Source organism: Salmo trutta, chromosome 7 (genome assembly GCF_901001165.1).
Source record: "Salmo trutta chromosome 7, fSalTru1.1, whole genome shotgun sequence".
Taxonomy (NCBI): Eukaryota; Metazoa; Chordata; class Actinopteri; order Salmoniformes; family Salmonidae; genus Salmo; species Salmo trutta.
Genome location: NC_042963.1, coordinates 26,966,174 through 27,199,496, shown reverse-complemented (window position 1 = coordinate 27,199,496; position 233,323 = coordinate 26,966,174). Strand labels below are relative to the sequence as shown.

Sequence of the window (233,323 nt, the reverse complement as noted above, 5' to 3'; positions counted from 1 at the left end):
CAAGCCAAACAACGTTTATAATCAAACCTTAGGTACCCTAATATGTAAATAAACGGCAAAATTTAAGAGGGAGAATCGTTATTGTCTTTACCGGAGAAAAATACCAAAGAAGCGCTCTCTTCCACGCGCTTGGAAACACTACAGACAAAATGGGAGCCACCTAGAAAAACTACAATTTCTGGCTCATTTTTCAAAAAACCAGCCTGAAACTTTCTAAAGACTTGACATTTTTAATTTTTTAATTTTATTTATTTCACCTTTATTTAACCAGGTAGGCAAGTTGAGAACAATTCTCATTTACAATTGCGACCTGGCCAAGATAAAGCAAAGCAGTTCGACAACATACAAAAACACAGAGTTACACATGGAGTAAAACAACATACAATCAATGATGCAGTAGAAAAAAATAAGACTATATACAATGTGAGCAAATGATGTGAGATAAGGGAGGTAAAGGCAAAAAAATGCCATGGTGGCAAAGTAAATAAAGTATAGCAAGAAAAACACTGGAATGGTAGATTTGTAGTTTGAAGAAAGTTCAAAGTTAAAATATAGTGGAAGCCCTAGGAACTGCAATCTGGGAGGACTTGGCCTTATAATAAAAGTGATTGGTAGCCATTGAAAATAGGGGTAGGCTGATTTTTTTTGGGGGGGGGGGGGGATGGTTTGTCCTCTGGGTTTCGCCTGCCATATCAGTTCTGGTATACTCACAGACATAATTTTAACAGTTTTAGAAACTTTAGAGTGTTTTTTCTATATGCATTATATGCATATCCTAGCTTCTGGGCCTGAGTAACAGGCAGTTTACATTGGGCACACTTTTCATCCGGACGTCAAAATACTGCCCCCTACCCAAGAGAGGTTAAACATAAGAATGAGTGTGAGTTTTTGTCACAACCCAGCTCGTGGGAAGTGACAAAGAGCTCTTGTAGGACCAGGGCATAAATAATAATATAACAATAATCAATAACTTTGCACTTTTATTTAACCATCTTACATATAAAACCTTATTTGTTCATCAAAAATTGTGAATAACTCACCACAGGTTAATGAGAAGGGTGTGCTTGAAAGGATACACATAACTCTGCAATGTTGGGTTGTACTGGTGAGAGTCACAGTCTTAAATAATTTTCCACATACAGTCTGTGCCTGTATTTAGTTTTTATGCTAGTGAGGGCCGAGAATCCACATAGGTACGTGGTTGCAAAGGGCATCAGTGTCTTAACAGCGCGATTTGCCAAGGCAGGATACTCTGAGTGCAGCCCAATCCAGAAATCTGGCAGTAGCTTCTGATTAAATCCAATTTTCACAGAACCGCTTGTTGCAATTTCGATGAGGCTCTCTTGTTCAGATATCGGTAAGTGGACTGGAGGCAGGGTATGAAAGGGATAATAATCCAGTTGTTTGTGTCATCCGTTTTGGGAAAGTACCTGTGTAATTGCTCACCCAGCTCACTCTGGTGCTTCGCTATATCACATTTGACATTGTCCGTAAGCTTGAGTTCATTTGCACACAAAAAATCATACAATGATGGAAAGACCTGTGTGTTGTCCTTGTTAATGCAGACAGAGAAGAGCTCCAATTTCTTAATCATAGCCTCAATTTTGTCCCGCACATTGAATATAGTTGCGGAGAGTACCTGTAATCCTAGATTCAGATCATTCAGGCGAGAAAAAACATCACCCAGTTAGGCCAGGCGTGAGAAACTCGCCATCGTGCAAGCGGTCAGACAAGTGAAAATTATGGTCAGTAAAGACAACTTTAAGCTCATCTCTCAATTCAAAAACGTGTCAATACTTTGCCCCTTGATAACCAGCGCACTTCTGTGGTCGCTGCCCATATCATTGCATTGTGCAGAAAATACACAAGAGATCAGGGGCCTTGCTTTAACAAAGTTAACCATTTTCACTGTTGTGTTAAAAACGTCTTTCAAGCTGTCAGGCATTCCCTTGGTAGCAAGAGTTTCTCGGTGGATGCTGCAGTGTACCCAAGTGGCGATGGGATTAACTGCTTGCACGCGTGTTACCACTCCACTATGTCTCCCTGTCATGGCTTTTGCGCCATCAGTACAGATACCAACATGAGCAACAGATACCAACATGAGCAGCAGCTACGTTTGGCTACATACGGACCATTAGTGGAATTCCCGCGAGAGAATAACGGTTAATGTGGATGGATGTTAATAATTTGACTAAGCTACCTGTATTTGACATTGTGTTATTTCGCTGAACACTAGATGGTTTAATTTTATTTTTGGCAGTGAAACGAGGCTACTCAGGCGAGAGAAAAAACCTCACCCAAATGTATAGCCCTGTTAGAAAATATAAATGTGAATCACATTTTTATTTGGCGTACCCCCAGCCCCCGTTTGGGAATACCTGCTCCAGATGATACCTCAGGGTGGTATTCTGCTGCATCGCAGAGTCCACTTGGGAGTTGAGGGTGTTTATTTTAGACACGTAGGTGTTGCACTTGCTCCGCTCGGCCTCATAATTATCTGTCATGGTTTGCAGGGAGAGGTCTCGAGTGCTGAGTGAGAGATTAAGTGATGCGATGTCCTTTTGCTTAGAGGTCATGTTTTCCAACTTTCTCACCTGGTCTTTCTAATCGTTCATTAAATCAGTGACTTCAAGGAGTTCTGCTGTTTTGTCATCCAACTTGGTGATTGTGTTCATTAACTGATCGTCTGGTCTGCAGCTTTTGGAATATAACATTATTGTTTTGAGTGGTTTCATTCAAAACCGTTTGCAGGGTATCAAGTTGCTCGCCCCTGTTTTTAGCTAGCTCGTCGGATTCATCTAGTTTTGCTTGGACTTCATCGTATTTATTTTTGGCTAAAATGAGTTGTTCCTGTAGAATACGGATTTGGTCAAGAGTTTGTTTGCGTTCTTTGTCATAAGTGTTAGCCAGATCTTTCAACTGATCTGTTCTCAAACGCAGGAGCTTGGCTTTGTCGGCTTTTATCGCCAACCTAGTTCTCACCACCTGTCCCTTGAACTCCACAGCTTCCTGCTCGTGCCTCTGCTGTGCACTGAGGTATTGGACCACTGTCCATCTCTGCTGGTGAGCACAGTTTAGGGCTAAACTGGAGAGAACCTTCACAAGGCCTGTGCCCGATGGTCTATTTTGGAGAGCGTCTGTTGCAATTTCTGATTTTTTTTCCCGCTTATGGCATCGAAATATAACATTTTCAGCCTGTCGGCATAGTTAGGATTTGCATCGCTGCTGAGGTCAGCGATCAATCTTTCTGTTGGTTAGGGTTCACTTATTAGCAGGGGAATATAAAGTTTGGGTTTTGAGTTGGAAGCTGCAAACACAATTTAAATCAGTTTATAAACTTTAATGAATTATCAGTACTGAGTCAGAAATGTGGGAGTTGAGCTATTAATGAACTTGCAAAAGCAGATTTAATTGATTTTAATTTTAAATCAAACCTGTATAGGCTATATGGGAATTAAAATGTAATTAACATGAAAGCATTGCTGTATCTAAGTTAATGTGGAAAAGTTTCTCATTGGTTGGAACAAATCTGTTTGTGTATTATCCCAATAAACAACCTAAAAGGTAGGATGGCAATTTAACGTATTTATTAAATTGAACGAGCCAATGCTATCCAATCAGTTGAGGTTGGTTGGATACCATACAGTATAACCTGAATTACTTAAAAACAATTACTGGCGATTCTTCACCACCAGAGGTCACTGATAGCACAAGCTGAAATCACACGGGATTCCCGCCCGGCGTGGGATTTCACTATGAACAAAGGGGAAAACAAATATGGCTGCTCCCCCTTTGTTAGCTTAGCATCTGGTGAAATGCTTAGCTTCACTGGTGCGGGAATTCCACTTCCCAGCACAAGGTAAGTTCCTTGCAACAAAACAGATTTAATAAGTGACGTCTCACGTTCAACCTTTCGGCAATATTTTTCACGGTGTTGACCGGAACGCGTGAAGAACAAAGAAATACACCACTGGTCTGGAGAGATAATTAACCTCTCTAGGATATGTGGGACGAAATCGTCCCACCTACGTAACAGCCAGTGGAATCCTGTGGCGCGATTTTCAAATACCTTAGAAATGCTATTACTTCAATTTCTCAAACATATGACTATTTTACAGCATTTTAAAGACAAGACTCTCGTTAATCTAACCACACTGTCCGATTTCAAAATGGCTTTACAACGAAAGCAAAACATTAGATTATGTCAGCAGAGTACCCAGCCAGAAATAATCAGACACCCATTTTTCAAGCTAGCATATAATGTCACAAAAAACAAAACCACAGCTAAATGCAGCACTAACCTTTGATGATCTTCATCAGATGACACCCCTAGGACATTATGTTATACAATACATGCATGTTTTGTTCAATCAAGTTCATATTTATATCAAAAACCAGCTTTTTACATTAGCATGTGACGTTCAGAACTAGCATACCCCCCGCAAACTTCCGGTGAATTTACTAAATTACTCACGATAAACGTTCACAAAAAACATAATTATTTTAAGAATTATAGATACAGAACTCCTCTATGCACTCGCTATGTCCGATTTTAAAATAGCTTTTCGGTGAAAGCACATTTTGCAATATTCTAAGTAGATAGCCTGGCATCACAGGGCTAGCTATTTAGACACCCACCAAGTTTAGCCCTCACCAAAGTCAGATTTACTATAAGAAAAATGTTATTACCTTTGCTGTTCTTCGTCAGAATGCACTCCCAGGACTTCTACTTCAATAACAAATGTTGGTTTGGTTCAAAATAATCCATAGTTATGTTCAAATATCCTCTGTTTTGTTTGTGCGTTCAAGACACTATCCGAAGGGTAAATAAGGGTGACGCGCCCAACGTTGTGGCCCAACGTGTCTATTCCTTTCGAATACCTAAACATCGGCCGGTTCATATGCCCTGGCTCGTAGTATTCATTAAATCCCCTACACACTGACTTTAGTCAGATATACAACACAGGAGTGGTTCTCTCCCTACCAATATCTGGGTGGAAAGGAAAAACCACACACGCCCCTCTCAACAATAATCCTGTCTATAGCTACTGGTGTATGAGTATCTTGCTACTCAATTCCTATGGAATGAATTCAAAAGTGAGGTCTAGTTTTATCTTAGATTCCTCACAGGGGGCACCAAATATGACGACTGCTGTTTATTAATAAGTAACTATGTTTAATTTAATCATGTAATTATAATCAGGTAATCATTAACTCAGTAACCTGGGACACCAAGGGAAAACTTTGTTTAATGAGTTTCCGTTTCCCAAATTAACTCAATCAGAATATTGATTTTACAGTAGTCACTAATTAATTAATTTCCTCTACGTCGGATAATTCGTTAATCTGCACAAACCCGGGTCTCACTAAATCATTCTGTACCAGACCAATTGAGTTATTTATTTACCAACAAGCTAAATGATAATTTAACATACATAAACACAGTCTAGGCTATTGATTAGAACTTAGTACAATGAAACAGGTCCCTAGCGGACCAACACGATATGACACGTGTTACACAAGATGGGGATTTAGAGAGAGTGCACATGAGAGAAATTAACTTTACATTCTCTGGCAACAGCTTTGGTGTACATTCCTGCAGTCAGCATGCCAATTGCACGCTCCCTCAAAACTTCAGACATCTGTGGCATTGTGTTGTGACAAAACTGCACATTTTAGTGGCCTTCTGTCTACAGCACAAGGTGCGATGATCATGCCGTTTAATCGGCTTCTTTATACGCCACACCTGTCAGGTGTATGAATAATCTTGGCAAAGGAGAAATGCTCACTGACAAGGATATAAACAAATTTGTGCACAAATTTTAAGAGAAATAAGCTTTTTGTGCATGTGGAACATTTCTGGGATCTTATTTCATCTCATGAAACAAGGGAACACTTTATGTTATTTATATTTTTGTTCATTATATGTATGTATGCAGTGGATGTTGAACATTTCTACCGGTAAATGTGTTAAGTAATAGCCATGGTATAAAAGGGATAATCATCTCGGGGCTTTATGCGTTCTATGGAAAATAATGTAACTCCTTCACGTATTTCATTATTTTCCAGAGAACTCATAGCTCCTCGTTGATTATCCCTTACATGTAGTCTTTAGGTGAGAAACATGTAAGAACCTAAATCATTTGAAATTGAAGAAAACCAATTTAGGGGAGATTACACTATACACCACCTGAAAACACATGAATATTAATGTTGCTGAAATTCGACATCAGTTCTCATTTAACGCTTACCTACCTATGAAAGCCATTTGAAGTAGACCTAAAGTAATTTGTAATATGTTCTAGATTACTAAAATGCTATGCAAATTGTCATGCTGATGTGGCATTGACTTCTCAACTGCCTGGTAGAGCCCTGTAATTTCCAAATTAAACAAAGTAAAAAAACAGGAAGTTCTTGTTGTTATTAATGACCTTTAAGGTGAAATATTTTAAAAAATGACATTCAAAGAGACAGTTAAAGGGTTAAACATACAAATCTTTACTTTAGTATTTAATCTCCAGCAGTTAGTGTGTATGTACAACACCAGGTTTCAAAGTTTCTTAACACACACAGCAGGTAGTTTAGCAAGGCATATTAAACAGAAGGCACTTTATAAAGCCATTTAACATAGTGAGAAACAGCGTAAGGCAATTAAGCTTAGGTCATGCTCATTACGGCACGCAATCGGAAAAGTCAAACATTGGACAAGTCCAGGTAGTCCCTCCATGTTCCGTTTGGTGCCTAAAGAACATGACCCAGCTTTATCCCTCCACCAGAACACGGCATATATTTCAACAACAAGCCACACCTTTACTGTGGTTAGGGGATGTGGAGTGCAAAGAAGAGCACTGTACAAATGTGCATAACAACGTAATAGTAATGACACCAAGTCAATATTTGTTTCCTTCTCTAAAAAGTCCAGGAATGATAGGCATACGTAAATAAGATGTTAAATATATAAAAGACATCTTTCGGATTCCTTTGCATACAATTTTCTTCATAAATAATGAACAGTTACCCTCACCATTCAACCAGATTACATTTTATTTTGGAAAACTACGAAAAAGTAAAATCCTTCATCACTTGAACTTTACCCTTTCTCGTCATCTATGCCAGTGTGTGCAGGCTAAGGTTCCAACCCAGCACTAACAACAGATTCCACTAAACAAAAGCTTGACAATTAGTAGATTAGCTGAATCCGATGAATTAGTACAGGGCTGGGGAAAAAACCTGCCCACCCTACTGCCTTCCAGGTCTAAGACCTGGTTTCCCAAAAGCATCTTAAGGCTTAGAACCATAGGATCCTATTGTTCTAAGATTAACCTAGCCTTAAGATGCTTTTAGGAAACAGGGCCAAGGACTGAAGAACGCTCATCCATGCTGATCGGCTGATGGCCTCGTCAGTCAGATTGATTGGCTGTGTGTGCTGCAGAGGCAGGGCATCATATCCTGAGCTGTGAGAGGAGGGCACAGAGCGACGTGACGCTCTCCCTCAGTCTGGCGTCCTCTTCCTGTCCCAGGGACACGCCTGCTAGACGGGTTGAACCCGACACCCCCAGGAGACAGGGTAGGCTGAGGAACACCTCCGCACCGATACCGCCCCAGCCCTGAAACACACACGGGGAGAAACTCAATAGCATACTCCTCTTTCCTTGCCGCCTCCTCAAAACCAATTGGAGAAGAAGGTCAGCGAGGACGAACCTCTGGCTCTCATATCCAATGGGTTTTGAGAAGGAGACAAGAAGGACGGAAGGAGTATGCAATTGAGATTTTCCCAGGGAAACAGATAAGCTTTTCTCATTAGACAAGCCCAGGTAGTCCCTCCCCGTTTCAGTCAGTCTGTGTGTAACTGATGTGAAATGGCTAGCTAGTTAGCAGGATGCGCGCTAATAGCGTTTCAATCGGTGACGTCAATCACTCTGAGACCTTGAAGTAGTTGGGTAACGATGCATCGAGGGTGGCTGTTGTCTATGTGTGCAGAGGTTCCCTGGTTCGAGCCCAGGTAGGGGTGGGGAGAGGGACGGAAGCAATACTGTTACATGTGCAGCTGTGTTACCTGTGCCAGTGTGGAGACAGAGTGAGTCTTCCTCTGGTCCACCAGGATACTGTGGCTGATGTCAGCGATAGACAGACCCACGGACCAGGAGCGTTGGCCACGGCCCTTCAGCATCTCAAACGCCCTGCACAAAACAGGAAACTGGTCAACGCCATGTTGGCCCATTCGGCTAGAGTAGGAAAGTATTCACACCCCTTGACTTTTTCCACTTTGTTGATACACAGTGGGATTAAAATGGATTTAATTTCTTTTCAACGATCTACACAAAAAACTCTCAATGTGAGAAAAAAAATTCTAACATTTCAACATAATTTAAATCATTAAAAATAAAACACTATCTCGATTAGATAAGTATTCAACCCCCCGATTTAATACATGTTAGAATCACCTTTGGCAGTGATTACAGCTGTGAGTTTTCTGAGTAAGTCTCTAAGAGCTTTCCACACCTGGATAGTGCAACATTTGCCCATTATTTTCAAATTTCGTCAAGCTTTGTCAAATTGGTTGATGATCATTGCTAAACAACCATTTAAGTCTTGCTATAGATTTAAGCCAATATAAGTCAAAACTGTAACTCTGCCACTGAGGAACATTCAACACTTTTGCTAAGCAACTCCAATGGCCTTGTGTTTTAGGTTATTGTCCTGCTGAAAGGTGAATTAATCTCCCAATGTTTGGTGGAAAGGAGACTGAACCAGGTTCTTCTCTAGGATTTTGCCTGTGCTTAGCTCTATTACGTTTATTTTTTACCCTGAAGCTCCCCAGTCCTTAACTATTACAAGCATACCCATGACATAATGCATCCACCACTATGCTTGAAAATATGGAGTGGTACTCAGTAATGTGTTTTATTGGATTTCACTCAAACATAACTTTTTGTCCTGAATACAAAGTGTTAATTGCTTTACCTCATTTTTTTAAGTATTACTTCAGTGCCTTGTTGCAAACAGGATGCATGTTTTGGAAAATTGTATTCTGTACAGGCTTCCTTCTTTTCACTTTATCAATTATGATAGCATTGTGGAGTAACTACAATGTTGTTGATCCATCAGTTGTTTTCGCCAATCACAGCCATTAACTTGTTATGGATAGGGGGCAGTATTTTCACGGCCGGATAAAAAGCGTACCCGATTTAATCTGGTTATTACTCCTGCCCAGAAACTAGAATATGCATATATAGTAGCTTTGGATAGAAAACACTCCAACGTTTCTAAAACTGTTTGAATGGTGTCTGTGAGTATAACAGAACTCAAATGGCAGGCCAAAACCTGAGAAGATTCTGTACAGGAAGTACCCTGTCTGACCATTTCTTGGCTTTCTTTGTCATCTCTATCCAAAACAGAGGGTCTCTGCTGTAACGTGACACTTTCTAAGGCTCCCATAGGTTCTCAGAAGGCGCCAGAACGTTGGATGATGACTCTGCAGTCTCTGGCTGAAAAACAGTAGCGCATTTGGATAGTGGTCGATCTGAGAACAATGAGACGGGTGCACGTGAAGAGGCCATTTTACATTTTCAGTCTTTGAACGAAAACAACGACTCCCGGTCGGAATATTATCGCTATTTTACGAGAAAAATCGCATAAAAATTGATTTTATACAGCGTTTGACATGCTTCAAAGTATGGTAATGGAATATTTTGAATTTTTTTGTCACGAAATGCGCCGGCGCGTCACCCTTCGTTACCCTTCGGATAGTGTCTTGAACGCACGAACAAAACGCCGATATTTGGATATAACTATGGATTATTTGGAACCAAACCAACATTTGTTGTTGAAGTAGAAGTCCTGGGAGTGCATTCTGACGAAGAACAGCAAAGGTAATCCAATTTTTCTTATAGTAAATCTGAGTTTGGTGAGTACCAAACTTGGTGGGTGTCAAAATAGCTAGCCTGTGATGGCCGGGCTATCTACTCAGAATATTGCAAAATGTGCTTTCACCGAAAAGCTATTTTAAAATCGGACACCGCGATTGCATAAAGGAGTTCTGTATCTATAATTCTTAAAATAATTATATTTTTGTGAACGTTTATCGTGAGTAATTTAGTAAATTCACCAGAAGTGTTCGGTGGGAATGCTAGTTCTTAACGTCACATGCTAATGTAAAAAGCTGTTTTTTGATATAAATATGAACTTGATTGAACAAAACATGCATGTATTGTATAACATAATGTCCTAGAAGTGTCATCTGATGAAGATCCTCAAAGGTTAGTGCTGCATTTAGCTGTGGTTTTGGTTTTTGTGACATTATATGCTAGCTTGAAAAATGGGTGTCTGATTATTTCTGGCTGGGTACTCTCCTGACATAATCTAATGTTTTGCTTTCGTTGTAAAGCCTTTTTGAAATCGGACAGCGTGGTTAGATAAAGGAGAGTCTTGTCTTTAAAATGGTGTAAAATAGTCATATGTTTGAAAAATTGAAGTTTTCGGATTTGAGAAGTTTGTATTTCGCGCCACGCCCTATCATTGGATATTGGAGTGGTGTTCCGCTAGCGGAACGTCTAGATTTAAGAGGTTAAACTCTAACGGGTTTAAAGTCTCCATTGGACTCATGGTGAAATCCCTGAGCGGTTTCCTTCCTCTCTGGCAACTTGAGTTAGGAAGAACGCCTGTATCTTTGTAGTGACCGAGTGTATTGATACATCATCCAAAGTGATATTCAATGCCTGTTTTTTAAAATCTTGGTTCCATCAGACCAGAGAATCTTGTTTCTCATTGTCTGAGTCCTTTAGGTGCCTTTTGGCAAACTCCAAGCGGGCTGTCATGTGCCGTTTACTGAGGAGTGGCTTCCTTCTGGCCACTCTACCATACAGGCCTGATTTGTGGAGTGCTGCAGAGATGGTTGTCCTTCTGGAAGGTTCTCCCATCTCCACAGAGGAACTCTGGAGGTCTATCACTATTACCATCGGGTTCTTGTTCACCTCCCTGACCCAAGGCCCTTTTCCCTAGATTGCTCAGTTTGGCTGGGCAGCCAGCTCTGGGAAGAGTCTAGGTCTATCTAAAATTATTCCATTGAAGAATGATGGAGGCCACTGTGTTTTTGGGAACCTTCAATGCTTCAGAAATGTTTTGGTACCCTTTCCCAGATCTCTGCCTCGACACAATCCTGTCTCGGAGCTCTACGGACAATGCCTTCAACCTCGTGGCTTGGTTTTTGCTCTAACATGCACTGTCAACTGTGGGACCTTATATAGACAGGTGTGTGCCTTTCCAAATCATGTCCAATCAATTTATTTTACTACAGGTGGACTCCAGTCAAGTTGTAGAAACATCTCAAGGATGATCAATGGAAACAGGATGCAACTGAGCTCAAGGGTCTGAATACTTATGTAAAAACCTGTTTTCGCTTTGTCATTATGGGGTATTGTGTGTAGATTGAGGGGAAAAAAATATTTTATCAATTTTAGAATAAGGCTGTAACGTAACAAAATGTGGAAAAAGTCAAGGGGTCTGAATACTTTACAAATGCACTGTATAGGGGAACAGTGAGCAGTATTAGAATACAGTTGCACCTGGCCCTAGACACTGATCTGAGGTCCGCTATATCATTGTTCTGTCTTCTTTTGTATATTAAGATTGGGTGAGCTGATCCTAGATCTGTGCCTGCGGGCAACATGTATCCGGAACACCTTCAGTCAATGTGATGCCATTTTGGGTCATAGTCACGCCAGTCTCCGGGGGAAGTTCTTGGCAGTGCTCTGAGGGATAAAGACCTCGTTGTTGTTTTTGTTACTTACCTGTCTAACAGAGGTTTGGTAGCTTTGGATCTGGGTGCAATCTCTGGATGTTGGTGACTAGCCCCCATCAAAATGTTACTCAACACAGGGACTGCAACACAAAGACAGATTGTGAGTGTTATAGAAATCCCATTAATATCTAGAGATATTGCATTAAATGGCTCCTGTGCTCCACAGAGAGTAATAAAACATTCACTTCACCCACAACATCAGATACTGCAAGTTGATACTGCCTTGGTAGATTGGTATGCAATGTTTCCCCTATATTCATTTAGCAGCGGTACACGGAACCCAAACCGGCTGCGCGCGTGCGCCATCGTCCCCCTACACCAAACGCGATCACGACACGCAGGTTAAAATATCAAAACAAACTCTGAACCAATGACATTAATTTGGGGACAGGTCGAAAAGCATTAAACATGAATGGCAATTTAGCCAGTTAGCTTGCACTTGCTAGCTAATTTGTCCTGGGATATAAACATTGAGTTGTTATTTTACCTGAAATGTACAAGGTCCTCTACTCTGACAATTAATCCACACATAAAACGGCCAACCGAATCGTTTCTAGTCATCTCTCCTCCTTCCAGGCTTTTTCATCTTTGAATTTAAATGGTGATCGCATCTAAACTTTCATAGTACTACCGCGACGACCGGCAAAACAGTTCGTCTTTCAATCACCCACGTGTGTATAACCAATGAGGAGATGGCACGTGGGTACCTGCTTCTATAAACCAATGAGGAGATGGGAGAGGCAGGACTTTCAGCGCGATCTGCGTCAGAAATAGAAAGGAGTTCTATTTTAGCCCTTGGCATCACAGACGCTCACGAGGAGTGTGGGTGCAATAATTGAATAACGTGGATTTCAAAATGTATTTTGCAACGCTCACGCACGCGACGTGTCCGATCTGGTCAGCATGGTAGGCCACTACTTATAAATCGTTGCCGCCAATCCTCCCCCCCAAAAAATTGGGGGAGATCCAGGATGGTAAAATGTTTTCAGTGCAATATGCAGAAATGGAGGAGCGATTTCCTAGTAGCTAAAATTCCAATAGTTGGTGACAAAACAAGCAATGTGTAGAGAATCATTTTACCATCTAAACTACTGTGAAATACATTTTCAGTTGGTGTACAAAACCAAAAGATGCAAAAATTAAACGTAAGAATGGGAAGCATAGAAATAGCGCACATAACAGATTTACAGTTTCTTAGACATTTTAGGTGTATCTGTCATTCTCATTGAAAGCAAGTCTATGTGAATTTGGTCAGGTCACCCAAAAAGTTACATAATGCAGCTATAAACCACAAAGTATGTAGAAATGATAATGTAGCTAAATATATATATTTTTTATAAAGATCATTTTGAGCACTAACAATTACCAAAATAAAAAACTAGACAGTCAGGGAGAATCTAGCATAAGAATACGGCTTAAGCCATGGCAAAATGTGTACAATTTAGCTTTAAAAAACGCAAAATGTCACTGCGGCCAAGAGTAGGGCCTCTAACATTTGGTTGGAAACCACGCCTTCTGGCCATGCCATGCCACCACCCATGCTAACTTTGCCACCACTGGTGAAAGAAATCCTCAGACCTGTCTCTATCTTACCCTTGTTGTCTGAGAGTTCTCCTATGACCCAGGCCTGTTTGTGTGTGTTGAGACTGATGTCAAGGACGTGACAGAGACGTTCAGAGTCCAGGTTACACCCCGCCCCGATCACCCTGGATGGTGGCAGGCCGCTCTGTCTCCACGCCACGTGGGTCATGATGTCCACTGTCAGAGGATAGGAAAAGAAGGGGGATGGGAAGAAGGAGAGAGAGAGATATTAGAACAGAGGGTTTATAAAATTTTCGCAGATATATTTTGTGGACAGTAAATCATACACCAATGCCAATAGGAGATTTGATCACAATTTTTCTGTATTTCCCATGACACTTCTAGTTCAGTGCCTTCTGCTGCTTTTGACTGGTAGGTGTGTGTGTGTGTTCGGACCTGGCTGCGAGGCAATGAGCAGCACAGCGTTGGGGCTAAGGCGGACCAGGCCTGGGATAATGCCCCTGTACATGTCCACGTTGGTCTGGACCACGCTCACGTACGACTGCTCGTTGCTCCACGCGTTCGCCGTCACCACGATCACACTGGAGTCGGCAGACGCCGACAGGTCTATCATTGGAAAACAAACGGTTCTTCAACAAAAGTATCTTAAGGCCCCATTGTCACACACGTTTTTTGGGAAAGTGGTAGTCATCCCTTGAATAAACATCCCTTTTGAAGAAGGACCTGCACGCTCCAACATACAGTGGCTTGTGAAAGTATTCACCCCCTTGGCATTTTTCCTATTTTGTTGCCTTACAACCTGGAATTCAAATTGATTTTTTGGGGGGGTTTGTATCATTTGATTTACACAACATGCCTACCACTTTGAAGATGCAAAATAAGACAAAAAAAAAGAACTTGATCGTGCATAACTATTCACCCCCCAAAGTCAATACTTTGTGGAGCCACCTTTTACAGCAATTACAGCTGCAAGTCTCTTGGGGTATGTCTCTATAAGCTTGGCACATCTAGCCACTGGGATTTTTGGCCATTATCCACAGCAAAACTGCTCCAGCGCCTACAAGTTGGATGGGTTTCGCTGGTGTACAGCAATCTTTAAGTCATACCACATTCTCAATTGGATTGAGGTCTGGGCTTTGACTAGGCCATTCCAAGACAGTTGCTTTAGCAGTATGCTTAGGGCCATTGTCCTGCTGGAAGGTGAACCTCTGTCCCAGTCTCAAATGTCTGGAAGACTCAAACAGGTTTCCCTCAAGAATTTCCCTGTACTTAGCGCCATCCATCATTCCTTCAATTCTGACCAGTTTCCCAGCCCCTGCCGATGAAAAACATCCCCACAGCATGATGCTGCCACCACCATGCTTCACTGTGGGAATGGTGTTCTCGGGGTCATGAGAGGTGTTGGATTTGCGCCAGACATAGCATGTTCCTTGATGGCCAAAAAGTTAAATTTTAGTCTCATCTGACCAGAGTACCTTCTTCCATATGTTTGGGGAATCTCCCACATGCCTTTTGGCAAACACCAAATGTGTTTGCTTATTTTTTTTCTTTAAGCAGTGGCTTTTTTCTGGCCACTCTTCTGTAAAGCCCAGCTCTGTGGAGTGTACGGCTTAAAGTGGTCCTATGGACAGATACTCCAATCTCCACTGTGGAACTTTTCAGCTCATCTTTGGTCTCTTTGTTGCCTCTCTGATTAATTCCCTCCTTGCCTGGTCCGTGAGTTTTGGTGGGCAGCCCTCTCTTGGCAGATTTGTTGTGGTGCCATATTCTTTTCATTTTTTAATAATGGATTTAATAGTGCTCCGTGGGATGTTTCAGATATTTTTTATAACCCAATCCTGATCTGTCCACAACTTTGTCCCTGACCTGTTTGGAGAGCTGCTTGGTCATCATGGTGTCCCTTGCTTAGTGGTGTTGTAGACTCTGGGGCCTTTCAGAACAGGTGTATATATACACTGAGATCATGTGACACATATTGCACACAGGTGGACTTTATTTAACTAATTGACTTCTGAAGGTAATTGGTTGCACCAGATCTTTATTATAGCAAAGGGGTGAATACATATGCACGCACCACTTTTCTTTTTTTTTTTGAACACAATACAATTTTTTGTCACCTATTTGGCAAACAGTGTTATAAATCAGATTCTTATTTTTATAAAGTGATTTGAGCTTTATAATTAAAACATCAGTCCTAAAATGGTTCATGTCAAGCCATGCATAATGTTTTTAAAGTCTCATAGAATGTAGGCCTACAATGAACACCACATATCGGCTATTGTAGGGGATAACATAGAAGTCAACACCTATATCCATGTGGAAATCTTATGGCATTTTCTCAATTAGTTTTGTTGATAGGCCACTTTGATAGGACTACATTATGCTCAAATAGCAACAATAGCCTATTGATCACTGTGAAACTAATTTAAAGCAGGTGTAGCCTGTGTTCACAATTAATGTGTGCTGGAAGTTGCACAGAATGCTCGCAATATTTAAGTTCCCGCTCACAAGACCTGAAATTTGCTCAGTGCCAATCTAGTGACTATATACTTAGGCTGAGGTTTAGATGACTAGGTCAGGCTTAGTTTACAGTTCACTGCTGCTTTACTGGGTAAAAGTATTGTCTAATAAGTTTATAGGAGATGTACCTTTAGATACCTCCACCTTTGGTAAGTTGAAAATCTCTAGATCCATGCTACCACCTTTGGTGGAGCTCTCGGCTACGTCAATGAAGACTAGTCTATCCACTTTACCCTATAAAGCAAAGAGAGAGAGAACATAATATGTGAACTCTTCACTGTTATGAAGGCTACATGGGATAGAAATGGTGATCAATACTCAAAACACATCCTTTAGACAGAACAGTGATTAAGAAAGGTTTGTTATATCAATGTACCTGGGTCGTGTTAATTTGGCACCAAAAGCAAGAAAACAGACAAACAGGGTGACCTACAATTGTTTGTCAAGTAGGTTTAAATACATTTCACTTCAAAATCAGCCTTTGATTCTGCTTTGTGACAAAATTTGCAATCTTTTGGAGGGAGGGCAAAGTAGAGACTGAAATAAGTACTACATGGACTTATCCAATAAGAAACACAAATTTCAATTTCTCGTCACAAAAAGGTTTCCTGTTGCGTGTCCTAATGAACACGACCTGGTTTTAACATTTGAGTGTCAAAGCAAAAAAAGGCAGTCATACTTTTGCCAAAATGCTCATCACTGATGCCATTCCCAAGTCTCCGCCCCCAATGACTGTGACTTTGTTGATTAAATGATCGTGATGCTGTACTCCACCTGTGATAGGAGGACATGGTTTGAGTTAGAGCCAGGTGTGTTAACGTCAGGTGATATGTTTAGCTTCAGAATGCTGCAAACAGAAATGTACTAAACAGAGATTACGCTTTTCCCCAGTTCTACATGCCAGACAATCAGATCTGTTCTAAATTATACATTTCAATCTAAACATTCTGCAATTTACCACAGCATCACTAGAGAAAGCTGGCTTGGCTATTGTTGGCAAACTATCAGACCCAGCCACAGCTTAAATCAGGAGTTTGCGTTGTCGGTTTCTGGTTTCATCAGATACAGACACCTTGAATATCAAAACACTAATTTGTAGTAGGTGACAGGTTTCATTGAATGAAGAAATACACTTTGGAAATAATTGTAGTATAAAGCAGTCATGTGTTATCCTCTGGGCCCAAATATAGCCTTACCTTTTTAAACCCAATGAACCATTCAGCAAGCTGCATTCTGGCAGTATATGTCTAGAAAGTCTGATTTCCCAGACACAGATTAAGCCTAATTCTGGACTGAAAAGCATGTTCAATGGAGAATCTCCATTGAAAGTTGTTTTAAACCCAGGGCCCATATCCACAAAGCTTCTCAGAAAAAGGTTCTAGGAATCCTGTTAAAAAATAAAAATAAACTCGCAGCTCAGAGGAGGTTTTAGGATGAGGTTAAGACACTGTTCAGACAAAGAGTGAAATCAATTCATAAAAGTTTCTCACCTCGTCATCATGACAGTTTGAGGTACAGCAAAAGATAGTGAAGATGCTCATTGACATTGTTGCAAATGGAGAATGAGGGAACACGCTTTAGACAAAAGGTTTGATAGAATTGTCACGACACGATCACGTTGCCAAATCTGAATTTCTGCCTAATATGTTGGCATGCAAAACCTTTTTTTAATCAATTCTGATGTGGATTTTTGATCATATAACTGTTAACATATAACTATCAAACACACTCGTCACTTTAGCAACTCAATCGATCAAGTTACTTCCCGATAATGTTGCATAAAACGTTTGAAAGATCTATCATTTTAATCTAACATGAAGCCCTAGATGCCTTAAATGGCCCAATTCTTATAGGCATACCCAATAAGGGATCATTTTTTATGTGATATTGCGCTCCAAAAGGGATAAAATGTAGGTTAATTAAATAATCTAAAGAAAAATGTGTTTATTTATTACCCTAGTGGTTATAACTAATTAGGCATATCATGTGAAGTAGGCCTCATGTGAAATCATTGTCAAAAGTACAAGAGATACTGTTGCATGTAGGTAGATTATTTATGGATGGATCATATACACTACCGGTCAAAAGTTTTAGAACACCTACTCATTCAGGGGCTTTTCTTTATTTTTACTATTTTCTATATTGTAGACTAATAGTGAAGACATCAAAACTACGAAATAACACATGGAATCATGTAGTAACCAAAAAAGTGTTAGAAGAATCTAAAATATATATTTAATTTCTTTAAGTAGCCACCCTTTGCACACTCTTGGCATTCTCTCAACCAGCTTCACCTGGAATGTTTTTCCAGCAGTCTTGAAGGAGTTCCCACATATGTTGAGCACTTGTTGGCTGCTTTTCCTGCACTCTGCGGTCCGACATCCCAAACCATCTCAATTTGGTTGAGGTCGGGGGATTGTGGAGGCCAGGTCATCTGACGCAGCACTCCATCACTCTCCTTCTTGGTAAAATAGCTCTTACACAACCTGGAGGTGTGTTGGGTCATTGTCCTGTTGAAAAACAAATGATAGTCCCACTAAGCACAAACCAGATGGGATGTCGTATTGCTGCAGAATGCCGTGTTAGCCATGCTGGTTAAGTGTGCCTTGAATTCTAAATAAATCAGACAGTGTCACCAGCAAAGCACCCCCACACCATAATAATTTGTCATCCATGCTTTATGGTTGGAAATACACATGCGGAGATCATCCGTTCACCCACACCGAGTCTCACAAAGACACAGCGGTTGGAACCAAAAATCTCCAATTTGGACTCCAGACCAAAGGACACATTTCCACTGGTCTAATGTCCATTGCTCGTGTTTCTTGGCCCAAGCAAGTCTCTTCTTCTTATCGGTGTCCTTTAGTAGTGGTTTCTTTGCAGCAATTTGAACATGAAGGCCTGATTCACGCAATCTCCTCTGAACAGTTGATGTTGAGATGTGTCTGTTACTTGAACTCTGAAGCATTTATTTGGGCTGCAATTTCTGAAGCTGGCAACTCTAAGGAACTGATCCTCTGCAACAGAGGTAACTCTGGGTCTTCCATTCCTGTGGCGGTCCTCATGAGAGCCAGTTCCATCATCGCGCTTGATGGTTTTTGCGACTGCACTTTAAAAAAATCTATTTCACCTTTACTTAACCAGGTAGGCCAGTTGTGAACAAGTTCTCATTTACAACTGCGACCTGGCCAAGATAAAGCAAAGCAGTTCGACACATACAACACAGAGTTACACATGGAGTAAAACACAGTCAATAATACAGTAGAAAAATAAGTCTATATACAATGTGAGCAAATGAGGTGAGATAAGGGAGGTAAAGGCAATAAATAGGCCATGGTGGCAAAGTAAATACAATATAGCAAGTAAAACACTGGAATAGTAGCTTTGCATTATGTCGATATAGGACTCGTTTTACTGTGGATATAGATACTTTTGTACCTGTTTCCTCCAACATCTTCACACGGTCCTTCACTGTTGTTCTGGGATTGATTTGCACTTTTCGCACCAAAGTACATTAATCTCTATGAGACAGAACACGTCTCCTTCCTGAGCGGTATGACGGCTGCGTGGTCCCATGGTGTTTATACTTGCATACTATTGTTTATACAGATGAACATGGTACCTTCAGGTGTTTGGAAATTGCTCCCAAGGATGAACCAGACTTGTGGAGGTCTACAATTTTTTTCTGAGGTCTTGACTGATTTCTTTTGATTTTCCCATGATGTCAAGCAAAGAGGCACTGAGTTTGAAGGTAGGCCTTGAAATTCATCCACAGGTACACCTCCAATTGACTGAAATGATGTCAATTTACCCATCAGAAGCTTCTAAAGCCATGACATCATTTTCTGGTATTTTCCAAGCTGTTTAAAGGCACAGTCAACTTAGTGTATGTAAACTTCTGACCCACTGGAATTGTGATACAGTGAATTATAAGTGAAATAATCTGTCTGTAAACAATTGTTGGAAAAATTACTTGTGTCATGCACAAAGTAGATGTCCTAACCCACTTGCCAAAACTATAGTTTGTTAACAAGAAATTTGTGGAGTGATTGAAAAATGAGTTTTAATGACTCCAACCTAAGTGTATGTAAACTTCCGACTTCAAATGTATGTCAAATACGCAGTTATCGAAAATATATGGGAATATCTGCTCAATCCAAATTTACAACCAACTGATCGCAGCACTACCACAAAAATGGAGGCGGGAAGTGGAAAAGGGAGAAAGTAGAGAACTTGTTTGCCTGCCATATATTAAAGATACAAATTGGCTGTCAGGAACTGGCATAAATAGAAAAATATACCAGTTCCATTTGAGGACAGAAATGTCGATGGCTACGCCATACAGGTTGCAAAATAAATGGGAAGAGATTTGCAATGTACCAATTCCATGGCATATGGTTTATAAACTGGTACAAAAAAACTACACTTGCTTCAACACTTAGTTGTTCAATTTAAATTATATAAAATTCTTGCCACCAACAGAATTATTTATATATATATATATATATAAAAAAAAAATTTGGAAAGCCATAGTCAGTCAAATAATATAATACTCGTAGGAAAGGTTTTCATCTTTAGCTCACAATCTGTGGAAACTATACAATTAGAAAGGTTAAAAAAATGTATATAAAACATCACATTTCAAAAGTATATGGCATATGGAAACCAAATGAGGGTGGTCTATGCTGATAGGTGGGATGGGTTGAGAGGCGGGATTAAAAAGCTTGTTTGTTAATGTATTATTGTTATGTGACTGCTTTATATAAAAGTACCATGTTTGTAAAATGTGTATGTAAAATGTTCGTATATGTAGCAAAAATGCTGTAAAAAAAAAAAAAAAGATATTTGTCCCCCGGAGAGGGGAGGGGTTAATAAAAATGTTTTTAAAGTTCATCCTGCAGCCATCCCCCGCATTATGGGAAGCTCTATTGTGAACCAATTAGGGATGTTTTTGTTTAACCCACGCGAATGTGACCAAAGACATTTTTATTTGCCAAGGTGTGTACAATGGATATATACAAATATGTGTTATGAGGCTCTCACTTCTTGATTGTACAATGCACATATTATGAGTGCCGTACAATGTGTGATATGGGGGGGGGTTAATGTTTATTTCAACATCATAAAGAAAACTTTTTAAAAACAATGGCAACACTGAGCCTCGCAGTTGGAAAACTGACTGACGGCTTTCACAGATGCACCTCCCTCAACCTTTCGGCTGCTTTAGCGCTGTTTTACACATGGGAAACTGTTAAGCGTGAATCAAGAATGCTCCACCACCCAAAGGACATCCAGCCAACTTGACATAACTGTGGGACGCAATGGAGTCAACATGGATCAGCATCCCTTTGGAACGCTTTCGACACCTTGTAGAGTCCATGCCTAGGGCTGTGGAGGTCACTACAGTTGTCAGCAGGTGATTGTCAAGCAAATAACTGTTGGTCTCACAGTAATTGACTGTTAATTAACAAACATATTTAACAGCTCCTGGCTTCCACACCGCCTACAAGCCACTGATGCAGACCTTTGGATCATCTACATTTTAAAAAGTCTAATAAATCCATGTAATATAGCCTACACCTTCACAATAAATCAATTCTTTATATTAGACAGGTTTAAAGAAGCATGATATGAAGAAAATGTAGTCTATTTCAGAAGAACAGAATAGCATACTCTGAGTTGTCCTTATGTTAGGCCCTGATCTGGCTATACCATATGGCTGTGGGCTACACTAGTTCATTTAGCAGACAAGATTTGCGTGGCATTATTTTATAGTATGAAGAATACTATTGAACAAAGCTGAAAAAAATAGAAAGGATATTTTCTCCAAACAATAAGGAAGTGCGCACATGCGGCTATTCTGTGTTGAGCAGTTAACAAATAAATAGATACATTAATAACTATAAATTAAGAATATAGGAGTAACTTTAGTTATTCTACAAACATTGGGCTATATGTTTAGATTTTTAATACATTGATGATGTGACTAATGATGATTTGAAAAGAGAGTTCTGCTTTGTTTTTTGCGCAAGCTGTACACTTCATCAGTCTCAAATTTGATGGCAGCATCCCCTTTGTGGCCATAATGCACCCTAAAAAAAAACATGCCTTTTGCTGCCAGTGGCCATTGTGCCCTTCTCCCTGAGCGCTGCTTGCTCCGAAGCACCGCTCACTCACATGGCTCTCCATCACATGATCGGGTCTTTCTCACAGGCTACAAGCAAAGACAGACATCGGGGACCCAACTGCACGCATCCTTATCCAATTCCGATGTGCATATTGAAGATATTCGAATAACATTTACTTTTCATCAGCCAACAAGATGAGTAGGCCTAATGAACTGCAAAAGCACTAGACTATGTTAATCTACTATCCCCCATAGAACAAAAGTTGACCTATTCTATTCAGTGCAAGAAATAAATATTCCAAACATAGTCTGGGTCAGTTGTGGGGTGTGATATATTAATTTGGAATCTAACCACGAGCATAAAAAACCCCCGCTGCAGATCAAAATGTTTAGCTTCAAATTGATAAACTATTAGGCTATTTCTTCACATTATAAGCGTACAAGGCAGTAGGATATATACGCGAATGTTCCATTAGCGGGAAAACACCATCATCAAAAGTGACCGCAAATGTGATTATGCATGTAATGATTTTATTATAAAGATTTAGAGTGAAAATTATGCCAGTTAGGCTCTACACCCCTTGTAAAGTGGCTTAATTTTCTTATGACATTGCCAGCAGTAAGATTTTAGTTCCCGGTACCGGGTCCAAAAACAACCACTCAGAGTTTAACAGGTACTGGTTAGGACAGCTCATGAGGTGTCCTAAGAACTAGGCTTAAGACACCAACATCAAACCAACCATATGTGCAGAATTAGCCCATTTTGGAAATATTGGATTCGCCACTGCTCTTAAACCATTTAATCTGTGTCCAGCAAACCAGGCAATTAAATCTAGTCTATATACCCACCTTCATTGATCTTCAGGTTGGAAACGTAGGCCAGCAGCTCATTGGGGTCTCTGTTGTCTCCTGTGGACTTGGTGCCCAGGGGAGGCTCCTCCTCAAACTGGGAGATCATCTCAGCCAGGAGACCTACTACAGACGACTTGGGCTGTGGAGGAAGAGGAAGATACATAGCTTAACAATGGGAGAGAGGATGCGTCAGTGTCATCGATCTGTCATGGTCAATCTACTAGAGATTACTCCATCAAAAATGCTTCATCAAAGATGTATTGTCCATACTAGTGTACCAGGCTCTTCTTCAATCTTTTCTTGATTCCTCACATCCTCTCCTTTCTCAAAACACATTGGAGAAGAAGCCCAGAGGGCAGAGACCTTTGACATTATCCTCCAGTAAGGAGAAGGATTTTGTTACATTACAGCCTTACTCTAAAATTGATTAAAAAAACATTTTCGTAATCTACACACAAAACCCCAGAATGATGAAGTGAAAACAGTTTTAGACATTTTTGCAAATGTATTACAAATAAAAAACAGATACCTTATTTATATAGTATTCAGACCCTTTGCTATGAATGAGACTCGAAATTGAGCTCCGGTGCATCCGGTTTCCATGGATCATCCTTGAGATGTTTCTACAACTTGATTGGAGTCCACCTGTGGTAAATTCAATTGATTGGACATAATTTGTAAAATGGCCTACACTTGTCTATATAAGGTCCTACAGTTGACAGTGCATGTCAGAGAAAAAAACCAAGCCATGAGGTCAAAGGAATTGTCCGTAGAGCTCCGAGACAGGATTGTGTCGAGGCGCAGATCTGGGGAAGGGTACCAAAACATTTCTGCAGCATTTGAGGTCCCCAAGAACACAGTGGCCTCCATCATTCTTAAATGGAAGTTTGGAACCAACAAGACTCTTCCTAGTGTTTTCCGCCCAGCCAAACTGAGCAATTGGGGAAGAAGGGCCTTGGTCAGGGAGGTGACCAAGAACCCGATCGTCACTCTGACAGAGCTCCAGAGTTCCTCTGTGGAGATGGTTGTCCTTCTGGGAGAAACTTCCAGAAGGACAACCATCTCTGCAGCACTCCACCAATCAGGCCTTAATGGTAAAGGGGCCAAACGGAAGCCACTCTTCAGTAAAAAGGCACTTGACAGCCCGCTTGGAGTTTGCCAAAACGCACCTAAAGGACTCTGACCATGAGAAACAATATGCTCTAGTCTGATGATACCAAGATTTAACGTTTGTCCTGAATGCCAAGCGTCACGTCTGGAGGAAACCAGGCACCTCTCATCACCTGGCCAATACCATCCCTACGATGAAGCACGGTGGTGCCAGCATCATGACTGGGAGACTAGTCAGGACCGAGGAAAAGATGAACGGAGCAAAGTACAGAGAGAACCTTGATGAAAACCTGCTCCAGAGCACTCAGGACCTCAAACTGGGGTGAAGGTTCACCTTCCAATTGGACCATGACCCTAAGCAGCACACAGGCAAGACAACGCAGGAGTGGCTTTGGGACAAGTCTCTGAATGTCCTCGAGCGGCCCAGCCAGCGCCGGACTAGAACCCGATCTCTGGAGAGACCTGAAAATAGCTGTACAGCGACGCTCCCCATCCAACCTGACAGAGCTTGAGAGGATCTGCAGAGAATAAATGGGTGAAACTCCCCAAATACAACTATGCCAAGCTTTGTCGCTCCAGGCTGTAATCGTTGCCAAAGGTGCTTCAACAAAGTACTGCGTAAAAGGGTCTTAATACGTATGTAAATGTGATTTCAGTTTTTATTTTTAATACATTTGCTAAACATTTTAACCTGTTTTTGTCAATTGAAATGAAATTTGGGCAAGGGCGCAGCTACGCCCATCCATTTGGGCACCAGGCCCAGCCAATGAGAATGAGTTTTTCCTCACAAAAGGGCTTTATTACAGACCAAAATACTCCTCAGTTTCTCAGCTGTCCGGTTGGCTGGCGTGGTTACACATGGTCTGCGGTTGTGAGGCCGGTTGGACATACTGCCAAATTCTCTAAAACGGCATTAGAGGTGGCTTATGGTAGAGAAATGAACATTCAATTATCTGGCAACAGCTCTGTTGAACATTGCTCAAAAGTTAACATCTGTGGCATTGTGTTGTGCGACACAATTGCACATTTTAGAGTGGCCTTTTAGTGTCACCAGCACAAGGTGCACCTGTGTAATGATCATGCTGTTTAATCAGTTACTTGATATGCCACCCCTGTCAGGTGGATGGATTATCTTGGCAAAGGAGAAATGCTCACTAACAGGGATGTAAACACATTTGCGGACAGAATTTGAGCTAAAAAAGCTTTTTGTGCATAAGGAAAATTTCTGCAATGTTTTATTTTAGCTCATGAAACATTGGACCAAAATTGTATATGTTGCATTTATATTTTGGTTCAGTATAGATTGTGTTCGATGAAAATTAGACCTTTCAAACGTTGTATGCAAGTGACTAGATGCCTACAGTTGTAAAGCGATTTAGAATTGTTAAAACGGGAGTGAAGAGTGTTGATAATGGCAATTATTGTAAAAATTATTATTTTAACATCCATCAGAATTGGTTAAAAAAGGTTATGCATGCCAACATATAACATACTATATAATAGTTAAGAGTAGGCGAAGTGATCGTGATAGTCAGGCGAAAATTATATTGAATTTTTATTGCAACATTTGATGAACAGTAATTTACCGTGGTTGTCTGAAGCAACACGTGCTATGGTATTCACAGCTGCCAATGCCTCATCGTGATTAGTGTCATCACTATCTTTCCTTGCGGTACCTCAAACTGTTGTGATTACCAGCTGAGAAACTTTTATGAGTTGATTTTACTCCTGGCTCAGAGTTTGTATGGGCAGTGTCGTAACATCATCCTAAAACCTACTCTGGGCTGGGAGTTTGTCTTAGAACAAGATTTAAAACAGAATTCCTAAGATCATTTCAGAGATGCTTGGTGGATACGGGCCCAAGTCTTGATCAGCATGGATTGCCTTTCCGTCAAGAGAAACAACAGTGATCAACTCTCACAGATGTATCTGTGTAGTAGAACCTCCTCTTACATGGTCCCAGTTGTGGAGGCTGGGGAGGTAGATGCGTCCTCTGGCGTCCACGTGTTTCCCCTCCCTGATGACCATGTTGGTGGTAGGCCTCAGCAAGCAGATAGGGGGGGTGAAGGGGAAGGAGTCCATCAGCCACAGCAGGATGGGCAGGTTGTATGAACGGCCTTGGAATTATACAGCATGAATACAGAACTTACTGTACATTAACAGTAAAGCCATCCAACTTTGATAAGCATTGAGACAGATATAACGGTTCAGCTACAATCAGTCAGTCAGTACTTGAGTTGACAATAACAGTGGTGGTGTTGAACCTGTGTAGTGGATGGAGAAACTCAAGTAAACTCAGTTCACGCTAGATACATGTTTTGCATTAGGGTTTAACTATTTACCCACGGCATTCATTAAGCTTTTACCCATAAACTTTTTAACACTAACATGTTAGATAAGACTCACCTTCATATTTCACCGGTATGTTGCCAATCAACTTCAGCAGATCTTTTTGGGTGCCGTCACTGAAAGCTTAGAAGAAACGGGTGATTTATGTTTTTTTATTGACAGATACAGAAACAGTCTGTCCAATCAAACTCTTCACAGGACAATTAGGTGATCATTCTGATGAAGCCAACGTACTGTATGTGCCAGCTACTGGTTTCATCGCGGGATGAATCTGGTGAACTTTCTGCAGCTCCTCAATAGCAACATCACGAAACTTGTACTGATATAATAAATAAAAAAATTATGACATGATGCGATTTAGTTGCCTAGTTAGCTAGCTAGATACATAACAATGTTAAGTAATGACAATGAAATGGAGACAACTGAATTTCATGGAAACTTCACTTGTGGTCTATTTAGTTCAGACTTCCTTTAGGAGCCTGCAATAAAGCTGGTTTAACCGGTAGTTATCTGATCAAATTGACAATAGTATGAGTAACGTTAGGGGGTATTTAAACAAACACTAGCCAGCTAGTCACACAGAACGAACTAAGACAGAAAGAAGGATAGAACTTTGACACAAACCCTTGACAGTATCTTCTGTATTGCTTCCGGACTGAGATCCATGGTTTACCATCTGTTGATTATTAATGTGCAGGTGAAGGAATAAGGTTCTGTGATCTGAAGCAGCCCAAACTAGCTTTAAATAACTTGACAGCGAAACACAAACTTCCGCAAAGTAAAAAGGGGCGTCATTACCAGGTACGGAAAGCCGAAAGGAAGTTCTATCTCAGCACCTCAATCGAGGTAGAATTTCTCAGAACAGTAATCTGAAGCATACTTTTCAACATTGTAATTTAAATATGTGTGAAGAATCAAAGATGAATACCTTTGTTTAAGTTAACCTATTATTAGAGGAAGCATATGTTTAAAAGTGACAATATTTTTTGTAATCAATGTTGTGATAATTCCAGAGCAGCTCACCTACATGTTCATATCATCAGAATGAGAAATATCTCGTGTTTGAATGGTTTGAAAATAAATAACATCTGCATGGTCATGGACAACACTCATTTTGCCTTTAGCACTGTCAAATTGGTGAAACATTAATACAATATTCACTATTCCTTCCAATGGTGTTTTCCACCACATTGAGAGATTTTATTTGCTTCAGTATGAAATGAATGCTATTTTGTTATATAAAAGGATGAGAAATTATAGTTAAATTTCTATTGAAGTTAGCAGATTCAGGCTGCTAAATTAACAAATAGGATCATATCGTTCTAGGGATTAAAAGAATATAACAGGGGGGAAACAGCAAAGGCACACCACAAGCAAATAAAAACCATCAGCCAACAAGTTACGTCAAATCTTTTTAACAAGAAAATAGCAACATTTCATGAAATGTCTCTGGCAATGTCTCTTTTTCTCCATCATTAAAGGGGCAATCTGCAGTTGCTACATCCATTTTATGATTTATAAGTTAATGATATGTACCCATTGATTCTTGAGGAATATAACGTAATGCCTCATGAGTTTAGTTCAACTGTCATATCCACACAGAACACAAAATATAAGCTTGTTTTACTCCAATGTTTGAAAACAAAGTAAATGTAAACAAACACTATATAGAATCAAAACTTGGTTAAAACCATCATTTTGGTATCATGGATGGTCAGCCCTTGCATCCATAGCCTATGAATTTGAGAGTGGTTACATTTCTCCAGCCCCATCCCACAGCATTTACTGAAACAGAGGCGGGGACACCGCTTTATTGTTTCAACTGCTGACTGCCCCTTTACATTAAAGAAGAATAAATTTAAAAAATGGACCAGTGGGTTTTGGTTCTGTATGGGGAAGAATACAACATGATTGCCATTCACAACTTGGCAAGGCAATCACACGTTACATGATAGCTCTGTCATTTTCTATGGGTTTCAAAAATAGGTCATAATTGGTATTATATTAAATTGTCTCTCTGTGGCTCAGCTAGGAAAAGACTGAAAGACTTGATAGTGCAACCCTACTCCTTTCCAACGGGAAAAATAAATAATGTAACAGAAGCAAGTGGCCACTGCACTGGTCTGACCACCCCATTCCACTCCAGGGTGAAGTTTTCCCTAGGTGCAGATTTAGGATCAGCTTCCCCTCCCCCAATCCTTACCACTAGCGGGGAAAATGCTAAACTGACTCAGGAGCAACATCTAGGGGCAAATTCACCCTACCCCCCCCCCCCCCACACACACTCTCCAGGAAATGGCTGCATTGTGTTTGTGTGTTAAACTTAGTGTCCTCAAACTTTTTTTCGTTTCGCATTCATTGGCATTTTCTTTTTCATCTCTTCCTCCTCTAAGCGCAACTCTTCCTCATCCTCCTTGATACCCAGGCGTAAACTGGGAGAAGTGGAGAGAAAAACAAAACAGAGAAGATGTGTTAACACATGCAGACAACCACTGTCTAGCTTAAGTGGGCTTCCCTTTGTTTCTCGTCAAAGATGGGACAAGGGATTTTGTTTTTAGGGCTTCAATTCGTTTTCTTCCGCTTGGCCATATTCTGTTTGAGTTCCTCCTCCTCTCGTCTCTCCTCTTCCTGATCTTCGAAGACGGCCATTTTCAGGCTAACAGGACAGGGTGAGGCACGGGGGGCATAGCACAGGAGAGCAGAGACAGCGCACACACAGAGAGGCAGAACACAGGAGTGAGTGAGTTGAATCCATGATCTGGCAAAAAAGCAAATGGACTGAGGGTGGCAAGTCTTGGTTCTGGAAGGCTGCAGTGTGTGCAGGCTTTGGTTTCGAAACAGCCCAGCTGTAACATACCTGATAAAACGTATTGACATCTAAAAGAAACACTACGGTTAGTGGATTATTTGAATCAGGCTAAAAACACATACAGCCCTCCAGGACCAGGGTTGGCCAGCCCTGCAATAGACAAACACTTCCACCTGCAGGCATTTCTCTATGGATCCCTCTACCCCGACTGCAGTAATGACAATAGGGCTGACCCAATTGAATGGTCAACAGATTCTTTATAAATGGAGCAGTCGCAAATTGTTTATTTTTTATTTTATGGCACATGAGAAGCCTGTCTGATTCCCGCCTGTCTCAGTGGACTAATACACTGCGGAGGCGGCAAACTCCACCGGTAACGTAAGGCATGCCTGCCAGATTCGCCTTGGCACGCCAAGCAATTTGATAAAATGGAGAATGAGAAAATGTGTTAAATTGGTTTTCTTTAATGGCTACTGCTTTGGACCTGACACCATTTGTGAAGTATTCCTTAGGCCTACAGTATGTGTGAAGATAACTTGTATTGGGTATAATTTTAAATGTTGCAACAAGAAGGGGAGTGTGGCTAAAATGCACAGGGCATGTCTCTCTCAAGAATGCGCTCTCTCCCGCCAATTCATTGTTTCATAACTTCATTTTGTGAATTGTTTGCCTTTTGATTGTTAGTGTCTATCAACTCCCCATTACCAGTAGTACATTTACCATTAATCCCCATTTCTTTGTTTGGTTATGGTAATTTCTGTTAATGCATTCAATATATTATTACAGTTGTTAACCATTTTGATTGTCAGAGTGGACATGTTGTTTGCAGAGCTCACAACCTATACTACACTTGTGATAAACAAGTTTGAAACAATTTTGGGTTCCATTTACGAGTTTTGTCAATTTATCAATTTATTCATTGTGTTTTGTTTGGACCGCTCCTGTCAATGTTGAGGGTGAGCACCTGATTATGCATAGAGGTAGGCCTAGGCAACCTGACCTGTGCGCAAATGTAGAAATGTCTCAACTTTTTTTATTTAACCTTTATTTAACTAGGCAAGTCATTTGGGGATTTCTGATAGTATTTATGATTGTCTTAACCCACCACCACTAATAAACTGTGGAGCTTCTCAAAGTAATTTTTTCTTCACCTCAAACAGCAAGTAAACAAAGTGTGTTTTTACATCTACTGAGAATGACAATAGTTCCTCAGTGTATTTGAAAACGAAAGGGAGAGAGCTGGAAAGAGTTAACCACTGAGCCTTGGTGTGAAAGGGAAAATGACATGCTCCGATCCAGTGGACACGTCATAAAATACCTGATTACTTCTTATCCCTTGCGCAAATAAGGCTGTGTCTCTCTGGAGCTCACTGGGGCAGGAAACTCTGAGGGCCCAGAATAGTGATAGAATATTGCAAATTAAGATCGGTTTGAGGTCCTACTCATATCTTAAACATTTGACCTGGGGACCGATGCGTATCGGTGAATAGTTACATCCCTTGGAATTACACAACCTTTTTACCTCAGATTGGTGATGTTAGTATAAAAGTTTATAGTTAACATGATGACAAGATCAATTGCATTAAACAGATCAATATCTTTTGTTTTCTACTGTTGATTTTGTCATACACGCTGGGGGTCGCAGGACTTACATGCTGACCACACAACTAGCATTGCAAAATAAATTTACACATACATGTTATTCAAAAATTGCGGCGCCACAGCGAGCATCTGCGAGGCCAGGTGCTAAAATAGAAGTTGGTTCTATTTGTGACGCTCAACGCTCTGCAAGTCCTGCCTCTCAAATCTCCTCATTTTTAGGAGCATGTGCCATCTCATTGGTTTTTAGGAGCATATACCCACGTAGGTGAATGTAAGATGAACTGACGTCCACACTCCAGTCATTTGTAGTAATGCACTGTAAAGTTGATTGCCAACCATCATATAAAGTCCGAAGAAGAAAAAGCCTTAAGGAAGGAGGAGAGATGACGAGAAACAAATTCGGTTTTCCGTTTTATCTGTGGATTAATTGTCGGAGTAGAGGACCTTGTGCATTTCAGGTAAAATAACAACCCAATGTTTATATACAAGGAAACATTTGCTAACAGCAGCAAGCTAGCTAGCTAAATTGCCATAAATGTTTAATGCTTTTTGACCTGTCCCCAAATTAATATAATTGGTTCAGAGTTTTTGATATTTTAACCTGCATGTCCTGATCGCTTCTGGTGTGGGTGAACAAAACCAACGTGCAGGCGTTGGCGCACGTGTCTGGTTTGGTCAGCATGTTAGAACGCAGCTATAATTTCTTTTCTCAAATGGCACGAATAATTCGGGGCGGTCTCTCTGTTAGTCTCTGGCCACACACCAATACACAGATTTGACCGTCAACTATCACTTAAATAGCAGCCAATCGTTGTCACTGTTGATATCCTATGGTGGGTTGTGATTCGTTGTGGTTTGTAACCCTTTCTGCGATGGCAGCTTCCGAAATCAACATCCGCCATTCCAAAATATAGATTAAATAAGAATTTGTAGTACGCTTCAATCAACCATGTATAGGTTATTCCAAGTTTCCGCGTGACCTTCGTATAATGTATGTTTAAACAGTGCATTCAACCCAAACGTTTTGTCCCAGTTCTATTGATTTCAATATGTAATGATATGAGTGATTAACAAAAAAAGTATTGTTAAACTTACTGCATTGGTGATCCACTTCAATCAAAATGCAACACTTCAAAATGTAGCTGTGTCGTTTTCGAGCTGTGCTAGTTTTAACAGGACATGCAAACTGATTTTCCCCCTCTCGCTCTATTGATTTCAACAGGATATGAGTAATTGACAAAACAGTGTTGTGTTTCTCTTTCAGCGAGCCCTGTATCAAAATACAATACTATGAAATGTAGCTGACGGTCTTCTGCAGGTTCTCCTCTAACCAGTGAGGTAAAACATATCTCCCATTTCATGTCTTTTTAGTTGTGTACAACCAGATTTAATCAATATGAGTGATTCATTGCCACTTGTCAAAACAACCAGGATTTATGTGCTTGTGACAGTTTATAAGGTGCTTGATTAAAAAATTACAAGTAATATTATAATTGCACATTTGCTCATAGGTTTTCAATTTATCAAACTGTTTCTACATATTGGTTATTGATTTGGACATGTTAATGCTGTGTTTTGGCATAGAGCTATTGATCAAAATATATTTTGGAAGCAGTGACAGCATGCTTTTCAACTTAAGTTTTAGGAATATAAAATCCTACTTTCAAAAATAATTTCCAATGGTATTGTACTTAAATCAGTTAACTGCTGAATGAGTCCAAAAACATGCTGTGATTTATTTATTTTGATGATATATCAGAAATCACCAAATCGGGTTTGCCCTGTCTACTAACATGAGCTTCAGCCGGACCAAGTTGATAGTTGATACAATGTTTCAAGTTCGTTGCAGACAAGCAGAGTAGAGAGAAGCAATTGAAAAAACATGAACAAACTGCCATCCGTAACCAACATAATTTCTATGATTTTTTTTTTATGGATATTTGCAACCTGTAATGATTTGGTTTGTAGGCTTTATTGTAGGACATCTGTACCTAGTTAGCAAGAGAAGTTAATTGCATCGGTATATTCGGAAATTATTCAGACCCCTTGACTAACATTTTGTCACAGCCTTATTCTAAAATGTATAAAATACCCAAAAAATCCTCAATCTACACACAATACCTCAATAACAAAGCAAAAAAAGTTTTGGAAAATTCATCAAAAAGAAAAAAACAACAATACTACATTTACATAAGTATTCAGACCCTTTCCTATGAGACTTGAAAAAATTGAGCTCAGGTGCAACCTGTTTTCATTGATGATCCTTGAGATGTTTCTACAACTTGGAGTCCACCTGTGGTAAATTCAATTATTGGACATGATTTGGAAGGCACACAACTGTCTAGATTAGGGCTGTGGCGGTCACTTCATTTCGTCAGTCAGTGATTGTCAAGCAAATAACTGTCAGTCTCAAGGTAAATGACTTAATTAACAAAACACATTTAGCATCTCCTGGCTTCCATTGCATAGGCTACAAGCCCCTGATGCAGAACTTAGGTACATCTACATTTTAAAAAGTCTAATAAATCCATATAATATAGCCTATACCTGTTGTATATATTTTAGACCAGTCTAAACAAGCATGATATGAAGAAAATGTAGTTTACTTCAGAAGAACAGAATAGCCTACTCTGAGTTTTACTGATGCCAAATGGCTGTGGGCTAGAATAGTTCATTTAGCAGAAATGATTTGCTTAGAATTCCGTGGCATTATTTTAAAGTATGAAGAATACAATTGAACAAACTGAATAAAATATAATTATTCACAATTTGCGGGAGTGCGCGCATGCGGCTATTCTGTGTTGTGTGGTTAAAGAAATAGGTACTCCTATATGATTCATTTAGAGTTAATGTACTTTAGCCCAAAGTTTGTAGAACAACTCTTTTGATTTGTAATACATTGTAAGGCTGCAACTAATGATGATTTGAAAAAAGATATTGAAAGGCATACAGTGCTGTCGGAAAGTATTCAGACCCCTTGACTTATCCCACATTTTTGTTACGTTACAGCATTATATTAAAATTGATTAAATTAAAAAATAAATAAAAATGCAATCTACACACAATACCCCATAATGACAAAGTGAAAACAGGTTTGACATTTTTGAAAATGTATTAAAATAAATAATTTTATTTACCAAAGTATTCAGACCTTTTGCTATTAGACTCGAAATTCAGCTCAGGTGCATCCTGTTTCCATTGATCATTTTTGAGATACAACTTGGAGTCCACCTGTGGTAAATTCAATTGATTGGTCATGATTCTGAAAGGAACACACCTGTCTATATAAGGTCCCACAGTTGACAGTGCATGTCAGAGCAAAAACCAAGTCATGACTTCGAAGGAATTGTCCGTAGAGCGCTGAGACAGGATTGTGTCGAGGCACAAATCTGGGGAAGGGTACAAAAACATTTCTGCAGCATTTAAGGTCCCCAAGAACACAGTGGCCTCCATCATTCTTAAATAGAAGTTTGGAACCACCAAGACTCTTGCTAGTGTTTTCCGCCCAGGCAAACTGAGCAATCGGGGGAGAAGGGCCTTGGTAAGGGAGGTGACCAAGAACCTGATGGTCACTCTGAAAAAGCTCCAAAGTTCCTCTGTGGAGATCAGAGAACATTCCAGAAGGACAGCCATCTCAGCAGCACTACAACAATCAGGCCTTTATGGTAGTGGCCAGACGAAAGCCACTCCTCAGTAAAAGGCACGACAGGCCACTTGGAGTTTTCCAAAAGGCACCTAAAACAAGATTCTCTGGCCTGATGAAACCAAGATTGAACTGTTAGGCCTGAATACCATGTGTCACGTCTAGAGGAAACCTGGCACCATCCCTACGGTGAAGCATGGTGGAGGCAGCATCATGATGTGGGGATGTTTTTCAGCGGCAGGGACTGGGAGACTAGTCAGGGTTGAGGGAAAGATAAACAGGGCAAAGTACAGAGAAATTCTTGATGAAAACTTGTTCCAGAGCACTCAGAACCTTAGACTGAGGTGAAGGTGCACCTTCCAACAAGACAATGACCCTAAGCACACAGCCAAGACAACAGAGTGGCTTCGGGACAAGTCTCTGAATGTCCTTAAGTGGCTCAGCCAGAGCCTGGACTTGAACCTGATCGAACATCTCTGGAGAGACCTGAAAATAACTGTGCAGAGACGATCCCCTCCAACCTGACAGAGCTTGAGAGGATATGCAGAGAACAATGAGAAAAACACCCCAAATACAGGTGTGCTGAGCTTGTAGCATCATACCCAAGAAGACTTGAGGCTGTGATCGCTGCCAATGGTGCTTCAATAAAGTACTGAGTAAAGGGTCTGAATACTTGTGTAAATGTGATATTACCGTTTTAAATTAATACATTTGCAAAAATGTCTAAAAACCTGTTTTGCTTTCTCATTATGGGGTATTGTGTGTAGATTGATGAGGGGAATTTAAAAAAAGATATTTTAGAATAAGGCTGTGACGTAACAAAATGTGGAATAAGTCAAGGGGTCTTGACTTATATCTCTGTGTTCTGCGCCAAGTTCTTTAGCTTCTCATGGCTCACGGTGTATTATACAATGTATCCATTGTGCAGAGGCGGGCGCTCTTGCATTAAAATCTAAATAAAATTGTATTGGTTGTGTACACATTTTGAAGATGTTATCGCAACTTTTAGATTTGTATGATTTTCATTTAGATAGATTTTAGATTAACCACATGGCAAAAACGTTATTATAATTGAAATGAAACAGTTCCATGAAAATGTGCATAGAGCCCCACAGTGGAGGTGCCATAATACCCATAAAACCTAGTAGTCAAACAAGGAAATGGTTCCAATCGTTTTTTCCACCCTGGCATGACGTTTTGATAACCATGTAAATCTTTCTCGGACAAGGTGACTTTTATCAATATACTCGACTTTATTTATATATATTTTTTATTTATTTCACCTTTATTTAACCAGGTAGGCAAGTTGAGAACAAGTTCTCATTTACAACTGCGACCTGGCCAAGATAAAGCAAAGCAGTTCGACACATACAACAACACAGAGTTACACATGGAGTAAAACAAACATAGTCAATAATACAGTAGAAAAATAAGTCTATATACAATGTGAGCAAATGAGGAGAGATAAGGGAGGTAAAGGCAATAAATAGGCCATGGTGGCAAAGTAAATACAATATAGCAAGTAAAACACTGGAATGGTAGATTTGCAGTGGATGAATGTGCAAAGTAGAAATACTGGGGTGCAAAGGAGCAAAATAAATAAATACAGTAGGGGAAGAGGTAGTTGTTTGGGCTAAATTATAGATGGGCTATGTACAGGTGCAGTAATCTGTGAGCTGCTCTGACAGCTGGTGCTTAAAGCTAGAGAGGGAGATAAGTGTTTCCAGTTTCAGAGAATTTTGTAGTTCGTTCCAGTCATTGGCAGCAGAGAACTGGAAGGAGGTGCGGCCAAAGGAGGAATTGGCTTTGGGGTGACCAGAGAGATATACCTGCTGGAGTGCGTGCTACGGGTGGGTGCTGCTATGGTGACCAGCGAGCTGAGATAAGGGGGGCCTTTACCTAGCAGGGTCTTGTAGATGACAGTGGGTTTGGCGACGAGTATGAAGCGAGGGCCAGCCAACGAGAGCGTACAGGTCGCAGTGGTGGGTAGTATATGGGGCTTTGGTGGCAAAACGGATGGCACTGTGATAGACTGCATCCAATTTATTGAGTAGGGTATTGGAGGCTATTTTGTAAATGACATATAGAATACGGCAGTATGTAATTAGCATTTTTTTTTAAATTGGGGGGGGGGCGAATATATTGATAAAAGTCACGCTGTCCTTGAGAGATTTACACAGCTATCAAAACGTCACGCCGGTGTAAGCCTACACGAAACACAGCACTTATTTTAAGTGTTTCTATAATCCCCTATGGGAAAAATGAATGGTGGAAAAACAATTGGAACCATTTCCTTGTTTGACTGCTAGGTTTTATGGGCATTATGACTCATACTGGCGTATTCTATATGAAAATAATGGGCACGTAGATCAGTAGAAATGGTCATATAAATTGGTAATTGATGTAGCCTATTACCGGCAACTTCAGGAGCATAACAGCAGCATCTAGAGGATGGGAATCGGCTGTTGTAGTGACCACATTACCACCACACCAGCGGTCACGAGTCATGAAGGCAGTCAAATTCCATGTGACTGTTTAGTCTTGGTAATTATTCTTCTCCAAGCTCTGGTGCTGCTGCTGGTCATTAGTAACCTACCAAACTTGCTAACTGCCTTATATTACACGTGAATGCACGCACCTACTACCACGTGAATGAGAGACTATTGGAGTGTGTACAGCCTGCGCAAAAAAACTAAGCAAAGCTCATGCCTTTCAAGCGACTTTTTTCAAATCATCATTAGAGTCATATCATGCAGCCTTACAATGTATGAAAAATCAAAACATATAGCCCAACGTTTGTAGAATAACTAAAGTTACATTAATAACTCTAAATTAAGCATATAGGAGTACCTATTTCTTTGTTAACCGGCACTCAACACAGAATAGCTGCATGTGTGCACTCCCTCAAATCGTTTGGAGAAAATATCCTCTCTTATTTTATTCAGCTTTGTTCAATTGTATTCTTAATACTACAGAACAATATAAAATAATGCCATGGAATTCTAAGCTAATCTTGTCTGCTAAATGAACTAGTGTAGTCCACAGCCATATGGCATAGCCAGATCAGGACCTAACATAAGGACAACTCAGAGTATGCTATTCTGTTCTTCTGAAATAGACTACATTTTCTTCATATCATGCTTCTTTAGACCTGTCTAAAATAATGGATTTATTGTGAAGGTGTAGGCTATATTACATGGATTTATTCAACATTTTAAAATGGCTTGTAGGCTATGTGTGGAAGCCAGGAGATGCTAAATGTATTTATGTTAATTAACGGTCAATTACCGCGATACCGACAGTTATTTGACAATCACCGGCTGACGAAACTGTGTGTAATATATACTCAAGTAAGGTGGACACAATTTAACACCTTGTGGGTTTGTCAATTGTCATAAAGAGAACAACATTCTAGTGCTGGATCCAAACCCATAGCCCCTTCTCCTGGGATATTAGCAGACTTGAAAGGGCATAATCAATTTAAACAATAGGTTGATGGGTACACCAAAGGGGTATGGACTAGGGGTTGTTTTTGGACCAGTCCTAGAACACACCAGAGGTCTCATCTCCCCTCACCAATGGCTTACCTCCTAGCCTCCTCTTTTTGCTGGTCTTTCCAACTGCTCTCCATGAACTTTAATGCATAGTCACTCTCCTCTTTGTATCTAGGGCAGAAAAAGCACACAAAACACATTAGTCAGGACCTTGAAGTGGAATGGAACAAACTACACCAAGTGCTTTTGTGTGACTTCAAAAAGCTTAAACACTAGTGAAATGCAGTTAACTGGGAATTTCAAACAAGAAGAGGACATAACTATAGACAGCCTCAAAAACAGCCATCACACTTCTAGGGTTATTTGGTGAAGACCTTGACGGTGTGTGGGTGTGTGTGCTTCTAGGGGGTTTAGCGTTATAATTAGTGTTAAAGGTTAGGTTTTGGGGTTAAGGTTAGGATTCTGGAAAATAGGATTTTTAATGGGAATAAATTGTGTCCCCACAAGGTTAGTACAACCAGACTGTGTGAGAGCCTTACTTGGTCCGGTCGTAGCCAAAGATTTCCTTGATGTGTTTGGAGATTGTCTCTTGGTCCTCCCCTTCATCGTCGATGAAGTCCTCCATCTCAGAGTCGTACTCCTCCTCGTCCTCGTACTTCCTCTTGTAGGCCGAGGTGATTGGCGAACGAATCGTGCCTGGGGAAAACAGGGGTGTACTCATTAGTGCACACAGTGTTAAAACGTTTTGCACAATAGCAACACCTTTTGCAACGGAAAACAAAAACAAGTGTTTATTGGACAAATGCAGATAGTCCCTCCAGTTTCGGTCCTCTTACTTCCGTTTGCTTCCTAGTGAACACACCCTGGAAAATGTGCCTGTGTAAGAGAGGTCTAGGACGGGGAAGGGAGGCTGACCCTTAGAGCTGTGCTATATGGACAAAAATCCATATCAAAATCCATTTACCGAATTATCATACTGATACATTTAACGATACATTTTAAAAATGTATAAGCCCCACTCTAAATCTTTCATACTTCTGACATAGCGTTCCAAAGAATAACTACTCTTCTTATGCGGTTTAAGCTAGAAAGGCATTCAAACTTCCAAACGTGTAGACCAGTCTGGATTAGTGTGCTATCATACAAAGTTGATATATTTTATACTTTTTAAACTATAAAGCTTTTTGGGAGACTTGTTCCATGTAGTGAATCTGTTATTCAATGCATTTCTATAGGCTAATAGCAGTAACGTCAAATTCAATGTTTCTTAAAGAAAAAATAAATAAATATATATTACACACACACACACATTTTCATTATACCTTAAGTTCATTATACCTTAAATTTTCATTATACCTTAAGTGCTATTAAAATTCAAAATCAAATAGCTAAATGATCCTTGGCATGACCATTTTATAACAATTTCATATAGCTTAGTAACCCCCCTAAATATATTTTATTTAGAAAATTAATTAATTTGCCCATGTTAATCATAAGACATGAACAAAATGTATCAGTGATCATGTATCATATTTTCCTGCAACCTTCTGAAATGGCACAGGAATGACCCTGTCTGTGTGTGTGCGGTGCCCACGTCTGCACTTTGTGTCGTCTTTTGTGATGATGCTGATAACCTTTTACTGGTAAAGATGGAAAGGCTTTCCCAAAAAACTTCTCAACTAAATGTAAACTACAAAGCAGCCTACTGTCGTTTTGACCACTTTCCCAACAACTTAGACAAAACATGAAATCTTCCTCTACTTCTCTGCCACTCAGATCTGAACATAAATATCTTTGGCCAATCAAACGATACAGCCGTTTTAGTAATAACATCAACAACTTTTCCTCTCAGCTTTTTTAAACAACTTCCGGTTTGACCAGAGAAAGTCAGGAAGAGCCTTTTTGTACAATTATTTTATTTCAATGACAAATCAGTTCCTGTGGTTCACACAAATTACCACATTTTCATAGGCACCCCACAGAAAATGTATAAATGTGTTAGGGACATCTGTCCAGCAGAGGGTGGTTTGCTTTTGAGCCACAAACAGTCATGCGACTTCCTTGATAAACGTTCTGTGGACATGTTTAGGGACCATAATATTGATATGTGTGTGTTGCGCATGTAGAAAAATGTTTATGAGCAAGTTAGCTAGCTAGCTATCATAGACATTGTTGACCAAGTTAGCATATATATATATATCATTACAGATACTAAAAGATACTGATGAACACTAAATCTAAAGTAGTTGTTGATTATAGGACAAAAGGGTTGGGCTAATGATGGCTAAATAATACCATTTAGGCTAATTATCCAGCTGTAGCTAAAATATGTGTTTTGTGCATGAGAAAAAAGTACATTTGTCTCATTTGCAGCTCCATTTTGTCCACAAATCTATTGGTTAAAGGCGAGTATGCAAAAATCACATTCCCATAAGGATATGAATGTTTGAGGCATTGTTTGTCTATTATATTCCAATGTGTGAGAATAGTCACATTTGAGTTATCTCCACTTTTCTTACTTTTTAATGGAATACCACTACGTGTACTCTCACACACAATTATAGTATTTGAACATAGGGTCTGACACAAACACACATTTTCTTTCCTAACAGGTCCAAAGAATAATCCCTGTCCAACTACATAAATCAGACAAAAATCATGTCATGAACATTACCTGCAAATTCTTTCAATTTTCTTTGTTTATAACTTAAAGTTGATTCAAATTCAACTCGACTTGTATCCCCCTGGGGGCAGAGGTGCTCCGAGGGAAGGGGTGCCCCCTCTCCTGCCAGTGGGTCCCTCTTCCCACTGGGCTGAAGGAGGATCAGAGAGGACTTCAAGAACATCCTTCTATTGTTCAAACCATTGTGATAAAATACGTTTTTTTTTATTCATTTACAACTTCTCTTCTGTACTCCATTATTACAGTTTTCATATACTGTGGCATTCTAGTAGGAGAGTGTATAAAAATGTAATAGTCAGTGGTTATTTCTGATGAAATGTGTGATCTAACTGCCCATCAAAGTAATAAGGTTGATATAGTAGTCTATCAAAGTACCGTAATTTCCGGACTATTGAGCGCACCTGAATATAATTTTTTTTAAATATATATTATTTTGAACATAAATAAGCCGCACATTAGAGGTCGACCAATTAATCGGAATGGCCGATTAATTAGGGCCGATTTCAAGTTTTCATAACAATCGGTAATCGGTATTTTTGGCCACCGATTTGCAGATTTTTTTGGGGAAAAAATGTGAACGTTTAATTTTTTTTAAACCTTTATTTAACTAGGCAAGTCAGTTAAAGAACACATTGTTATTTTCAATGACGGCCTAGGGACGGTGGGTTAACTGCCTTGTTCAGGGGCAGAACGACAGATTTTTACCTTGTCAGCTTGGGGATGCAACCTTACGTTAACTAGCCCAACGCTCTAACCACCTGCTTTACGTTGCCAAGGTAAGTTGCTAGCTAGCATTAAACTTATCTTATAAAAAAACAATCAATCAATCATAAACACTAGTTAACTACACATGGTTGATGATATTACTAGTTTATCTAGCCTGTCCTGCTTTGCATAAAATCGATGTGGTGCGCATTCGCGAAAAAGGACCGTCTTTGCTCCGACGTGTACCTTACCATAAACATCAATGTCTTTCTTAAAATCAATACACAAGTATATATTTTTAAACCTACATATTTAGTTAATATTGCCTGCTAACATGAATTTCTTTTAACTGGGGAAAATGTGTCACTTCTCTTGCAAACAGAGTCAGGGTATACGCAGCAGTTTGGGCCGCCTGGCTTGTTGCGAACTGTGAAGACTATTTCTTCCTAACAAAGACAGCAGACTTCACCAAACGGGGATGATTTAACAAAAGCGCACTTGCGAAAAAAAGCACAATCGTTGCACGACTGTACCTAACCATAAACATCAATGCCTTTCTTAAAATCAATACACAGAAGTATATATTTTTAAACCTGCATATTTAGCTAAAAGAAATCCAGGTTAGCAGGCAATATTAATCAGGTGAAATTGTGTCAGTTCTCTTGCGTTCGTTGCACGCAGAATCAGGGTATACAGAATCTGGCTCGTTGCGAACTAATTTGCCAGAATTTTACGGAACTATGAAATAACATTGTAGGTTGTGCGATGTAACAGGAATATTTAGACTTATGGATGCCACCCGTTAGATAAAATACGGAACTGTTCCGTATGTCACTGAAAGAATAATGTTTTTGAGATGATAGTTTCCGGATTTTACCATATTAATGACCTAAGGTTTATTATATTATAGTTAAGTCTATGATTTGATATTTGATAGAGCAGTCTGACTGAGCGGTGGTAGGCAGCAGCAGGCTCGTAATAGTCAAAGGTATATGGTTTAGAGAGAAATAGTCGACACGTCAAAATTCCTGTAATAACTTGCGGCTGAACTTGAAAGGGGTTCCTTCGTTATTTTACCGTTCATGTCTTCCATAAAGAATGTCTTAATCTACTTCAAATAATGTCTGTGTTTTGTGCTTAAACCGCCTCTGCGTTTTGATACCCATGTAAATCTCACTAGGTAACGTTTGTCAACATATTTTCATAAATCCACTCTACAAAAAAATGTATCTTCGCTTATATTGATCAGAGTTATATCCTATGGATATCTACACAGTTATAAAATTGGCAAGGTGGTGTAAGCCTAAACCAAACACAGACCTTATTTTAAGTTAATCTAAAAATATCCTATTGAATAAATGAAGGAACCGCTTTTCAGATTTTGCTAGAAGGTGTCATGGGAATTATGAATCGCACTTTGGTAGTCAATTCTTACCATGCCCATTATTAAAATAGGATTTCCTGCATATAGAAATTACAGTTTTTGTTTTCAGCATTCATCACAGGTAACTTAAACTCTATTTTTATTATTCAAACAGTTGAGAGTATTTGTCTCCTAAGCAGACTCTTCAGTATCGTTGTCACTTCAGAGCTCTGTGTGTGTGTATATATATATATATATATATATATATATATATTTAAAAAAAATCATAATAGTCGGCCGATTAATCGGTATCGGCTTTTTTGGTCCTCCAATAAATCGGTATCGGCGTTGAAAAAAAATCATAATCGGTCGACCTCTACCGCACATGTCTATAAGCCGCAAGTGCCTACCAGTACATTGAAACAAATTAACTTTCCACAGGCTTTAACGAAACACGGCTTGTAACAAAAAAATTAAAATTAGCAGTAAGCTTTAGTTGTCTTTTTTGCACTGAGTCCATTCCTCACGCTGCTGTTTCCTACGTCTTATCATCGACTTATTAAGACCAAGCTCCCATGCAGCAGCTCTATTTCCTTTTCCAACAGCCAGATCAATCGCCTTCAACTTGAAAGCTGCATCATATGCATTTCTCCGTGTCTTTGCCATGATGAGGGTGACAAAATGACTACCGTAATCAGAATGATGGGAAGTTTGAGAGCGCTCGATTTAATCTAAACCGTAAACAAAAAAGTTGTTTGACCTTAACCCGTTCGGCAATTTCATTGGTCTAATGAAAGCTTCATGCCGCCAAAAAACTGAGCACGTCACAGAATGTGTTTTTTTGGAGAAAAAAAAATTTAAGCGGGAAAAATCCATATATTAGCCGCGTCATTGTTTAAGCCGCGAGTTCAAAGCGTGGGAAAAAAGTTGCGGCTTATAGTCCGGAAATTGCGGTAATCAGACCAATTACTTTACTAAATGTAACTTTGACTATATTTAACTGCTTCGCTTAAGTAAAACTTTTTCAAATTAAGTCCCACAATCTTACATGGAAAATTACCATTAAAACTACTCCTACTATTTTAAATGTTATAAATTGTCCTGTTAGCAATAGCCCATATTTTTTGTCCTGTTAGCAACAGCCCGTGTTAGAAGACGTAGTCCTCTTTCCTTGTAAAACCTCACATTCTTCTAGTAAAGGCTACTTTTTTTAATCGACTTAAGTAAAATGGCCTCGATAAATGGTCGGTTTAGTCGGTGTTGATCATTTTCAGTTTATCGTCCAAGCTCTACTGACCATTCTAGATGATCATTGTAATTGACTACATATAGAACCGTATGTTGCACGTCATTCTTGAAGTATTTCTCATCCTATGGGCTGGTTTCCCAGACACAAATTAAGCCTAGTCCTGGACTAAAAAGCATGCTCAATGAAGATTCTCAATTGAAAGTGCCTTTTAGTCCAAGACTTGATCTGTTCAGGAAACCAGCCCCAAGTGAAGTATATTTCTATACAGTGCCTTCTGAAAGTATTCATACCCCTTGACTTATTCCACATTTTGTTGTGATACTGCCTGAATTAAAATTGGTTTAAATATATTTTCTCGCCCATCTGCACACAATGTCCCATAATGACAAAGTGAAAACATGTTTTTAGAAATTTTAGCAAATGTATTGAAAATGAAATACAGAAATCTCATTTACATTATTCATTGAGTCAATACTTTGTAGAAGCACCTATGGTTGTTTGCACTCTGAAGCAGATTATAATCAAGGATTTGCCTGTTTTTGGCTCTATTCATTGTTCCCCAGATTTGCAGTGCTCATGTCTTCCACACAGCACTGCACGCCAAAACCCTAGCTTTATTATCGTGTTTTTATCCCCCAAATGTGTTTTATATTAGTACTTGTTTATTCTGTATTGTCATGGAGTGACATCCTTTACGATCTTGCGCCAACGGAGCTGAAACCTTCACAATAAATATTTTAGATTAGCTTGATGTCAAGTCTCCTTCTGGTCCTTACCTTGAGGTCTCATCATTGAGCTGGGCTGCATGCCTGGCCTACTCGGTGGCATGCCTGGCCTACTCGGTGGCATGCCTGGCCTACTCGGTGGCATGCCTGGCCTACTCGGTGGCATGCCTGGCCTACTCGGTGGCGCTCCCCTGCCTCCACCAAAGGTCTTGGATGAGATGGTCTCGGCCACCAAAGTGCACTTGGGTCTCCCAGGCCCGGAGCCCATACTGCTGGCTGGCCGCCTGGGCACGGGTCCCCCACCCCCAGGCCGACTGGGTGCGTTCCCTGGAGGTCTGACCCCTCCATCACCAGGGCGACCTTGGACACTACCTCCACCCGGCCTGGCCTGAGGTGGCCCCCCTGGCCTGGGAGGACCGACTGCAGTGGGTCTTATCTGTTCGTTACTCGCTGGTCTTGCCGTGGAGCTACCACCAGGTCGCGCCGGTTCTCCCTTTCCGGGCCTGGAGGGTCCTCCGGTGGGTCCTCCCCTCACTGAGCTGCCCTGGCTGGCTCGAGCCTGCCCCAAAGAGCCCCCTTGCTGTGGTCTGTTTTGGCCCAAACCCTGTGGTCTAGCCTGGACGGAACTCAGAGCTGTGCTGGGTTTCCTCCCAGAGCTGCCGGGTCGCCCAGGAGTTAGTGAGGGGTTTCCCTTCCTGGGGGTGTTAAGGTCACTTGTGGCAGTGGGTTTGTGGCCTGCTGAAGTGGGCCTGGGTGTGGCGGGTTTGGCTGAGACCTGAGAGGAGGCTCCTTTGGTGGGGGCTTTTCTGCTCAAGGCACCTGACAAGCTGGAAGAGGAGCTCTGAGAAGGTTTTGCTTTGGGCCTTTCTCTATCTCGGTCTCGGTCTCTGTCTCTGTCCTGAGACGGCTTGGCAGAACCGTGGTGGCTTCTTTCGCTCGACGAGCAAGATGGCAGCGGGAGCTTTGGCTTCCTCCCCGACCCACTGGGGACAGGCCTCTCCGACAAGCTCTTGTGTGGCTGCTTCCCGTTCCTTACATCTCTGTCAGAAGTGCTTTTCCTTGAGGAGCTTGAGCTGGCCTGGGATTTGTCTCTTCCATCTCTGTTCCTATCTCTGTCCCCATCTCTATCTCGTTCTCTCTCCTGGGGTCTGGAGTCTCTGCTACCTTTATCAAGCCGCTTAGCCTTGCGTTCCAGGTCCAGCTCACGTATCTCATCGGCCGTCCGCAGCCTCTCCGGCTCGCCCTTCTTGCTTGGCTTGGCTTTCACCTCCACTGGCTCAAACTGCTTCTTCTGGGCCAGTTTGAGCAGCTCGGCAAAGTTCATGGGTAGAGGGGCGGGTTTAGACGGTCCGCTGGGTCTCTTTGAGGGCTTGGAGTTCGGAGCAGCCTGTCTGGGTATCTGGGGTTCCGGGTCCGGTTCTGGCTCAGGCTCAGAGTCAGTCTGCGCGTATTCGTACGTGTCCTCATCATCTTCGTCGTAAGTGTCACTCCTCTGCTGCTCTTCGCCCCTCTCCCCCTTTGATCTCCTCTTCTTGGGTTCCTCCACCACAGGGATGCCGTTGTAGCCCCTGAAGTTATCCTTGGTTCGAGATGCCATCGCTCGAGCCTTGCGGTCAGACTTTAGCTCCACCCTTTTGGCGAGAAGCCCCTCTTTCTTTTTCATACTCATGGCCTCTGTGGAAACATTACAACACATTTCAATTAACCCAACATTAGCATATTATATGCATCGGTATTAACAAGCAACATAATTTCACACTACTTTACTAAATACAGATATATTGATTTAAAAACAAACCTTTCTTCTTACTCTCCATCTCTTGTTTCTTTAGGAAAGCCTGCACAGCTGCTGAGTTGACACCTTTCACTTTAGGGTCCTTTTTGGGTGGTCCAGTTTGTAAACTGTACCGCTTCTGCAAAGAAATGTGAAATGAAAATATGATAAATATAGATTAACATGGGATGGTTAGTTATGTAACCTACTAGTCGTTTGGGAAATTACTCACAAAAAAAAATTCGTTGGGATAGACAAGGCAAACAATAATGATTTCTTTCTTGTTTATCACAGCCTATACATGGAAAAACATGATATTCTCAAACAAGGCTACAATAGCTGCTATCATGTCCATAAATATGTCACTAGATACCTATGTGAATACATTCCACCAAGTGTTAAAAGATTTGTGTATAGGTAACATAACTTATGTCATAAGGCTAAGTCCAAAGTTATAAGACCGGGCCTCAGGTCCACCACTAGGCACTACCAACATGGTTAACTAGCTAGAAAGCATTCCAAACGAATGGCTAGCTAGCACCTATTCTGGCCAGCAAGCTCGACGAATGACAGCCAACGTGGATGTCACTTAGCAGTTGGTAAACGCTATGGAGACATTGAGCAGACTAGTTAGCTAATTTACTGGTTGTAACCATGTTATATTATTTACAAATATGCATTAATGTTAACAAAAGCTTTATTCTCACCGGTACGCTACTGAGGCCCTGGTTTTGGGAAGCGATTGACAAGACATTTTCGAAGTCCATGGTGATTTCTTTGCCAGGTGGTGAATGGTTAGCTAAGGTTGGTTGGACAGCTCAATATTCCCTGCCAGGATGAAAAAGTATGACAGGCTACCTAGCTACTAGCTAGCTGTTTCCAGAAACGTCAACCATAACCAGGCGTTACATGTCTTCATAAAATATAATTGTTCAAAATGTAGTTGACTCACTTGCTAATATGAATTGAGCAAAACTAAGTACCTATCTCAACCTGCTAAACAAGGCAGCTGGCGTTTCTAGTTTAGTTAGCCTAGCTAGCCACGTAAACCCTCACTGGGATTACGTGGTTCTAATCAATTTCAAATGTGAACTACAAACACTAAAGTTAATTGATAACCACTAAATACTGTTTACGGCGAGGGAAAATAAAGTAAAACGAAAAGATAAAACACAACAAGTGTCTATTTTCGTGCTGCTATTGTAGCAAAGATTACTATAATTGCGTAGACCGATGTGAAACAGGCAAGAATAACTAATTACTTCCGGGTTGCATATTTTTGTGACGCTTCAGTATTAATCCTGTCCTGTACATTTTTGTAAATTAATCATTTTGGCGAAATTACTTAGCATACAAATAATAGTTAAAAGTATTTATAAGATATATATATATATATATATATATATATATATATACACACACTACCATTCAAAAAATTGGGGTCACTTAGAAATGTCCTTGTTTTTGAAAGAAAAGCACATTTTTTTGTCAATTAAAATAACATCAAATTGATCAGCAATACAGTGTAGACATTGTTAATGTCGTAAATGACTGTTGTAGCTGGAAACGGCTGATTTTTTTATGGAATATCTACAGAGGCCCATTATCAGCAACCATCACTCCTGTGTTCCAATGGCACGTTGTGTTAGCTAACCCAAGTTTATTGTTTTAAAGGGCTAATTGATCATTAGAAACCTCTTGCAATTATGTGTGCACAGCTGAAAACTGTTGTTCTTATTAAAGAAGCAATAAAACTGGCATTCTTTAGACTAGTTGAGTATCTGAAGCGTCAGCATTTGTGGGTTAGATTACATGCTCAAAATGACCAGAAACAAAAGCATTTATTCTGAAACTCGTCAGTCTATTCTTGTTCTGAGAAATGATGGCTATTTCATGCGAGAAATTGTCAAGAAACTGAAGATCTCGTACAACGCTGTGTACTACTCCCTTCACAGAACAGCGCAAACTGGCTCTAACCAGAATAGAAAGAGGAGTGAGAGGCCCCGGTGCACAACTGAGCAAGAGGACAAGTACATTAGAGTGTCTAGTTTGAGAAACATACGCCTAAAAAGTCCTCAACTGGCAGCTTCATTAAATAGTACCCACAAAACAACGTCAACAGTGAAGAGGCAACTCCGGGATACTGGCCTTCTAGGCAGAGTTCCTCTGTCCAGTGTCTGTGTTCTTTTGCCCATCTTAATCTTTTATTTTTATTGGCCAGTCTGAGATATGGCTTTTTCTTTGCAACTCTGCCTAAAAGGCCAGCATCCCGGAATCGTCTCTTCACTATAGCCTTTTAAAATTATAAACTTGGATTAGCTAACACAACGTGCCATTGGAACACAGAAGTGATGGTTGCTGATAATGGGCCTATGTAGATATTCCATTAAAAATCAGCCGTTTCCAGCTACAATAGTCATTTACGACATTAACAATGTCTACACTGTATTTCTGATCAATTTGATGTTATTTTAATTGACAAAAAATGTGCTTTTCTTTCAAAAACAAGGACATTTCTAAGTGACCCCAAACTTTTGAACGGTAGTGTATGTATTTATTTTCAGCCTACATGGTCAACATGTTTTGTGTATGTGTACTCGTATCATTTAATGAACCATACATCATTGGCTGTATGTTATGTCACAGGACCACTTCTAGTTTCCAAATCCACAGTTTACACCCAGAGGAGCGTAGCTCCTTGTTTGGCGGCCATTATGGAGTGTCCAATCAGCTTAAATCCAATTGTTTTCTTTTCTTCACATATTGCACTATACATAATTGAATGTACGTTGTGTCGCAGTAAAAGGGGGTTCCATTCTACTCAGGAGCAATTCCAGAGTTTACACCCAGAGGGGCGCCCCTGCTCATTTTGCTGCCCTTAAAAAGAGTGGTCAATCAGCTTAAATGCAGGACTTACCCTTGAGTCTAAGCAATGTTGTGCTGCTGTTTTTATTGACTTGGCCAAAGCTTTCGTTATGGTAGACCATTCCATTATTGTGAGCCGGGTAAGGAGTATTGGTGTCTCTGAGAGGTCCTTGGCCTGGTTTACTAACTACCGCTCTCAAAGAGTGCAGTGTATAAAGTCAGAACATCTGCTGTCTCAGCCACTACCTGTCACGAAAGGAGTACCCCAAGACTCAATCGTTGGCCCCACACTCTTCTCAATTTACATCAACAACATAGCTCAGGCAGTAAGAAGCGCTCTCATCCATTTATATGCAGATGATACAGTCTTATACTCAGCTGGCCCCTCCCCAGATTTTGTGTTAAACGCTCTACAACGAAGCTTTCTTAGTGTCCAACAGGCTTTCTCTGCCCTTAACCTTGTTCTGAACACCTCCAAAGCAAAGGTCATGTGTTTTGGTAAGAAGAATGCCCCCTCTCCCCACAGGTGTGATTACGACCTCTGAGGGGTTAGAGCTTGAGGTAGTCACCTCATACAAGTACTTGGGAGTATGGATAGATGGTACACTGTCCTTCTCTCAGCACGTATCAAAGCTGCAGGCTAAAGTTAAATCTAGACTTGGTTTCCTCTATCGTAATCGCTCCTTTTTCACCCCAGCTGCCAAACTAACCCTGATTCAGGTGACCATCCTAACCATGCTAGATTACGGACACGTAATTTATAGATTGGCAGGTAAGGGTGCTCTTAAGCGGCTAGATGTTCTTTACCATTCGGCCATCAGATTTGCCACCAATGCTCCTTATAGGACACATCACTGCACTTTATACTCCTCTGTAAACTGGTCATCTCTGTATACCCGTCGCAAGACCCACTTGTTGATGCTTATTTATAAAACCATGTTAGGCCTCACTCCCCCATATCTGAGATATTTACTGCAGCCCACAGGAGGCCTTTTGGTAGGCCGTCATTGTAAATAAGAATTTGTTCTTAACTGACTTGCCTAGTTAAATAAAGGTTAAATAAAAATCCCAAAATAAATAAAAGGGTTTTTCTTTATTTTTACAATCTTTTTGATTGTAGAACAATAGCGATAACATCAAAACTCTGAAATAATACATATGGAATCATGTAGTAACCAAAAAAGTGTTAAATAAATCAAAATATATTTTAGATTTGAGATTCTTCAAAGTAGCCACCCCTTTGCCTTGATAACAGCTTTGCACACTCTTGGCATTCTCTCAACGAGCTTCATGAGGTGCATTTCAATTAACAGGTGTGCCTTGTTAAAAGTGAATTTGTTGTGTTCTGACAAGGTAGGGGTGGAATACAGAAGATAGCCCTATTTGGTAAAAGACCAAGCCCGTATTATGGAAAGAACAGCTCAAATAAGCAAATACAAACGACAGTCCGTCATTGGTTTTAAGACATGAAGGTCAGTCAATCGGGAAAATGTCAAGAACTTTGAAAGTTTCTCAAATGCAGTCGCAAAAAAACATCAAGCGCTATGAGGAAAATGGCTCTCATGAGGACGGCAACAGGAAAGGAAGACCCAGAGTTACCTCTGCTGCAGAGGATAAGTTCATTAGAGTTACCAGCCTCAGAAATTGCACACCAAATAAATGCTTCACAGAGTTCAAGTAACTGACACATCTCAACATCAACTGTTCAGAGGAGACTGCGTGAATCATGGCTTCATGGTTGAATTGCTGCAAAGAAACCACTACTAAAGGACACCGATAAGAATAAGAGACTTGCTTGGGCCAACAAAAACACAAGCAATGGACATTAGACCGGCGGAAATCTGTCAAATTTGAGATTTGTGGTTGCAACCGTCGTGTCTTTGTGAGACGCAGAGTAGGTGAACGGATGATTTCTGCAAGTGTGGTTCCCACTGTGAAGCATGGAGGAGGTGTGATGGTGCTTTGCTAGTGACACTGTCAGTGATTTATTTAGAATTCAAGGCACACTTAACCAGCATGGCTACCACAGCATTCTGCAGTGATACGCCATCCCATCTGGTTTGGGCTTAGTGGTATTATCAATTGTTTTTCAACAGGACAATGACCCAACACACCTCCAGACTGTGTAAGGGTTATTTGACCAAGAAGGATGGAGTGGAGTGATGGAGTGCCGCATCAGATGACCTGGCCTCCACAATCGCCCGACCTCAACCCAATTCAGATGGTTTGGGATGAGTTGGACCACATAGTGAAGGAAAAGCAGCCAACAAGTGCTCAGCATATGTGGGAACTCCTTCAAGACTGATGGAAAAGCATTCCAGGTGAATCTGGTTGAGAGAATGCCAAGAGTGTTTAAAGGTGTCAAGGCAAAGGGTGGCTACTTTGAAGAATCTCAAATATAAAATATATTTGTTTAACACTTTTTTAGTTACTACATGATTCCATATGTTTTATTTCATAGTTTTGATGTCTTCACTATTATTCTACAATGTAGAAAATAGTTAAAATGAAGAAAAACCCTTGAATGAGTAGGTGTGTCCAAACTTTTGACTGGTGCTGAACATATTGCACTGAGTATGAATGCACAATCAAAGGTTCTGAACATAAGATAAGTTATCAGTTAAGAGTTTAGTACTTAAGAGTTTAGAACATATACTATTTACATCTGAAAAGTTTCCAATGTGAATTAAATAAATAATAATAAAAACATTTCACTTTGAACAACTACCCAATCTAGTGTCCGTTTAAAACCATTATGAGTTACTAAATGTACACTCCCAGGGTCGTTGCTGCTAATTTTGTATCTCTTGGGATCTGCACCCGCTGATTTGGCCTAGTTTTTTTGCTTTCTCCTCAAGAAATGCTGGCGGCCATGACAAAAGCCAAATGTGAGTTGGCTTAGGGGTTGGTTTGATGTGGGTGTTTCTTGGGTGTGTCCTTGCCACCACCAAGACAAATCCATCTGTACAACTTTGGCTGCAGCTCTTTCCCCCCACTCAATCACAACAAACAAACCTGCAGGTTGAGTTCAATAACTACAGGCAGATGGTGACATGCAGGAGGAACCTTTGAATAGGTCAGTAGCCTACAGAGTAATATTAGAATAATTCAATTGCAGTTTTTTTTTATATTCCAAACTTAGTGTTTTGATAACTTTCAAATGTAGTAACAGCTCCATGTAGAATACATAATCCTTTACCTAATACCATAGAAGCAGTGTTCTGCTAATGTAACAATGTGCACATTTTATCTTTCATTGTCATTCTCAGTCAAAACAGATACTGTGCCTATCGGCATTTTGTCTGGTGGTAATGTGGCTACCTTTGAAAACATGTCAGAGTTGTCGTACCTTCCTGTGGGGTGTTGCGTATACAACAGGAGGTCCCTGATCCTGGTGAAGAATACAAAAGGTTTTCTCCCTCCCCATATTGACTAATATCACTCAATTATAAAAAAAGACAATACAAGTAAAAGTTGTGTCTGTCCATTCAGAGACATCAGTATCATGCCCATCTGTCAGTCTGGACTTTATCACATCTTCTAGCAAGCCTCCGTGTGCTATCTCCATACATGTTTCTGTGAACACATACACACATAGTCACTGTTCTATTACCAATGGCAGTTTGGATAGGTAATATCTGACACAAACATGTACCATGTTGAAGTTTAAACGAGTCAGACTAAACCTACCTAATTCTGTTCTCTCCATCAACGACTGTTGGTGAGCAGGCAAAAGGTGAGGATGTAGGGGATATCAGCGCCTGGCCCCTCATCAAAGACACTGGTCGGTCACACGCACGCACACACGCACACGCACACGCACACACACACACACACACACACACACACACACACACACACACACAGAGAGAGAGAAAGCACTGATTACATTATCAATGGTAGTTATGATTTGCTTGGTGGAACCAACCTGATTGCTGCGTTCTCCTTTATATTTCACTTCGGATGTCAAAAAATTTGAAGTGAAATAGAATGGCGAACCCAGCGATTAGGCTGGTTCCACCAGGCTAGGTTATGCCCTGGACATTATATGCATCTAAGAAGTATAAAATAAGTAACAGATAATGAATTATGTTTCACAATTGGATTATCAAATGTAATAAGCAGCACATAATAAATTATGTTTCACAATTGGGCTCTCAAATGTATGTGGCGGGAGAATCAGAATTAGCTCAGTAACATAGATAATTAACATGTCTTATCTGCTTAATAGGCTTATATGATTAAAACTGTTGAACTCTTGTTATTAGAATATATCCCTTCGGACTCTGGTGTTGGCAGTTGCACTTCCTCCCTCATATGGGCCTCAGTCACCTGGGGCCCAGAGAGGGGAGAAGTCAGGCTTGTCAATCACATGTCCCTGTTGCTATGCAGAATATCAGAAAGACAAGAGGACAGGAGGGAACATTGTCTTCATATGTGGATATGCATCTTTACCTATTACAAACCATGTTAAGGGATGGCGTGATTAGTGGGGAGCCAATTACTTGTCTCCACAATGTCTGTGCCCAATCAATCCCTCCTTCGGCTTTGGGGAGATAAGGTCTGAGACAGGATGTGTGGGGTAGTGTATGGAACCATTGTACGTCATCTCTGATGTTGCACCTGCTGGGTTCTAATTTTTCTGAGTAAATAACTCATGGACACTAATTCTTCCCAAAGGGTCGACACAGCTGTGTTCAGTCAAAAACATGTTCCCACTATCACAAATATATACAGACCAAAATGGAGCTGTCTCTCACTGTTCAAATAAACCTACCATTAAAATTATAGACTGATCATTTCTTTGTCAGTGGGCAAACGTACAAAATCAGCAGGGGATCAAATACTTTTTCCCCTCACTGTAGACTGTATGTGGGAGGTCCGTGACAACCAGTAGGTAGTGAGATACTTCCTTGGTTCCAATGCGGATTGATAGCGCACACACCCCTTTAGCGGTGAGTGTCGTCTGGGGAGTCGTTCCCAGTGGAAATCTCAACGTTTTCGGGAAACAAGGGGATGGCAGTTAGCCGTTTTCGAAATTGCGTTGAACATTTCCAAACAGATTGCAGATTTGTCCGACCAGGTTGCCAGTATGGGTTGCGTCAGTTGCTTACGTTGAACCCACGTCGTTGCTGTCACGCCCTGACCTTAGAGAGCCTTTTCATTTCTCGATTTGGTTAGGTCAGGGTGTGATTTGGGTGGGCATTCTAGTTTTTCTATTTCTTTGTTGGCCGGGTATGGTTCCCAATCAGAGGCAGCTGACTATCGTTGTCTCTGATTGGGGATCATACTTAGGCAGCCTTTTTTCCCACCTTAGTTTGTGGGATCTTGTTTTTAGTACTGTGCTGTATGCCCTACTGAACGTTACGTTTTCGTTTGTATTTGTTTTGTTTTCGGTGTTCATTTAATAAATTTAAAATGTATGCCTACCACGCTGCACCTTGGTCCGATCCTTCCATCAACGAGCATAACAGTTGCACATTGTATTGCATGTAGCCTTTGAAGAATGTGGTGAAGTCAACGGAGTTGGCATAGTTATTTGTGACCAGACTTGGTTGGTTTTCTAATCCATTAGTGGTACCAAACAGTCAATCAAATCTATCCCAATCAGCATCCGTTCAGTGTCAATGCTAGTCACGTACACAGGGTGGATCAGTGACACACTTTCGAAGTTGAGTTTAAGTAGGAGACACTTGGTTAGAGGTGAGGTAGCTTGGGTGAAACCTTGAAGTTTTGTGTTGCAACGTTCTGTCTTCAACCAACGTTTTGCTGGGTCCACTGCCCTTTTGAGTTCATCCAGCAAAGTTTCAGATATGAGGGAAATCGTCGAACCTGAATCTATCAGAGCATCACAGGTCAAACAGTCCTCTAAGACTGCTTTAAGGTATGGCCTGTTCAAGTAGTTTTTTCTCGTCATATCCCCAACAAAGTGGAGTGGTTTGGAAGAACGGAGCGGCTTGTGATCTGTGTCAATTTTCAAGACAGATAACCCACCTTCGTGACACAGTGGGTCCTCTATCGGAATGGGAGACGATTCATCTGTTGCAACGCTGCTTACCTTGTCCATCTCCACATCTGTATCAAAGTCTGTAGACAAAACCTGCGGGCTTGTGTCTAGAACAAGCGGTCACTGGACAGGGATTTGAGTGAGGGCGAGGGTAATGGGAATGTTGACCTCCTCGCGAATGTTGTGAATTTCGGCGGACTCGGTCTCCGGCAATTGTACGCCTAGTCACGATGACTTATCCTTGTCCTCTTTCTCAAATGTAAACTGCTGCAGTACATCTCTAATCAGAGTTTCTACAGTGCCTTGCAAAAGTATTCATCCCCCTTGGGGTTTTTCCCATTTTGTTGCATTACAACCTGTAATTTAAATAGATTTTTATTTGGATTTCATGTAATGGACATAAACAAAATAGTCCAAATTGGTGAAGTGAAATGAAAAAATGTACTTGTTTAAAATAATTCTCAAATATAAAAAACTGAAAAGTGGTGTGTGCATATGTATTCACCCACTTTGCTATGAAGCCCCTAAATAAGATCTGGTGCAACCAATAACCTTCAGAAGTCACATAGTTAGTTAAATAAAGGCCACCTGTGTGCAATCTAAGTATCACATGATCTGTCACATGATCTCAGTATATATACACCTGTTCTGAAAGGCCCCAGAGCCTGCAACACCACTAAGCAAGGGGCACCATGAAGACCAAGGAGCTCTCCAAACAGGTCAGGGACAAAGTTGTGGAGAAGGTACAGATCAGGCTTGGGTTATAAAAAAATATACAAAACTTTGAAAATCCCACGGAGCACCATTAAATCCATTATTAAAAATGGAAAGAATATGGCACCGCCACAAACCTGCCAAGAGAGGGTCGCCCACCAAAACTCATGGACCAGGCAAGGAGGGCATTAATCAGAGAGGCAACAAAGAGATAACCCTGAAGGAGCTGAAAAGCTCCACAGCGGAGATTGGAGTATCTGTCCATAGGACCACTTTAAGCCGTACACTCCACAGAGTAATGGCTTTACGGAAGAGTGGCCAGAAAAAAGCCATTGCTTAAAGAAAAAAATAAGCAAACAAGTTTGCCAAAAGGCATGTGGGAGACTCCCCAAACATATGGAAGAAGGTACTCTGGTCAGAGGTGACTAAAATTAAGCTTTTTGGCCATCAAGGAAAACACTATGACTGGCGCAAACCCAACACCTCTCATCACCCTGAGAACATCACCATGTTTTTCCATCGGCAGGGACTGAGAAATTGGTCAGAATTGAAGGAATGATGGATGGCGCTAAATACAGGGAAATTCTTTAGGGAAACCTGTTTCAGTCTTCCAGAGATTTGAGACTGGGACAGAGGTTCACCTTCCAGCAGGACAATGACCCTAAGCATACTGCTATAGCAACATTCAAGTGGTTTAAGGGGAAACATTGAAATGTCTTGGAATGGCCTAGTCAAAGCCCAGACCTCAATCCAATTGAGAATATGTGGTATGACTTAAAGATTGCTGTACACCAGGAACCCATCCAACTTGAAGGAGCTGGAACGGTTTTGCCTAGAAGAATGGGCAAGAATCCCAGTGGCTAGATGTGCCAAGCATATAGAGACATACCCCAAGAGACTTGCAGCTGTAATTGCTGCAAAAGGTGGCTCTACAAAGTATTGACTTTGGGGGGTGAATAGTTATGCGCGTTCAAGTTCTGTTTTTTAGTCTTATTTCTTGTTTGTTTCACAATAAAAAATATTTTGCATCTTCAAAGTGGTAGGCATGTTGTGTAAATCAAATGATACAAACCCCCCAAAAATCAATTTGAATTCCAGGTTATAAGGCAACAAAATAGGAAACATACTTTCGCAAAGCAATGTATTGTTTCAGTTAATGATTAGATCGTTTAACAATTTGTTGCCCTTGTTACACTTGTTACCCTTGCGTCCTGACCCTTTGCGAGGTTTAGGTGCAGGGACGTAGCGGCCAGGTCGATCTCTACGGGACTTGTTAGGTTGGACGTTCATCATAGCTATCTTTACTGCGATGGTTATCGGTGTGGTGGTTACTTGGTAGCCACCCCCTTTGTGTGTCATCTTTTACCGCACCTGCCCCTGATGCCGCACCTTCCAATTGGAGTGATTGTTCCCGCCCAAGCATGAAAACCGAGCTGTCCGGGCTTTTAGTCCGGCTTGCTTTTGATGCTTCAAAAGCTGTGCTCGCAAGCTCTTGGAGTGTCGAGATCGACAAACCAATGTGGGCAGTAGGGCCCAAGCAGTTAATGAAGTTGGGAGACATGTTTGACAGAAACAGTTGTTTGAATGGTAATAGCTCTTCCATTCCTGTTTCAGTGAGCATGCCAAAGTAAGCTGAACAAAGCCTATGATAGTAGGCTTGTGGGTGTTCATTTTGAGCTTGTTTGATATTGTTAGTAAATGAGCTGTCGTGTTGGCGAGTCACAGAACCACTGAATTCTATTTTCAAAACCGTGGCATGTTTAGCGTAGTCGTTTTGCACATGTAGCTCTTGTAGATGGATGAACCTTGTCACGTGTCTGTTGGTGTAATGGGTCCTAGGTGTAGCTGGTGTAGAGAGTCAGGTGCAGGACAGCAGATATGAGTAATCAACGTACTTTTCCTCAAAATGTCAAATATATAAAGTAACAAATACACGCACACCATGACAGACCCGAAAATACAATAAACAATCACTCACCGGCCTGAGGAGAGACACATGGAACGAGGGGTTAATACGGTAATCGGGTGGAAGTTGTAACCTATAACAAACCTCGTTCACTCTCCTCAGGACTTTAAATGGCCCCACAAACCACGGACCCAGCTTCCGGCAGGGCAGGCAGAGGGGCAGGTTTCGGGTCGAGAGCCAGACCCGGTCCCCCGGTGCGAACACCAGGGCCTCACTGCGGTGGCAGTCTGTGTTCTCCTTTTGGCGCATCACGGCCTGCTGAAGGTGAACATGGACAGCTTCCCATGTCTCCTCTGCGCGCCTGAACCAGTCGTCCACCGCAGGAACCTCGGTCTGACTCTGATGCCAAGGCACCAGAACCGGCTGGTACCCCAGTACGCACTGGAAGGGAGAGAGGTTAGTGAAGGAGTGGCGAAGCGAGTTCTGTGCCATCTCAGCCCAGGGAACGAACGCCGCCCACTCCCCTGGCCGGTCCTGGCAATAGGACCGCAAAAACCTGCCCACATCCTGGTTTACTCTCTCCACCTGCCCATTACTCTCAGGGCAGATCGAGATCCCCAGACGTACCATGAACGCCTTCCAGACCCTAGACGTGAACTGGGGACCTCGATCAGACACTATATCCTCAGGCACGCCGTAGTGCCGGAAGACGTGCGTAAACAGGGCCTCCACAGTCTGTAGGGCCGTAGGGTGACCGGGCAGAGGGAGGAGACGACAGGACTTAGAGAATTTATCCACAATGACCAGGATCGCGGTGTTACCCTGTGAGAGTTGAAGATCAGTCAGAAAATCCACCGACAGGTGCGACCAAGGCCGTTGTGGAACGGGTAAGGGATGTAGCTTACCTCTGGGCAGGCGCCTAGGAGCCTTACACTGGGCGCACACCGAGCAGGAGGAAACATAAACCCTCACGTCCTTAGCCAAGGTAGGCCACCAGTACCTCCCACTCAAACAGTGCACTGTGCGACCGATCCCAGGATGACCAGAGGAGGGTGACGTGTGGGCCCAATAGATCAACTGGTCACGAACAGCAGACGGGATGTACAGACGCCCAGCGGGACACTGGACGGGAGCGGGCTCTGCACGTAATGCCTGCTCAATGTCCGTGTCCAGCTCCCACACTACCGGCGCCACCAGGCAGGAGGAGGGAGTATGGGCGTGGGATCCATGGGCCGCTCCTCTGTGTTCTGGGAACCTGGTCTGTAGGAAAGAGTGAAAACAAAACGGGTAAAGAACATAGCCCAACTTGCCTGGCGAGGGTTGTCTCCTCGCCGCCCAGATTTACTCCAGATTACAGTGGTCAGTCCAGATGAGAAAAGGGTGTTTAGCCCCCTCAAGCCAATGTCTCCACACCTTCAAGGCCTTGACGACAGCCAACAGCTCCCGGTCCCCCACGTCATAGTTTCGCTCCACCGGGCTGAGCTTCTTCGAGAAGAAAACACAGGGGCGGAGCTTCAGTGGCGTACCCGAGCGCTGAGAGAGCACAGCTCCTATCCCAGCCTCAGATGCGTCCACCTCCACTATAAATGCTAAAGAGGGATCTGGATGGGTCAGCACGGGAGCCGAGGTAAACAGAGCCCTCAGGTGACTAAAAGCCCTGTCCGCCTCAGCTGACCACTGCAAGCGTACCAGTCCCCCCTTCAGCAGTGAGGTAATGGGAGCCGCTACCTGACCAAAACCCTGGATAAACCTCTGGTAGTAGTTGGCAAACCCTAAGAACCGCTGCACCTCCTTTACCATGGTGGGAGTGGGCCAATTACGCACGGCTGAAATGCGGTCACTCTCCATCTCTACCCCTGAGGTGGAAATGCGATACCCTAGGAAGGAGACGGACTGCTGGAAGAACAGGCATTTCTCAGCCTTGACATACAGGTCATGCTCCAACAGGCGACCAAGCACCCTGCACACCAGGGACACATGCTCGGCGCGTGTAGTGGAATATGTCAAAAATGTCATCAATATACACCACTACACCCTACACAATCTCGTCTACAAAGGCTTGGAAGACTGATGGCGCATTCATTAACCCGTACGGCATGACGAGGTACTCATAGTGCCCTGAGGTGGTACTGAAAGCCGTCTTCCACTCGTCTCCCTCCCGGATACACACCAGGTTGTAAGCCTTCCTGAGATCTAGTTTGATGAAGAAGTGCGCCCCGTGCATTGACTCAATCGCTGTGGCTATGAGCGGTAGCGGGTAACTATACCTCACAGTGATCTGGTTCAGACCCCGATAGTCAATACACGGGGGCAGACCTCCCTCCTTCTTCTTCACAAAAAAGAAACTCGAGTAGGCGAGTGAAGTGGTGGACCGAATGTACCCCTTACGCAGGGATTCCAATTTGTAAGTCGCTCTGGATAAGAGCGTCTGCTAAATGACGTAAATGTAAATGGATTCGGAGACATATGTTTCCATAGCCCCCGTCTCCGCCTGTGAGAGGGGTCTACCAGGAGATTTATCGCACAATCGCCCCGTCGATGAGGTGGTGATTGAGTCGCCTTCTTTTTGGAGAAGGCGAGAGCCAAATTGGCATATTCAGGGGGAATGCGCATTATGGAGACCTGGTCTGGACTCTCCACTGTAGTAGCACCAACGGAAACCCCTAAACACCTCCCTGATCACTCTCGCGACCACCCCGTGAGAGCCCTCTGTGGCCAAGAAACAGTGGGGTTATGACAAGCTAACCACGGTAGGCCTAGCACCACGGGAAACGCAGGAGAGTCAATAAGGAAGAGACTAATTCTCTCCTTGTGACCCCCCAGCGTCACCATGCCCAGAGGAGCGGTGACCTCCCTAATCAACCCTGATCCTAATGGTCGACTAAGGCGTGAACGGGGAAGGGCACAGCCACGGGAACAATGGGGATCCCTAAACTATGGGCGAACGCTCTATCAATAAAATTCCCAGCCGCACCTGAATCGACAAGCGCCTTATGCTGGGAATGCGGGGAAAACTCAGGGAAAGAGACATACACAAACTCATGTGCAACAGAGGGCTCTGGGTGAGAATGGTGCCGGCTCACCTGGGGTGACGCCAGAGCGCCCTGCCTGCTGTCTCGATACCTAGAGGAACTAACCCGGCACCGACCGGCAGTGTGACCTCTGCGGCCACAGATGGTGCACAGATGGTGCACGAGCTGGAATCCCCTCCGGTCTCCCTGCGCACCAGGGACCGAAACTCCAAGGCACACTCCTGTGCGCTCCTCGTCCCCTGCCTCAGATGGAAGAGGCGGTCACCCGCCGCTCTACCCTCGGGCGGGCGGTCGAAGACTGCCCGGAAACGACGGGTGAACTCCTCAAATTGGTCCAACGCCGCATCTCCCTCTCTCCACATGGCGTTGGCCCACTCCAGGGCTTTCCCGGTGAGGCACGAGACGAGGGCGGACACCCTCTCACGGCCCGAAGGAGCCGGGTGGACGGTGGCCAGGTATAGGTCCAGTTGTAAAAGGAATCCCTGGCAGTTCGCAGCCTTCCCATCGTATTCCTGGGGCAGGGAGAGACGAATCCCACTAGGACCAGGAGAAGGAGGGGCGCTTAGGGTAGACCCCGGTTGTGCTGGTGGAGGCACTGGGAGAACTTCCTGTCTCTCCCAGCCGTCCATTGTCTGGACAACGAGGTCCATGGCGGTGCCAAGATGGTGGAGCATTGCTGCGTGCTCCCGGACGCGCTCCTAGACCCCTATACCCGGGGTACCTGCTCCTGCTGACTCCATAGCTTCGGTCCGGAATTCTGTAACGGACATTCCTGGGACATTCCCCTGTTGTCCCAAAAACTGGCAAAGACCGTAATCCAGATGTCCCCTGGCCATGCACCGGAGGTCGATGGACTCCCAGTGGAGTTTTATAAAAAATTCTGGGGAATAATTGGACTGGACTTCTTTTGCATTAATACGTCGGGGTAGGAGAGTTGCCGATGAGCTGCCGTCGGGCGCTCTGACTCTCCTTCCCAAAAAAGGGAAATTGTGTGAACTTAAGAACTGGAGGCCTGTGGCATTGGTGCGGACTGCAAAATATTTGCCAAGGTCCTCTCTAACAGACTGAAGACCCATCTGGACTCTATAGTACACAAGGATCAGACATATTGTGTACTGAGACACTCAATCAGGGACTACTTGTTCTTAATCAGGGACTACTTGTTCTTAATCAGGGACATGTTGTACTTGTCGAGAGGTTCTAATGTGAACTTTGGACTGGTCTCTCTAGATCAAGAGAAGGCTTTTGATAGAGTGGGCCATGAGTATCTGTTTAATGTGATGTCTGTGTTTGGGGAAAGGTTTTTGGCCTTTGTGAGGATATTGTATGCTGAAGCGTCATGTATGGGTGGAGGGCTCAGTAGGCCAGTCTGGGTGAGGTGGAGCATTAGACAACGATGCCCTCTATCGGGGCAGTTATATACACTAGCCAATGAGGAGACTGCAGGGAGAGTGCTGGACAGGCATGGGTGTGTTGACAGGCATAAAATACTCATCGTATGCTGATGACGTTTCTGTGATGGGCAGGGACGGGCAGGATATGCAGGCACTACAGATATGCAGTCTTTTTACACATTTAAAACATATATTTTACCTATTATTTAACTAGGTATGTCAGTTAAGAACAAATTCTTATTTACAATGATGGCCTACTGGGGAACAGTGGGGTAACTGCCTTATTCAGGGACAGAACAACAGATTTTTACCTTGTGAGCTCCAGGATTCGATCCAGCAACCTTTCGGTTACTAGCCCAATGCTCTAACCACTTGGCTACCTGCCACCCATTCGTCAGCTAAGGTGAACTGGGACAAGAGTAAAGCTCTTCCCCCCCTCCCTCCCTCCTCCACCCCCCTCTGCTTCCAGGGGGTTTGCAAGTGGGGTTGTGAAGAGCTTAACATTTTGGGGGTGTACCTGGGCTAGGACAGGTAAGTCAGGAAGAACTGGGAGGGGCTGTCACAGGCAGTGGTGTCAAGACTGGCCAGGTGGAGGTGGCTCCTGTCACAAGTGTCTTATAGAGGGAGGGTGCTGATAATCAACAACCTTGTGGTATCTTCCCTGTGGCATAAACTATCTGTCCTGCAACGCAAGCTGGTGGATCTTTTCTGGTCGTGCCATCACTGGCTGAGGGCAGCTGTGTTGTACATGTCCGTCCACGAAGGAGGACAGGGCCTAAAAGGCGGCACAGAGACTGCTGTAGCATACTGATGTCGGCTGGAGGGAACCAGCATGCACTCTGCTGAGGAGAGCTGGCGGACTAGGGTTGGACTGGCAGCTGTTCCTCATGAAGCTGGAGAGGCTGAGTACAGCAAGTCTTTCAGACTTTTACTCTGCGGTGCTGAGGGCCTGGCAGCTATTAAGGCCCACACGAGAAGGGGGTGTGGAAGGAGCCTTTCTTCAACAACCCAGCCATCCCTTTGAGATCGGTTCAGTCAGCCACCCTGCAGAGGCGACTGATGGCAGCCGGTTTACTAAGGCTGGGTGACCTGCGACTGCTGGGAGAGGAGGGGTGGAAAACCCTGGAAGTCCTGGCACAACAAACAGGAATAACATCTGTTTGGCTGCTGGAGAGATTCCTGGAAGAGGTCCAGAAGGCATTGTCTGAGCCGGTAAGGGGGGTGTTTGAGCGGCCAAAGAGGGAGGGGCCACCAATTCTTCCGCCACTGCAGCTGACGGCAGAGACTGGGGACTAGCAAGGGGGTCTGGAGGACTTGTTTGATTTTAACACTCCAAGCCTGGGGGAGTTTGAGAGGGTAGGAGGTAAAGCCCTCTACAACCTCTGCATTAAGGTAAGGAACATTAGGAGCCTAACAGGAGTGAAGGCACATCAGTGGCAGTGGGTATGTGGGGCGGTGTCACACCCTGATCTGTTTCACCTGTCTTTGTGATTGTCTCCAACCCCTCCAGGTGTCACCCATCTTCCCCATAAACCCCTGTGTATTTATACCTGTGTTCTCTGTTTGTTTGTTGCCAGTTCGTCTTGTTTGTCAAGTCAACCAGCATTTTTGTTCTCAGCTCCTGCTTTTCCCAGTCTCTCTCTTTCTCGCCCTCCTGGTTTTGACCCTTGCCTGTCCTGACTCTGAGCCCGCCTGCCTGACCACTCTGCCTGCCCCTGACCCTGAGCCTGCCTGCCGACCTGTACCTTTGCCCCACCTCTGGATTATTGAACTCTGATTACCCTTGCACTGAGCATGCCTGCTGTCCGGTACAGTTGCCCCACCCCTGGTTTACTGACCCCTGCCTGCCTTGACCTGTCTATTGCCTGCCCCTGTTGGATTATTAAACCATTGTTAATTCGACGTGTCTGCATCTGGGTCTTACCTTCATACCTGATAGGCAGAGAGTATGGTGGGTTTTATATGGAGGGGGCTCTACCAACCCCCAGTATGAAAGAGGCCAGGAGACCTCCAGTGGAGGGTTCTACATGGAGCCCTGGCCACTAACAGCTGTTTGGCACGGGTTGAACCAGGAGTCGGGCAGGGGTGTCCATTCTGTGTTATGAGTGAAACTGTGATTCATCTGTTTTCTGTGGGCGACAGGTTAATGCCATTAATGTCTCTGTTGGAATGTCTGTGTGAGAGGTTGGGGGTGGGTCTTACTGTTGGAATGTTTATAAATGGGGTACAGGTATTCAAATAAGGAGAAAGCCAAATGTGTGTTGTTGAATTTTCTGTTGGCTCAGGTAAAGTTGACTATTTGGCTAACAAGGAGGAACAGGGTAAAATATGGGGGGATAACAGACCCTTTACTATTATTTAATGGGATGGTCTCTGTGTGCCTTAGGGTGGAATTTGAGTTCTATAAAATAATAAGTGTGGAGATGTTTCGGGGGGGGGCTGTCTGTAAAGCTTGGGGAGATGTTTTGGATATACAGTTATAGAAGTGGTGAGGTTTTGGTTATTGTGATGTGTTATTTTGTGGGGTACAGGGCAAGGTGAGTATGGTACATGTATGCAGTACAGGATATGTTTTGTTTTTAGGTGGGGGTAGTGAGTCTGTCTCTCTCTCTAACTGCCCCGATGCATACAAGGCCCTTCCCCGCCCTCCTTTCGGCAAATCTTACCATGACTCAATTTTGCTACTCCTTTCCTATAGGCAGAAACTCAAACAAGACGTACCCATGCTAATGACTATTCAACGCTGATCTGACCAATCGGAATCCACGCTTCAAGACTGTTTTGATCACGCAGACTGTGATATGTTCCGGGATTAACCAAAAAACGTGGATAGATGGCGGCAATCGCGCAAACTGAAAGCGCGAACCACCCGCATTTAACCATGGAAAGGGGACTGGGAATATGGCCGAATACAAACAACGTAGTTATTCCCTCCGCAAGGCAATCAAACAAGCAAAATGTCAGTATAGAGACAAAGTGGAGTCGCAATTCAATGGCTCAGACACGAGAAGTATGTGGCAGGGTCTACAGTCAATCACGGACTACAAAAGGAAAACCAGCCATGTCACAGACTCCGACGTCTTGCTTCCAGACAAGCTAAACACCTTCTTTACCCGCTTTGAGGATCATACAGTGAGTAAGACATTTAAATGTGTTAACCCTCCCAAGGCTGCCGGCCCAGACGGCACCCATAGCTGCATCTTCAGAGCATGCGCAGACCAGCTGGCTGGTGTGTTTACAGACATATTCAATCTCTCCCTATCCCAGTCTGCTGTCCCCACATTCTTCCAGATGGCCACCATTGTTCCTGTACCCAAGAATGCAAAGGTAACTGAACTAAATGACTATCACCCAGTAGCACTCACTTCTGTCATCATGAAGTGCTTTGAGAGACAAGTCAAGGATCATATCACCTCCACCTTACCTGTCACCCTAGACCCACTTCAATTTGCTTACCGCCCCAATAGGTCCACAAACAAAGCAATCGCCATCACACTGCACACTGCCCTATCCCATTTGGACAGGAGGAATACCAATGTAAGAATGCCATTAACTATAGCTCAGCATTTAACACCATAGTACCCTCCAAGCTCATCATTAAGCTTTAGGCCCTGGGTCTCAACCCTGCCCTGTGCAATTGGGTCCTGGACTTCCTGACGGGCCGCCCCCAGGTGGTGAAGGTAGGAAACAACATCTCCACTTCGCAGATTCTCAACACAGGGGCCCCACAAGAATGCGCGCTCAACTCCCTCCTGTACTCCCTGTACACCCATGACTGCATGGCCATGCACGCCTCCAACTCAATCATCAAGTTTGCAGACAACAGTAGTAGGCTTGATCAACAACAATGATGAGACAGCCTATAGGGAGGAGGTGAGGGCACTCGGAGTGTGGTGTCAGGAAAACAACCTCTCACTCAATGTCAACAAAACAAAGGAGAGGATTGTGGACTTCAGGAAACAGCAGAGAGAGTATCCCCCTATCCACATCGACGGAACAGCAGTGAAGAAGGTGGAAAGTTAAGTTCCTCAGCGTACACATCATGGACAAACTGAAATGGTCCACCCACACAGACGGTGTGGTGAAGAAGGTGCAACAGTGCCTCTTCAACCTCAGGAGGCTGAAGAAATTTGGCTTGCCACCTGAAACCCTCACAAAAACTTTTACAGATGCACAATTGAGAGTGTCCTGTCGGGCTGTATCACCGGCAGGTACGGCAACTGCACCGCCCACAACTGCAGGGCTCTGCAGAGGGTGGTGCGGTCTGCACAACGCATCACCGGGGGCAAACTACCTGCCCTCTAGGACACCTACAGCAGCAGACGTCACAGGAAGGTCAAAAAGATCACCAAGGACAACAACCACCCGAGCCACTGCCTGTTCACCCCACTACCATACAGAAGACGAGGTTAGTACAGGTGCATCAAAGCTGGGACCGAGAGACTGAAAAACAGCTTCTATCTCAAGGCCATCAGACTGTTAAACAGCCGTCACTAACAACGAGAGGCTGCTGCCGAGACGTGGCTGGTTTTCTTTTTGTAGTCCTTGATTGCCTGTAGACCCTGCCACATACGTCTCTTGTCTGAGCCGTTGAATTGCGACTCCACTTTGTCCCTATACCGACATTTTGCTTGTTTGATTGCCTTGCGGAGGGAATAACTAAAATGTTTGTATTGGGCCATATTTCCAGTCATCTTTCCATGGTTAAATGCGGTGCTTTGCACTTTCAGTTTTGCACGAATGCCGCCATCTTTCCACAGTTTCTGGTTAGGGTAGGTTTTAATAGTCACAGTGGGTTCAATATCTCCAATGCGCTTCCTTAAACTCACTCACCGAATCAATGTATAAATCGATATTATTCTCTGAGGCTTCCCGGGAACATACCCCAGTCCGCGTGATCAAAACAATCTTGAAGCATGTATTCTGATTGGTCAGACCAGCGTTGAATTGTCATGGGTACATCCTGTTTGAGTTTCTGCCTATAGGACGGGAGGAGCAAAATGGAGTCGTGGTCAGATTTTCCGAAGGCAGGGTGGGGGAGGGCATTGTATGCATCACGGAAATTAGAGTAGCGGTGATCCAGTGTATTGCCCGCACAAGTGCTACAATCAAGATGCTGATAGAATTTAGGAAGCCTTGTTCTCAAATTTGCTTTGTTAAAATCCACAGCTACAATAAATGCAGCCTCAGGATATATGGTTTGCAGTTGGCATAGAGTCCAGTGAAGTTCCTTGAGGGCCCTCGTGGTATCGGCTTGGGGGGGAAATACACAGCTGTGACAATAACCGATGAGAATTCTCTTGGGAGATAATATGGTCAGCATTTGATTGTGAGGAATTCTAGGTCAGGTGAACAAAAGGACTTGAGTTCCTATATGTTGTTACGATTACACCATTAATTATTAATCATGAAGCATACACCCCCACCCTTCTTCTTCCCAGAGAGATGTTTATTTCTGTTGGCGCAATGCATAAAGAATCCCGGTGGCTGTACCGACTCCGACAATATATCCCGAGAGAGCCATTTTTCCGTGAAACAGAGTATGTTACAATCCCTGATGTCCCTCTAGAAAGCAACCCTAGCCCTAATTTCGCCTACCTTGCTATCTAGAGACTGGACATTGGCGAGTAATATACTCGGAAGCGGTGGGTGGTGTGCACGCCTCTGAAGTCTGACCAGAAGCACGCTCCATCTACCTCTTCTGCGGCGACATTGTTTTGGGTCGGCCTCTGGAATCAGATCAAATGCCCTGGGTGGTGGTGCAAACAAAGGATCCGCTTCGGGAAAGTCATATTCCTGGTCGTAATGTTGGTAAGTTGATGTCGATCTGATATCCAATAGTTCTTCCCGGCTGTATGTAATAGCACTTAAGATTTTCTGGGCTAACAATGTAAGAAATAATACATAAAAAAATAAAATACTGCATAGTTTCCTCAGGACTAGTAGCGAGGCGGCCCTCTCTGTCGGCGCAATCAAGCTTACATCCAGTCCTCCCTCTCATCATCGCGCTCTCCCTCTAAAACTAAAGAGGACATCAGTAGGCCTAGATCACATGCACAGATATTACCTTTTTTGGGGGGGGTAACTTTGCCTTGTGCTTCTCCGAGCATGCTCTTTGTTTATCCTAGGTCTATAGCCAATAGTATAGGCTATGGATCATTTGATTGAGACGCACTTCATATTTTGCGTGTCCAGCAGAGAATCAGGTAAGAGGGGGAGCATCGGGCACAGATGAGATATAATAATAACTCATTCTGAAACACTGAGCAATATTAATGGATTAAAAAATTACATGACCCTCCCCTGGACTACATTTTTAAATACTAAACCCTCCCCTGACTGAAATTGAAAAAGCATGACCCTCCCCCATTTTCCTCTGGGTAACAATTGAGTCAATTTCGACCGCTCCCTAGCTAGCTAACTACAACACACAGGTATAGTTACTCTAAGACTAATATGAGTCATCAAGCCAAAGTAATTCCTTTACTATCCACCATCATCATCATCATCAAAACATTTATACAGTTTTGCTCATAATGAGAAGCACTGAGGCTAGCTAGGCTAGTTAGCTAGCGATAACGTTATACTAAAGTCACTTTTAGGTATAGCAAACAACACAGTTATCTAAACTTGGCTTGTAGGGGTTCTTGCAAGCCCCGTTATGGCGGAATCGATCCCCAAATTGTACTGTACTGAACAACACTGTCTCGGTTAAAAGAGAGATAATATTGCTAGCTAGCTGCCGACAGCAAAACAACTTACTCATTTGTCATTTATCCTCCTGAGTCCTGGTCCTGCTGGTCTAGGCTGCCACAGCTGCTTGCTCCTCTTCAGTGTATTCCAGCTCAAATAAATATGGCTTTATGTTCCTATCTAAAAGAACATAAATAAATAAAAATGTCATCCAGCTCTTCTTGGAAAAAGGAATCATCATAAACAGCCATTGTAGCTAATTATTTAGCAGTCTTGGATAGAGAGTGAACCTGTAAACTAGTACCACCCTTGTTTTGAAACACCTGTGTTCGAGGGTGGGAACAAGGAAGTATGGCTCTCGTCAGACTGTAGTCTTTACAAAAGCCAGGGAAAATGAGTCAACCTAGATATCCTGCAATGTCGTGGCAGATAGGAACATCGTTGAGACAAGTCCAATGGCTTTATTGAACAAAGACAACCATATCTACTCAAGTGAGCGTGCAATATGCAAAACACAAAGGCCACAATAATTGCTACAAAACATAACTCCATTCCTTTAAGATCAGACAGCAGGCTCAATCAACCAATGACGCCATTGGTTGAACTCTCCCAGCCCAAAAATAAAAAAATACTGCTACACTGCATAATTATGTTTGAAACACCCTCTCATTACTCATAATTATGTAGACAAACTGGAAAAACACAACACAAATAATGTCTAGTGTTGAAGTTTCCCTTTTATGCCGTTAACAATATTGTCAATGCTATAATATTATTTGTGCTATCAAGCCTTTTAACTTTTTTCCTTTTTTGATATTGTTAAACATAATTCTAAGTCAGCTAACATTGCTTAATAAAATCTTACGAGTTTTGAACATTTCCATTTGTATCATTTTTACCATATTCATTACAGGACTTTTATTCTGAAGGGGAAATTCCGAGCGTATAGTTATGTTTATTACATGACTTTTATTCTGAAGGAAAATGTCCGAGCTCACGACCTTATTTATTGCCAGGTCTTGCTTATTCAAAGAGGTGCGGTGTAGCTAGCTAGCTAGTGTATGACCACCGTCAACAGATTTCAGAACACAATTTCCGTCAAACAGAAAAGTTTGAATCTGTGTAATCCGGGATCAATGGTCGGGCACCAGGTTGCTATAACATATGATGTAATTAGCTGATATGTAAGATACCTATCTATGCACATAAGATCTAGCATGCGTCAGCAATGTCTGGGCATAGGAACGTGCCCATATGCTGCGTTAGTAACCAAGTGTGAAGTGGGAATTTACCACCTTAGAGTTAAATAGAGGATGGAGAAAACCCGTTATGGCATTGACATTGAGGGCTTGCACCATTTTAAAGTATTCAACTGGGTGAGCCTTCCTATGGGTGAAGGAAGGATCACATAATTCCATCCGGGTCATCAGGGGTATCAACCAATGAATTATACTCGTGAGCAAACACTGAATAACTGTAGGTGGCAGTAAATCACCAACCAATTGGCTTTATACCTGTTCAAACAACACACTAGCCGTCACTAGCTATGCACCCTTTCAACTTGTCTGCCAACTCATAGAAATAGTAGAAAAGGAAAATTGACTACTTCAAAATAGAGATGGTCTCAATGGCGCTACAATGGTGGTAAAGTCCCAGTTCCCACTTTGTTACTAATGCAGAAAAGACTGTTAAAAAAAATAGTTAGATGCACAGCGCACGAGACAAAATGACGAGTGTGTTGTTCATCATTGTCTACAATGGAACAATGTTACCACAATGTAAATGTACAGAGATAGTGTACCAAAGTGAAATGTGTAATTAGACAATATGTAAATACAGGCCATCTGCTTCGATAGGTAAACAGCGGTCTCGTATTAAAAGGGGCGTTTATATTCTCTTAACCTTGCCTCTTTTTTTGTTCCTGTCTGTTCATTGGTCGGATATTTTAACTACACCCTATCGGTGCCTAAAGAGTCTATCTCCACCTACAATTATGGTCGGTTTGCCTCCTCCCCTTATGCCAGTATGCCCCGAAAAGGGACCAAAACAATACGCATCACAAAGAAAGACTACAGCAATTTTAGTGAACCGTACAGTGCGGTAAAACGGCCGCAGCTCAGCGTCGCAATCTCCAGTTGCTTTGCGAATATATACTACAGTGATCGATTGAGAGATGGTTTCGCCAGTGACAGTGGTAAGTTTGGCTATTTGATGTCACACGTAGAAATATGGGCATTTAAATCAAAATGTGCCATTAAGAATATATTCAGATTTGATCAGTGTTGATTTGAAGGCCTGGGCTAATAGAGATAAAGGAAAGCTCGTTAGCTCTACAGGGGTTGTATGTCTTGCTTGTCAGTGTGACGGGTAGGCTATAGGCCTGTCTTGTATGTTTCGTTTTTCCTCCAATGACGAGCATTATAATACCACAGGCGCACATAGGACCGAGTTTACCCTAAATAGGCCTACAGTACAGCACGTGATCATGAAAGCATGTCCGTGTTTATTTCGCGATTGTCAGCCACAAAATGCTCGTTATTCATTCTGCCTCTATGGATGTGCAGAGGGTGATAATGATCCATACAATGAGCTGAGAGAACTCGGCATGCATTTTAGGGTTTCGGTAATACTAGACCAGACAGATGCCCACGCAATTCATTGCCGGTGGTCTATTGATGCAATGCGGTATCTCTTTGACGATGTGATGATCAGTTGTTGTAGTAGCTACCACTTCAAAACAAATCTGCCTTGATTGTAGAGGCAAATCATCATTTTCCAAGCATAAACGTAAATAGCCTAATAAGCCCATGAATATTTTTTCGACAGACATGCGTGATCGTATTTTTTTCGTCTCGAATTTTTCTTTGTCTTAGTCCTTTCTAAACTGTTCCAAAACCGAAACCTATCATGTGACTGAACTATTTGTATTTTTTTCCTGTACCCTCCAGTAACGGATGCACTGAAGAGCTGTCCCGTTGTGGCTTTGCTATACCTTTTCACCACTCTACCGAGCCTCTAAACTTTCCTTCTAAATCCCTATTTCAGTTAACATGATAATTACTGTAAATGTATTTAAAATAGAGACATAAATATATTCTGTTGACAAGGGCTCGTGTGCCCATACGAAAAAACGTGACAGATAAATATATATATATATATTTTTAACTCTTATTTTTTATTTTATTTATTTCACCTTTATTTAACCAGGTAGGCAAGTTGAGAACAAGTTCTCATTTACAATTGCGACCTGGCCAAGATAAAGCAAAGCAGTTCGACACATACAACAACACAGAGGTACACATGGAGTAAAACAAACATACAGTAGAAAAATAAGTCTGAGATAAGGCAAAAAAAGCCATATAAAGTGACATACATTTTAAAATATATTGTCATATATTTTAATAACCTATATAAATGTCACAGCTCCATACCAAAAATTATATTATTGATAGGCCTATGTATTTTCATCATGCAAAATGTGTTCGGAACATATTTGTTTTGTTCAATGCATGTATTGAATATATATATTCATTTTATATATATATATATTCATTTTTTAAATGTACATGTATTTTTTCCTACTATCACTGGACTTACTGATACCTACTTTGTCGAGGAAAAAGGTGCCTTCTACGATGGTGCTATGCTGTTGTCTCACCTAGCTATTTTAAGAGGAATGCAATAATGTAAGTCGCTCTGGAAATTAGCGGCAGCTCAATCACAAAAATGCAAATGTAATTTAAAAACTATCCAAATCTCACACGTTTTGATATTTTGATATTGTTGTAATACACTATTATTTGGGCTGAGTTTTACACTATTATTTGGGAACAGCGTTTTGTGTCTCCCCTCAACACTCGAAGGAGAAACTGTGAACGGTAAACATTTCCTCCTGCCTCATTTTTCATTATTCTGTTAAAACAAGTATGACATTTACACAAGCACATTATCTAAAGACAATTTTAGTCGAAATCTGAACACCTTTTATGTTGAAATTGTACATTTAAAATGTGTTAATTGATTGAGTGAAAACAGTTAGCAATCTTGCCTTAGAGATGCCTGGGTTTGCTGCTTAAACAGGCTAGCCCATGGAATAATATAAGACAAAAGGGTGCAAGCTAATATTCTGCTTTGAACTTATTGATTTATAGCTCCTCTAAGGTAATAACGTGGTTTCTTTTCTCCTCCGTTTATATGGTCTAAGGGCCATCTCCCAACCCAAGTGTTATATATTACAGAGTAGTATTTTTAGAGTAACTGCAATCGCTAGCCCATCAAGCCTATACTGGTCGCTATTAGTTTAGCGGCTACCGTTAGCTGGCTGAACTATCGTTCACATCCTGTCCGATGTCCACCAGATGCATATGAGTTTTGTTTTGCCGCATGTCTAGCCTGCATTTTCCGTATTTGACGCACATGTACTTTGCTTTTCAACTCGCTAAAAGCTAGCTAGTTTGAGTCTGTGTGTGTACTTCCGTTTGTACCACCACATGGTAAAGCAACACACAGAAAATATTGAACACATGCGGTAAAGACAATGCACTGCAGCCTAATGCTGCACCCCCAACGTAGTGTTGTGGACTGCTCCATTGAAAATTATGTCATGCATTTCAATGGGGACATCCAAAATTGAGGCAAGTGGCAGCAGGGCAAAACAATGGACCTGGGCACTCTGTGCCATACATTCAATAATATAAAATGTCCACATATTAAGATATATACAAAAAAGCTAATATACACATCTAACAAATCACTCCACTAGCGCAGAGTGTATTTATACTTGGCTAGGAGGCTATCTCATCATTAACCAAGCCTTGCAGGAGTGTTTGAATTTAAGACTGGCAAAAACAGTTTTTATCTCAGCCGGGAGTTTGTTCCACTCTACCACTGCCGTATATAAAAACATGTTCTGGCCAGTACCACTCTTGAATCGAGGTGGCACAAAATCTCTGGCACCGCCTCTCATGGCGTAGGAGTCCCTGACAGTAGTAAGATAGTTCTTTAGATACTGGGGGGCTGTAACATACACGATTTTATGGGCCAATCCCAGCTTCAGCTAAATTACCCTTTTATTAACTGATAGCCACTGTAGTTCACTGAACTAACTGAGAAGGACCGAGCTGAAAAGGTAAAAATCTGTTGTTCTGCCCCTGAGCAAGGCAGTTAACCCACTGTTCCCCGGCCGCTGAAGACGTGGATGTCGATTTAAGGCAGCCTCCCACACCTCTCTGATTCAGAGGGGTTGGGTTAAATGCGGAAGACACATTTCAGTTGAATACATTCAGTTGGACAACTGACTAGGTATCCCCCTTTCCCAACATGACCCAGAGGGCTAAGATTCAGAATGACCCATGACATTTTATTTTGAGATGTCTGTAGCTTGTTCTTGATGAACTCGGGGAACTACTGTACCAGGTAGTGCACACAGTCCAAATGAGGTAGCACTAACTGCTGTTTTTTCAAGTTCCCTTTATCTACAAATGTGGCTTTTCTGGCCAGAAATGTCACTTCCTAGTTGACTTTGGCAATCACTTTCTGCCACATACTCTCCCCTGTGAGGAACCTGTCTAGTTCACAGCCTAAGTATTTAACACAGTTCTTGGCTGTAAACTCTGTGTCACCAATCGTGACTCTAAAGCCTGGTGATCTACCTAGCCTGATCTTAAATCCAAATAAAATGTAATCTATTTTCCCAAAATGAAGAAACTGCTTGTTGTCTGACAGCCAGTTACTGATACTCGTCAGTTCTGCACTAAGCTGGCTCTCAACCATACTTTGTGAGAGACCAAAAGAGCTGAATCGTCTGCATATAAAAACAGTTGAAAGGAACAAGCTGATTTCATATAATTGATATTGTAGCCATCACTAACACAGAGAGGCTGCTGCCTACATACAGACTACATACAATGGATCACTAGTCACTTTATTAATGGCACTTTAATAATGATGTTTACATATCTTGCATTACTCATCCCATATGTATATACTGTATTTTATACCATCTATTGCATCTTGCCTATGCCGGTCAGTCATTGCTCATCCATATATTTATATGTATATATTCTTATTCCATCCCTTTACTTGGATTTGTGTGTATAAGGTAGTTGTTGTGGAATTGTTAGATTACTTGTTAGATATTGCTGCACTGTCGGAACACAAAGAACAAGCATTTCACTACACTCTCAATAACATCTGCTAACCATGTGTATGTGACCAATAACATTTGATGTAATATGATTGTGATTGTAGAGAATGAATTAAATAACAATATTCTCCTAACCCCTAAGTTTCATTTTAAAATATCTAATCACTACATGCTATACTGCCATGCTACTGCTACACTCCTCATGTACAGTATCATTGTATTAGCAGTGTGTGTGTGGTTAGGCCTACTCCCAGTCTCAACTGGTGACAGCTTGGGGTGGTGGCCAGATAGAATAACATTACCTGCTTTAGCATATAAGATGACTAGACTAACAGACTTAAAGTCTTACTGAAGGACCCTGATAGTGCTTCATTTGGCATTAAAGCCTTGTTATTGAGTTTCCATTTTCCTCAAATGGCAGCTGTTTCTTGCACATTCAGTTTATTCCTCAATTAATGCACCTTAATTGGTCTCTGTGTGGTAGGCCGAGGCTGCATACTTTCCCTGAACAAAAACAACTCTGTCAAATAAGGAACCCAGTTCTCCTGCGAATCTTGTCCTTTATGAATGATCTAGGATCAGCTACCCTTACCTTATGCTGTCCTAACACCTATAAATTATGGGCCAAGCACCAAAGCTGGCACTGATTGTGAACCTGTTGTTATGCCTTAAGTTACCAGGAGAGAGAATGTAGTCTATCACTGCCTTTTTCTCTGTGGCCATTTGGCATACGGGTGAGGTCATCCTCTTGTCAAAATGTTATTTGTCTTGACGAGTCCAACGGTTTAAGTGGTTTAAGTGAATAACCCTTTCTGTGAACCTATTAACTGCGCTATACTAGTCTGTAAGTGTTAAAACAGTAACATATTACATGAAGTGTATCGCAAGTGTGAAAAGTGTTATTACACATATTATTGTAACAGCAATGAATACATCAAAACAAATAAAATAAAATTGTATTTGTCCATTGCGCCAAAAACAACAGTTGTTGACCTTAATGAAATGCTTACTTACAAGCCCTTAACCAACAATGCAGTTAAGAAAAAGTTTTTAAGAAAGTATTTACTAAAATAAACTGAAGTATAAAAGAAGAAAAAAGAAAAATCTATAATTAAAGAGCAACAATAAAATAACAGTAATGAGGCTATATACAGTGGGTACAGGTACAGAGTCATTGTGCGGGGGCACAGTTTAGTTGAGGTAATATGTACATGTAGGTAGAGGTAAAGTGACTATGCATAGATAATAAACAGATACTAGCAGCAGTGTAAAAAGGGGGGGACAATGCAAACAGTCTGGGTAGCCGTTTGATTAGCTGTTCATGAGTCTTATGGCTTGGGGGTAGAAGCTGTTTAGAAGCCTCTTGGACCTAGACTTGGCGCTCCGGTACCGCTTGCCGTGCAATAGCAGAGAGAACAGTCTATGGTATAGCTTGGTATAGAGGTCTTGGATGGCAGGAAGCTTGGCCCCAGTGATGTGGGGGGCGGCTGTCAGGAAGTCCAGGATCCAGTGGCAGAGGGAGGTGTTTAGTCCCAGTGTCCTTAGCTTAGTAATGAGCTTTGAGGATACTATTGTGATGAACGCTGAGCTGTTGTCAATGAATAGCATTCTCAGTAGGTGTTCCTTTTGTCCAGGTGGGAAAGGGCAGTGTAGAGTGCAATAGAGATGGCGTCATCTGCAGGGGTGGTATGCAAATTAGAGTGGGTCTAGGGTTTCTGGGATAATGGTGTTGATGTGAGCCATGACCAGCCTTTCAAAGCACTTCATGGCTACAGACGTGTGAACTACCGGTCGGTAGTCATTTAGGCAGGTTACCTTGGTGTTCATGGGCACAGGCACTATGGTGGTCTGCTTGACACATGTTGGTATTACAGACTCGGTCAGGGACATGTTGAAAATGTCAGTGAAGACACATCCCAGGTGGTAATCGCATGCTCGGAGTACACGTCCTAGTAATCCGTCTGGCCCTGCGGCCGTGTAAATGTTGACATGTTTAAAGGTCTAATTCACATCAGCTACGGAGAGCGTGATCAAACAGTCATCCGGAACAGCTGATGCTCTCATGCATGCTTCAGTGTTGCTTGATTCGAAGCGAGCATAGAAGTCATTCAGCTTGTCTGGTAGGCTTGTGTTACTGGGCAGCTCGCGGATGTGTTTCCCTTTGTAGTCTGTAATTGTTTGCAAGCCCTGCCACATCCGACGAGCGTTTGGAGCCGGTGTAGTACGAGTCCTGTATTTACGCTTTGCCTGTTTGATGGTTCGTCTGAAGGCATAGCGGGATTTCTTTATAAGCGTCCGGGTTAGAGTCCTGCTCTTTGAAAGCGGCAACTCTACCCTTTAGCTCAGTGTGGATGTTGCCTGTAATCCATGGCTTCTGGTTGGGATATGCATGTACGGTCACTGTGTGGGCGACGTCCTCGATGCACTTATTGATGAGCCAGTGGCTGAGGTGGTGTACTCCTCAATACCATTGGAAGAATCCCGGAACATATTCCAGTCTGTGCTAGCAAAACTGTCCTGTAGCTTAGCATCTGCACCATCTGACCTTCTGTATTGAGCGCGTCACTGGTACTTCCTGCTTTAGTATTTGCTTGTAAACAGGAATCAGGAGGATAGAGTTCTGGTTATTTGCCAAATTAATGGTGAGCCAGAGCTTTGTATGCGTCTCTGTGTGTGGAGTAAAGGTGGTCTAGAGTTTTTTTTCCCTCTGGTTGCACATGTAACATGCTGGTAGAAATGAGGTAAAACGGATTTAAGTTTCCATGCATTAAAGTCCCCGGCCATGAGCATTTTCTTCTTTGTTTATGGCCTTATGCAGCTTGTTGAGTGCTTTCTTAGTGCCAGCATCGGTTCGTGGTGGTAAATAGACTGCTACGAAAAATATAGATAAACTCTTGGTAAATAGTGTGGTCTACAGCTTTTCATCAGATACTCAGGTGAGCAAAACCTTGAAACTTCCTTAATATTAGATCTTGTGCACCAGCTGTTATTTACAAATAGACACAGACCGCCACCCCTTGTCTTACCAGAGGCAGCTGTTCTGTCTTGCCGATGCACCGAAAACCCAGCCAGCTGTATGTTATCCATGTTGTCGTTCAGCCACGACTCGGTGAAACATAAGATATTGCAGTTTTTTAATGTCCCGTTGGTAGGATAGTCTTGATCAGAGGTCATCCATTTTATTATCCAATGATTGCACGTTGGCTAATAGGACTGATGGTAGAGGCGGATTACGCACTCGCTGTCGGATCCTTACAAGGCACCCCGACCTACGTCCCCAATATCTCTGTCTCTTCTTCATGCGAATGACGGGGATTTGGGCCTTGTCAGGTGTCTAAAGTAAATCCTTTTGTGTCCGACTCATTAAAGAAAAAAATCCAGTACGAGGTGAGTAATCGCTGTCCTGATATCCAGAAGCTCTTTTCGGTCATAAGAGACGGTGACAGAAACGTTATGTACAAAATAATTGGTAAAACGGCAGCCATCTCCTCCGGCGCCATGCAGCGCCATCCCTCTTTTCTCTTTGCACCTATGAACAGTGCAATACTAGTCAAGTGTCAATACGGTAACAAGTTATATTATGTGTGTTACAAGTATTTAATAGTGTTGTTAGGCTACACAATGCATAAAAGTAACTTATTATAATTTACTGTACAGTGTTTTCTTTGGAACCACTGTCAAAGTTTTTGTCTTTTGGTTGCTGAAAGCAGAGCATTTTATATTGTAGTATTGTCCCCCTGCTCTCATTCTAATGTGACCTGGGTGTGCACTGTGTTATGGAAAGATCTAATTCAGTATAGGATATCATAATAAACATGGTAGTAATACGACCCACTGGCCGTATTTGTACCTCTGTTGTGCTCCCTTTGCCAAGATGGGTATGATGAAAGGGAGAGAGAGAGAGTGTGTGTGTGTGTCATGTTTCTGATACTCATCACCATAGTGCCAGATGAACCAGAATGCTAAGATGGCATGATGGGACTTTATTACGACTGCCCCAACATGCACGCGGTTGTAGTGTTTCCTAATAATGGATCCGGAGCCAATGCTGAGTCCTTTTGGGTCGCGGTGTAAAAGTGGTAAACTGGACCCAGATCAGTTTGTACTGTCTTGCTGAGCTAGAAACATTGCTTTCACATCACAAAAGTATTGTGTTTTCCCAAATGGTGGGTTTCAGCTAGCTTACTCTTAGGTTGAAGTCTGAAGAAAGAGAAATTGGTTTTGGTGTTATTTTGGTTGGTCACAAGAACATTTGAAGAGCTTTAGATGGGTCTCCCAGCACAACAAATGTGCCACTACACTTTCATGCGGCATAAATACTGTATCTCAAGTCTGAAGCCTATTCCTGTATCATAAACATATGATTCTTCAGTGGGAAACAAGAGCTGGTCTAGATTACCAATAAACCATGTAGTAAGACGCTTTCAATGTTGTATCGGCAAACTGCTTTTGTTTGCATTTCGATCATGAAAACGGGTGGATGATGGTATGGTGGTTCACATCATTTGCATCCCAAATGAAGAAATACGTTAATTGTGTTTGTCTTATCTACTTTAGTTGAATGTCTGTAAGTCGCTCCGGACACAATGCCTTCAGAAAGTATTCATACCCCTTGACTTCAAAATTGATAATTTTTCATTTCACCTTTATTTAACCAGGTAGGATAGTTGAGAACAAGTTCTCATTTACAACTGCGACCTGGCCAAGATAAAGCAAAGCAGTGCGACAAAACAACAACACGGAGTTACACATGGGATAAACAAATGTATAGTTAATAGCACAATAGAAAATCTGTATACAGTGTGTGCAAATTAAGTAAGGAGGTAAGACAATAAATAGGCAAAAGTTGTCACAATGTGCGCAACTGGTTGAAGGTAAGTCAGGTGCAGGAGAGCAGAGATGGGTGATAACAGGCGCACTTTATTCATGCCCAAGGAAAACAGCGATAACACCCAAAGTACACAAACGGTACAATAAACAAAACACACGGGTCAAACACATTCCTGGCGCAAACCAGCCTGACGCGAACCACACGTAACAAACAAACAATTCCACACACAGACATGGGGGGAACAGAGGGATATATATATACATATAGTCAGATGAGGGAATGTGAACCAGGTGTGCGGAAAACCAAGACAAATGGAAAATGAAAGGTGGAGCAGGGATGGCTAGAAGACCGGTGACGCCGGATGCCGCCCGAACGAGGAGAGGGACCGACTTTGGCGGAAGTCGTGACAATAGTAGCGAAGTAATTACAATTTAGCAATTAACACTGGAGTGATTGATGTGCAGATGAGGATGTGCGAGTAGAAATGCTGGTGTGCAAAAGAGCAGAAAAAACAAATATGGGGATGAGGTAGGTAGTTGGTTGGATGGGCTATTTACAGATGGACTGTGTACAGCTGCAGCGATCGGTAAGCTGCTCTAACAGCCGATGCTTGAAGTTAGCGAGGGAGATATGTCTCCAACTTCCAGTGATTTTTGCAATTCTTTCCAGTCATTGGCAGCAGAGAACTGGAAGGAAAGGCGGCCAAAGGAGATGTTGGCTTTGGGGATGACCAGTGAAATATACCTGCTGGAGCGCGTGCTACGGGTGGGTGTTGCTATAGTGACCAGTGTGCTGAGATAAGGCGGAGCTTTACCTAGCAAATACTTATAGATGACCTGGAGCCAGTGGGTTTGGCGACGAATATGTAGCGAGAACCAGCCAACGAGAGCATACAGGTCGCAATGGTGGGTAGTGTATAGGGCTTTGGTGACAAAACTGTGATAGACTGCATCCAATTTGCTGAGTAGAGTGTTGGAGGCTATTTTTTAAATGACATCGCCAAAGTCAAGGATCGGCAGGATAGTCAGTTTTACGAGGGTACGTTTGGCAGCATGAGTGAAGGAGGCTTTGTTGCGAAATAGGAAGCCGATTCTAGATTTAACTTTGGATTGGAGATGCTTAATTTGAGTCTGGAAGGAGAGTTTACAGTCTAGCCAGACACCTAGGTATTTATAGTTGTCCACATATTCTAAGTCAGAACCGTCCAGAGTAGTGATGCTAGGCGGGCGGGCGGGTGCAGGCAGTGATTGGTTGAAGAGCATGCATTTAGTTTTACTGGCGTTTAAGAGCAGTTGGAGGCCATGGAAGGAGTGTTGTATGGCATTGAAGCTCGTTTGGAGGTTTGTTAACAGTGTCCAAAGAAGGGCCAGATGTATACAGAATGGTGTCGTCTGCGTAGAGGTGGATCAGAGAATCACCAGCAGCAAGAGCGACATCATTGATATATACAGAGAAGAGAGTCGGCCCGAGAATTGAACCCTGTGGCACCCCATAGAGACTGCCAGAGGTCCGGACAACAGGCCCTCTGATTTGACACACTGAACTCTATATGAGAAGTAGTTGGTGAACCAGGCGAGCAATCATTAGAGAAACCAAGGCTGTTGAGTCTGCCGATAAGAATACGGTGATTGACAGAGTCGAAAGTCTTGGCCAGGTCGTCGAAGATGGCTGCACAGTACTGTTTTTTTTATCAATGGTGGTTATGATATCGTTTAGGACCTTGAGCGTGGCCAGCTCACCATCCGTGACCAGCTCGGAAACCGGATTGCATAGCGGAGAAGGTACGGTGGGATTGGAGATGGTCGGTGATCTGTTTGTTCACTTGGCTTTCGAAGACTTTAGAAAGGCAGGACAGGATGGATATTGGTCTGTTGGGTCTAGAGTGTCACCCCCTTTGAAGAGGGGGTAAAGCACCGCCTTATCTCAGCTCACTGGTCACCATAGCAACACCCACCCGTAGCACGCGCTCCAGCACGTATATCTCACTGGTCACCCCCAACGCCAATTCTTCCTTTAGCTTTCCTTCCAGTTCTCTGCTGCCAATGACTGGAATTAACTGCAAAAATCACTGAAGCTGGAGACCCATATCGCCCTCACTAGCTTTAAGCACCAGCTGTCAGAGCAGCTCACAGATCATTGCACCTGTACATAGCCCATCTGTAAATAGCCCATCCAACTAGCTCATCCCCATACTGTCATTATTTATTTATTTATCTTGTTTCTTTGCACCCCGTATCTCTACTTGCACATTCAACTTCTGCACATCTACCATTCCAGTGTTTTAATTGCTATATTGTAATTACTTCGCCACCATGGCCTATTTATTGCCTTACCTCCCTTAACCTACCTCATTTGCACACACTGTATATAGACTTTTTCTACTGTATTATTGACTGTATGTTTGTTTATCCCATGTGTAACTCTGTATTGTTGTATGTGTCGAACTGCTTTGCTTTATCTTGGCCAGGTCGCAGTTGTAAATGAGAACTTGTTCTTAACTAGCCTACCTGGTTAAATAAAGGGGAAATAAAAAATAAATAAATAAAAATAAATAAATTCATATATGGTGTCCAGGGCACAGCTGGAAGCTGAGGGGGGGTCTATAGCAAGCGGCAACAGTGAGAGACTTATTTCTCGAGAGATTGATTTTTAAAAGTAGTAGCACGAACTGTTTGGGCCTAGACCTGGATAGTAGGACAGAACTCTGCGGGCTATCTCTACAATAGATTGCAACTCCTCCCCCTTTGGTAGTTCTATCTTGACAGAAAATGTTGTAATTGGGGATGAAAATGTCCGAATTTTTGGTGGCCTTCCGAAGCCAGGATTCAGACATGGCTAGGACATCAGGGTTGGCGGAGTGTGCTAAAGCAGTGAATAAAGCAAATTTAGGGAGGAGGCTTCTGATGTTAACATGCATGAACCCAAGTCTTTTCCGGTTACAGAAATCAACAAATGAGAGCGCCTGGGGACACGCAGGGCCTGGGTTAACCTCTACATCACCAGAGGAACAGAGGAGGAGTAGGATAAGGGTACGGAAAAAGGCTATAAGAACTGGTTGTCTAGTGCGTTCGGAACAGAGAGTAAAAGGAGCAGACTTCTGGGCATGGTAGGATAGATTCAGGGCATAATGCACAGACAATGGCATGGTAGGGTGCGAGTACAGGGGAGTTAAACCTAGGCAATGAGTGACGATAAGAGAGGCTGCATCTCTGTAAATGCCAGTTAACCTCTCTAGGGTAGGTGGGACGAAATCGTCCCACCTACGTAACAGCCAGTGGAATCCTGTGGCGCGTTATTCAAATACCTTAGAAATGCTATTAATTCAATTTCTCAAACACATGACTATTTTACACCATTTTAAAGACAAGACTCTCGTTAATCTAACCACACTGTCCGATTTCAAAAAGGCTTTACAACGAAAGCAAAACATTAGATTATGTCAGCAGAGTACCCAGCCAGAAATAATCAGACACCCATTTTTCAAGCTGGCATATAATGTCACATAAACCCAAACCACAGCTAAATGCAGCACTAACCTTTGATGATCTTCATCAGATGACACGCCTAGGACATTATGTTATACAATACATGCATGTTTTGTTCAATCAAGTACATATTTATATCAAAAACCAGCTTTTTACATTAGCATGTGACGTTCAGAACTAGCATACCCCCCGCAAACTTCCGGTGAATTTACTAAATTACTCACGATAAACTTTCACAAAAAACACAACAATTATTTTAAGAATTATAGATACAGAACTCCTCTATGCACTCGCTATGTCCGATTTTAAAATAGCTTTTCGGTGAAAGCACATTTTGAATATTCTAAGTAGATAGCCCGGCATCACAGGGCTAGCTATTTAGACACCCACCAAGTTTAGCCCTCACCAAAGTCAGATTTACTATAAGAAAAATTGTATTACCTTTGCTGTTCTTCGTCAGAATGCACTCCCAGGACTTCTACTTCAATAACAAATGTTGGTTTGGTTCAAAATAATCCATAGTTATGTTCAAATATCCTCTGTTTTGTTCGTGCGTTCAAGACACTATTCGAAGGGTAAATAAGGGTTACGCGCCCGACGCGTTTTGTGACAAAGAATTTCTAAATATTCCATTACCGTACTTCGAAGCATGTCAACCGCTGTTTAAAATCAATTTTTATGCGATTTTTCTCATAAAAACGCGATAATATTCCGACCGGGAATCTGTGTTTTAGTACAAAGAGAGAGAAAATAAAAACATGGGGTCGCCTCATGCACGAGCCTCAGTCTGATTGTCCTCTGATAGACCACTTACCAAAGGCGCTAATGTTTTTCAGCCAGGGGCTGGAATTACATCATTCAGCTTTTTCCCGGGTTCTGAGAGCCTATGGGAGCCGTAGGAAGTGTCACGTTACAGCAAAGATCCTAAGTTTTCAATAAACAGAGCCAAGAAGCCCAGGGAATGGTCAGAGAGGGCACTTCCTGTACAGAATCTTCTCAGGTTTTTGCCTGCCATATGAGTTCTGTTATACTCACAGACACCATTCAAACAGTTTTAGAAACTTTAGGGTGTTTTCTATCCAAAGCCAATAATTATATGCATATTCTAGTTTCTGGGCAGTAGTAATAACCAGATTAAATCGGGTACGTTTTTTATCCGGCCGTGTAAATACTCCCCCCTAGCCATAACAGGTTAAACTAGGTGCGGTCTCCGTATGTGTAGGGGGTGGGGCAAGGGAGCTAACCAAGGCATGTAGAACAGGACTAGGGGCTCCGCAGTAAAACAAAACAATGAGAGCTACCCTAAACAACAGTATACAAGGCATATTGACATTAGAAGAAGACATAAAGCAATCACAGGTGTTGATTGGGAGGGCTAAGACAACAACGGGTAAACAGCTAAGACAACAACAATGGGTAAATGGCGATGAATGGGCAGTGAGGGGTCAGTTAACTACGCACAGGGCCTGAGTTTGAGGCTGGGGCCGACAGATAAACAAAATGAAGTACCGTGTTAATGAACAGTCCAGCAGGCAACAGCTGTGTAGCTGAGTGATCATAGGGTCCAGTAAGCAGCAATGGACGAAACATAGAGCCGCTCGGCAGTCGTCACTACGCTAGGCGAGCAGGAGACACAGCGCTCAGAGAGTTAGCGGGCCGGGGCTAGTAGCTGGGTCCTCACCGGCATCAAAAACGCAGAGACCGGTTGAGAGCACATCGGCCAAAATACGTCAGCAGACCAGTCGTGATGGATCAGCGGGGTTCCGTGTCGGCAAAGGGTCCAGGCCAATTGGCAAGAGAGGTATTGAAGTTGGTGTACTTTGTTTGCTAGCCGGGGAATGGGCCTAGCTCGAGGCTAACTGGTGCTTGCTTCTGGACAAGGGGCGCTAGCCACGATAGCCACTCGGTAGCAGCTAGCTAGCTGCGATGATCCGGGGTAATGGTCCAGAGCTTGCGTCAGGAATCCGGTGAAGTAGTGGGGGGAAAAAGGAGTCCGATATGCTCAGGGCTGATATTGCGCTGTGCAGACTGACAGATATTATCCGGACTATCCGGGCTAAAGCGGCTGGTGTCTGTACTAAATAACTAGTAGTTTATTTGTCACATGCGCCAAATACAACAGGTGTAGAACTTACAGTGAAATGCTTACTTACAGGCTCTAACCAATAGTGCAAAAAAAGATGTTAGGTGAACAATAGGTAAGTAAAGAAATAAAACAACAGTAAAAAGACAGGCTATATAGAGTAGCGAGATAATTAGCTGGCTAGCTTCTGATGGAGATTCTGTGCACCGAATACAACAAGTGTAGACCTTACAGTGAAATGCTTACTTACAGGCTCTAACCAATAGTGCAAAAAAAGGTGTTAGGTGAACAATAGGTAAGTAAAGAAATAAAACAACAGTAAAAAGACAGGCTATATAGAGTAGCGAGATAATTAGCTGGCTAGCTTCTGATGGAGATTCTGTGCACCGAATACAACAAGTGTAGACCTTACAGTGAAATGCTTACTTACAGGCTCTAACCAATAGTGCAAAAAAAGGTGTTAGGTGAACAATAGGTAAGTAAAGAAATAAAACAACAGTAAAAAGACAGACTATATACAGTATCGAGATAATTAGCTGGCTAGCTTCTGAAGGCTCTCTTCTGATGGAGATTCCAGTTATAAGGTCTAGAAAAATAGCAGATCTGTAGCATGTTGGGTGAGGCGGGTTGCAGGAAGGTATATTTAATTTGAAAAAGAGATTGAAATGTATACAAAAAAAGAAAAAAGCTGACTATTTACACGTGACAAAAACAAACACGTCTTGCTGCTACGCCATTTGATCTACACACAATACCCCATAATGACCACGTGTAAACATGGTTTCAGAATTGTATTGAAAATGAAATACAGAAATATCCCTTTTACATAAGTATTCACACCAGAGTCAGTACTTTGTATAAGCACCTTTCTGGGTAAGTCTTTAAGAACTTTCCACACCTGGATTGTGCAACATTTAACATTATTCTTTACAAAATTCTTCAAGCACTGTCAAATCGGTTGTTGATCATTGCTAGACAACCATTTTCAGGTCTTGCCATAGATTTCCAAGTAGATTTAAGTCAAAACTGTAACTTGGCCACTCAGGAACATTCACTGTCTTCTTCGTAAACAACTCAAGTGTAGATTTGGCCTTGTGTTTTAGGTTATTGTCCTGCTGAAAGGTGAATTCATCTCCCAGTGTGTAACGATGTGCGCTGAGAGTCAGGACGCAAGTTCAGGGAGTGAGTGTTTTAATAAATAAATGGAACATAATCCAAAACAAGAACACACACACACACACACACACACACACACACACACACACACACACACACACAGAGACAAGAAACAGAAACCATGACGCCTGGGGAAGGAACCAGAGGGAGTGACATATGTAGGGCAGGTAATCAAGGAGATGATGGAGTCCAGGTGAGTGTCATAATGCGCTGATGTGCGTAATGATGGTGACAGGTGTGCGCCATAACGAGCAGCCTGGTGACCTAGAGGCCGGAGAGGGAGCACACGTGACACAGTGTCTGTTGGAAAGCAGACTGAACCAGGTTTTTCTCAAGGATTTTGCTTGTGCTTAGCTCCTTTCCGTTTCTTTTTTTATCTTAAAAAAAAACTCCCCTTAATGATTACAAGCATACCCATAACATGCTTGAACATATGGGGAGTGGTACTAAGTAATGTGTTGTATTGGATTTGTCCCAAACATAACAGTTTGTATTCCCGGACAAAAAGTTAATTGCTTTGCCACATTTTTTTTGCAGTATTACTTTAGTGCCTTTTTGCAAATAGCATGCATGTTTTGGAATATTTGTATTCTGTACAGGCTTCCTTCTTTTCACTCTGTCTATTAGGTTAGTATTGTGGAGTAACTGCAATGTTGTTGATCCATCCTCAGGAGAGAGAAAACTATCACAGCTATTAAACTCTGTAACTGTTTTAACATCACCATTGCCCTCATGGTGTTAATCTCTAAGCGGTTTCTTCCTCTCCGGCAGTTAGGAAGGACGCCTGTATCTTTGTAGTGACTGTATATATTGATACACCATCCAAAGTGTAATTAATAACTTCACCATGCTCAAAGGGATATTCAATGTCTGCTTTTTCTGTTTTACAAATAGCTGCCCTTCTTTGCGAGGCATTGGAAAACCACCCTGGTCTTTGTGGTTGAATCTGTGTTTGAAATTCACTGCTTGACTATGGGAATTTACAGATAATTGTATGTGTGGGTTACAGAGATTAGGTAGTCATTTAAAATGTATGTTAAACACAATTATTGCACACAGAGGGTTAGGGTTGGGTGACATTTGGGCAGACCTACGATATGTTACTCCAAATACTGCAACTTCATTTAACGTATTGATACATCCTAACTGATAAAACGGCACAAGTTTTGATTTGTAAAGTTCAAATATAGTATAGTCTTGACCATCACGATATACCGTCTTGCACTTCACAATATATTTTCAGTCAAATATCACGATATTCGATTTAATCATATCGGTTCAACCCTAGAGTTCGTTCAACTTTATTATGTGACTTGTCAAGCAAATATTTACTCCTGAACTTTAGGCTTGCCATAACAAAGGGGTTGAATACTTATTGGCTCAAGACATTTCAGCTTTTCATTATTGATTAATTTGTAAAAATGTCCAAAAACATAATTCCACTTTGACATTGTGTAGGCCAGTGACAAAAAAAATCTAAATATAATCAATTTTAAATTCAGGCTGTAACAAAACAAAATGTGGAAAAAGTCAAGGGTTTGAATACTTTCTGAAGGCACTCTAAGAGTGTCTGCTTAGTGACCAAAATGTAAATATAAAAATGCATACTTTTATAGGGAATAGTGTGCCATTTGGTCTCCTGCATCTCTTTCAGTCTCCCTCAGGCACACACTGATGGCAGAGCCAAAATGAAGTGAGTCATTCCATGCTGCATTTTGACACATGCTTCAGTAGCTGTCTGTGAGAAAGAAAGACCGATGGAAAGGAGACAATCAATGCAATGTTTTGACACATTCCGCTTCAAACTCTCAAGTATGGCTCGGTAGCCGTCTGTGAGAAAGAAAGACAGATAAACAGAATACTGAAAGGAGTCAGTCAATTCAACATTTTGACAGATGCTGCTGAGTGTGCCAACCATGAAATAAGAAGAGGATGTAGATTAATTTGTTAGTGTTGTCTGGGTAGATCTCACCACCTGCTGTTTTAAACTTCATGGGACAGAGAATCTCCATGCATGGAAGAGAAGGAGGCCTCTAATCTGTTATGTCACTGTTATAATAATGTTATGAAGGCCTTTTGATGGAGAGTTTAAGTGACATGCTACTGAATGTTGGAAGAGAAAGACAGATATATTGAAACATTGAAAGTAGGCAATTTGAAAAGGAGACATTCATTCATATAATGCTTCTAATGATACAGTAAGGCTGGAGAGAACCAAGTGTGAGAAATAAAAAAAAGACAGATATATTTTGAGACATGCCGGTATAAACTTGACAGGGCTGGCAAGCCACCCGTGAGGAAGAAAAGGCTGAGAAACTGAGCTTTGAAAGGATACATGTATGAGGTTAAGTCAGATAGCCAGATGGTAGACATTTGAGGGCAAGCATTCAGTAGATGCAACATTCAGTAGCACGTCACTTACACTCTCCATCAAAGGCCTTCATAACATAATCATAACAGATTACAGAGGCCTCCAACTGTTCTTTCCTAATTTAGTTTCTTCATTCTTCCTAGTTTTTCAAGTTCTGAGGATGTTAGAGCACGAGGAAGACAGCCCACCCAAATCCTAACCTCAATTGTCGGTGTAAAAAGCATAACTTTCCTTGCTTAATGGAACACAGCATACACAGATACCATCTCCGCACAAAAAAACATTAAAATCAAATACCATTTTATTTGTCACATGCGCTGAATACAACAGGTGTAGACCTTACTGTGAAATGCTTACTTACAAACCCTTAACCAACAATGCAGTTCAAGGCTTAGTGTTAATAAAATATTTACTAAATAAATTAAAGTTTAAAAAATGTATACAAAGGAACACAATAAAAAAACAATTAGAACTCAGTCAGATCAAGAATATGAGGGTTCTGAGCTGATTTTCACCCATAATTGAGTTCTTTATTGTGTACAAAATATATATTTTTATTAAAATTGAATTTTTTATTATTAGAAACATTCTCGAGTTTCGGACCTCAATGTCCTCATATGTAGTTACGGCACTGTGCCCAGTATTATTAGTCAGCTTACCCAAAAGGGTTGGATTGGTGAAAGATGAGAAATAAAATATATGTGTGTCAAGCAGAGGCCATGTGGTTGAAGGGTTGACCCTCCTGCCCTTTTCATGCTGTGTTTAAGCAATAATTCTCAGAGCAATTGTTTGACGGGAGTTTCCCTTTCAGTTGCTTCACGTTTAAACATAATATCAGCACAATGAGAACATGGGGCACTGTACTGTTATCTACACTATATATACAAAAGTATGTGGACACCCCTTCAAATGAGTGGATTCGGCTATTTCAGCCTCACCCGTTGCTGACCGGTGCTATTTCAGCCTCACCCGTTGCTGACCGGTGTATAAAATTGAGCACACAGCCATGCAATCTCCATCGAAACACACGCTTCACCATCTGGCAGTCCGACGGACTAATCTGGGTTTGGCGGATGCCAACAGAATGCTACCTGGCCAAATGCATAGTGCCAACTGTAAAGTTTGGTGGAGGAATAATGCTCTCGGGCTGTTTTACATGGTTTGGGCTAAGCACCTTTGTTCCAGTGAAGGGAAATCTTAACACTTACAGCATACAATGACATTCTAGACGATTCTATGCTTTCAACAGTTTGGGAACGGCCCTTTCCTGTTTCAACATGCACAAAGCGAGGTCCATACAGAAATGGTTTGTCGAGATCGGTGTGGAAGAACTTGACTGGCCTGCACAGAACCCTGACCTCAACCCCATCGAACACCTTTGTGATGATTTGGAATGCTGTTAATTAATGGTTAAATAAAAAATAAATAAAACATTTGAACGCAGACTGCGAGCCAGGCCTAATCGCCCAACATCAGTGCCCGACCTCACTAATGCTCTCGTGGCTGAATGGAAGCAAGTCCCCGCAGCAATGCTCCAACATCTAGTGGAAAGCCTTCCCAGAAGAGTGGAGGCTTTTCTAGCAGCAAAGGAGGCACCAACTCTATATTAATGCCCATGATTTTGGAATGAGGTGTTCGACGAGCAGGTGTTGACATACTTTTGGTCATGTAGTGTATGTTCGCCTCACCTTTTATTTCTCACGCATATCTTTGCTTGCTGCAGCACAGGCCAGGGGTTGATTAAGCAAGGCTTTGTTGTTTGGGTTTGTTTTTATCCCCCTAGAGTCGATTGGCGCACTGGTGTGTCAATATAAGTTGCATAAAGAAATCCCCATCAAAATGTGTCAGTTTAAGCTAGAGATATCAGTTTTTTAGCATTGGATGCGTCCACCGCATACGCCAGTGTTGCACTTCCACATCTGCGGTGACGGGTGGCAGAGCAAGAGCGGTGTTTGTCTGACCATGAGGCATCCCGAAACGTCTATCGTCTTATGAACACGATGGTGTTCCCCGTTTTGCTTTTACGACCCCCATAAGTGTCATGGGACTCTTCTGAAGGTAACCGATCCCGGTTAAATATATATATATATATACATACATACATACATACATACATACATACATACATACATACATACATACAGTGCCTTCGGAAAGTATTCAGACCCCTTGACTTTTTCCACATTTTGTTACGTCACAGCCTTATTCTAAAATGTATTAGATTGTTGTTGTTTTTCTAAACCTACACACAATACCCCCTAATGACAAATTAAAAACAGGTTTCTAGAAAGTTTTGCTAACTTATATGAAATAAAAATAAACTGAAATATCACATTGACATAAGTATTCTGACCCTTTACTCAGTACTTTGTTGAAGCACCTTTGGCAGCGATTACAGCATCGAGTCTTCTTGGGTATGACGCTACAAGCTTGGCACCCCTGTATTTGGCGAGTTTCTCCCGTTCTTCTCTGCAGATCCTCTCAAGCTCTGTCAGGTTGGATGGTGCACAGCTATTTTCAGGTCTCTCCAGAAATGTTTGATCAGATTCAAGTTAGTGCTCTGGCTGAGCCACTCAAGGACATCCAGAGACTTGTCCTAAAGCCACTCCTGCGTTGTCTTGGCTGTGTGCTTAGGGTCCAGGTCTAAAACCTTAGGGTCTAAAACCTTAGGGTCCAGGTTTTAGGGTCGTTCTCCTGTCTGAGGTCCTGAGCTCTCTGGAGCAGGTTTTCATTAAGGATCTCTCTGTACTTTGCTCCGTTCATCTTTCCCTCGATCCTGACTAGTCTCCCAGTCCCTGCCGCTGAAAGACATCCCCAAAGCATGATGCTGCCACCACCATGCTTCACCGTAGGGATGGTGCCAGGTTTCCTCCAGACGTGACGCTTGGCATTCAGGCCAAAGAGTTCAATCTTGGTTTCATCAGACCAGATGACCTTGTTTCTCATGGTCTGAGAGTCTCCAAGCGCGCTGTCATGTGCCTTTTACTGAGGAGTGGGTTCAGTCTGGTCACTCTACTATAAATGCCTGCTTGGGGAAGTGCTGCAGAGATTGTTGTCCTTCTGGAAGGTTCTCCCATCACAGAGGAACTCTAGAGCTCTGTCAGTGACCATTTGGGTTCTTGGTCACCTCCCTGACCAAAGCCCTTCTCCCCCGATTGCTCATTTTGGCCGGATGGGATGGCGAATCACTGCATAATGCTGTGGTAGCCATACTGGTTAAGCGTGTCTTAAATTCTAAATATATCACTGACAGTGTCAACAGCAAAGCACCATCACACCTCCTTCTCCATTCCTCATGTTGGGAACTACACATGTGGAGATCATCTGTTCACCTACTCTGCATCTCACAAAGACACAGCGGTTGGAACCAAAAATCCCAAATTGGCCTCATCAGACCAAAGGACAGATTTCCACCGGTCTAATGTCCATTGCTCGTGTTTCTTGGCCCAAGCAAATCTCTTCTTATTGGTGTCCTTTAGTAGTGGTTTCTTTGTAGCAATTCAACCATGACGGCCTGATTCACACAGTCTCCTCTCAATAGTTGATGTTGAGATGTGTCTGTTACTGCAATTTCTGAAACTGGTAACTCTAATGAACTTATCATCTGCACTGCAGCAGAGGTAACTCTGGGTCTTCCTTTCCTGTGGCAGTCCTCTTGAGAGCCAGTTTCATCATAGTGCTTCATGGTTTTTGCGACTGCACTTGAACATTCAAAGTTCTTGACATTTTTAAGACCTTCATGTCTTAAAGTAATGATGGACTTTCTATTGCAAGGCCATCAGATTGTTAAACAGCCACCACTAGCACAGAGAGGCGGCTGCCTGCCTACAGACTTGATATAATTTGTCACTTTAATAAATGGAACACTAGTCACTTTAATAATGCCTCTAAGAATGTTTACATATCTCGCATTACTCATCTCATATGTACACTACTGTTTAAAAGTTTGGGGTCACTTAGAAATGTCCTGGTTTTTGAAAAGCTCATTTTTTTGTCTATTAAAATAACATCAAATTGATCAGAAATACAGTGTAGACATTGTTAATGTTGTAAATGACTATTGTAGCCGGAAACGACAGATTTTTATGGAATATCTACATAGGCGTACAGAGGCCCATTATCAGCAACCGTCTCTGTGTTCCAATGGCGCGTTGTGTTAGCTAATCCAAGTTTATAATTTTAAAAGGCTACAGTGAAGAGGCGACTCCGGGATGCTGGCCTTCTAGGCAGAGGTGCCAATAAAAAGTAATATCTCGGATTGGCCAATAAAAATAAAATATTAAGATGGGCAAAAGAACACAGACACTGGACAGAGGAACTCTGCCTAGAAGGCCAGCATCCCAGAGTCGCCTCTTCACTGTTGACGTTGAGACTGGTGTTTTGCAGGTACTATTTAATGAAGCTGCCAGTTGAGGACTTGTGAGGCATGTTTCTCAAAATAGACACTCTAATGTACTTGTCCTCTTGCTCAGTTGTGCACCAGGGCCTCCCACTCCTCTTTCTTTTCTGGTTTGAGACAGTTTGCGATGTTCTGTGAAGGGAGTAGTACACAGCGTTGTACCTGATCTTCAGTTTCTTGGCAATTTCTTGCATGGAATAGCATTCATTTCTCAGAACAAGACTTGAGTTTCAGAAGGAAGGTCTTTGTTTCTGGCCATTTTGCTGATGGCCCACAAATGCTGATGCTCAACAAGTCTAAAGAAGGCCAGTTTTATTGCTTCTTTAATCAGCATAACAGTTTTCAGCTGTGCTAACATAATTGCAAAAGGGTTTTCTAACGATCAGTTAGCCTTTTAAAATGATAAACTTGGATTAGCTAACACAACGTGCCATTGGAACACAGGAGTGATGGTTGCTGATAATGGGCCTCTGTACACCGATGTAGATTAACAATGTCTACACTGTATTTCTGATCAATTTGATGTTATTTTAATGGACAAAAAAATGTGCTTTTCTTTCAAGAACAAGGACATTTCTAAGTGACCCCAAACTTCTGAACGGTAGTGTATATACTGTATCCTTCACTATCTATTGCATGTTAGCCGCTCTGTCACTGCTCATCCATATGTATTATACTTATATATTCTCATTCCTTTACTAGATTGTGTTTATTAGGTTTTGTTGTGGAATTGTTAGATATTACCTGTTAGATACTGCTGCACTGTCGGATCTAGAAGCATAAGCATTTCGCTACACTAGCGATAACATCTGCTAACCATGTGTATGTGACCAATACAATTTGATTTGACTTGACCGTTGTTTCTCTTTGCTTATTTGAGCTGTTCTTGCCATAATATGGACTTTTACCAATAGGGTTATCTTCTGTATACCACCCCTACCTTGTCACAACACAACTGATTGGCTCAAACGCATTAAGAAGGAAAGAAATTCCACAAAATAACTTTTACCAAGGCACACCTGTTAATTGAAATGCATTCCAGGTGACTACCTAATAAAGCTGGCTGAGAGAATGCCAAGAGTGTGTAAAGCTGTCATCAAGGCAAAGGGTGGCTACTTTGAAGTATCTCAAATATTACATTTATTTTGATTTGTTTATAACTGTTTAGTAAAAATAAAGAAAAACCTTGGAATGAGTAGATGTCATGGTACTGTATATATATCTTTCCAGATTTTTTTATATCCCAAACTGACCTTTCTATCTCCCTTATTTTCTACCCCCCCCTCTCTCTCTCTCGTTCTATGAGAGGGGTGACAGACTGACTGAAGGTTGGGGGAGAAGTATGAGAGAGAAGGCACCATTGTTTGGAAGCATCTTCCCCACTTCTGCTTTCATGTTCCGTGCAAGCACAAGTGGTTTGTGGCCGTCTGTCTTTCATATGGGTCAGAGAGCACGTGAACATCAGGGTTAACAGCACACAGCACATTTCCTCTCTATTCTTTTACTATCTTTTGGTTCACCTCTCAAAACTGTCCATGACACTAATTCACCTTATTTTCATGCCAATTGATAGAATCTAGAGAGAAAATGCACATCCATTTTTTATGAAAGATTTAATTGATTGATGTACAAAAACCTCAGCTGCCAAAACTGCTGACGGTTCCGCTTTTTTGCTTTGTCAGGACTAGAGGAAGACCAGAAATGCAGTGCAACATAAAAAAAGAACCCAAAGTAAAAGGAGAACATTGACATACATTTGACCTGAAATAAGACTACTTACTGTGTTCTGACTTTACAGATAACCCCTCTTCCTCACCCATTCTCCTCCCTCACCCCTCCAGCCTCACCCCTCCTCCATCCTTATTCCTGCAGTAGGGCTGTGGCGGTCACAAAATTTTGTCAGCCGGTGATTGTCAAGCAAATAACTGCCGGTGTCACGGTAATTGGGCATTAATTAACATAAACACATTTAGCATCTTTTGGCTTCAACACATAGCCAACAAGCCACTGATGCAGACCATTGGGACATCTACATTTTAAAAAGTCTAATAAATCCATGTAATATAGCTTACACCTTCACAATAAATCCATTATTTATTTTAGACAGGTCTAAAGAACATGATATGAAGAAAATGTAGTCCATTTCAGAAGAACAAAATAGCATACTCTAAGTTGTCCTTATGTTAGGTCCTGATCTGGCTATACCATATGGCTGTGGACTACACTAGTTCATTTAGCAGACAAGATTTGCTTAGAATTCTGTGGCATTATTTTATATTATTAAGAATACAATTGAACAAAGCTGAATAAAATATAAATATTTTCTCCAAACGATTAGAGGGAGTGTGCAAATGTGGCTATTCTGTGTTGAGCAGTTAACAAATAAATAGATACTCCTATATTCTTAATTTAGAGTTATTAATGTAACTTTAGTTATTCTACAAACATTGGGCTATATGTTTAGATTTTTAACCTTTTCATACTTGAGTTCCAAATATCTCTAACGGTCGCCCCAGCCTGAGTTGTTTTATGCACATGATGTCAGAATGCACTCACTGTTCCAAAATGGGATTATTACGCAACAGGACAGTTAACACACGCTGCCTGCTAATTATCTATAGGCTATGTTTCAACTTGTCAATTTCAAATTATTTTCTAAGAAGTATTTTCAAGCAACAGTTTGAATTGAGGTGTATTCAGCCTCCTCATTAATTCACATAGAAGTAGGCCATTTTAGCATTATGGACAATTTAAGTTTGAGGCTTTACTGAGCCGGACAAACTTCTCTCTTCGAGGAGAGCCCAAGCACTTCCCCAATGTTTGAGCAGATCAAGTATGCAGATATTTGCGCAGTCTTGCATGAATTGGAACATTTTCTGGCTGGCACTCGCATTGTCTTGTTGTTTTCCTTACAAATAATAACTTTGTGCGTTCCTATCAAAGTAAGTTCATTATTTTCTGTATATCGTGTTGTTTCTACTGTAGGCGCATACAGTAATGTATGTATGGAGCATAATGTATTTACAGTTTTATTCACATGTTTTCAAGTACTGGTGACAAATAATGCATTCCAATTATTGCATAGATTGTAATGGACACATATGATGTGTGTAAAATACTTTTTTAAAGTTTGTACTGATTATAATGAGCTAATGCTAAGCTATTTGCCAGCTATGTGTATGTGTGGCACCATGTTTGTTGACATTTATACAATGCATTCTGGGTGTCACGTCAACATCTGTCAGACCTGTGTGTACAAGCTGTACACACTTCATCAGTATCTCATTCACAATTTGACAAGCACTTGATGTTATAATGAGGTGAAGGAATGGTTCACTCATCTTTTGGGTAAACTTCCGGAAGTGAATGAAGGGAAATGAATGATCGTAGACGACACACCCTCTTCAACATGCATACTATAACAGACCAAACTCATCTTGTCTTTGGTTGATGCGAAAAAACAAACATGGTGGCGCACAAACTACCTATCGTCGGATTACTTTAGATTTCTAGAAAGTGTTTTACTCAATTATTTCGATCAATGGTGAGCTCACCCGTGATGTGATTAATTATAAATAGTAATATCTATTAGCTAATTCATATTGTACTTTCTGTCAGCCGAGAGTTCTAAAAATATGATTGATTGTGTTACGTCAATCTTTCCTCGGTTAGCTTTAGGACAAATGTAGCCTACATTTTCCTGTTTGGATGATTGTGTTATGCTGTAACTACTTCTGTGAATGTCTGAACAGTGCATCCAAAAATAAACTGGTCACATTCGGGACATAACTTTGTAAGGACTGTGTTTGTGCAAAATGTTTCTGTAAAAAAACAGTGTGGCCGTCTCAAATGCTATTTGTTGCATCAATCAAAACTAGACATTCTAAATAAGCGTTCTAATCACACCCGTTTGAGCGTACACACCGGTTTGAGTGTAAGCTGCAGGGACCACTGTAGAATGTTTGTTGGTACATGTGAAAAGGTTAATACATTGTAAGGTTGCCTGATGCAACTCTAATGAGGATTTGAAAAAAGTAAATTGAAAGGCATGAGCTCTGCTTTGTTTTTTGCTCAGGCTGTACACACTTCATCAGTCTCTCATTCACAATTTGACAAGCAATTGATAATGCCTCGAATTTCCCGGCGGCATCTCCTTTGTGTGGCCGTAATGCTCCTTAAAAAAATCCATGCCTTTTGCGGCTAGTGACTGTTGTGCGATTGGGCTAAATATAATAATTATAATTCCCTTCTCCCTGAGTTCTGTGTGCTCCGAAGCACCTCTCACTCACATGGCTCTCCATCATGTGATTGGGTCTTTCTCACAGGCTTCCGATGTGTAAATTGAAGATATTGGAAGAACTGTCCACATTTTACTTTTTGTATATTAGGCTATTTCTTCGCATTATAAGCACAGCAATGTGCACAAGGGAGTAGGCTATAAGCACAAATGTTCCAATAGCTCGAAAACACCATTATCAAAAGTGACCCCAACTGCAATTATGCATGTAATGCTTTTATTGTAAATATGCATTTTGATGGTGAAAATGTTATTCCACAAACTTGAAACTCATGCGCTGTTTATGTATGCCAGTTAGGCTCTACACCCCATGTAAAGGGGATTAATGTGCTTAATTTTGAGAAGTTATTTGGCCACCTTACTTATAATACAAACCCTATCAAAACATATACAGTGGGGGAAAAAAGTATTTGATCCCCTGCTGATTTTGTACGTTTGCCCACTGACAAAGAAAGGATCAGTCTATAATTTTAATTGTAAGTTTATTTGAACAGTGAGAGACAGAATAACAACAAAAATATGCAGAAAAACATATGTCAGAAATGTTATGAATTGATTTGCATTTTAATGAGGGAAATAAGTATTTGACCCCCTCTCAATCAGAAAGATTTCTGGCTCCCAGGTGTCTTTTATGGAGGTAACGAGCTGAGATTAGGAGCACACTCTTAAAGGGAGTGCTCCTAACTGCAGCTTGTTACCTGTAAAAAAGACACCTGTCCACAGAAGCAATCAATCAGATTCCAAACTCTCCACCATGGCCAAGACCAAAGAGCTCTCCAAGGATGTCAGGGACATATACATATACAAGGCTGGAATGGGCTTCAAGACCATCACCAAGCAGCTTGGTGAGAAGGTGACAACATTTGGTGCGATTATTCGCAAATGGAAGAAACTGTCAATATCCCTCGGCCTGGGGCTCCATGCAAGATCTCACCTCGTGGAGTTGCAATGATCATGAGAAAGATTGAGGAATCAGCCCAGAACTACACGGGAGGATCTTGTCAATGATCTCAAGGCAGCTGGGACCATGGTCACCAAGAAAACAATTGGTAACACACTACGCCGTGAAGGACTGAAGTCCTGCAGCGCCCGCAAGGTCCCCCTGCTCAAGAATACATATACATGCCCGTCTGAAGTCTGCCAATGAACATCTGAATGACTCAGAGGACAACTGGTGAAAGTGTTGTGGTCAGATGAGACCAAAATGGAGCTCTTTGACATCACTCAACTCACCGTGTTTGGAGGAGGAGGAATGCCGCCTATGACCCCAAGAACACCATCTCCACCGTCAAACATGGAGGTGGAAACATTATGCTTTGGGGGTGTTTTTCTGCTAAGGGGACAGGACAACTTCACCGCATCAAAGGACGGGGCCATGTACCGTCAAATCTTGGGTGAGAACCTCCTTCCCTCAGCCAGGGCATTGAAAATGGGTCGTGGATAGCTATTCCAGCATGACAATGACCCAAAACACACAGCCAAGGCAACAAAGGAGTGGCTCAAGAAGAAGAACATTAAGGTCCTGGAGTGGCCTAGCCAGTCTCTAGACCTTAATCCCAAAGAAAATCTGTGGAGGGAGCTGAAGGTTCAAGTTGCCAAACGTCAGCCTCGAAACCTTAATGACTTGGAGAAGATCTGCAAAGAGGAGTGGGACAAAATCCCTCCTGAGATGAGTGCAAACCTGGTGGCCAACTACAAGAAACGTCTGACCTCTGTGATTGCCAACAAGGGTTTTGCCACCAAGTACTAAGTCATGTTTTGCAGAGGGGTCAAATACTTATTTCCCTCATTAAAATGCAAATCATTTTATAACATTTTTTAAATGCGTTTTTCTGGATTTTTTTGTTGTTATTCTGTCTCTCACTGTTCAAATAAACCTATTAAAATTATAGACTGATCATTTCTTTGTAAGTGGGCAAACGTACAAAATCAGCAGGGGATCAAATACTTTTTCCCCCACTGTAGGCCTATGGGCTAGTCTACATGAGGTGTGACAGTATGATTAGAAAAAGTCGCAAAAAAGGCATTGTTTCTTGGCTTGCGCTGGGCATCATTCACAAGTGATAATGTATAATTCACAAGCGATAGGCTAATATTGTCACCATCAGACTATTATTGATTTAATCTTGCATTTATTTATTTATCTATATATATATATATATATATATATATATATACTAAATAATAGTTGTAATTGGTTTTCAAATCAAATTAAACTTCATTTGTCACATGCGCCAAATACAACAAGTGTAGACTTTAAATGCTTACTTACAATGCTTAAATGCTTACTTACAAGCAGTTAACCAAAAGTGCAGTTCAAGAAGAGTTAAGAAAATATTTACCAAGTAGACTAAAATAAAAAGTAATCATAAAAAGTAACACAATAAGAATAACAATAACGAGCCTATATACATGGGGCACAGGTACCAAGTCAGTGTGCGGGCGTACAGGTTAGTTGAGGTAATTTGTACATGTAGTGACAATGCATAGAAGTGAAGTGACTATGCATAGATAATTAACAGCGAGTAGCAGCAGTGTACAAAAGGGAGGAGGGGGGGCTTATGGCTTGGGGGTAGAAGCTTTTGGTCCTAGATTTGGCACTCTGGTACCGCTTGCAGTGCGGTAGCAGAGAAAACAGTCTATAACTTGGGTGACTGGAGTCTCTGACAATTTTATGGGCTTTCCTCTGACACCGCATATTATATAGGTCCTGAATGGCAGGAAGCTTGGCCCCAGTGATGTACTGGGCCGTTTGCACCACCCTCTGTAGCGCCTTACGGTCAGATGCCGAGCAGATGCCATACCAGGCGGTGATGCAACCGGTCAGGATGTTCTCGATGGTGCAGCTGTAGAACCTTTTGAGGATCTGGGGACCCTCAAACTGAAACTCTCAACCCGCTCCACTACAGCCCGTCAATATTAATGGGGGCCTGTTCGGCCCGCCTTTTCCTGTAGTCCGCAATCGGCTCCTTTGTCTTGCTCACATTGAGGGAGAGGTTGTTGTCCTGGCACCACACTGCCAGTTCTCTGACCTCCTCCCTATAGGCCGTCTCATCGTTGTCGGTGATCAGGCCTACCACTGTTGTGTCGTCAGCACACTTAATGATGGTGTTGGAGTCATGTTTGGCCACGCAGTTGTGGGTGAACAGGGAATACAGGGGGGGACTAAGTACACACCCCCGAGGGCCCCAGTGTTAAGGATCAGCGTGGCAGACGTGTTGTTGCCTACTCTTACCACCTGGGGGTGGCCTGTCAGGAAGTCCAGGATCCAGTTACAGAGGGAGGTGTTTAGTCCCAGAGTCCTTAGCTTAGTGATGAGCTTCGTGGGCACTATGGTGTTAAACGCTGAGCTGTAGTCAATGAACAGCATTCTCACATAGGTGTTCCTTTTGTCCAAGTGAGAAAGGGCAGTGTGGAGTGCGATTGAGATTGCGTCAACTGTGTATCTGTTGGGGCGGTATGCGAATTGGAGTCGGTCTAGGGTGTCCGGGAGGATGCTGTTGATGTGAGCCTTTCGAAGCACTTCATGGGTACCAATGTGAGTGACACGGGGCGGTAATAATTTATGCAGGTTACCTTCGCTTCCGTATCGTTGTTCAGCCACATCTTGGTGAAACATAAGATGTTATAGTTTTTAATGTCCCGTTGGTAGGATAATCTTAATCGTAGGTCACCAATTTTATTTCCCAATGATTGCACGTTAGCAAGTGGAATGGATGGCAGTGAAAGTTTACTCGCTCGCCTATGGATTCTCAGAAGGCTGCCCGATCTGTGGCCCCTTTTTCTGCGTCTTTTCTTCACGCAAATGGCGGGGGTCTGGGCCTGCTCCAGTGAAAGCAGGATATCCTCGGACTCGTTAAAGGAAAAAGTTTCTTCCAGTCCACGGTGAGTAATCGCTGTTCTGATTTCCAGAAGTTATTTTCGGTCCTAAGAGACGGTAGCAGCAACATTATGTACACAGTAAGTAACAAAAATAAGTTAGGCCAAAAAACTAACAAAATAGCACAATAGCACACCCATCAGATTATTCTTGATTTAATCTTGCCTTAGATATAATAAATGTGTGAAATTTGTTTTGATTTAGAATGTTCCATTATCATACACCTGTTTCCAAACAGGCAGGGTAAAAAATACATGTCATCTATGCACTTAAATAGCGAACGGGAGACACTTTGCCCGTGGTTAATTTTCATGCCAGCCAGGTAGCCAATACTCCTGTTGTAAAGAGAAGTAATGTGCTTAATATTAGTAAAGTTGAGAAATAAATATGGTAGGCCTAGAAAGCTGATGGGATCCTCCTCTTTTTAATAGATGCCATCACCCTGTTTACTCAAGCAATTGCATAGCCCATAGAAATGTTGCGCAACATGAGCTCATGGCCTCATGAAGTGTTTGATTTTCGATAACATTTGCATTGATGTCAGAGTGATTAGAGGGACAGTAGAGTGCTGAATTCCAGGCAGTTAGAAAGTTTGGTAGGCTACTAATGACCATCAGCAGCATCAGAGCTTGGAGAAGCCTAATTACCATGACTACACGGTTACGTGGAATTTGACTGCCTTCATGACTTGTGACTGCAGGTGTTGTGGTTATACGGTCACCTAACAGCCCTACCCTGCAGTTGCCCTCACCCCCTCTTCCCTCACCTCTGCAGTTTAGATTTTGACCCCTGCAAATGTATGACACTACACAAGATTCACATCAAAATATGACCACATGACCTTTGACCTGTAGGAAGTGTTTACCAGTTATCAGTGAGCCATAGAAGAACAGAGAGTGAGAAGAGGGCACTTCAGACAAGGAGGCTATACACACAGTGCAGGCTCTGTTGTAACGTTATACTAGATTGACTACATTGCTGTTGGACTGTGCAGAATCACTGATCTACAAATGACTTTCCATACCAAATAACTACTCATTATGTGATAAAGATTAGCAATTATGTGCTTTGCCTTGCTTAAACTGATCGCTTCCAATGTGATGTTATTGTTCAGGAGAGTCGTTATTATTCAGCCAAAGAATGGCCCTACATTTGTTGATCTTCTCTCGGAATTCTGTTGTTTAGAGGAATTCCTTATTCCCAGTTCCTTGTAGTAGAATGTCATGATGATACTTGTACCTGACTTGCCTTTCTTAATTCCCCCAGAAGGGATGAATAACGTTTCATTGAAATTACTTCCAATCGTCTGCTTTTGCTAGGATTATGTTGAATTTTGAACGCTGTAAGTCCAAATCTGTCTTCACAACAACTGATTGATTACTGTGTTACAAACTGTGAACTCACTCACTCACTCACCTACCCACTCACTCACTCACTCACTCACTCACTCACCCACTCACCCATTGGCTGCATTCCAATACCTTTCTCCAGAAGTGTTCAGTCGTTCACTCCCCCTGCATTTAAAAGCATTGGATTGGTGCAGGCATGGCTGGAAAAAGTTTCCACCTTATTCCTTACACCAGTCTATGGGAGAATCTCCCCATTCCTTTTAAATCCACGAGGGGGAGTGTACAGTACAGACGCACACTTCGGGACAAGGGTGGAAAATCAGATATAGCCAATCACTCACTCACTCAAGAGGGGCTGCTATAGCTTCTCCTGCTCATTCACTCATTCACTTGGGTTTTATGTTGTGTTCCAGGTGAAGAGCGAGGGCCCAAAACTGGTGCCCTTCTTCAAGTCTACCTGTGTCTACTTCGTCCTGTGGCTACCAACCTCAAGCCCTTCTTGGTTCAGCGCCCTCATCAAGTGTCTACCCATCTTCTGCCTGTGGCTCTTCATGCTGGCCCACGGCTTCAGCTTCTTAGGTGCCCACTCCAGTGCCCGCAAGATCCTGGCCGGTCTCATCTTCTCTAGCCTGGGAGATGCCTTTCTCATCTGGCAGGAGGATGGCTACTTTAGCCATGGTGAGTGATACTGTTGGCACTCCTGCCTGACTAGATTTCAGACACCTGCCAGATCTCACAACCCCTGGATAGGTGTTCAACTTACCAGCTAACCACATCATATGATAAAGCAATATGCCCGACTGCCGTCCAGTCGGCACACAACCATTGGTTGATCATGCAAGTAGCCAATAAGCGAACGGCCGCTAGGGGGCCCTGAGCAAAAAAAAAAAAAAATGACTGTAATTAATCAATATCTGACAAGACACAATTTTCCAGCAGCAACCAGGAACAGACTGACCATACAACATAAACATCTAAAACTGGATATGGACCTACATAGCAGAAACTCACCGGAGGCGATGGGGGAAGTTGAGAGGGACGGTTGAGACAGCCGAATGGGTATCTGACATTATGACACCCTACTAGTCACACCACGTCAATTCAACGTGGACAATTTGGTCATATTTGGTTGAGCTGTTGATCAATGTTATCACTATGCTTTCAACCATCTTAAAGCACAACCAAATTCCAATGGAAAAACAATGTCAGATTTTTGTTTATTTATACAACTGTGCTTCATCTAATAGCACAACCAAATGGCCTGAATTGCTGTCCTTAACATGCACACTTTCTATGAATACATAATAACTTTATAGTAAGTGTAACCCCAAAATGTGGCCACTCATTTTAGGGTTGAATAAATACTGTTATATTAATTTTGTAAGGTAAACTTCACTTTATTGAAGTAATATTGAATTGTGTTTTCAACATTTGAAGGAGATGTATTTACTGCTTAGATAGCTCCATCTGTGCCACTGGCTTAGTCCTATTCTTTAACTTTGATTTCTGGTTGTGTTGGAGACGTGAATCCAACATTTAATTGGTAAACAAGTTAATAGGCTATTTACTGCAATAAAATGTTGTATTGAAATGTGTTTCGTTTTCAACACAACCAAATATCAGCATTGAAAGGAGATGTATCGACTACTTGGATAGTTCCGTTTGTGACACTGGCTTAGTCCAATTCTTTAAGTTAGATTTTTGGTTCAGATGGAGACGTCAACACAACATATCAATTACTAAAGGGATACTTTGGGATTTTGGCAATCGTGGATACCATTTTTATGTCTGCGTGCAGATTGAAGGAAGTTGGTAGCTAGTGCATTATAGCATTAGGATAATGACTGGAAGTCTATAGTATCTGCTAGCATGCAATACCTTGCTATGTATGGATAGTATGCATCCCCTTCCCCTCAAGAATGGTCTACCATATAGCCAGTTATGCAGGGTTAAACGAATCTGTGGCCACCAGACAGATTTTGACAGCAATGCTAAAAAATGATATATAAATTCAAAATGAGAGGCTGCAATAATGAAAATATCTCAAAAACCAAGAGAGCAATTACTAAAAACTCAACCAAAGAAGAAAAACAACGCAGTCTTTTGCACTAAGTACACCAAGGGATCGGAGAAAATGAAAGCAATCCTGAAAAAGCACTGGCATGTTCTGCAATCATCGCACACCTCTTCAAGGAACCCCCATTGGTGGTCTATAAGCGTGGTCGCAATATTGGAGATAGCTTGGTGAGATCTGACCTTCCCACTCAGATACTCTTGACAACTAACCCAAATGGGAACTACAAATGTGGCTCATGTGCACAGTGCAACAGCACTATAAAAACATCCTTCTTCAGACACCCACATTCAGGTCGAAAAATCCCTGTTAGAGTTATGATCTCATGCAAGACCAAGGGAGTAATCTATCTCATCACCTGTTCATGTGGAAAAGCCTACAAAGGGAGGCTTACTGGATATCCTATCTAAAAACATTGACCCCTAGTGGTCTGAATATTGACTTTGATCTCAGGTCCTTCTTATGAACAATTATTTATTTTATGAACAAGTCTTATAAATTGATATATTCTTTCTACAGCTTATTAGCGTACACCTAAATTGTTCCCCCTGTTGATGATGCTCATTTTACATTAAGGTTGAACCAAAAGATTACACAAAACAAATATGAAATGAAATACAAAACAATTAAATATGTGAAATTGAGTTAAACAATAATGTATGTACAATATTCAATTATCTTTCATTATGATAACAATAGCCTAATATATGTAATATGCCATAAGCTATTATTATTATTTTTTTACCAAGTTTCACTAATTCATTCGAATTAACTTAATCATTATGACACAACACTATTGTTATTGGTTGCACTAATTGCACTGTTTGCTTACATAACCTGGTTCAAGTATTCATGACATTACCCTGAAGAAGGCACAGTGATGCTGAAACGTTGGTAAATACCCAATAAATTACTGGCAGTTTATATATGGAGTGTGTGACTTTCTTTATTTTAATAGTTTTCAGATGGAGACGTCAACACAACATATCAATTACTAAAGGGATACTTTGGGTTTCTGGCAATCGTGGATACCATTTTTATGTCTCTGCGTGCAGATTGAAGGAAGTTGGTAGCTAGTGCATAATAGCATTAGCATAATGACTGGAAGTCTATAGTATTTGCTAGCAAGCAAGCAGATACCATAGAATTCCATTCATTGCGCTAATGCTAGTTAGCATTGGCTTGCAAAACTACCTCTAACTGCCTTCATACTGGACATAGAGGGATAAAAATGGTATCCACAAGTTCATCTGGCTCTGGGGGAAGTAGATAAAGGGCATTATGGCCACATTCCTGAATTATCTCTTTTAACTTGTAGACAAACTGGAATTCAATTTGAAATGAACCGAAGCCTATAAGTATTGTCTCTTTTTAGTTGAATCCTTGGTTAAATTGAAACAATAGCTGTTGATTACTTTTTGCAACTCCTATATACAGTTGAAGTCGGAAGTTTACATACACTTAGGTTGGAGTCAATTAAACTCGTTTTTCAACCACTCCACAAACTCTAGTTTTGGCAAGTCAGTTAGAACATCTACTTTGTGCATGACACAAGTAATTTTTTCAACAATTGTTTACAGACAGATTATTTCACTGTATCACAATTCCAGTGGGTCAGAAGTTTAGAAGCTTCTGATAGGCTAATTGACATCATTTGAGTCAATTGGAGGTGTACCTGTGGATGTATTCCAAGGCCTACCTTCAAACTCAGTGCCTCTTTGCTTGACATCATGGGAAAATCAAAAGAAATCAGCCAAGACCTCTGAAAGAAAATTGTAGACCTCCACAAGTCTGGTTCATCCTTGGGAGCAATTTCCAAATGCCTGAAGGTACCACGTTCATCTGTACAAACAATAGTACGCAAGTATAAACACCATGGGACCACGCAGCCATCATACCGCTCAGGAAGGAGATGGGTTCTGTCCCCTAGAGATGAACGTAGTTTGGTGCGAAAAGTGCAAATCAATCCCAGAACGACAGCAAAGGACCTTGCGAAGATGCTGGAGGAAACAGGTACAAAAGTATCTATATCCACAGTAAAAACGAGTCCTATATCGACATAACGTAAAAGGCCGCTCAGCAAGGAAGAAGCCCCTGCTCCAAAACCGCCATAAAAAAGCCAGACTACGGTTTGCAACTGCACATGGGGACAAAGATCATGCTTTTCGGAGAAATGTCCTCTGGTCTGATGAAACAAAAATGAACTGTTTGGCCATAATGACCATCATTATGTTTGGAGGAAAAAGGGGGAGGCTTGCAAGTCGAAGAACACCATCCCAACCGTGAAGCACGGGGGTGGCAGCATCATGTTGTTGGGGTGCTTTGCTGAGGGACTGGTGCACTTCACAAAATAGATGGCATCATGAGGCAGGAAAATTATGTGGATATATTGAAGCAACATCTCAAGACATCAGTCAGGAAGTTAAAGCTTGGTCTCACATGGGTCTTCCAAATGGACAATGACCCCAAGCATACTTCCAAAGTTATTGCAAAATGGCTTAAGGACAACAAAGTCAAGGTATTGGAGTGGCCATCACAAATCCCTGACCTCAATCCTATAGAAAATATGTGGGCAGAACTGAAAAAGTGTGTGTAAGCAAGGAGGCCTACAAACCTGACTCAGTTACACCAGCTCTGTCAGGAGGAATGGGCCAAAATTCACCAAACTTATTGTGGGAAGCTTATGGAAGGTTACCCGAAACGTTTCACCCAAGCTAAACAATTTAAAGGCAATGCTACCAAATACTAATTGAGTGTATGTAAACTTCTGACCCACTGGGAATGTGATGAAAGAAATAAAAGCTGAAATAAATCCTTCTCTCTACTATTATTCTGACATTTCACATTCTTAAAATTAAGTGGTGATCCTAACTGACCTAAAACAGGGAATTTTTACTTGTATTAAATGCCAGGAATTGTGAAAAACTGAGTTTAAATGTATTTGGCTAACGGGTATGTTAACTTCCGACTTCAACTGTAGGCCTAAATAGCATCTTTGATGAAATAGGATTACATTGATACAAATGTGGTTAAATTTGCTGTGTTAAACCTACCGTTTGGAATAAAAATGGCAATAGTTAACCCATTAGTTTTAAAGTGGAGATCCCTCAATAATAATTCTGAAGATAGCACATTACCCTTTGGGCACATACCTGTACGTCACCTCAACGTTTAGTTTGAGTTGCCAACTTTCTTAAAAAAAAAAATCTCAACAATCTTTACACAACATGTAAAGTGTTGTTCCCATGTTTCATGAGCTGAAATGAGAAATTTTCCATACACACAAAAATGTGTTTACATCCCTGTTAGTGAGCATTTCTCCTTTGCCAAAATTATCCATCCACCTGACAGGTGTGGCATATCAAGAAGTTAGTTTATTAACCCCCTAGAGTCCATTTTGGTCTATGACCCCCCACAAGTGTCACTGGACTCATCTGAAGGTAACCGGTACCGGTTAAAAAAATGAATGGAAGTATGGCAAAAGTTTTGTGCCTACCCAATAAAGGGTTTCAATATGTGTAAAAAAAAAATAATTTTAAAAACCTTCACTTTTTTCCATTTTGTTACATTACAGCCGTATTCTAAAATGTATTCAATTTTTTCCCCTCATCAATCTACACACAATACCCAATAATGACTAAGCAAAAACAGGTTTTTGGACATTTTTGCTCATTTATTATATCAAATATTACATTAACATAAGTATTCAGACCCTTTACTCAGTATTTTGTTGAAGCACCTTTTGCAACGATTAAAGGCTGGGCCACTCAAGGACATTACATTTTAGTCATTTAGCAGACTCTCTTATCCAGAGCGACTTACAGTGGAGTGCATACATTTTTATTACGTTTTTAAATACTGGTCCCCCGTGGGAATTGAACCCACAACCCTGGCGTTGCAGGCGCCATGCTCTACCAACTGAGCTACAGAGTCCCAACAGAGACTTGTCCTGAAGTCACTCCTGCATTGTCTTGGCTGTGTGCTTAGGGTTGTTGTCCTGTTGGAAGGTGAACCTTCGCCCCAGTTTGAGGACCTGAGCGCTCTGGAGCAGGTTTTCATAAAGGATCTCTCCTTTGCTGCGTTCATCTTTCCCTCAATCATGACTAGTCTCCCAGTCCCTGCCCCTGAAAAACCTCCCCACCATGCTTCACCGTAGGGATGTTATTGGCCAGGTGATGACTGGTGCCTGGTTTCCTCCAGATGTGACGCTTGGTATTCAGGCCAAAGAGTTCAATCTTGGTTTAATCAGACCAGAGAATTTTGTTTCTCATGGTCTGAGTCCTTTAGGTGCCTTTTGGCAAAGTCCAAGCAGGCTGTCATTTGCCTTTTACTGAGGAGTGGCTTCTGTCTGGCCACTCTACCATAAAGGCCCAATTTGGTGGAGTGCTGCAGAGATGGTTGTCCTTCTGGAAGGTTCTCCCATCTCCACAGAGAAACTCTGGAGCTCTGTCAGAGTGACCATTAGGTTCTTGGTCACCTCCCTGACCAAAGCCCTTCTCCCCCAATTGCTCAGTTTGGCCGGGCTGCCAGCTCTAGGAAGAGTCTTGGTGGTTCCAAACTTCTTCCATTTAAGAATGATGTAGGCCACTGTGTTCTTGGGGACCTTCAATGCTGCAGAAATGTTTTGGTACCTTCCCCAGATCTGTGCCTCGACACAATCCTGTCTCGGAGCTATACGGACAATTCCTTCGACCTCATGGCTTGGTTTTGCTCTGACATGCACTATCAACTGTGAGACTTTTATATAGACAGGTGTGTGCCTTTCCAAATCATGTCCAATCAATTGATCAATGGAAACAGGATGCACCTGAGCTCCATTTCGACTCTCATAGCAAAGGGTCTGAATACTTAAATAAGATATTTATCTTTTACATTTTTAATTAAGAAATCTACAAAAATGTTTTCATTTCGTCATTTTGGGATATTGATGAGGAAAATGTTTTAGTTAATCAATTTTAGAATAAGGCTGTAACAACAAAATGTGGAAATAGTGAAGGGGTCTGAATACTTTCCAAATGCACTGTATCTTCTAGATATAGGACAGACACTTCAAAACCTTATTCCTTATGGGGTTTTTTACTCTCTTTTTTGCCATTTTATGAATGTGTTATTCAATGCGTTTCTATGGGCTATAGTAGTAAAGGCCAAATTCAATATTTTGTCAAATACAATTTATAAAACAAGTTTGGGACACATGAAGGGGCCCTAAAATTAAAAAACAAATAGCTAAATAATCCATGGTATGACCATTTTAAAACAGTTCCATATGTCAGCTGCGAAGACCGATATTGAAGAGGAGTGGGACAACATTCCACAGGCGACAATCAACAGCCTGATCAACTCTATGTGAAGGAGATTTGTCGCACAGCATGAGGCAAATGGTGGTCACACCAGATACTGACTGGTTTTCTGATCCATGCCCTCACCTTTAAAAAATTAAGGTATTCCCAGTCATGTGAAATCCATAGTTTAGGGCCTAATGAATGTATTTAAATTGACTGATTTCTTTATATGAACTGTAACTCAGGAACATCTTTGAAATTGTTGCATGTTGCGTTTATATTTTTGTTCAATGTACTTTCCAGTGGGAGGTGCCTGCCAGCCTATTGTCTTTTCTGATGGTGGATATAACGTTGAAGATCTGACATTGTTTCAAAGGTAGAAATTTAAGAAATAGGTTAAAGACCCAGCAAACAGGACCCCAATTGGCCCCATGTAGGTATTCAGTGGGCAGAGTACACTAAGCCCACACCAGCCCAACACAGGCTAGCCCAGACCAAGCCCAGCTAGAGGCAGAGGCTCATTTGAATATTTGGGGGCATGTGACATTTTCTTATGTCCCATGCACTTATTTAAAGGCCCAGTACAGTCAAAAGTGTTTTTTCTTGTGTTTTTTTCCTGTGTTTTATATATATTTCCACACTATGAGTTTGTAATAATACTATGAAATTGTGAAAATTATGAAAATGCCCTTTTATTGTAACAGTTGTTTGAAAAGACAGCCTGAAATTTCTGCCTGTTTTGGCCTTCCATCTACACCTTTCAAACCATGATGTTTTCCCCCCAACTTTAGCATTCCACCAACCTTTTGCAGGCTTATCTTTTATGAAAGGTATTGCCGGTGACAAAGCCTCTACATTTCCACCAACCGACCTAGTCATGATTGTGGCAAAGTTCTGCCTACGGCTTAGTATGACATGTAGCCATAATGCTGAGGCGGCATTGGCACGCACTACGCTTAAGCTCTTGATGGTTGATAGGCAGCGCCCATTAATACTATCCTCCTGACAGTTCTAAACTTTGCGAGGCATGTCACTTCCCCCATATCTTCGCATATCCCACCACATGCACTGTTTTCTTAAACACAACTGGATGGATCCATAAAGAATTACTGTGGGAATAAATATCACTGAATGAATGATGAAAATATTGGAATAAACTAGGCAGCACAGCTGGGGCGGCAGCGTAGCCTAGTGGTTAGAGTGTTGGACTAGTAACCGAAAGGTTGCAAGATCAAATCCCCGAGCTGACAAGGTACAAATCTGTTGTTCTGCCCCTCAACAAGGCAGTTAACACACTGTTCCTAGGCTGTCATTGAAAATAAGAATGTGTTCTTAACTGACTTGCCTAGTAAAATAAAATATATATAAAAAAGTAATAGCCTACCCATGTGTGTTCAACCATTTCAGCACTGCTTTGAGACAAGCATGGGGACTCAATCAATGTCCAATTTTTATTTTCACTGAATCTCCATTTGGATATTGGTTAGGCTACAATTAGGCTGTGGAAATGTTAGCTAAGTTGAGGTGAGTGCTGCTCATGATCATCTTGTCAAGTGTCTAATTTATTAGCACTGATCAGAACCTTTTGCAAGCATGTTCAGTGCCTTCAGAACGTTTTCATACCCCTTGACTTATTCCAAAAAATGTGTTATAGCCTGAATTAAAAATTGATTAAATGTATACCTTTTCTCACCCATCTAAACACAATACGCCATGATGACAAAGTACTTTTTCGTTGTTGTTGACATTTTTGCAAATATATTGGAAATTAAATACAGAAATATCTAATGTACATAAGTATTCACACCCCTGAGTCAATGTATGTTAGAATCACCTTTTGGCAGCGATTACAGCTACGAGTCTTTCTGGTTAAGTCGCTAAGAACTTAGCACACCTGGATTGTGCTACATTTGCCCATTAATATTTTTTGAATTCTTCAAGCTCTGACAGGCTGGTTTTTGATCATCGCTAGATTGCTAATTTCAAGTCTTGCCATAGATTTTCAAGCTGATTTAAGTCAAAACTGTAACAGGAACATTCCATGTTGTCTTTGTAAGCAACTCCAGTGTATATTCTGCCTTGTGTTTCAGGTTATTGTCATGCAGAAAGTTGAATTTGTCTCCCAGTGTCTGTTGGAAAGTTTTCCTCTAGGATTTTGATGTGTTTATCTCTATTCTTTTTCGTCCTTGCTGATGACAAGCATACCCATAACATAATACAGCCACTATCATGATTGATGTGTTGTATTGGATTCGCCCCAAACATAACGCTTTGTATTCAGGACATAAATGTAATTTTTTTCACATTTTTAGCAGTTTTAATTTCAAATCAAATCAAATGTTATTGGTCACATGCATATGGTTAGCAGATGTTAATGCGAGTGTAGCGAAATACTTGTGCTTCTAGTTCTGACCATGCAGTAATATCTAACAAGTAATATAACAATTTCACAACAACTACCTTATACACACAAGTGTAAAGGAATGAATAAGAATATGTACATATAAATATATGGATGAGCGATGGCCGAACGGCATAGGCAAGATGCAGTAGATGGTATAGAGTACAGTATATACATATGAGATGAGTAATGTAGGGTATATGTAAACATTATATAAAGTGGCATTGTTTAAAGTGACTAGTGATACATTTATTACATCCAATTTTTTATTATTAAGGTGGCTAGAGATTTAAGTCAGTGTGTTGGCAGCAGCCGCTCAATGTTAGTGATGGCTGTTTAACAGTCTGATGGCCTTGAGATAGAAAAAAGCTGTTTTTCCAGTCTCTCGGTCCCAGCTTTGATGCACCTGTACTGACCTCGCCTTCTGGATGATAGCGGGGTGAACAGGCAGTGGCTTCCTGTGAAATCAGGTGGTGTAGGTGTCCTGGAGGGCAGGTAGTTTGCCCCCCCCCCCACCGATGTATTGTGCAGATTTCACTACCCTCTGGAGAGCCTTACGGTTGTGGGGAGAGCAGTTGCCGTACCAGGCGGTGATAGAGCCCGACAGGATGCTCTCGATTGTGCATCTGTAAAAGTTTGAGTGTTTTTGGTGACAATCCAAATTTCTTCAGCCTCCTGAGGTTGAAGAGGCGCTGTTGCACCTTCTTCACCACGCTGTCTGTGTGGGTGGACCATTTCAGTTTGTCCGTGATGTGTACGCCGAGGAACTTAAAACGTTCCACCTTCTCCACTACTGCCCCTGTCGATGTGGATAGCGGGGTGCTCCCTCTGCTGTTTCCTGAAGTCCACGAGCATCTCCTTTGTTTTGTTGTGAGGTTGTTTTCCTGACACCACACTCTGAGGGCCCTCACCTCCTCCCTGTAGGCCGTCTCATCATTGTTGGTAATCAAGTCTACCACTGTAGTGTCGTCTGCAAACTTGATGATGTGAGTTGAAGGCGTGCATGGCCACGCAGTCATGGGTGAACAGGGAGTACAGGAGAGGGCTGAGATCGCACCCTTGTGGGGCCCCAGTGTTGAGGATCAGCGGGGTGGAGATGTTGTTTCCTACCCTCACCACCTGCGGGCGTCCCGTCAGAAAGTCCAGGACCCAGTTGCACAGGGCAGGGTCGAGACCCAGGGTCTCAAGCTTAATGACGAGTTTGGAGGGTATTATGGTGTTAAATGCTGAGCTGAACAGCATTCTTACATAGGTATTCCTCTTGTCCAGATGGGTTAGGGCAGTGTGCAGTGTGATTGCGTCGTCTGTGGACCTATTGGGGCGGTAAGCAAATTGGAGTCGGTCTAGGGTGTCAGGTAGGGTGGAGGTGATATGATCCTTCACTAGTCTCTCAAAGCACTTCATGATGACGGAAGTGAGTGCTACGGGCAATAGTCGTTTAGCTCAGTTACCTTAGCCCTCTTGAAGCATGTGGGAACAGCAAACTGGGATAGGGATTGATTGAATATGTCCGTAAACACACAAGCCAGCTGGTCTGCGCATGCTCTGAGGACGCGGCTAGGGATGCTGTCTGGGCTGGCAGCCTTGCGAGGGTTAACATGTTTAAATGTTTTACTCACATTGGCTGTGGTGAAGGAGAGCCCGCAGGTTTTGCTAGCGGGCCACGTCGGTGGCACTGTATTGGCCTCAAAGCGAGCAAAGAAGCTGTTTAGTTTGTCTGGGAGCAAGACATCGGGGTCCGCGAGGGGGCTGGTTTTCTTTTTGTAGTTCGTGATTGACTGTAGACCCTGCCACATACCTCTCGTGTCTGAGCCGTTGAATTGCGACTACTTTGTCTCTATACTGACGCTTAGCTTGTTTGATTTCCTTGCGGAGGGAATAACCTACACTGTTTGTATTCGGTCATGTTTCCAGTCGCCTTGCCTTGAATAAAAGCAGTGGTTCGCGCTTTCAGTTTTGCGCGAATGCTGCCATCAATCCACGGTTCCTGGTTGGGGAATGTTTTAATAGTCGCCGTGGGTACATCACCACCGATGCACTTGCCAATAAACTCGCTCACCGAATCAGCGTATACATCAATGTTGTTGTTCGACGCTATCCGGAACATATCCCAGTCCACGTGATCGAAGCAATCTTGAAGCGCGGAATCAGATTGGTCAGACCAGTGTTGAATAGACCTGAGCACGTGCGTTTCCTGTTTTAGTTTCTGTCTATAGGCAGGGAGCAACAAAATGGAGTCGTGGTCAGATTTGCCGAAAGGAGGGCGAGGGAGGGCTTTGTATGCGTCGCGGAAGTTAGAGTAACAATGATCCAGGATTTTGCAAGGCGGGTCGCGCATTCGATATGCTGATAAAATTTATGGAGCCTTGTTTTCAGATTAGCCTTGTTAAAATCCCCAGCTACAATAAATGCAGCCTATGTGGTTTCCAGTTTACATAGAGTCCAATGAAGTTCTTTCAGGGCCGTCGAGGTGTCTGCTTGGGGGGGGATATACATGACTGTGATTACAATCTAAGAGAATTCTCTTGGTAGATAATGCGGTCCTTATTGCAAACAGGATGCATGTTGTGGAATATTTTTATTCTGTACAGGCTTCCTTCTTTTCACCGTGTCATTTAGGTTAGTATTGTGGAGTAACTACAATGTTGATTCATCTTCAGTTCTCCTATCACAGCCGTTAAACTCTGCAAATGTTTTAAAGTCACCATTGGCCTCATGGTGAAATCCCTGAGTGGTTTTCTTCCTCTCTGGAAGAAAACCACTCAGTAAGGACGCCAGTACCTTTGTAGTGACTGAGTGTATTGATACACCATCCAATGGTTTATTAATAACTTAATCAGTCTCAAAAGAATTCAAAAAAATATCTATCTGCCAATAGGTGCCTTGGCATATATAATTGAGGCATTGGAAAACCTCTCTGGTCTTTGTGGTTGAATCAGTGTTTGAAATTCACTGCTCGACTGAGGGACCTTACAGATAATTGTATGTGTGGGGTACATAGATAAGGTAGTCATTCAAAAATAATGTTAAACACATGTTAAAGTCCATGCAACTTATGTGACTTGTTAAGCAAATTTTTACTCCTGAACTTATTTAGGCTTGCCATAACAATGGGGTGGAATACTTATTGACTAATGACATTTCAGCTTTTCATTTTTTATTAATTTATACACATTTCTAAAACATAATTCCACTTTTACATTATGGGGTATTGTGTGTGTGTGTGTGTGTGTGTGTGTGTGTGTGTGTGTGTGTGTGTGTGTGTGTGTGTGTGTGTGTGTGTGTGTGTGTGTGTGTGTGTGTGTGTGTGTGTGTGTGTGTGTGTGTGTAGGCCAGTGACACAAAAACTCAATTTAATACATTTTAAATTCAGGCTGTGACGCAACAAAATGTGGAAAAAGTCAGGGGTGTGAATACTTTCTAAAGTCACTGTAGCTTAACAAGTGAATTATTTTTGCTCTTCAGTCGTAGTCAATTAGTAGCCTTTTCCTACTCCTGACCAAAAGGCTGCGACTTAACTTAACCAATAATGTGATTTTGTTTCACTGAATCTCCGTCTATTTGGTTAATTCTATGGGCAAACAGCCTACGTGGAGATGGTATAGCTCATCTATTAATTTTCTCATCTGTCACTGATCAGAAATATTTAACATTCAATAATGTATCCTAAATCAGGTGTAGGCCTATTATTTTGCTCGATCACATAAAGGCAACTTCAAAATGCCTGCGGAGGTTGTGAAATATAAACACGAGATGATATAGATGACTATTTTCTATCTGTAACGGCTGTCGTAATGTAGAGATGACCAAGGCGCAGCGGGAATATGAATGCTCATCTTTATATTTTATTAAATAAAGTGAACACGGAAAAAGCAAGAACACAAAGAACGACAGACCGACAGTTTCGCAGGCTAACAATAAGCAGTGCAAAATCAACTACCCACAAAACCCCAGGTGAAAACAAGCTCCTAATATATGACTCTCAATCAGGAACAACGAAGTACAGCTGTTCCTGATCGAGAGCCACACAGACAACAAAGAAATACACAAACCAGAAAACCCCTAGACAACCAAAAACCAGGACATATACCCAAACCCCGGAACACATAAATATAACACCCCTCTACACTACACATAACCCCCGGACCACATAAAACAAATACCCTCTGCCACGTCCTGACCAAACTACAATAACAGATACTCCCTCTACTTGTCAGGACGTGACACTATCGGTATCAGCAAGAAGATACTCTCAATGTAAGACCCTGCCCCTGCTCTCTAACAAAGCGGAGTGAGGGTAGGAAAGAGATGAAACAGGGATCAAAAGCATGGGCTTGCCTTGGGCTCCATTTCAAAATCAAACTTTTTTATATGACAGCAGTTCCCCACGCTGAGGTGACGCAAGTTTTGTGGCAAAAATATTATTTGGATTTTATTATATTTATGTTTATTCTTAGCCTACTATAAAATCTTTGTGTCTTGACTGTGATCAGGGTAACCTAAATGTGCCTTGTCTGTTTAACCTCTAAAAGTCTAAGCCTTGGGGGGTTCTACTAAGCTAATATATGGAATTGTTTTAAGATGGTCGTACCATGGATCACTTAGCTGTTTGATTTTGCCACTTTGGCAAAGCACAGCCCCCACACCACTAAAGGGATATCAACAGGCCAATACCATGTTACCCTGTGACAAGGCTGTGTATAGCCTACGAAGATCTCCCCACCACACTAGCCTGAGGACAGGAAGGAAGGAAGAGCGTGAGCAAGCCAGTGACTCAGCCCCCGTAATAGATTCAGAGGCATAGAATCCCAGTAGAGATAGTGGAGCCGGCCAGGCAGCGGCAGCAAGGGTGGTTTGTCACTCCAGTGCCTAGCTGTTCTCCTTCACACTCCTGGGCCAGACTACACTCAAGCATAGGACATACTGAAGAGATGAGTCTTCAGTAAAGACTTAAAGGTTGAGACCAAGTCTGCATCTCTCACATGGATCAGCAGACCGTTCCATAAAAATGTAGCTCTATAGGCGAAGGCCCTGCCTCCAACTGTTTGCTTAGAAATTCTAGGAACAATAAGTAGGCCTGTGTCTTGTGACAGTAGCATACGTGTAGGGATGTATGGCAGGACCAACTTGGAAAGATGGGTAAGGAGCAAGTCCATGTAATGCCTTGTACTGTGCGTTAGCAGTAAAACTTTGAAATCAGCCCTAGCCTTAAGAGGCTAGCACTGGGGTAAATAAATATTTTTTGGTTCTAGTCTAGATTCTAGCAGCCGTATTTAGCACTAGCTTAAGTTTATTTAGTGCCTTATAGGGTAGCCGGAGAGTATAGTATCAAATACAATTTTAATGGTCACATACACATGGTTAGCAGATGTTAATGCGAGTGTAACGAAATGCTTGTGCTTCTAGTTCCGACCGTGCAGTAATATCTAACAAGTAATCTAACAATTTCACAACAACTACCTTATACACACAAGTGTAAAGGAATGAATAAGAATATGTACATATAAATATATGGATGAGCGATGGCCGAACGGCATAGTAGAGTGAGTGCAGTCTAATCTAGAAGTGACAAAAGCATGGATTAGCTTTTCTGCATTAAAATTTGGATAAAATGTTTCAGAATTTTGCGATGTTACTACTTCAATTTAAATTCAAGAATTAATTAGAATTGATGAGGCATTCTCAATTAAATTCTGAATTGAGCCTAAACCCTGGTAGGATCACAGGAAATTAACTTTAAATCTTCTAATTTTCTGTATACTGCAAAGAGGGGGGTCACTAAAATGTTTTGCCGTAAGGGGGGCGCCCTCCAATCAAATTATGCTTAGGGCCCCCGAAATTCTAGAGCCGTCCCTGCCTGCAATGTAGTCGGGCAGGAACTCGACCACTGATGCCTACGGTCCTTTTCGGGCAGTTGAAGGTGGCTTGCTCTACTGGGTTGCATATAAAATGGCACCCTATTCCCTTGTAATAGTATATTATACAGAGAAAAGGGTGCCATTTCAGAAGCAGATATAGGGTCTCCTTTCCCTCATGCTACTCTCAGCTATCCAGTTCGTTTAGATCAGCGCAGATGGAGGAGAGGAAGGTACTTTAGACAATTTAGGCATGCTCCATGCTTAATGTCTTCCCTATTTGTGATTTCCCTCCCTCCTGTGTGTACCTGAATGTGTGTGTATATAGTATATCAGGCAAATTCTAATCTGGGCGTCGAAGCTTGATCTACATTATTTCCCTCTAATCAAGGACTGATTTATACCTTGACACCAGGTGACTGCAATTAATTGTCAGGTATAACAGAAAACCATCAGTACTCTGGAGCTCCAAGCTCAGATTTTATAACAAAAAAGGCAATATTTGTTATAAAGTAAGTTATATATACTATTTTCTGTATCCCACAGGTTTGCTGATGTTTGCCATCTCCCACATCCTCTACTCCTCGGCCTTCGGTATGAAGCCCCTGAACCCGCTTGCCGGCCTGGTGATCGGCGCCATTTCGGCTGTGAGCTACGCCCTGCTCTACCCCTACCTCTCAGGCCCCTTCACCTACCTAGTGGGGGTCTATATCGCCCTGATCGGCTTCATGGGCTGGCGGGCCGTGGCCGGCCTCCAGTTGGCCAATGACCTGTGGACCTGGACCAAGATGTCGGCATGCCTGGGCGCTGTACTCTTCATGGTCTCCGACCTCACTATTGCCGTTAACAAGTTCTGCTTCCCTGTGCCGCACTCACGCGCCATTATCATGGCCACCTACTACGCCGCGCAGATGCTGATCGCGCTCTCCGCCGTCGAGTGCCAGGATGTGGAGACGGCAAGGAAGATGGCATGAAGAGGAGAGAGCGAGGTCGCGTCACGTGATCAAGAAGATGTGAACGGGGCAACCAATCCCCCTTGTTTTTGTCATGGACATATTCCAGAGACAGTTACCCCCAAACCCCCTGCTTTGGTTGTAGCGTGGCATTCGCACACCCTTGTTACCATGGAAACTAGTGTACTACCACCAGCCTGCCCCATGGCTAGTGGGACAGTCAAAGACCCTAGTTACCATGGAGACAAGTGCACTACTTTTAACCCTCAACTACTGCCCTACGGTTCTCATAGATACGTCGTAGTTACTAGAGAGTAGTGCACTACAACTCCCCCACCTCACTGCCTAGGATTTTGGTACAGATGACCATACAGATCACCATGTCAAGGTTTGTGTGTGGGTGCGTGTGCGTGCGTATTAGGTTAGAGGATTCATTCTATATAACCTACAGATGAGTGTGAATTCTCATGGCCTGCTACAATAATAGTACTTCTTCCTTCTGCCCCCCAGTCATTGGCTGCCCTCTCCACCCCATTTACAGTCTAATGTGGTCCAATATTGCAAATTCAAATGGCATATTTCCTGTGACATATTGTCTTTGCAACTATTTTATCACCATTATTTAATTTTTCTGAAAAGGGAGTTGTTTTAGTGGACAAGTTTGCACATCTCGACTTGTTATGGGGGAGGTAGTGCCCCATAACTGCTGTCTGTTCTCATGTATTTAGGTGCTGTTCTCAAAGTCTGGAGCACATCCACCCTCCTTTTTACTGATTTTAGTCTCTTCACTTTCACTTAAGACAGCCAAACTGCCTTTTGTACTTCTGCTCACCACACTCCTATTAGAATACATCCTCTCTCCTGTGTCTATGAGCCTATGAAAATTGCTGTGAATGTCTACGCACACACAGAGAGAGAGAGAATTCGTGGACTTTTACCTAGCTAGCTGTTGCTAACTCATTTGTCCTGGGATATGAACATTGGGTTGCTATTTTAACTGAAATCCATATGGTCCTTCTATCTGCTGGATCTTTGTAGAATTTTGACCCATTTTGAGTCCCACAAAATTGTGTGTTCTCTACGCCGACAATTAATCCAAAGGGAAAACCTAGTATGTTTTCTTTGATTAATCTCTCCTCATTCATTCTTCTTCGGATTTTATATGACTGTTGGCAACCGGCATTAAGGTGCATGACATCCATCAACTAGGCTGGAGTGTGGACCTGGTTCATCTTTCAATCACTCACGTGGGTTTGTATGCTCCTAAAAACCAAAGAGTAGATGGGAGAGGCATGACTTGCCGCGCCAAATAGAACCAAGTTCTATTTTAGTGCCTGGCTATGCAGATGAAGTGTGTGAGCAGTTTCGATGAAATTATTGAATAACATGTAGGTGTACATTTATTTTGCAACAGTCGCGCACACAACGTGGCCGGTTTGGTCAGCATGTGAGAGAGATCATTTGAGAGCGCCTGCTCTAGTATTTTACCACAGTCATACTGATCACTCAAAAGGCGGGTCCCTTCACTGCGGTCTAAGGGGAACATTTTTCTTAGATCTGTGTGTGTGTGCGTATGTGTGTGTACCCTCTGTACCTGAGGCATCTCACAGTATTCCTCCTTCACTGTTTATGTTACCCTGAACACGCACAAACACACACTACATATACACGCTTCCTTCAGGTCACACTTCATACCCCCAGCTCCTGCTGGATTGGTTATTAGAAGAAGCTTTTGGTGCCCTTATTGCTGGAACGTTTTCAGCTACCAACTGTGTGCCTTTGGCCATATAAAGTGTCACGAAAGGGGCATGTTGGCTGAAGCCAGTCCTTGTTTTGTCTGCAGTGCTTGGGCCTTCAGAGAAGAACACTGCCCTAGGACACCCTGGTCCCTTAGGGTCCAAACACAGCCAAAAAAGAGAGAGAAGACTGGCCAATGGTTTCATTAGCACAAGGGAACAATTATACCCCTCAATCCTGATTGGTTATACCCCCCTAGATAGATATGCAGCTATGACACTTATCTGTCATAGTATTTTTCTCTGTTGCACCAGCTATAGGGCCATCTTTGCTGAGTTATTGTGCTGTCTGTTTCAAGCATATTGACTGAAAAGATTTCAGTGTGTATTTAAGAAATTTTAGAAAACAGAGACATTGTTATACTTGTTGCATGTTATTTTAGTGTGTGCGTGCGTACAGTATGTGTGTGCGTGCAGGTGTGTGTCGAGCTCCCTTTAGGGCCGTGGCAGAATTGCTGTGAACTATCATTTTGCTTGAACATTGGCTAAATGTACATCATACCGGCATATTCCTATTTTGTGATATTTTCTCAAAATCCTTTGGCATTTTCTCTTCTTCTCTTCAGTCCCCCATCTTTCTATTAATGGATATTGTCTATAGTATTTTCACCTGCTATTACCTTTTCCCTTGCTGTCTCTTTCCTTTCTATGACCCCATAATCAGGGATGACTGATTAATGCCAGGCCATTTTTATGTATGTAACGTTTTCCCAACTAGCACATAACGTTCTGAGAACCATATGTTTCTTAGAGCTTTGTGAGAGAGTGATTGTCCTATGTTTATTTTGCATACAACTTGCAAGATTGTTCCAAAGCCAAGAAACTTTCTCAGCACTTTTAAGGAACTTGACAAAAAAAGTATATTTTCTTGGTATTTCATTACTTTAACAGAATGTTTCCTAAAATTTCAAACATGGTTACATTTCATTTCAATTTTGGTAATGTTCTAGGAATGTTCTCCAGCTGGTTTGACATTGGGAATGTTCAAAATTGTTCAACTTCGTTAAGAAATAACATTCTTCAGTGGGAATTTCAGTACTTTAGGCATAACATTTTACTACAGGTTTCCTCCTGGTTCCATTTAAAGTCATGTTCTCAAATTGTTCCGAGAACGTTAAAAAAAACTTAATAGAAACCACAAAACTTTTGTAATGTTCAGAGAACGTTCTAGGAATGTTATTTAATAACATACATTCCATTCTCAGCATCACCAAAATTCTCTCTGTCCTCAATCTTGTTAAGTGTGTTCAGGTGCGTTGCCTGCGCCCACTAATTGGCCACACCTGGTCTTAATGAGCGTTTGTTTCCATTGAAATGGGGTCTGTTTGAATAAACTAAAATGAACAGATTTGTAAGCGTAAAAAAATATGGCATGCTAGCTCCATCCTGGTGGTGTGGTGGACTAATTCCATGGATAGATTATAGGTTTGAATCTCACTGATGCTGTGTCACAATGAAAAATAAATGTGTTTGCATGATTAATGCATAGGGAAATGTATTTCCATGTGTCCTATCTGTGCAAGTAACCCACTTGACAACTAACGCAAAATCAACAAAACTATTCACAATGTCATTGGATTTAGGTTAAAAGTTTGGTGAAGAAAAAAGAAAAAACGAAATTCCCTTCTGTTGACTTTTTGCAAATCCAATTGGTTTCCCATGTTGATTGAACATCATCACATAGAAAATGTTTTTAAATGACTTGGAAACATCATTGATTCAACAAGTTTCTGCGCAGTAGGAAAAGTCACATTCAGTGAACGTTTTAAGGAAGTTATTAAAAAACCTTGAAATAACCTATAATTTCCATTCTCAGAGCGTTAAAGAAACCTCCCAGGAATACTTTCAAGGAACCAGAGTAAAACATTCTCAGAACCTCCTGAAACCTAAAAATAAACCTTCCCAGAACAGGTTCACTTCTGTTCTCGTAACGTTTACCGGTCAGGAAACGTATGGACTTAATTCCCACAACCAATGTGAAACCAAAAACATACTTTACCACAACTTCCAAGGAACCAAATGTGCTAGCTTGGGTCTCTGCTCAAACAGAAACCTTGTGTGTTTATTAATAAAGGCACGTGGTATAGCTTATGAGTGTGTAGGCTCTATTTCTTTTATACCAACTTTTTTTCAGCCCTGCATCCCGCTAAAGGACATGCGTTTGATTACACTTTTCTATAGAGAGTGGTTGTTGTAGAGCGCCCATAGTCTAATGTAGCATGAAGGATACTAAAAATTGATGTGTTCTATTGGTACTGAAGACATCTATCTATTGCTATTGTTGTTTATTGATATCTATTCAGCTACAGTATATGAAACTAACAGACAGTTTACTGGAATAAGTAGAGGAACTACTTAAAGATGCATACAAACAGTATATTGTAACATATATTTATTTGACCTTTAATAGTTTTAATTGTGATGTGTATAGGGAGTATTTGAATACTTGTGGATACACAGATAGAGTATCCAAATATATCATACTGTTCTGTCCCACTGGGAACCAACTGGTTGAATCAACGTTGTTTCCACAACAGTTCCACAAAGAAATGCAATGTTTTTCCTTTTGATGATGTTGAATCAATATAGAAGATTAATTGGATTTGCAAAAACTCATCAGCGTACAGGAATTATGGATTTTTTTGTCAACCAACTTTTAACCTAAATAAAATAACAGTCTAAGCTGCAGAAGTGATTACTGAGAGATCAAGATTCTAAATGAGGGGAGGCATGAGTTCCCCTTATTGCAACAAAAGTGAAACTTTAATTAAACCATTCTCCTATTTGTTTAAAATGCAATTTTGTACTGTTACAGTTGTACATTTTTAAATAAAAGCTTATTCCAAATTAAACAAACACCCCCCTCATCTCTGTCATTGTTTAAACCAGTGACAGTTACTTCAAGTTCTTTCAACCGCAGTCATACTACTCCGCCTGTCTGCAGCTCTCTCTGTCTGTCTTGAGCTTTCGCTAGCAATCTTGCAACATTGTACCGACTGGGTCCAGCCAGCTATTGAACTTGCAACATTGTTTCAACTGAGCCCCCAGTTTCCCATGCCAATGACAGTCAGGTCACCCATGTTACAAGTCAGTATTCGATGTCCATCCATGTCTGAGGACGTTGGTAGATGACATAAAAACTGGCCACTACGGACAACAGTGAGTGCTGTTACCTTCAAGTAGGTGTTGTGGACAGGGATGGTGAATGGGCACAAGCATCTGCCTCTGGTTCCAATGGTTTCATGTTCAAATCCAGTGATGTAAAGTTGTTTTTGATATTTTTGTTTTAAGCCTATCCCAAACCTTAACTCTTTGGAGTTAACGCCTAAACTTAACCTTGGCATGATAAAGATAAGTAACCAAACATTTAGAAATTTGACGCTTGGAACAACTTTGAAATTTGAAGTTTGAGAAACATGGATGAACGTCTAACTCTGACGTGTCACTGTGTTAGCTTGTTGGTTTTCACGCCCCTTATTTCAGACACTTTTGTTCCAAAAGTTCCATTTGCCAGCAAGATGTATCAATTAATTCAGGCTATAAGAGTGTAGGCCTAATGACAACATCATGACTGGTTGTGTTCATGCCACATTAAAAGGCAGTACATGTTTCCTGTTAAAATAGGCATACATGTCTTTACTATTAGGCCCACATTAGTTTATTTTAATTTTATTTTTTTAAATAGGAGGTCCAGTGAAAAAAAACAGAGACCCCAAAATGTCGTGTTATAATTCGCACTCTGATCAGGACCCAAGTCCTGATCTCTTTGGATTTTGGGAGTATTTTTGAAGTTGGATTTATTTGAGTGGCAAATGTATGATAGCAGCAAGGCACACTATAAACAAACCTAAATCCTATATTAGTACTGCATCCTAAATGGCACCCTGTTCCATATTTAGTGCACTACTTTTGCCCATTGGATTCTGGTAAAAAATAGTGCACTATATAGGGGATAGGGTACCATTTGCCATTTGGGACACAACCTGGGTCAACGAATCATGGGTATTGATGCCAATTAAGAAGATTTCGCAGTTTGGGTTGGTAGGTATCTAAAAGAATAATCCGTATGTATCTCCTTGGATCTCTTTTATGCACTAGTAAACAAAGAGCTGTGGAACCACATAATTGGAGTTCTAAGTCTATGTATAGAAACTTCTCTAGAGTTCTAGACATCTACTGTGAGTTGAATTGGAAAAATAATATTGTGTGAACTTAAATATTGAAGTTTGCCTTTGCAATACAAATAGTTTTATTTAGCCTTATTTAAGCAGAGAGTAATGTGGAGTTGATCACACAAGACCCAGAAATTTTGGAACATGTGGAAACCTGCTCCACTTATTGAAATGCACCTTTTGTTAGGTAAATCATGTGATAAATACCACACTTGGTTGGTGTCAAAATAGCTAGCATCTACTTAGAATATTGCAAAATGTGCTTTCACCGAGAAGCTATTTTAAAATCGGACATAGCGAGTGCATAAAGGAGTTCTGTATCTATAATTCTTAAAATAATTGTTATGTTTTTTGTGAACGTTTATCGTGAGTAATTTAGTAAATTCACCGGAAGTGTTCGGTGGGAATGCTAGTCACATGCTAGTCACATGCTAATGTAAAAAGCTGGTTTTTGATATAAATATGAACTTGATTGAACAAAACATGCATGTATTGTATAACAATGTCCTAGAGGTGTCATCTGATGAAGATCATCAAAGGTTAGTGCTGCATTTAGCTGTGGTTTTGGTTTTTGTGACATTATATGCTAGCTTGAAAAATGGGTGTCTGATTATTTCTGTCTGGGTACTCTGCTGACATAATCTAATGTTTTGCTTTCGCTGTAAAGCCTTTTTGAAATCGGACAGTGTGGTTAGATTAACGAGAGTCTTGTCTTTAAAAGGCTGTAAAATAGTCATATGTTTGAAAAATGGAAGTTTTCGGATTTTAGAGGAGTTTGTATTTCGCGCCACGCCCATCACTGGATATTGGAGCAGGTGTTCCGCTAGCGGAACGTCTAGATGTAAGAGGTTAACCTGTTGGGGATAGGGGGCAGTATTTGCACGGCCGGATAAAAAACGTACCCGATTTAATCTGGTTACTACTCCTGCCCAGTAACTAGAATATGCATATAATTGTTTGATTTGGATAGAAAACACTCTGAAGTTTCTAAAACTGTTTGAATGGTGTCTGTGAGTATAACAGAACTCATATGGCAGGCAAAAACCTGAGAAAATTCCAAGCAGGAAGTGGCCTGTCTGCGAATTTGTAGTTCTTCTTTTGGTTCTCTATCGAAACTACAGTATCCGTGGGTTACGTTGCACTTTCTAAGGCTTCCATTGGCTCTCTAAAGCATTCAAAAAGCAGATTGAGGCGTCTCCTGTCTCTGGGCAGAGTATGGTAGCTCAGTTTGTCAGTGGTCTGCCTGGTGACTAAGAGATTGGAGATGCGTGTTCACGAGACCATGCTGTTTTTCTTTTCGTCTTTGAATGAATACATTATTGTCCGGTTGGAATATTATCGCTATTTTACGAGAAAAATACCATAAAAATTGATTTTAAACAGCGTTTGACATGCTTCTAAGTACGGTAATGGAACAATTAGATTTTTTTTGTCTCGATATACGCTCGCGCGTTACCCTTTCGATAGTGACCTGAACGCACGAACAAAACGGAGGTATTTGTACATAACTATGGATTATTTGGAACAAAAACAACATTTCTTGTGGAAGTAGCAGTCCTGGGAGTGCATTCTGACGAAGATCAGCAAAGGTAATACAATTTTTCTAATAGTAATTCTGAGCTTAGTGAGCTCCGAACTTGGCGGGTGTCAAAATAGCTAGCCTTGATGGCTGAGCTATGTACTCAGAATATTGCAAAATGTGCTTTCGCCGAAAAGCTATTTTAAAATCTGACATAGCGATTGCATAAAGGAGTTCTGTATCTATAATTCTTAAAATAATTTATGTATTTTGTCAACGTTTATGATGAGTAATTTAGTAAATTCACCGGAAGTTTTCGGTGGGGATACATTTTCTGAACATCACACGCCAATGTAAAAAGCTGTTTTTTGATATAAATATGAACTTGATTGAACAAAACATGCATGTATTGTATAACATAATGTCCTAGGAGTGTCATCTGATGAAGATCATCAAAGGTTAGTGCTTCATTTAGCTGTGTTTTGGGTTTCTGTGACATATATGCTTGCTTGGAAAATGGCTGTGTGATTATTTGTGGCTATGTACTCTCTTAACATAATCTAATGTTTTGCTTTCGCTGTAAAGCCTTTTTGAAATCGGACAATGTGGTTAGATTAAAAGTCCTACAATGTGATTTTCTGGATTTTTTTTTCTCATTTTGTATGTCATAGTTGAAGTGTACCTATGATGAAAATTACAGGCCTCTCATCTTTTTAAGTGGGAGAACTTGCACAATTGATGGCTGACTAAATACTTTTTTTGCCCTACTGTATGTAGCCAAGTGATCATAGGGTCCAGTGAACAGCAATAGATATAACAGGGAAGCCACTGGGTAGTCGTTACTATGCTAGCAAGCGGGAGACACGGCGTTCAAAAAAAATAAAGAGTTAGCAGGCCAGTGCTAGTTGAAGCGTCTGCTCCGACGTCTGGCAAAGGCCGGTTGAGGTCACAACGGATGGAATTACGTCGGCAGACCAGTTGTGATGGAACGGCGGGGCTTCGTGTCGACAAAGGGTCCAGGCCAGTTGGCAAAAGAGGTATTGTAGCTGGAGTAATTTAGTTTGCTAGCCGGGAGATGCACCTGGCTCGCGGCTAACTGGTGCTAGCTTCTGGACAAGAGCGTTATCCACTATGGCCACTCGGTAGCAGCTAGCTAGCAGCGATGATCTGATGCAAAGGTCCAGAGCTTACGGCAAGAATCCGGTGGAATAGTGGATTCTAGTCGTGTTAGTGAGGAGTCCAGGAGGCATCAGCTGTATAGCCGAGTGATCACTGAGCAGGCCGGGAGGTGGGCCTGGCTCAACGCTAGCTTCGGGGTTTGGCCACTCGGTGGCAGCTAGCTAGCTGTGATGATCGGGGGTAATGGTCCAGGGCTTATGAGAGGAACCCGGTGTTGTAGTGGAGAAAACAGTCCGATACTGGCAGGCTGGCAAGTATTATCCAGGCTAAAAGCGTCTGGTGTCTGTGCAAAAGGTAAAGGCCTCTAGCAGTGGCAAACAATGACTAAATAGCTAGTAGCTAATTAGCTGGTTAGCTTCTGATGGCTAACTGCTGATGGAGGTTCTGGCTATCAGGTCTAAAAATAGCAGATCCGTATCACATTGGGTGAGGCGGGTTGCCGGAAGGCATATTTAAGTTAAAAATGAAAAAAGAGATTGAAATATATACAAAAAAGACAATATACACGGGAGAACAACAAACAACATCTACACTGCTACGCCATCTTGGATATAAGTGGGCATGTATATTCTCCCTGCTTTTGTTATGCCGTTTTGCTGAACGATTGATGTTCTTCAGGTCACTGTTCCCCCTTTTCGCCCAAGGCTCTGAGTTTCCAAAAAGCAGTACAGGTGGCTTGATTAAAGGCTCTCTGTTAACCAGGTATACTTTTGATACGAATTGGTATTGAACGCCAACATCCTTTTCATCCTTCTTCATGAAAAAGTTCTCAGGCAGAGGTTCTCGGTTTTAATTCGCACCTTTCTGTGAACCCCAGAGAATGAAAGGGATTATTCAACAAAAAGTCCACAACATTTTCAGTAGTGTTGGCCATTCTGGTGGCAAAAACTGCATGCTTGAGCTGGTAGCTAGCTAGCTACTGCTACATGCTACTGAAGTTAGCAAGGCAAATTGAAATAACTTGCACTAACTGGACATAAAAATACAATTCTAAAACCAAGAAAACGATTTATTCTCCTGTAATTTGAAAAAAATTATTTGAATTTAATAGTATTATAAAAATATCATTTTTCACTCTCAATTCACTATCCAATAATGGTACCTACTCACCAAGCTTCTCAAAACATACAACACCCCAGAATGCTCTGCGGCACAACCCCAATACAACACACTAAGTTAATTCTCTGATCCTAATCCTATTATTGGATGGACAAGATGTCAGTTCATACTGCAAAAGCTTTGATTGTTTGGAGGTCGTCCTCCGGAAGTGGTCATAATTATCATGTAGGTCTATGGAAGGGGGTGAGGCATACCTCCTAGATTTTGTATTGAAGTCAATGTAGCCAGAGGAAAATGGAAGATAGCTGTCCTCCGGCTACATGATGGTGCTTCCCCAGAGAGTGCTGTTGAAGTTATTATAGATCTTCATTGCAAAACAGTGTGTTTTAATCAATTATTTGATGACATACACTGTATGAATATATTTAGTATAGTCTAATCGAAAAATTATAACTTTTTTAATGTTTCACTATAAAAAATCTTTAAAGAAATTACTGAGGAGGAAGGTCTTCCCCTTCCTCTGAGGAGCCTCCACTGGTCGGAATGTCTGACTGACAAATGAATTTGTTGATAAAATGCGGGACATGATTGTTTGGTTGCGGGACAAAGGGCCAAAATGTGGGATAGTCCCGCACAATTCAGAACATGTGGTCACCCTACATGAGATATACAGTAGCTCCAAGCAGGTTAGGTGGTGAAATATGACACATGGGTAAAATTGCCTGCTACAGTAGCTAGCTACTACTACCCAGCGCACCACAGATGGCAGGCTGTAGAGCACCACTTTACCTTCCCCATCAACAACCCTGTTATTCTCTGCATATGTGAGACTTAGACAAAGGTAGGTGAGAGTCATCTGGTAGGTGGTAGAGACAGACGGTGTTTGGGCTGTGATGTGTGAGTGATGAGGTGGAATGAGTGAGTAGGCATTAGAGAGAGGAGAGGTCTATGGAAATGCTGTTCCTTCCTGTTCAGATTAAGCACTTTTCTACTTTTTTTAGAGTTCCTTTATCACTTTCTCAATCACTTGCTGTCTATTGAAGCTAACATTATCTTTGTTTGGTGTGTGTATGAGTGGAGATAGAATGCACATTTACCCAATCATAATATTTAGAGTGTCACCTCTAAAGTTTTGATGATTTCTCAATGGCTGCCTCAAATCATTCGGCTGTATGCACATTTGTTGTTGTGTGTCTGGAGGTTCATTGACTCTATACACTGGCACAATGTGACACCTATAAGGGAACCACAAACTCACATGTTCAGAACAGGATCTTGGGTTAAATAGCAAAAATTTTATTGGATAAGTCCAGGTAGTCCCTCCCTGTTTGAGTCAGTTTTATTCCATGTGGTGCCTAATGAATTTTCTGTTCTCCACTTAACTTCAATGCCAGTAATGCACCACTCTGACCAGTGGCGTTATGTTGGATGATAAAAGGCTTCGCACTGGGCACATACATCAATTCAACATCTATTCCAAGGTTGTTTAACACAATTTCATTGAAATGACTTAGAAACAATTTTGATTCAACCAGTGTGTGCCCCGCTTCAAATATAAACATGTACCTTCTACTATGGACAATTGTCTTGATTAATGCATAGGTACAAGTAACTGCCCAAATAAATTAAACACCAACATAAAATGTCTTAATAGTGCGTTGGGCCAAGACCAGTATGTAGGGGATCTAGTTTCAGGCGTTTCTTTTATGCCAGTTACGTTAGATTATGGTGATGGTGGTGGAAAACGCTGTCTCAGGCCCTGCTCCAATCTCCCATAAGTGTTCAATTGGTTGAGATTTGGTGACTGAGACTCACACACACACACACACCAGTGGAGGCTGTTGAAGGGAGGACGACTCATAATGGCTGGAACGGCGCACATGGAAACCATGTGTTTGATGTATTTTATACCATTCCACTCCAACCATTACCATGAGCCCGGCCTCCCCAATTAAGGTGCCACCAACCTCCTGTGACACACAAACACATTTTTAAGTCTTGCCACAGATTTTAAAGCAGATTTATGTCAAAGCTGTAACTTGGCCACTCAGGAACATTCACTGTCTTCTTGGTAATCAAGTTAGATTTGGCCTTGTGTTGTAGTTTATTGTCCTGCTGAAAAGTAATTTCCTCTCTGTGGCTAGTGTAAAGCAGACTGAAGCTGACTTTCCTCTATGATTTTGCCAGTGCTTACCCACATGAAAAAAATACAATATTATACTATGGTCTAAATACTATAGTGTTCGTGCATCTACATCTGCATTGCTTGCTGTTTGGGGTTTTAGGCTGAGTTTCTGTATAGCACTTTGTGACATCGGCTGATATAAAAAGGGCTTTATAAATACATTTGATTGATATTGACTGTAGTATTTTTGCTGTCTTTACTGTAGTATTCACTGTAGTGTTTTTGCGGACTTGACTGTAGTATACTGTAGTATTTACTGTAGTGTTTTTATACACATGACTGTAGTATACTGTAGTATTCACTGTAGTGTTTTTTGTCTTCCTTGGGCACCCTTATTAGGGGAGGACATGCAGGAAATGTATAAAGGCAGCCCTTGGTCATGTTCAGGTGAGAGCTTTGTACCTGGAAGGTCCTTTGTGTGTATAGGCTGTACGGTGTTGGTGCTATTGGTTTATTTCTGTGAGCAACCATTTTGTGTCCAAGCTGTCTTGAAGAAATGTTTGCGGTGTGGTCGATTGTTCTGAATGGTATGTGTTGAGTTTGACCATCAGTGAATTGATTCACTTCTGACAATATTCAAGATGTTCATTATGTAAAGCCACTTCAGTAATGTCCTTTTGTTTTCAGTTGGTTTGTTTGGAGAGGCTTTGCTGGTTTGAGGTCCAGGAATGTTATTTGCATCACCCTCCAATATGGTGACTGTCTAAGTAAAGTAATTTGTATTTCTAAGATATCTATTGTTTATGTAAATGTGAACTTGGTCAGCCGAATCTCTGTGAAAGCACTATTTCAGAAAACTATCTAGTGGAAGTAACAGATCTAAGACGTAATTTTGGTGTACTCTTGTTAATGTGTGTTACTTATCTGCATCAAACAAGAAAACCTAATCTTCTAAGCTTTAATAAACTTTGCTTGTTCTTCATATGTCTCTGTACTGTTTCCATATAATGGGCCTAGAACCTGTTTAACGTTTAGATGTAACAATTGCAATAAAAAATACATATTTTTGCTAAAGTGTTGTTTGGTCTGTTGCATTGCTCAGAACTCAATCAACCTAATTTTATTTGTCACATGCTTTGTGAACAGGTGTAGAAGATCTGTCAAATGCTTACTTAGGGGTCCTTCCCAACAATACAGAGAGAAAAAAAAGAAATAATAGAAAAATAATAACACATGACAAGACCCAATGAGTAACGATAACTTGGCTAAATACACAGAGTACCAAGTCAATGTGCATGGGTACGAGGTAATTGAGGAAGATATTTACACAGCGCCTTCGGAAAGTATTCAGACCGCTTGACTTTCTCCACATTTTGTTAGATTACAGCCTTATTCTAAAATTGATTAAATAAAAAAATGTCCTCAGCAATCTACACAATACCCCATAATGACAAAGCGAAAACAGGTTTAGAAATTTTTGCTAATTTTATTAAACATAAAACAGAAATACCTTATTCACATAAGTATTCAGAGCCTTGTCTATGAGACTCAAAATTTAGCTCAGGTCCATCCTGTTTCCATTGATCATCCTTGAGATGTTTCTACAACTTGATTGGAGTCCACCTGTGGTAAATTAAATTAATTGGACATGATTTGGAAAGGCACACACCTGTCTATATAAGGTCCCAAAGTTGACAGTGCATGTCAGAGAAAAAAAACAAGCCATGAGGTCGAAGGAATTGTCCGTAGAGCTCCGAGACAGGATTGTGTCGAGGCACAGGTCTGGGGAAAGGTACCAAAAAAATTCTGCAGCATTGAAGGTCCCCAAGAACACAGTGGCCTCCATCATTCTTAAATGGAAGAAGCTTGGAACCCCCAAGACTCTTCCTAGAGCTGGCCGCCTGGCCAAACTGAGCAATTGGGGAGAAGGGCCTTCCAGAAGGACAACCATCTCTGCAGCACTCTACCAAATCGGGCCTTTAAAGGTAGAGTGGCCAGACGGAAGCCACTCCTCAGTAAAAGGCACATGACAGCCCACTTCGAGTTTGCCAAAAGGCACCTAAAGACTGTCAGACCATGAGAAACAAGATTCTCTGGTCTGATGAAACCAAAGTTGAATTCTTTGGCATGAATGCCAAGCGTCACATCTGGAGGAAACCTGGCACCATCCTTACGATGAAGCATGGTGGTGGCAGCATCATGCTGTGGGGATGTTTTTCACCGGCAGAGACTGGGAGACTAGTCAGGATCGAAGCAAAGATGAACGGAGCAAAGTACAGAGAGATCCTTGATGAAAACCTGCTACAGAGCGCTCAGGACCTCAGACTGGGGGTGAAGGTTCGCCTTCCAACAGAACAACAACCCTAAGCACACAGCCAAGACAACGCAGGAGTGGCTTCAAGACCAGTCTCTGAATGTCCTTGAGTGGCCAAGCCAGAACCCGATCGAACATCTCTGAAGAGACCTGAAAATATTTGTGCAGCTCTCCCCATCCAATCCGACAGAGCTTGAGAGGATCTGCAGAGAAGAATGGGAGAAACTCCCAAAATACAGGTGTGCAAAGCTGGTAGCATCATACCCAAGAAGACTCAAGGCTGTAATCGCTGCCAAAGGTGCTTTAATAACAAAGTACTGAGTGAAGGGTCTGAATACTTATGTAAATGTGATTTAGTTGTTTATTTTTATACATTTGCAAAAATTTCTAAAAACCTGTTTATGCTTTGTCATGGGGTATTGATGAGGGGGAAAACAATTTCATCAATTTTCGAATAAGGCTGTAAAGTAACAAAATGTGGAAAAAGTCAAGGGGTCTGAGTACTTCCCGAAGGCACTGTAGGTAGGGGTAAATTGACTAGGCAACAGGATAGATAAACAGTAGCGGCAGTATATGTGATGAGTCAAAAGAGTTAGTGCAAAAAAGGTCAGTGCATATATAGTGCCTTCAGGAATTATTCATACCCTTTTACCTTTTCTACATTTTGTTGTGTTACAAAGTGAGATTTAAAATGGATTTAATTGAGAAAAAAATATCTATCTACACAAAATACTCAAATCTAAAGTGTAATAATAAAATCATGAAAAATAAAACACTAACACAACTTGATTGCATAAGTATTCAACCCCCTGAGTCAGTGCATGTTAGAATCACCTTTGGCAGAGAGTCTGTGAGTCTTTCTTGGTAAATCTAAGTCATTTCCACACCTGGATTGTGCAACATTTGCCCATTATTCTTTTGAAAATTTTTCAAGCTCTCTCAAATTGGTTGTTGATCATTGCTAGACAACCATATGAATTCATATCCCAGTGTCTGGTGAAAGCAGACTGAACCAGGTTTTCCTCTAGGATTTTGCCTGTGCTAGGATTTTGCCTGTGCTAGGATTTTCCTCTAGGATTTTTATTTAAAGTTTTGGCCTTACTGCTATTAGCCCATATAAAAGCATTGAATAATAGATTCACTACAAGGAACAACACATAGTCCCCCCAAAAAATCTGAAGGAAGTTTGTTCTAAAGTGTCTGTCCTATGTCAGAGAGATGAGAAAAATCAGGAAACGCATTTATTTTTTACATGTATTTAAAAACTCTTTGGGGTAGGGGTCAGTATTTTCACGTCTGGATGAAAAGCGTGCCCAGGGTAAACTGCCTGCTACTCAGGCCCAGAAGCTAGGATATGCATATTATTAGTAGAGTTGGATAGAAAACACTCTGAACTTTCTAAAAATGTTTGAATGATGTCTGTGAGTATAACAGAACTCATATGGCAGGAAGAAATTAGCCGAAAGGAGGGTGAGGGAGGGCTTTGTATGTGTCGCGGAAGTTAGCGTAACAATGATCTAGGATTTTGCCAGCCCGGGTCACGCATTCGATATGCTGATAAAATTCAGGGAGCCTTGTTTTCAGATTAGCCTTGTTAAAATCCCCAGCTACAATAAATGCAGCATCAGGATATGTGGTTTCCAGTTTACATAGAGTCCAATGAAGTTCTTTCATGGCCGTCGAGGTGTCTGCTTGGGGGGGGAGATGTAAGGAATTCTAGGTCAGGTGAACAAAAGGACTTGAGTCCCTGTATGTTGTTATGATCACACCATGACTTGTTAATCATAAGGCATACAACCCCGCCCTTCTTCTTACCAGAGAGATGTTTGTTTCTGTCGGCACGATGCGTGAAGAAACCAGGTGGCTGTACCGACTCTGATAACATATCCCGAGTGAGCCATGTTTCCGTGAAACAGAGAACGTTACAATCTCTGATGTCTCTCTGGAAGGCAACCCATGTTCGAATTTCATCTACCTTCTTGTCAAGAGACTGGACATTGGCGAGTAGTGTACTCGGGAGCGGTGGGCGATGTGCCTGTCTATGGAGCCTGACCAGAAGACTGCTCCATCTGCCCCTTCTGCGGTGCTGTTGTTTTGGGTCGCCTGCTGGGATCCGATCCATTGTCCTTGGTGGTGGACCAAACATAGGATCCGCTTCGGGAAAGTCGTATTCCTGGTCATAATGTTGGTAAGTTGACGTTGCTCTTATATCCAATAGTTCCTCCCGGCTGTATGTAATAAGACTTAAGATTTACTGGGGTAACAGTGTATGAAGTAATACATAAAAATACAAAATAGTGCATAGTTTCCTAAGAACGCAAAGCGGCCATCTCTGTCGGCGCCGGAAGTGTTGTCCTTCTATCAAGAGAAAATTGCCTGGAATGTGTAAATTCAGGCTTTTATTGAGATATGTTATATTTTGAGAATTCACTTTTTTCATTTTAAAGATAGGATGTATGTTCTTTAAAGGAGAAGTTAACTTTTTTACAACCAAATCTGTATTTTGGATGCTAATGGCATATTATAGAAGTGTCCAAACACTTTTTTTTTTGTTTGTTGTTTTTGAGAAACTTACTCCAACCAGCGATAAACTTCCTCATCCTCGTTCTACAGTATCTATCATCAGGGTGAGACCCAGATGCAGACACGTGAGGCAGATGGTTCAAGTCTCAGAGATTTATTGAGTACACAGGGGTAGGCCAAAGGCAGGTCCAGGGCAGGCAGAGGTCAGTCATCCAGGGCAGAGTAAGTACGGTACAGAACGGCAAGCAGGCTCAGGGTCAGGGCAGGCAGAGGTCAGTAATCGAGGGCAGTCAGATTGGTACAGAATGACAGGCAGGCTCAGGGTCAGGGCAGGCAGAAAGGTCAAAACCAGAAGAACAGGGACTAAAGCAAACAGGAGTACGGGGAAAAAAACCCGATGGCAGGCTTGACGAGACAAGACGAACTGGCAATAAACACAGAAAACACAGGTATAAATGCACAGGGGATAATGGGAGACACCTGGGTGTGGGTGGAGACCAGCACAAGACAGGTGAAACAGACCAGGGTATGACAGTATGGGGGCTTAAATAAAAGAAACTGTCTGGACACTTTTATAACATGCTATTTACATCGAAAATACAGATTTGGTTGTAAAAGTATGGCATTGTGTTATGAATGAATGCAGAGTTGGTTTGTTGTTGTCTTTTCACCTTCGATGAAAGGGGTTTTGATTCTATTTGCAATATTTTTCCTTGTCCTTGACTTTCATTTTGTGTATAATGAGTATTGATTTATTTTAATGATATGCAGAGATAAAGGACTATATTGTTCCTTCCTGTAGTTGAACTGTGATTCTTTCTAAAGGCGAAATAAATGCAAGTACAATGCAACCTCATAACAGTCTCTTCTTCTTTGTGGTGATTTTATAATAAATAATTGTTTTGATTTATATAGCATTTTACCACCTAGATGCTCAAATGGCTGCTCTGTGGCATGGGATGGTCGGCCCACCACTTTAAGCTCAACCTCGACAAAACAGAGCTGCTTTTCCTCCCGGGGAAGGCCTGCCTGCTCCAAGACACCTCGATCACGATTGACAACTCCACGGTGTCCCCCTCCCAGAGTGCAAAGAACCTTGGCGTGACCCTGGACAACAACCTGTCGTTCTCTGCAAACATCAAAGCAGGGACTTTCTCTTGCAGGTTCATGCTCAACAACATCCATACAGGACGACCCTACCTCACACAGAAAGCGGCACAGGTCCGAACCCAGGCACTTGTCATCTCCTTTTCTGGACTACTGCAACTCTCTGTTGGCTGCTCTCACCACTTGTGCCATCAAACCCCTGCAAATGATACAGAACGTTACAGCCCGCCTGGTGTTTCAACCTTCCTATGTTACCCCGCACCTCTGCACACTCCACTTGCTTCCAGTCGAAGCTCGCATCCACTACAAGACCATGGTACTTGACTACGGAGCAGCAAGAGGATCTGCCCCTCCCTACCTTCAGACTATGCTCAAACCCAACATCCCAACCCCAAGACTCCGTTCTGCCACCTCTGGTCTCTTGGCCCTCCCACTCTTACATGAGTGCAGCTCCCGCTCAGCCCAGTCCAAGCTCTTCTCTGTCCTGGCACCCCAATGGTAGAACCAACTTCCCCCTGAAGTTAGGACAGCAGAGTACCTGTCCATCTTCTAAAAACATCTGAAACCCTACCTCTTCAAAGAGTATCTTAAATAATCCCACAGCGCTCCATGCACCTGTAGTTTACTGACTGAACTTTAGCTGATTAAACACAGCATGCATCTCACACAGGATTACATCTTTGTCATCTTCAACACCATTGTCTTACATCACCTGTCCGAAGACAACGGTTCATAACCATATAATGTTTTGGTAAAGGGGAACATTTTGGTAACACTTCCTTAAAGCCTGCAGGTGTAATGTACATGCATGACCCCCTTGTAATGTCTAATTATCATCTCATAATGATCCTGACTAATTGCAAATCTTCATTAGTAAAGTTCAAACTTTAAACTGCTGGAGGGCCATAATTTCAGCCATTAGCAGAGAACAATAATGAGTTTTGTTCTAGTGGCTGGTCTATTACACTCTCAGGCTGTGGTGGAAAATCTCCTTTAAAAAGGGCTTATTGCTGTGGTAAACACGCACGCACACACAGGGGGTTTACTCCTGTTGGAACTCGACCAGTCCTCTGGCAAGAAGCTCATTCAAACACAGCCAAGATTCCACATCAAAGGATCCCACTCTTCCCCTTCAATAAAGTGTCTGTGATTGCATGAATCAAATAGATGACTATATAGGTTGTATTGGATGTTATTGAGGTTGCTTCAGTAGATCTACATGTCATCACTACATGATGAGACTTCCAGAGATTTGGTGGAATGCGAGAGGGAAGAAATAAAGAAGAAAGAGGGGATGAAAGAGAGGAGTAAATCCTACAGCCCTTTGCTTCAAAATTCCTCCATTCAATGATAAGCAGCAGGCGCGGTGACCTGACAGTGAGTAAGAGTGAGAGAGAAGTAGAGAGGAGAACGAAGGAGAGGAGAGATGGAGGAGAGAAGAGAGGGGGGAAAGGAAAGGAGCACAGAGGGGAAAAGAAGAGAAAGCAAATGACGTGGGGGTTTAGTCCAATGCTCCTTAATTAGTTTCACCCTGGTAGTCCATGTGTTGTGCCAAAGAGTTTGTTGCTTGGTCAACAGGTGGCTGTATAGAAATAAAGACAGTGTCTACATCCCAAATGACACCCTAATTCCTATGTAGTGCACTACTTTTGACCGGAGCCCCATGGGTCCAGGTCAAAAGTACTGCACTATATAGGGAATAGGGTGCCATTGGGACACAGCCAGCGTGTTGGAGCCAGCAGCCCAATGACGTCAGCACAGAGAGAGACTGGCAGTCCTCTGTTAGGGAAGGAACTCTCCATTTCCGGTAGGGTGCCTGGTAAGAGGAAGGAGGCTGATGTGTAGAACAAATGAGACTTTTTAAAAAGAGAATGGTGTTGCTAAGAGAGGAAAGAGATCAGTCAGATAGGAATCAGGGAGGGGGAGGAGTGAGAGGTATGGGGAGAGCGAGGAAAGGGGAGAGAGCGAAAGAGAGAAAAAAGGAGAGCGATACAATTGAAAATGGAGAAAGGAAGAGAGATTAAGTATAGGATAACTGAGGAAGTAGACCTAACCTGTAAAAAATGTGACAAAAAATTTTGAAATTGTTGAACTGACATGGAATTCTCAATTGACCCAACAATTTCTACTGTGAGTTGAATTGGAAAAATAATATTGTGTGAACTTAAATATTGAAGTTTGCCTTTGCAATACAAATAGTTTTATTTAGCCTTATTTAAGCAGAGAGTAATGTGGAGTTGACCACACAAGACCCAGAAATTTTGGAACATGTGGAAACCTGCTCCACTTATTGAAATGCACCTTTTGTTAGGTAAATCATGTGATAAATACCACACTTGGTTGGTGTCAAAATAGCTAGCCTGTGATGGCTGGGCTATCTACTTAGAATATTGCAAAATGTGCTTTCACCGAGAAGCTATTTTAAAATCGGACATAGCGAGTGCATAAAGGAGTTCTGTATCTATAATTCTTAAAATAATTGTTATGTTTTTGTGAACGTTTATCGTGAGTAATTTAGTAAATTCACCGGAAGTGTTCGGTGGGAATGCTAGTCACATGCTAGTCACATGCTAATGTAAAAAAGCTGGTTTTTGATATAAATATGAACTTTATTGAACAAAACATGCATGTATTGTATAACATAATGTCCTAAGATTGTCATCTGATGAAGATCATCAAAGGTTAGTGCTGCATTTAGCTGTGGTTTGGGTTTATGTGACATTATATGCTAGCTTGAAAAATGGGTTTCTGATTATTTCTGGCTGGGTACTCTGCTGACATAATCTAATGTTTTGCTTTCGTTGTAAAGCCTTTTTGAAATCGGACAGTGTGGTTAGATTAACGAGAGTCTTGTCTTTAAAATGGTGTAAAATAGTCATATGTTTGAGAAATTGAAGTCATAGCATTTATGAGGTATTTGTATTTCGCGCCACGCGATTCCTCTGGCTGTTGACTAGGTGGGACGCTTTGCCAGGGAGGTTAAGAAGAAGTTTATAATTTATCAATAGTCCTATGTTTGATTCGTACCACGAGAAGGACACAGAAAGAGCTGTCTATAGTCTATTTACCATTACCTTATGGGATACAATTATTTCTTTATGTAGTTATCAATAAGTGGTGTGGGGGCTGTGCTTTGGCAAAGTGGGTGGGGTTATATCCTGCCTGTTTGGCCCTTTCTGGGGGTATCATCGGATGGGGCCACATTGTCTCCTGACCACTCCTGTCTCAGCCTCCAGTATTTATGCTGCAGTAGTTTATGTATCGGGGGACTAGGGTCAGTCTGTTATATCTGGAGTATTTCTCCTGTCTTATCCGGTGTCCTGCGTGAATTTAAGTATGCTCTCTCTAATTCTTTCTTTCTTTCCTCTCTCTCTCTCTCTCTCTCTCTCTCTCTCTCTCTCTCTCTCTCAGAGGACATGAGCCCTAGGACCATGCCTCAGGACTGCCTGGCATGATGACTCCTTGCTGTCCCCAGTCCACCTGGCCGTGCTGCTGCTCCAGTTTCAACTGTTCTGCCTGTGGCTATGGAACCCTGACCTGTTCACCGGACGTGCTACCTGTCCCAGACCTGCTGTTTTCAACTCTCTAGAGACAGCAGGAGCGGTAGAGATACTCTGAATGATCGGCTATGAAAAGCCAACTGACATTTACTCCTGAGGTGCTGACCTGTTGCACCCTCGACAACTACTGTGATTATTATTATTTGACCATGCTGGTCATTTATGAACATTTGAACATCTTGGCCATCTTCTGTTATAATCTCCACCCGGCACAGCCAGAAGAGGACTGGCCACCCCTCATAGCCTGGTTCCTCTCTAGGTTTCTTCCTAGGTTTTGGCCTTTCTAGGGAGTTTTTCCTAGCCACCGTGCTTCTACACCTGCATTGCTTGCTGTTCAGGGTTTTAGGCTGGGTTTCTGTACAGCACTTTGAGATATCAGCTGATGTAAGAAGGGCTATATAAATACATTTGATTTGATTTGGTGGAAAAAGTACTCAATTGTCATACTTGAGTAAAAGTAAAGATACCTTAATAGAAAATGACTCAAGTAAAAGTGAAAGTCACCCAGTAAAATCTATATCTATCTAATCTGTATAGCTAATAAAGTAACCCATAGCATTGCAAACGTACATATTACATCATAAGACATAGAGGATCATCATGATCCCAGTGGAACACCATTTTTGATGTTAAAGAGATAATTGGATTTTGTCCAGAAAAATTGTAATGCACAGGGTCCAGAGACAAATACAATCAATAATTGAAGGGTTAAATAGAGAAGTGAAACTCCAGGTTCCTCGATGGTCTTTGAAACAAGGAAGCGCTAACTTTGACCAACATGATAAAGAGGTTCTCTATACCATGATCACAGTGCTCTGCTGGAAGGAGAAGCAGTCAACACCACTGGCTGTCATCTTTTAATGATTGCAAGTGACAATAATGACTGTTTTATAGTTAATATAGTTAGCTTAATTGATTTTAACTTTTATAACTTTTTTCTTGGCAGTCTAATGTGCTATGCAATTCCTTTGTTTAGAAGATGTCTTGTCCCAAAAATATTTATGCTCACATTGACGTCTGTCTAGGCTTGTGTTCTTCTACTATTATTTTGTTATTTACTAAGGTAAAGCTTCTTCCATGTACCTCATTCAGCTCTGATTCAAGGGTCCTCATTTATAAAATATTTGTATGTATACATTTGATTGTAAGTTCTGCATATAACGAAATCCATGACAACAGTGTGATTTATAAATCTTAAACGTGCAATTTTATTTGATTTTAAGCATATCAGAGTCGTCATGCCCTGTTTTAAGGGTCTTGGATATTTTCAATTAGGGGTGTACTCACTTTTGTTGCCAGCGGTTTAGACATTAATGGCTGTGTGTTGTGTTATTTTGAGGGGACAGCAAATTTACACTGTTATACAAGCTGTACACTCACTACTTTACATTGTGGCAAAGTGTCATTTCTTCAGTGTTGTCACATGAAAAGATATACTCAAATATTTACAAAAATGTGAGGGGTGTACTCACTTTTGTGATATACTGTACAGGTCGAAAAATCCCTGTTAGGGGTATCATCTCATGCAAGACCTAGGGAGTAATCTATCTCATCACCTGTTCATTTGGAAAAGCCTAGGTAGTACAAACGAAAAGACAATTAAAACAACGCATAGCTGAACATCGCAGCTCAGTCAGGTGTAAGAACATTGACTATCCAGTAGCAGCTCACTTTGTTGAAGCTAACCCTCCAAACTCCTCCCTCAAATACACAGGCATTTAGCATGTTGCTCTACCAAGGAGAGGAGGTGACATCGAGATCCTACTACTAGAAAGGGAGGCTTACTGGATATCCTATCTAAAAACATTGACCCCTAGTGGTCTGAATATTGACTTTGATCTCAGGCCCTTATGAACAATTCTCTCTTTTATAAACAAGTTTCATAAATTGATATATTCTTTCTACAGCTTATTAGCGCACACCTAATCCCCCTGTTGATGATGCTTATTAAGCATTAAGGTTGAACCAAAAGATTACATGTAACAAATACAAAATGATATAGGAGACAATTAAATATGTGAAATTGAATTAAACAATAATGCATGTTGATGCTAATATTATGTACAATATTCAATTATGTTCCCATATGATAGCCTAATATTTAATATGCCATAAACTATTGTTTTTTAACAGTTTCACTCAATTCATTCTAATTAACTTAAAATCAATTAAAATCATTACGACACATCCCTCATTATTGTCATTGGTTGCACTAATTGCACTCTACATAACCTGGTTCCAGTATTCATGACATTACCCTGAAGAAGGCACAATGATGCCGAAACGTTGGTGATTGAAATGAAATGTCTTTCCATGGCTGAGCAGCCGCACACTAGCCTAAGATCACCATGCGCAATGCCAAGTGTCGGCTGTACTCTTTGGACTCTGGAGCAGTGGAAACACGTTCTCTGGAGTGATGAATCACCTGTCATAATCTGGCAGTCCGAGACAAATCTGGATTTGGCGGATGCCAGGAGATAGCACTATGCATTCGGTCAGGTAGCGAACTGTAAAGTTTGGTGGAGGAGGAATAATTGTTTGGGGCTGTTTTTCATGGTTCGTGCTAAGCCCCTTAGTTCCAGTGAAGGGACATTTAACGCTACAGCATACAATGACATTCTAGACGATTATGCGCTTCCAACTTTGTGGCAACAATTTGGGGAAGCCCCTTTCCTGTTTCAGCATGACAATGCCCCCGTACAGAAAGTGAGGTCCATTAAGAAATGGTTTGTCGAGATCGGTGTGGAAGGACTTGACTGGCCTGCATAGAGTCCTGACCTCAACCCAATCGAACACCTTTGGGATGAATTGGAACGCCAACTGCAAGCAAGGCTTAATCGCCCAACATCAGTGCCCAACCTCACTAATGCTCTTGTGGCTGAATGGAAGTCCCCGTAGCAATATTCCAACATTTAGTAGAATGCATACCATTTTCCAAAAATGTACCAACAAATGTAAAATGGTTTTCACTTTATAGGGTATTGTGTATACAGAATATCTAATTTACATAAGTGTTCGCACTACTGAGTTAATATATGTTAGAATCACCTTTGGCTGCGATTATAGCTGTGAGACTTTTTGGGTAAGTATCCATACCTTGATTGTACAATATTTGCCCATTATTCTTTTCAAAATCCTTCAAACTGTGTCAAATTGGTTGTTGATCATTGCGAGACAACCATTTTCAAGTCTTGCCATAGACTTTCAAGCAGATTTAAGTCAAAACTAATTCGGCCACACAGGAACATTCAATATCTTCTTGGTAAGCAACTAAAGTGTAGATTTGGCCTTGCATTTTAGGTAATTGTCCTGCTGAAAGGGGCATTCATCTCCCAGTGTCTGGTGGAAAGCAGACTGAACAAGGTTGTCTTCTAGGATTTTGCCTGTGCCTAGCTCCATTCTATTTATTTTTTATCCTGAAAAACTCCCCAGTCCTTAACGATTACAAGCATACCCATAACCTGATGCAGCCACCACTCTGCTTGCAAATATGGAGAGTGGTACTAAGTATGTCACGCCTGCTCCCGCTCCCCCTATCTGGCAGTCGAGTGTACCAGGCTGCCCATCGTTATGCTCCCCAGCGCCTCTTTGGACTCACCTGGACTCCATTACTTTGTTGATTGTCCCTCCTATATCTGTCTGTTCCTCGGTTTGATCCCCGTGTCAGCATTATGTCGGTAATTTATTAATTGTTCAGTCCCTGTACTTGCTTCTCGTCTCCCAGCGTATGTCCTTACAGAATGCTGACACCGCAATTTTAAACATCAGGGAGTTTATCTTTTTTGTTTTTATTTGTAACGTCGGTTCTGGGTGCCGCTGCTGGCTCGTCGGGCTTCCACACCTTAGCTGGCTCGAGAGGTTTCCTTGCCTCGGTTGGCTTGGCAGGCTCCCACCCCACGTCAGGCGGCTCGTCGGGCTCCCACACCTCAGCCCGCTCGTTGGGCTCCCACGTCTCAGCTGGCTCGTCGGGCTCCCGCGTCTTGGCTGGCCCATCGGGCTCGCCCAGCTGGGACGCCAGGTGGCGCCCCTAGAGGGGGGGTACTGTCACACCTGCTTTCCGCTCCTCCTCTCTGGCACTTGAGGGCGCCAGGCTGCCCCATCATTGTGCACACCTGTCACCATCATTATGCGCACAAGCGCCTCTTTGGACTCACCTGGACTCCATTACTTTGTTGATTGCCCCTGCTATATCTGTCTGTTCCTCGGTTTGATCCCTGTGTCAGCATTATTGTCGTTATGTTTCCCCCTGTCCAGACGCTGTCCTTGTTTGTTTCATGTCGGTTATTTATTAAATGTTCACTCCCTGTACTTGCTTCTCATCTCCCAGCGTCTGTCCTTACAGATAATGTGTTGTATTGGATTTGCCCCAAACATAACACTTTGTTTTCAGGACAAAAAGTATATTTTTTGGCCAAATTTGTTACAGTATTACTTTTGTGCCTTTTTGCAAACAGGATGCATCCTCTATAGGGTTCCTTCTTTTCAACCTGTCAATTAGGTTAGTATTGTGGAGTAACTACAAGGTTGTTCATCCATCCTCCATTTTTCTCCTTTTACAGCCAGTAAACGCTGTAACTGTTTTAAAGTCACCATTGGCCTCATGGTGAAATCCCTGAGTGGTTTTCTTCCTGTCCGGCAACAGATAAGGACACCTGTATCTTTGTAGTGACTGGGTGTATTGATACACCATCCAAAGTGTAATTAATAAGTTCCCAAAGCTCAATGGGATACTCAATGTCAGCTTATTACATTTTTACCAGTCTAACAGTAGGTGCCGTTCCTTGCGAGGCATTGGAAAACCTCACTGGACTTTGTGGTTGAATCTGTGTTTGGAATTCACTGCTCGACCGAGGGACCTTATAATTATCTGTATGTGTGGTGTACAGAGATGAGGTAGTCAAAACATTTTAAAAAATGTAGTCATTCAAAAATCACCTGGAATGCATTTCAATTGGCAGGTGTGCCTTGCTAAAAGTTATTTTGTGGAATATCTTTCCTTCTTAATGTGTTTGAGCCAATCGGTTGTGTTGTGACAAGGTAGGGGTGGTATACAGAAGATAGCTGTATTTGGAAAAAATCCATATTATGGCATGAACAGCTCAAATAAGCAAAGAGAAAAGACAGTCCATCATTACTTTAAGACATGAAGGTCAGTCAATACAGAAAATGTCAAGAACTTTGAAAGATTCTTCAAGTGCACCCGCAAAAACCATCAAGCGCTATGATGAAACTGGCTCTCATGAGGATCGCAACAGGAAAGGAACACCCAGAGTTACCTCTACTGCAGAAAATAAGTTAGAGTTATCCTCTTGTCGGGCTCGTCCCGTATGCTGGACGGACATCCAGCGAAAAATCCTATCTCCATTAGCATAACGAAATGTAATATATATATTTTTTCAAATATAGGACTATGTTATATTGTTTTATAGATACACCTCTCCTGAATCGAACCACGTTGTCAGATTTCAAAAAGGCTTTACAGCAAAAGCAAAACATTAGATTATGTTAGAGGAGTATATCGTAAAAGTAGCCACATAGCCATTTTCCGACCAACCACATGCATCACAAAAACACCAAAAAACAGCTAAATGCAGCACTAACCTTTTACAAACTTCATCAGATGACACTCCTAGGACATCATGTTACACAATACATGCATTCTTTTGTTCGATAAAGTACATATTTATATATATATATATATCCGCAAAGTGTGATTTACCCAGTAAAGTTATTTTTAAATCTGGTATGACAGGTGCTTTCAAGAGATATTCATCTATAAATCTTAGAATGACAATATTACATTTTAAAAATGTTTTCGAATAGTAATTGAGTAAATTGTAGCACTGTTTCCCGGGATGCATTTGAGGGAAAATAGTTAGTCAACGTCAGGTGCCGATGTAAAATGCTGTTTTTATATATAAATATGAACTTTATTGAACAAAAGAATGCATGCATTGTGTAACATGATGTCCAAGGTGTGTCATCTGATGAAGTTTGTCAAAGGTTAGTGCTGCATTTAGCTGTTTTTTGGGTATTTGTGATGCATGTGGTTGGTCGGAAAATGGCTATGTTGCTACTTTTACCATGTACTCCTCTAACATAATCTAATGTTTTGCTTTTCCTGTAAAACCTTTTTGAAATCGGACGACGTGGGTCGATTCAGGAGAGGTGTATCTATAAAACGATATGAGACAGTCCTATATTTGAAAAAATGTTTTATTAAATTTCGTTATGCTAATGTCGCTAGGAGTTTTTCGCTGGATGTTGATCCCGCTTACGGGACGAGATGCTCAAGAGGTTAAATCTGGCAATGCGGTTGCATTCACGAGATGTTAATCTATAATTCTTTGAATGACAATATTAAATGTTAACAATGTTTCCGAATAGTAATTTTGTAAATTGTAGCGCTAATTCACCGGAAGCATTTGAGGGAAAATATTTTCTGAACGTCACGCGCCGATGTAAAATGCTGTTTTTATATATAAATATGAACTTTATCTAACAAAAAATGCATGTATTGTGTAACATGATGTCCTAGGAGTGTCATCTGATGAAGATTGTCAAAGGTTAGTGCTGCATTTAGCTGTGTTTTGGGTATTTGTGATGCATGCTAGTTGCTTTGAAAATGGCAGTGTGATTTTTTTTGGCAGGGTACTGTCCTAACATAATCTAATGTTTTGCTTTTGCTGTAAAGCCTTTTTGAAATCGGACAACATGGTTCGATTCAGGAGAGGTGTATCTATAAAATGGTGTAAAATAGTCATATGTTTGAGAAATTGAAGTTATAGCATTTATGAGGTATTTGTATTTCGCGCAACGCGATTCCACTGGCTGTTGACTAGGGCGGGACGCCACGTTCCCAGACAGGTTAATGACAACAATGTCAAGGTATTGGAGTGGCCATCACAAAGCCCTGACCTCAATCCTATAGAAACATTTTGGGCAGAACTGAAAAAGCGTGTGCGAGCAAGGAGGCCTACAATCCTGACTCAGTTACACCAGCTCTGTCAGGAGGAATGTGCCAAAATTCACCCAACTTATTGTGGGAAGCTTGTGGAAAACGTTTGACCCAAGTTAAACAATTTAAAGGCAATGCTACCAAATACTAATTGAGTGTATGTAAACTTCTGACTCACTGGGAATGTGATGAAAGAAATAAATGCTGAAATAAATAATTCTCGATACTATTATTCTGACTTTTCACATTTTTAAAATAAAGTGGTGATCCTAACTGACCTAAAATAGGTAATTTTTACTTGGATTAAATGTCAGGAATTGTGAAAAACTGAGTGTAAATGTATTTGGCTTAGGTGTATGTAAACTTCTGACTTCAACTGTATGTGAAGGGTCATCAAGTTATAGCAGCAATCTACCTCACCAAGCCAAGTGAGAAGAATAGGAGCACAACATTGAAGCTGCCCAGCAACACCCGTTGGAGTGGTGTTGTCATTATGTTTGACAGTCTCCTGGAGGGGAAGGAGTCTCTCCAAGAAATGGCCATATCACAATCTGCCGATATGGACAGCCCCATCAATCGGATCCTCCTAGATGATGTATTTTGGGAGAGAGTGGTAAGTAGCCTGAAACTCCTGAAACCTATAGCAGTAGCCATTGCACGGATTGAGGGAGACAATGCCATCCTGTCTGATGTTCAGACTCTTCTTGCAGATGTAAGAGAATAAATCCGTACTGCCAGTCCCACTTCACTGTTGCTCCAAGCAGAAGAAACTGTAGTTCTGAAATACATCAAAAAGCATGAAGACTTCTGCCTGAAGCCCATACACACCACAGCGTACATGTTGGACACCAAATATGCTGGCAAGAGCATCCTGTCTGGTGCAGAGATCAACAAGTCCTGTGGTGTCATTACTTCCGTGTCTCGCCCACCTTGGCCTGGATGAGGGCAAGGTTCTTGGCAGTCTGGCGAAGTACACTTCCAAGCAAGGGCTTTGGGATGGAGATGCAATATGGCAGTCGTGCCAACATATCTCATCAGCCACCTGGTGGAAGGGACTTTGTGGATCTGAGGCTCTTTCCCCTGTTGCCTCCATCATCCTCCAAATCCCACCAACATCAGCCGCCTCAGAGCGCAACTGGTCCTTGTTTGGGAACACACACACCAAAGCATGCAACAAGCTGAACAATACAAGGGTTGAAAAATTGGCCATCCGTGCAAATTTGAGGCTTTTTAGCCTGACAACGAGCCATCCTCAACAAGGTTGGAAAGTGACAGTGAAGATGAGGCCTCAGAGTCTGATGTATGTTGAAAAGATTTTTGTGAGATGCGATGGATCATTGGGGATCATTCAATATTCCCTTTATTTTGTTGTTCAGGGAAATCATCCCATGTGAAGAGTCAACTCATTTAATTAAAGTTCAATTTGTAACTAAATCGTTTATTTATTTCTATTGGAAGGATTTAATTATCTATTATGTCTACTTATGATAAGGTAAAAGGTTTATGTTTCTGTCTCCATATGATATGGTATATATATATATATCCAATGCAAAAAACATCTACATTTAAATGGTATTAATATGAATTTGCATATATTTCCGTAAATTCCCATATATTCCCGTTAATTTCAACGGAAAGTTTCCACATCTGAATATTCCCCAAAATGTGCAACCCTAAGTGGGACTATCATTTGTTTTGCAACAGGACAATGACCCAAAACACACCTTCAGGCTAGTATAAGGGCTATTTGACCGAGAAGGAGAGTGATGGAGTGGTGCATCAGATGACCTGGCCTCCATAATCACCCAACCTCAACCCAATTGAGATGGTTTGAGATGAGTTGGACAGCAGAGTGATAGAAAAGCAGCCAACAAGTGCTCAACATAGGTGGGAACTCCTTCAAGACTGTTGGAAAGGTATTTCTCATGAAGCTGGTTGAGAGAATGCCAAGAGTGTGCAAAGCTGTCATCAAGGCAAAGGGTGGCTACTTTGAAGAATCTAAAATATACCATATATTTTGATTTGTTTAACACTTTTTTGGTTACTACATGATACCATATGTGTTATTTCATAGTTTTGATGTCTTCACTATTATTCTACAATGTAGAAAATAGTCAAAATAAAGAAAAACCCTTGAATGAGTAGGCGTGTCCAAACTTTTGACTGGTACTGTATATATACACACATTGAAATATAAAACACAGTCATGGGAAGAACAAGTAGAACACCACAAATCACCCAGAAAAACAGTTACATTCCCCCACAAATAATTCCCCAATCAATACTCTAAACATTAAGATGATATATATTTACAATTTTGTTCCAGCAATACTGTGCATTAAAACTAAAAGCAGATTTACCTAAACAATTGAGGAGGATGGGAAACCCATGGTATAGGCCCGTAACGCATGGAGACAACAAAGTGTGTTATTTTAACCTAAACCATTTAATAAAGATATTTAAAGTACAATATTATGGGGAATGGGAATGAGAGGGCTACTTACACCGTGTGGGAAAGGGATCACAGCAGTGATTGAATGATGGTATGAGGCATGAGTAGCGGTGTTTAGAGGCTTGACCAGTGCAGGACAGGATTTGACTGGGAAGACAAAATACAATAACACAACAAACTACACAGGTTGACAAAAGAGCTAAGAATGAGTTAGTCCAAGCAAGGAGTAAAATCATTGATGTTTAACAATGTGATTGTGTATGTGATTGACTCTACATACAGGAATTAGATAAACATTTATAGGGGTACTCACGGTGCTTGGAGGGGAAACATTCAATGTGCCAGTGGATGAGACGTGGCTTCAGTTCATGTCAGGAGAAAGTTGACAAAGGTAGTGGAGTGGAGTAGTCATCACCTCTTAATCAGGGAAAAGGAGCGGACTTAGCTGTAAATACAAATAGCAGATACATTCCATTACAGCTGCGCCATCGTAGGTTTGGACAACAAGTTTCTATATGAATTTAAACTCAGACATCTCAAAATTCATAAAGTCAAACACAGACTGCGCATCTCGCCCACTTCACACATCAAAGTATCCCAAGAAACGTTCCTGACTAAAGCCCTAATCATCCACATACCTGACGATAACTGACAACTGCAAGTATACTGGTGCCACCATAGGTCCCAGAGCGATGGGGCAATTTTTACCCCCTGGGGCCTGGAGTTTTTCATTACAAATTAGAATATAATTAGGTGTAATTATTATGGCTCTAGATAGCAGGAAAAAGCTGTTTCAGGTGTTTGAAAAAAACTAAATTCTCCAACTAACCACCCCCCTCCATCCTTACGTACTTCGTGCCCCCTCTAAAATAATATGAGTCAGAAGCATTGTTCAGTTTGTCTGAGTTGTTGAATCTTATGCTCATACAAATATTTACACATGTTAAGTTTGCTGAAAATGAACGCAGTTAACAGTGAGGACGTTTCTTTTTTTGCTGAATTTATGTTAACCTAACTAGGAAAACTCTGGACCCTATAAGGTATGACAGTGATTAATCAGTTGTGAAAAGGTTTTAGATGGGCTATGATGGGACCAGTTTTTCTGAATCAGGTCACATGATTTTTTTTAACTTCTGAGAAAAAACCTGGCCCTGGTGGGAATGAAAGCCCTGTCAAACTGCAGCTATCTTATATTTGTTCACATAAATTATATTTAGACTAGATTAGCTGGGGGATTTCCTGTAGACACATAGACAACGACTTATAGACAATAGAACTCACAGGGCTGAGCTTGCTTTATCCATAGTTGCATCATGCAGGCCTATGCAACTGTAGGCCTCAAAACATTTACTCACATCCGTCATCACTACTATGTTGATTCATTAATTCCAGTTAATCATTATGGATTTAAAACATGTAGGCAGCCTAGCCAGCCCAATTCTGAATATAAACTACATTTGATCACATTTTCTCCTGACACACAAATGGACTATAAAATCATAACGTTACCAATTAGTTTGCCCTGACCAGATGGACAGGGCACATAGGCTGTATGCAGCTGCTCTTATTAGTAGCCTACAGTTGATCAGATGGACAGGGCACATAGGCTGTATGCAGCTGCTCTTATTAGTAGCCTACAGTTGATCAGATGGACAGGGCACATAGGCTGTATGCAGCTGCTCTTATTAGTAGCCTACAGTTGATCAGATGGACAGGGCACATAGGCTGTATGCAGCTGCTCTTATTAGTAGCCTACAGTTGATCAGATGGACAGGGCACATAGGCTGTATGCAGCTGCTCTTATTGGTAGCCTACAGTTGATCAGATGGACAGGGCACATAGGCTGTATGCAGCTGCTCTTATTAGTAGCCTACAGTTGATCAGATGGACAGGGCACATAGGCTGTATGCAGCTGCTCTTATTGGTAGCCTACAGTTGATCAGATGGACAGGGCACATAGGCTGTATGCAGCTGCTCTTATTGGTAGCCTACAGTTGATCAGATGGCTACTAGGCACAGATAAAATACAAAGAAAAAAAGGTTTCACATATTTTCAAGACCCAAGTTATTTAATTGATTCGTTTTATTAATTACTTGTGGAATGTTACCGAATAGATAACAACAATAGAAAGAAGCATCTGGTGTAGCATGGAATGAAAGTGCGCTGTACTGTAAGTATCCTACAACGCTGTGGGCCAGGTGAAAATGATTTAGCAGCCTTTCCAAGAAATTGGAATTCAAAAGAAGCCATCCACCCTTGATGACAATGTCAAATTTTTCTTTACACTGAATCTGTGTTAGGATATTGGTTAGGCTACAATTAGGCTGTGGAATAATGTAGCCTAAATAAATAAGGAGTAAGCTTATTACTTTCCCCAATCACATAGAGTATAGGCAACTCCAAATGGCCTCAGATGTTGTGAAATACAGTATGAACACGAGACTCACATGTTGTTCATTTATTGTTTCATTCATTCAAGGCTCCCTTTGTTATTTCGTTTTTGTTTGAACGAAGGAATGATACATTTTGAAGTAGCAATTGAAAGAGAACACTTTGGAGATGTGGTAATTATCAGACCAAATGTGAGGACACAACAGTTCACCTGATACAAGATAAAAGGGCGAAATGTATCAATATCACAGACCTGATTTGCCCTAACAAAAAATGCATCAACTCCCTACAAATATGTCAATTTATTATAATCCACATAAATCAAATCAACCTTATAATTGAATTGGTAATGATTTATATATTTCCAAAAGAAAGATGCATATACAGTATTTGTTCATCAACATCTTTATGTTTTCATTAATAAAATAATGATAAAAAGACTTTCAAATTGCAGATGTTTATTTCAACTACATTTTAGTTGCACTTCTCCCCAGTTCCACAACAATGGGTAAAACCTTGCTGAGATGATCAATGTATTTGTTGCATCGTCAGTTTCTCAAGCCAAAACGTCTTGATGGCCTTCAACAGTTAATCTCTGCTTGGCAGAGTTACGAATTCATGTTTTCAGTTGATGCCAAACAAGTTTGATTGGGTTTAAATCAGTAGACCTGTCAAGGCTCAGGAGAAGACCCAGATGCAGACAGTTTCGAAGTAACATTTTATTACAAAAACAGGGGGGCAGGCAGGCTCAGGGTCAGGGCAGGCAGAGGTCAGTAATCCAGAGTGGTATAACAACGTACAGAATGACAGGCAGGCTCAGGGTCAAGGCAGGCAGAACGCAGGGATGTAGCTTGAGGTCCAGGGCAGAACGCTGGGACAGGACAGCCCCTCCATGAACTGACGAGACGGGTCAGGATGAACTAATATGGGAACTGTGGTGAAGCAGTGCTTGAGGTCCCGGAACGCCCGGGCAACAGCTGGGGACCACGTGAACAGAACCTTGGGAGAGGTGAGTACAGACAGGGGGGAGGCCAGGGTGCCATAGCCCCGGATAAAGCGCCGATAAAAGTTGGCAAATCCCAAGAAACATTGTAGCTGCACTCTGGACGTAGGCTGGAGCCAATCCACCACCACTCACCTTCCTGGGATCCATCTGTAAATTCCCTGCAGATATGATGTAACCAATAAAGGTAATGGTGGAGCATTGGAATTTGCATTTCTCCTCTTTCACAAAAAGCTGGTTTTCCAGGAAGCGCTGGAGAACCTGTCAGACGTGGAACACGTGTCCTTGGGCTGAGTGGGAGAAAACGAGGATGTCGTTGAGGAAGACAAAGATGAACCGGTTCAACATTTCGCGGAGAACGTCATTGACCAGGGCCTGGAACACAGTTGGCGTGTTGGTAAGGCCAAATGGCATGACCAGATATTTGTAGTGACCGCTGGCCATGTTGAAGGCAGTCTGCCACTCGTCCCCCCCACCCCTTATCCGCACCATGTGGTAGGCATTCCACAGGTCCAACTTAGAGAAAACGGTGGCCCCTGGAGCGGCTCAAAGGCCGAGGCGATGAGTGGTAGCGGTTCTTTCATAGCCTTGGTCTCTGGACCCGACAGAGAGTACAGTCGTCCCTGGGGTGGTGTGGTGCCTGGGAGAAGGTCGATCCCCCAGTCAAAGGGTCGGTGCGGAGGAAGTGAAGTGGCCCGGGCCTTACTGAAAACCTCCCGGAGGTCCTGGTACACTGCAGGAATGGCGGAGAGGTCCGGGGAAACTTCAGAGCCCACCGGAAGCCATCCCAGGGCAGGCTGCGCTGACTTCAGACAATGGGCATTTCAGAACGGGCTCCAGCCCATGATGGCACCAGCAGTCCAGTCAATAAGGGGATTGTTTCGCTGGGGCCAAGAGAATCCCAATACCATGGGAACCTGAGGAGAATTAACCAGCATAAATTGGATAGCCTCGCTGTGGTTCCCTGACACTCGTAGGTTGATGGGAGTGGTATTGTGGGTGAACCGGACTATAGAGTGCCCATCCAGCGCTTTAACGTCCATGGGAACGCTTCCAACGTGCGGAAATCCACCGCATAGTCTGCCACACTGAGGGAGTCTTGCCGAAGCTGGATTAACTTCCGGACAATCTCTCTCCCGGACAATGGAGAATCAAAAACCTTCTTCACCTCCGCCACGAACTCCTCCAGACTGAAGCATATGGTCGACTGTTGTTCCCACACGGCCATAGCCCAGGTGAGAGCCCTTACGGGCTAGGTACGCTATCTTCGAGCGGTCCAAGGGGAAGGACAAGACCTGCAGCTTGATGATGAAAGAACACTGCGCGAGAAATGAACAACAGGTTCCTAACTCTCCAGCGAAGCGTTCCAGGGGAGGTAAGCGGGGCTTTTGGGGAACCAGGGAGGCCGGGGAGGCTGCACTGCTAACAGCTGAGTTACTGAGGGTCTGGGAGGTTACCATCGTGGTAGGCTGCCTGACAGACAACCCGCAGAATTGCTCCAGCAAAGTTTTCAATGCGCGGTCATGGCGTTCGGCCAAGGTCTGGAACCGTTCCATAAGACCACGAAGCAACTCCTTGTGCCTTCCAATGGTGGTTCCCTGGGAGGAGACGGCATTGCATAGCTGGTCCGAGTCTGCTGTGTCCGCCAGGGCCAGTTCGTATTGTCAAGGCTCAGGAGAAGACCCAGATGCTGACAGTTTCGAAGTAACAGTTTATTACAAAAACAGGGTGGCAGGCAAACGACAGGTCAAGGGCAGGCAGAGGTCAGTAGTCCAGAGCAGAGTCCAAAAGGTACAGAAATGCAGGCAGTCTCAGGGTCAGGGAGGCAGAGGTCAGTAATCCAGGGTGGTTTTACAAGGTACAGAATGACAGGCAGGCTCTGGGTCACGGCAGGCAAAATGGTAAAAAACCGGGAAAGCTAGAAAACAGGAACTAAAGACAGACAGGAGCATGGGAAAAACGGCTGGTAGGCTTGAACAAACAAAATAAACTGGCAACAGACAAATAGAGAACACAGGTATAAGTACACTGGGGATAATGGGGAAGATTGGCGACAGCTGGAAGGGAGTGGAGACAAGCACAAAGACAGGTGAATATGCTTCAGTCTGGAGGAGTTCGTGGCGGAGGTAAATAAAGTTTGATGCCCCGTTGTCCGGGAGAGAGGCTGCCCGGTAGTTACTCCAGCAACTGTTGTCAGATTTGAAGTGAAATGCAGCGACGAAATCCTCAATCTTCTTGTTGTAATCACTGGCATAAAAGTCAGTTCACTTTTCTACCTGAATGAGAGGCGGAAATAAACTGCCAGCACTTAAATAGGCTTGGAACAGTTTGTCTCTCTCTGCTGGAGTCCCACATAAGGTAGTTTCTTAAAGTTGTGCAATTTCCGTGCACACTGCTTGAAGTAAGTATGCTTACCTTCGAACCTCAACGTCCAGAAGCGAATAAATGGCCGAACCTAACGATAAGCTTGGGGTAATGGCAGAGATAGTGGTGCTTTGGCTTGAGGGGTTTGTCAGGAAAATTCTCAGTTATTAAATGGATATATTCATCATTGAAGACTTGAAGATATGGCACCTGGTCAGCAGTAATGGCTAATGCACATATATATCCAACGATTTCTCTTAGGAGCAAAATCAACTGCCATATCTGGTGGATTTTTGATCCGAGTACTCTCAACAGACACCCGTTTTGTACAGTATTTTACCTAGAGTAAAATAGAAAGCAAGCACCTTGTGTTTATTTTTCCCTAATTCCAAAGGATTTGCAACCTCTAATGCATCTAGATATAGTATTAAGGCTAAAGATGATGATTCTGTTTTAAATAAAGCATTGTCTGCAATATTGTGTCCTCCCAAGAATCTTGAAAGATTTCCTTATCAGAGATGTGAGCGTGTGTACAGTTCTCATACTGTGTCTTGAATGTCTCTGACTCAAAAAGGGCACCAAGTGTTTTATTCATAGGGACATACTGGGCAAAGCACTCTTTCCCAGATTCATTAGTACCTAAATACAAGGGCACAGGTGAAAGATTTTTTTAAAAGCTTCATCAACACTGTCCAAGGGGCCGCCTGCCTCCAGGTTCTCAGAAAGTTATTCTCTGTAGACACACCAGGGGTCTCAGTAACATTTTAAGTTTGTGTTTCCAATACTGTCTCATATGCATGTTTGACGGAGCTGTTTTTGTGTGTTCTGGATATATGAGATGCAAATGTAGCAGCATATGTTTTTTCACATCCCATAAAAGGACAACTAATTTATCTGCCCCAAATTCAGTCAAATGTACTGACAAATGTCTATAGGGCAAATCAACATTTTGTCTGCTTGTTGTAATTGAGCACTTTTCACAGACCTTTGATATCCTTGTGGTCTCTGTATTAGTGAGACTTAAAGGCAGTCAATTGCCTGAATGCACGGGAACATTTGGGCACGCCACAATTAAAAGAGAAATTGGGTGCATTTCTATGAAGTTTCATGTGCTGTACGAACTGTATTATATTCATGCATACACGATTTGCAATGAAACATTTTAACTGTGTAAGGTTGATTCTGGATAATAAAAAAAATAAACAAATCAACTGTCTCAGTTCAAGCTGCAGTAGCCTGTACTTATTTCTAGAATACAAAATCCAAAAGGTATATAAACAATTCAATTCAGAATAGCAAGCTAACGTTTGTGGCTGAGAATAGTTCACCTAAATTCAGCTCAAATGACAGCTGTAATGCAGCAAGCTCGCCAATGGACAGACAGATTGATTACACATTCGAACCATCAAGCCATAATGGACATAACGAAAATACATCTAGAATCTATTCAAACAACGTTCCAATATTTAGCTAAGGGAGGGCACAGGTAGCTATTAGCTCACGTACAAACATATTTGGAGAAAACAGAACAAGGAATAGGCTATTCATTGTAACAGTTTTAGACTGAAGGCTCACAGGGACAATGGACGTTTTCAAACCAATTCACGGGCTCCCGATGCAAAATCTTCTGTCCAATTTCAACAAATTTGATGTAGGCTACTGACCGCAATTGCAGATGTTCGCTTCCATCACGAGACTGCCTGGGCATGTGTAAAGCGCGATGTGCCCAAATGGCTAAATCTTTACAATAGGCTATATGATTCTGTAGGCTATTTTACACTGGGAGCCGTAACCTAGTGAGAAATCGTCTTCTCATTGTACGGCTGATGAATGTAAAATATGATTTAACCCACCTGATGGCTGCTTCAGTGTAGAGGTCTTGTACAAGAATTCACCTGATGAGACCTCGCAATCCCATAATCCAATATCCCTACTGTAGAACTAACCATTATTAGCTGTAAATCATCATGCCTGTATTTTGTTCACATAACATTTACTGCAACATTCACTGTTACAAACTGTAATCGTTCGGCAACCCAAGATGCATTAAAGTCTACAATATTATATTGTTAATGGATAAAACAGGGAATTACTGTGCATTTTTTACTGTAAAAACTACAGCAATTTGTTAGAGTGCACTTATTCCACACCAGCCATTACCACAAGCCCATTCTCCCCAATTAAGGTGCTACCAACCTCCTGTGGTCCTTAGAGCTCATCTCGCACTGCAGCCGGGCCTTGCCCTTCTCCTTCACGCAAACGTTCTTCAGGTGGCTTGCATATTTTATGTCGATCCCTTGAGAGAGGGAGGATACAAAAGGACCAAAAAGGACAAGGCCAAGGGTCAGAATAGAATGGAATTTAACTGAATTAAATATGAAACAATTACCTTCTGTTTCACCTCACAAGTATCTTGATATAAACATGGCTTACATAAATATAGCCTTTGTCTCCTGTCTTTTATGACTGGATGAACTGTGTCCCTATGTATGTGAAAGCCTAAAGTGTTCAAACAACAGTACATGGAGTCCTTTCAGATGAATGCTTATTTTGGGAAAGACTGACAAAAGTATGCAATTTAAAATAGTTAAGAACACAGCACTTGTCCTTTGAAGTGGCACTTGGAGCTAGAAAACAAGGGTGTGTGTTTACATGCATATGTGTGTGTACATGTGTGTGCTTTCATGCATGTGTGCAGGCACTTGTGTGTGTCCCTGTGCTTGTGTGTGTGTACGCGTGTGCATGTGCGCGCACTTGTGTGTATGTGTAACACAGATAGTCTAATGATGAATAACTTAATTAACACCACCCCAATCACTGTGGCTGAATACCCAGAGGATCAGCTCATGTCCTTGTGCAGATATTTACATGCTTTAGCTTGTACCTTGGGCTAGTAAACCTCTTGTTAATCAGGCCTGTAATGAATGAGCCTGTTGTCGTGTTTGGGATTTGCATGGATTATTTTAAATGAAGCTGCATCATTTGGCTCCGTTTACGTAAAACAGCTGCATCATTTAACTCCCAAATGACTCTTCCTTCAAAATGCTTGAAAATCGACCTACATCCATGAAGAAATTGCAAATCTCTAATGTAAAGCCCCAAACGTAGTCTACCATTATGTCAGATTATGATATGCACATAAAAAAATGTACCTGGTCAAATTATTAGATTGCCTTTTATACGAACTGCAAACATTTCATGGACCAGAATGACATGCTTCCCCCACTATTTATTGTTTCTGCGGTGAGGATTCACCATCTTCGGAGAAGGATTATTTTGTAATTTATTAGCAGATAATTGTTGTTTGAAGCTCAAAAAGCAGTAGTAGCTGTATGCAAATCAGTACTGTAAAACATTATTTGTTATTTCAACTTATTATTTCCAGTGATCTAGTTGCATGGCCTTTTTCAAGCTCAGAGTACTTCACATTTCACATTATCCTAGCTTTTATTACATTTATTTTGACTAACAATAGACAGTTGAGAATCTGAATCTATGGTTGTTGTGGGGGAAAGGGGTTGAGTGTGTGGGTGTGTGTATCCCACAACTGTTGCGAGGGAGTAAAATATGTTAGGGACAATATAGATGATTCACAATAATTGTTTGCTAATATAATAATTGCTTGCCATAATGTAATTTTGGTAATGGCGAGACTGGTGAGATGTCACGCCCTGACCTTAGAGAGATGTTTTATTTCCTCTAGTTTGGTTAGGTCAGGGTGTGATGTGGGGTGGGCAATCTAGTTTTTGTATTTCTTTGTGTTTGGCCGAGTATGGTTTCTAATCAGAGGCAGCTGTCTATCGTTGTCTCTGATTGGGAATCATACTTAGGCAGCCCTTTTTCCCTCCTTCAGTTGTGGGATCTTGTTTTTGTACAGCTCAGTAAAGCCTGCAGAGCGTGATGTTTGGTTTCCTTCCTTCCTTCCTTCCTTCCTTCCTTCCTTTGTTTGTTGTTTTGATTTAGTGTTCTGAGTTATAATAAATATTAATCATGGCACTTACCACGCTGCACCTTGGTCTCCTCTCTACGACGATCATCACAAGAGGTAAAAATGATTTACATATTGCCTACATTACTACAAATATTAATAGCTAATTATGGAAAATAAGAAACAGGATTTTTAAAATATGTATTTTTTTTTTAATGGCTATATATAATACAAATCGAGGTGAGGGCGATGGAAATGCATTTGCCGGTTGATCTACTTCTGTGCTGTGGGTGGCACTGTGTGCTCTTTTCGAGGGATGGGTCCTAGTCTCTCCGGGGCTATGGGATCTGGGGGGGGGGGTGTCTGCCGGGCATCCCGATGACAACCCAACTCGGGATGAGGAGGGCTTTTAGCGGGTGGAAAAGTGTGCACCAATTGGAGGTTTACTTAGTAGCAATGCGAATATCATGGTACAGCTATATAGACACTCAATCATCATGTTACTTTTTAATGGTACGTTTACAAACATGTATTTTCATAAATAGAATTTAAAGTTGTCTCATTATGGTAAGTGGCGAAATAAGTATAGCCAGTTTCAATTGTAATGGCCTAGCAGATAATAAGAAAAGACGATCAGTATTTACCTGGTTAAAAGAGAAGGAATATAATATCTATTGTTTACAGGAAACTCATTCAACATTTTTAGATTCAGTTTTGTGGAAAACGGACTGGAGGAGGGGCAAAGACATATCTCCCATGGGCAAAGAAAATCAAAAGGCGTGATGATATTAATTAACAGTGACTTTGATCCAAATGTGCAAATTGTCCAAACAGATCATCAAGGTAGATCTATTATTTTAAATATGTTATTGGACAATAAACAGATAGTGCTTATTAACCTATGATCCAAGCTTTTAACACTAGACTCTTATTATGGTGGGGGATTTTAATACGGTTTTAAATACCTCTATGGACTGTAAAGGAAATCACACTACAAAGTCCAATCAAAGTGGCAAATTCATGTGGGACATTGTGAAGCTCATGTATGATCACCTGCCCTTCTATCACAAGGGCAACATCCACATTGTCAGCTGGCATTGGATCATCTACTGCAGCTCCATCCACAACGACAAGGATACCAATTTTTCACTCCGCGGGTGACTTCCTCAATCAGTTGTCTTCTGAAAAACAGAACAAAAATAGGCAAAGATTAGAGGCATTGCCATACAAAACATCCTCGAATACAATTTTTCTGTGAAACTGTCTGCAAATGTACTGTTGCAGGCAAGTGTGGTGGCAGGTGGTTAAACCTCTAGGGGGTAGTATTTTCACGGCCGGATGAAAAACGTACACAATTTAAACAGGTTACTACTCTGACCCAGAAAATGTAATATGTATTAGTAGATTTGGATAGAAAACACTCTGAAGTTTCTAAAACTGTTTGAATGGTGTCTATGAGTATAACAGAACTCGTATGGCAGGCAAAAAACCTGAGAAATTGAATCAGGAAGTGGGAGAATTTAGAAATGTAGTTTTTGTTTAGAATCCCTTGGAAAACTACAGTGACATAGGATTTACGTTACACCTCCTAACTCTTCCATTGGCTGTCAACAATCTTTATGAACAGGTTTCAACCGTCATCTGTTACCGGGTAGATCATTTTGGCTCAGTCAATCACAGGCCAGTCTGAGGAGAGGTGTCTTATGATGCGCGTACACGTGACGTCATCGTCTTTTTATTTTTCCTCTGGGATGAATAGCTATTGCCCGGTTGTAAAATTATCGCAATTTTACGTAAAGAAATACCCTAAAGGATTGATTGTAAACATCGTTTGACGTGTTTCTACAAACTGTAATGGAACTTTGAACATTTCGTCTATGGATTTGCGTCCACGCCACATGGCATTGTAAAGTGTTCTGGATGGGTCAACAAACTGGACGTATTTGGACATAAATGATGGACTTTGCAGAACAAATGAACATTTCTTGTGGAAGTGGGTGCCCATCCGAGTGCATTCCGCCAAAGATCAGCAAAGGTAAGTAAATATTTCAAACATATTGTTAGAGATTTGTCCGCCGTGGTTGTAGGCTAACTGTATAGCTTAGCATTGAAGGCTAAGTTCTGTACTCAGAATATTGAACAATGTGCTTTTTCCGTAACGTTATTTTGAAATCTGACAGTGGTTGCATAAAGGATTAGATTATCTCTAATTCTTAAAAGAATTGTTATAATTTTTTAACGTTTATGAGTTCTTCCTTAAATTAAATGTGCCTGTTCACCGTAAGTTATGGGGAGAAAACATTTTCTGAACGCCATGCGCCAATGTAAAAATTGGGTTTTTGGACATAAATATAAACTTGATCGAACAAAATGCATGTATTGTCTAACATGATGTCCTAGGAGTGTCATCTGATGAAGATTGTCAAACGTTAGTGCTTAATTTTAGCTGTATATCTGGTTTTGTGATGGCTATCGTGCTTGGAAAATGTTTGTTTTTTCTTTGCTGAGGTGCTATGCTAAAATAATCTAATGTTTTTCTTTCACCGTAAAGCCTTTTTGAAATAAGACAATGTGATTGGATTAACGAGTTGAGTATCTTTAAAATGCCGTATAATACTTGAATTTTAATTTTGAGATTATTTTGTTTTGAATATCGCGCCGCGCTATCTCACTGGTTGTTGTCCAACCAATCCCATTAGCGGGATTGTAGCCTCAAAAGAGAATTGCGCCAGTAAACAAGCATGGTCCTTAAGCACGTCAGTCAACCATGATTGCTCTCAGGTCTAGATAGAATGTGTTCTTAGTTGAGGTAAAACATGTCTGTTCTTTTCCTATATGCAAAAAACTAGTGATTGTCCACTATAGTGCCGTAAAGGCCCATGGTCATCCAACACTGAAAATGAGGGGGGGAAACCATGTAAAGCCTCTCATTCAGTGCTGTTTTGGCAATCAGCTTTCTACAACTCTCATTATATTAAAGGTGCACTGTGTAGAATTTCACCTCTACTACTTTCTTTTTAAATGACCAGCTTACAAAAGCTGTAAACTATATTTCTAGATATTTAAAAAATATGACAATGATTCCCTACAAGCAATTCATTTGTAACACAAAAGCACATTCAAAAATATAAAGTTTATATTGAAGACGGACCGGTGTGAGCCCACTGACGAACAATGTTGAAGCCAAACTGATTGAAATTCCTGTTCAAATGGCAAAATCTGCACTGTACTGTAGGGATTAATTGTCCTATCAAAATCGCTTTTATATTTTTTAAATATCAAGAAATTCAATTTTTACAGCTTTTGTATAGAATTTAGAATTCCTCACAGTTGCACTTTAATTCTGTTAATTGTCTAACAATAGGGAATTTGACATATCACTAAGGGCACTGCAGTATTGTGTGCTGCCATACACCAGGGATGTGTGATACGTTCAAATATGCTAAAACTTGAGCAAACTTACATTTCACAACCGTCGACAACAGCTATCAATAATAGTTTACATGGTACTTAGGTATTATTGGCCAAACCTAGTATTGTGTTTAATGTATAATCCTGATTTTTTGTTTGCAGTCCAAGATAAAGTTGTCCAAGATATAGATTTAGTTTCTTCTGGACAAAAAGCATGCTCAATCACTATTCTTAACTGAATGTCTAACGAGGGAGAAAGGTTGAGTAAAAGTTAAACAAATAAAACATTGCTAAAAGAGATGTCCTTATATACTGTAGTTGGCTCACATTTGATTTGGCCTGTGTTATAATCACTTCAGATGGCGACAGACATTCAACTTGACTCCACTGAACATTACAGTGCTTCATGATTCATAGGAAATTTCACTCCTGGGAGAAAGCATAAGGTTATGTTGTAGGGTTGTATACCTCACGTCTTCATAAAATTGGTAGGGTCTTCTCGCAGGAAGTATGGCAAGCCTCGGAGCGCAGCCTCTCTTCCGTTGATTGGAACTCTAACAACAAAAGCACAATTGACTGTTTTACGACATTGTTATTGTGGTTGTCAATGATAAGGTCTCATCCCTAATATTGAAGTGTATTTAAAAATGTAGCAATTATCAATATACCAAAATGTAGGTAATAACTGTACAGAAGAGTTTAATGTCAATATAATCTAACCTACGTCTTTGTCAAGACTGTCCATAAGGCGTTTTAGCTCCATCCCTCCACTACTCTTGGCCCGATAGAATTCAAGGAGCTTGGAAAGATGACTGTCCAGGCCTTCATAAAATGTATTCCTGAGGTCCACAGATACCAGTCTCATGAACTCCAGAGCAACCTGTTTGAAGAGCATGACATACCAGGGAAGGAATTTTAGGGACAAGGCCACTATGACTTAAGGGGGTGCCTAATCTGCCAGCACACCAAAACAATCAGCCAGGGCACTAAGGCCATCAAGCAAAATAGCCAATTATATTGCTACAAAACTCAAAAGAAACACTTGTTAAAAAACCTTATAAGCATTTAATGTAGGAAAGTGATTAAAATTATCCGCTGCTACTGTCACGTCCTGGCCAGTATAAGGGTTAATTAGTATTGTAGTTTGGTCAGGACGTGGCAGAGGGTATTTGTTTTATGTGGTTCTGGGTGTTGTATGAGTTAGGAGGGCATTTGATTTAGTATTCCGGGGTTTTGGGCACTGGGTGATTTTCATGAATTCTATGTTGAGTCTAGTGTGTCGTTTTCTATGTTTGGTTAATTGGGGTTGGGACTCTCAGTTGAAGGCAGGTGTTGTCTATCTGCCTTTGATTGAGAGTCCCATATATTAGGGTGTGTTTGTTATTTGTGGGTGATTGTTCTGTGTTTCGCCTTGTGCCTTACCAGACTGTTTTGTTGTTCGTGGTTTCGTTTTTTTGTATGTTCATTTTGGAAAGTAAATAAACATCAAGATGAGCCTGCACATACCTGCTGCGTTTTGGTCCTCCTTCACCGACGACAACCGTGACAGCTACTTTCAGACCAAAGGGTTGCCATGGTAATGGAGCTACGGTACTTATACTGACTTGGGGAAATATATCTTGATTTTGCAGTTTAAACTGAAACTAAACACTGAAAAACCAGGAAGCCTGTGATTTAAAATATACATAGCTAGGAAACATGAAAACTAGCTAAGTCTCAGTTGGGATAATTTTAAATGTATCTATGACAGCCTGTGACTGCCACTGCGCTCATTGTTACATAAAGTTAAGGGATTCAGAGTCAAGCTATGAAACTAAATTACAGATACTTTGAAGACAACAATGGTTTATAGCCCTAATTGACTAAAGAAAATGTGACTGAAATGCTTACACCCTGCATTTGTGTGACATATAAACAGCCAGAGTTATGATTTTTACACCCAGCCTAAGAGCACTACAGATATAAGGAATGCATTTTTGGAAAGTGTATTACATTCATAACGTATGTAGTTCCTTGTGTCCTCTAATCACCTTAATCTCAAAATGCACAACGGTCTGAAGGGAGACAAGCTCTTGAGGCATGAGAAACTGGGTATATTATTAATTTCAACAATCACAGAATCTTTTTGGACCTTTTGCAGATTTTAAATAAGCACTTGTCTGTCTGAACAGCGCTGGCCATCTAGATTTGATGTCAATCACAAGGGGCTCATCTTCCACAATCTCCTTTCGTCTTAATGAGAAAGTAGTCATCCTTGCTGCATCAACAGTTACCCAGTCAGGACTTATTTTCTGAATCTCTTCTTGCATATAATCTATTGTTGAAATGACTTCTCAAATGAGAAAAGTACTGCTTAACATTACAGGGCTCAGAAATTACAGAGGTCACATTTTATACAAGCAGTTTCATGAACATTTCTTCGGTGTTGAGTCAAATGCTTCTTGAGTGCTAAATCTGCAGTACTTACAGTCCCACTTCATCCATTGAAGGAATAGTGCTTTTGGATTTCAAAGAATCTAAAAAATGTTTACGTAATTTTTTTAATTCACTTTAGTTAATTATTAACACATTGTAAAATGTATTAGGAATTCAAGATATAAGTGCTGTCTTGGTAAACCTGTTAACTGCAAAATACATTTTTTTAACATCTCATTACACCCAAACTAACTATTCTGCCCTTGAATTGCGTTCCCATGCAAAACTAGACAGATATTGAAGACTTAGTTGTTAACTAACACTCCCAAGGCGTGACTTTTCTTGAATGAATATATTGAAACGTTTGTTGTGAAACTGCAAAATACAGAAGAATATACTTCAGTATTCAAATCGACATACTGTAGCTGTACATTATACATTTCAAGTTAATGTTGCATAAATACAAAACACGTGCCGAGGGTACCATGTATCTGGCATGACGTCAAACCATGTAGCTAATTGTTACTTATATGGTAATTGGCTAAATCCTTTAATTACTCTAATGTGCAACCACCTCTGTACAATAACAAAGCATATTACACTAGTAACAATACTGAAGTTTTGTTACTATGTTTTACAATTCGTTTGCATGACGCACGAGCAAAGTAATACAGCTGAAGGCATACATGAAAGGCATTGCAATTGTGTGAGTAAATGCAACCTACCAACATTGATATGTAAGCAACTCTATCAATAACAAGATTATCATCACTAGCTAAATGCTTGAATCGAACTTACAAATATTTTCCGAGGCTGAAGCGTGACAAGAAATGGCTACACTGAAAGACCTGCACCTTAGTGTTTTTTTTTAGCTGCTTCTATGTGTGCAGAACGAATTATAAAGCTCCACTAGGGGGCAAATAACACCATGGAACACAATGAAAATCCATTTTAACCACTGTAATAAAATCATCTGTTACCTTCTAACAGGATGACAGCGCACTAACAATTGTAAAATAACAATATATACTAACATTACTACTTGCAAGATTAGGCTAATTAATCATTAGAATATTCTTAGGTTTATTCTTAGCTACTGTTATACAGGTTCAAACAAATGACAAGTTAGTCAACATGTCCGCAAGGTGGCGCCATGTGTGCTGCTAGTTAGTACCGCTCTAACAGCATGATAACAGCAAGCTTAGCTACAATTATACTACGGTACACAAAGCAGAATTGCACAAGTAATTAGATTTAAACTGATATTGTAAAATACTATTTGCCAAACGTAGCCAAATGCATGTTTTTCTTTCTTAATTTAACAAAATTGCCATTTTAACATGGAGTGTGTATGGTGTTGACCGGCTAGGAAGCATGTAACAGTGGCTAACGTCCTTGCTATTCTTGTGCTGAAAAGTTTTTTTTAAAAGGGCACTTGTTAACTTACCCAATAAATATTTATGCCGTGTAGGTTACCAAGTAGGTAAATAACATGCTAGTGGTTGTATTGTTTTAAAGGAGATACTTACATTTTGCTAAGCTACTCACTCCTGCTTGGAAAGCTGTTAAATGCAGTAAAGGAGTTGCCGAAGCACGGTCTTGATCAAGCCACTTCCTGAAATGAGTCGCCGCCTATAAATTACCACTGAGTTCTAAAATAAATTGTGCTAGTAATACAAGGCTTAAGCAAATAAAAAAATGTTTGATTCTAAACGTTATACACTTTTGTTTCAGAATTAATTGATTACTAGAATTACAAGGAGCAAGTGCTAAACCAAATTAAGTTTGATCTAGATCCCCTATCAATTGGCAAACTCTACACAAACGTCACACAATGGGATAGGTGACCTGATGCATTCCAAGTTTTTTTTGTAGTTACTCTTTTATAGCCAATTGTAACATTACACATATTACTTTCACTACATTGGCCTCACCAAACACGAATTGTTAGATGGCTAGCCATGAAAGCTTAGGCCCAATATTAGGATCGCTAATACATGTGCATGCATAGAGAAAATGTAAATCATTCTCCTACAGTTGACTCAGTTAGCAGACGCTCTTATCTAGAGCGACTTACAGTTAGTCACAGGAATAAGCAATACTTGCTTAGCAAGGAGCTTGGCCTCAGTTACACGTGTAGACCTTCATGCAGTAAAAACCTGTAACCCTCAGCTAACACAATATGAACCCATAGCCCATACACTTGACACAGTTCATGCTATGTGACTCCATATTCTTTAACATTTGCTGAATTTGTGTCAGAAATTAGAAAATGATATTGCATGTGACCTTTGCCCTCACAGACAAAAAATGAATTTATTGGCTGCAAGGAAAATGGGGGAAGTCACTCCAGCAAAGTTGCACCAATCAAATTCCATTTAAAACAAACGGATCAAGGTCCTGGATGGCAGGAAGCTTTGCCCCAATGATGTACTGGGCCGTACGCATTACCCTCTGTAGTGCCTTGAAGGCAGAGGCCGAAAAGTTGACATACCAGGCAGTGATGCAACCAGTCATGATGCTCTCAATGGTGCAGTTATAGAACCTTTTGAGGACCCTTGCCAAGTCTTTTCAGTCTCCTGAGGGGGAAAAGGTTTTGTCGTGTGTGCTTGGACCATGTTAGTTTGTTGGTGATATGGACACCAAGGAACTTGCTCTCAACCTGCTCCACTACAGCCCCGTCGATGAGAATGGGGGCATGCTCGGTCCTCCTTTTCCTGTAGTCCACAACCATCTCCTTTGTCTTGATCATGTTGAGGAAGATGTTGTTGTCCTGGCACAACACGGCCAGGTCTCTGACCTCCTCCCTATAGGCTGTCTCGTTGTTGTCGGTGATCAGGCCTACCTGTCACATCGGCATAAATTATTTGGGAGACAGGCGCAGGAATGCGTAACAGGGTTTTTTATTAAGCCCAAATTACGGTGTGCCGTGTAACGTCACATAGAGGAAGACCAAACAAACACATTACAAAACACAGGGTTGAACCCCAAACAAAAGAGCTAGGAGTGCCTTGAATAAATAACACACGCGCACAATGATTAACACAGGGACGAGACCCGTAATCTGCACAATTCACAATGGCAAGAAAGCCAAAACACACAGCACAGGTACTCACACGCACCAACGGACATTATAACAATAATGGACAGCCCAATGGAGCCCAAAGGGCACACGTATACAAGTACTAATCAGTGGGAATAGGGGACAGGTGTGCGTAATGAAAGTTCTGGAGGGTTCCGTGACAGTACCCCCCCCCCCCCCGCTCCTGACGAACTGCACCAGCAGCGCAATGACACCGGCCTCGAGGACGATTGTATGAACGCAGTGTGGGTCGATCAGGACCCGATGCAGCTGCCGAAGTGGCGGTGGTGTCGGACGGATCCAAATAACATTCACGAGACTACTCCATTTTTTTTTCAGCCTTTGAATGAATACAACGTTGCCCGGTTGGAATCTTATCGCTATTTTACGAGAAAAATAGCATAATTGATTTTAAACAGCGTTTGACATGCTTCTAAGTTCGGTAATGGAATATTTTGAAATGTTTTGTCATGAAATGCGCTCGCGCGTCACCCTTCAGATAGTGACCTGAACGCACGAACAAAACGGAGCTATTTGAATATAACTATGGATTATTTGGAACCAAAACAACATTTGTTGTTGAAGTAGAAGTCCTGGGAGTACATTCTGACGAAGAACAGCAAAGGTAATCCAATTTTTCTAATAGTAATTCTGAGTTTAGTGAGCCCCAAACTTGGTGGGTGTCAAAATAGCTAGCAGTGATGGCCGAGCTATGTACACAGAATATTGCAACGTGCTTTCGCCGAAAGCTATTTTAAAATCTGACACCGCGATTGCATAAAGGAGTACTGTATCTATAATTCTTAAAATAATTGTATTTTTTTCAACGTTTATCATGAGTAATTTAGTAAATTCACCGGAAGTTTTCAGTGGGTATGCTAGTTCTGAACATCACATGCTGATGTAAAAAGCAGATTTTTTTAATATAAATATGAACTTCATTGAACAAAACATGCATGTATTGTATAATATGATGTCCTAGGAGTGTCATCTGATGAAGATCATCAAAGGTTAGTGCTGCATTTAGCTGTGGTTTTGTTTTTTGTGACATATGCTTGCTTGGAAAATGGCTGTGTGATTATTTTTGGCAGGGTACTCTCCTGACAACATCTAACGTTTGCGTCCCACCTAGCCCATAGAAGTTAAAGTCACTGGCCACTAGGAGCACCGCCTCTGGGTGAGCGTTTCCTGTTTTCTTATGGCGGATTAAAGCTCATTGAGTGCGGTCTTAGTGCCAGCATCAGTCTGTTGTGGTATGTAGACAGCTACGAAAAATACAGATAAACTCTCTAGGTGGATAGTGTGATCTACAGCTTATCATGAGATACTCTCAGGCGGGCAAAATCTCAAGACTTCCTTAGATATCATACCCCAGCTGTTATTTACAAAAATACATAGTCCGCCGCCCCTTGTCTTACCAGACGCCGCTGTTCTATCCTGCCAATACATCGTATAACCAGCCAGTTGTATGTTGATAATGTCGTCATTCAGCCACGACTCCGTGAAGCATAAGTTATTACAGTTTTGAATGTCCCATTGCTAGTTTAATCTTCTGCGTAGGTCATCTATTATATTTTCCAAAGATTGCACGTTTGCTAGCAGAATGGAAGGAAGTGGGGGTTTATTTGATCACCTACGAATTCTCAGAAGGCAGCCAGCCCTCTGGCCCCTCTTTATTCGCTTTTTCTTCACGCAAATGATGCGGATCTCGGCCTGTTCCCGGGAAAGCAGTACGTCATTCACGTCGGGCTCGTCAGACTCGTTAAAGGAAAAAAAGGATTCTGCCAGTTCGTGGTGAGTAATCGTAGTTCTGATGTTCAGAAGTTATTTTTGGTCATAAGAGGGTAGCAGCCACATTATGTACAAATAAGTAAAAAATGAGTTACAAACAACCTAAAGAAACAAACAAAAAACACAATTGGATAGGAACACGTAAAACGTCAGCCTTCTTCTCCGGGGCCAACTAATGTATTTGTCACGTTCTGAACATAGAAAGCTTTTATTTTCTATGGTAGAGTAGGTCAGGGCGTGACAGGGGATTTTGTCTAGTTTATTTATTTCTATGTTGGTTCTAGTTTCTTTTTTCTATGTTGGGGGTTTGTCTAGTTGCTGTATTTCTATGTGGGGTTCTAGTTTCTGTATTTCTATGGGTTTTTTTGGGGGGGGGATGATCTCCAATTAGAGGCAGCTGGTCATCGTTGTCTCTAATTGGGGATCATATTTAAGTTGTTGTTTTTCCCACTAGGTTTTGTGGGGATTATTTTGAGTAAGTGGATGTTGCACCTCTTTGTCACGGTTTGATTTTTTGTTCATTAGTTTATTTGTATGTCTTGCATAGTTTCACAGTTAATATAAAATGTGGAACGATACACACGCTGCGCTTTGGTCCCATTCTTCAGACAGCCGTGACAGTATTGGCCAATGCAATTTTAGTAAAGCAGTGTGAACCCCCCCCCCCCTCCCAGATGAGTTTCTGGACATGAACACAGAACCAATACTACCTAAAGAGTGATGCTAGGGAGTAGTAGATAAAGGGGGAGTAATCAGGGTAGTGATGGAGTCCAGATGTGTCTCATGATGGGGCTCAAGTGTGCGTAATGAAGTATGACAGGTTTTCGTAATGATGGAGCTCCCGATCGCCGATGTCATAGTTCCTCTCTGCAGGAGACAGATTCTATGAGTACTATGCACATGTATACAATTTCTGTGGATTACCTTGTCGTTGGGACAGGACAGCCCCTACGCCCACTTCTGAAGCGTCCACCTCCACCACAAAGGGCAGCGTAGGATCTGGGTATTTGAACAATGGGGCAGAGGTGAAACATCCCTTTAGTAGGCGGAAGACTTTGTCGGCTGCAGGACTCCACACCAACTTATGGTGACCACCCTTGAGGTGAGAGGAGAGGCGATAGAGCTAAAGTTCTTGATGAAACGGCAGAAGTTGGCGAACCCCAAAAACCATTGTAACCCCTTTATGGTGGTTGGAACTGGCCATGACCTGACAGCATCTACCTTATTGCCAGCCATCATCACTCCTTGCATGCCGATATGGTAACCTAGAAAGGAGACAGCTTCCTAATGTAATTGGTACTTTTCCGCTTTGAAGTATAGTTGGATAGCTAGGAGGCGTTCTAGGACTAATCAGACGTGAGCGATGTGATCATCTAAGGTAGCCGAGTAGACCAGGATGTAGTCAATAAACATGACTACCTGGCGTCAGAGCATGTCCCAGAGCACCTCGTTAACATATACCTGGAACACTGATGGAGCATTGGCTAATCCATAAGGCATCACCAAGTACTCAGATTTCAGCACTGTCTGGTAACTCTGTATTCCATTCATCCCCTTCCCGGATGCAGATAAGATTGTAGGCACTCTGCAGGTCCAATTTGGTAAAGAATCGGGCCCCGCAGAGCTGCTTCATTGCTGTCGGCACCCATGGGAGAGTGTAACAGTATTTAGTGGTGATAGCATTCAGACCTCTGTAATCAATGCACGGGTGAAACCCTCCATCCATCTTTGTCACGAAGAAGCCTGCCGATGCAAGGGAGGTGGACAAACCTTGTTGTAGCGCCTCATGGATGTACTCTTCCATAGCCTTGGTTTAAGCCGACAGAGGTTGGATGCGGGGGCGCAGTGCCTGCAAGCAGGTTGATGGCACAGTCCCAGGGGCGATGAGGAGGGAGACAGGTGGTGCGGGTTTTGGAAAAAACCTTGCGCAGCTCTTGGTATACCTCCGGGATGTTGCGCTTATGAGGTGATGTTCAGAGAGGAGGCAAGGACCTGGTCAATAAAATTCCCAGCGGCACCAGAATCCACTAGAGCTCAAGAAACCTTACATGAGGGACAGCCAGCTAGTGAAATCGATACTAAAAAGGATTTGGCGGAAAGTGATGATGATGGAATAGTCACGCCTTCCCCAGGAGACGGATGATCACAGGGCCATCCCTCTGCTCCCGTGGACCCCGGGTTGGAACATACTGGACACCGTTGAAGCTGGTGCCCCTCTTGACCACAATAAGGACAGAGCCCCAGCTGTCTCTGACGGTGTCACTCAGCCACTGGCCTTAACTGTCTAAGTGAGGAGAGAAGAAACACCAATATAATTAGGTCTATAATCAACAGCCTAACTGTTAAATGTGTCTACTGTAGCTTTTATAAATAATCCATATACAGTACCAGTCAAAAGTTTGGACACACCTACTCATTCAAGGGTTTTTGTTTATTTTTACTATTTTCTACATTGCAGAATAATAGTGAAGACATCAGAACTATGAAACAACACATTGAATCATGTAGTAACCAAAAAAGTTTCAAACTAATCAAAATATATTTGAGATTCTTTAAACTAGCCACCCTTTGCCTTGATGACAGCTTTGCGCACTCTTGGCATTTTCTCAACCAGCTTCATGAGGTGACCTGGAATGCACTTCACAATTAACAGGTGTGCCTTGTTAAAAGTTAATTTGTGGAATTTCTTTCCCAATTAATTTGAGCCAATCAGTTCTGTTGTGACAAGGTAGGGGTGGTATAATGAAGATAGCCGTATTTGGTAAAAGACCAAGTCCATATTATGTCAAGTCAAATTTATTCCACACATTTGACTTCCGCTTTACCTCCTGAGCCACCAAACATTCCCCCATTTTGAGTTTATTTGTTACGTCATTTGCATCCGTTTTGCTGCCACATGTTAGTGTTTGGAGTTTGTTATAACCAATTTATTGATGTGATTATGATATGCTGCTATAGGTCAGACCCTATTGGTCACGTGTATTGATTTGATACATGTGTCAAATAAAGATAATTATATTGCAAATTCAGCAACATGGACAGCCTGATTAACACTTATTTTCTGTTGTGGTCGCTGCAGCAGGGAGGAGAGAGACAGCGGGTGCCAGTCACACAGTCACTCGCTGTCATTTTTTTTAACACAGCGCAGCAAGTCTGAGCCCGGCCCGGCACAATCAAATCAATTGCGGACTCCTTCTAGTAATTTGTGCATTTTAATTATTTAATCAAACAGCGCGCTTAGAACGTCAGACAAGCTCAGTGCATACAGTTAATTTGATTAAAACATATAGGATGTGTCTATACACTGCATTCGGGAAAGTATTCAGACCCCTTGACTTTTTCCACATTTTGTTTACATTACAGCCTTACTGTATCATCAGTCTACACACAATACCCCATAATGACACATTTTTGCAAATATATTAAAAATAAAAAACTGTAATATCACATTTACACAAGTATTCAGACCCTTTACTCAGTATTTGTAAAAGCACCGTTGGCAGCGATTACAGCTTTGAGTCTTCTTGGGTATGACGCTACAATCTTGGCAAACCTGTATTTGGGGAGATTCTCCCATTCTTCTCTGCAGATCCTCTCAAGCTCTCAGGTTGGATGGGGAGCATTGCTGCACAGTTTTCTTCAGGTATCTCCAGAGATGTTAGATCAGGTTCAAGTCTGGGCTCTCACTCAAGGACGTTCAGAAACTTGTCCGAAGCCACTCCTGCATTGTCTTAGCTGTGTGCTTACGGTGGTTATCCTGTTGGAAGTTGAACCTTTGCCCTAGTCTGAGGTCCTTAGCACGCTGGAGCAGATTTTCATCAAGGATCTCTCTGTACTGTGCTCTGTTCATCTTTCCCTCGATCCTGACTAGTCTCCCAGTCCCTGCCGTGGAAAAAAATCCCCACAGCATGATGCTGCCACCACCATGCTTCACTGTAGGGATGTTATTGGCCTGGTGATGAGCGGTATCTGGTTTCCTCCAGACATGATGCTTGGCTTTCAGGCCAAAGAGTTCAATTCTGTTTTCATCAGACCAGAGAATCTTGTTTCTCATGGCCTGAGCTTTTAGGTGGCTTTTGGCAAACTCCAAGCGAGATGTCATGTGCCTTTTACTGAGGAGTGGCTTCCGTCTGGCCCGATTGGTGGAGTGCTGCAGAGATGGTTGTCCTTCTGGAAGTTTCTCCCATCTCCACTGAGAACTCTAGAGCTCTGTCAGTGACCATCGGGTTCTTGGTCACCTCCCTGACCAAGGCCTTTCTTCCCGATTGCTCAGTTTTGCTGGGCGGCCAGCTTTAGGGAGAGTCTTGGTGGTTCCAAACTTCATACATTTTAAGAATGATGAAGGCCACTGTGTTCTTGGGGACCTTCAATGCTGCAGTAATTTTTTTGGTACCCTTCCCCAGATCCGTGCCTCGACACAATCCTGTCTTGGCGCTCTACGGACAATTCCTTTGACCACATGGCTTGGTTTTTGCACTGACATGCATTGTCAACTATGGGACCTTATATAGACAGATGTCTGCCTTTCCAAATCATGTCCAATCAATTGAATTTACCACAGGTGGACTCCAGTCAAGTTCTAGAAACATCTCAAGGATGATCAATGGAAACAGGATGCATCTGAGCTCAAGGGTCTTAATACTTATGTCACGTCCTGACCAGCAGAGGGCGTAATTGTGTTAGTCTTGGTCAGGATGTGGCAGGTGGTTTGTGTTTGTTAAATGTTGTGTTGGTGATTGGGACTTCCAATTGAAGGCAGGTGTGTTGAGTTGTCTTTGAATTGAAGTCCTATATAGGTGTGTGTGTGTTTTTCTTTGGGGTTGTCCTTGCATGGCATTGTATGTGCCTGCAAGACTGTTGCTGTCGTAAGTACTGTTTATTGTTTGTTTCAAGTGGATGCTTTACGTGTTTGATTTAATAAACATGAGTGTCCACAATCCCGCTGCGCCTTGGTCCTCTTCTCTCCATGACAACTTCTGTGACAACTTATGTAAATAACATTTGTTTTTTATTTTTAATACATTTGTAAACATTTCTAATAACCTGTTTTTGCATTGTCATTATGTGGTAATGTGTGTAGATTGAGGGATTAAAAAAAAATCAATTTTAGAATAAGGCTGTAACGTAACAAAATGTTGAAAAAGTCAAGGCGTCTGAATACTTTCCGAATGCACTGTACTGTACTTCAGTCTGAGACTACCATCGTTAAAGTTGTTTGTGGTGATGTCAAAATGAGGGGTAATCAATCAATGAGTATCAATCCCAATGACACATTTTCAAAAAGTCACTTCACTCACATGTGTTCTGGTCCAACACATTGGTTTCTGGGACCAATCAGAACAATTCAATTGTGTTTGCATTCTAGAAATCGTCAGGGAGGTACTCATATCCAGACTCCAGATCCAGATTGCGGAGAATAAACTACCGTCTGTGGGCAAGGTATAGTGTTTGCCCTGAGCAAGGAGTTTAGGTAGCTTGTCAAACAGTTATGTTCCCTCTGCATGAAATAGAAGAAAACAGTCAAAATGGAGTGATGGTTAGCATAAAGATGGAAGATATGGGTAAGCTGATCCTAGACCTGTGTCTGTGGGAAACCTCCACACGGAGTATTGAGATATACTGATGGAATGATCATCTTGCAGTACTGCAAAAGGCAATATTGTGCTAGAGATCTTCTATTCAAAACGTAGATTTCCGGCTAAATAGACGTTAACAATACCTAGCAATGCTTGTACTGCCAGAAACATTTTAATCTCACCTTTCAGGTAATCATAATACAAATAAAACAAATTGCTGAGCTGTAGTCACCTTTGAGGACACAATCTCAAGTGCACAGTACAAATAAACATTTCAACCAAAAACACAACCAAAACAGCAAATGCATCCAACAAATGTGTAGCCATTGCCTGCTAAGAATATGGGACCAAATACTTACGTGTTTTGTACTTTAATAGAAATATAAGTGAATTTGTCCCAACACTTTTGCTCCCTTAAAATGGCGGGACTATGTACAAAAAGTGCTGTAATTTCTAAATGGTTCAGCTAATATGGATGAAAATACCCTAAAATTAAAGCTGACAGTTTAGAGCCAAAACAAGAACGGATACTTTTACTGTCCCAAAAATGATGAAGGGCACTGTAAATGTCTCGAGCTTATTTCAATTGTCGTACCCCATCAGAACCCAAAATAAGAGCTTGTTTCACTCCGATGTTTGTAAACAAAGCAAATTTAAACAAACACTATATAGCATCAAAACATGGTTAAAACTATTCAATTTGATATCCTTCTATCCATAGCTCTGTTCATGAATTTGAGAGTGCTTACATTACTCCAGCCCTATCCTTCAGCTTTGTTTTCAGAAACAGGGGTGATGAGATTGCTTTGTTATTATTTCAATCGCTGATTGCCGCTTTAAGTAGAAAGTGATTTCATCCCTTTGTGACCAAGACACACATCAATACCACTCTGCCCTTTGAGGAAATATACAGTGACTCTCGCAGCCAGATAAAATCTATTTGTCTGGATAGGTCAGAAAATGTGACGTGGCACTCCCTCTGCAAATGAGGTGTCAGATTTCACAGGCTAAATCTCAATTGAGAGCGGGAGGCAAAATCTGAAGTGGGACAACCAGCACTTTCACTGAGTATACAGCAATTGATGTTGCACAGTTCACAGAGCACTCCAGAACAGCTCAAAGTCCACTAAATAGGGGACTTAACATCTGAGGTTTTTAAAGGCTGAAACTTAACAAGCATCCCTCACCCATGAAACAGATTGCAATGAGAGATGCATATGTCAGCACTCACAAGTTCATTGCTTTATAATAGCTACTTAAGCCTCACTTAAACTCTCCGGCTCGTACGAAACACAGCACTAAATCCACTCCAGAACATTTATAGCTAAAAGGACTCTGATTATATGTTGTGTGTCTCGTTTTGTCAATCTCGTTTTCCGCATGATGTATGGAGTGCTGTATATTTTGAAAGCCATGGCATAGGCCCGTGGTGAATTGATGAGGTTGTGTTCAGAGTCAATGGCTCCTCCTTTGCATCCCATTCCAATCTAAAACACTCAGTTTTGTAGACTGATTTGAGACATTTGTCTTCTGGTTAAATGGTGAGGCAAATGGAGCATCAGCATGTTCCAATCCTGCCTGGATTCAGTACCTTGGTCTTGTTTCCTTGGCATGAAAAGGAAAGAAACAGCACTAAATGGAGTGAAAACGGGAAGGTACTAGATGAACTTTTCCAACTTCTGTTTTCATTTTTAATTGAAACATGTTTTTCTACAGTGGGCCTTATCAACATGACCCGTGCATACCTATCAAAGAAGACCTCTGTCACATTACAAGGTCCCTTTAGGCTTAGTTCAAGAATACTGGCAAACAGAACAATTGATAGCAATTGGAGGGAGGGTCAACAACCAAGGTAGAAGTATCGGAATAATAAGAACCTACACATCGAAACCCAACTAATTGAAGGCAGTCCACGTTTGTTTATTTATAGTGAACAACAATATAAACACAACATGTAAAGTGTTGGTCCCATGGTTTCATGAGCTGAAATAAAAGATCCATACGTGCAAAAAGCTTGTTTCTCTCAAATTTTGTGCCCAAATTTGTTTACATCCCTGTTAGTGAGCATTTCTCCTTTGTCAAGATAATCCATTCACCGGACAGGTGTGGTATATCAAGAAGCTGAGTAAATGGCATGATCATTACACAAGTGCACCTTGTGCTGGGGACAAAAGGGCACTCTAAACAGTGCAGTTTAATCACACAATGCCACAGATGTCTTAAGTTTTGAGGGAGTGAACAATTGGCATGCTGACTGCAGGAATATCCACCAGAACTGTTTACAGAGAAGCCACCTCCAACGTTGTTTTAGAGAATTTGGCAGTACGTCCAACTGGCCTCACAACCGCAGACCACATGTAACCACTCCAGCCCAGGACCTCCACATCCGGCTTAGTCACCTGCGGGATCGTCTGAAACCAGCCACCCGGACAGCTGATGAAACTGAGGAGTATTTCTGTCTGTCATAATACCCTTTTGTGGAGAAACTCATTCTGATTGGCCGGGCCTGGCTCCCCAGTGGGTGGGCCTATGCCCTCCCAGGCCTACCCATGGATGCGCCCCTGTGCAGTCATGTGATATCCATAGATTAGGGCCTAATGAATTTATTTCAATTGACTAATTTCCTTATATGAACTGAAACGAGTACTCGAGTACTCGATATCTAACACTCTATGAAACAGTTGGGTCGATAGTAAAAAGTTATGCCTGTGTGTGTCTTGTGTGGGTGTGAATAAAAAGAGTAGTCTAGTAACCGAAAAGTTGCGAGATTGAATCCCTGAGCTGACAATCTTTTATTAATTAACAAAATATATGTTGTTCTGCCACTGAACAAGGCAGTTAACCCACTTTTCCTAGGCCGTCATTGCAAATAACTAGTTAAATAAATGGATGGAAAGCTACTGAGGATGGTAGCTGACTCTATAGCCACTCCTATCTGTCATATATTTTTATTATTTACCTTTATTTAACTAGGAAGGTTAGTTAACCTGTTTAGGATAGGGGGCAGTATTTTCACTGCCGGATAAAAAACGTACCCGATTTAATCTGGTTATTACTCCTGCCCAGAAACTAGAATATGCATATAATTGATTGATTTGGATAGAAAACACCCTAAAGTTTCTAAAACTGTTTGAATGGTGTCTGTGAGTATAACAGAACTCATATGGCAGGCCAAAATCTGAGAAGATTCTATTCAGGAAGTGCCCTCTCTGACCATTTCTTGGCCATCTATAGCCTCTTTATCGAAAACAGAGGATCTCTGCTGTAACTATCGACCCAACTGTTTCATAGAGTGTTAGATATCGAGTATCTCCCCAGATTGCTTAGTGACCATTCCCTCTGGTATTATCAATCTCCATTCCTACCAAGGTAAATGGAACATATAGATGGAGTCTAAATTCTACACTCCTAAAGCAACCTGAATTTTGTGCATTCATCAAAGAGCAGATCAATATTTTTACTTTGACAAACAAACCCTCCGCTCCTGACAGTTTCATTCTTTGGGACACATTGTAACAGACGAGCATAACAAAAGAAATGAAAATAATTATAATTTTTTATATATATATATATATATATACACTGCTCAAAAAAATAAAGGGAACACTTAAACAACACAATGTAACTCCAAGTCAATCACACTTCTGTGAAATCAAACTGTCCACTTAGAAAGCAACACTGATTGACAATAAATTTCACATGCTGTTGTGCAAATGGAATAGACAACAGGTGGAAATTATAGGCAATTAGCAAGACACCCCCAATAAAGGAGTGGTTCTGCAGGTGGGGACCACAGACCACTTCTCAGTTCCTATGCTTCCTGGCTGATGTTTTGGTCACTTTTGAATGCTGGCGGTGCTTTCACTCTAGTGGTAGCATGAGACGGAGTCTACAACCCACACAAGTGGCTCAGGTAGTGCAGCTCATCCAGGATGGCACATCAATGCGAGCTGTGGCAAGAAGGTTTACTGTGTCTGTCAGCGTAGTGTCCAGAGCATGGAGGTGCTACCAGGAGACAGGCCAGTACATCAGGAGACGTGGAGGAGGCCGTAGGAGGGCAACAACCCAGCAGCAGGACCGCTACCTCCGCCTTTGTGCAAGGAGGAGCAGGGGAAGCACTGCCAGAGCCCTGCAAAATGACCTCCAGCAGGCCACAAATGTGCATGTGTCTGCTCAAACGGTCAGAAACAGACTCCATGAGGGTGGTATGAGGGCCCGACGTCCACAGGTGGGGGTTGTGCTTACAGCCCAACACCGTGCAGGACGTTTGGCATTTGCCAGAGAACACCAAGATTGGCAAATTCGCCACTGGCGCCCTGTGCTCTTCACAGATGAAAGCAGGTTCACACTGAGCACGTGACAGAGTCTGGAGACGCCGTGGAGAACATTCTGCTGCCTGCAACATCCTCCAGCATGACCGGTTTGGCGGTGGGTCAGTCATGGTGTGGGGTGGCATTTCTTTGGGGGGCCGCACAGCCCTCCATGTGCTCGCCAGAGGTAGCCTGACTGCCATTAGGTACCGAGATGAGATTTTCAGACCCCTTGTGAGACCATATGCTGGTGCGGTTGGCCCTGGGTTCCTCCTAATGCAAGACAATGCTAGACCTCATGTGGCTGGAGTGTGTCAGCAGTTCCTGCAAGAGGAAGGCATTGATGCTATGGACTGGCCCGCCTGTTCCCCAGACCTGAATCCAATTGAGCACATCTGGGACATCATGTCTCGCTCCATCCACCAACGCCACGTTGCACCACAGACTGTCCAGGAGTTGGCGGATGCTTTAGTCCAGGTCTGGGAGGAGATCCCTCAGGAGACCATCCGCCACCTCATCAGGAGCATGCCCAGGCGTTGTAGGGAAGTCATACAGGCACGTGGAGGCCACACACACTACTGAGCCTCATTTTGACTTGTTTTAAGGACATTACATCAAAGTTGGATCAGGCTGTAGTGTGGTTTTTCACTTTAATTTTGAGTGTGACTCCAAATCCAGACCTCCATGGGTTGATAAATTGGATTTCCATTGATTAATTTTGTGTGATTTTGTTGTCAGCACATTCAACTATGTAAAGAAAAAAGTATTTAATAAGATTATTTCCTTCATTCAGATCTAGGATGTGTTGTTTAAGTGTTCCCTTTATTTTTTTGAGCAGTATATATAAATATTTATATTTATATATGCAAACATACAATAAATAAGTCATAATAAAGAGTAAAATAAAAAATAATAATAATGAGACATTGGATCACCTGCCGTAAACTACATATTATACATTACGTGTGAAACATATAAGGATTATATAGAGATTCAATCAATGTGATGTGGGGGGAGATTCTCCATATAGTCAAAAGGTTGCCAAATTCTGTAAAATGTCTCTAACTTATTCCTCAAGCAGTAAGTGATTTTTCTCCAGTGGGATACAACTATTAACTTCCGATAGCCGCATTGCAACTGGCAGGGAGGAATCCGATTTCCATTTCTTGGCAATACATTTCTTGGCAATCGCAAGCAATATTTCTGTTAGCTTTATAGTATGGCTATGCCTAAGATTGGAGTTAGTAAAGTTACCCGGTAGACAGACCTCCGGGTCTGAAGGGAATGCAACCCCATGAATTGAGGATATGGTATTGCATACCCCCTGCCAGAAACCGTGTAGTTATGAACACTGCCAAGTGGAAGTTCACCTTCCAGCAGGACAATGACCCTAAGCATACTGCTAAAGCAACACTCAAGTGGTTTAAGGGGAAACATTTAAAAGTCTTGGAATGGCCGAGTCAAAGCCCAGACCTCAATCCAGTTGAGAATCTTTGGTATGACTTAAAGATTGCTGTACACCAGCGGAACCCATCCAACTTGAAGGAGCTAGAGCAGTTTTGCCCTGAAGAATGGGCAAACATCCCAGTGGCTAGATGTGCCAAGCTTATAGAGACATACCCTAAGAGACTTGCAGCTGTAATTGCTGCAAAAGGTGCTACAAAAGTATTGACTTTGGGGGGGGGGGGAATAGTAATGCACGCTCAAGTTTCTGTTTTTTTTCCTAATTTCTTGTTTGTATCACAAAAAATATTTAGCATCTTAAATTCAGATTTTTCAAGGGGTGCACCCATACTTCCCGCGGCTATGTACACAACAACTTTCTATAGCCAGTCTTTGGTTTGAGGATCATGCAGTTAGCTATGCATCTCTAGTTTGTTCATTTATCCTAGCAGATTATTTTATATTCCCATACCCTAATCACAGTCAACACAAATCTATTTTGTAACAACAATATCATGGAATAACATAGAATAAATTAGAAAATGATAGATTCCCAAATGATAAAAGTGCATATATAGTTCATTCGGAAAGTATGTAGACCCCTTGTCTTTTTCCACATTTTGTTACATTAAAGCCTAGTTCTAAAATTCATTAAATTAATGGTTTTACTCATCAATCTGCGCATAATACCCCATAATGACAAAGCGAAAACAGGTTTTTAGAAATTGTTGCAAAGTTGTTAAAGATAAAAAGCTGAAATATCACATTTACATAAGTATTCAGACCCTTTACTATGAGACTCGAAATTGAGCTCAGGTGCGTCCTGTTTCCATTGATCATCCTTGAGATGTTTCTACAACTTGATTGGAGATCACCTACGGTAAATTCAATTGATTGGACATAATTTGGAAAGGCATACACCTGTCTATTTAAGGTCCCACAGCTGACAGTGCATGTCAGAGCAAAAACCAAGCCATGAGGTCGAAGCAATTGTCAGAGGCAGGCTTGTGTCGAGGCACAGATCTGGAGAAGGGTACCAAAAAATGTCTACAGCATTGAACATCACCAAGAACACAGTGGCCTCCCTCATTCTTCAATGGAAGAAGTTTGGAACCACCAAGACTCTTCCTGGAGCTGGCTACCCGCCCAAGCTGAGCAATCAGGGGAGAAGGTTCAGGGAGGTGACCAAGAACCCGATGGCCACTCTGACAGAGCTCCAGAGTTGCTCTGTGGAGATGGGAGAACCTTCCAGAAGGACAACAATCAGGCCTTTATGGTAGAGTGGCCCGCTATGGTAGACAGCCCGCTTGGAGTTCACCAATGAGGCACCGAAAGGACTCTGACCATGAGAAACAAGATTCTCTGGTCTGATGAAACCAAGATTGAACTCTTTGGCCTAAATGCCAAGCGTCACATCTGGAGAAAACCTGGCACCATCCCTGCGGTGAAGCATGGTGGTGGCATGGTTTGCTGTCGCGGCAAAAGCACACCATGCGATTATCTGAGGACAGCGCCCCGCATACAAACACATGAAAAACATATTTCAACCAGGCAGGTGCGACACGAAAGTCAGAAATAGCGATATAATAAATGCCTTACCTTTGATCTTCTGTTGGCACTCCAAAAGATCCCAGTTACATCACAAATGGTCTTTTTGTTCGATAATGTCCTTCTTTATATCCATAAAAACTCAGTTTAGCTGGCGCGGTTCAGTCAATAATCCACCCAGTTTCTCTCCATGAAAATGCATACAAAATGAATCCCAAATGTTACTAATAAACTTTTCCAAACAAGTCAAACAATGTTTATAATCAAACCTTAGGTACCCTAATACATAAATAAACGATACAATTTAAGACGGAGAATCGTTATTGTCTTTACCGGAGAAAAATACCAAAGAACACTTTCTCATTCACGCGCTTGGAAACACTACAGCCAAAATGGGAGCCACCTAGAAAAACTACAATTTCTGGCTCATTTTTCCAAAAACCAGCCTGAAACTCTTTCTAAAGACTGACATCTAGTGGAAGCCCTAGGAACTGCAATCTGGGAGGACTTTGCCTTATAATAAAAGTGATAGCCATTGAAAATAGTGGTAGGCTGAACAATTCTTTTTTTGGGATGGTTTGTCCTCGGGGTTTCGCCTGCCATATCAGTTCTGTTATACTCACAGACATAATTTTAACAGTTTTAACAGTCATCCAAATCTACCCATTATATGCATATCCTAGCTTCTGGGCCTGAGTAACAGGCAGTTTACTTTGGGCATGCTTTTCATCCACCAACAAGTTTTACTGGATGAAAACACAGCAAGAAAACTCATAGGCCAATATGTAGTAGACACCTATTATATTACATTGAGGGCAGCAGTGTCGATCAGATGGAATTTCTTCTTACAGGGTGGGTATAATTTGTGGAACGTTCCAACAGGAATCTGTTCCAAAAATGTAAAGTACAAGGTTGCCAACAAACAACGTATACAAAGTAGCAACGCATACAAACCTAGCTATCTAGCTGCCGAATAGGCATCAACTCACTACGTAGCTTATTCTTAATGTTTGCCCATAGGCAACCAGAGTGAGGACAGACGTTTTTCGGAATAAACGTGGTGAGTGAAAAACGCTACTCCGAACCCGGTATCTTATTCTGCCGCTATACAACTTTGTATGCGTTGTTTGTTGGCAACCTTGTTATTTACAACGTTTTTGGAATAGATTCCTGTTGGAACGTTCAACAAATTATACCCACCCCTTCTTATACCACTTGGGCGTTTTCCGAGTGCATTCCACAAAGCTGTTTATCATGCCGCCTTATCACTGCCCCCATTTTGAGGTTATAGTCAAGCACACAGTCTGGTTTGATCTTTCTCTCTTCCGTCAGGTGGTCCACCTTCCCTGTGGCCAACATGGTTACTGTATGGACAGTGGAGAGGACATGGACGTCTCGTTTGTCATGCCACTTTACTGCCAGCTGTTGACCGTTCTCCTTGAACTCAACCTCCCCTCTCTGCATCTTCCTACATCGAAATGCCCGCATCCCTTTCCCGTTCGACCTGACTGTGCCACAGGGCCCTGTGCTGTTGGAGAGCAGATGCTGGAAGAGTGTGGGACTGCTGTACCAATTGTCCACATACAAAGTGTGTCCCTTGCCAAGATGAGGAGCCAGCATGGTCATCACCACGGACCTGGACACCCCATAATGTTGGATGTCAGTGGTGGATGTCAGTGGTGGACCCTGTGTAAACTATAATGTTCTGGACAAATCCTGTCTTCACGTCGCACATGACAAAGAACTTGACCCCAAACCTGTGCCTTTAGGAGGGAATATATTGACGGAACGCCAGCCTACCTTTCCATAACATCAGGGACTCATCAATACCTAGGTCCTTGTATGGCACAAAGACCCAATCAAATGCTGATGTCAGGCTGGTAAGAACATTTCTTATTTTGTATAACGGGTCATTTAGGTTGACAGTATTAAACTCATTAAAATGCAAATCAATTTATAACATTTTTGACATCTGTTTTTCTGGATTTTTTTGTTGTTATTCTGTCTCTCACTGTTCAAATAAACCTACCATTAAAATTATAGACTGATCATTTCTTTCAGTGGGCAAACGTACAAAATCAGCAGGGGATCAAATACTTTTTTCCCTCACTGTATATACTATACTGTATAAGCATTGTAGTGGAGGAGCTTCCACCATATTGCTTCGACCTTATAGATAGTGACATTACATTTGATGCCAGAACTCGGGTGCATGTGTGGAAATCGCAAACAGTTTACTTTAAAGCAGTGTGCTGAAGCCTGTATCACTTTATCAGAAGCACATCATCAATGACATCTTCTGAAGCTTCTGCAAGATCTCACTAGTTTTGCCGTAGTTCTGGTGCTTTATTCGATTCCAAGATGCTTTCAAACACTTACCTTGCCTGGACACCGTACTTACAAATGTATTGAGGATGTAGCTTAGCATGTAGATTAGCAGGTAGAGTTAGGAACTAAGGAGATTCAGGGACACCAGGGTATGGGGTGAATTTTAGTGTATTGGCACACTCCAGCAGCGCGCTGACACTGGCCTCGAGGACGACCCGGAGGGCGAGATACAGGGCAATCCGGACGGAGACCGTGGAACTGCCGCAGCATTGAAGGGTCCAACACGTCCTCCACCGGAACCCATCATCTCTTCTCCGGACCGTACCCCTCCCAGTCCACGAGGTACTGAAGGCCCCTCGCCCGACACCTCGGATCCAATATGGATCGAATGGAGTACGCCGGGGCCCCCTCGATATCCAGAGGGGTGGAGGAACCTCCCGTACCTTAGACGCCTGGAGCGGGCCAGCCACCACCGGCCTGAGGAGAGACACGTGGAATGAGGGGTTAATACGGTAATCGGGGGGAAGCTGTAACCTGTAACTCACCTCGTTCAGTCTCCTCAGGGCTTTAAATGGCCCCACAAACCGCGGACCCAGCTTCCGGCAGGGCAGACAGAGGGGCAGGTTTCGGGTCGAGAGCCAGACCCGGTCCCCCGGTGCGAACACTGGGGCCTCACTGCGGTGACGGTCTGCGCCAAAATTCTAATTTCCTGGTTGTATTTTTCTCAGGTTTTTGCCTGCCATATGAGTTTTGTTATACTTACAGACACCATTCAAACAGTTTTAGAAAATTCTGAGTGTTTTCTATACAAATCTGTTAATAATATGCATATCCTATCTTCTGAGTTGGTGTAGGAGGCAGTTAAAAATAGGCACATATTTTTTTCAAAATTCTCAATACTGCCCCCTAGCCCCCACAGGGTAACTATCTATCAAAAAAACACTTAGTCTGACAACATGAATTTCTCTCCTAAAATTAAGAAAAACAAGAATATATTTAATAATTGGATACAAAGGGATCTATCTATACTTGGGAGAGTGTTTCTGTCCAAGGCAGAGGGACTATATTGCTTTGTGTACCCCTTGTAAAGAGATCAACAAGTCCTTTCTTGACTTTATCTTGAAAAATAAGTCTCGCAAACTTAAAAAGTCAGTGCTCTCAAATAAAAGATCTGTAGGAGGTCTGGAAGTGTTGTATTTTGTTGACATAAATATCACTATCAAGATCAATTGGGTGAAAAGATGTTTGGTCAATACAGAATCAATTTGCTATTTAAAACCTGTCTGGGGTATGTGGGACGATTTCGTCCCACCTACGTAACAGCTACTGGAATTCCAGTGGCGCGATTTTTGAATCGTTAGAAATACTATAACTTCAATTTCTCAAACATATGACTATTTCACAGCTATTTAAAGACAAGAATCTCGTTAATCTAACCCCACTGTCCGATTTCAAAAAGGCTTTACAACGAAAGCAAAACATTAGATTATGTCAGCAGAGTGCCCAGCCAGAAAAAATCTGACACCCATTTTTCAAGCTAGCATATCATGTCACATAAACCCAAACCACAGCTAAATGCAGCACTAACCTTTGATGATCTTCATCAGATGACACACCTAGGACATTGTGTTATACAATACATGCATGTCTGTTCAATCAAGTTCATATTTATATCAAAAACCAGCTTTTTACATTAGCATGTGACGTTCAGAAAAAGCATAACCACCGCAAACTTCCGTTGAATTTACTAACAGTTTGCTAAATTACTCACGATAAACGTTCACAAAAAGCATAACAATTATTTTAAGAATTATAGATACATTACCCCTCTATGCACTCGATATGTCCGATTTTAAAATAGCTTTTCGGATGAAGCACATTTTGCAATAATCTAAGTACATAGCCCGGCATTACAGGGCTAGCTATTTAGATACCCACCCAGGTCAGCCTCCACCAAAATCAAATTTCCTATAAGAAAAATGTTCTTACCTTGCTTGTTCTTCATCAGAATACACTGCCAGGACTTCTACTTCAATAACAAATGTTGGTTTGGTCCCAAATAATCCATCGTTATATCCAAACAGCGACGTTTTGTTCGTGAGTTCTAGAATGCTTTTTCACGGTCCCGCGCATGGCGCGTTGGCTTGTCAAAAATGTCTAAATATTCCATTACCGTACTTCGAAGCATGTCAACCGCTGTTTAAAACCAATTTTTATGCCATTTATGTCGTAGAGAAGTGATAATATTCCGACCGGGAGTATGCATTGAGCCTAAACAGCCGAATAAAATTTCTCCTCAGAAGCGACTCATGCACGCGCATCATTGAAAGGTCCTCCGAGCAGCCACTTACAAAAGGCGATAATATGTTTCAGCCTGAGGCTCCCTCGTAAACCTTCAGGTATTTCCCGGGCTCTGAGAGCCTATCGGAGCCCTGGGAATTGTCACGTTACAGCTAAGATCCTTACTTTTCAATAAAAAGAGGTAAGACGCACGACTCCTTGTCAGACAGGGTACTTCCTGCTTGAAACCTTGTCAGGTTTTTGCCTGCCATAGGAGTTCTGTTATACTCACAGACACCATTCAAACAGTTTTAGAAAATTCAGAGTGTTTTCTATCCAAACCTGAACAATAATATGCATATTCTAGCTTCTGAGTTGGTGTAGGAGGCAGTTAAAAATGGGAACATATTTTTCCAAAATTCTCAATACTGCCCCCTAGCCCAGACAGGTTAATTGCAAACAATTTGAACAGTATTGCAGGCTAACACAAGAGTGCAAAAACAACTTCCCACAAAGGGACAGGTGAAAACAGGGCTACTTAAGTATGACTCTCAATCAGCAACAACGATGTACAGCTGTTCCTGATTGAGAGCCATACCAGGCAAACAAAGAAATACACAACATAGAAAAACATAGAAATACAAAACAAGAACATTACCCAAAAACCATGGAACACATAAATCAAATACTCCCCTTACATAAATACATTTCCCATTAAACCCCGAACCACATAAAACAAATACCCCCTGCCACGTCCTGACCAAACTACAATAACCAATAACCCCTTATACTGGTCAGGACGTGACACTCCTACAGTTGTACTATGACACTTTACTGTACATATTACCCTATTAGAGAGAAGAAACCGATTTGAGGGAGAACAGCACTAACCATGTCTTCTATATTCACACACAGGTGTCTCTAATGTTCCTGAGCGGTGTCTGACTGCAAAAGAGGTGATCTTCATTCAGTCAGGCAGAAGCACCTTCTTGTGGATATGTGGGTATTGTGTGTGTATGCGTGTGTGAATGCTGATTAATACACCTCGCTCCATCTCAGTCGGAATTGGCTTAGTATTTCCTGGAGCAAGCTCCAAAGAAGATTGAAATACACCTCCTCTCATCCTGTGCTTTTTTCACATCCACCTCTTCTCTCCCTCCTTTATCTTCCCTGCACCAGTGAATAGAATAGCCTTTTGACTTACACTTGAACCATTACCCAAGTTGAAAAGGTAAAGCGGGCCTGCTTTGAGAGGTAAAGCATTTTGTCTCCTTTTTCTCTCTTCTTTCTCTCCCTCTAACACTCCTCTAATACTCTTTCTCACTGCCATTTCCCCACCTCTATCTCTCTCTATGTGTGTGCACCCGTGTGTGTGAGAGCGAGAGAGGGATTTCTCTCCTGAGCAGCCAATTACCTGCGTGGCGGACTCAACCCCTATCCAGTAATTAAGTGTCACTCGCCGTTCGTATATTCAAACACTCAGGCACTACTCACATACTCCAAAGGGAAAGTGGAGGGATATTTATGTGTGTGGGTGCGTGTATGTGTACGTGCGCACATTTACGTATGTGTGTTTGTGTGTGTGTTTATGTGTCTGCCTTTGTCTTGGGAAGGATAATACTTCACATCTTTGTTTCCTGCCCGACTCTCAGCATGCCAGTGAAATAATTAACGCAAGGATTAGAGACATGCCTGGGTAAATAAACAAATCAATCAAAAAGATCCTGACCCTTCCCCAATGAAACCAACCTCCTCTGAAGGTGCAGAGCCGCTTTGATCAGAGCCGTATATAGAGAGTTAGGCCAGGTTTTAGAATGGCTTCCATGTTAGCGCCTTCATTCTCCAAAATGTAGTGATGTAACAATACGAACGCGCTGTAAACAAGCAAAAACAGAGCAGCAAATGTAACAGACATTTAATTGATTAGCATTTGGGATAATCCTTCAGCACAACGCAGAAGCATCAATTATCACTTGAAAAAGTGCCGCTCTCGGAACGTTGTGCCAGAAACCGCATTGGCCCAACTGACTCTGGCTGTGATGTCTGTGTGTGTGTGTCTGTGTGAAAACAGCACAAATCTTCTGAAACGGCATGTCATTTTACATGAAGAAAATTCTAAGAGACTTTGACGCAAGCACCCCTCTCAACTCAGAAAATTAGCATTATTAGACAAGTTATGACATGATGGATGATCCAGCGCAGTAGCCAACCCCATCTATCTATTTTTCTTTGCTTCTTTCTAATTTGTATCAAGCCACACAAAACATGTAAAACGTACCTGTTTGAGGCCACATTTTTTCCGCTTGTACAACAATCTGACCCTCAGGTTCCCTTATATGAGGATTTCAATCCAAGCTTTAATGCCTCAAGTTTTCTCCTCATGGTTCCTTGTGTGCCTGGTTTGTTTGCTCCTTACTTGGTCCCTCCACTTTGGATGACTATGAATTGATGGATCTTAGCTCTGGCTAGCACCTGGTAAGTCCTATCAGGACAAATAAGGTTGTGATCTGAGTCTGAGCAGAGCCAGGTTGGTCTAAAGCTGCGCTTGGCTGATCTGGGATGGGTCTGACCCTCCGAGCTTTAGGGCATCTCCCAAAGGGTTATTGGAATTCAGTTTATCCAAATAAACTGAATTCTTCCCCTGCTCTGTTCTCTACATACTTCAGTCTGAGACTGCCATCGTTGAAGTTGTTTGGGGTGACATCAAAATAAGGTGTGTTGTACAAAAACAAGTCATCAGCGATTGGATAATCTCTAACCAATCATAGTATCAAAGCCACTTTACCCACGTTTCTGGCCCAACCCATTGGTTTCTGGGACCAATCAGAATGGTTAGAATGTGTTTGCATTGTAGAAATCATCGGGGAGGTACTCAGATCCAGACTAATTGCAAAGAAGAAATGAACGTCCATGGACGTGGCATAGTGTTTGACCGGAGCAAGGAGTTTGGGTAGACCAAAATGCACGACCCTGCATGACCCTGAACTAGTTCAACAAGAACAATGGTCATGTCCCAATTCTGTCTTGCCTACTACTTACAAAAACTATTGTAGTGGTTTCAGGGGTTGTGTGGTTGTGTGGTGGATCTACGGTATGTGCCTGCGAGGTTTCTGTGTTTTCTGACTGCCAGGACCACGGACAGCAATGGGAATTATTCCCCAGAGGCAGGACCATGGACAGTTCAGGGAAAGCTGCAGACTGCAGCAGAACAGCCACACCTGTCTCCAGTTGTAATTAGAGGCTAAATGGCAGACAGGTGAAACCAATCAGGGGCCTCTAATTAACTGCGCCCTCGGTTTGCTTTCTTTGTCTTTCCTTTGACCCTGGCAGGCGAACAAGGAGGAGGCTATTGGAGAGACTGAGCATAGGAGGTTTACCAGAATAAAGGAACTGAAGATTTCAATACCGAGTGAGCCCCAAAGACCCAGAGTGGAGGACCTTCCACTGGTGACGACGTATTTACTTTGTTTGTTTGACTTTTCTATATCAGGAACACTTCCATTACATGATAAAAAAAAAATTAACTAAACTATGTTAACCCTTCATGTGGCCTGGTGGTGTGTGTTTGTATGTGTAAACCCTGCCTTACCAAGATCATGGTGCCAAAACCGCCACACTATATACTGTGTACTAATCATACTACATGCAATGTTTAGTGAAAACATATGCAGTAAGCAACAAATATCAACACACTGAGAAGGCATCAAATAGGTGTAATTTGGTTGTTCCCCGCCATTCGTTAATTTTGCTACGGCCTGTCCCCTTATCTGACTATTGTTGTCAAACGCACAATGATCTAAAGAAATACTATTCTCTTCCTCAAAAGCATGCAGCAAATTCGTACTAGACGAAAAGCTGAAATGAGTTTGACATCTTTTTTTAAAAGCATACTAAACGTTCAACATTTTAACATACTATTACACTTTTAACATGCACAATCCGAGTACTATTTAGAATGCAAGTACGGGTAATCGGACATGGTGATTGATTTTGATCTTCTGTTCCAGAATAATTTTCTCCTGTTTGTCACTGCTGAAAAGTGACACAGCCTAAACTCTCAGCTGCCTCTGAGGACTTGAATGCACCGCTGCAAAATAAACCTGAACCCTTGTTACCTAACATCAGACCACTTCTAATTTCAGACACTGCTCTGTTTGGGAATGAAGGGGTAGGGAGGGGGTGTTGTGTCTCATTGTGTTCTCAGTAATCAAAGAGATCCCAGCAGCATTATACTCCTCTGTTAATCCTTCATGTTACACTTGGCTGGCATAGTAATGAAGAGGATCTGGCCTATTGTAGATTCCTCTCTTCTATCTCTCTCTCACTCACTCTGCCTCTCTCTGCTCTCTCTCTCTCTCCCTCCCCATCTTTCTCTCTCTCCCTCTCTCTCAAAGCTCTCAGTATCCTCATAGGATCCTCAGCAAAATGATGTGGAGCTGCGAAGATCATGATTAGTTCATTAGCTTAAACAAGACCCTGACAGAAGGCCTATTTGGAGCTCCATTTAGCTGTATGACCTTTTTGTAAAGGAATGCAATTTCTTATTTCTTGGGTGAGGGTTATTTGGGTGTTGTCCAAAATTCCTGGAAGTTCTGTACAGAATGCCTTCAGAAGATGGGTGAGTGGGTGTGACAAAGAGGAAATCTAGGGTGTGTCTAAAGGGAGTTCCGTATATCAGTCATTTATTTTTAAATCAATGAAAAGAAGTGAACAAGTGTACACTTCGGGAGAATGGAGAGACGATTGAGACGTAGCCCTACAGTTCTCTACGTAACAGCAGTATTCCTGGGAGTTCTGTGTACGGAATGGCCTTTGAAGATGGGAGGAGACTGGGCATTATGAGTATCTGATGTCAAAAGCTCCTTTCGAACATCTCCTGGGATGTTTAAGCTTCCAATCTATCTGACTGTTAGGAGATGGCAGCTGGGGAGGAGTGTGTGTGTAAAATAGAGAGTACGTGTGTGTGTGTGTGGGTGAGAATGTGCACGCGCTCATTGTCTGGGTTAGAAGAATGGTCTATCATCCTCCTCCTATGTGTGTTTGTCTGCGTACATGTGGAGAGAGAGAGAGAGAGAGAGAGAGAGAGAGAGAGAGAGAGAGAGAGAGAGAGAGAGAGAGAGAGAGAGAGAGAGAGAGAGAGAGAGAGAGAGAGAGAGAGAGAGAGAGAGAGAGAGAGAGAGAGAGAGAGAGAGATCAAAGTTCCTAAACTTATCTGTTGCAGTTTGACTCTCCATTTAGCTTGAATGTTTATCTGCCCATCAATCTACTAAAGCTATTGCAGTGATAGATAATACTTTCCTGTAAAGGTGTATCCCTCTCATACATCCAAGGGAAAATATGTTGTTGTCTTTCATTTTCTCATCCTCTCCTCCCATCGCTTTTCTCTCCTCTCATTTCCCTCTTCTCTCCTTCCATTGCTTTTCCTCTCGTCTGCTCTCCCCTACTCTTCTCTCGTGCCACCTCTTCCTCCTGCTCAATGGGTGACATGTCTGGTGAGTATGCAGGCCAAAAACTGGGATATTTTCAGCTTCCAGGAATTGTGTAGAGATCCTTGCGACATGGGGTTGTGAATTATCATGCTGAAAGTGAGGTAATGGCGGCGGATGAATGTCACGAGAATGGGCCTCAGGATCTGGTCACGGTCTCTCTGTGCATTCAAATTGCCATCAATAAAATGCAATTGTGTTCATTGTCCGTAGCCCAGCGCCACCATAGGGCACTCTGTTCACAACGTTGATATCAGCAAACCACTGGCCCACAGGATGCCATACACGCTGTCTTCCATCTGCCCAGTACATTTGAAACCAGGATTCATCTGTGAAGAGCACACTTCTCCAGCGTGTCAGTGGCCATCGAAATGGACAATTTGCACACTGAAGTCGGTTACGACGTCGAACTGCAGGCAGGCCAAGACCCTGGTTAGGACCACAAGCATGCAGATGAGCTTCCCAGAGACGGTTTCTGACAGTTTGTGCAGAAATTCTTTGGTTATGCAAACCCACAGTTTCATCAGTTGTCCAGGTTGGCTGGTTACAGACTATCCCGCATGTGAAGAAGCCAGATGTGGAGGACCTTGGCTGGTGTGGTTACACGTGGTCTGCTGTTGTGAGGCCGGTTGGACATACAGCCAAATTATCTAAAACAATGTTGGAGGCGGCTTATGGTAGAGAAATGAACATTCAATTCTCTGGCAACAGTTCTGGTGGACATTCCTGCAGTCAGCATAACAATTGCACGCTCCCTTTTATTGTCTCCAGCACAAGGTGCACTTGTGTAATGATCATGCTGTTTAATCAGCATCTTGATATGCCACACCTGTCAGGTGGATGGATTATCTGTCATGATTGTTGTAAGGAGAAGCGGACCAAAGTGCAGCGTGTGTGTCGTTCCACATTTTATTTCCACTGTGAAACTATGCAATACATAAACTAAAGAACAACACAACAAACCGTGACGCAGAGTTGAAACATACTACTCAAAAAACAATCTCCCACAAACCCAGGTGGAAAAACCCCTACATAAGTATGATCTCCAATTAGAGACAACGAGGACCAGATGCCTCTAATCATCCCAAACAAAACCCCAACCTAGAAATACAAAACTAGAACCTGACAACATAGAAATAGAAAACATAGGGAAAAAAACCTGTCACGCCTTGACCTACTCTACCATAGAAAATAAAATGTTTCTATGGTCAGGACGTGACATTATCTTGGCAAAGGAGAAATGCTCAGGGATGTAAACAAATTTGAGAGAAATAAGCTTTTTTGTGTGTGTCTAGAAAATGTCTGGGATGTTTTATTTCAGCTCATGAAACATTGGACCAACACCTTACTTGTTGCGTTTTTTGTTTTGTTTAGTGTAGTTAAATAGTTTACTGTAACCAAATAGCTACCCGGACTATCCGCACTGACCCTTTTTGCACAAACCTTTTTGACTAAAATGTCCTGCAACAACTGGGTGATCAAATTAAGATCTTAGCTCCAAACTCACACACATGCCTAGCACACACACACACATGGCCGTGCACACAAACAAACACTGTGGTTCTGCTGAAATGTCAACCGATCTGTGTAGCGGTTTGAGGAGCAATATGTCTCCTAGGGCCTCTCTCGAATCTCTCCACTGGTTTCTACCCCGTTGGCCATGTTCAGTGGTGTTACAACCTCACTGCCACGCATTGACACCTGCTTCTGAGGGCCTAGCTTCTGCCCACATACCCCTGGAGACAGAAAGTCCTCCACACAGATACAGCACACCCTCCATCCTTCTGTATCAGTCCCCAGATAGCCTTTTCTCTCCTCTATCCATCAACCCATGATGATCAGCAGAGAAGGCAGCCACACTTCAACTTTTTCCAATGGTGATGGAGGGTGGAGAGGACGGGAAAAGAGAAGTTGGGGTGAGGAAGGGGATAGATGCAAGAAAGAGGAGAAGAGAAGGGTAAGGAGAGGTGAGATGGAAGGAGAGGAGGGGGCAGGGATAGACTGGGACCAGAAATCGTCTGGGGTATTTAGAACAAACCGGCCCCCATAACCGTCCATTTTTTTTCCTTGAAGCCAACATTATTAGCCAAATAACGATCAGTCATAAAACAACAAAAAAATTGACAGGCCCACTTGACTAAAGATGGGTCAACCAATCTGGCATTCGCCAGAACTTCCCTGTGGTCAGTTTATTCCTGGGTGATAAAGTGAACATGAAGGATGAGAGGAGAGGAGATGAATTTGTGAAAACAAGTGTTATCACGAAACCATGAAGCAAGAATCAAATGTAACCTTGCACTTATATAAAAGTGAAACATTTACAGTATGAAATGACGATTGAAATGTGCTTGGCAAGGATATGCTATGTATGCCAAGAATATTTTAACACAAACTGTATTGTGTTGATATTTGGCAATTAGGCAGTAGGCCTCTAAGCCTGCAGATACTGTATGATGTAGTTAGAGGCGTGAATTATGTCTGTAGGCCTTTTTTGAGAGAGCCTAGCAATGAGGCAGTTCTATTAACCTGAGCAGCGGTGCACCGTCACTTTTGTTTTGAGCAGACTTCACCATGGTCTTTGAATCTTAGGCCTGTGAGGCAGTCCAGTTCCAAAATGAATGCAATCACTTTTCAACAGGGTAAACTCCTCCCACTGGTGTAACCTGTGCCAAGTAATAAAACCCCCTCAATTATTTAGTTAACAAAGCTGAATTTCTGGCCCATTTCCTCTAAATGATAATCCACACTGTTAAAAGTTACAAATAAATAAAATACAAAAGGCAATCTCAGATCTATCCCAGATAAAATATCAGTAATCTAAAATTAATCGAAAGGTCCAATGCAAACAGAATACTCTGAACTATTACATTTTTGCATTTTATATTTTAATACATTTTTTGATTATTGGATGACTTATTTCTTGCATCATTGGACTTCCACTCAAGGACTGAAGCCAAAGATTCTGGTAGGAATAAAGCTTTAAGTTTACGTTTGAGTGCTTTCTGGATTGTTGGGTCTGACATTAATATTTGTATTGTTTACTGAGTCATTCATTTGTTAGTCTATGTTTAAACCCTTTCTTACGGTGCTTTGAGGATATTGCGGAATCTCGGAACCTCACAGTTAAAATGTACTTTTTTGCATACAGCTTCCTATTGGTCGATTCTGATATTTTTCTCATCTTTCTGCGAGTTTCCAAGTTCTGACATTTCTGCGATTCTGAGTTGTCTTGAACGCGGCATTCTTCCTATCAAATACAGTATTATTGCCATGACCAAGTTCTCCAATCTTTATTGTTGACAAAACTATTGTTTATGCAAGTTTGTAACCAAATGATTGTGTGTAGCTGAAATTAGGTTGTGTATTTTGAGCATATTGTTAATTTAAAAGTAAAAAAATAGACGTGCCAATCACTGATGGCCATTTTAAAGGGCCATTTTACTCAAAATGGTGGCAAGTCCAATGGTGGCAAGCTTTACACCACTCCAGCCGACGCTTGGCATTGCGCATGGTGATTTTAGGCTTGTGTGCGGCTAATCGGCCATGGAAACCCATTTCATGACGCTCCTGACGAACAGTTCTTGTGCTAGCGTTGCTTCCAGAGACAGTTTGGAACTCGGTAGTGAGTGTTGCAATTGAGGACAGACAAGCTAATTAGACCTGCATTCTGTCTTTATATTACTGAATCATAGACTATGCTGCAGTAAATGCAGGCCTAATTGTCACAAGAGGACAGACGATTTTACGTGTTACACGCTTTAGCACTCCGCGGCCCCGTTCTGTGAATTTGTGTGGCATACCACTTCGTGGCTGAGCCATTGTTACTCCTAGACGTTTCCACTTCACAATAACAGCACTTACAGTTGACCGGGGGAGCTCTAGCAGGGTAGAAATTTGACAAACTAACTTGTTGGAAAGGTGGCATCCATGAGCTCTTCAGTAAGGCCATTCTACTGCCAATGTTTGTCTATGGAGATTGCATGACTGTGTGCCCAATTTTATACACCTGTCAGCAACGGGTGTCGCTAAAATAAGCGATTTCCACTAATTTGAATTTGATGTCCACATACTTTTGGCCATGTAGTGTATTAAGGTTGAATAGCGGGAACCTGGTTACCGAGAAACCAGTAAATTATAATACATTATTTGTATGAACAGCATGGTGTGAAATTTAACTGTTAAATTATATGCAATGTCTAAAGCTCAGGGTAGGGACAGACAGCCCATCTCAATATAATCGCAGTTCACAATGCATGTAAACAAATCATCTCATGATAACTTTTTTTCTTATGACAGTTAGGCCTGCATTTACTCCAGCATAATCTATGCTACAGTAATATAAAGACAGATTGCAGGTCTAATTAGGCCACACAAGCTTGTCTGTCCTCGGTTGCTACACTCACTACCGACTTCCACAATGCCCCTGGAAGCAACGTCAGCATAATAACAGTTCGTCGGGAACGTCATGAAATGGGTTTCCATGGCCGAACAGCTGCAAACAAGCCTAAGATCATCATGCGCAATGCCAAGAGTCAGCTGGAGTGGTGTAAAGCTCGCCACCATTGGACTTTGAGGCAGTGGAAACGCGTTCTCTGGAGTGATGAATCAAGCTTCACCATCTGGCAGTCCGACGGACGAATCTGGGTTTGGCGGATGCGAGGAGAACGTTACCTGTCTGATTGCTATGTGCCAACAGTAAGGTTTGGTGGAGGAGGAATAATGGTCTGGGCTGTTTTTCATGGTTCGGGCTCCTTAGTTCCAGTGAAGGGAAATCTTAATGCTTCAGCATACAATGACATTCTAGACCAAGTATTCCCAAACTGGGGTACGCATACTCCCAGGGGTACGCACAATGCCGTCGGGGGTACGCCAAATAAAAATGTGATTCACATTTTAAAAAATAAAACTGTATTTTATTTATTTTTTTTGTTTTTTTTCTTCACATTTTATAACAGTCTATTTATATTTTCCAACGGGACTATACATTTGGGTGAGTTTTTTTCTCTCACCTGAGTAGCCTCGTTTCACTGCCAAAAATAAAATTAAACCACCAGCGAAATAACAACACAATGTCAAATACAGGTAGCCTAGTCAAATAATTAACATCCAATCACATTAACCGTTACTCGAAATTTACCGCAAACAAAATTACTACAACTACAATACCTCTTTCGCCATCTGGCCTGGACCCTTTGTCAACACGGCGCCCCTCCGTTCCACCACGACTGGTCTGCCGACGGAACTCCATCCGCTGTGCCCTCAACCGGCCTTTGCCAGACGTCGGAGCAGACGCTTCTACTAACCCTGGCCTGCTAACTGTAAACGCCGTGACTCCCGCGTGCTAGCGTAGTAACGACTACCCCGCGGCTTCCCTGTTCCATCTATTGCTGTTCACTGGACCCTATGATCACTTTGCTACATAGCTGATGCCTGCTGGACTGTTCATTAATCATGGAACTCCATTTTGTTAATTTTTTTTGTTTATCTGTCGGCCCCAGCCTCAAACTCAGGCCCTGTGTGTAGTTAACCGACCCACTCTGCCCATTCATCGCCATTTTACCTGTTGTTGTTGTCTCAATAAGCATTTCTCTACGGCTGGCCATGCTTTCCTCCTGGGTACCCCAACCCCAACCAACAGCTCCGCACCCCCCGCAGCTACTTGCCCAGGCCTCCCCAGCTTCTCCTTCACCCAAATCCAGATAGCAGATGTTCTGAAAGAGCTGCAAAACCTGGACCCATACAAATCAGCTGGGCTAGACAATCTGGACCCTCTCTTTCTAAAATTATCCGCCACCATTGTTGCAACCCCTATTACCAGTCTGTTCAACCTCTCTTTCGTATCGTCCGAGATCCCTAAAGATTGGAAAGCTGCCGCAGTCATCCCCCTCTTCAAAGGGGGTGACACTAGACCCAAACTGTTATAGACCTATATCCATCCTGCCCTGCCTTTCTAAAGTCTTCGAAAGCCAAGTTAATAAACAGATCACTGACCATTTCGAAGCCCACCATATCTTCTCCGCTGTGCAATCCGGTTTCCGAGCTGGTCACGGGTGCACCTCAGCCACGCTCAATTTACAATCGATATCATAACCGCCATCGATAAAAGACAGTACTGTGCAGCCGTCTTCATCAACCTGGCCAAGGCTTCCGACTCTGTCAATCACCGTATTCTTATCGGCAGACTCAACAGCCTTGGTTTCTCAAATGACTGCCTCGCCTGGTTCACCAACTACTTCTCTGACAGAGTTCAGTGTGTCAAATCGGAGGGCCTGTTGTCCGGACCTCACAGGGTTCAATCCTCGGGCCGACTCTTTTCTCTGTATATATCACTGATGTCGCTCTTGCTGCGGGTGATTCCCTGATCCACCTCTATGCAGACGACACCATTCTGTATACATCTGGCCCTTCTTTGGACACTGTGTTAACTAACCTCCAAACGAGCTTCAATGCCAAAAAACACTCCTTCCGTGGCCTCCAACTGCTCTTAAACACCAGTAAAACCAAATGCATGCTATTCAACCGTTCGCTACCCGCCCGCCCGACTAGCATCACTATTCTGGATGGTTCTGACTTAGAATATGTGGACAACTACAAATACCTAGGTGTCTGGCTAGACTGTAAACTCTCCTTCCAAACTCACATTAAATATCTCCAATCCAAAATTAAATCTAAAATTGGCTTCCTATTTCGCAACAAAGCCTCCTTCACTCACGCCGCCAAACATACCCTCGTAAAACTGACCATCCTACCGATCCTCGACTTCGGCGATGTCATTTACAAAATAGCTTCCAATGCTCTACTCAGCAAACTGGATGCAGTCTATCAGAGTGCCATCCGTTTTGTCACCAAAGCCCCTTATACCACCCACCACTGTGACCTGTATGCTCTAGTCGGCTGGCCCTCGCTACATATTCGTCGCCAGACCCACTGGCTCCAGGTCATCTATAAGTCTATGCTAGGTAAAGCTCCGCCTTATCTCAGCTCACTGGTCACGATAACAACACCCACCCGTAGCACGCGCTCCAGCAGGTATATCTCACTGGTCATCCCCAAAGCCAACACCTCTTTGGCCGTCTTTCCTTCCAGTTCTCTGCTGCCAATGACTGGAACGAATTGCAAAAATCGTTGAAGCTGGAGACTTATATTTCCCTCACTAACTTTAAACATCAGCTGTCTGAGCAGCTAAACGATCGCTGCAGCTGTAAATAGCCTACTCAATCTACCTACCTCCTCCCCATATTGTTTTTATTTACTTTTCTGCTCTTTTGCACACCAGTATTTCTACTTGCACATCATCATCTGCTCATCTACCACTCCAGTGTTAATTTGCTAAATTGTTATTACTCCGCTACTATGGCCTATTTATTGCCTTACATTTACATTTACGTCATTTAGCAGACGCTCTTATCCAGAGCGACTTACAAATTGGTGCATTCACCTTATGATATCCTTACCTCCTCACGCCATTTGCACACACTGTATATAGACTTTCTTTTTTTTCTATTGTGTTATTGACTGTACGCTTGTTTATTCCATGTGTAACTCTGTGTTGTTGTTTGTGTCACACTGCTTTGCGTTATCTTGGCCAGGTCGCAGTTGTAAATGAGAACTTGTTCTCAACCAGCCTACCTAGTTAAATAAAGGTGAAATAAAAAATAAAAAAATTCCACTAACGGTCCGTACGCAGCCAAACGTAGCTGCTGTTCATGTTGGTATCGGTACTGATGGTGCAAAATCCACGACAGGAAGACATAGTGGAGTGGTAACCTGTGTGCAAGCAGTTGCTCCCGATGCCACTTAGGTACACTGCAGCATCCACTGAGAGGCTCTTGCTGCCAAGGGAATGCCTGACAGCTTGAAAGGCGTTTTGGACAATACAGTGAAAATGGTTAACTTTGTTAAAGCAAGGGCCCTTTAACTCTCGTGTATTTTCTGCACTATGCAATGATATGGGCAGGGACCATGTAATGCTTTCACAACATACAGAAGTGCACTGGTTATCAAGGGACACGTTTTTTGTAATTGAGAGACGAGCTTAAAGTATTCTTTACTGACCATCATTTTCACTGGTCTGACCGCTTGCATGATGGCGAGTTTCTCACATGACTGGCCTATCTGGTTTATGTTTTTTCTCACCTGAATGATCTGAATCTAGGATTACAGTTACTCTCCACAACTATATTCAATGTGCCGGACAAAATTGAGGCTATGATTAAGAAGTTGGAGCTCTTCTCTGTCTGCATTAACAAGGACAACACACACGTCTTTCCATCATTGTATGATTTTTTTGTGTGCAAATGAACTCAAGCTTACGGACAATGTAAAATGTGATATAGCGAAGCACCTGAGTGAGTTGGGTGCGCAATTACGCAGGTACTTTCCCGAAACGGATGACACAAACAACTGGATTCGTTATCCCTTTCATGCCCTGCCTCCAGTCCACTTACCGATATCTGAACAAGAGAGCCTCATTGAAATTGCAACAAGTGGTTCTGTGAAAATTGCATTTAATCAGAAGCCACTGCCAGATTTCTGTATTGGGCTGCACTCAGAGTAGCTTGCCTTGGCAAATCACACTGTAAAGACACTGATGCTCTTTTATTGTTACATTTATTTAACTAGGCACATCAGTTAAGAACAAATTCTTATTTTCAATGACAGCCTTGGAACAGTGGGTTAACTGCCTTGTTCAGGGGCAGAATGACAGATTTTTTACCTTGTCTGCTCGATCTTGCAACCTTACGGTTACAAGTCCAACACTTAGGCTACCTGCTGCCCCTTTTGGCTACCTGCCGCCCCTTTGCAATCACGTACCTATGTGAGAGTGGATTGTTGGCCCTCACTAGCATGAAAACTAAATACAGGCACAGACTGAGTGTGGAAAATGTTTTAAGACTGAGACTCTCTCCAATACAACCCAACATTGCAGAGTTATGTGCATCCTTTCAAGCACACCCTTTCTTTAACCTGGGGTGAATTACTCACAATTTTCGATTAACAAATTAGGTTTTATATGTAAGATGGTTAAATAAAGAGCAAAATTATTGATTATTATTATTATTTGTGCCCTGGTCCTATAAGAGCTCTTTGTCAATTCCCATGAGCTGGGTTGTGACGAACTCACACTCATTCTTATGTTTAATAAAATATATTGTATAGTGTGAGTGTGGCAGGCTTACAATGATTGTCACGCCCTGACCAGGTGAACTCTTCTATTTTGGTCAGGGTGTGGCATTTCTATAGTTTATTTTCTATGTTTTTGGTATAGCCTTGCTTTGGGGCGTATTTCTATGTTGGGTTCTGTCGATTCCCAATCAGAGACAGCTGTCGCTAGTTGCCTCTGATTGGGGAATCATATTTAAGTTCCTTTTCCCCCCACGATGTTTGTGGGTTGTTGTCTCTTGGTCTTTGAGCAGTAACGATACGTTTATTCTCTGTTTTGACCGTGTTATTTCAGTCTTTAATAAATAACATGTGTTCACTCCCAGCTGCGCCTTGGTCCACTTCTTCCTTCCTGCACGACGATCGTTACAGAACAACCCACCAAACCAGGACCAAGCAGCAGAGGAACGAAGAGGAAGGATGGACATGGGCCGAGTTAAGGAGGAGCATTTCCAGGGCGATGGAAGAGTTTAGGGAGACCGAGAGGCATCCCCAATAATTTTTTAGGGGGGGGCACAAGGGCTGTTTGACGGGGCAGGAGCTGCCCGCCAGTCAACAGTCACCAGAGCTGCCCGCCAGTCAACAGTCGTCGGAGCTGCCCGCCAGTCAACAGTCGTCGGAGCTGCCCGCCAGTCAACAGTCGTCGGAGCTGCCCGCCAGTCAACAGTCGTCGGAGCTGCCCGCCAGTCAACAGTCGCCGGAGTGGTCAGACTGCGCTGAACTGCCGGAGTGGTCAGACTGCGCTGAACTGCCGGAGTGGCCAGACTGCGCTGAACTGCCAGAGTGGCCAGACTGCGCTGAACTGCCGGAGTGGCCAGACTGCGCTGAACTGCCGGAGTGGCCAGACTGCCCTGAACTGCCGGAGTGGCCAGACTGCCCAGACTGTCCCGAGCTGCCAGACGTCCCCAGTCCAGTCCGGCCCGTCCCTGCTCCCCGCACCAAGCCAGTGGTGCTTGTCCCCAGTCCGGCCCGTCCCTGCTCCCCGCACCAAGCCAGTGGTGCGTGTCCCCAGTCCAGTCCGGCCCGTCCCTGCTCCCCGCACCAGGTTAGTGGTGCGTGTCCCCAGTCCTGTCCGGCCCGTCCCTGCTCCCCGCACCAGGTTGGTGGTGCGTGTCCCCAGTCCAGTCCGGCCCGTCCCTGCTCCCCGCACCAAGCCAGTGGTGCGTGCCCCCAGTCCAGTCCGGCCCATTCCGGCTCCCCGCACCAAGCCGGTGGTGCGTGTCCCCAGTCCAGTCCGGCCCGTCCCTGCTCCCCGCACCAGGTTGGTGGTGCGTGTCCCCAGGCCAGTCCGGCCCGTCCCTGCTCCCCGCACCAGGTTGGTGGTGCATGTCCCCGGTCCTGTCCGGCCCGTCCCTTTTCCCCGCACCAGGCCCACGGCGCGTGTCCACAGTCCGGCACGGCCTGTGTCCGGTCCACCGGTGACCAGTCCTGTTCCGGTCGGCGGCTCCGCTCCGGAGCCTGAGCATGCCGCTCCACCGTGGTCCAGTCCGGGCCAGAGGGGTAGGGCTAGGGTGGAGGCAGGGGGAGAAACACGCCCGGGGCCAGAGCCTCCACCGAGGGTGAGGCGCCCACCCGGGTCCCCCCCCTAATAGACTTTAGGTTGGTGCGCCGGGAGTATGCACCGTTGGAGGGGGGGTACTGTCACGCCCTGACCAGGTGAACTCTTCTATTTTGGTCAGGGTGTGGCATTTCTATAGTTTATTTTCTATGTTTTTGGTATAGCCTTGCTTTGGGGCGTATTTCTATGTTGGGTTCTGTTGATTCCCAATCAGAGACAGCTGTCGCTAGTTGCCTCTGATTGGGGAATCATATTTAAGTTCCTTTTCCCCCCACGATGTTTGTGGGTTGTTGTCTCTTGGTCTTTGAGCAGTAACGATACGTTTATTCTCTGTTTTGACCGTGTTATTTCAGTCTTTAATAAATAACATGTGTTCGCTCCCAGCTGCGCCTTGGTCCACTTCTTCCTTCCTGCACGACGATCGTTACAATGATGGCAAAAAACAACATTTGAGAGTGCGCTGACCCTGGTGCTAGAGGGGGTACGCAGCTGGAGGTTGAATGTTTGAAGGGGTACGGGACTTATAAAAATGTTGGGAACCACTGTTCTAGACGATTCTGTGCTTCCAACATTGTGGCAACAGTTTGGGGAAGGCCCTTTCCTGTTTCAGCATGACATTGCCCCCATGCACAAAGCAAGGTGAATACAGAAAAGGTTTGTTGAGATCAGTGTGAAAGAACTTGACTGGCCTGCACAGAGCCCTGATCTCAACCCCATCGAACACCTTTGGGATGAATTAGAACCCTGACTGCGAGCCAGGCCTAATCACACAACATCAGTGCCCAACCTCACTAATGTTCTTGTGGCTGAATGGAAGCAAGTCCTCGCAGCAATGTTCCGACATCTACTGAAAAGCCTTCCCAGAAGAGTGGAGACTGTTATAGCAGCAAAGGGGGGATCTATCTATCATCTATCTATCTATCTATCTATCTATCTATCTATCTATCTATCTATCTATCTATCTATTTTTGGCCATGTAGTGTATATATAGTGTATGTATTCCAAAAAGGCCTAGATGATGGGACGAATACATAAGCATTTAATTTACTTCCTGTTTTTTGTTGTAGGATTATTGGTAAATCCATTGTGAGAGGGAATTACGTTTTGTGGAATAACCTCTTTTCATTGGCCAAATACAAAGATGGACTGCTGAGAGGTCAGTGGTTACATTTTTACTTGCCCTTTTGTCCCCTGTTTGGGCAGTACTGGATTGCCTTCCCAGTTTATGGGCTACACTGATAACCGCTGGGAAAAAAACATGATAAGAATGTAGCCTACTTATCCCTGATGGCTAACAATAACATATCCTGACATAATGTAAACGTTATAAATTGCCCTCTCTCCCTCTGTGAAAGGAATAAGTATATTTCATGATTTCCTATGTCAAGAAATCAGAACCCACCAGCTTATGGGCTACACTGATAACCTCTGGAAAAAAACATCACAAGAATGTAACCTACTTATTACCAAGACACACAAGCAAACAAATGGTCATATAGACAGAGAGACAGAGAAAGAGAAAAACACTAACATAGATGCGCGCACACCACCCACCGCTTCTGAGTATATTACTTGCTAATGTCCAGTCCCTAGTTAACAAAGTCAACGAAATTAGGGCAAGAGTTGCTTTCCAAAGAGATATCCGGGATTGTAACATGCTCTGTTTCACGGAGACATGGCTAGCTGGGGACATGCTGTTGGAGTCCGTACAACCAATGGGATTTTCAGTGCATCGCGCCGACAGGAACAAACATCTCTCTGGTAAGAAGAAGGGGGTTTATGTTTCATGATTAACAACTCAAGGTGTAGTTGTAACAACATACAAGAACTCAAGTCCTTTTGTTCACCTGACCTATAATTCCTCACAATCAAATGCCGACTGTATTATCTCCCAAGAGAACTCTCCTCAGTCACAGCCATGTACCAAGACGGCCATCAAGGAACTTCACTGGACTTTATGCGAACTGGAAACCATATATCCTGAGGCTGCATTTATTGTAGCTGTGGATTTTAATAAAGCTAATCTGAGAACAAGGCTACCTAAATTCTATCAGCATATCGATTGCAGTTCATGAGCGAGTAACACACTCGACCACTGCTACTCTAACTTCCGCGATGCATACAATGCCCTCCCCCGCCCTCCTTTTGGCAAATCTGACCATGATTCCATCTTGTTACTCCCCTCCTATAGGCAGAAACTAAAACAGGAAGCACCTGTGCTTAGGTCTATCCAACGCTGGTCTGGTCAATCGGATTTCACACTTCAAGATTGCTTCGATCACGTAGACTGGGATATGTTCCGGGTGGCCTCAGACAATAACATTGACGTATACGCTGACTCGGTGAGTGAGTTTATAAGGAAGAGTTTAGGAGATGTTGTAACTACTGTGACTATTAAAACCTTCCCTAACCATAAACTGTGTATTGATGGCAGTATTCGCGCAAAACTGAAAGCACATACCACCGCATATAATTATGGCAAGTTGACTGGAAACATGACCGAATACAAACAGTGTAGTTATTATTCCGTAAGGCAATCAAAGTAGCAAAGCGTCAGTATAGAGACAAAGTGGAGTTGCAATTCAATGGCTCAAACACAAGACATATGTGGCAGAGTCTACAGACAATCACGTATTACAAAAAGAAAACCAGCCCCGTCGCGGACATCGACGTCTTGCTCCCAGACAAATTAAACAACTTCTTTGCGCACTTTGAGGACAGCACAGTGCCACTTAAACGGCCCGCTACCAAGACTGTGGGCTCTGCTTCTCCGTGGCCGACGTGAGTAAAACATTTAAACGTGTTAACACTCGCAAGGCTGCCGGCCCAGATGGCATCCCTAGCCACGTCTACAGAGCATGCGCAGACCAGCTGGCTGGTGTGTTTACGGACATATTCAATCAAACCCTATCCCAGTCTGCTGTCCTCACATGCTTTAAGATGGCCACCATTGTTCCTGTTCCCAAGAAGGCCAAGGTAACTGAACTAAATTACTATCGCCCCGTAGCACTCACTTCTGTCATCATGAGGTGCTTTGAGAGACGAGTCAAGGATCATATCACCTCCTCCCTACTCCAATTTGCTTACCGCCCCAATTAGTCCACAGACGATGCAATCGCCATCACACTGCACACTGCCCTATCCCATCTGGACAAGAGGAATACCTATGTAAGAATGCTGTTCATTGACTACAGCTCAGCATTCAACATCATAGTACCCTTCAAACTCATCATTAAGCTTGAGACCCTGGGTCTCAACCCCGCCCTGTGCAACTGGGTCCTGGACTTCCTGGAGGGGTGCATCCAGGTGGTGAAGGTAGGGAAACAACATCTTCATTCTGCTGATCCTCAACACTGGGGACCCACAAGGGTCTGGTAAGCCCTCTCCCATACTCCCTGTTCACCCACAACTGCGTGGCCATGCACGCCTCCAACTCAACCATTAAGTTTGCAGACGAGACAGAGACAGCCTACAGGGAGGAGGTGAGGGCGGTGTCAGGAAAATAACCTCTCACTCAATGTCAGCAAAACAAAAGAGATGATTGTGTACTTCAGGAAACAGCAAAGGGAGCACCCCCCTATCCACATCGACGGGACAGCAGTGGAGAAGGTGGAAAGTTCCTCGGTGTACATATCCCTGACAAACTGAAATGGTCCACTCACACAGACAGTGTGGTGTCGAAGGCGCAACAGCGCCTCTTCAACCTCAGGAGGCTGAAAAAATGTGGCTTATCACCAAAAACCCTCACTAACTTTTACAGGTGCACAATTGAGAGCATCCTGTCGGGCTGTATCACAGCCTGGTACGGCAACTACACCGCTCACAACAGCAGGGCTCTCCAGAGGGTGGTACGGTCTGCACAACGCATCACCGGGGGCAAACTACCTGCCCTCCAGGAAACCTACAACACACCCGATATCACAGGAAGGCAAAAAAGATCATCAAGGACAATAATCACCTGAGCCACTACCTGTTCACCCGCTTCCATCCAGAAGGCGAGGTCAGTACAGGTGCATCAGAGCTGGGACAGATAGATTGAAAAACAGCTTCTATCTCAAGGCCATCCGATTGTTAAACAGCCACCACTAACACAGAGAGGCGGCTGCCTACCTACAGACTTGATATCATTGGCCACTTTAATAAATGGAACACTAGTCACTTTAATAATGCCACTTTAAGAATGTTTACATATCTCACATTACTCATCTCATATGTATATACTGTATACTGTATCCTTCACTATCTATTTACCTTAGCCACTCTGTCACTGCTCATCCATATATTTTATACTTGTATATATATTCTCATCCCATTCCTTTACTAGATTGTGTGTATTAGGTTTTGTTGTGGAATTTGTTAGATATTAGGTTTTGTTGTGGAATTGTTAGATATTACCTGTTAGATACTGCTGCACTGTCAGATCTAGAAGCATAATCATTTCGCTACACTCGCAATAACATCTGCTATTTGATTTGATAGATTTGTTATGCTTCAGGATCCACTGTAGAACTATAGAACACCTCGGCCCAAATTAACTGTCCAGTGTACATAGTTCTGAAAACAGCACAAACACATTAGACCTTCAAACCCTACCACACAATCAGTTGTAATGATGGTATTGACGAAATTCTTTACACTATTTGAAACGGGTTTCAAAGTCTGTATGCTCAGTTTCCTGGTACATTTCAAGTGCGTATTTTTGTTCTGACCAAAAGGCGGCACTCAAGGGCGCATCTTGGAGTGCCTATCTCCAAAGCAGCATCACCTGTGAGCGTGGACTGCCTTGCCTTGCCTTGGACGGTGTATTATGACTTTTGGATACGACACGCTACTTACTTTGGACGCCACATCACGGGGTAGGATTTATATTCAATAGACCTGGCCCGATTTAAAACCACATTTAAAAGAATAAGCTGATAGTCGAGCTATGTAGAACTGTTTTCCATGCTAGATAACGGGTCACTACAATATTTACCATTCTCATCATTGGGAAAAGCCGACGTCGTCTAATGGCCAATGTCGTCATCGCACCTCCCACGAGCGCAGGCTCCGGTTGGATACCGGACCTGTCGATCATGGGCTGCTCCCAAGTTCGGTTGCCCAGCAGCGTTTCTGATGCCCAATTGATGGACGAAGAAGAGTAGTCTCAAAAACCAGACCATAGGCAACAGCCGAAGCGTTTAAAAATTGTGGGAGATTAGAAGAAGAGTATATAGATTACATGGGCAAGGGAGAATAGCCTCTGCCTGTGCTTTACTAGGGTATAGCATTTTTAAAAAAATATTATGTGTTAGTATTTATACTATTATACATATCTCCATATTCTGCGACACCTTGCATTGAGCAAGGGTTCATTTCGACATGATGCGCCATGTAAGGGCAGAAGAGGACGATGTTATTACGGTGTAATAACGAAGAAGAGCTCACGAATTGAATAACACTGCTAGCCAGTGCATCGCAGCTAGTAACATTGTAGCGTTCATCATACTGCATCTCTCCTGAATTTGGATGTTATTGTTTAGCGAGAGCTTGCGTTTGCGTTTCGCCTGCACCGGGAACGCTGACAAGGGTCGGGACTTGGTCGGGAGCATTTCGGTCAAATGCAGCGACTGAGAGAGCAGCAGCACCGACGATCGGGGCGCGTGAAGGTGCACATGGACCTCTGAGAGGAATCCCGTGGATCTCGAAACGAACCGGCACATTTAACGTTTCATGTTTAGTCTAGGCCTACTCCTCTCACCTGGCACCCAGCGCGCTGTTCAATTCTCAACGCAGGTATTTTGTTGATAGCGTTTTATATTTCTCAACTGGGTCTTTAAATTAGCCAGAATAGGTTATGAAGATGATGCCAGTTGATATCGAATCACAGCTCTGGGGAATATAGGAAAGCGGTCCAACTGATCCATTATCATTAGCCAAATTACTTCTCCAGATTACCGTTTCATCAGTGTTTAACGATTAGGAACGGAACGTTTGGAGTTTAGATAGGACAGTTGGTTATTACGGAGTAAGGTGGATAATTTGACACGTAATTTGCAAATAAACAGAGAGCACACTAGAGCAACCCTATAATGCTACGTACGACGCGCGGGTGTTGATTTGGATAGATCAAACCCTCTAGTCTATTTGGAAATGCGCATGTCAGTGTAAAATCTAGAACTCTGACTCGCTCTGTTTTAGTGTTTACTATGTCATGTAAACTCACTGCACGCTGTCGTGCGAGCGAACGTAGTAGGCTACTTATTTAGCCGCGAATTGGCAATCTTTAGAATAGAAACACGTCTATTTTTAAAATTGTACGTTTTCTGATTCTATCTGTGGAAGCCGCTCAACTGTGCCCTCGGATTCGCCTTAATCTGGGGCATGATCCTCGTGTGAGAAATCGTTGAAATAATCAGCGTCGGGGTGTCAACGAGGCTAGAGCGAGTAGGGGATTTGGCTAGATTATCGCTGGACTGCTATTTTGTTCCCTTAGTCGAACACTGACTGAACCGCGGCTTCTGATCCGCCGCCTTTCCCCCTGCCCAAACTGCCACCGCAGAGCGCCTGGAATGCGATTTGGGGAACCCTTTCTTCGTTTTTTTTCAAGGAGTTTGTCTCCGAGGACAACGGTTCTCTTGCAGAGTAAGAACGCAAATAATAGCTCATTTACAATTGATAAAGTTAGTCTATAGCAATGACTGAAGCGAGTCCGGAGCGCTATTTTACGGTCAAACCTGGCGCATCAGAGAATGTGTTTTTTCATTTAGAACTCAGCTAAATTCACTGTTGGCTATAGTGTCGGGCAACGGATACACCACGGATGGACTAGGGGACTACACCTCGATCTCATCCAAGGAGTACCGGTTAGGTTATACACGATTACTTCAGTAACCTACTACTCCAGAACCGCGGACGGTTAGTTCGGGTTAACGAGCGTCAGGCATTCTCCCCATTCTGCAGCCGGTAAACGGATGATGTTTGAGCGAGGATGCTGCGCTTCCCCGTGAAGAAAATCCGGAAGCAGTTCAAACTCCTTCTGCTGCTTGTGCTGCTCACCTTTGCCGTGTGGTTCACCTACCTACACATCAATCAGGGCAAAGCTATCAAACTCCACTTCAACTACGGCAAAGGTAGGATGCATTTAAAACGGCCTTTCATGTGTGAAGTTGTGTTCTTGTGAGTTAGTAAGTGAAGTCATGTTTCATAGGGTTTGGCTTTTTGTGAACTTTGTCCAATGTGAATTGGAAATATGTCTTTGATTTCTAAACAATATGCAGTGCTGCTGGTGTTGTGACTTCTGTGGATGTTTTTTCTCGAATATCCTGGTTGCTTGGTTGTTTGTCACTTAGTGCCGAAGAAGTATCATTTTTGCAGGAGTAGAACTAGTAGCGAAAACAACATCTCCTCATTAATGACCAATACACAGTCAAATCGCAAGAGTTAATTCAACTCTTATAGGGTCAAATGTAACGTTATTTTGGGGTTTATATGGTCCCACTGCCATTTTGTGTTAAAACTACTCTGGTCACGGTATTGATATTTTGGGAGTTAAAACTACACTAGGCCTAAATGGAGTAAATATCGAACTGACAGAGTTGCTTAATTTAACTCGACCTGACCTGCCATTTTATTATTCTCAGTGTTGCTTTTAATCAACTCCCTTGCCATTTACACATTTCTGTGTTGTTCTGAATTAACAATCAACTCCAGCAGAGTTCACTTCTCTTTCAATTTACTTCCTTTGAGTTAATAGGGTGTAAAGTCTTATTTGAATATTTGTTAATGTTTTACATTATGGTGGTTTGCAATGTTATATCCAATGTCTATTAGGTCCAACTTGCAGGAAGACATGCAACACTTTTATACAACCCACAACGTGCATTTAGAATGCCTGTCAGAGTAGGGAAGAAAATACAGTAGATGGAGACCACCTACACCAGTGGCGGATTTAGGTATAGGCGACATGGGCAGCCGCCCAGGGCGGCATCTTGCCGGGGGAGGCACATGGCGCCCGCACAAAATAAATCAGAATGGTGACATTTGCACGATCGGTTTTCTATGGCTTATTTGCACGTCACGTCAATGATATCATGTCACTGTGTGGGACTATGGGTCAATTAACCTTGTCGGAGTGGGCGCCCTGATTGTAGTTTGTGAGCTAGGCAGGCAACTGCCTGGGAAGGTCTCCCACTCAGAAGTACAAGATGGGGAGGGGGCGGGGGTAGGTTGACCTCAGGTCTCCCGTCTGGAAGCCCGAGGTAGGGGTAGTGGGGGAGTCTATCAAATAGCGCACCTTTTAACTTTGTACAGTACTAATGCAATTAGTAAAAATCAGTCACACTACGAAATGCCAAGGGAGCCCAGGGAGCCATACAAGCTAGAACCGCCACTGACCTACACCATGTAAACTGGAACAACTATCTCAGTAATGGTTGCTATAAATCCAACCACTTACAGATTGGATTACTTTCTTATCTTTGTGTAGCATCAATGGATATGCGAAAACCCAGATATTGAAACAAACAATAAAAACATTCAACCTGCAGTATGCTGGGATATACAGTTTTTACAATGTGGCCCCTCCCAGCCTCACTGAATACAAAGTACTCTTGATGGAGTTAACAGTACTCTGTCCCAATCAACTCCAGTTATCAACACTAACTCCAGGGAGCGTATCACTCTCTTGAGGGTTAAGATAACTCCCAGTAGAGTCAATAACACTGTGATTTTAACTATCCTTGATTTACTGTGTACCTTTCCTCTCTCTCCAACCTCACCTATGGGCCCTGGTCAAAAGTAGTGCACTAAATAGGGGAATATAGTGCCATTTGGGACGCAACATGGCTGTGTAGCGAGGCCAAGCCAAAGTGCAATGTGCTGCACCCAGGTTGAAGTAAGAGGCTGTAGTCTCATTAATAATGAACAGGCGGATCATGAAAGCGTCTCCAGAGGTCACGACATGCCAATTAAATGGGAAAATGTGGGAAAAACACCACCCACTCTTTTTCAGTCACCCAACTATCAACCTAAGTCCAGTGACAGGGTTCAAATTGTTGTTGATTTCAAGTTGAGTTAGTTGACAACTCAATCTAATGTAAATCAAAACTACATGTTGAACTGACATCTGTACCCAGTGGAAACCGCTGGGTTCTTAAAAGGCTTGTCACCGCTGTGTACGTTGCTTTGGTGGCTTGACATGTTCCTTGTGAATGATGTAAAGTGACACCTTGTGATTACTGAATCCTTGACATGTGTGTAACCCCCATATTGCTATAGGCTAAGTGCAGTGGAGACCCTTTTCTTCTGATGTTCTCTGGCTGAGCGAGGGTTTTTCCCTGCGCTAGAGCTTACTGATGATGACAGGGCTGCGTGTGTGTGTGTGTGTGTGTGTGTGTGTGTGTGTGTGTGTGTGTGTGTGTGTGTGTGTGTGTGTGTGTGTGTGTGTTTGAAAGGCCGGTGGGTGTTGCCCCAGCTTGTTGCTGCCTTACTGAAGGTGAGTGGGCTTTAGTTAAATGACAGGGGTTTGAGGGGCTGAAATTGTTCAAACAGATTGGCAGGTTTTGCATTCTTGCTATACTTACAGTGCCCTATTCTCAACCCTTGACTTTTTTTCAAATGTTGTTGTGTTACAGCCTGAATTTAGATTTTGTGTCACTGGGTTGCACAGAATACCCCATAATGTCAAAGTGGAATTATGTTTTTAGAAACCAAAAAATTATAATGTGAAATGTCTTGAGTCTAAGTATTCAACCCCTTTGTTATGGCAAGCTTAAATAAGTCAGGACATAAAATGTGCTTAACAAGTCACATAATAAGTTGCATGGACTCACTCTGTGAGAAATAATAGTGTTTAACATGATTTTTGAATTACTACTTAATCTCTGTACAACACACATACAATTATCTTTAAGTTCCCTCAGTGGAGTAGTGAATTTAAACACAGATACAACCACAAAGACCAGGGAGGTTTTCCAATGCCTCGCAACGAAAGGCACCTATTGGTAGATGGGTAAAAAAAGCAGACATTGAATATCCTTTTGAGTATGTTGTAGTTATCAATACAGCCAGTCACTACAAGGATATAGGCGTCCTTCCAAAATCATTTGCCAGAGAGGAAGGAAACCGCTCAGGGATTTCACCATGACGCCAATGGTGACTTTAAAACAGCTACAGAGTTTAATGGCTGTGATAGGAGAAAACTGAGGATCAGAGCCTAAAATGAACACCTGCCACCCACCAAATGCAGGTAGATTTTGGAAATGTCGGGTAAGAATGTCTAACTTACCAGCCACGTTGGCGGGTGGTCACACACAGGGCTCTACAATGCAAGCATTTCTTACAAATAGTCAAAAGTCAAGTATGAGCCATGTGCGAGCAGTTATTTTATAGCAAGATAAATGCTGCAGTTGATGTTTCCAAATTATTTCTGCTGTTTTGCTTCATATCTGGTGATGCACAAAGAAATAGGACTGCTATCGTTATATAGCTATCCCACCTCGCGCAGCAACACTGCCTTCTGGGTGGCTTTGTTCACTGTGAATGAAGTGTTGAAAGATTTGTTTTTAGAAGCAATGCGCACAGGCATAAAAGTTGGTCTAACTACTGAAGTGAGATATTATCCTCATGTTTCTTGGATATTTACATTGTTTTCTTCAAGTTAGGTTGTTTTTAAATGTTTGAATTCGTTTCCACTGCTAGCGAAGAGAAGAGATGTCGTCGCCCTCTACTAGTGAGATTCTCACAGGCACCTGTGAAGACTGGAATGGCCATGTTACCAAGGTAACCTTAAAGGGGCAGCTGAACATTTGTCTCATCTGTGATATTTTGGTTTAATGGCTCAGGTCTAAAATACATAAATAATACATTCCTTGTATTAGAAACATTACTAAACATGCTCGTCCATTTAGATTTGTGTTTTCTGTGTAATTAATGCAGCAAAAAAATATTTGGGCAGGTAAAACAAATATGAGTGTCTGGTAGATTATTTATTTTTTATCTACCTGCCACAGTGGCTGGTAGACAAAGTTAGTTTTAGGCCCTGCTGAGAATGGATCAACAACATTGTAGTTACCCCACAATACTAACCTAAATGACAGAGTGAAAAGAAGGAAGCCTGTACAGAATAAAAATATTCCAAAAGATGCATCCTGTTTGCAATAAGGCACTAAAGCAAAACTGCAAAAAAAATTGCCAAAGAAATTCATGTCTAGAATACAAAAGCATTATGTTTGAGGCAAATCCAACACAACACATGAGTACCACTCTTCATATTTTCAAGCATGGTGGTGGCTGTGCCATGTTATGGGTATGTGTGTCATTGTCAAGTACTAGGGAATAGAGTTAAGCACAGGCAAAATCCTAGAGGAAAACCTGGTTCAGTCTGCTTTCCTACAGACACTGGGAGACAAATGCACCTTTCAGCAGGACAATAACAGAAAACATAAGACCAAATATACACTGGAATTGCTTACCAAGACGACATTGAATGTTCCTGAATGGCCTAGTTACAGTTTTGACTTATATCGGCTTGAAAATCTATGGCAAAACTTGAAAATGGCTCTCTAGCAATGATCAACAACCAACTGGAAGAATTGTCTAAGAATAATGTGCAAATATTGTACAATCCAGGTGTACCAAGCTCTTAGAGACTTACCCAGAAAGACTCGCAGGTGTAATCACTGCCAAAGGTGATTCTAACATGTATGGACTCAGGCGGGTGAATATTTTTTCTTCTAATTTGATATTACAGAGTATTTTGTGTAGCACGTTGACAAAAAAAATGACAATTAAATATTAGCCCTACCTTGTAACACAGCAAAATGTGGAAAAAGTCAAGAGAAGTGACTACTTTCTGAAAGCACCGAACATTAGTGTATCTGAAACATGTCCAAATGTTGTAGCCTATACATGTCGAGACAAATGTCTCTCTCTCTCTCTCACACTCTCACACACACACACACACACACACACACACACACACACACACACACACACACACTTAAAGTCGTCCAACAGGTCAGCAGTCCACTTAACCCACCCAAATGGACAAAATGTCCTTCATAGTCCAAGGCTTTATTAGTGTAATAATCAAGAATATGCAAAACAAGGACTCTAAAAAGTGTTTTAATATTCTTATCTGTTGGATGAAGATTATGGGTTGTGCTTTTTGAGTTTGTTGGTCATTTTTTTTCTCTCCGTGCTTGTGTTAAGTCCATTATTAACCTGGGACAATTCTAGCTGTCTAGGAAAGCACATGTTGATGTAAAACCCAATTTCAGCTTGTGCCTTAGATTCATTTTGGCTAAACAAATCAAATTTACTCATACAGTGCCCCCTACCCAGCTATGCCAAACAACTGTTACCTAGTCAACTTCAAATTTTATCTGTTGAAAATGATACATTTCTAACGTAATTATCCGGGGTGGTCAAGTTCCTTCTCATTATCCTACATTAAATACGGAATTGGGATTATAATTTTTTTCATTTTGTATTTAACCTTTATTTATCCATGAAGTCCTATTGAGGATAGAATAGGGCAATTCCAGCATTACGGATGTGACATTAGCACACAAAATCACAAACTATACTGAACAAAAATATAAACGCAACATGCAACAAAATGCAAAAATGTCAACGATTTTACTGAGTTACAGTTCATATAAGGAAATCAGTCAATTGAAATGAATAAATTAGGCCCTAACCTATGGATTTCACATGACTGGGCAGGGGCGCAGCAATAGGTGGGCCTGGGAGGACATAGGCCCACCCACTTGAGAGCCAGGTCCAACCAACCAATCAGAATGTGTTTTCCCCCACAAAAAGGCTTTATTACAGACAGAAATACTCCTCAGCTTTTTTGGGAAACTGAACTTATTTGTGAAACTCTGTAAGTTTGTGAGTCTTAAGGTAAAACATAGATAGCCATTTCGAAGGAAAGGCTTGGCTCAAAACAAAAACGATAATTTTGAAAAGACTGTCATTTTCATTATTACTTTGGAGAGGAAAAATGACCGTTATGGATGTTACTCCCTCCATTATGGATGTCTAAAACACAGAAACAAATCTTTTCATCGTTTTATCTAAACAACACTACTGCCATGTTTGAGAAATGCATTTCTGCATATATTTTCTATGATATCACATACTTTTTAAGATATCAACAATTGCTTCTCTAAAAGTCTAAAGAATACGTCTCAAAACAAGCACACAAAATGTGGTGAATTTACATACTTTTGAAGCTAAGTTGGCTGCGTTTACACAGGCAGCACAGTTATGATATTTTTTCCACTAATTGGTCTTTTGACCAGTCAGATCAGCTCTGAAAAAGATCTGATGTGAAAAGATCTGATGTGATTGGTCAAAACACAAATGAATGGAAAACAATATCAGAATTGGGCTGCATTGTGTAAACGCAGCTCATATGCTCCATCACATACACAATTGTTATGGATGTCACAAATATCACAACACTGAAAAGGGAAATTGACAATATAAAAAGAGAAACCAATTAGACCATATTAAACCTTGATGAAATCAAATCCAATGTTATTTGTCAGATGCGCCGAATATGACCTTACAGTGAAATGCTTACTTACAAGCCCTTAACCAACAATGCAGTTGTAAGAAAAATAAGTGTTAAGTTAAAAATAACAAATAGTTAAAGAGCAGCAGTAAAATAACAGTACATTATTTTTTTTCATTTCAGCAGACGCTCTTATCCAGAACGACTTACAGTAGTGAATGCATACATTTCAAACATTTTTTTTCGTACTGGTCCCCCGTGGGAATCGAACCCACAACCCTGGCATTGCAAACACCGTGCTCTACCAATTGAGCCACACGGAGACAGTAGCGAGGCTATATACAGGGGATACCGGTACAGTGTAAGATGCATGTTTTACAAAAACGTTTCCTAAAATACTGTAGGTACGTAATGGATTTTGCATTGCTACTCCCCTGAAAGACACTACCCAAGGGCCCCCCGGCCTGAGCTTTCGCTGCCTCCACGAGATCATTGGGAATTCCATTACATCCTGAGGTGGCCCAGCTACTCATCAGAACTACATCACTCCAGGTTCCCCTGGCTGAAACCTACGTTGTATTTACCAGAGCGTTGGGAGCGCCACTCCCCCCCCGAGGTGGCCCAGCTGCTCTCCTGACCGACATCCATCTAGGCCCACCCGGGCAAGCCCCCAGAGCAGCCTGGCTCACCAGCAGATCGACACAATTCCACAGTGCACAGTCCACGACACCAAAGTCTGCACCCCCTTCAGCCAGAGCCTCGACTAGCCATAGTTAAGGAGGCTTCTGCTTCAGACGTGGAGCCACAGCCAGCTGCTGACACGGGGCCTGTTCTGGCTGCCGTTGTTCTGGCTGCCATCCTCTATTCCCTGTGAGGATCCACTATTGGTCGAGCAGATGCTCGTCTGCCCGAGGTTTGACTGTCTGCTACCCTGGAACCTTAAGCCACGTCTCCACCCCTGCCAGCTTCTGGCACAGACTCCTGCTCCCCCAGTAGGCTCCAAGTTTACGGATATACCAGGCCCTTAGTCTCTGGCCCTAGTTGCAGGCTCACACTTCTGGCTTAGGCCCCTGGACTGCTGTATTAGTACTAGGACCCCAGTCCACAGTCCCCTGCACTAGCAGCCTCTAAGTATCCTACCCAGCTAGGCCCTACATTCATTTGCAGGTCTGCAGTCTCCTGCCCTTCTCAGATCACAGCCCCCTGCCTTAGTTGGTAGGCAGTTGCCTAGTCTGCCAGACTTAGAGCCTCCTGCCCTGCTAGGCCACAAGTTACCTGTGCTAGGCTCTCAATCCTTAGCCCTCTTCGGCTCTCAGTCCCTAGCACTAGGTCCTCAGTCTCCAGCTGTACTAGGTCTGCTGTCTCCAGCACTAGTCGGCCCTCTGGTGGGTAATCAGGCTCCTGCCTGTCTTGGCTCAGAGTTACCTTTCCTCTAGTAGGCCCACAGCTCTATTGCTCTCCTAGCACTCAATTGTTTTTCCTGTCAGTTCCAGTACCAGTTTCCCTCTCAGGCCCAGAGCCAGTATCCCTGTATGTTCCAGAGTCAGTTTCCCTGCCAGGCACAGTCATCCTCTCTATCAGGCCCGATGTTACCAGCACCAGACTCCCAGCCTTCATGCGTCCTAGGTGCGCTGTCCCCAGACCTAGTCGACCTTCAGTCTCCTGCTCTGCCAGGCTTTAGGTTCTGTGTCCCACTAGGTCTGTGATTTCTGCCCTCAGTTGGTCTAAAGCCACCCCTCCTAGTGCTACACGCTAAACCTCCTGTACTAGTTCCAGGCCCTGGGTTTCCTGTCCTGTTCAGCCCTGAGTTGGCTGTCTTTCTAGGTCTGCAGTCCTTGCCGCTAGCCAGTTCACAATCCCCAGTTTCAGCCGGTGCCTAGCCGCCTGTCCTAAGCTCCAAGTTCCCTTCTCAGGTAGGTTCTCAGTCTCCTGTAACACCTGGCCTGCAGTCTTAGGTCATAGTTTTTGGTTGTATGTTTCCTGCCCTAATAGGCCCTCAGCCCACTGACCTGGGGGACCCACCGTTCCCTGACCCAGGGGGCCTGCTGTCTCCAGTTCTAGGGGGCCGCCCACCTCCCGCAATGGAAGACCCTCCAGCCCTTGCACCTGGGGAATCACCTGACCTCGTCTCTGGGGCCTAGTTGGCTCCTGCTTTTGAATCCCTGATGAGCCTCATCCAGGTGTCCACACTTGCTCCACCATGGGAGCCATTGCCGTCAGTAGTGGTGAGAGAGTCACCAACCTCAGCAGAAGCCAGCTAGCTGTCAACAACAGTTGTGGCAGGCTTGCCACATTCCTCTGCAGTTTGATCCTCTGCCACACCGTGGCGTTCCATGGCGCAGCCCAGAACTGTCCCTCCCTCATGGGGCGGCCCCTTACATGCACTGGAGCCGGCACCCTACTGGCCCCCATGGTCCTCTAAGAGACACCCGCAACCAGCTACCCTTCTATGGCCAGATGCACACAAGGACTGGACCCCTGCTAGTCTGGTACCTTCACTGCTCTGCCCCTCTGTCCTGCCAGATAGTACTAGGCCCTTCCAGGACTAAGCCCCCTATTGAGGCCTTTCAGGATGTGTGGATTTCCAACAGAAAATCCAGGGGCAGCTGTAAAAAAAAGTCTGACCCTCTCAATCTGATTGGCCTTTAGGTCTGTCGATCACCTGCCTATTCCAACCAATCAGGACGCTTGGAGACACTCCAGGGCCCTGACACCTCACGTTAGTGAGTGTTTACATGCTGTCGCAAGAAGAAGGAAGTGCACTAACTAGCGTAGAGGACGGGGAAGGATCAAGGCAGAAGTGGATGCCAAGTCTGAATCGAGTAAAGTTGAAGATGATGAATGGAAAACTATAGTGTCCAAGAATAAAACAAAAAGGAAATTGCAAAAAAATTGTAATGGATGGTGAGTGTAGGTCAGATAAGGGTATGTTTCCTGTTGGGATTAGTTTTTTGAATAAGGACATTTATCTGAGAAACCCATTTGAGGTATCGAAGAAGCTGAAGTATGTGTAGGGAAAAGTGGAATCAATCAGTTTGACCAGGAGTGGGCTTGTTCTGGTTAATTGTGTTTCTGAAGAGCAAAAGTAGGAGGCTTTGGGAATCACAAGAATTCAAAATTCTGAAGTATTATGCTTTGAACTGCGAAGTAGAGCACCGGGGTGTCGATAACGGTAGATATTGAATACTTCAAGAGAATCCAAGATGTGGTTGGTGCCCGTCACCTGAACTGCATGGTGAATGGGGAAAAGGAAGAAAGTCAGCAAGTTCTTTTGTTTTTTGATAAAGAGCACATCCCTACGCATGTAAAGTATGCAGTAAATGCATTTGTCCACAAGCCACTACAATGCAATAACTTTAAAGGATTTGGCCATGTTGCAAATGTTTGCAGACCAGGTAGGCAAGTTGAGAACAAGTTCTCATTTACAGTTGCGACCTGGCCAAGATAAAGCAAAGCAGTTTGACACACACAACACCAGAGTTACACAGGGAGTAAAACAAACATACAGTCAATAATATAGTAGAAAAATAAGTCTATATACAAAGTGAGCAAATGAGGTGAGATAAGGGAGTTAAAGGCAAAAAAGGCCATGGGGGCGAGGTAAATACAATATAGCAAGTAAAACACTAGAATGGTAGATTTACAGTGGAAGAAAGTGCAAAGTAGAAATATAAATAATGGGGTGCAAAGGAGCAAAATAAATAAATAAATACAGTAGGGGAAGAGGTAGTTGTTTGGGCTAAATTATAGATGGGCTATGTACAGGTGCAGTAATCTGTGAGCTGCTCTGACAGCTGGTGCTTAAAGCTAGTGAGGGAGATAAGTGTTTCCAGTTTTAGAGATTTTTGTAGTTCGTTCCAGTCATTGGCAGCAGAGAACTGGAAGGAGAGGCGGCCGAAGGAGGAATTGGCTTTGGGGGTGACCAGAGAGATATACCTGCTGGAGCGCGTGCTACAGGTGGGTGCTGCTATGGTGACCAGCGAGGGGGAACTTTACCTAATATTGATATTATATTGAAGATCGAATTGAAGAATGTCTGTGTTGCAACTGTGGTGGGGATCATAATTGAGAAAGCAAGTGTTGATGATATGGTAGTGGATACACCCCAGCCATTAGTAAATATTTGTCAACCAAGAAAACCAGACACGCTTTGTGTGAAAAAGGTGGATTTTGTGGTGTTTATTGCAACGGTTATTAAGTGTCAAAAAATCGCATTGTGATTTTAATAGAAGCACTGTGAATTGTGTTAGTGTTTTTTGGTAGTTAGTATGAATTTGTTCATCCACAACATATTTTGTTTTTGGGGATATTTTCCTACCCGTTACACTAAGTGGCGGAAATACACTTTGAGTGTAGTCTGCCAATAAACCTCAAAGAAGAAGACAGACCGTTCACATGCCGTTTTCCAATATGTGTGTCCATTAAAATAAGTAATTGTTGGAAATGCTCCTGGGATAAGTTTGAGTGTAATATTAGTGAGTGAAGGTTACCTTACCGTGTAATGTAACTGTGTAGATAAGTTTGTAAGTAAGAAGTTTCAGGTGTTGTTTGCTAGCTCTGAGCTCATTCTAGAATTGTCTGTTAGTGCGTACTCTTAGTTACTCCTTAGACCTAGTTACTCCTTAGTCCAAGGATCTTACATGTTCTGTTTAAAGGGCGAATTGGCTATGGAAGACAAAACAGCCAAATACTCAATCTAAATGTGAATTGTTTTTCAATTGCAGTCCCGTTCTAGAAACATAAATCCCTTTACTTTCATATCACATCAAAATAATTTAACAAATTCAAAATACACACTTCCTGTAAACTGTTTTAACCGGTTTTAACACAGTTGCAGCCGACAGTATTTTTTTGTGACAATCTGTCTTCCGTTTAGACACAGGTGTTTGGAGACGCAGATAGCTAATTAGCATGTGAACAAGTGCTGTAACATGGAAATATGGCTGTGTGCGAACCCTAACCCTCTAAAGGTATGTATCAATTGAACCTTTCGTTTTTTTTGTGATTTCTCACTGATATGAAAGACAAGGTCCTTATGCTTCCAAAACCGTACCGCAAACGATGTGTTTAAGTGCTTTGACTGAACATTGTGGCTTTTAACAAATCTCCCCCTACAGAAGACACCTTCGTCCAATGACTCTTATGTGTAATGTAACGGAACTGAAAGTCAATATCAAGGATTAGTGTACTCTGTACATGCGATCTCATTTAGTACATATTGTTATTTATTGCTACAGGTGTGTTTTAAGTGCGACTAGCCTACTCGCTACTATTTTACTAGCAATGTTTATATTGATTGCCTGCTACCGTTGCAAGGTAAAGCCTTAGATACTGCTGTATTAGGGGGCACTACTGCCTCTCTCATGCTCTCGCACATGCACAGTAACTAATAGCCCTAGGATCAGTTCTCACTCTCTCTCGGGCAGTATTTTTACATTTACATCAATATTCCTGTATTTCCATTGCTTTCATTCATATGTTTATATCATGCCACATTGCTCATCTGCTTGTTGTTATATTGTATATGTAATTATATATTTAGTATCTTGGAAATTGATCTTCATGTTTGCATTGTTTCTACATTTATTTTGAGCCACACAAGTATACACAACATCTGTAGGTGGTGGTGACAAAGCGTGCAGTAATGGGCCTCAACATCACGTTCTAACTGGACAGCACTATGGTGGGTAGAACCAAAACCAATCAGCATTAAGTATATAGCGGTTGTGGGCATATCCAGCCAACCGCTCAGACATGCTTCAGCGAACTGTTTTTTTATGGTCCTAGTTCTCGCCGGATTTAGTAACCAACAATTTTTTCAATGACTCATTGGGCTCTATTTTAACAAACTTAACGCAATGGTAAGTCTAAGCGCTGGTGGTAGTGCTATAGGTCTGGGGTGGGCCAGAAATATTTTCACAGTGGTTATTTTCATAGCCGCAATAGCTGGCGGTAGTGCGAAAGGGATAGGTTTTGATGAATTAACAAGTTGTAGGTGTGACGAGGGCTTGGCCACTCACTGGCCAATCAACATGTTCCATGGCTTAATACTGCATGCATTTTTCTTAAGTTCTGTAGGTTATTGATGGTCTTTGCGTTGTCATCAACTCCAATTCAGCCGGGGGCATGGAATATTGTCATCCTAGTGCCTTGTGGATTGATACTACAGTTTATTAAATAGCATAGGCTACAGTAACGAGTGATAGCAGCAGTAAAACAAAACAAAAAAACATCCAGTGTTGGCTCAATATTTTTGGAGCGTTGACAGTCAACATTTTTGTAATTGGCTTCAATGAGTATAGGCCTTTTATTTGCATCACAAATACTAGGCTCCCGTAAATTGTATTGTATTTGTGAGGCACGTTCGCAATAAGAAAGATGTAGTTTATATGGTGTTATCGGACTGAGAAATGTGAATAGCCTATGTTTGGATGAGCGCATCTTTGGTAACCAGACAAGAGGCGCTCTTTGGAAATGGGGATGGATACAAGTCGAATGGAGTATGCACTGTAGGTAGGCCTATGTGAATTGTGAATAATCCATAAGCATGTCGGCAAAAGCCTCACGAGTAGACCATTTAGAAATCTTTTATGGATAGGCTCCTTGGCTAATGCATTGCCAGGATTAGAAAGAAACCAGATGCATTATATTAGGGTGAGGGTAGCCTACTATAAGGGCTTGTTTTTTAATCAAACGAAACAGAAAACAAGGAATTCTTACAGGAAAAAAACTTAAAATGTTTTCAGATAAATTCACGAAAAAAAGAAACGTCCCTTTTTCAGGACCCTGTCTTTCAAAGATAATTTCACAGATCTTCATTGTAAAGGGTTTAAACACTGTTACCCATGCTTGTTCAATGAACCATAAACAATGAATGAACATGCACCTGTGGAACGGTCGTTAAGACACTAATAGCTTACAGGCAATTAAGGTTACAGTTATGAAAACTTAGGACACTAAAGAGGCCTTTCTACTGACTCTGGAAAAACACCAAAGAAAGATGCCCAGAATCCCTGCTCTTCTGTGTGAACATGCCTTAGGCATGCTGCAAGGAGGCATGAGGACTGCAGATGTGGCCAGGGCGATAAATTGCAATGTCCGTCCTGTGAGACGCCTAAGACAGCGCTACAGGGACGGACGGCTGATCGTCCTCACAGTGGCAGACCACATGTAACAACACCTGCACAGGATCGGTACATCCGAACATCCCACCTGCGGGACAAGTACAGGATGGCAACAACAACTGCCCGAGTTACACCAGGAAAGCACAATCCCTCCATCAGTGCTCAGACTGTCCGCAATAGGCTGAGAGAGGCTGGAATGAGGGCTTGTAGGCCTGTTGAAAGGCAGGTCCTCAACAGACATCACCGGCAACAATGTCACCTATGGGCACAAACCCACCGTTGCTGGACCCACAGGACTGGCTAAAAGTGCTCTTCACTCGCGGTTTTGTCTCACCAGGGGTGATGGTCGGATTCGCGATTGTCGTCGAAGGAATGAGCGTTACACCGAGGTCTGTACTCTGGAGCGGAATCGATTTGGAGGTGGAGGGTCCGTCATGGTCTGGGGTTGTGTGTCACAGCATCATCGGACTGAGCTTGTTGTCATTGCAGGCAATCTCAACGCTGTGCGTTACAGGGAAGATATCCTCCTCCTTCATGTGGTATCTTTCCTGCAGGCTCATCCTGACATGACCCTCCAGCATGACAATGCCACCAGCCATGCTGCTCGTTCTGTGCGTGATTTCCTGCAAGACAGGAATGTCAGTGTTCTGCCATGGCCAGCGAAGAGCCTGGATCTCAATCTCATTGAGCACATCTGGGACCTGTGGGATCGTAGGGTGAGGGCTAGGGCCGTTCCCCCCAGAAATGTCCGGGAACTTGCAGGTGCCTTGGTGGAAGAGTGGGGTAACATCTCACAGCAAGAACTGGCAAATCTGGTACAGTCCATGAGGAGGAGATGCACTGCAGTAAAAATAATAACAGGAGCTGGCTAAAATAATGTAATAGCCTACAGATAAAAAGGGGATATCCGTTCACTGTTTTCTTGCTGCTAAGCTTGATCTTTTAATGGACCTTTGGTGATTTAAGATTTATTTCAAAGCGGTCTCACAAAACCCTTTATCAATAGACTTGATTACTTGGCGAATGCATTGGGTATGACAAAAAAACTGCCTTCATTGAGAGGATGGGAGGCTATGCTTGGTTTTTAATCAAATTAAACAAAATGGGGGAAAAACATTAGTTTATGTTTCTAAGTACAAGGTTTACGGGCACAAAAAGCACATTTATTGTGCCATGTGCATGAGGCTACTGTGCGTCACAGCTGGATAAGCTGCGCTTCCGCTGTAAAAATCCATGCCATAACCAACCGCAAGCGAACTCATTTGTGATTATTGTGTCGAGACAGGTAAATTACCAATACTGGCACTAGGGTTTGAAAATAGAAAAGCTTTAACAGGTCAAAATTGCAAACAAGCCTGCGTTTGACAATTGCGCTGGCTTAACGCCAGCCGAAAATAGAGCCCATTGTCTGTATCTATTGGTCCACTCGTTTCACTAGATCAAAATAATAAGTGGATTAAATGCTTGTGTTCCTATCACATTTTTCATCAGGTCTTCAAGCGTTTGATGTAGTATGAGCCAGGGTTGTCACGGTAACAGTATCCCAATACTACAATCCTGATACTTTCCCATGGCAAAAAGAAAAACAAGAAGCAGAGTCCACTGTATAGTCCTGTAGAAACCTGCATGTAAAATAGTGTGCGCTATAGCTTAAAAAACTAAAACAAATGTGACAAAATCAGGGTGACAACAAAAGGTTGTTTGTTTCCAAAAGGTTTGCCTCGTGTTTTGTTTCCTTGCCATAATATCGATAGTATTGTGACAACCCTAGTATAATGGATAAGTCACCGCTATTCACCATTAATTGTAATGCGATCTTATCATTTCTAAGAGCTACAGTATATGTGAGTAGTTCCTTATTTAGCCTGTACCATGATCATACGGAGAGTGTACACTGCACACACTGATGTCATCTCCTAGCATGTTTTGCACAGATCAGTCCCTGTGTGCTGCTGTGTATGGTTTACTACTCGCCTACATATGGCATTCGAAAAGTATTCAGACCCCTTGACTTTTTCCACATTTTATTATGTTACAGCCTTATTCTAAAATTGATTAAATAAATACGAATCCTCATCAAATCTACACACAATACCCCATAATGACAATGCAAAAACAGGTTTTTAGAAATGTTTACAAATGTATTAAAAATAAAACCGAAACACCTTATTTACATAAGTTTTCATACCCTTTGCTATGGGACTCGAAATTGAGCTCAGGTGCATCCTGTTTCCATTGATCATCCTTGAGATGTTTTTACAACTTGATTGGAGTCCACCTGTGGTAAATTCAATTGACTGGACATGATTTGGAAAGGCACACACCTGTTTATGTAAGGTCCCACAGTTGACAGTGCATGTCAGAGCAAAAACCAAGCCATGAGGACAAAGAATTGTCCATAGAGCTCTGAGACAGGATTGTGTCGAGGCACATATCTGGGGAAGGGTACCAAAAAATTTGAATGCCAAGCGTCACGTCTGGAGGAAATTTTGCTCCATCCCTACGATGAAGGATGGTGTTAGCAGCATCATGCTGTGGGGATGTTTTTCAGCGGCAGGGACTGGGAGACTAGTCAGGATCGAGGGAAAGATGAACGGAACTACTGTAAGTACAGAGAGATCCTTGATGAAAACTTGCTCAGGACCTCAGACTGGGGTGAAGTTTCACCTTCCAACAGGACAACGACCCTTAGCACACAGCCAAGACAACGCAGGAGTGGCTTCGGGACAAGTCTCTGATTGTCCTTGAGTGTTCCAGCCAGAGCCTGGTCTTGAACCCAATCGGACATCTCTTGAGAGGCCTGAAAATAGCTGTGCAACAACGCTTGCCATCCAACCTGACAGAGCTTGAGAGGATCTGCAGAGAAGAATGGGAGAAACTCCCCAAATACAGGTGTACCAAGCTTGTAGCGTCATACCCAAGAAGACTTGAATACTTATGTAAATGTCATATTTTAAGCTTTTTATTTTAAATACATTTGCAAAAAGGTCTAAAAACCTGTTTTTGCTTTGTCATAATGGTGTATTGTGTGTAGATTGATTAGATTATTATAATTTTTTAATACATTTTAGAATGAGGCTGTAACGTAACAACAATGTAGAAAAAGTCAATGGGTCTGAGTCCTTTCTGAATGCACTGTGTGTTTGCATGCAGGCAAGCAGGCAGGGAGACACTCACACGTGCACAGATTCCTGCTTTAAAAGCACTCACTCATGTACTGTGGTGGTAGCTTAGGCAGTTATAGGACTGATTGATGGTGGTTTTGTGTCAGCCTCTGGTCGCTCGAGAACAACTGAACTCCGAACAACGTGTGTGTGCGGATGTATTGTGAATAAAATCATATGGACAAATGAGGTGAAACGTGATTTACGGTTTTTTTTCGGGGGGGGGGTTTAGGTTTGGTTGAAGTTCGTGGAGTCGGTGGATTTTTGGAACAGAGTTTATTTAGTCTGAATTTGAATGAGGAAGAGTGTTGGTCGGCAGGCAGCGGTGCATTTTAGATGAGGGACGTGTCAGCCAGCAGCACAACAGACACCCTGTTCCCCATCAACAGGTCCATTGAGGGCTGGATGGAGGAGGATGGAGGATGGAGCTGGGCAGGCTGAGAGAGATGTCTGGGGAATAGAGAGCTCTTTTGATTGACCACAATTGCACACACATGCGAGAAAGTGTACACAGTACACAGACGGGAATATGCACACCACACACACACACACACACACTTGCACAATTGTGTAGTGGTTTTTCCTGTGTTGTACACACTCACCACTCGACCAGCTTGACATCACACCTCTGGGGGACAGAAAGGCAGTAACAGGAAGTCCCAGAAGTCCGGACAGATTGGCTGCTGGGTTGCCCAGGGAGATGACATATGGAAGAGGGCGTAGTGTTATAGAATGCCCAAACATTCCTTAGCTGAACCAGACCTCCTGATTGGAGGAAAAGCATTCTGAATCTGAATTCTAGAACTAGTAGAGAACATGTTCATTTTCATCATGAGACAAAGCAGGCTCATGTTCAAAAGGTCACACCGTGGGAAACCGTTTTGCAATAAAAAACAAAAATAAATTTACAGCATACTAGAGTCTCATGAAAACAGTATTTGACATTGAAACACAATGGTGGTGCAGGTGAAAACTGAAGCAGATATGACTGGCTTAGTCCATGTAATGTGTATATACACACACACACACACACACACACACACACACAGACACAGATATCTAATGAGTTGTATCTGCATTGTTGTTCTCTTGCCTCGTCAATACCCACAGGCCTCGCTGCTGTCATGGCAACCATGCACTCTGATGTCACCTCTAAATTTAGCCGCGGCGGTTGTCACGGTCGTACACACCATAGAAATTCTCTTGCTAACACATGCTAACACACGCACACATGACAACACATGTTGACACACATACACAAACACTAGTACACACACTAACACACACTTGCACGCTAACGCACACAGAGGCTAACACGCTGCATTATTCATTATTTCGGTTGCTGTTATTGTGCATCTGCTGTAGCAACAATTGTCTTTAGACTCTGAACTGCTAAACTCACTCTCCAAACCAATTTCAATGTTTCCATGTGGCACTAGTAGGTGCTTTCTTATTGTTATGTGTTACCAGAAACCACAGTGCTACAATAGATGAGCCATTTCAAACTCATGTACTTTCATTTGAAAATCAGAAAGATGTTCAAGGCAAGCCAAGTTCAATTATACTACTCTGAAGGGAGCAGTTTATGATTTGTAAGTGTGTTAGCCAATGCCAAACGCAAGTCACAAGTGAAGCCGGTTGGTCGGTTTAGTTGAACAGATTGCAGATCATTTAGAAATGCAGCGAGATTCCAACCATACATGAACAGGTGCTACAACCCTGCCTGGAAAACGCCCTCCACTCACCTTTCATGGTAACAAAAACCCTGATTTGCTGTATGATTTAGAAATGTTGGAACTTGGCCATGTCAGTTTTTTGACACACATACACACATATGCCTAATGCAGATTTTTCTAAAAGAAAGCAGAATGGCAAATTTGATAGTATTTCTTTAGAGGTGTGGGCAGAATGTTTTAATCTTTTGTAATGACTTTTTCAAAAAAAAATGCATAGCGAATTCTGAACACTATATCTACTGTAGGATACTGAAAAAAAATGAAATTACAGTAGGCTACTTCAAAGTAAAAGATCAACTGTCTGCATGTTCACCTGTTAAATTCGATTGTAGGTGATGTTATAAACTGTGCTACCTATGGGATTACATACAGCAAAACTTGAAATACCTAGCCTATCTATTTACTAGGCTACTATGTCCAACTAAATGAGATATGAATGGTCTAAAGTTTGCTGGGAGGTGAGCACATTCTCACATTAAGTTAGAACTGTCACACAAACAGTTTGGGGTATATTTTGTATGTACGCACAGTTAAAAATGAGGCCCACCCAGGAAACTTGCACCGTGCAAAATCTTTGTTCTGCCACACACAGGAGAACAACTTGTGAACGGTAGGTAGGTTTATTTTAGAATTCATAGTGACCACAATGTTGCTCATCTGAAGAATATACCATTTTGCACAGTACACCAAATTCTGTTAAATTGGCAGGTTGATGTTAATTGTCATGAATCTCGCCTTACATACAGAATTCAGCGATTTCCACTAGATGGGCCAGCTACAAAGTAAAAATGGGCTATATTGTAAAAAATCATGAAAACAAACATTTGGTTTAGCAGTGTGGTTAAGGTAAGGTTAGTGTTAGATTTAAAATCTAATTTTATGAATTTGTGACTGTGCCAGCTAGTGACCACTCTGCCGAACTGCCTCCAGGGCAAGAACCATGACAATAAATGCCAACCGGTTTTAATTAAAAAGATTAATTTAAAAAAGCAAATCGCCAGTCTTTGCTGTTCAAATAACCTTTTGAATTAAATTACACTGAATAAAAATATAGTTACAGTTCATATAAGGAAATCAGTCAATTGAAATAAATGAATGTAGGCCCTAATCTATGGATTTCCCATCACTGGGAATACAGATATGTATCTGTTGGTCACAGATACCTTAAGGTATGGGCGTGGATCAGAAAACCATTCAGTATCTGGTGTGACCACCATATGCCTAATGCAGATCGACACATGTCCTTCACATAGATTAGATCAGGCTGTTGATTGTGGCCTGTGGAATGTTGTCCCACTCCTCTTCAATGGTTGTGCGACGTTGCTGGATATTGGTGGGAACTGGAACATGCTGTTGTACATGTCAATCCAGAGCATCCCAAACATGCTCAATGGGTGACATGCCTGGTGTGTATGAAGGCCGTGGAAGAACTGGGACATTTTCAGCTTCCAGGAATTGTGTACAGATTCTTGTGACATGGGGTCGTGCATTATCATGCTGAAACATGAGGTGATGGCGGCGGATGAATGGCACAACAATGGGCCTCAGGATCTCATCATGGTATATCTTTGCATTCAAATTTCCATCGATAAAATGCAATTGTGTTTGTTGTTTGTAGCTTATGAGTGCCCATACCATAACCCCACTGCCACCATGGGGCACTCTGTTCATAACATTGACATCAGCAAACCGCTCCCCCACACAACGCTATACACGCTGTCTGCCTTGTGCCCGGTACAGTTGAAACCGGGATTCGCCCAATGAAGTTGGTTAGGACGCCGAACTGCAGTCAGGTCAAGACATGGGTGAGGACGATGAGCTTCCCTGAGACTGTTTCTGACAGTTTGTGCAGAAATTCTTCGGTTGTGCAAACTCAAAGTTTCATCAGCGGGTGGCTGGTCTCAGATGATCCCGTGGTTACACATGGTCTGCTGTTGTGAGACCGGTTGGATGTACTGCCATGTTCTCTAAAATGACATTGGATGTGGATAATGGTCGATACATTATGATTCGATTCTCTGGCAACAGCTCTGGTGGACATTCCTGCAGTCAGCATGCCAATTGCACACTCCCTCAAAACTTGAGACATCTGTGGCATTGTGTTGTGTGACAAAACTGCATATTTTAGAGTGTCCTTTTATTGTCCCCAGCACAAGGTGCACCTGTCTAATGATCATGTTGTTTAATAAGTTTCTTGATATGCCACACCTGTCAGGTGGATGGATTATCTTGTCAAAGGAGAAATGCTCACTAACAAGGATGTAAACAAGCCCATTTTTTGGGATCTTTTATTTTAGCTTGTGAAACATGGGACCAACATTTTACATGTTGTGTTTATATTTTTGTTCATTATGAAATCTCATGTGTGTCTATCACGTTGTAGTGGGCCTACAATAGAACCTTCAAATGCAAATTGTCATTAAATCTGGAGAGAAACATAATTGGGATGTATTCCAATCTGCTTTCTTAGGCTTTAAGGAACTAGAAATGTGTATGCTGAGAATGTTGTGGTAATGTTAAGTAAAATATAACATCAGTTAGGATCACTTTATTTTAAGAATGTGAAATGTCAGAATAATAGTAGAGAGAATTATTTATTTCAGCTTTTATTTCTTTCATCACATTCCCAGTGGGTCAGAAGTTTACATACACTCAATTAGTATTTGGTAGCATTGCCTTTAAATTGTTTAACTTTGGTCAAACGTTTCAGGTAGCCTTCCACAAGCTTCCCAAAATAGTGGGTGAATTTTGGCCCATTCCGCCTTATAGAGCTGGTGTAACTGAGTCAGGTTTGCAGGCCTCCTTGCTCGCACACACTTTTTCAGTTCTGCCCACAAATGTTCTATAGGATTGAGGTCAGGGCTTTGTGATGACCACTCCAATACCTTGCCTTTGTTGTCCTTAAGCCATTTTGCCACAACTTTGGAAGTATGCTTGGGGTCATTGTCCAGTTGGAAGACCCATTTGCGACCAAGCTTTAACTTCCTGACTGATGTCTTGAGATGTTGCTTCAATATATCCACATAACTTTCCTGCCAAATGATGCCATCTATTTTGTGAAGTGCACCAGTCCCTCCTGCAGCAAAGCACTCCCACAACATGATGCTGCCACCCCCGTGCTTCACGGTTGGGATGGTGTTCTGGTTCGAGCCTGGGTTGGGGCGAAGAGAGGGACGGAACCTACACTGTTACATTGATGCTGTTGACCCGGATCATTGGTTGCTGCGGAAAAGGAGGAGGTCAAAGGGGGGGTGAGTGTAACCGATGTGAAATGGCTAGTTAGTTAGCGGTGGTGCGCGCTAATAGCGTTTCAATCGGTGACGTCACTCGCTCTGAGACTTGAAGTAGGGTTTCCCCTTGCGTTGCAAGGGCTGCGGCTTTTGTGGCGCGATGGGTAACGGTGCTTCGTGGGTGT

At 42.2% G+C, this 233,323-nt stretch overlaps 4 protein-coding genes across 6 annotated transcripts in view; 2 read left to right on the top strand and 2 right to left on the bottom strand.

Moving 5' to 3' along the window:
- Positions 1 to 6,474: 6,474 nt before the first annotated feature.
- Positions 6,475 to 28,135, bottom strand: uevld (UEV and lactate/malate dehyrogenase domains). Of its 2 annotated transcripts, XM_029758484.1 has the most exons (12): positions 26,925 to 28,135; positions 26,535 to 26,619; positions 26,358 to 26,423; positions 25,905 to 26,068; positions 22,839 to 22,980; positions 16,542 to 16,636; positions 15,991 to 16,096; positions 13,778 to 13,948; positions 13,394 to 13,558; positions 11,790 to 11,880; positions 8,057 to 8,180; positions 6,475 to 7,607 (listed from the first exon to the last, which is right to left on the bottom strand). In XM_029758484.1, exons 1-12 carry the CDS (start codon positions 26,964 to 26,966, stop codon positions 7,443 to 7,445), a joined length of 1,416 nt encoding a protein of 471 aa, XP_029614344.1. In that variant the 5' UTR covers positions 26,967 to 28,135; the 3' UTR covers positions 6,475 to 7,442. The 2 variants fall into 2 exon arrangements, with proteins under 2 accessions (XP_029614344.1, XP_029614345.1); XM_029758485.1 differs by lacking the exon at positions 13,778 to 13,948.
- A 474-nt stretch (positions 28,136 to 28,609) lies between these two features.
- spty2d1 (SPT2 chromatin protein domain containing 1) lies at positions 28,610 to 69,293 on the bottom strand. Of its 2 annotated transcripts, XM_029758482.1 has the most exons (8): positions 69,028 to 69,293; positions 52,903 to 52,993; positions 52,562 to 52,788; positions 46,372 to 46,486; positions 44,625 to 46,247; positions 38,388 to 38,544; positions 37,942 to 38,019; positions 28,610 to 28,732 (listed from the first exon to the last, which is right to left on the bottom strand). In XM_029758482.1, exons 3-8 carry the CDS (start codon positions 52,637 to 52,639, stop codon positions 28,633 to 28,635), a joined length of 2,151 nt encoding a protein of 716 aa, XP_029614342.1. In that variant the 5' UTR covers positions 52,640 to 52,788; positions 52,903 to 52,993; positions 69,028 to 69,293; the 3' UTR covers positions 28,610 to 28,632. The 2 variants fall into 2 exon arrangements, with proteins under 2 accessions (XP_029614342.1, XP_029614343.1); XM_029758483.1 differs by lacking the exons at positions 52,562 to 52,788; positions 52,903 to 52,993; positions 69,028 to 69,293 and adding an exon at positions 47,055 to 47,606.
- A 1,701-nt stretch (positions 69,294 to 70,994) lies between these two features.
- On the top strand, positions 70,995 to 124,191 carry tmem86a (transmembrane protein 86A). Its single transcript, XM_029758486.1, has 3 exons — positions 70,995 to 71,152; positions 103,388 to 103,652; positions 119,133 to 124,191. The coding sequence occupies exons 1-3, from the start codon at positions 71,132 to 71,134 to the stop codon at positions 119,558 to 119,560; spliced, it is 714 nt and encodes a 237-aa protein (XP_029614346.1). The 5' UTR covers positions 70,995 to 71,131; the 3' UTR covers positions 119,561 to 124,191.
- An 85,316-nt stretch (positions 124,192 to 209,507) lies between these two features.
- b4galnt4a (beta-1,4-N-acetyl-galactosaminyl transferase 4a) overlaps positions 209,508 to 233,323 on the top strand; it is a 486,523-nt gene continuing 462,707 nt past the window's right edge. The window contains exon 1 of the mRNA XM_029758480.1: positions 209,508 to 211,492. Within this exon, the coding sequence (XP_029614340.1) occupies positions 211,351 to 211,492 (142 nt within the window). The 5' untranslated portion in view covers positions 209,508 to 211,350. The remainder of the gene's footprint in view (positions 211,493 to 233,323) is intronic.

Excerpts from the sequence above, each read along its gene's own strand:
- spty2d1 (XM_029758482.1), bottom strand. The coding sequence starts at position 52,639 with ATGGGGAGGGAGAAAACCTTTTGTATTCTTCACCAGGATCAGGGACCT. Across the intron at positions 46,487-52,561 it reads ACGCAACACCCCACAGGAAG|AAGCGGTACAGTTTACAAAC; the intron begins GTACGACAACTC and ends ATTTCTTTGCAG. Across the intron at positions 28,733-37,941 it reads CAAAAAGAGGAGGCTAGGAG|TTTACGCCTGGGTATCAAGG; the intron begins GTAAGCCATTGG and ends CACTTCTCCCAG.
- tmem86a (XM_029758486.1), top strand. The coding sequence starts at position 71,132 with ATGGTTTCGCCAGTGACAGTG. Across the intron at positions 71,153-103,387 it reads TGGTTTCGCCAGTGACAGTG|GTGAAGAGCGAGGGCCCAAA; the intron begins GTAAGTTTGGCT and ends GTTGTGTTCCAG. Across the intron at positions 103,653-119,132 it reads GGATGGCTACTTTAGCCATG|GTTTGCTGATGTTTGCCATC; the intron begins GTGAGTGATACT and ends TGTATCCCACAG.
- uevld (XM_029758484.1), bottom strand. The coding sequence starts at position 26,966 with ATGGATCTCAGTCCGGAAGCAATACAGAAGATACTGTCAAGG. Across the intron at positions 26,620-26,924 it reads TACAGAAGATACTGTCAAGG|TACAAGTTTCGTGATGTTGC; the intron begins GTTTGTGTCAAA and ends TTATTATATCAG. Across the intron at positions 13,559-13,777 it reads GCTCATTGCCTCGCAGCCAG|TGGACATCATGACCCACGTG; the intron begins GTCCGAACACAC and ends ATCCTCTGACAG.